The 258,384-nt window shown below is 41.2% G+C and overlaps 1 protein-coding gene and 2 non-coding genes across 12 annotated transcripts; all 3 read left to right on the top strand.

Annotated features, from left to right (window-relative positions):
* The first annotated feature begins 1,273 nt into the window (after window positions 1–1,273).
* Window positions 1,274–1,411, top strand: LOC114813067. Its single transcript, XR_003760679.1, has one exon. It is a non-coding gene; the product is annotated as a small nucleolar RNA SNORA7 (small nucleolar RNA).
* Window positions 1,412–30,112: 28,701 nt separating this feature from the next.
* MBNL3 (muscleblind like splicing regulator 3) lies at window positions 30,113–187,795 on the top strand. Of its 10 annotated transcripts, XR_003760468.2 has the most exons (11): window positions 30,115–30,394; window positions 86,042–86,962; window positions 134,657–134,821; window positions 153,673–153,873; window positions 154,735–154,971; window positions 164,896–165,043; window positions 168,481–168,516; window positions 172,256–172,350; window positions 173,309–173,382; window positions 178,761–178,882; window positions 181,778–187,491. XR_003760468.2 is itself a non-coding variant. In XM_029067323.2 (10 exons), exons 2-9 carry the CDS (start codon window positions 86,789–86,791, stop codon window positions 173,363–173,365), a joined length of 1,113 nt encoding a protein of 370 aa, XP_028923156.1. In that variant the 5' UTR covers window positions 30,113–30,394; window positions 86,042–86,788; the 3' UTR covers window positions 173,366–173,382; window positions 178,764–187,795. The 10 variants fall into 10 exon arrangements, 6 of the variants coding, with proteins under 6 accessions (XP_028923156.1, XP_028923159.1, XP_007664405.1 ...); XM_029067323.2 differs by having other exon boundaries at window positions 30,113–30,394; window positions 178,764–187,795; XM_007666215.4 differs by having other exon boundaries at window positions 178,761–187,795.
* LOC114813065 lies at window positions 73,793–73,930 on the top strand. Its single transcript, XR_003760677.1, has one exon. It is a non-coding gene; the product is annotated as a small nucleolar RNA SNORA7 (small nucleolar RNA).
* Window positions 187,796–258,384: the final 70,589 nt, after the last annotated feature.

Below are 258,384 nucleotides of genomic sequence, written 5' to 3'. Positions count from 1 at the left end.
CAACCCAAAGCCTCTCAGGGGAAATTCTCCATCATGAGTCGGAGAAAAGTCAGACGTGTGCTCTGTAATTTGAGTCCTTCCGATACTGGATGATATTGAAGTTGGTGTAAAAGACAATGTAGGGCAAAGTTAATGATGTCTTAGTAACCTTTTATTGAGATGGTTTGCCTTTGGGATTCTGCTTCTACCTTTACTTTTTGTAAACAAAAGCAATTGTTTTATCTTAAAATGTATTACCTTCCTTGGTCCTGAGGTTATACAGATATCATAGATCATGTGCTTCAGGGATTCAGAAGTTTCACTGGTTTACTTCTTTAACATAATAAGGTCTCTAGATATGTATCGACAGTGTTTTATTTTACACAAGTTAAGTGTACTATATACCTTGGGACATTTAGTTAGTAGTACTCTCCCAAGTGCTTAGTACAGTGTTCTGCACACAGTAAGCACTCAATACCATGGATTGATTGATAGTACTAATAATACAGTGTAAGAGTATGGAAATGCAGGGTGCCGTTCAGCTTAGTATTATGCTCAGCACACAGAAAGTGCTCCCTAATTACCATTGGTTGATTGATAGGTCACTGCATCTTAGAAGGGTTGTGAGAAAGCTGGTAGACGTGCAGGGAAGAGTAACCAAGATGACTAGAGGAGTGGAGAAGTTTCCTTATGAGGCTAGACTGAAAGAGTTAAGATCCTTTAGTCTGGGAAGAGCAGCTAAGGGAGGACATGATTGACGTCTACAAACTCAGAAAGGGTGTGGAAAGGGCAAAGATGGAATTACTGTTTACCAAATTCCTCAACAGCAGAATGAGGGGACACTCACTGAAGCTTGTAATGGCAGTTGCTTCAAAACAAACAAAAGAAAGCCCTTCTTCACACAGTGGGAGGTACACATATGGAATTTATTACCACGGAAAGTTGGGCAGGCAAAAACTATCAGTAGGTACTAAAGGGGTTTGGATACATTTACAGAAAAGTGGTCCATAATGGGTGATTGGAAAGAAAGTTGGGAAAAAAGTTTGTTGGGCATTGTGGCCCTAAAAAATAAAGATCACTGTCAGGGGAGGCAGCATTCATGTGGTGCCTCCAAGCATCCTGTTGTCACTGTGGGAGAGAGAACACTGGGCTGGATACATTACCTAACCTAATAATACCACTGCTTCTGTTTTTATATTTTCTTCCTGATTCAGTCAGTACTCTGCGACTCTTTAGCCCAAGTATGAATTCTTAGAACCTCCTGATCATTAAGCCTTAACGTAGTATATCCTTCCCCCTCACAGGATCACACCTGGTGAGTTTCCAATACCCTACCAGACTCAGCTTTGGGAGGGAGAGTCAAGCAGAGGCATACCCATTCCATTCCTGGCTTGGACAGTGGCTAGCGAGTGGAAGGCAATCTGCTAAAAGTCAAAACTCACCTGTGCAGCAGCATGGGAGAGAGTCGAGAGCGGAGACTCAAGTCTACTGCGCAGAAGAAGGCAATGGCATATTTTTACCAAGAAAACTCAAATGGATACACTACTAGAATGATTGCAGATGGAGGTGGAACCTTCTGGGAGAGATGTGGCCATAAAGTCACTGTGGGTCAGAAATGACTCTCATTCTCCTATCCTAGTGCCGAATAAGATCTAAAACATGGACCTGGGAGTCAGAAGTCCTGGGTTCTAACCCTGGCTCTGCCACTTGCTTGTAGCATGATCTGGGGCAAGTTACTTCTCTGTGTGCATCAGTTCCCTCATCTGTCAAAAGGGGATTCATTACCCACTCTCCCTCCTGCTTCAACTGTGAACTCAGTGAGGGACAGGAACTGTGTCCAAATTGAATGTATTGTGTTTCTCCAAATGCTTAGTACAGTGTGTGATGCAGAGTAAGTGCTCAGCAAATATTATTATTACCATCTGTAGTAATTCTCTCCCCCTTCTCTTCATCTACCGGTTCACATTCCCACCTTTCTTTTGAAGGCATTTCATAGCCCTTGGCAACTGGCAAGGGAGGAATCAAATTTTTCTAAATGTTTTGCAGATCCATTCACAAGTAACAGATTCTTGCATTTATCCTAAAACTCAGTGTCAGCATTGTAGATGCAAAAAATTTTAGAAATACAGATTCTGAAGGAGAATTTCCACAGCCAGCAGGGAGAACATTTTCACAGGTTCAAGCCCGGAGAAATGAAGGGCTTTTTCTTGTCTACCTGATGAATTTCCTGAAAGGCACAGAAAGATTCCAGCACAATTTATTGCCTTGCGGAGCCACCACCTTTTTTAGAAAATGTAATAAAGCATAATTAGCCACTTTTAAAAGTTTTTAATAGACTGCTGCCTACATTCCCATAAATCTCTGTTTCAGATACTGCGAGATGTTTCCTTGCTTTTTAACTGCCCTGGAAGCCATTTAGCAAGAGAGTATTTGTTTCCACTAAATCTCCCTCAAAACCTAATTTCGAAGAAAATACGCATGGGGGGGGCATCCAGGGGACCCTGTTCCCCTGCTGGGGGATAAGTCGAGCTGGGTCTCCCCTTTATGAAACCGACCCCCCCCCCCCGCCCCCGCTTCTTTATCATCTTGAAAAATGTCTGGAGTCAGTGGCTTGGCAGCAGGGGGATTAGTTGTCAAAATAGGGGTTGTAGGGCAGGTGTTGGTTGCCCAGAAACCAATGTTATGAGGCCCTCAGTGCCACTGGCCCACCCACTTGGGCACTTGGTAGGCCTCTCCTTTGGAGTTTACCTTTCCCCTAAAAACCATAAATTTAAATTTAAACAAGTGTTCCAGTGAATTGAGTGCCTCTCAAACAATACTAACAGAAAGACATCTAAGCTGGGACAGTGAAAGCTCAGAGTTAGGACTCATTTTACTTAATATCTTAGTTAATGATCTGAAAGAGAAACAGTCATCCAATTTGCAGCATTTATAAGGCACAGGGTTTTCAGAGATTCAATTAAATAATCCTCACAGCAACCCATGGATTTGGGCGGGTGGCCTTTTCCCTATTTACCAAGGGTAGCAGCCATGGAGTGAGGGAAAGAGTTGGCCCTGAGTCACTACACAAGGCTAAAATTTGAGAATTCTGATTCCTAGCATGGTGTGCTAACTCCTACAGCCCCAAACAGTGGCCCCCAGATGTAATATTAGGCATCCCGGAAAGACATTTAGGCAGATTTTGGAGAACCTGGAAAGGATCCAGAGAACAATAGTGAACGTGACTTAAGTATCAGACAGTAGACCCCCAGGAGAAAACTGGGATCATTAAGATTTGAAAAGAGAAGGCTAAAGGGTGCTTAATAGTTCTCAAGCGAATGAAGGATGGTCACCAGGTGCTCTCCATTCATCTGAAGAATCAACCTGAAGGGAAATAGAATTACATTGAAGAAGGAGGGATTTGGCTAAATAGAAGATAGAACTGCCAGCCCAGCTGGATTGGTAGAAGCTGGGATGGGTTCTAGAAAAAAACCTGTGAATGCTCCTGGGGACCTTTATGCAAACAGCTTATCTGTTTCTCTGTTGGTAATCCTTTCACTGGAAATCCATCTTGAGGCAGGGGGATGGACTAGATGACCCCGGATGTCCTTACACAAGCACACCAAGTTTCAGGGGGGTTTCTACCACCCACTTTTTTATGGGATAGAACCCTTCCCCTGCTCCCCACCCCAAATCTATGCAGATGTAATGATATAAAAACCTTGAATTATTCCTAAAACTTTCACCTCCAAAATAGATTTATAACTATATTCTCTTTCTGCCACAGCTCACTTAAATCAGTTTAATACATTTGGGTTATGATCAATGTTTCTGTTATCATCAGGAGAAGTTGTACACCTTTGGAAAATATCTGGAAGAAATGCCATTTTGAAATATGTCATACTTGACTAGACTGGAAACTTCCAGAAGACAACCCAGGAAGGACTAATTCAGTCTTGTGAGTGGAGGCCACTGCAGTAGCAGTGGGGGGTTGCTGCAATGGAGAAGATTGGGTAGCTTTTCGGTGGGCACTCAATAAATACCATTACTGCTCCATCTCCCTGCTGCTATGCTGCCTCCCTGGCAACTGAGAAACAGTGTTGCCTAGTGGATAGAGCACAGGCCTGGGAGTCAGAAGGACCTGGGTTCTAATCCTGGCTCTGCCAGGTCTCTGCTGTGTGTCGTTGGACAAGTCACTTCACTTCTCTGCATCTCAGTTACCTCATCTGTAAAATGGGGATTAAGACTGTGAGCCCTATGTTGGACATGGATTGTGTCCAACCTGATTATCTTGTATCTACCCCGATGCTCAGATCAATGTCTGGCACATAGTAAGTGCTCAACAAATATCATAAAGAAAGGATTCCCTTCCTCCACCCCAGCCCAAGGCAGGACCCAAGTATGTTCATTCTCCTTAATTTAAACTTGGATTTAAAAATAAATAATACCTGATTCCCTCTAAATTTTAGATTTAAAAATAAATCTGAAAAACTACAAACTGATTATAATTCATCTTTCAGTAACTGAAGAAATGGCACTTAGAATATTGAGTTAATGTTTCTGGGCCTGATGATTCCCAGAAGACATGGAAAAATGACCTGAGAATTACAAAAAGAGCAACAAAATGGTTAACGTAATGGAGAGAGAGAGAGAGAAGATTTAAAAGCAAAATAGTGTGGTTTCTATTCTCTGCTATTACAGTGCTGTGTGATCTTGGGCAAGTCACTTTACCTCTCTGGGCCTCAGTGATCTCATCTGTAAAGTTGGGGAGAAAATAGCAGCTATCTTTAACTCTTAGATTGTAGGTCAGGGACTGGGTTTTATGCAATTATTTTGTTTTTACCCCAACACTTGACACAGTCCTTGGCACATGTTAAGTGCTTAATCAGTCAATCAATGGTTTTTACTGAGCACTTACTGTGTGCAGAGCACTGTACCAAGTGCTTGGTAGAGTACACTACAATGGAGTTTGTAGACACATTCCTGGCCCACAAGAAAAATGGTGTGGCCTCGTAAATAGAACGTGGGCCTCGGAGTTAGAAGACCTGAGTTCTAATCCTGGCTCCATCACATGTCTTCTGGGTGACTTTGGACAAGTCACTTCCCTTCCCTGAGCCTCAGTTGCCTCATCTGTAAAATGGGGATTAAGACTGTATGCCTCATGTGGGACTTGGACTATCCAACCTGATTACCTTGTATCTTCCTCGGTGCTTAGTGCAGTGCCTGGCACAAAGTAAGTACTTAACAAATACCATTAAAAAATGCTGAAATAGAAACAAGCATAAGGAGTTTAAATAAGCCTCAGCCAGTGTGTGAACTGGGAAATCCTGAGGAGTCCCCAGTTTCTTGGAAAGTATAAATTTCAAGGAAGGAAGTAAATGATTTAGTTCCATATGCAAGAATAAGGAGAGATAGGAATGAAAGGATAGTTAAGATTGACTTCTGTCTTCTAATGAAAGCCCAATCTATCCAACAGTAAGATTTACTGCATTATAACATAAATTGGCAGGGAACTGACAATGTCTGAATCAACTGAGATAGTTGAAAGTCGCTTGAAAACTAGGAAGGCAAGAAAACTTGCCTGGAAGAAGATTGCCAGAGTGCTATATTCTTTCCACTTCCACTCTGAGGGATTCTGCAAACCCTCATGCTAATGCAGTTAGCGCACACTCGAAATATACAGATCCCGTCACAGGGACTGGACTCCCTCAGGAGATGGAGCTGACTGATCGTCTGATTGTCTGACTGTGACTGTGAGGACTGGTCTTGGCTGGAGGCCTGGGAAAGAAGTCACAGTGATGCCGTGAGTTACAGATTGAAAGTGTGGAACCAGTCAAAGCAGATGTATTTTCTCGGCAAGCGTAATCAGCCATGATGGTCCCTGCGCTGAGCCTGCAAAATGGAGACTCACAGAAAGTAGCAGCAATTCCACAATGGAGCAGGAGAGATGGATGGCTGGTTTCAGAAGTATAGCTCCTTTTTCTGTTTTCCCCCTTTATCAGAGCTGTAGCAACGAGATGGTTCCCACCTCTCCTAGTCTGAAGCAAATCAATTACCCAGTCATATTTATTGAGCACTTATTGTGTGCAGAGCACTGTATTAAGCACTTGGGAGAGTACAAAATAACAGAGTTGATAGACACAGTCACTATCCAAAAAGAGCTTCAGGTCTAGAACTTACAGTCTAGTCTGATAAACTACTTCCATGCTAGTTCAATCAATAGTTTTTATTGAGCATCTGCTGTGTGAAGAATTTGTAACGTTATCCCTGCCAACAAGGAGTTTACAATCTATGGGAGACAGCCAGTAAGCAAATTATAGATTAAAGAAAATAATGTTTAGGTGGTGCAAGACTGTTGATATGGGTCAGAGGATAGAAGGTAGGAAAATTAGGGATTAATCCAGGAAAGTCTCCTGGAGGAGATGTGATATGAAAAGGGCTTTGAAGATAGAACCGTGATCTGTCAGCTCTGAAGTGAGAGGAAGTTCCAAGCAGGGAAGTAGTGTGATCTAGCGGATAAATCCATCAATCAGTGGTATTTATTGAGTGTTTACTACGCGCAGAGCACTGTACTAAATGCTTGGGAGAGTACAATACAACGGAATTTTAAAAAATGTTCCCTGCCCATAATGAGTTACAGTCTAGAGGGGGAAACAGGCATTAATAGAAATAAATAAATGTATAACGTGTAATTTAAAGATATATACATAATACAGTTAAAGCATGGGCCTGGGAGCCTGAGGACCTGGGTTCTACTTCTGGCTCCATTACTTGCCTGCTGTGTGACCTTGGGCAAGTCACTGAACTTCTCTGTGCCTCAGTTTCCTCATCTGTAAAATGGGTATTCCATACCTGTTCCTCCACCTACTCAGACTGTGAGCCCTATGTGGGACAGGGACTGCATCTGGCATGATTATCTTGCATCTATTTTAGCACTTACAACAGTGCTGGACACACAGTAAATGCTTAAAAAAGATGGGAGAAGGTGTGAGTAAAAGGTTGGTGTGGGGAGAGATGAACAGTTTAGCTTGAGAGGAACAAAGAGAGTGAGCTGGGGTGATGTGGAAGAAGAGAGTGGACAGGAAAGAGGGAGAATGCTGAGTGAGTGCCTTAAAATTGTTGTCTGGAAGTCCTGCTTGATGTGTAGAAAATGGGAAACCATTAGGGGTTTTTAAGGACCCAGAAGAAAGGTACTGTGATACAAGAAGTGGAATGAAGTATGATTGGAGAAGGCGGGGAAAGCCAAAGGCTGGGAAGTCAGTGAGGAAGCTGATGCTAGAGATGGAGAAAGGAAGATAGGAACAAGAGACTTATATTGCTTCTGTTTACACTGGTCAGTGGCATCCAAGTCTGACCAAGAGCTTCAATTCCTAATTGTTAGAGAAAGAATAGACAATTGCCTACCTAATATGCCGAACTCATGTTGAATAAATGTTGTTCAATAAATACCGCTCTACTGACTGCCAGCTAGAGAGAAGGGTTAGAAAAAAATTGCAGTAATGTGCAAGTTGTTATGGTTAACCTCCTATTTCTTTTTTGATCCATACTCTGAGTAGCAGTTCCTGGATTTGGAAAGCTGAGCAAGAGGACAGAGAAAGCAATGGAATTCAGATTAGAACATATGTTTAGTACTAGCATTTATTGACTGCCTACTGTAGTAAGTGCTTAGAAGTGCAGAATAAAGAAGTGACAGCTGTCAACAAGGATCTTACGTAAAGGTATGTAGAATCGTCAAAATAAATGAGTTCATAAATAATGTTGAGGAAGGTATAAATAAATTTATAATAATAATAATAATGGGCATTTGTTAAGAGCTTACTAGTGCTAGAGCTTCCATATTTTTGCCAAGAAAACTCTATGGATACACTACCAGAACAATTGCAGATGGAGGTGGGACGATCTGGGAGAGATGTATCCCCGGAGTTGCTATGAGTGGGAAATAGCTCAACAGCTTAAGACAAGAGCTAATATTAATGTCTGTCTCCCCGTCTAGATTGTAAACTCCTTGGGGGCAGGGAATATGCCTGCCAACTCTGGTTGTGCTGTCCCAAAATCACTTAGTATACTGCTTTGCACACAGCAAGCATTCAATAAATACCATGGAATGATTGATAGATTGATAGATTGATAGATTGATAGATTGGCTTCCCAATCTGACTAGAAGCTCCTTGAGAGCAGGAGTCAGGACTTCTACATCTTCTGAATGCCTCCTGAGTATCTACTGAAATGTTCCACATCCAGTAGGTGCTCAACACATATTAATAATAATGTTGGTATTTGTTAAACGCTTACTATGTGCTAAGCACTGTTTGATGATGACCTAGTATAATCCTTTTGTACCTCTAAGTATTCCTCATCAAGGAATACTGATGGGAGAATAATCTGTAAGATCACATACAGTGACTAAAGAAATGGGAAGAAGAAGCATTTCAAAGACATTTTGACCATCTCAAATTTTAATTTTCTCCCACCAACTAACAAGACTTATGAAGCTTTTCTCCTTCCACCCACCTCCTCAACCTAGGGGCTTCATTATGCCTATGAAAAGCTGCGCCAGCTTCATTAGGGATGCCAGAAAAACACCATGACTTATGCCCTTTGGGAATCCCTGTTCTCATAATCATTGAAACAAGAATATCACCATGGATACATCTCTGCTCCACTGCAGATTAGCAACAGCTGTGGAGCCATGCTTGGAACCTCTCTATCTGTTTAACCTATAAACTGCACTAGGTAAAATCATTGGCACCATATCTCACTCTGTCAAATCATCTTGCAAAGGTTCCCAGGAGCACCTTTCCTGAAGCAAAAAAAGCAGGCAATTCCCAGAATCCCCTATTCCTGTTGGTTTGTTTTTTAACTCCTGGACCTTCATGTGCTTCACTTAATATTAGGTACTAAATCTACAGATTTCTCTGTGAGGGTGCCATAATAGCAAGAAGATTTACAAGTATCATCCTTGCTGGGTTTCTCATGTCTCCAGTGATAGAGCCACTTTTCTCCTTTTGACTTTGGAAATGATTGACTTCTGGAAATTAGTTGAGAATTCATTCTTTTTTTTTTGGTATTTGCTAAGTAAGTGCTTACTATGTGCCAGGCTCTGTTCGAATCTCTGGGGTAAATACAAGAGAGTCCCTGTCCCACATAGGGCTCACAGTCTTAAACCCCATTTTACTAATGAGGTAACCGAGGCACAGAGAAGTTAAGTGAGTTGCCCAAGGTCACACAGCAAAAAAGTGGCAGAGACTAGATTAGAGCCCAGGTCCTGTGATTCCCAGGCCTGTGCTCTATCCACGAGGCCACGCTGCTTCTCATCCCTGTCCTTCGTTGGGACTTATATGACAGGGAGAGGAGAGTAGGTGGGTTTTACAGGATTTGGACTCTAAGGATAATTTGGCATGGACTCAGAAGGCTAAGTGAGAGGGCAGAGAAAGTGGCAGCTATGGGAGAAGGGCTGGATTATAGCAGCCTGGCCCTCTTCCCATATAAATTAAAAACTAGACAGGGGTCAAGGAAACAGAAGTCTATGAGTAAGAGGAAGGAAGAGCTGTTTTAAAAGAGGTCAACATTTAATGTGATACTCTGGGTTTTCAAAAGCTGCCACCGGTCAGAAAGAAAGTGGTCACAAAGTCTTTATTGGCAAATTTTAAAAAGAGCAAGGGGTGCAAGTGGTCGCCTTCACTAAGGCCAGCCACCTGTATGTCACTAATGTGTCACACCAAAACGAGCAATCTAATCAGTGGATCCAGGAAAGCCCTGATAAACCGAAGCAGATTGATTCAGCCCAGTGGAAAGAGCATGGGCCTGGGAGTCAGAGGCCCTGGGTTCTATTCCTGGCTCTGCCACTTACCTACTGTGGGACCTTTAGCAAGTAACTTACCTTCTCTGTACCTCAGTTCCCTCATATGTAAAATGGGGATTCAATACCCATTCTCCCTCCTACTTAGACTGTGAGCTCCACATTGAACCTGATTATCTTGTATCTATCTCAGAACTTAGTATAGTGCTTGGCATATAATAAGAGCTTAACAAATACCATCATTATTATTATTATTTACATTCTGATAATATACCAAAAATGGTATATATAAAAAACTTCTTTCAAGTATCAATAATAGGTGAAAGCATCATTTGCACTAGTTCAACCCACCAGATGCTACGACTAAAGTGAAAAACAACTGCCTTAAAAGACTTTATGGACAAAATTTCAAAATCTAAGCAAATGGTGCCTGCCAAGGAATTATGTGCATGGACTTCGAAGATGATCCCTCCAGGGAAATAGACAGTGATTAAGATGAACTTCCTATGCAAATAATCTTGCCCATAAATTAGGCAAGTGAATATTTGGCCAGACATGGATTAGGTCCAACTTGATTAGCTTATACCTACCCCAGCACTTAGTACAGTGCTTGGAATATAGTAAGCACTTATCAAAGATCATAAAAAAAGAAAAAGGTTCCACTCTCAATCAATCAGTAGCGTTTATTGAGCATGTACTGGATGCAAATTATGTACGGAGCACTCAGGAGAGCACAAAATGGTTAGAAGGTATAATCCTTGCTCTCAAAGAGTTTATAGCCTAATGGGGGAAATAGACACTTAAATTACAGATAGTGGGAATAATAGAATATGTAGGATATGTTAATAAATGCTTCAGGAGTTGTGGTAATTCTAGTGCTTAGATGGTGAGAAAGGGCTGAATAATAATAATAATGTTGGTATTTATTAAGCGCTTACTATGTGCAGAGCACTGTTCTAAGCGCTGGGGTAGACACAGGGGAATCAGGTTGTCCCACGTGGGGCTCACAGTCTTCATCCCCATTTTACAGATGAGGGAACTGAGGAACAGAGAAATGAAGTGACTTGCCCACAGTCACACAGCTGACAAGTGGCACTTGGGCTATAGTTCACTTCTGTTTGGATAATTCAAAAGGCAGGTGGAAAAATGAGGAGAAATATATTCTTCCTGACTTAGTAAACAAGCAGTTTTCACCTGAAGAAAAATGTCCGATACCTGTGGAAAAGGAAATAGTTTCAAAGTTTCAAGTGACAATGAGTAATTCCACTGGAAAAACAAATAGTTTGCTTATAAACATATGTCCACACATAGTGACGGGCTGCTAACACTGTTTTCCACAGTCAGTTTCTCAACCATATCATCTTATGAAATTATTATCCCTGCATTCGAACCCATGACCTCTGACTCCAAAGCCCGTGCTCTTTCCACTGAGCCAAGCTGAAGTGGTAGTTGGGGGCATGTAATTTGAGGAGATTAGAAGATTAGAATTTATTGGGAAAGACCTGTAGTTTCAGAAGGGCTTTGAAGATGGGGAGGGTATGAACAAGAGATCTACAGTGGGAGAGAAGAAAATGAGGCATGATGAGTAGGTCAGCCTACAAAGAATAAAGTGTGTGAATTGGGGTGTAGAGTGGATGAGTAAAAAGGAGAGAACTGATTGTTCTATAGTTAGTGATCAGGAGTTCCTTTTTGAGTGGCAAAAAATGGGTAGCCTTTGGAGGTGTTTTAGGAGGGGAGAGATTAGATATTTTACGAGAAGCAGCGTGGCTCAGTGGAAAGAGCATGGGCTTGGGAGTCAGAGGTCATGGGTTCTAACCCCAGATCTGCAGCTTGTCAGCTGTGTAACTTCGGTGAAGTCACTTAACTTCTCTGTGCCTCAGTTACCTCACCTGTGAAATGGGGATGAAGACTGTGAGCCCCACGTAAGACAACCTAATCACCGTGTATCCTTGTATCCCCTTGTATCCCCACCAGTGCTTAGAACAGTGCTTTGCACATAGTAAGCGCTTAACAAATAGCAATATTATTATTATTATTATAAATGACCTGAGCAGCGAGGCGGAAGTACAGACTGAAAAGAGAAAGGCTGGAGAGGGAGGGAGATCAGCAAGAAAATGGATGCAGTAACCCACCTAGGTTATGATAAATGAGGGACCAGGGTCAGAATGATTGGATGGAGGGGGAAGGAATGGATTTTGGACATGTTGGAGAGGTGGGACTATGGACTGTGTCCAACCTGATTATCTTGTATCTACCTCTGCCCTTAATATAGCACCTGACACATAGTAAGTGCTAAATGAATACCATTTGGAAAAAAAAAGAATTGGTGACAGACTGAATGTGGCAATGAAAGAGAGGGAGGTGTCAAATACCAATGCAAAGTTGTAGGTGGTCTGAACTGTTGTCAAATCTGAAGGGGGGAAGTGAGTTGGAGGAGAGAATTTGGGTTGGGGAACATAAAGGGTTCATTTTAAGCCCTATTGAGTTTGAGATGTCAGCAGGATGTACTCATAGAAATGTTCTGGAGGCAGGAGGAAATGAGAGATTGTAGAGAAGGGGAGGGTTTAGGACTACCTAGATTAACAAATTTCCTCGAACAAAAACAATAAGAGAAGCTGTTCCCATCCTTGACTCAAATTAAGGACTGCAGACCAGGGTAATAACTTAACTACTCTGTGGGATGAGTGGGATGCTCTGTCACAAGCTTAGCCAAGAGGACTTGGCTTTGTTAAATTTGTTGACTCTTGGGTTGAAGTAAACAAGCTCCAACAGGCTGCAGGAGGCACTTTTGTCCAGCAACTGGCTCAGGTTCTGCCCTTTCACTCTGATTAGCTTTTTCATGTGACCAATTGCCCATTCATTGCAATATGTTTATAATTCATAGAACAAAAGCAGAAAGAGTTGTCATCAGCCTCTGGATCCTGAATTGGCTTCCCTCTTTATTTGCAGAAAGATTTTGCTCCTCTGAACGGGCGTCAACTAATGTCTGCAAAGCACTGAAACACACCAAACAACAAAAGCATGAATACTTCACTGAGACATCTTCTCATCTCCCCATGCCAGCTGCTAGTTCCTCCCCAAGCTGAGGCCGCAGAAAAGAAAGATTTCACCAGCATCATGTTGGCCTCAGTATGAAACAAACCATTGTGAATGTGCGTTTGTTTTTTCTTTTCCAGAAGAAATCAGTTCCAAGTTAGACAAGCTTCCAAATGCCTTCCCTAGAATAGACAGAAAACTAGGTAACTCCCCAAGCCCCTGCTTGTTTTAACCGTTTTAAACAATGCACAGGAATCGTGTAGCCCCAAATGAGTACGTTGCAGTCATTCATACCAAAGAAGGAAGATCATAAAGTACAGAAAGGAAGAGTGCTCTATCAGGAGGGCAATAGCCAGGGTGAGTGCAACTTTTCAGTTTCCAGGTGGCGTGTTCAGTGTGGGAGAGAAGTGCTTCTTGTCTGTATGTATGTGGGAATGTGTATCTGGGTGTTGGTGTACATGGATTTTAAATGTATTTTGTAAGGGGCAAGACTGTAACAAGATTTTAATTGCCTCCGAGTTTGACATTTAAGATGAATTTTTCTGGGTTTTGTTTCTCTAAAAGAGAGTTTCAACACTTCTGCAGATAGGGGAGATGAAAATCATCCAACTGTCATCAACAGTTGAGAGCAGCAGTGCAGATATCTTGACTAGAAAAAGTGACTGCAAAAGGTTTTTTAAGAATTCCCCTGTTCCTGTCTGCATTCCCAGGATTTATTTCTGGAACCAAAATTACTGAGAAATCATACAACTCCCCTCCACTACCACCCTCACCCACAGCACTGTCACAACCAAACAAGCACCTAGCAAGTGCTTTTTTTTTTAAAGTAAAAACACTGATTATGAATGTGTTAATGACCATTAAATATAGGTCTACTGTGCAATTAGCTATTATATGAACACCAGAATAACTAGTATTTAACTGTAGGAGAGTAATCATAAGATATTACATATAAATTTAGACCAATGAATTTCCTGAATTGTTTTGGTACGGGAAATGATAATGAAGAAACATCCTCTTATGAAGCAGTCTGGGTTACAACTCAGATGGCTGTTTTGATGGATTCCCTCACTACTTTCCACTGTTTTGATTTCCTACATAAGTCAAAACAAATAGAAGAGATTAAAGTAAAGCCATTTAGGGGCACTCACCTGAGGAGCCCAGAGTTCAGTGAAAGTGTTAGTCTCAAATTTTTTAAGTAGAACAAAACTATCAGACTTCAGCCAAAGACTTTATTACATTGCCAACATCGGAGAAGAATTTCTTCTCAAAGGTCATAGCAATCTTATTCAGCAGTTACCAGATACAATGTGTGCTAGTTTTAAAAGCGTGCTTCAGTCTAATGCTGCATTTCCCAGATGAAAAACCACTGGGGGACAAAATGACTGAGCAACTTATGGCAAGTAAGGTTCTATAAGAATTTTGCTCACCACCCTATCTTGAACTGCAGTTGGGCTATAGTTCACTTCTGTTCGGATAATTCAAAAGGCAGGGATAATAATTTCATAAGATGATATGGTTGAGAAACTGACTGTGGAAAACAGTGTTAGCAGCCCGTCACTATGTGTGGACATATGTTTATAAGCAAACTGTTTTTCCAGTGGAAAAATGAGGAGAAATATATTCTTCCTGACTTAGTAAACAAGCAGTTTTCACCTGAAGAAAAATGTCCGATACCTGTGGAAAAGGAAATAGTTTCAAAGTTTCAAGTGACAATGAGTAATTCCTACTTTGCAGGGTTTTTGTGTTTTTTTTTTAAAAAAAAGCTTTAAAGAAAAAGCAAACCTGAATTTAGTACACTCTCCAAAATATTCCATCAGCACTGGAAGCATCTATTTTGTATAATAATATTGAAAATGCACTTGAAGTTTAAAATTGCTTTTCAGAGCCACATTAAGAAAATTAACATTCAAAGCCCTCTGTTACATGAAAGAAGTAACTAGAACAGAAGTGAAATTATTTCCCTACTAACACCTTATCATTCTCAGAATTCTGTTAACACTTTGCCAAAGAACAGGACTATGCTGTCCTAATCTATTCTTTCCCAAGTCACATCAGTCTTCTAGTGCATCAGCCTGACAAATTGCTCACAAAGCTATAAAAGGTTCATTTGAACAACCATATCAGGACTTATCTATGGAATAACCTTTTCATTCATTCATTTAATAGTATTTACTGAGCACTTACTCTGTGCTGAGCACTGTACTAAGTGCTTGGAATGTACAATTTGGCAACAGATAGAGACAATCCCTGCACAATAACGGGCTCAGAGTCTAAACGGGGGAGACAGCAAAGCAAAATAACAAAACAAAACAAGTAGTTTGGCATAGATATCATCAAGATATATGGAATCATAGATATATACACATCATTAACAAAATAAATAGAGTAATAAATAATATATACATACATGCACAGTGCTTTGGGGAGGGGAAGGGGAAGAGCAGAGGGCGGGAGAAGGGGGAATGGGGAGGGGAAGAGGAGCAGAGGGCAAGGGGGGCTCAGTCTGGGAAGGCCTCCTGGAGGAGGTGAGCTCTCATTAGGGCTTTGAAGAGGGAAAGAGAGTTAGTTTGGCAGATGTGAGGAGGGAGGGCATTCCAGGACAGTGGTAGGTGTGGGCCAGGGGTCAAGGGCAGGACAGGCGAGAACGAGGGACCTTGAGGAGGTGATTGGCAGAGGAACGGACTGTACGGGGTCGGCAGTAGAAAGAAAGAAGGGAGGTGAGGTAGGAGGCGGCAAGGTGATGGAGAGCTTTGAAGCCAAGAGTGAGGAGTTTTTGTTTCATGCAAAGGTTGATAGGCAACCACTGGAGGTTTTTAAGGAGGGGAGTGACATGCCCACAGCGTTTCTGTAGGAAGATGATCTGGACAGCGGAATGAAGAATAGACTGGAGTGGGGAGAGACAGGAAGAAGGGAGATCAGAGAGGAGGCCAACACAATAATCCAGTTGGGATATTATGAGAGCTTGTACCAGATTTTCAATATCATCATGTTTGTGTAACTTTCTCCCCAAGCATTTAGACTTACATAAATTATAAGTAATAATCAACCAGTTTATATAGATTTGTCTTTTCAAATTTGTACGTAGGTTGAGCTATTAACTAGCATGTGATCATGAAATAATAATAATAATAATGATGTTGGTATTTGTTAAGCACTTACTATGTGCTGAGCACTGTTCTAAGCGCTGGGGTAGATACAGAGTAATCAGTTGTCCCATCTGAAGCTCACAGTCTGAATCCACATTTTACAGATGAAGGAACTGAGGCACCGAGAAGTTATGTGACTTGCCCGAAGTCACACAGCAGAGAGGTGGTGGAGTCAGGATTAGAACCCATGACCTCTGACTCCTAAGCCTGGGCTCTTTCCACTGAGCCATGCTGCTTCTCTTCAAAACGAGGGTATTTGTTAAGCACTTACTATGGACAAAGCACTGTTCTAAGCGCCGGGGAGGATACAAGGTGATCAGGTTGTCCCACGTGGGGCTCACAGTCTTAATCCCCATTTTACAGATCAGGTAACTGAGGCCCAGAGAAGTGAAGTGACTTGCCCAAAGTCACCCAGCTGACAAGTGGCAGAGCTGGAATTTGAACCCACGATCTCTAACTCCTCAGCCCGTGCTCTTTCCACTGAGCCACGCTGCTTCTCTAAAGAAAGGCATTTCAAGGCATGTTTTTGTAACATTGAGTGGAAATTAGACTTTATTTCCTTGCACAAGGTCTCCATGGGTCTGGTGATGTAAATTTCCCTGCATATCTAACAAGCTAGCTCTAGTTGGAAGAAACCCAGAGAGTAGAAGGCAGTGTGATGGAGAGATATGAGATTTACTCCCTTGACTGTGTCTGTTAGTTTTCACTCTTTTATGTTCCCAACCTCACAGATTTGTTACATCTTTAAAATGGGTGATCAGGGTGGGAAGGTTAGTTTTTTATTTTCTTTAAGTTTATTTTTAAATACTTAATTTGAGGATGAGCCAACAGTATTTCACTTTGGAATTAATATTAATTAATATTACTGTTGGGAAATTAAAATCTCTAGAAAGCGTGAGGTATTTTAAGAAGACAGTGTTGAACTCTTTAGTCATCCAGATAGTCAAGATTAATAAAAATTTCTCTGCACATTCAGAGAAACAATTTTATGCTCTAAATATTCATTTCAAATATTCAGTGTACCAGTACAATATCCTTTTTAAAGATACTCTTTATGTTAATAATAATAGAAGGAACATGTCTCTGTGTGGCTCTGAATGAAGACACTATGAGCCCAAAAAGCAGCAAGATACTATGTCTTTGCAACTAGTGGTTAAGGGTAAATACTCCTTTATGGCTTTCAAACTAACTTTTCCTGTTTGGCCAAGGAGTGGTAGCTATTCTTGCCTCTAGACTATGTCAACAGTGAACACTGTTTTCTAATTTGTTTTTTATCATATTGGAGAAATCAGATGACCACTGATGCAAGTTAAAAAGAAAAATGCTCAGCTGATTCTGATCAGTATGCTGTCAACTTTTCCAGAGGCCGATTATCCAGCCTGCTATTCCATACAACTAGTTTTTGACCATTTCTTTGCTCATAGCCATCTCCTAAGGAGGCAGGGAAAATGAAACCCCACTTGAGATGAGATTTGTTCATTCTGGCAAAGGTTGGCTGAGAAGAAGTTTTTATACTGTCTCAGAATTTCAATTATCCAACTATTTCTATCTCCCACCACCGCCAATGATAAAATTGACATTATATCCAAAGCTCAACAAATGTACTGCTCTTTCAAGCAAGCAACATTGTCCATGTCCTCTGCCTATGCTTAACTGTTTATTTTTAGTTTCTTTGATGTCCTCTCTGAAAAGCTCCCTGTCTCACAGCTGTTGTAAATTAAAGGGGCAGCCTGCAGTTTAGCCCTGAGGGTACAGAAGTGGATTACCTGTATAAGTCTATAAGCGAGTTGGGTTCAGTGACAGTGCTCCTGAAGGTAATATTTTGCCCATATGGGGACATGATCAAGTGATGATATACATATGTATATATATATGTATATTCAGTAGTATTTACTGAGTGCTAAATGTATGCAGAGCACTTTACTAAGCACTTGAGAGAGTACAATAGGACAGATGTGGTAGACACATTTCGTACCCACCAGAAGCTTACAGTCTAAAGGTGAGGACAGACATTAAAATAAATTTTGTATATGTAGTTAAATGCTGTAGGGTTGAGGGTGGGGTGAATATTAAGTGCTTAAAGGGAACAGATCCAAGTGCATAGGTGACACAGAGGGAGTAACCACAATACACTACATCTAGTGCATGTTTTTTGTGCTGGTGAATTTGCTGTGTCAATCAATTAGTGGTATTTACTGAGCACTTACTGTGTACAATCAACAGAGTGGGTAGATATGTTCCCTGCCCACAAGGAACTTATTGTCCTAAATTTCTTTCTGTCACTATCTTGACCTTCCCAAAGCTTCTGCTCTGAGCAAGTCATCTCTCTCTTTAATTTTACAATGTCATTTTGTCTCGTAACAGTATATAACTATGCCTCATCATTGTATTTTGAAACCACTGTTCTGCACTTCCTGTCTGGTTGTGCATGTGACCTTTCCAGTCACTTTTGAGGCAGACATTAAGTTGCGTAAGTGTCCACTCAACAGAGAGGATGGGAGGAATCATTCCCACCGCTTTTTGAGCTGGATTCCTAGATTTGCTTATCCCAAGTCTCTTAAAGAGCTCAAAGTTTCTGATCAAAGCTTTAAAAAGCCTAAAATTGTAGCTTTTGGGCCTATTGGTTTTGGAAGCCTGTTCCTTCCTAGTCCTCACTGCTTCCCCTCATCACACCCCTCCCCCCTGCCCAGTGCTCAAAATGAAAACTTATTTGAGAAGCAGCATGACCTAGTGGATAGAGCATGGGCCTGTGACTCAGAAGAACCTTCGTTCCAATCCCGGCTCGGCTACTTGTCTGCTGTGTGACCTTGGGCAAGTCACTTCATTTCTCTGTGAAATGGGGATTAAGACTGTGAGCCCCATGTGGAACATGGTCACTATCCAATCTGATTACCTTCTATCTAACCCCAGAGTTTAGTACAGTGCTTGGAGCACAGTAAGTGCTTAACAAATACTATTAAAAAAAGCCTGTGTTCAGTGGTGACACTAGGTTCCTGGCCTCCATGGCACTTTAGTCAGGATAGGGATTCTCTTGGGCTCCATGCTAGCGCACTCCATCAGTCAGTGGTACTTATTGGGTGTTTACTATATGCAGAAACCGTACTAAGCACCTGGGATAGTACAATACAGTAGAGGTGGTAGACATGCTCCTTGCCCTCGAGGAACTTACAAGTTAATGGGGGATACAGACATTACAATTAATTACAGATAGGGGAAGCAACAGAATATAAGGATTTGACTGCCTCATGATGGCCCCATTGGTTTACTAACACCATACTGTGATGCCTGGACTTGGGACTTTTGGAAAGGAAGCATCCAAGATTCAGCTAGCCACTCATGCACCCTAAGAGCTAGTTGATGAGGTTTGGAAGAATGCCAGATACTCACTCCCTTCTGTGGTAGCAGGTCAATGATATCGCAGGTTCCATAGAAACAGATCACTAAGGCACATTCTTATTATAAACACTTAACTGGTATTTACTTTTTTAGAGATTTCAACAGCAATCAAAGCTCTTAGCTGGGTAGCTGAACAATTTGTATCAGCCAACCTCAGGCCCTTTTCCTGGCCATTTATGGTGTTTGGGTCATTTGTGCTCATTAAATGCTTTTCTGTCATCAGGGTTCAGGTCCAATACCTACTCCAACACTTTTAATTTGTCATCTTAGCTTTGGAGCTGCTTAGGTGTCTCCTCTGTTACCATAAAGGATTGTTAGTTTCACATAAACTTTGGCTTTAAATCTATTCATAGTCATAGAGGTCTCCCTAGACTATGGATATGGATTGGAACATTCCTCTAGCACCTATCCTCAACCTTGGTTTACCTTAAATCATGGTTACTTTAGGCTCTGAATTAGATCTCATAGCCACTTCCTGCAACTTTCTTCACCCTGTCTTCCAGGAAACCAATCTAACCTTGTAAATGGGCTCTACAATCAGCAGAATTCTTTACATGTCCCCTTAAGGAGTCCCCATTGCTTTATGTAGAGACTGGAACCCTAAGAGAAAAAGGAACCACTAACAAATACTGGAAGATCACTGAATCTTCTATGAAAAAAGCCCACACAGTCATTTCTCAATTGCTAATATGGAGTCTTCTATTAGGACATTTGCTCCTATACATTTCAAATGTTATTTTTAAAGAACCTCGATTGATTCATTGATTCATTCAGGTCATTTATTGAGTGCTTACTATATCTAAAACATTGTATTAAGCGCTTGGAAGTGTACAGTACAACAGACACATAATATTTAACTCACTACATTAAATGATATATATTCCTGGATACTTTATAACTCCTCTAATCAGAAAAACTTGGTCCCTCTTCTTGCTCAGCCTAATGTGAAAGTATTTAAATGTCTAACTCTTGATTTATCAGAAATTATACTTATCTAGTATTGGTTAACAATGGCATATTGTATCTATAATATAATGTAAACTATCACCCTTCTTCTTGAACCTTGCTCATTATCCTGATGAAGTAGATTGGGAACCATGGGAGAGGAAATTTGGAGAGAAAGATACATTGGATGAATTGCTGAGGTCATTTAAGAACGAGTAGAGCCATGAGTCAGCATCAGTGATACTGACTCTCACTTCTAAAGTTAATCCCCATAATGTCCACCTTTCATTAGAATATTATAAAGTATGTAAATATATAGGTATATAGGCTTATACAAATTAGATAACTTCAGACTAACTGGATTGTTTGTCTTATAATTTTCAATATGAGTTTTGGTAGAATCACCAGGTTTTTTTCAGGCTTCAAATTAGAGAGTCATTTGCAGTGTAATGTTTTTCTCACCAAGACTTCTGCTGGGTTTTTTTATTAGTTCTAGTGATTGTGGAGGTGGAAGATTGATGTCTGTGATAGCAAAGGCTGAGGAGGTGTGGACATGCTGTGTAAGGTTCATACCATACCCTTGCAACACACCTTGTAATCCCTGTTGGACTTTCCATGCACAGATAAAATAATTATAGGTCACAGTTTCCATGTGTAAACAGATGTCCATGGGGGAATTTACTTAAGATCAGCAAAGTCATTTTATTTAGAACCTGATTCAGTTTTGAGTGTAAAACACCAACTGTGAAAAGCTACCACATTTATTTTCCATGTTAGCTAATGTCTCTAAAACCTGAAAGGGGGAAGGGAGTGTATGTGTGTGTGTTAGTTTTAGTAAGATGAAAGTAAAATACTTATGATGCTAAAGGCACTTAAGAAATTCAGAGTGGCTCATTTGCTAATACATCCAGCTGGACCAGACTGTATGTTTTTACCATGCATTTTGGCTAGAACATGACAGCAGAATTAGGGCACATTCTTTAGATAATGCTAGCCTGTTTGGATACAGAATGACAAGCTGTTGGAAGAAACAGTCTTGCCTTTATGTGCCACATCAGACACAGGTAATTATTATGGTACAGGTTTTCCTTAAGATGGAGTTTTGCAAGAATGCAAGTCCAACATTACATGAGAACTGAGTGAACCCAGATTTCTACTTCTATAGAACTACTTTTTCTACTTTAATTTTCTAATTTTATTCAAGCTACATCACTGTGCATTTGGCCACTTTTCAGTATTAGTATTGTCTTGTGACTCCACCATATTCATATACTGCACCACGATATACAATTAAGGAAAAGTTTCAGAAGTATCAAATATACTGTAAATATTCCACCAAATAACAGTTCTAATTATTAGAGATAGAAATTTTCATGTAGGAGTTAACATTTACTGATGGTAGTTTCCTATTCTTCTAATGAGACCTTACAGCCATATAAATTAAAGGTTAACTTTGAAGTGAAACTACTGTAATCACTTTCCTAAAAGTAGCCAACAAAATGAGTTTAAAAAAATTCTAATAAAGGTTTACCAAGTTAATTTTGTTTCAAAATTAGTTCCTTACTGAAGAAGATCTTTGCTTCTTGGTATTTATTTTCTCCAAGCAGAAAGGAACAAGAAGTCCCCTAAATGTCTTCCTTCCTTGGATGATCTCTGCACTGCAGAGTTATTAATAAAAATCCCACGATGTCCTGAGCAAACTGCACCAACAAATCAGTCTGCATCGCAAGATGTAGCATTTTTGGGTTTTTTCCATTTAATAACTCGGTGCTGCAGTGATTGGTTGATAAAGAACCATCCACATACCTAGGCAAGCAATGCTAAAACTGTTGAACTGAGTAACTCAACAGCCAAAAATCTGGGCTCTTCAGTGATTCGTTTCAAATATGTTTGCCGAGTTTCTCCATCTCTGTTGTTCTGTCTGTATCCTTATCCTCATTAATGCGACCAGACATCCCCATTTGGGCAAGGAGCACACAATTTGGGGTGTTACCACCCACCTGCTAGAAAACCTAAAGCAGAACCCACTAGGTCCCACATTCCATGGCGATGGGCGGAAACTTCTTGAGGAAATGGCCAAAGCAGTGGTGGTGGAGAAATGGCAGAATGGAGGAGCCTCTCCTTTCTCCTCTTTGGCTTCCATGTGCCCATCCCAACCATGCTTGTTCTGGCTCATTCCTAAGGCCATAAATGAAGGGATTTTCCAGTTGGGCTGAAACTACATGTTTCTGGTTGCCCTGGAAACTCCTTTTCATGCAATACTTTGGCCAAGCCGGAACAACTGTATCAAGAGTGGGGACACCTGTTTGCTTTGACATTTCTTAAACACTTATCATGTGCCAGGCCCAGGACTAAATGCTGGAAAAAGTACAAGTATATTGATTTAGGCATGATCTTGGTCTACAGAGGGTTAACAATCTAGGGTGCGGCGGAGAGGACAGATACACAGGGAAGGGTATCTGGATAATGTCAATAAAATTTACAGTCAACAAAAGCAATTCAATCAGAGCAATAGTAGAGTAGCAATATATCTGGAAAGGAATTGTCCTCAGTCATGTCATTGTTGTAGGCAGGGCCGTACAAGGTCCACACAATCATAGCCTTCCCAAGTGTTCCAAAAGTGGGGAAATTGGGCTCTCTTTGTTCCCCCGCCCTCCACTTCTGTGAGGGACAGAACCTTGAAGCCACAACATCAGAAGGCAAGATGATGGGGGAAAGAGAGTCTGCAGCCATGGAGTGCACCTACCTGTTGGCCTGGTGGCAGAGGGTGTGGATCATTCTCTCCCACCTGCCCTTCACTACTTCACCCTGCCCTCTCTCTGGCCCCCTTTCCTCTTTTTTTTCCTGGTCTAACCCTCAACTCTCTTAGACCCCACTTTCATCTTACCTAAGGTGACGTTAAAGAACATATGCCTAATTCTTTAGCACATTCATTGGAGGCAGATCTAATATACATGTAATTTGAAATACAATTCCGAGGTTTGATGAGGCTACATTACTTTTCCATGTAAACTGTTTTTAGCCTCCATTAGAAGGAATGCCCACTGTTTTGGCATTTATACTTGTGAATATATGCAAATAAAAGGAGTAAATCACCTTCCCATGCCGGTGAATGCCAGGTATTTAAAACTAGCAACCCATCATGGAAACAAAGTCGATTCAGGATAGTATTGGCTTTAAACCTGTGCTTATCAAGAATGGGTGTCTAGCTCTGTCCACCTGAAACAAATACCAGGAATGAGTGTTCAGTTGAAAGACAGGAGATCAAGAGAGACTGGGATTTATTGAGAGGGAGGTTCTGACAGTAGTTCTTAAGAACCTACACTTAATGCAGTGCATTGCACTCAGTGGACACTCAATTAAATACTGCTACTACCTCAAGAAGTCTCAGTTAAAGATCTGGTAAAATTTAATCGACCCTAATTATCCTGACGTTCCAAAAGTTAAATACTAGAAAACTGGACCATCATTTTCAGAAATACTGCATGAAATGACTCCCTCATGGAATTACAGATGATTTTGATACCCACCTGACTTCCAGAAACCTGGCATGTACTGCCCTTACACCAGAGAGCTTGGGTTTGCTGCTCTACGAGACTGGTTTTGAAGATTTTTTTTTGTTTTTTACAAACTGCTCTTCCCTCTAAGATAAGCAGGTAGCCTTAGAGTAGCCAATGATAAATAGGATAACTTTTTCAAGTAATGTGTATTTATTAAAAACCTAGGATCAGCCAGCTGTAGATGACAGTAATCCTATCCTTACCAAACTACTGCATGATTTTTAGAATTTCTCTCCACACTGGGTGCCATTTGTCTTGAGTTTGCCAGAATTACTCTCTCTTTGAGGTGATCATCCCTGGGAATTAGGAATAGTTTTTGGACATTAAAGTCCCTTATTTTGCTAGATTCCCAAGACAACTTTTGGAGGAAGCAATGACTAGGGAGGGAATGCCCAAACGCTAAGTATACTGTTCTGCATATAGTAAGTGCTCAGTAAATACCTTTGATTGATTGAATGTTGCTTGGGCCCATGATAGTTTGCTGGATCTTTGCTTTATACATCTAGTCATTGAATGAAAAAGATGAGAATCCTTTCAACTTAAATCATGTATTTTGCATTTAGCTGAGGTAAATGAGTTCATTTGTTTCACATAAAAATCAGTGGATGGATTCAAACCCATGAGGATATGCCTTTGCAATAGTCACAGAGGTTTCTTGAGAGACACTAAGGAGGTGCACTGGAATGGGAGCTGGAAATAGATCGGTGACTCCACCCCTTTCCCTTAAGATTCCAGCCTGAAGGAGTTGACAGGAAGAGAATTTTCCAATTTTCATCACATTGTATGAGGATTTTTGTTTGGTTTTTATAATAGAAGGGCTCTTTTTTATGATATTTGTTAAGTGCTTACTATGTGCCAGGCAGTCTAAGTGCTGGGATAGATATATTTATCAGTTGGACACAGTCTCTTTCCACAAGGGGCTAGCAGTTTTAATCCCCATTTTTCAGATGAGGTAACTGAGGCACAGTGAAGTTAAGTGACTTGCCCAAAGTCACACAGTAGACGAGAGGCAGAGCCGGGATTTGAATCCAGGTTCTTCTGATTCCCAGGCCCGTGCTTTATCCCACTAGGCCACTCTGCTTCTCAGTCCTCCTTTATTTCAGAATTGGCAACCCTATTTTCCCATCAAAGTTGCGTGGGCTTATTGGGGGCAGTATTCTACAGAAGCAGCCACCATATTCATCCTCTGGGCATTTCCAGCAGAGAGACAGTGTTCTTTGTCAAAGGTATACAAGTGTAAAACTTTAGGTTAAAAGTTACCATAAATTAAAAACCAGGAAAAATTATATGGAAATTTAGAAGAAACAGCATTTGAACCACCTCAAAAGTTGCAGCGATCCTGAAAGAGACTTTGGTATGTAGTTTTGATTGTTCAGGAAGGCTAAATTTCTTTAAAAAAACCTAGTTAGAATTAGTTTGCTGGATCTTTGCTTTATACATCTAGTCAATGAATGAAAAAGATGAGAACCCTTTCAACTTAAATAATGTATTTTGCATTTAACTGAGGTAAATGAGTTCGTTTGTTTCACATAAAAATCAGTGGATGGATTCAAACCCATGAGGATATGCCATTGCAATAGTCACAAAGGTTTCTTTAGAGAACAGAATATTTATTATACATATTCTCTCATATTTGATGTTTATATCCACAACTCTACTTAATTTGTAATGAAAGAAGGGTTGGACACTGGCAATTATATAATTTTATGCTCTAAATTTGTAATAGCTTTGAATGTGCAACAATATTATTGCCACACATTGTCCTGACAAGTTTATTTGAAAGAGCAGCTTACTAGTATAGTTCCGAATGAGTGTTAGATGTTTATGACATTTATAATTTTATTTTCCTAACTAAATGAGAAACTCAGATGTGTCAGGGCTGTGAACAAATTTCAATGGTGCCAGGGTTAAGTTCTGGCTACAAAGAGCTATATGCTAGTATGGTGAGAGCCTGTAAAACTTGGGTTAGAGCTAAAGGGGTTAATCTTATTTTACTATTAGTGAAGTATGGATGGGTAGCTGGAAGGAAACTGGTTGTTCTTACCTTCAAGATTAATTTTATATAGGCAAAAAATTAACAAACCTATACATCATTCATTCAATTGTATTTATTGAGTGCTTACTGTGTACAAAGCACTGTATTAAGCACTTGGGAGAGTACTATGTATATATATATATGAAACCAGAGACCTGAATTGCCCACTAGTCATCCCCCTGCCTCTATACACCCATATGCTTAGGCCTAACACATAGTTGTACTACTGGGTTCAACTGAAGCCATACCCAGATTATCAGTCAATCACTGGTATTTATTGAGTGCTTAATGTGTGTGCAGAGCACTGTACTAAGTGCTTGATTATGCAGAAAAGCTATCATAGAGCTAAAGGATAGGCCCCTGCGAATTCTGTGTTCTGCTCTATGGGGCTGGTTTTGGAGATAAGAGCACAACAAAAATTCACCAACCCACAACATATTTTACAAACAAGTCTTCCCTCCAAGGCGAACAGCTAGGATAGAGTAATCCCTTTATTATTGACCAATGATAAATAGTTACCACTGTCTTGGCTACATGGGCAAGGGCTATTTCTAAGTCTCTGTTACTCAACCAATAGCAACTTGGTGTAAATAGTCTTATGACCTTGATTCTTTGAGGCAGCAATACTTATTTCATCATATAAGTTCTCGTGGGATGGGGGAAATATGCAAGTCTCCCAAAAGAGATATTTCCTGTAGTGGTGGACAGCAGAGAAGTAAGAAAAACACAGTGTTAGCTAAAGTCACCTTTTACACAAAGACTTCAAGGTTGGCCAGTGAGTTAACAATTTCCCATTTATTAAATTAGTATTTAAAATTATATAAGGTACCTTGCCTATTTCTAGATCATGCTGTGATATAGAACACCTCCCTCTTCCAGCTTGGTTGATTTTATAGTATTGCAAATAGAATAGAATAGAATGTAGTATTCTATATGTCCTAGAAATTTGATGGTAGAATACGTGCCCATAAAGAGATGACAAAATAGGGATGGAAAGCTGATATTTTGGGAAGAGAGACACTATATTCTTCTGTTTTTCCTTTTTTGGCCATTTTTGTAGGGTGACAGATACTAGAGACAGATTCTAGACTGTCACCTTGTCATGGATGGATTCTTTATTCAGGTTGGGCCAACCTCTGGACTCTGAAGCCCACTCCAACAAAACCCAGGAACAGGAGCAAACTATTCCTTTTCAAGTCATTTCTGGTAGGCAGAGCCTTCTACCTCCTGTACTGCTCTATGGCCCCAGCAGAACTTGCCCTTTTGGGACCAGAACTTCAACTAATGAGCCAGAAGAGCCAATTCTTCTAGAGTCAGGGCAGAGGCTCAGTAGTTATTTGGACATGGCTGGAGTGCCTGCTGGAAAACCCCAGGAAAGGCCAGAGGAAAGACCCATCATCTGTGCTGGTGATGGTGTGCCTCCATAAAAGGAAGAGTGTCCACAAGCTTATAATTAGACTAAATGTTTCATACAGTACTGTACTTTAAAACTCTTCTGTGATTTTCCCCAATTATTTAAAACTAGCATAAATACCTGGCTTTGCCTGGGAAAGATCTGCTTTAAGTATACATGAAATATCCCTGGGGAGCAAGTAGCACATTCAGCTAACTTAAGTGGCAGGATTGTGCATCCAAAATTTGGAGTCTGTAAGGTGATTGGGAAGTATGACTTCATTTTGCACCAATGGACTCTCTGAAGTACATAATAGATGCAATAATCTTACTTCACCTGTCTTTGTAATTATCCTGCAACCACTGTATTTTTTTTTGACAAATAGTTATTGGTTCTTGGTTTGAAATTCCCTTTGGGATCTTGTTTTGTAGCAGCAGTCGCACAGTATTTCTGGCCAGAGTACAACTTGATTTTTGGTGTTAGAATTATTTTTGATACTTCTATTCCAAGGGCATTGGGCAATATGCATTGCCGATGCTGCTTTGTATAGCAGATGTTTAGGACCACTCAGGGGAATGGAAACCTGCTGAGCTCCCCCTGATGACAATTTGCCTTCTTCCACCTTCCAGGTGAGTGTGTTGCACTCTTCACTGTCACTGAGCTCATTAGCCCAGCAGGAAGTGTGGTGGATCAGGTCGGGGAAGGAAAGGAGCAGGTATTCCTTTTCCTTTGAGTGCAGTGGGTTTAGTGCAGCTACTACTTTGCTCAAAGAGGTCAGTTTATGAAAATGTGCCATGTAAATAGTAAGGTGGAAGCAAAGTCAGAGGGTTAATGCATGTAACTTTATATGTGATTAGGACTGAAGAGGCTAGGCTTGCATGATTATGAAATTGAAAAGCCAAGAGAAAAATGGCCTTTATTATGATTGTGCTGCTATGTGTTGCTATTATTACAGGGCAATGTGTTCCCATCTTTTATTTTAAACTGAAAAGCTAGAGAAACTGAGCTGCAGAGATGCAAATGATTTTTTTAAGTGAATTTCTGTCTCAGGCTCTTTTAAAAAGGAAAATATCATGGATCTGGTTTCAGAGGTGTTTTGCTAAGAACCTATAAATTAGAGGAAGTGTGTGCAGTACACAATGTATTCTTCTAATTCTTAATGAAGAGTAAATGTTAGGGAACTGTTAGTTAGAGGAGAGGGAAAGCCTGTCAGGGGAATATGTCTGGTTTGAAAAATTTTCTTCTAGGGTGCAGAATGGTTTTTGTAAAAGTTCTGGAGATTTTCTTCATATTTCATAATATCCCTCTGTAATTAGTATTTGCTAGTGTGCAAACTTTTTTTATTTCATTACAGGAGCAATGTGGCCTAGTAGATGGAGCATGGCCTGAGAATCAGAAGGACCTGAGTTTTAATCCCAGCTCTGTATTTTACCTGCTGTGTGACCTTGGGCAAGTTACTTAACTTCTCTGTGCCCCAGCTCCCCCATATGTAAAGCGGCAATTAAAATGATTCCCCTGTGGCACGTGGACTGTGTCCAACCTGATTACCTTGTATCTACTCTAGCACCTAGTACAGTGCCTGGCACAGAAGTGCTTAATAAATTCCATAAAAAGCAATGTGACAGTTGTTGCTATTGCTTACAAACCTTGTTCCTGTGAGGTTAAGCCTTATTGTATGAAATATATATGCATAGCTAAAAAGTATGGTTATAGGAAGAGAACTCCCATTCTGAATGAAATAAATGGTTACTTGAGAAAAAAAAGCTTTACAGGCAGTTTAGACGATGACAAAATGACTTTTTGAAAGCCCCCTTGCTTTCCATTAAAAACAAAATTTATCCTATTGGTTTCAGTGGATCAGACCTGTAAGCTAAAGAAGCTGAGATATTTTGTGAGAAAATCATGCAGTGGGAAAATAAGATGATCCTGTTTAATGTAGAGTTGGCAGAATTGTCCTTTAAGCACTTGTTGACATCTTTAAACAAACACAAGTCCTTCCTTCCTTTTTCCTAAAATAGTGCTTGGCATAATTTAGGATCTCACATGCATGCCTAGTTAAGGCTTTTCAGATATCTTCACCCTCCCCCTTTCTGTCCTTATCAGATTCTTCTTCTATGCCTGAGTTCACAACTACAAAGATCCAAAAGTAGTGTTGACATATTGTGGTATGTGACAATATCCAAGCAAGAGAGGAAGATCTGTGGCCCTAAGCCCTACACTTTGTGTTTTTTGGGTTGGGGGGGGCGGGGAGGAGCTAGGGTAGGTATTCAATGTTAATTTATTTCTTTAATAATTGACTAGAAGTTGCCCTTTAATGTAAAACACACAATAAAGCAGCTCTATCGAACTGCTCCATCATCGCTTTTAAAACAAGCCTTTATTTCCATGATGAGCTGGTGAGACATTCAGCGCTGCTTTGCCAAGCCCCTGTGTCTTGCTGGTGCGCAGTTTTTCCCATGCACTGATGCATTTGTTTGTGTTAATTGGTTTGTTGACTCACCTTAGTGTATTGATAGATGCATTTAGCCATAGACTAGTGAGGTTTTAGCTGGTGTTGCTATGGTAGCAGCCAGACTGAGCTGCAGCATGTACGACATGGATCTTGGAAGCTATTAGGTGTTCTCGGAGTGGACTGAACCATGTGGATTGTGGAGGGGGAGGGATCGTCCGAGAAATCTCTTTAATCTCCGCAACCCACTGTCAGGAAACGAGCTGGCGCGTTCAAATAACATATCCAAAATTGGAAGAGAGGAGAAATATCGTTGGGGAAAACAGGGAAGTGTTGCAAAACAGCGATTGTGGATTTTCAGCTCAGTCCATGAATCACTGTGTGTGTCTCTCTGCTTGACATTTTATACCCCAGAGCTGCATACTTGGAGCTGGGTTGCACGTCCCAGCCATGAAGTTATGTAGGTGGGGCGGGCTTTAATTTGCTTATATCTAATGATTTCAGAAGCCTGGTTTTAAAATGGCGGCATTCATTATACACCCATGGTAAAGCCTCACCCAGCACTTTGTCTAGTTTGCTTAGTGCTGCTTTTGCTTCTGCAGTTAACATATGGCATGTGCTGCTGCAGCAGAGAGCTGGGCCCCTTAGCTGCTGGTTTTTGCTGTCAGCATAAGGTAAGGCTGAATATTACTTTGCATTATAGAGCTGGGTGTGTATTTGTGACCCCCAAAAAGCATGTTATTTTTGTGGAGCAAAATGTCATCCTTGAAGGCATGGAGGGCAAACCTTTCACTCTGGTGGTGTTTTAGGGCTGTAGGGTGTTTTTTTTCCGATAGAAGCCTCGAAAAAGAGTGAGTGAAGGACATTTTATCAGAAAATCATTTCTGTAACTCCTTTCCCCCTTTTTAATGCAATGGTGTAATGCCAAGCAATGCTTCAGCTTCTTCGCGGAGCTCCCTTTCACCGTGCTTGGTATCAACGAACCGTGCGACTTGTTTTTACCATACGATCCAGGAAAGAAAATGATTCTTAACTTCTACGAGGGAATTTAAAAGGTTATTTTTTATTGGGAATTACGGAGCCTTTACATTTAAAAATCGGAAGTAACCGGAGTAGTGAAAGTTTACGTTCGGTTTGTTCATTTGGAATGTTTTATGGTGAATGTGGGTGTTCTTAACAGTATTTGGGTGGACGGTAGCCAGTATTTGCTTTATAAAATACAAATGTATATATGCGATATATATGTAACAGAGTAAGTGGCCAGGTATCTATTCGTTTTTATAATTCTTGTTTAAGGAGATACACTTTGGGGCGATTATTTATCTTGTTTTTGAAATTCTTTAATGGGTGCATATATTTCTTGCATCTACAGTTTGTGTGTGCGTGCAACATAAAGGGCTTTTTTTCAAGTATCTAAAAAAAATTATCCCCAAATTGTACTTTAAAAAAAATATTGCTCATTTTAGTTTTCACTTATGCTTATAGATTCCCGGGTTTAAAGATTTATCTTTAAACAAATGTTGGTATTCCGATTGGAAACACTGTTGATTCACAAATGAATGTCTACCCATCTTTAGCATTTAATTCAGTGAAGCCTCTTTCTTTTGGAATCATTGATTTTCTTAAATCACAAATTGTTTTAGCTTATTCACATTTCTTATATCCCACTTAAGCAAAACAGATCTTTTACTGTTTCCACAGGCCCTTCATTCTAATTTTAAAATATGGGGCATTTGCTGTTTTAGGTTTTATTTTCTAAAAATCCCCAAATAAAACCCAGACACTGTGTCCTTTGTGTCTGAGAACAACCTAGGTACCCTTTTACCCAAATTGTCTAAAGACAGAGGCTTTCAAAATGCAATTTTTGCCCACTGCTAGAGCTTCAGAGCAGTACAAACTACAGTACTATAGTTACCAACAAGAGGGAGAGGGGAGAGAGGGGTTTTTTGCACTTCTATTAAGGCATGCGCAGTTATTCATCCTTGCCACTGCACTGTAGTCTGCCTAGAAACAAAGAGCTGAAACCCAGTTAAGGTGGTATTTACTATGAAGTGGGTCTTTTTTTTTGTCTCTTGTTCTTAGAGTTAATTGAGAGAAACATCTTGAACATTTTATTCATATCTGAAAGAGGAAACCATATTGGTTGAGCACTAGGGATCCGCACTTCAGAAAGGGTGCAGCCATGATGGAAAGCAACTTCTCCTGTTTTTATGTAGCGCCTACCTGTTTGACAGTTCTTTGTCAGTTGTCCCTCCTGTTAGGTGCTTATTGATGAATCATGGAAGAATTGGGGTAGCTGCAACCTATTAAAAGGAAAGGGGATTCAGCGCTAGGTTTAGGACGGAGGACTTTGGCAGAATTAATCTGTCACTAGGGAAGAATAAATGATCCATTAACATTTTGTCATCTTCCTTTATAAAATGTTTTGCAGGGATGGGCTACGATTTTTTATGAAAACACTGGTGTGAAATATTTTGTGGGAAAGCCATTTTGAGGGAGACTGAGAGCTGTGGTTATGTAGTTTGGGAAGTAATTTGAGTACAACGCCTTTAACATCTCCGTAACTGTTTTGCTGCCTTTGCTGCTTGAAGGGGTCATAATGAATCTCACTTTAATATTATATTGAACTCTTTATCTTAAGACTGTCCCTAGATACTTTATAAACTACAGTATATACCCCATCTAAAGTCCCACTAAAGGAAAGAGTATCTGCAAAGTCCATAACTAACTTATGGGCCATCTAAAGAATGGGGTGTGTGACTCAGGAAGAGATCTCGTTAAGATCCATTGGTTTATGCAGAATGGACTTTACTGAGCAGACTTGGCTTTTAAAAAGTATATATTCCAGTTTACTGAACTGTGTTCCCATAGTTTTTGTGCAATTCATCTTTCTGACCAGTAGGCTCATAGGATCCATCTAATATGAAAGTAATCAAAACAATTTGGGAAGGGTACTCTAGTTTCTCGTGGCTGTGCAGTTTTCACATTATGTTGTTGCCATGACTCCTATCTGAAATGGCAGCCCATTCTGATTTTTAATACGATTTGTTAAGTGTACTTTTGTCCAATTTCAAGAACCTATTATCAGTCTCTTCAATGAAATCCTTGTGATTTTAAATGCTAGAATTTTTACCTTTTTCCTTCTTATAGTTAAGTATTTCAAATAGAGAATATTTATAAGATTCAAAATAATATGATAGGATTAGAAACATCAGGATTTGGGGCATATCAAGCAAGAATAAATTACAGTAGATGTTCAACATGTAATTTGATCCTGTAATTAGAATGAAGTAATAGTCTATGCCATGTTAAACTATCAGTGTCAGACAGAGCTTGCAGTCTATATCCACCCTAACTCTGATTATACAGTAGCTGGGATAATGCTGTTAAATTTCCTTAAATCAACTTTTCTTAGGTTGAGCAAATGGATTCTCTCCCTCTCCCCCCCCACCCCCTTAGTATCCAGTGTTGGCATCTGATTATATATGGCTGAAGAAAGCAGGAGAAATGGAAGCTTTATTTCACCAATAATTTTTATTTATATTTTTCCATTCATACAATCCAGTTCTTGACTTATTTAAAAATATAAAGAAATCAATGTCTCTTACAGTGAAATAGCTCTTATTTTCTAAGAAATGTGTCACAAAGGTATGTACTCCTATATGTAGTTGATATTGTGCCCATCCAACGCATTTATGGGGTATATCAGTAATGGGATAAGACTGTTAGTAGCTTCAGCTATTAAGGCACATCCGGCTTACTCTAAATAGCTCAATTTTTCACCTATTACTATATTGTAAATGGTGATGATGAAGTTTGTGCAAGATGATTTATCTTGAAAGGTAGGGTGGACAAACAATACTATAATCTTCTTTCTGATTTATATATTATGCTCTAATCCTGGATGAATGACTGTGTGATGAAATAATTCAGATATGGCCATAATGGAAAATTGTGAATATTTTTCTCATTGTTCATGGTCACATTCCCCCCCCAAGCCCCTGAAAAGTAACAAGGTTTTTTAATCAGCCCTAACTAAACATGGTTTAAGGAATATGAAACTAAAGACAATCCAATTAGTTATATATCAATTTTTAATTAGCATTAGGAGACCACACCAAAAATGTAAGATAATGTGGATATTCTGTGTCCTGTTATTTTAGAGTAGCCCTATTTAAGAGTTCCAAATGTCAGTGAGTAAGTTACTTTGAATTTTAGGAGGTGTATATCTGTTCTAACAGATATGATAACATCAGTTGGACCAAAAGAGAAAAAAAATTAATTTGGATTGCATCTAGTCTATTGGCTATAAGTCAATGTAGGCTACCATCTAGACTGTCTTGATATTGTCAGTTGGTAAAAATGTTTTTTAAAAGTAGAGGAAGACGTAGTGGAGGGAGCAAGAGTTTAATATTATTTGAAAAATGGAAATCTCCCAAAGGATTTAGGGCTCAAAGATTGTTTTTGAGACTTTTAAGCTGCTGAGCATTTATTTCTCCCTGGAAAATTATAGACTAATAGTTTTTACAGTGTCTTTCATATGAGGATCTTAAAATGCTCAACATTCCAGCAGAATATCAAACCAAGTTTCAGAAAGGAAGCCATGATTTCTAGTACCCATACCATTGGATCTGACTGATCCTTTTGAAAGAGAAGATGTATGTGTCAGGTAAGATAGCGTGGCTCAGTGGAAAGAGCACGGGCTTTGGAGTCAGGGCTCATGAGTTCGAATCCCAGCTCTGCCACTTGTCAGCTGTGTGACTGTGGGCAAGTCACTTAACTTCTCTGTGCCTCAGTTCCCTCATCTGTAAAATGGGGATTAAGACTGTGAGCCCCACGTGGGACAACCTGATTTCCCTGTGTCTACCCCAGCGCTTAGAACAGTGCTCTGCACATAGTAAGCGCTTAAATACCAACATTATTAGCAAGGTTTCTTGATTAAAATAATACCTTGTTTTTGCATAGTACCTTCTAAGGAGCTCATAGTGTTTTAAGTGCACTGATTTCAGTCAACGTACAACAACCTAGGAAACTAAGAATTCAAAAAGTGAGTATTTGTAGGAGTCACAGTTGTTCATTTGTGATTCTGGTTCATTCATTCATTCAGTCATATTTATTGAGCGCTTTAAAAAGTTTAGGCCATTCCCAGGAAGTTCTAACACCTGAATGAATGAATCCCATCAGCCCAGACGTCTTGAGACAGTTTCTGAGAGACCTTGAATAAGTGAGCCATCAGGCACTTCTCACATAGTAAGTGCTCAATAAATATGATTGAATGAATGAATGAACATCAAGAGATTGAGCGCTTTGTAAAATTCGGCATCACCTAGTGGATAGACTATGGACTTGGGAGTCAGAGGAACCGGGTTCTGATACTGGATCCGTAACTTGCCTGCTCTGTGACCTTCGTAAGGTCACTAGACTTCGCTGGGCCTCAGTTTCCTTACCTGTAAAAATGAGGATACGATACTTGTTTTCTCTCCCCTTTAGACCTTCAGCTCCATGTGGGACAGGAACTGTATCCAGTCTGCTATAAGAACAGAAATCTCTAGGGCTTAGAAAATATTATTCCCTGTAGACTTTAAGCTCCAAACAGGCAAGGATTGAGTCCAATGAACTCTATTGTAATAAGTGCTCTGCATATACTAAGTACTCAATAGTATTGATTGATTCTTTAGACAAAGCAGCAGAACCTGGCTTGGCCTAGAATATTGTTACAAACTTCTGGCAGGAGGCAGGTTCTGTAAAATTGAAAATTTTCTGATTTTTCCTATTTTGGTGGGATTTGATCTCATTAGCTACATCCTACAGTTCTTCCATCCATTACCTTCAGAATGCTTTATAAATTTACTCTCTGCCTGTATCCTTGTAACATAAGTAAGCTTTCCATTTTGTGGATGGAGAAAGGTTCACCCAAAGGACCAAGTGAACTACCCGTAGCTATAAAACAAGGCAAGGGCACAGCCAGGACTTTCAACTCGGCTCAAAGCCCCCATTGCCTGCCTATCTCACTGTTTAAACCACAAAGACCAGCTGCTTAGTAGGTTTGTCTAGAAGCCAAGTCCCAAACTGAAATTGTGTGGTTACTCTTAGAACAGCAGGTATTTTTCCTGCCTCCTAGGGTAGCACACAATTTACGATGTACATCTCTCACTCTTCAGCATGTAACTTTTTAAGGAATTAAGTTAATTCACCTTTGCTTCATTAAAAATGAAGAAAATTGGAGTACAGTGCTGATGGTTGCATGTCATGTGTGGTTTAGAAAGTGAATAAGCCACATGCAAAAGCCAGAAGGGGTGCTGAGAGTTAACTTGTGTTCAGTGAAACACTGATTACATATTCAGAAGCCAAATTTGCTTAGGTTTTTATTTACCAAGATGCAGGTATGAATAGCTTCTTTTTACTGCCCTCAGGAAGCAAAGTCCAAATAGCAGAAGAGGAATGACAGCCATCTCAGAGACACCATGATTCTCTTTTGTATCAAACTGCAGCTCCTAAGGCAGAGATCTCACCTGCTCTCTTTGCGATTATCAAAAAAAAAAATGCCAGAGGCAAGGCAAGTTGGAAATAGAGAGGGGGAAAATGCTATCAGAAAAACAGATGCATTCTGAGCCAGGGGGATTACATTTAATCTTTGATTTGGTTATCTTCTGCTGCTCTTGAATGGCAAATTTACCAATATCCCCTTTATAGAATGTGAATTTGATGTGGCTTCATATTCCTTTGGCATAACCCAAAAAAGTACCAGATCTTTTTTTTTAATATTTTTTAACACAGTAGGATCCTTTGAAATCCTGTCCATTATATAAGTCCTATGGCATGAATTTTATATATTTAGCCTCTTGACAGACTGAAAAACATAGTCAAATATGCCATGAAGTAGTCTTATCATGCAAGGACAAATATTTACTTTTTAAGAGATAAGCAAATGCTCCATGCAGTTGCACTGAGTTTTGATAGGGTTTCCTGAGTTCTCTAAATTTTTTTTAGGAATTTCTTGCCTTAGTCCTCTAGAGAAGACTTTCTATATTGTCTCTTCTGCATAAATGTCCAGGTGAAGAGTCAACTTATAAAGGAGAGACAGTAAATTGGGGAAGTATAGATATTATTTATCTAGAAAGCATGCCACTATTTCTCATAGTTCTCAGTACCTATTGCTGATGAAAGCGCCAAGTATTTTGAGAGAGAGAGAAGCAGTGCATGTATTTTCAGAAGTGATTTTTCTATATTCAGACTAGTTGGTCAGCATTTTTCTTAGCAGGACAGAGTTAAAGGAAACCTTTTTATTAGTACAAACAGAAATATGAAATGAAAAATAGTAGACTTTGCAGGGCCCCATTTTCCATCCAAGGGCTTCTGAACGCATAAAATCAGGGAGAATGTGTCTGTGTAATCCGATCTGTTCTTGAAAGCCTTGCAGAGAGCTGCATGCCGCAGACATAAGCTGTGTCAATAAGAACTCTATTCACTCTCTGAAAACAGCCTCGTGATCCTGGTTTGATTGGCAGGCTCCCTTAGGGAGGGCCTTTCTTGAGAAAGACCTCCGATTTTGGCGGTACTTCTGACTGCCTGCCTAGTTCTCTAACTACCATTTATTGTTCCTCTCTCGCCCTCTCTCTTGGAGTGCTAAACTTGGTTTCACTGTGGAGTTATTTGGACATAGTGGAAGCTGCGTTCGGCAATAATAAGAGGGCAAAATGGTTTTCCTTTCCGACGGCGAAACACCTCGACAAAAGCTGCTCTTATGAATGAGAAGTTGACAGACTTAGAAGAGTATGAGGTAGGACATGGGAATCGCTCGGCATGAAACACAAAAAGAATGTTCCAGTGTATGCGTGGTGTGTGCTAATGGAAAAATTATATCTTAAAATGTAGTGAGAACTCACACCACATGTAAGTGTTTAAAACTGCACACGCCATTATGCTGCAAATCAAGGTTTGGAGGGATTTTGGCAGCTAGATTTTGGGATAAAGAGTTTAATACCTTATGTTTTGTTGCTTTCATTTGGACTTGGGAAAAGGGTAGTAGTAGGGTGGCTAAGAATAAAATCAAAATGAAACTTTTAGACTTGAGTGTTTAATGAGGCAAGTTTGCTGTTTTGTTTGTGCCTGCAGTGTTCTTTGTATGTTAAAATGAAGTAACTGAGTGGGCAAGTAAACTCCTGTTAAAGGTTATATTTACTCTTCCCAGCCAACACTACCTCCTACCAGAGGTTCCCCGATTCCAAACCCTCCATCTTCCTTTTATTTATTTCAGAAAATAGTGCAAACAGTCAAAGCAATCATGAACTGTGACAAGCAATGACAGGAAATGCTGGTTTTGCTGCTCTCCTTAATAACTTTGTGAAGCCACAGCTGGCTAATTTGCTCTTACTTCCTGTTCCCAGACTATATAGGTAAAAAGTAGCAGTGTTTTTCCATATAAAGATATTTGTCCTTATTCCATAAGGCCACAATAAATCTGTCATTAAGGCAACATATTTGGTATATTGTAAGGACTTTATCATATGGTTTGAGTTCAATATGAATGGGAGCATTTTATTCGTGATTTTCTTGGGACACGTGCTTGCTTTGGAGGTATATTAGCACGCACGAGTATTTTTAAGCACTAGAAAGCTAACGGCTCTGTTTACGCAATGGTGATTTCTGGGGAGGGTATTTCCTGCCAGTTAATGACCAGTTGGAACAGCCGACCAAACCAGGTGGAGGAACATTCATTCAATGCCAGGAAGCGGATGGCCTTGATAGGTTGGTACTTCTCTTGTTAAACTAAGGAAACATAAAAATGTGAATCTACGTTGATTCTCAACTTTGTACAGAACATACAGAGCTTAAAAGAGAACCACACATGGTCGGGGTGTGATGCTTCCTCTTGGAGAACAGGTCTTTTTTTTTTCCTCAGGTCTCTGTACTGTGGTTAGTTACAGTGCTCATGCACACAGTAAGTGCTCAGTAAATACCATTCGTTGATGGAGGTTCATCTGCCATTCCTGACAAGAGACTCCATCTTCTGTGCAGCTCAGTGACATGACAAGCCCAAAAGAGCAGGGCTCCATCCACTATGAGCCACCAAGTTTATGTTTGGTCCGATGATGATTGGAAGAGAGGATGTTTTCTTTAAGGGACCTACTAGAGAAGGACCGAGGGCTCAAGGCAAAACCTAGGGCCTTTAACTCAGCCAAAGATTAACTGCCAGGAAATGCCCAACCTGGAGGTCATTACTGCTACTTTAAAAGCCTTTAAGATCATGTTATTGAGTTTTCTGATTGATAGCTTACTGGTCTTTACTAAAGTGGTAAAGGACCTTGGAATGCAGAGAAATTAAATTTTCAAGGTTAATTTAGCAGGGAGGTGTAGAGATATCAAATAATGTTCCATTTTAGTAGTCGCCAAAGTAAGAGCAACAATATTTGCAGTGTATAAGGTGCTGTGTGTGTGTGTAAGGGCTCCATAGACATGAATTACTTCACACACAACTAGCCTGTGGAGCAGACAGGCAAAACTCACTCTCCCCATTTAACAGAAGAAGAACCTGAAGGGCAGAAAGCTTTAAGTGCCTGATATATAAATGAAAGGACAAGGATAGCAGCATTAGAGATTTGACTTACCTTCTGATGCTCAGACCCTTAATTTCCAACTGCTAAAAATGTATAAGATATCAGCAACCGCTTTTGAGGTCTGTAATGGCCCCATCTACAAATGACCTTTAGCCTACTGAAATTAATTATTTCCCAAAGGATAAGTGTCTGGGTTGACTTACTACTCAGAAGTTATATTTGCCTGTAAAATATCATTTTCTTTCCAGGCTTACTGATACTGTAAAATATGTTTGTGTCTCTAAAGTGAGGTTAAACTAAGGGGACCAGATTTTTGATCACCCAGAGTGAGCAGAGAACAAGACTTCCAGGGAGAAGGGTTGAAAAGATGGGGGTGGGGAGAAGAGAAGAAAGAGAAAGAAGAGGAAAGAGGGAGAGAGGAAGAGGAGAAATGACTTCCAAGGAGAAGGGCTGAAAATATGGGGGTGGGGAGAAGAGAAGAAAGAGAAAGAAAAGGAAAGAGGGAGAGAATAAGAGGAGAAATTGCTGCCACCATTCTCCCTACTGCTTTAGCACACAGACACTAGTAGCCACCCGAGGTGAATAATAATTCTCGAGATCTTCATTATAGTTTCTGACCCAGCTAAAGCACCACTTGGTAATCCAGGTCAGATAGAATTCCTGACCCTCTAAACTGTAAGATCATTGTGGAGGGGGAAGGTGTCTGCTATATTGTATTCTTCCAACTGCTTCGTACAGTGCTCTGCATATAGTAAGGGCTCAATAAATTGAGCAACTGACTGACCCACATAGCGCTTGCAGTCTGAGTAGAGAAGATAACAGATATTTAATCCCCATTTTACAGATGAGGCAAATGAAGCACAGATAAATTAAGTAATTTACCCCAGGTCACACGGTTGGCCAGTGGCAGAGCTGGGATAAAAACCCAGGTCCTCTGACTTTCAAGCCCCTGCTTTCTGCACTAGACCATGCTGCTTCTCAGGGTTTTTGGATGTTCTCTTGCATTCACAACTAACCAAATATATTAGGCCCAGCATCCACCATGAGTACCTTTTTAGTATCAAGTAATCAAGGCTTTGTATGAATTTGTTAAAGTTCAAGGACAGTTGGCAGTAATTGGATGCTGCAGATAATAATAATGGTATTTGTTAAGCGCTTACTATGTGCCAAGCACTGTTCTAACTTGTTTAAAGATTGTTTTATTTTTTCAAAAAGGATTTTGGTAGACTACTATTTTTTTCATTTTTAAAAAATGAGTAAACTTAGACTGAAATCCTAAAATACCATACTTCACCCCATGCATTAGGGCACTAAAGAGGTGGGATTCTTATTCTGGGTCCTTATTCTGACTACCCTACTGGAGATGACTGAAACGACTATTCTGTGTCTTAATTTCCCCTCTCCTTTAAGAGGAAATATTAGTTACCCCACAGGTGTACTATGATTTATAGTATCTTTGGAACTTAAAAGAAAATATTCTGCATAGTTCAGAGTGCATTAAAACCTGATATAACATCATCGTTGCATTCTTGGAAGACAGGTTTTTGAGATCCCGGATTTTTCATATGGAAAAATATTGACATAAGAATAGTGCATACTTGAAATGATTATGCTATTATAAATTTTTGTATATTTTTATGGTATTTGGTATTTCTAAGTGCTGGGGTAGAAACAAGTTAATCAGGTCAGATACAGTCCCTGTCCCACATGGGACTCAGCCTAATAGGGAAGATGGGTGTTTAATCCCCATTTTAAGTTAAGGAAATTGAGGCAAAGATAAGTAACTTGCCCAAGATCTCACAGCAAGCAATTGGCAGAGTTGGGATTAGAACCCAGATCTTGGTCTTCCAGGCCCATGCTCTTTCCGCTAGGCCTCTCTGTTTCTCACTTGGATTTAATACAGTTATATTTTAAACCAAATTTTAAAATATTGTGAAAAAACCCTTTCATTATTTTCCATAATAACTGAATATAAACTTCCTTTAGACTGGGAAAATTCAAGCACGTTTACTCAATTTTAATTCAGTATTTTCCCAAATTGCAATGTGCAAGCCCATCTGCTCCCTACCAGAAGTCTGGTTCCTGCATTGTCAAATCACAGGCAACAATCCAGTTTCCCTGCACCTTCCAATATGCTGCTTTTGGCACAGTACTATCTATCATCAAAGAAAGGTCAGTAAGGATTGCTATAGACCATACCAGTACTTCAGGAAAAAAAATCCAGCATGGATGAAAGGGGACAAACCAGCTTTGCTGAAAACTGCCTCTACTGCTGAGGTTTGGATTCTATTTTTAGACCCTGGAGACTCTGCTAAGTAAGGAAGTCTCTATGCTATTCTAGAAGCAGGCAAATGCCAACCATGATCCACCAAGATTCCTGTCAGACAAAACTCTATCATTCAAGGTTCTGTTATTAACTGTACTAGTAATGCATGAGAACCAGAAAGTGAAACTGTGTAGGAACAGAAGCTAAGCAAGTTTAATGTCATTGTACTGGTGGGGGAAATAAAGTGAAGAAACAAGAAAATGAAAGGAATGCATAAATGAAAGCATTTCATTTTGATTTTTTTTTTAAATTTGAGTTCCAAGAACTAAAGAAATCCTTATTTATAATGCAACCATAAGTATAGGCAGCATAGCCTACTGGAAGGAGCATGGGCCTGGGACTCGGGAGATCTGAGTCCTGGTTCTAGTTCTGTCACTAGCATGCCCTGTGTCCTTGGGCAAGTCATGTAACCTCCCTGGGCCGCAATTTCCTTGTCTGTAAAATGGGGATAAGATAAAATGCACACCCCATGTGAGACAGGAGCTGAAACTGATCTGATAACCGTGTACTTACCCCCGCTTCTGGCACATAACAAATGCCATAATTATTATGTACTGATTGTATATGTGCAAGAAAGAAATATGTACCAAGTTAATTTTCCTTAGTTCTTTTTGTAGTTGCTTTTTTCTAACTCACAAAAGAAAGCCTACAGGTAGTTGAATAGGCATTTTGCAGAAGTGGATAAAAGTAAAACTAAATATTTTGGCAGCGTGCTCAGTACATGTGGATGTAAATTGAGGCAGTTAAATGGGAATGCAGATTCTAATAAGAAAAGTCCAATAATTGTATTTATTGATGGGAGCTTCCAGCAATATGTGTGAACTCAAGGGAATAATACCTGGCCTCAGTTCTGCAAGGATTTGTTGGTTGATAAAGATTTCAGGAATTTTGGTGTGTGTCATGCTCCTCTCCTCTACGAGTTAAGTAACAAAGACAATATTCCCTGAAGGGTTCATTGATCTCTTTGGGGTAACTCCATTGTGGTACTGTAAATGTCCCCTTTACTTTATCTCATTTTTCAATCAGTCAGTAAATCCCCATCTGTTCTGCAGACATCTTTACCACCCTCTTTCCAAGGGACTCAGAGTAAGATTAACTTCCTTACCCTGCAACTCTTGAATACTTCTCCTTACTCAGAGGAGTAATACTATCTGCATTGACCCTTGGGATTCATTGTGTTAACTCTGCAGTATTTTTTTGTACTTTATACCTTGGGAGTAGGAGATGAAGGTGGAAATCAGACCCGGATCTACCTCATGGTCAACAGGTCTTCAGGTTTTGTTTGAAATGTGACTTGTCCAGTTCACAGGCCATTATGATTGCACTGTGCTCATTGAGTGGAGAAGTCAGCTGCAATTGCTGGCTTGCTTTAAAGCCAAGTATTGAATTTCATTTTCGTTTTACTAATTTTTTACAACATTATGGGGAGAAAAAATATCAAAATTGTGTGTAACAGATGCCAAGTGACTAATAGTCTCTAGGGTATCCTTAAAAAATATCTCCAAAGTCCTTGCATTAACTAGAGTTGATTTAAATGGGCCCTGGAGCTGGAATTTTAACTGAAATCACCTTATCTCTACAACTGAACTTTTGGGGTTTTTTTAATGTGAGATTTTACCTGAATGGAGTGGAGTTTGTTACTGCTCTTGAAATAAAGACTCAGTTGAAGTGACTTGGTAATTGAATTTTGTCATGATGCCAATCAGTAGTATTTATTGAGCACTTACAGCATACTGAGCACTGTACTAAGTACCTGTGAGAGTACAATACAACAGAGTTAGTGGACACACAACGAGCTTATGGTCTAGAGAGGCAGACAGATTAATATAAATTACAGATATTTACAAAAGTGCTATGGGCCTGAGGGTGGGGTGAATATCAAATGCTAACAGAGACAAATGCATAGGTGGTACAGAAAGAGGGAGTGGGGGAAAGGCTTAACCAGGAAAGGCCTCTTAGGGGAGATGTGGTTTTAAATAGGCTTTGAATGTGGGGAGAGTGGTGATGTCATATATGGCAAGGGAAGGAGTGCCAGGCCAGAGGAAGGATATGGGCAAGGGGTCGTCAGTCTCTGTAGCTATCTTAGCTTTCAGATGTTTAACTTTCTTGCTAAAACTGAAAAAAAAAATGACCGTAACCATTTCTAACATCAGTGGTGTCAAATACTGTGCAAATTAGCCAACAGTTGTAAAGTGCTCAGTTGCCGATATTTATGGCTCATAGATCCAACTCTTCTGTTCTCCAGAGACAGTAACAGTGTCTCATGCTTAACTTCAGAGTTACAGTGTGATACCTGCCTGGATTTTCAGCTCCAAACAGAGGGTTACCACCCTTGGGAACAGCCTCACTTCCCTAACTCCATATTTTTCTGGCAGATTTGAGAGCAGAGGTAACCCCACATTGATGGCAAAAATGTTGTGGCACTTTGGGAAGTATAGAATAAAGTGAATTGCCCACAGTGAGTGTACACTTTAATGGAGGACACAAACCAAAAAATAATTACAGTATTGAAAAATAAATAGAAGGTACACTTAAATAAGCATACCAGAGTGCTGAGGATGGGAATAAATGAGATTCTAAGTGCTAGAGTTGACTGATGGGTTTATATGGCACAAAGTGCTGGGAGTTTAATTGGGTAAGACTTGGTGAAGACAGTGGGATTTTTAGGAGGGCTTCGAATGTGGAGAGAGTTGTGATCTGTTAGATTGAGGGCACAGCATGAGTGAGGCGATGAGGGTGGGAGAGATGAAAGTGAGGAACAACTAGAAAGGAGGTTGGCTTAGAAGGAGGAGGGAGAGGGAGGGTTAGTTGGGGAATAACTAGTGAAGACAGCATCTAGGTATGGTGGGATGAGTCGGTGGAAACCCTTGAAGCTGATGGTGAGGGGATTTTGATTGATGTGGAGAGACCCAAAGAGCCAGTGGTGAGTTTTGAGGTGGGAAATGGACCTTGTGGTGGTTCAAGATGATGCTTTGTGCAGCAGGGTGTAGTATGTACTGGGAGCAGGAAAGGCTAGAGGCAGAGAAGCCAGTGAGGAGGCTGGTGCAATAGTTTGGCCACAGTATCACCAGCACGTGTAACCGAGTAGTAGTAATTTCGATGGAGAGGAAGGGAAGGACCAGGAAGATGTTGAATAGGAAGACTAGGCAGGATTTGGCAGTAGATTGAATGTAAGAGTTGAAAGATAGCAATGAGTCAAAGATGACATGGATGTTGTCGGGTTCTGAAATGGAAGGATAGTGTGGTTAATGATTGAGGTGGGAATTTAGGAGGAGTGGGTTTAGGCCCCCAAATAGAGTTAGGTCACTTTTGCAGAGAGGCAACATAGTCTCCTTGCCCAGGAGTTGGGTGGGGCTCCTTATACTCTCTCCCTCCCCACCCCCTCACCAGCCTTCCCCACATGCCTTCACGTGTTTAAAATAGCCTGTTCTATCCCTATGCAGAGGGTGGAATCAGGCTCAGTTTATAGTAACATATTAACTTAAACTAGCAACCGAAATTGAAAGTCAAATCTTTTTTTTTTATAATATGAAAAAGGGAAAACAAATTTAGAAGTGTTGGTAGATGAAATTGCATACATTTTCATATCCATGTGCATCAGTACCCAGGCATATAAAAATATTTCTTATCCAATCTGCTGAAAGTATTTGGAAAGCAACGGTCCACAAGAAGGGAGTCAGAGTGCTCCATATGCACTACTTGTTTCCAGTACACTGTAAACAGTTCTTAATACAGTTGATGGAGGGAAATGAATTCTAGTGCTCTGCAAGGTATACTGCAGGAGACTATATTCAAGCTAGCTGAAATGAAGGGTGTGATTTTATGCCTAAACGTTAACTGCTCTGTGGAACTGAATGTGAAAATAGGGAACATTGTGGTCCTATACACCCATAGGCACTTATTTTGGTTTTTTTCTCCTTGACATTAGCTCAGTGCGAGAGAAAGCCAAAAGAACTTTAAATGTGCATTTTAGTCTACTTTTTCTCCCTTCCCCTTTCTGTTTAGTACAGTAGTGGAAAAAGAAGGGAAGGCATCAGAAGAGACTGGTGGTGCTCACCTGACTTTGGAAGGGTTTGCTGCTTCTGCACCCTATAGGCTCAAGTCCAGGGGACCCTTATCTGAGTCTGGTCCATACATGCCTTGAAAATACGATTTTTGCTTTAAAAACAAGAACAGCAGTTCACCAGGGGATTCTGCCTTGCCACTGCTCTATATGTGGATGCAAATATTAGTGCAATATTAGTGTGTTTTTTGAGTGCTTACTTGGTGCGAGTACTGTACTAAGTGCTTGGGAGAGTACAATTCAACAGAGTGGTAGATATGTTCCCTGCCCACAAGGAGCTTATAGTTTACAGCAGGAGGCAGACATTAAAATAAATTACAGATCCATGCCTACATGCCTGCAGGGAGAGGGTGGGGTGAATAGCAAGTGCATAAGGGGCATGGATCTAAGTGTATAGGTAATGCAGAAGGGAGGGGAGTACTGTGAAATGGACAGCTGGTCGCTTGATACTCATTTTACATCTCTAGGCTAACAGAAGCTTTGTGAGGGCACTTTACATGGAATGTTTACATTTGAGTGGGAATATGATTCAGACCAAAAGAGAAAGAAGTTTGATATCAATTAAGAAAAAGTACTTCCCTCAAGTTGGTCTATCCCATGTAGACTGTAAAATCCCATAGTTTCTCCCTTCCTCCCCCCTTCTCCATGTTTTCCCATTTTCTCACTCCGCTCTCCATGATGATGATACTTGTTAAGTGCTTACTATGTGCCAAGCACTGTTTTAAGCACTGCGATAGATACAAGGTAATAAGGTGGTCCTATGTGGGACTCACAGTCTTAATCCCCATTTTACAGATGAGGTAACTGAGGGGCACAGAGAAGTGAAGCGACTTGCCCAAGGTCACACAGCAGACAAGTGGAGCTGGGATTAGAACCCACATCCTTCGACTCCCAAGCCTGTGCTCTTGCCGCTAAACTACACTGCTTCTCCATGCTGTCCATGCTATGGGAGGGTCAGTCACTTGGTACAGATCCTCCAGGGCATTCCTGGTGCCATCTGTAGAAGCGGGTCTCTAAACTAAGCTCATTGTGGGCAGGGAATGTGTCTACCAACTCTGTTTTATTGTACTCTCTCAAACGCTTAGTATAGTGCTCTCCACACAGTAAGCACTCAATAAATACAACTGATTGATTTGTGGTATTTTGCCTCCGGTCCTGTTTGAAAAATTGGGATGGGGCTGCTGATGGTAAACTTGTAACTAAGGTGAATCCTTCTGGCTCATCCTGCCTCAGGTTCAGCAGTGTCTTCCTACTTACGCTGTCCTTCCAGGGGAAATCAGCAGAGAGAGGGGCCCTGTTCAGTTTAAAACAAAAGTGGAACCTGATTCTACCCTGACAAACACCTAGGGCCTCTCGTGAGGATCTCTTTGTCAAGGTGCTGGTTCTGTTAGTAGCTCAGTCTGACCTGGTCGATAAGGGAAATGATTTTGAAATAATGATCTCTTTCATCTCTGTGGATAAAAGCTATTGGTCACAGTCATTACAACCATTAGTACTTTTGAAAGACCCAGTAATGAATGACCACAAAGGAAAGGCAAGGCTAAGCTTCTTAGCTTGAGGATGAGAGAGTTTAACTGAACTGCTAATAGTTCTGGGATGGCCAGACTGCACCCACAGTTACAAAGGACATGGTGACCAAGGACTCAGGCCATTCATGTGAAACTTATACTCTAATGGTAAGGAAAAATAATTTTTATCTTTTTTTGAAATGGCATACTTAGGAAGTTGGCACTGATTAAAGCAAGTTGGTTTTCCCAAGATTTCTAAAGAGTCAATCTCAGGTGAAGCAAATGTGCAGCATATATGGAGGGATGGGGGGTGGTAGTAAACTGCTATTATTTCAATATGTTCAGTGGCTTTTGGCAGTTTTTTCTAAGGAAGGAAAAAACCCACATATGGTCAAATATTGAGCTTTCTGTAATAAACTATTTTATAGGCATTGACCATTCTTATAGAAAAAGAAGTATGTATGTGTGCATTTCAGTTTTTGCATGAAGACTGAATAGTCTTTTCAGAAAAGAGGAAGTAAACTTTCTGATTTATCCTTTTATTCTTTGAAGGGGAAGAAAGGTGGTGGGGGTGTGTGTGTGTGCATGTGTGTGTGTGTGAGTGAAGATTCCCACCATGTGGAAGCCAGGAGGCTTGGGACCAACCTTGAAATTTATTTCTTAAAGTTGGGAGGCAATTTATAGCATTAGTGAGAAAAGGGGATGAGGGCTGTTCAGTGGCAGTGTTTGCCAATCAATCAGTGAATGGCATTTATTGAGCATTTAGTGAGTGCAGAGCACTGTGCTAAGTGCGTAGGAGAGTACAGTAGAGCAGAGTTAGTAGACATGTTCCCTGCCCATAAGGAGCATACAGTCTAGAGGGGAAGTCAAATTAGGTCACAAAATAGGATTATGAATGTAAGTGCTGTGGGGCTGAGGGTGGGGTGCCTGTCAAGTGCCTGAAGGGTACAGATGCACTGTCAATTGCCGGGACTGCTGGGAAATTTGTGTTACAGCATTCAGTCAGGCTGTGTCCCTGAGTGCATGTGCACAAGTAAAATTTACATTTTTTTATCCATTCAGTCACTACTCCAGGTTGTAGGTTTTATAATTAAAAGGTAGTTAGTTTTAAATGTCAGAGGTTCTCCCCCTTTTCTGATCAGTGAGCCACTAGGCACTTAAGGCAGGATTTTTTCCTAAGTCATTTGTAAGTATTTTTGTTGCAGTTTTAGAAATTATATTATTGAAGAGAAATATATTAGAATAACAAACTTCTATTACGTTATTAATTATCCCACAGGTGCTTATTAGAACCAAATTGATGATTATTGTCAAAAATGAGCCCTATATGGAGTTCTTATTGATTGAAATGGACCCTGTTAAGTAAAGGCTAGTGAGCTAGTCTAATAATCAGTGTGACTCACTAAAGACCCTTCCTTTGTAAACCAAATGTTAGTAACAAAATATTAAAATGGAAGTGTGAAATTGGAGTAAACGATATATTTTCCAAACCGTATAGGCCTACTGTATCTTTATTATCAAGAAGTTCCTTGTTCATTTTAGTCTTGTAGCCTAATAATTTACCCTAGAAAGTATATAGAGGGAATGTTACCATTCATGTTGTTTTTGAAACTAAATTTTATCTGTCCATTTAATTGTTTAAAATTAACAATTTTAAACTTTTTTAGGCATTGTAGCACATGAGAAATGTCAATAAGCAGAATGTTATTTGTGCAGTATCATTCTAAGATCATTTTAGAGCTCTGGTGTTAAAAAAGAAAACCAAACAAGCCTGGGCTGGAGTGCTTGTGTGTTCTTTGTGCCCTTAAGGTAAAGGATTAAGGTTGCAGTTAAAGAGCGAGGTCAGGTCTAGACTAAAAAGGAGACTATGGACTCCAGCCAAAAGCCTAAGTGAGATTTTTCTTTAACAGCATCGCAGACTTGGCAGTACTCTTGACTTGAGCTGAAATGAGGCTGACATCTGTAGGTCAGACCTGATTAAAAGGAAAAGAGGGTGGAGAGTAGCTGCAGGAAAATAAAGAGGATTTAAAGATAACTACTGGGGGTGTACAAACAGTCCTTGGCACTTATAATTTGACTTTGGACTGGGAGTCAGTGTCTTCCAGGCCCGAATTTGGAGCCCTTGGAACTCTTTCCACTGCTCTTCAACATTCCTTCCAGAGTTACCAGAGCTACTGTAGACATCGTGGCTTTTGTGCTCCAGACTCCGCTCCAAAATTGCCTCCCCTTTCCTTTCTGTCAAAGTTGTACAGGCTTCTGCGTCCTCTGAAATTTGGAAGTTTTAGGAAGAAGATCTGACTTAAACTTTGGACTTCAATCTCAATAAGGGTGACTTTTGAAACTGGTTTAATGGGCTGCCACTTTGGCTTCATATAAAATTTTCTTCTTACTATTTAGAGGAGGTGTTGCTTGTTTTGATCCCTAGTTAAACTCTGCAAATCTTTGACATTGTTCAAATTAGAGGCCTTGAGTAGCAAAACTAATTCAATTGCATTAACCATAACATATTTTTCATGTTAATTTCAATGCATTTCAAATTGCTGGGCAGACTACTTTTTGGTTAAGCATTTAGGAATAGTTCATCAAATGTGGATCAAAATAAACTAAGCATTTTTTTTGAGGTGCTAGTAACTCAGCTAATTGAATCTCCATGCCAGGAAAGTGTAAAAATATAACATTAACTTGGAATAAGGGAGTATACATGGGTAGTTTTCTAAACCTATTGTGGATCAAAGTAAAAACCTGGACTTTTATTCTTGAGGAGATGGGTCACTGTACATTTACCATTCTGCATTGCTGATCAGATATTTTTGTACCCCAAATGGATTTAATTCTGAGTAGTGGACAGGATTTAGTGCAGGAAAAGTGGTGGAGCCATTTGGTATTAGTGACCATAGTTGTATAAAGTTCAATATTCTTGCTGGGGATTGAAGCCAAAAAAAAAAAAATCAACTCAAGGATGTTGAATTTTTGAAAGAAACTGGAAAAAAAATGCAGATCTTGGTTAGGAAGAAGCTGAAAGGATTTGGAGAATTTCTGGTGGGAGGAGGACATTCAGCCTCTACTTCACATTGATGCCTAGATCAACTTGGCACATATCTCCACTTCTCAGAAGCTTCTATTGCCTCGAGACTATAAGCTCATTGTGGACAGGGAACCGGTGTATTAGCAATGTTATTTTGTACTCTCCCAAGCACTTAGTGTACACTGCTCTGTACACAGTAAGCATTCAATAAATATGATTGATAGATGCCTACTCATGTCCCTTGGCATCAAGCAGAAGCTCCTGACCATAGGTTTCAAGGCTCTCCACCGGCTCTGTCTTTATACCCACTATCCTCAGTTCACACTCTTTGATTCTCCCAAGATAACTTTTTTTGCCGTGCCTTGAATTGTCCACCTATAATCTCTTGCTCATGCCCATTTTCATTCAGTTGTATTTATTGAGTGCTTACTGTGTCCATGCCCATATTGCTTCCTGTAACTTTCTCCCTCTTCAGGTCTGTCAAAACACAGCCCCTTCCACCCTCCAAGTCTTCCTGAAATCACATGTCCCCCAATGAATGATTGCTACCCCACGTTATGTCATCCCAATAGTCATGTTTAACACTCAAGAATGTATCGATGTGAGTATCCTCGGTTCTTCTGCATCTTGTATTTTACTGGGTATTTTGGATAGAATGCCATTACAGAATTAGGAATGTTTTTGTGTGGTGGTGTCTTTTAATGGTACTTGTTAATGCTTAGTATGAGCCAGGCACTATACTAGTTGTGCTGGAGTAGATACAGAGTCATCAGGTTGGACACAGTCCTTGACCCACATGGGGCTCACCGTCCAAATTGGAGGGAATAGGATTTAATCCCAGTTGTTCAGATGAGGTAATTGAAGCACAGAGAAATTAAGCGATTTGCCCAAGGTCACACAGCAGACCAGTATCAGAGTCAGAATGGAAAGCCGTATGGCTTAGTGGAAAAGGCATGGGCGTGGGAAACAGAGGGCCTGGATTCTAACCCCGGCTCTGCCACTTGCCTGCTGTGTGACTTTGGGCAAGTCACTTAACTTCTCTGTGCCTGTTTCTTCAACTGTGAAATGGAGATTCAAAAACCTGTTCTCCTTCTTTCTTAGACTGGTTGCCCCATGTGGGACAGGGACCATTCCTGACCTGATTAACTTGTATGTGCCCCAGCACTTACAACAGTGATTGACATATAGAAAGTGCTTAACAAATACTATAATTAGTTCATTAGAATCCAGGTCCTTTGACTCCCAGGCCTATGCTTTTTGCTTGCCATCATGATGGAACATGCCGCAGTCTCAGATGCATTGGTCAAGACTAGGTTATTTTAATGCGACTTTCTTTTTATCCTGAGGTTTGTTGCAAACATAACCTTCATGTTAACATAACCCTCATGTTTTGGGAGTACTGAATGTACTATATCCGTACTCTTTTTATTATCAGTTGAATCTTTACTTTTCCTCCTGCTCTTACTCTTGAAAATAATTTGTCTCTCCTATTAGCTTATAAAATCTCCCCTAAAACAGAAGCTGTATATTTTATTTCTGTTGTATTTTCCCCAGCACTTAGTTCAGTGCTCTATACCCAGTAGATGCTAATGATTGATTTGGTTCTTTGAAAGTGAGTAATCTAGTTTTACAAATGGCCACAGTAGTGGAGGTGTATCAGTTTGTCAGTGGAACTCCCATCTATAAAATAGATCCCAGAGATGGTCATGGGAATTATTAACTGTGAAGGCTCATGTCTATGCCCCCCAAATTAGTATGATAATTGAGGTTAAGATTGGTGAGCACTTGAAAGACAGCATAGTGTCTGTAAGGGGAAATTATACCTTATTAATCAGTTGACATTCTTTGAAGAGGCCAGCATGTGAATAGAAGAGAAACATTAGATATACTATGCTGTATTTTGATTTTCAAATGGCATTTGACAAGGTCGAACAACCAAAGATTTAATGAAAAACGGTAGTCATGGTAATGGAAAGTTCGATAATGAATTGAAAACAACTTAGAATATAGATCATGGAGTCAGGCTGATCATAGAGTCAAGCTGTCGACTGTGGTTTTTTCAAGTCGTCATAACCACACTGGTACAGGTAGAATATAGCAGCAGCCTAAAAAAGGATTTGACAAATTCATCACTAACTTGTTGGTAATGAATTATCCGAGAGAAAGCAATAGAGATGGTAATGTCTAGAGTGAGGCACAGTTGGGTTAGTTTGAGAGAGATGAAAAGGTGCAGAGTAGCTGTGAACCCAATGCGTGTAGTTTTTGCTTGATTGGAAGAGTCGTAGGAGTGTTTTGAGCAGTAGAGAGATGTGTGCATCATGACACCTTAGGAAGATGATGTATGCAACAGCATGTAGTGTATACCAGAGAGGGGAGAGGCTAGAGGCGGGGAAACCAGTGAGGAGACTGTTTCAGTAGTCTAGCTGTGATATGATTGGGGGTTGTGCCACAGTAGTGGCTGTTTGCATGGAAGATGTTGTGTAGAAAGAACTAGAAGGATTGGGTGTAGATTGAATATGAGAGTTGAAGGAGAATAAGGATGAAGGAGGGGTTATTGACCAAGACGGGAAAACTAGGAGTTTTTAATTTCGGAAAGAGGGTGAGTTGTTTGGCTTCAGACATGTTAGGTTTGAGGTCCTGATGGGACTCCAAGTGGAGATGACCTGGAGGTGAGAGTGCGAATAGCCAAATAGGTGAAAGGTCAGAGCTAGAGAGGTAGATTTCAGAGTTGTCTTTATAGGGATGGTAGCTGAAGTTGTGAAGGTGGGTGGAGAAAGAGAGAGAAGAGTAGGTGACGTAGAACACCTATAGTTAAGGGATAAGATGCAGAAGAGGAGTCAGCAAGCAAAACAGAAAAGGTCAGCGAGGCAGGAAGAGAACCAGTTAGTCCTGGGTCAGCAAACGTTAGACCTCATAATGTTGCAGGAAGGAGGAGGTTATCACAAAATGTCAACAGCCACCGAGAGGTCGAGGAGGATTTGGACAAAATAAATCCCATTGCTCACTGTGGGCCGGGAACGTTTGTGCCATTTCTTTATATTGTACTCTCACAAGTGCTTAATACACTGCTCTGCACACAGTAAGATCTCAATAAATACAGTTGATTAATTGGAAATGACTGCAAGGAGGTCATGGATGTTCTTAAATAGTGCAGTTTCAGGTAGAGTGAGAAGCAGTATGGTCTAGTGGAAAGAGCATGGGCTTGGGAGTTAAGGGATTTGGGTTCTAATCCTAGCTCAATCTCTTCTCTCCTGGGTGACCTTAGATAAATCACTTAATTTCTCTGTGCCTCAGTTTCCTCATGTGTGAAATGGAGATTAACTCCTCCTCCCTCCTACCTAGATTGTGAGCCCCATATATAGGACAGGAACTGTGTCCAACCTGATAACCTTGTAACTACACCTCTGATTGGAACAGTGGTTGGCACATAATAAGCACTTTACAAATACCATAAAAAGGTTAGGATCCAGTGAAAAATATTGAATACTAACAAAATGGCTCCTTATTCAGTGAACTCAAAGTGGAAATGATCCAATAAGAAAGACAAATGGTTGCTCTGATGTTTGTCATGAGTGGAATATTCCAAATATATTGCTGCTTAAAATGATTTTTGGTGAAAATCATTTTCTGGTTGCCTTTACCATGCTGCTAAACATATTGCCATTAAGGAACCAGGTGGCTCATCTCTGAGTTGGCAACCAATCAAACATATTAAGTGCCACTGTATACAGAGCATTGTACTAAGTGCTTGGGATAGTTCAATATAACATAGTTGATAGGCACATTTTCTGCCCAAAGGGTAAATATAGAAGGGGAGACAGGCATTAATATAAGTAAATAAATTATGGATCGATACATAAATGCTGTGGGGCTGAGGTGGGGTGAATAAAGATTGCAAATTCAAACTCGAGGGTGATGCAGAAGGGAGTGGCAGAAGAGGAAATGAGGGTGTAGTTGGGGGCAAGTGATGGCTATTAAAGTTAGGGAAACTTGGGTTTTCAAAAGAAATTCACTGCCTCTAATTTAGTTCTCATTCTCTTTCTCTTCAATTGGATATAGAAATGATTGGAGGGAACTTTCTGAAATGACACAGACTCATGGTAGTCCATCTTACAGTTTGCATTGCATGCATAACATTACATTTTCAGGTTTAAAAACATGAGAACCAGAACACCATCCTGGTTAAAACCTGGAGCTTGGGTTGGCACTAAGCCCAGAGCATTGTATTAGAGCACTCTAGCGATACCTTCACCTAGAGCATGATGTAGTGGAAAGTCAGGGGGTCTGAGGACCTAGATTCTAATCTTGACCCTATCATTTGCCTGTGACTTTGGGCAAGTCAGTTAACTCATTTGGGACAGGGTCTGTTCTGATCCCCAGTGCTTACTACTGTGTTTGGATACCTTGGTAAGTGCTTAACAAATACCACATGCAAATACAGAAATTATTTTCATTACAATTTCTGTCAAACACTCTTATTGAGTGCTTACTGTGTGCAGAGCACTGTACTAAGTGCTTGGGAGAGTACAGTATAACAGAGTTGGTAGACACATTCCCTGCCCACAACGGGCATACAGTCTAAAGGGGGGATAGACATTATAAATAAATAAGCTGATGATATATATGGAAGTCTGGGTGAGTAAAGAGTGCAAATGTTTCTCTTTTGAAATGTAAATGTCTGTGGTGGTGCTTTTTAGTCTTTTTTAATATATTTCCAATTACAGATATCTGGATATTTCAGATTACCACTATTAGTCAGGGCACTTACATTTTTTATTCTATGAATACAATTCCACATTGAAATATTAGATATAAAATATTCTATTGACTGCAAAAAAACCCCACATCTTATTTTTGTAACAAACTCCATTTTTTTCAGATAATTAGGGGTAAAAGTAGTGTTTTACTTAAAAACTATATTTTATTAAACCACAATTTTGGAAGTGCACTAAGTTATTGTGTTTTTAGGGTACAAGGAAGTCCAAGGCTATGGATGAAGGTGATCTGCTCCCAAAGGGCAAGTTACATGAATTCACAGAAGTAACTTTCCAGAAATGTGTGAAAATGTCAAATGTACAAGTTGTAACTTGTGCAGTTGGTCTTCTGTAGCAAACTAATGGAGGTCTTGCTAACCTTGGCAGCACTCCAAGGCTATCTTCCTAGGAAGGCATTGTGCTTACTAAATTGGAGGAATTGTTCAGAAGCACGCCCCATTGGGCATTGTATCTGCTTGTTCTTTTATAAAACAAAGTCTAAATATTTATTATATTATTATACAAGGGCAGTCTACTTAGAAAATAATATGGGGGGAAAAACCAATCCATTTAAGGAAGTCTATTATAGTGTGGGATTTTTTCAGAGTGGCAATGAGTGGTCTTTGTCCAGTAGTACTTTTGCACGTGGTCCCTGCCCTTTGGAAGAAAACTGCAGGTAATCAGACCATCGTATTTTCAGTTCATTTCAGGTCAGTCAACATTAATCAATGGTTTTTGTGTCAAAACTGTAAGCTTGTTATGGAAAAAAAATGTGTGTGCCAGTTCTGTTGTACTCTCCCAAACGCTTGGTACAGGGCTCTGCACATAGCACTCAAATAGGATTGTTTAAATAGGCACATATATACATACTCTGTATACATGTCTAAGGCAAGAGTTGGGAATATAGGCATTTTACAGAAATAAATTTGGTGGGCATAGGAGATGAAATTCAGACTTTCCAGTATATAGAATTGTTTGGGAAAACCAATAGTTTCAAGAACTCCATGTTGTAGCAGTCTGCTTCCTTCAGTTTGTAGCAGCTCTCATCGAGCTTCCCAGAACAAAACAGAGATAACGAGAGCGCCTTCCTGTATTTCATAAACATCTGGAAGGATTAATGCCTTTAGGTACTGAAATTCAATTTAGATGATTGTTTCTGGATGTAGCTGGTAGTTCACCAAATCATAACACAACAAGAATCTGCAACCCATGGTAACCAATCAATATATTTGTGAAAAGGTATGTTTTTAAGTATAAAAAGTAGTGCCTTGGATTTAAAGAGAGTATTCATCCAAGCTGTTGGGAGTACATTACCTATTTCTTGTGAGTAATTGAACTTTGCATCCAACAATGATGTTTCTGATGGTGGACTTTAACCGTATGTATGGGTGCGGCTGAAAAGGCAGATAGATGGAGTTCCAGCCCTTTCACCTACGGCCCGTGGAAAGATTGCTTTTTACTGGGCTGTTTTGTTTGTCTTTTGTACACGCTGGGGCTGTTCTTGCATTCTTCCTCTTCACAACATGATCTTCCGCCTGCTTAAGGAGAGGCAGCCCACCCAATTGCTGCAGGTCAGGCTAGTCTGTCCACCTCAGTCACTCCCGCCATCTTACATCATGTGATCAGTCAAAGGTATTTCAGTGTCTTCTGGGTGCAGAGTATTGAAGTAAGTGCTTGGGAGGGGTTAGTAGAACTAATCAACATGATCCTGGCTCGCAAAGAGCGTACAGTATAGTGAGGGAGGCAGACATTAAAATATAACTAGGGGGGATTGTTAGATTATAAATATATGTCCGTAAATGTTGTGTGGTGTTTTGAGTACTTAAGTGCTCAGTTAGTACTCTAGAGTGTAAGCGTATTTCTAGACTGTAAGATCCTTGTGGGCAGGGATCATGTCTATCAATTCTATTTTATTGTACTCTCCCAAGTGCTTAGTTCAGTGCCCTGCACTCAGTTAATAACATTGATTGGTAGGTAGCTCTGAAATGGCAGTCCAGAGGAATGTCAAAAGTGGTCTCACCTTTTTCTTCTCAGAATATCAAAGGAGGATGGAATAGAAAAACTCTGGAGGTCCAATTTGAAGTTTCCGTGTTCTGGGCTTTATCTGTGGTCAGTAGTAAGCAAGAAGGTGGAGTCAGCAATAGTGCCCCAATTAAGAAACCTGGTTTTTGTGCCCCAGACCCCACCCTCTTTCCATAAACCTTGTTGGAACCACCCTGGGACTGGTTTTGGATCTTGGCAGATTTTCCCAGTTAAAGCATAAAGATTTCAGTTCTAAGCGGGTCAGCTACCTGGGGCCAATGGAGGCAATCATCCCCTCAGCTGTTTGAGCTGGACTCCGGGCCTCACTCACCTCAGGTCTCTGATGGGACCTGAGAGTTGCCAAACAGGGCTGATAAGATCCTATAGTAGTGGCTTTATAGGTTTTCAGCTTGTTGAAGTCTGTCCCCTCTGTCCTTGTCCGCCCCCCCCCCCCAAAAGACACCCTCAAAATGAAAAGTTGGCACAAGGGGTGGGGTGGGGGAGGGTTGCCCCTTTGAATGCGGAATCCTATCTATCCTAGTTCAGAGGTGTGAGGATGTGGATTTTCTACAAGAAAAAACAAATAAACCTATAATGATAAAACAGGTAAAGTCCGCCCTTTATAATTCCAGGATATTCTTGCCTGGTGTTTATTTAATTATCATGTTAATGTTCTTTTCTAAGAACTTCCTGGAAAGGAACTGACTGAAATTTGCGATGATATGTGCATGATCAAATTAAGCTTGGTTTTCAGAATGGGAAATGGTTCCGTGAAAAAGTAGATGTAAATGAACCGTCTAGTTCATCTTCAGACAAAACCACAGGTTAGCAATGAAAACACGGAATGTATTCAGCCATTAGTTCATACGAGGTCTTGGGAAGTGGTGACTTAATTGTGAGTCCAATTTCTGAAAAGTCAAAATCCACAAGAAAAAGTCATTAAATGGTATTTCTGATCAAATTTTAGGCAGTTTGATCTACATTCATGAGGTCTATGGCAGGTGAGTCCCCAGAGGAAAGGGACTGTGTCTAATTCCCAGTGGTATATGTCTTCCCGGTGCTTTGTACAGTACTCTGTGCACAGTAAGTGCTTAATAAATACTATCACTACTGCTAAATGCTTAGACTTTTAGGTTGAACTCTCCTCTCTGTGCAGGCCTGAAGGTTACATTTCCAGCAAACGGTTATGTGATGTGGAGTCAGATAGGAAACTCATCCCCTGAATTTTGAAAAGTAAGAATATTAGAGATGGAGCATAATGAGCAGTGCAGTACTGTGACTCGGCCAGTTAATCAGCAGTTGGCCTTAATTTGTGTGTCATTGCTGGAGGACTATTGGCAAGCCGTTTTAACTTTTATGATCCCCAGTTTCTCATACAAACAGAAGTAAGCATTTTGTATTTTGGTTTTGGTGCTGAATAGTGCGTTAAAATGAATAATGAATATTAAAAGAATGTACAACTATGAAAGGCTCAAACTAAAAATGAGCAGTAACAACCACAAACAAAAACACAGTTTCACCATATGGCAATGAATTTTAAAACATTTTGGAAAAGTAAATGACTTAAAGTGTACCCGTGGATTTTTCAGGCGGGAAAGGTTTACAACATCTCATAAGGATCCATGAAAACCTTATGCGACAGACAGCTCATCCTCACCATAATCAGTAAGTCATATTTATTGAGCACCTACTATATGCAGAAAATCTAGCACAGAGTGCTTGGGAAAGTACAATATAACAGAATTGGTAGACACATTCCCTGTCCACAGTGAGCTAATGAGAAGGAAGCGGTAGGCACAAACTTGTGATTCCAGGATCTGCCTTTGCAAGAAGGTTAAAAAAAAAAAAAAAAGAGATGCAAACTGCTGAGAAGAAAGGCAGGCAAAGCAGGTGACTCCAGGACTAAAGGAAGAAGGCTTTGAGAATGGTAGGGAATCGCATGGGAACCAGTTTTGGCCTAGGGAGGGGACAGTGAATGGGCTCACCATTGCTCCTGCACCTTGTGCAGGGCATTTCAATGCAGGGAAACTTTGTTCTTTCATCATTTGGACAAAGTAATTAAAACTGCCTCATTGGAGTAGCTGGGTTATAATTTGATCTTTGTCATTAAATGTAAACATCATATTAATGACACGCCCTCCATGAAAGCTTCCTCAGGAGCAATGAATAAATGGCTTAGTTAAATATAACTCTTACTTGCAAGGTCATTATTAATTTTTAATCATGGGAGTTTCTCTTAAACAGGAAATTTGCTACTGTTAGTCAGTCATAGGATTTAAAAATTTACCAAACCCTCCTCCCCCAACCTTCTCAAAAGAAAAACACGCTAGGAATGCTGAGAGTGTAACCCCATCACAAACACAGGAAGCAACTCCCCTCCCCTAGCCAGCCTTTATTAAAGAAGTAAATGGGAACGGTTTTAGCTGGTTACTTTATATACACAGCCATTATGCTAATCACATACCTTTTTAACTGTAGTTCAGATTGCAAGAAGACTGTAGTTTACCCTGGAAATTGGTACTATATGTCTCTTTGTTGTCTCTCCAGGAGAATAATGCCCTTCCTGTTCGGCATTGTCCCAAGTCAGGGCCTTGTTTCATCCTTCACAGCCTATGTGTATGTGCTCAGGCATACACACAATCACACGTGTGCACGTGCGCACACACACACACTCATATACTTGGAGTAAAGAACAATTTTGCTTCCTCTCCAGGTGCTTTCAAAATTCTGTGACCTTGTCAATCCTTCCCTGTTACTGCCTTCCTCTCTTAATCCTAAATGTCATCCAGGCTTTACAGAAGGAAGAAATAACATAGGAGGAATGGAGGTTATAGCCCAGCCAAGTCACTTTAACCTCTATTGCTCAACATGTAATTACTTGAACACTACCCTGGATTTATAAAGAGCCTTTTCTTCAAAGAAGAAAGGTCACTTCGTAGCCTCCACTCTGACATCTACTCCTGGCCCACTAGCCTATGGCCCATCCTTCCTAATCCAACTCCAGTTACCCTTTGGACTAGAGCCTGTCAGTACATCTGGGAAGAAATAAACCCTGATTAAGGCCTGTTAGTTTAACAAGCTGATGTTTAAGGCCTACTTGGTTGTAAGACCTACCAAAGGAACCTGCTTTGGAGGTCTGGTCTTGACCATTGTACTGTTCCAAGAATATTTAGGTAGCTTGTGGGTTACAACTGAAGGGGACAGTCATCCAGGGCTCAATATAATCCCTAGGGAGCTTAAGTGGGATCTGGACCAGTAAAATTTATTATTTTTGTTGAAGAACTGGATGAGAAAATTGGGATCATTCTCATCAAATTGGTCAACAGTACCAAATTGGGTGGGTCTGCTAGTACTTTGGAAGACTATAAAAGATTTAGAGTTACCTGGGTCTAACTTGAAAAGTCCCATCAAAGGAGGATAAAATTGAATGGGACAGTGCTAGTGAGTAGAAAGAACACAACTAGGATGGGATTAACCAGTCTCATAGGTTGATAGGATTTCCCTACCTCCCCTCTGGCCCCACTAATGGATATGGGCCTTAAACGACAAAAGGAGGTGCTCTCTCCAGCATAAGTAATGATAATTATTGAGCACTTAGGTGAAACCAGCAGCTCTGCCTTTGGCCCCTTTCTGGAATTAAGGGGCATGGCAGGTGAACTCTAGCTAGCTGCTTTGTTTGCCTACCTCCCAAGCACTTAATGCAGCGGATGCTCAATAAATACTATTTCTCTTCACTAGACATGTCCTGAAGTCAAGGGGAGTTGCAAGGTTGTATAACAGATGAGAGGTCTGATGTTTTACTCTTGAGTTAATGCCAGTGAAGTAAGATCAACTGTGGACATCCTTGCACACTCTGAAATACCCTCTGAAGCACACTGTCCATCTGATTGTTGTAATAATAGTAATTGTGGTATTTATGTGCCTACTATGTGCAAGCATTTTGCTAACCACTGGAACGGGAGGATGGAGGAACTGCTCTGCTGATGACAGCAGATGCTTTTAAAGGAATTGTCACGCCATCCCAATCTCTTCCTCTGTCCCATATAACACCTCTTGTGGGCTTGCTTTGGCCCTTAGGTTTTAAACTCATGCCCCTGACTAATGCAAGGCCATCATCCAACATAAAAATGGAAGCTCTGTTGCTATTTTGCTTGTAATCTAAGCGACATATTTCTCACACTCTGGAAGATGTTTTATATCAGCTTTTAAGGTAGCTGAGCATTGAGAACAGGGATGTATCTTTTGACCTATATATGACATATTCAAATCCTAGCTGTTTTATTTGTTTTAGGACACAACAGAATACCTAGATTGTTCATTTTCTATACCTGCCCAATACTTGTATGTGCTTATATTAAGAAAAGTAGCAACCCGGTCCAGCTATTTTTACTAGAAACTGCAGAGTTCATTTGCCTTACTGAGATCACAGATGAGGAAGGCATTGCACACTGGTAGGTACTGGACTTCTTAGTTGTTGCCCAAATTCACTAGCCTTCAAAAAAAAAATGGTTCCAATAATAGTTTACATCTTAAAGTTTTTACCAAGGTATTGGTTCCCACTTATGAGGCTTGCCTCTTAAGAAAACAGTGCTAACTTAATTTTTAAAAAGGATCACTTATGGAAACAGAAACAGTGGTTGCATCTGATTACATCTATATTTTTACCTCCTGCTCCCCTTGTATATCTACAACTATGTTCCTCCACATTAGTTTTGTAAACTTGGAGACTGTTGAATACAGTATTCTTTGCACTGTAGGCAGTCAGCAAAAATTATAGCATGTTTTAAGTATTTACTGTGTGCTAAATGCTAAATCCCTGTCCCACAAAGGACTCACAGTCTATTCTCATTTTGCAGAAGGGAAACAGAGGCCTCAAGAGCTTAAGTGCCTTGCCAGAGGTCCCACAGCAGGCCAGTGTCAGAGCAGGGACTAAAATGCAGGTCTCTTGACTCCTTCCTGGTCCATTGCTATTCCCACCAGATGATTTAGAGAACTGGACTTGGGGCAAGTACATAGATTTAGTAGACAGGATCTCTTTTCTCAAGGAGCTTACAATATGGCAGGAGAGGTAGCCACCAAAATAAATTACAGATAGGAGCTTAATAAATATGATTGAGTGGGGCTACTCCCAGATTAGGATCCCCTCCCTTCCATCATACCTAGTGTTTTAACCTATGTAGTAGATAGCCACTTCCAATTCTTCGTTATTTTTAAGGTATTTTTTCTATTCATGGTGCTAATTACAGGCTTGGGAGTCTGAGGACCTGGGTTCTAATCCTGACTCCACCACAGACCTGTGTGACCCTGGGCAAGTCATTTAACTTCTTCCATCATGTGCAAAATGGGGAGTCAATACTGGTTCTCCTGCCTAAGACTGTGAGTCCCATGTGAGACCTGATTATCTTATATCTACCCCCGTAGTTAGCTTGGCACATAGTAAGCGCTTAGCAAATACCACAGCCATCATAATTATTATTATTTACAATACTTTGGCCTTGTATTAGTTTATACAGCTGGGTAAAGTCCCCACAGACAGGTCTTTGACAAGGGTTTCAGTGGTTCTGTCTGCCTTCTGCTAGATTTCCTCAGCTTGTCTGTACATCCAAAGGGTTAATGTAGTGATCTGCTTATTGGCACTCAGTAAGTAAATGCTTATGATTGATCTGTTGGTATTTATTCTTGAACAGTAATATGCATGCTTTCCCAGATTCACGAAAATAATTTATTCCTGCATATTCTCAGTTTATTTCCTAACTTCCTCAAAAGCATTTGTTTTTTTTTTTTAATGACTTATCTTGAGATCTTTTCTCCTCATTTCCCTTCCTCTTTTCTTTTGCTTTGTTGCTTCTTTACATTCCATCTTCCTATTCAGGAAGAGCTGTATTCATTTTACTGCATTTATCATGCCTCACTAATCCTTGTAAGGTCATCTTCTTACCTTATTTTTTTATTCCTTCATTGTTCTATCTTTTCATCACTTTAATGTCATTGCTAGAATTTGAATTATTCTTAGCAAAAGTAGCTGAAGTGCTTACATCACCAAAAGCAAAGAACATAATTTCCCTTTAGAAGTGCAATAAAATGCCATTGACAGACTTTTTCAATAGCTCTACTTATTTTTAGAGGCTGCCTGGAACTTGAATGAGCAACCCTTGATTCTAGCAATAAAAAATGCTCAACTTGAGACATTCATCTTTCTTCTGTAGTGTGTATGTATAAATATATATATAGCATAGTGCTTTTTCCCATTAAGACTTCATTAAATTTTCTGGGCCTATTGGCATCAGTGTTCAGTGTTCAAAATGTCATTACTTTATTTGTATTGGATTTATACTTATGTTTTTCCATCCTTTAAAATTAAAGAAAAAAAAACCACGCAGTGTACGTTGTTCACTGTATAGGGATTGAAAGGATAGTGGACAATTTTAAAATCCTCTAATCAGTGTCTGTAGTTCTCATTTTGTAGTAGGGAAAGCAATAAAGTGAATCTTGTACTACAAGCATTTTCACAGTACTAAATTAGTTTTAATAGCAAGAAATGGGTAATCCCAGTCTGTTGCCCCTTGGTAATACTCATTTTTCAGTGTTATCAAAAGTGATTAAATGAATGCTGTTATATATATTGTTCCAAAATATTAAGAAAGGGAAGAATGGTTTTGGATACTCAGTCACAACATAAGCTTAGGGCCCAAATTGAGTAACACCACATTCCCTCTATAAATTCCTTGTTTTCGCATTATATACATTCATTTTCCCTCAGGTATGTGGTTTCAGGGTAGATAACCCAGAACATTCTATTTTAAATCATTATAAAGCACTGGGTTAAGGCCAATGAAACCATGCAAGGTTACATCTTGGTGGAAGGAGCCTAGTTAATAACGTTTTAGAACTGGAAAAAATGAAAAGATTAATCCTTTCTTCTTTTGCTCTTTATGTTGAGTTAGAGTGCAGTTTCTGGAACTTTAATTTCCTTATACTTTTCTTTTAAAGTCTTGTATTGTTTCTTTTTCTCATCAGTCATTTAATATGCTCTGCTGCCTTTGTTTAGTACCTGAACTGTGAAACTTGTTGCAGCTATATTTTAGCCAACAAATTTTTTTCCCATTTAATTAGTTGATGTTGCTAGGAACTGGGTACATTGTAGAACACCCTCTTGGGATACTGTTACATCAGCCATGAGGTTTTTCCCTAGGTACCATTTCTTTGCACTGGACAATTGTTCTCTTTCATTCTGAGCTCATATGTGTTTGTTTTTCTAAAATATAGGGTCGAACCCCAAATTATGGCACATCAGTGTTATTTTTCCCCTTTTCTGCATTTTATTCACATACCACCAAATGCCCCAAATTGTGTTTCCCTCCCCTACTCCTGCACAACACTTATACTGACGCCAGTAATAACTTTGTTTTCATCAGTTATATTTTGCACCTCTGTCGGCAGCTTTTCCAAGCCAGTGCTGCTCAAATTCCACTTCTCATCTGTAGACTCAAATTTGTTCATCATTAGCAGTATTGTTCAAGACAAATTTCCATTTTTTGGAATGGGTGTTTACTATATGTACTGTCTTACTCTCTGGAAGATTATATTAAAATGTATTGTACTCACCTTATTTCAAGCACTTTAAGCGAGCTTTGATTCATTCTCTTTGCTACCTTCTTTATGTCTACTTTAAAAAGGGGAACTGAGAGACTGAGTTGCATAAAGCCAGGGAGGGTATTGCAACAAAAATTTAGTATTTCAACGTGTCTCATATGCTCAGATGTGTGGCACCTTTACCCACAAATTTCCTAAAGTGAGTTTTCTTTGATAACTAAAATACTTATACTGCTAGTTCTCTGGGTTCATCAGAGGACGGAAGTGGAGAAGGAAGTGTAGTAAAGAGTGGGCACAGAGAAGGAAAAAAGCCTGTATCTCAGGTTCCCCACAATTTTTTGTAGGCTTTGGATATTTCAGAATCATCTACTTTTGAAGTTAGGCCACAAATTAATAGGAACGTGGTGCAAGCACATGTTTTTTCAAATGACTGTCTACAGGAATGTTGAAGACTCTACACATGTTATGTGGTAGAAATTATAATTAATAATATGATACAACACAATCTATGACTTTTTCCCCTAACTCATAATTTCCTGAAAATTACCTAATTGGGGTGAAATTTATCAGTTTGGTTTCATCCATGAGAAGAAAAATGATGAAATTGGCAACCATTTTCCAATTAGAAATAAGCAAAGGATTATTTTGGCAATTTAAAGGCTTTTTGGTCAAAATGATCTTCTGAGTGAATATTGTAAGTAGTTTAAGGAAAATGCAGAATTGCCATAAAGCAGGTGTCAGTAGAAATTCTTAGCCACCTATAATTGTCACTGTGACTGATGTGTTTTGTAATCAGGTTTGCTGCTGCTTTAATGAGTAAGGGTATATAATTTCTTGTTTCTCCTTTTGTCTTTTTTCAAAAAAGCACAAAGCCTGAAACTCAATATGTAATTATATTATTAACTATAATAATAATTGTGGTATTTGTTGAACGCTATGTGCCAGGCACTATGAAAACCGATGGGGTGGATACAAGCAAATTGGGTTGGACACAGTCCTTGTCCCGCACGGGGTTTATAGCCTTAATCCCCATTTTACAGATGAGGTACCTGAGGCACAGAGAAGTGAAGTGACTTGCCCAGAGACACACAGCAGACTGGGCATTTATATTTCCAAGTTGTAAAATGCAAAATATAAATTCTGACAGTCCAATGTACCATAGACAAGGAGTATTTTAATTACTGAGTAGAGCTCTAAAGGGATACTGCAAAAGTTTGTGAATGTTAAAAAAAAATTATGGAGGTGAATCTTTATATATTTACTGTTAACATTATGTAAAGAATCTTTAATTTTATTGACATTTGGGGTGTTCCTTTTTATTACAAATTTATTACATGTTGTTCTGCGCCTGCAGGGTAACATGATGGCATCATGCACACCATTTCATGGAAGGACCCAGAGTTTGTTGGAACCTAGAGCATTTCTCTGGGGGACCTTGACCATCCCTGCCTTGCTCCAGAATTATTCTGTTTCCCTCTCAGAGCGTGGGTAACAATGTCTGACCTGTGAAACTTGATTGGCTAAAGGAGCAGAGGGAGGAAATACCGGATACAGAGGCACCTGGTGCTAGAGAAGCAGTGTAGCTCAGTGGAAAAAGCACGGGCTTGGGAGTCAGAGTCCATAGGTTCGAATTCTGGCTCTGCCACTTGTCAGCTGTGTGACTGTGGGCAAGTCACTTAACTTCTCTGTGCCTCAGTTACCTCATCTGTAAAATGGGGATTAAGACTGTGAGCCTCATGTGGGACAACCTGATTACCCTGTATCTACCCCAGCGCTTAGAACAGTGCTCTGCACATAGTAAGTGCTTAACAAATACCAACATTATTATTATTATTAATATCAATAGTGGTATCTAAGTGCTTACTCTGTGTCAGACACTGTACTAAGCGCAGGGGTAGATACTAAGTGAAGTGACTTGCCCAAGATCACACAGCAGGCAAGTGGTGGAACCAGAATTAGAACCCATGACCTTCTGACTCCCAGGCCCAGTGCCCTGTCTGCTGCGCCATGCTGCATCACATCTATGGTGCTGTATTGTTAACAGTCAGAGGACCAACTCACTGAAAATAGGACCATCTGTCAGGCAGTTGTATTTATTGAGCTCTTATTGGGTGCAGAGCACTGAACTAAGCACTTGAGAGAGTACAGTTTAGCAATATAAATAGACATGGAGGCAGAGGCTTATCCCATTGCCAAGTACACATGCACTCTCCACCCATATTAACCTGCTATGGGCAGAACTCTGGTCTCTTCATTTTCAAAGTAGTGCTCTTTCCACCAAAGCAGTCCATCAACAGTCTTTATCGAGCATTTACTCTGCAGAGCACTGTACCAAACCTATGAAAAAATACATTATTTAGCAGGCATGATTCTGACCTCAGAGGGTTTGCAATCTAATGAGGGAGACTAACTAAAATCAATTACAGGTAGGGAGAAGCAGAGGAGTTTAGGGATCAGTATGTAAGAGCTACTGGAAGGGAGATATAAGCACCAAAGTGTGTAGGTGACATAAAAGTGCTGAAGTGGCAGGAGGGGGAGAAATGTGGTGGGGAGTTGAGAGACTCATCAAGGAAGACCTCCTGGAGGATATATGACGAGGGGGAGATTGGGAGAGCAGCGCTGTGTCAGATGTGAAGAACAGTGCTTGGCACATAGTAAGCCCTTAACAAATACTATCATTAATATTATTATTATGTGAAGGAAGGAGTTCCGGGTAGATGAGAGGGAGGTGAGGGAGTCAGAGTGGATTGAGAGGCATGAAGGATGTGAGCTGAATTATAGTGGAAAATGTGAAGTAGTGGGGGATAGAACTGTTTAGGTACCTTAAAGCCAGTGGTGAAGAGTTTCAATTCAGGACTACAAGTAATGGAGAATAGTTCTAGGCACTACAAAAGTAAGCAGTGAAACTAGGATGGCTTCAAGTGATTTGAATGATGGTGAATTGGCTTCAGGTCATTCTAAAAAAATGATGAAGGGTGTCCTTATATCTTTATATCTGTTTCCCCATCTGTAATTTCTTTTAATGCCTATCTCACTCCTTAGACTGTAAACTCCTTATGGGCAGGGATTGGGTCTACCAAGTCTATTGTGTTATACTTTCCCAAGCACTTAATGCATGGCTCTAAATACCATTGATTAATTGATTGATTCTGACCCCCTGCAGCCACTGCTTAACCATCAGGTCCCCAGTGAGAGGGTCTATTTTAGCAGGGGGGTGAGGAATACTCTTTAGAAGCCACTTTCCACTTCTGAACCCAAAGAAGAATAACAAGTTATCTTAGAGCAGCATGGCTTAGTGGAAAGAGCACGGGCTTGGGAGTCAGAGGATGTGGGTTCTAATCCTGGCTCTGACACTTGTCTGTTGTGTGACCTTGAGCAAGCCACTTGACTTCTTGTACCTCTGTTACCTTTTCTGTAAAATGGGGATTAAGTTTATGAACCCCATGTGGGACAATCTGATTACATTGTAGCTATCCAGAGCTTAGAACAGTGCTTGGCACATAGTAAGCATTTAATGAATACCATAATTGTTCTTCTTATTTTTAATGATATTTAGTTCTTACTATGTACCAGGCACTGTACTATATATAGGTGTAGATAGAAGATAATAAAGATTAACATAGTCCATGTCCCATATGAAACTCAGTCTTAATTCCCATTATACAGATGAGGTAAGTGAGGCACAGAGAAGTGCAGCCTAAGTTCACGGCAGACCAGTGGCAGAGCACTTAATACAGTGCTCTGCATACAGCAAGCGCTCAATAAATACGACTGAATGAATCTGGAATTAGAACCCATATCCTCTGACTCCCAGCCCTGTGCCCTTTCCTTTAGGCCACACTACTTCTCTAATTAATTATCAATTAGATCTCTAATAAAGAAACTATATTGTGTTTTCCTAATTTGGAGAGACAAGTGGGTGGGGGTGAGGGAATTTATAAATCTTGGGCCAGAGTTTTACATTTGACTTAAGTAGTTCCTCTAAGAGTTTGCAGTCATTTGGGGACAAATGTGCTTTGCTCCCAAGTAAAGGGGGGATTTTTGTGCTACTTTTCTTGCCAGCTGGGAGCCAGATTTTTAGACCTTTTAGTTTTGCTGAACTGCTTGTTTTAAACCTAACATGTCAAGTATTTTCTGACTTAGTTGCCAGGCGTGCTGCAGATGATATAACTGGAAAATTGGAAATGATGCAGCTCACGATGGCTCCCATGGATAGGAGTTTGTAAGCACTCATAGTACAATATAGGAAGCTGAGAAGAAAATTGAGGATCTAAAGATTTCTAATTGGGGTCCGTGGCTAGATTACTGTTGACTGTTCAAAGGGCTTTAATTCTTCGAAAATTGAATTCAGCTACCTGATAACAGACTCAAAATAATGACTACTAAGCTGGTAAAGATTTGAAAGTATCCACATTTGAGAAGGGCTGAAATATAGTTTCTTTTTCTTTTTTCTTTCAGTTCTAATCTACTGCTGCTTGTATTCCTGAAAACACAATTAAGCCTAGGTTTTTGTTTTTTTTTAAATTTCAGAAATTTTCATTCGGAAATGGATCCTTCCATTGTACTCTGAAACCTGTGTTTAAAGCATTAGCCCCAGCTCTTGCATCAGCTTTAGAATTAGGGCTGCTTCTTTAGTGTTTTAGATAAATGAACTGTGCATAATAGCTTTTTTTTAACTGAAGTTTATAAAATTGGTTATTTCGAGTGCCCCAACTTAATTTTGGAACTTTTTCTCAGGCATAATTCCAGAGACCCAGTGACTTGGGGGAATGGAATGTAGGGAATTTCATAATTAGAAGTAAGCTTGAGTTATTGGTAGGAGAAGCTTGATGAAACAGCACAATGGAAAGATTGGGATCTTTTATTCTCACATTATGACTTCAGATTGCCAAAAATATGATGGCGAAGTTTAGTCATGCTGTTTTAGTATGGAAACGAACAATCCCCAATATTTTTGACAGGCAGATGGATCCTTCTGTACCACAGATCCAGGTCAAAGCAACGAATCAAATTAAACCTCCTACCCTCCCAGACTGCAGCATTTCTGCTGCATATTCTCTTAGTCTTATTTAGATGACTTTGATGTTTTGTGATTGCACTGACAGCCTCTACTAAAAATTGCATTTAAATATCCAAAGTAGGTAGGCATATTGAGGCATTTTCTGTGAATGAAAATGATTTTTTGTGCCCAGGTTGCGGCATATGATTTTAAGATTTTATCATCACTTTCTGTATGTCTTCACTATTTTCACCCCTCTGTGTCACTTGTACACACTGTATTGAGATTTGTAATTCTCCCAACTGTGCCATATTGCTTTCTGCCTTTTCACACTATCTTATGGTATTTGAATAAAGATTTTTGAAGAAAGATTTCAGAAGAGATTTTGATGATTGACCTTAGGAAAGAGAGACCTGATATTTTCTGGGCTGTGCTGTTGGCTCTGAGATAACTGCATTGCATTTGGACAATTCATTTTAATGATAGCAGGCACACTGCCAAGTTAATGATTTTTTTTGTCTCAAACTTAATACAAAGAAGGCTTAAAAGGCAAACAATTTTGATATTTTCTCTGAATTTTTCCTGCAAAAAGGGCTTTACAGTGATTTTCAAACAGCATTTATTAAGGGAAAAGGAGGAGCCTCTTAACATGTACAACTTGAGGAAAGAAGATAGGGTCTTATGTGTCCAAGATGCTTTATTTAGATGGAGTCCTACCTGAAGATAAACTAGGCGACTGTTTTAAGATCACAAGTGGAAAGAGGACGGGCCTGGGAATCAGAGAACTTGGATTCTAATTGCAGCCCTGCCACTTGCCTGCTTTGTGACCTTGAGCAAGTCACTTACCTTCTCTAGGCTTCTCTCATCTGTGAAATAGGGATTTGGTACCTGTTCTCCCTCTCAGTCTGTGATACCCCTACCCCTCCCACCCGATAGGTCAGGGACTGTGTGTGATCTAATTATGTTGTTTCTATCCCCAGAACTTAGTACAGTGCTTGGCATATTGTAAGTGCATAATGAATACCAGAAATTATTATTTATGCCATGAAGCACAAACGCGTAGTGGATAGAGAATGGGCCTGGGAGTCAGAAGACCATGAGTTCTAATTCTGGCTCTGCCACTTGCCTGATGTGTAACCTTGGGCAAGTCACTTTGCTTCTTTGGGCCTCAGTTCTCTCATCTGTAAAATAGGGATTGAGACTGTGAACCCCACGTGGGACAGGGACTGTGTCCAACCCAATTTGCTTTTATCCATCTCAGTGCTTAGGACAGTGCCTGGCACATAGTAAGTGCTTAACAAATGCCATAATAATAATAATTATTCTTCTTAGGGATATGTGTTGTTTAAGAAAGTAAAGATAATAGCCTTAAAGCTGCATTGCTCGTGATGTATCGTTTTTATTTCTGTTCATGACATTTATGAAGGGCCAAAAAGGTTGAATGGCTCTACACTAAGCTCTGGGAAATGGTGTAAGGATATTAATTCAGCCATGTTCCATAGTCCGCATCAGACTTGCAGTAAAATATGTACTGTGGGAGAGGGGAGACAAAGAAGGAATACAAGGCAGTAAATTCATGGGTTATATGGTGCCTGCAGTCACCATATTTTAGGACCCAAAGGATACAAATAAGAGTCAATCATCAATTTTATGTTATCATAATGATAACTGAGGCATTGGTTAAGCGCTTTTGTATTTCTTATTCTTATTCTATTTGTTAAGCACTTACTATGTGCCAGTCACTCTACTAAACGCTGAGGTAGGTACAAGATAATCAGGTTGAACTCAGTCCATGTCCCATGGGGCTCACAGTTTTAATCCCTATTTTACCCATGGGCCTCACATTATTAATTCCCATTTTACAAATGAGGTAACTGAGGCACAGAGAAGTTAAGTGATTTGTCCAAGGTCATACTGCAGGCAGCAGAGCTGGGATTAGAACCCAGGTCCTTTTAACTCCCAGGTCTGTGCTCTATCCACTAGGTCATGCTGCTTGCCAAAACTTTTTTGTGACCCCACCATGATATCAACACGCAACCTTCTGGTATGATTGATTGCTTTGTGTTGATAACACTGTCTTCCCCTTCATTATCATTATTTTATTATTTATGGTATTTATTAAGTGATTGCAACGTTTTGAGCTCTGTTTTTAATGTTGGGGTAGATAAAAGTTAATTAGGCCTGGGGTTATCAAGAGTTTATTAAATGGCTATTTTCCCTGTGTTATCCTTGAGATATTAAACCCTTGGTAGGAAACTTGGTAGAAAACTCTGGCACTCTAAATGTATTATACATCTTAGTCCGTGAACTCTGGGTGTATTAGGTAAATCTCCAAACGTTTTTTGTAATCAAGCATTTTGATGTCTCCTTGCTCTAGTTTTATCAGTACTTGAAATAAGAAACCTAATGTTCTCTGATAAAAATGTACTGAGCCCTTCTGTAATATTAAAAAAATCTGTTTCAATCTACCCATTTGTGAAATAGAAATTCTTACCCAGCTCACATTTTCAAACTAGGTTAATTGGTTTGAATTTGCAAAGTACTCCAAAGACAGATGCTTTAGAAGTAATGTCTTTCAGGGTCACTACAAGATAATTCAGCCAGAACGCCTTCTTTCCTGAGGCCAGTATTTTTTCCTTTCTGGTTTTCCCATGGAGCACCATAAACCTCCTAAAACAGTAGTTTGCTACCATTAAATGTCCATATACTGTAAAACCTCTTCATCTGAAATATTTTCAAATTATGTTGAGTTGGATTCTTTTGTTGTGTTCCAGGGGACCAGCTACACAATCCCTGGAGTGGTACAGATTCATTCAGTCGTACTTATTGAGTGTTTACTGTGGGCAGAGCATTGTATTAAGCACTTGGGAGAGTAGAGTACAACAGTAAACAGACACATTCCTCAGCACTCCCCCATCTTTCTCCTCCTCCTGGTCCCTGTGCCCTGTTGCAGGGAACAAGGAGAAAATGATACTGTATGTTAAGAAAATTTTAAGGCCTCAATAATAATAGGAGAAGCAGCATGGGCCAGGAGTGAGAGGACCTGGGTTTCTGCTGTGTGACCTTTGATAAATCTCTCAACTTCTCTATGCCTCAATTACCTCATCTCTAAAATTGGGATTAAGACTGTGTCCAACCTGGTTAGCTTGTATCTACCCCAGTGGTTAGTACAGTGCCTGGCACACAGTAAGCATTTAACAGATATTAAAAAACCTAACAATTGTGGTATATGTTCAAAGCACTGTTCTAAGCACCAAGGTAAATGCAATATGGCTGACTGGATCCCTGTCCCACGTGAGACTCACAGTCTTAGAGAGAGAACAGGTATTTTAAGAAACTAGCTTGCTCTTCCTGGGATTTGGTACTAAAGACATAACTTCATAAAATGCAGCATTTTCCCAGGATACTACTTCCATACCATGGGGAGTTTTACTTTAATGCAAATGTTCATAAGCTTGTTCAAATTTTGGAATAGGTGGTGCAGGAGAGAACCTAGCATCCCTGGCTGACCTAGTGGAAAGAGCATGGGCCTGGGTGTCACCGAACCTGTGCTCTAATCCTGGCTCTGCCACTTGTCTGCTGTGTGACCTTGGGCAAGTCACTTCACTTCCTCTGTGCTTCAGTTTTCCCATTTTTAAAGTGAGGATTCAGTACCTGAACTACCTCCTACTGAGATTGTAAACCTCGTGTGGGACAGGGACGGTGTCTGACCTGGAATAACATATATCTGCCACATCACTTTAAACAGTGCTTGACACATAGCAAGTGCTTAACAAATATCATTATTATTAATAACAATGTTTTATGGGTAGAGCAAGTAAACACACTACATGTCACCTACTTCCTGCATCCTGCTCATGGCTGTCGAGGTATAGGCTGTGCTCCTGGTGGGTTTGGGGTTGTTTGGCGTTGTTTCAAGGGGAGCTGCCAAGCGCTGATAGCACATCAACAGTCAACATGGCAGTAGCCACTCCTCCATCCTAGAACGGCCTCAGGCCTAGTGGAAAGAGCACGGCCCTGAGAGTCAGAGGATCCGAGTTCTAACTATATCCCCGCCACTTCCTTGCTTCATTACCTTGGGGAAATAATCTAACATTTTTGCCTCTGTTTTCTTATCCCATTCTCCCTCCAACTTAGACTGTGAGCCCCAAGTCGGACAGAAACTCTTCCTCCCTTTATTAACTCATATCTGCCCCAATGTTTTAGTTCTTGGTACATGGTGAACTTCCTCTCAGGATGACACCTGTAGAGCTTCCAGTACTCTACCAGTATCAGCTATGAGAGGGAGAATCAAGCAGTGGCATACCCATTCCATTCCTAGCTTGGGCAGTGTCTAGTGAGTGGAAGGCAATCTGCTACAAGGCAAAACTCACCTCTGCAGGGCAGCAGTGACATGGGAAAGAGTCAAGGGTGGAGAATCAAGTTGATTGCATGGAAGAAGGTATTGTTAAACCACTTCTGGATTTTGACCAAGAAAACTCTACTGATACACTACCAGAACGATTGCAGATGGAGAATGGGGTGTTCTGGGAGAGATGTGTCCATGGAGTCGCTATGGGTCGGAGACGACTTGACAGCATTAGACGAGATATGATGAGCACTGAACATATACCCCAATTATGATTATTCATCATTATTATTACCAGTCGGCTCTAAGAGCTGTGATCGGAGAGAGCCAAGCAGTCTCGGAGTGAGCTTGCCTAAATTGCAAAAGCAGGAAGGGGAAGGAGTGAGCTGGCTCCACAGACTCCAGAAGGTACATTGTTGTGTTCTCTCCACTAGATTGTAAGTGCCTCAAGGGCAGGGATTGTGCCTACTTACTCTGTTATATTTTCCCAATCACTTAGTACAGTGCTCTGCACACAGTAAGCACTCAATAAATAACATTGATTGATTGAGAGCCACAGAACTTTGGGTTGGTCTGAACTTGGGCATCTTAGACATGGGCAGCTTGGTTTCCCATTGTGCTCTTGTAAATGTGACCACATTATATTTTAGACTCCTTAAACACTGCCCGAAAAGTAGCACTCAACTGCTGATGAAAAACAATAGAAGAATATGTAACTTTAAGCTTAAAAAGTCTGGAGATTTCAAAGTTTTAAGTACTCTTAATAATTATGGTGTTTGTTAGGCACTTGCTATGTGCCAGACATCATACTAAGCACGGAGGTAAAAACAAGATAATCAGGTTGGAGGCAGTCCCTATCCCACATGGAGTTCACATTCAAAGAAGTGTGGAGAACAGATATTTCATCCCCAATTTACAATGAAGAAGGTGAGACACAGAGAAAGAAGGTCCTTTGACTCCTTGGCCCATGCTCTTTCCACTAGACCACGCTGCTTCTAATGCTGTGTCTTGTTAGACTTAATAATAATAATGATAATAATAATAATGTTGGTATTTGTTAAGCACTTACTATGTGCAGAGCACTGTTCTAAGCACTGGGGTAGATACAGAGTAAGGTTGTCCCACGTGAGGCTCACAGTCTTAATCCCCATTTTACAGATGAGGTAACTGAGGCACAGAGAAGTTGAGTGACTTGCCCACAGTCACACAGTTGACAAGTGGCAGAGCTGGAATTCGAACCCATGACCTCTGACTCCCAAGCCCGGTCTCTTTCCACTGAGCCACGCTGCTTCGAAGATGATCCTTTTGTTTCTTGGGTCAAAATAATTGACCACAAGAAATTCTATTTAATAATGATTTAATAATAGCTCAGATGTAAAAGTAGCATATTTTCTGGCATAATTTATTTTTGAAAAATACTTTAATTCTATGTTGTGCTTTTACTCTTCCAAAGAGTTGGTTTCCCATCACTTATCTCACAACATCCATATGAGTTAGTAGTGTTTATTGACCGCTTACTGTGTGCAAAGCACTGTACTAAATGCTTGGAAGATGCAGTGTAACAATAAACAGATGTATTCCCTGCCCACAGTGAGCTTAGAGTCTAGAAGGTAGACATTAAATAAATGAGTTATTTTTCCACACTTTCCACATTTTTTCCACATTTTCCACATTCCACATTACAGTGATAGAGACAGAATAATCAGGTTAGATACTGTCCCTGTCATACACAGGGACTGTCCAAGGGATAAAAGAGAGCTAGCCCAGGTTAGTAAGAAAATTTCTGTGGGATGGTAAATTTTATTCATTGACACATACAATACCTTATTTAGAAATTAAGGGTTCTGATTTCTTGTTTTTGGTACTTATGAATGATTGTAAGAAGAAATGAACATAAATTAAGGACAATAGGTGAAATTAAAAAAAAAAATCCCAGGGGAGTTTCTTCCCATGTCTCCTTTCAAAACTCCCTTTGTTTCCCACTTTCATCTGCCCCCCATCTTCCAACCCTACAGCAGCACATTGCAGTTGCTGTTCCTTCAATCACAGGGTAGAATTCACGTTAGAAACTATTCACATTATTTCATAATCAGGATAAGAACTTGTGGTCGAATGATAGGGACTCTCCTCCCTTCCCACGGACTGAATGGGCCAACTGTCGGTTAGATGATCTGGTTACTGTGCAGCTTATATTTCATCTGAAATCCTCTCTAAGAAATGTCAGGGATTTACATGCATAGTTCCCATCAGTTTTTAGAACTTGAAGCACTAATAATAATAATAATAATGATAGTGGTATTTAAGGGCTATGAACCAAGCACCGTATTAAGCATAGGAAGAGGTACAAGATAATTTTGCTACAATCCCTTCCCACATGGGGCTCACAGTCTAACTAGGAGTTATTTTATAGCTGAGGGAACTGAAGCACCAAGAAGTTGTGACTTGCCCAAGATCACACAGCAGGCAAATTACTTCGTCCCCATTGCTTTCAAACATGCTCATGTCTCCCCTATCCTGCAAAAAGCCTCTCCTAACCCCAAGACTCCCTCCGGTTATTGCCCCATCTCCCTCCTACCATTCCTCACCAAATTCTTGAGTGAGTTGCCTCCACTCACTGCCTCCACTTCTCCAATTCTCACCTTGACCCCTTCCAGTCTGGCTTCTGCCCGCTTCAGCCACTGAAACAGCCTTTGCAAAGGTCACCAGTGACCTCCTTCTTGCCAAATCCAGTGGCCTCTACTCCATTCTAATTCTCAACTTCTCAGCCTGCCTTGGACATTACTCAACTTGGCTTCACTTACACTGACGTCTCCTATCTCTTTGGCTGCTCATTCTTCATTTCTTTTGTGTGTTCCTCTTCTGCCTATAACCTCCTAACTGTGGGAGTCCCTCAAGGCTCAGTTCTGAATCTCCTATTTTCCATGTACACCCGTCCCTTGGAAAACTCATTTGCTTCCATGATTTCAACTGCCATCTCTGTGTGGATGATTCCCAAATCTACATCTCCAGCTCTGTTCTTTTTCCTTTTCTTAAGTCTCATATTTCCTCCTGCTTTCAGGACATCTCTAACCCGAACACCTGAAACTTAATATACCTAAATCAGAGCTCCTTATTTTCCATCCAAACCCTGTACTCCCTGTGAGTTTCCCATCTCTGTAGACAGCACCACCATCTTTCCTGCACAAAGCCCATAATCTTGGCATTATCATAGACTCATCTCTCTTCAACCCACATATTCAGTGTCACGAAATTCGCTAAAATCTGCCCTTTCCTCTCCATCCAAACTGCTACTACTTTAATCCAAGCATTTATCCTATCTTGATTACTGCATCAGCTTCCTTGCTGACCTCCCTGCCTCCCGTCTCTCCTCACTTCAGTCCATACTTCATTCTGTTTCCCAGATAATTTTTCTACAAAATGGTTAACTCTATGTTGCTCCACTCTTCAAGAACCTCTTTTGGTTGCCCATCCACCTCCAATCAAATATAAATTCCTTACTGTTGGTCTTAAAGCACTTGTTCATTTTGCCCTCACCTACCCCAGTTCTCTGACTTCCTTTTACCACTACTACTACTAATAACAGTAATTGTGGTATTTTGTTGAGCGCTTACTCTGTGACAGGCACTGTTCTAAGTGTAGAGGTGGATACAAGCAAATTAGGTTGGACACAGTCCCTGTCCCTCATGGGGCTCACAGTCTTAATCCCCATTTTACAACTGAGGTAACTAAAGCCCAGAGAAGTTAAGTGATTTGCCTAAGGTCACACAGCAGACAAGTGACAGAACTGGGAGTAGAATATAGGTCCTTCTGACTCCCAGGCCCGTGCTCAATCCACTAAGCCATTTTGCTTCTTTTGGTTATGCAGCCTTTATTCACCCTTTCCTTAGCTTCACAACACTTATGTACTATTCATAATTTATTTATATAGTCTGTTTCCCCCTCTATACTATAAGCCCATTGTGGGTAGGGAACCTGTCTACAAACTCTGTTATTTTGCACTCTCCCAAGCAATTTACACATTGTTATACCTATAGTAAATGCTGAATAAATACAATTGATTGATTGGTAGTTCAGAACAATACCTCAGATCTGGGCTTCACACAGAATGGTGTATTTTCTTTTCTAAAAAGTCACTGTGGCTTCCTGGAGATGATTTTTTAGAGACATAATTATTTTTGAATCCTCATATTTTCAATGGAAGTGTCCCATGGGAAAGAAAATACAGTCATTCCCAGACAAACCATCAGGAAAAATAGGCAAATGGGTTTTCCCCTACTTTCACCACATATTTCAAATTATTTCACAAACATTTTGTTAGACTCCTAAAGATTTCAGCACAGAGATTTTATAATAAATTTGTCATATCTCTAATACATTTGCATGCTAGCCATCATATATATATCTATATATATCTATATAGATATATCTGTAGTGACTGCTCCAGAAACCAAAAGGTCCTTTAAAACTTTTTATAGAGATGTTTTAAAAAGGGAGAAAGCAATTTTAGAAACAAGACCTTGCATTTTGCAGACATAACAATGTCTAGCAAGAGTATTTCAAGTTTTATTAGACGTTTTCAGCCTATGAATTAGTTCCTTTGATAGCTAAAAATTTTTTTCCACCTCTCCTAAATGGTAATTCAGATGTTTTATAGAATTTTGTCTGGCCTACATAGCATTGTTTCTGTTTAGATATATTAGTAAATTCAGTGAGCTCTCTCAGAAAAAATATTCTTCCTCAGCTCCCTCTCCCTTCCGAGTCACCTCGGCTTGATCCCTTTGCTCTTCCCCCGCCTTCCCACCCCACAGCACTTACATATAAATATATCAGTATTTGTTTATATTGATGCCTGTTTACTTGTTTTGATGTCTGTCCGTCCTGTCCCCCCCCCCGTCCCCCGAAGACTGTAAGCCCGTAGTGGTCAGGGATTGTCTCTCTGTTACTGTATTATATTTTCCAAGTGCTTAGTACAGTGCTCTGCACACAGTAAGTGCTCAGTGAATACGATTGAATGAATGAATTGGGAAAAGCACAGAGCCCTTGTAGAGATGGTCACCCCTCCTTTGTGACTGCAGTAATTATGGTGTAGTTGCCTTCAGTCAATGTTTGCAAATGTAGTTTTTTTTTCTTCCTCTTACAGTAAATATCTCTAATCTCCAGCTGCATAAAGTTATCCTTTGTCTTTGAATATGACCTGCTGATAATGATAGTGTTACCTCTGGGAAGAGGATGGATGAAGAGTCTACTTTTAACCAGTATTATTTTGAGGAGAGGGAAAGAAATGTAGTCTATTCTTTGGTTAGTGGCCATGACCCATGAATTTGGGCAATATCCTCTGATAGAGGTTCATGGCTATGTCCAAAAGCAGCATATTTTATTGTTAATTGCAACTTTCCTTCCTTTGTCTTACGGTGTCACAGCAAAATAAGTAGACACCATTTCCGACAGCTCTTTTGATTTATGACTTTATTGGTAACTGGAAAATGGAAAAATCTGTGCTTTCTCTATGTAACAGTTTGGAAGAGGAGATAATTCCACAGATCCAGGAAAGTTTTACCTTAAATTGAGGAAACTCTCCCCTAAGGGAAAAGTTTCCTGGTACAACATGTGCAAGGAGCAAATATTCCAGAAGACCATCATGCACAGAAATGATTTTTTTGGGTTTATTATTATTATTCAAACGTTTTCCAACAGAGTAATGTCTCCTTCAGTTTTCTAATTTTTAACCTTTCCATTCCTTGTCTTCCCTCGACTTCCCCTGCAGTGGAGTGACCCCCTTTTTGGAGCCTAGGGAATGATGTGCTGGGTTGAATGTCTCTTCAGCTTGCTGAATCTGGAGTCAGTGCTGTAATTTACACTGTGGAAGATGCTGGAATTGAATGTAACTTGTGAATTACAAATTACAAAGAGGCATATGTGGTGAAGCATACAGGAGAGTCAATATCCATTAAGACTGGCCTGTGGTTGCCAGTGGAGGAAGGAATTTGATGAACAAGCCAACTCCCTTTTTACCCTTTGTTTTAAAGATTTAACCCTCACACCTCCTCACCCACCTCCAGAAACTCTGTTATGATTTAATCAATCATATCTTCCTCCTCTCTCGCCCCGCTCCGTCTATTCTTCACTCCGCTGCCCGGCTCATCTTCCTGCAGAAACGATCTGGGCATGTCACTCCCCTTCTTAAACAACTCCAGTGGTTGCCTTTCGACCTCCGCTCCAAACAAAAACTCCTCACTCTAGGCTTCGAGGCTCTCCATCACCTTGCCCCTTCCTACCTCTCCTCCCTTCTCTCTTTCTACCGCCCACCCCGCACGCTCCGCTCCTCTGCCGCCCACCTCCTCACCGTCCCTCGGTCTCGCCTATCCCGCCGTCGACCCCTGGGTCACGTCCTCCCGCGGTCCTGGAACGCCCTCCCTCCTCACCTCCGCCAAACTGATTCTCTTTCCCTCTTCAAAACCCTACTTAAAAATCACCTCCTCCAAGAGGCGTTCCCAGACTGAGCTCCTCTTCCCCCTCTACTCCCTCTGCCATCCCCCCTTTACCTCTCCACAGCTAAAGCCTCATTTTCCCCTTTTCCCTCTGCTCCTCCACCTCTCCCTTCCCATCCCCACAGCACTGTACTCGTCCGCTCAACTGTATATATTTTCGCTACCCTATTTATTTTGTTAATGAATTGTACATCGCCTTGATTCTATTTAGTTGCCATTGTTTTTACGAGATGTTCTTCCCCTTGACGCTGTTTAGTGCCATTGTTCTTGTCTGTCCGTCTCCCCCGATTAGACTGTAAACCCGTCAAACGGCAGGGACTGTCTCTATCTGTTGCCGACTTGTTCATCCCAAGCGCTTAGTACAGTGCTCTGCACATAGTAAGCGCTCAATAAATACTATTGAATGAATGAATGAATGAGTGCTTACTGTGTACAGAGCACTGTACTAAGCTCTTGGGAGAATACAACCCAACAATATAACAGACCTACCCAAAACAAGCTTGGATGCATGCCAGTTTATCCTACAGACAGAGACAGAACTAAAAATACCATTTTCCCCATTTTTTAACCAATCATGCCCTTCTAAGATGGAGAGCCCCTTGTGGGATCAGGACAGTGTCCAACTGATTAATTAGTATCTACCCCAGTGCTTAGAATAGTGCTTAACAAATACCATGATTGGTCACTATTATTATTACTCTAATATAAAGAAGAATAGTAAGTTATTACATATTACCTATTTCTGGGTGTTCAGAAAAGAATGTAAATATAATCCCTTTTACCACCTTGTTTCTTCATGAGGTAGGGGGTGAACAACAGATTAGCAGAAAAGATTTCCAGGGTCAGTAAACTGTGAGTTTATTTGTGAGGCAGATGGAAAGATTTCCGAGTTTTCTGAAGGAAACTTTGAGATAAAAGGTATGACCCTCTGGATGCAATGTACACACCCTGTTAGTCTCTCTAGGTTTACCACATTGGTCATTGAACTATCATGGTATGTAGAGCCATCTCTGGGAGCTCTGAGAAATGGACCCAGTGGATCCAGCAGCCACACCTTTATATAACTGACCCAAAAAATGACTTAACAAAAGGAGTTTTGCCCGCTAAACTACTAAATTCCTCGTCATGACTGTAGCACTTTGGGTTGCGCCATTTTGTGGCTTCCGTGGGAAGTACTTGGGAGAATAAAGTGTCAAACCCAAGAGCAGTTGTTTGGAAAATGAGAAAAAATATCACTGTGTGATTTTTGTTGAATTTCACTTCATGGAAAATATAAATGATAAAAAGCCATGCACACATCCTTTTTTTTCTTTTGAAAAAAATGGGAGACTAAAAGCTGGTGGGGGAATTAAGAAGAAACTCCCAAATGTGGTTCTCTTTATTTTGAAAGTGAGGAATTGTTTTCTTGTTCAAAGTGGGTAAGAGCTTTTAAGTGTGGGGTCCAGTGTTGTAGACGGTGGTGAAAGGATGGAAAGACAGGGAGAGGCAGAGAGAGTGAGGATGATGGAGATTGACAGATGATATTAAACCAGCTGAGACCTGTGCATCATCTGTGGAATTTTTGTATTTCCTTTTAACCCTCCCAGTCTCATCACATGTTTTCTTTTCCTTCCTCAATCTCTTCAAAATCATTCCCCAGGCTTCAACCTCCCCACCCTTGCCTTCTTGTCTCATACTCCTGCTTTCTGCCGTGTCTTCATCTGGTTCTCCTGTTGCCTGAATCTTGTTTTTGTCAGTGATATTTGGGTTGTGTATATTTGACTTTGGTTTCAGAAAGTTTTCTCTGTGTATGCGTGTTTCTTTCTATGTGTGTCTTTTTGTTTTCCTGAATTTTTTGTTTTATGTGCATGTGTCTGTGATGCTTGCTGCCAGTGTCTAGCCCTCCCTCGCTTATGGTAATCTGTGTGGTCAGGGTTGAGGGTTGTACTTCCCCAGACTTGCAGCTAATCTCCCTCCATCACCATCTTCCTGCTTCAGCATTTGCAGTTGCTTTGAAGTCCCCAGGATGCCCTTACTCACTCCTCTCTGTCATTTTGAAGTTCCTGTTTGTTTTTCCTTTTTCCTGTGGTTCACTTCTACCAGTTATTAAATCTGGGCCTTGGGTACCTTTGCTCCTCACCTCTCAACACCCTTCCGCTCTGACTCCTGGCTCCCGGTTCCCTCTCCACAGCATACCCTTCCTAGAATCCTCACTCCCTCTCCTCTGGCAGACATCCAGTCCATTTAGCCTCATGACTTCCTTCAGACCCACCACCGCCCCTCACACCGTGCCTCCAGTTTAGCCCAGGCCGGAAACCATTGCCATCCCATAGCCCAGCCCCCAACCACAGCTAAATGGCTAAATAGAGAGTAGCTGGAGGCTAGATTGGCCTTAGGCGGGGCCAGTGATGGAGTTGGGGCAATGGCAGCTCCTCTCTCCAGACGGTTGCTCATACTGGGAGTAACCCCACTTGGGCAGTGGGAAACTCCAGTGATAGCTGCTCAGTGGGGTGCGGCGAGGCAGGGCTCTGCTGCGTATTGAGGTATGACAGCTGCTTTCTTGCCCAGGGAGAGTGACTTGCCGTGGGTGGTTCCAGGGGAGCAGAGAGGCCAGGCAACACAGGATTGGGAGGGACCACTTTCATCACCTTTTCCCATTGAACTGACCCAGTCCTTGTGGCTTCCCGGATGAACGAGTAGGGCCAGGTGAGGCTGCTCCTGGTGTCTTGGCCATTTACGGCCTTAAGTGAGCATGCTAAGCCTGCATGCCTACCATCCCACTCCTAATAAAGTTAGCATTTCCTGAACTCAGAGATTGGACATGGGATATGAAAGTCAGGGATTCAGAGGTCTATTTCAAAACCTAGGGTCACCTTATGGATTTTCCTAAAAGGGAAGCACTTGATTTCTCTGTCATGTCATTGAGTTCACTGGGTTCTGGTGACGCTCTTCCTCTGTTCCCCCAAGAGAAGCCACCTCCAGATTGGATCTCATAGATTCTTCTGAGTCTCCTGAAGTTAAGGACAATCTGATTCAGTCGGCACTAAGCTGAGACTTTCCAAAGCAAACTCAAGTAACTGTGAGAAGTGGTGTGCCTGACCTAAAAGTGCTTGGTTTGCTATTTCTGAGTTAGTCCCCTAGCATGGCATTAGGGAGTCAGTTTACTTTGGGAGCCAAATTTACCGTGTGTTGACGACAGACATTTTCCCCTTCACTACTAATTCCTTCTTTTGCTTCGTGTCCTTTCCCCTCGTTTTTCCATCTTAAGAGCATGCACTCTGTAATGTCCTCTGGGATGGAAAGCCATAGCACATGTGTAAGGAAAGATCACAATACTGTGTCTTTGTTTTGCCCCAGGCCCCCACAGAACTAAGCCCCTTGATTTTTCAAGAGGGTTTTAATCTTGATCAGCAAAATGGGCAGTAGAAAAGACAAAAAAAAATAGAACCTTTTATTTAAGGTAATGAATATCGTAAAACACTGTTCAAATAGGACGAGCTACATAAAGGCCAAGCAGTGGCGATTTTTCCATATCCTTCATCAAAGGATTTAACTCTCATAAAAGGTCGGAGAGAGCTTGTGTCATTCAGGCTCTCTGCAGTTAGTAACTAAAGCCAATTGGAGTGCTGTTACATAGCAGACAGCTCTGGCTCAGAAGAAAGTTGTTATTCCTTCTAAGACAGGAGAAGTGGAAAAACGCTGTCCATTTTACCAAGTCAGCTTACTGTGGCCTTGGGGAAATTTTCTCGGAGGCATTGCTAAGAAAGTTTCATCCCATCCCCACCCACACTTAACCTGTGTCAGCTCGCTTCAGAAGCTCCACCCAACCCCTTCCAAGTCATCTCTCTAAACAATGCCTGTCTCCATCTGCATGTGCTGGCCATGTTTGGTCAAAGGATTATCTTGTATCTATCCCAGTGCTTGGCACATAGTAAGCACTTAGCTACCATTATCATTAGTATTGTTGTTATTAGAGAGTGCTCAGAGTTTAGGAGGGGGTTTCAGGTCCAAAATTCCCCTCCCCAGGAAATTACGATTCACTTGGAAAAGTACCATCCTTTCCCATCCTAGCATAAATTCAGCATGCTTGTGAGAACCAGAGAGACCTATTCCTGTTCTGTGTGTGCTTCTCCCCATTTGCAGCTGGGGGAAAAAACTTGATCCTCCTGGGATTGTTTTTTCCCAGATCTTCACTTTGTTACTGTAAGACAATGTCGGTTGTTTTGTAATCTCTTTTCAAGTGCGTCTTAATGGGTCATTTTAGTTTTAATATAGCTATACTCGTTGTCACCATTAACCGAACAGATATCCAATGGAAGAAGTCCAGAAATGTGACTATTTTCTTTTATAGCTTTTAAACATTTCCTTTATTTAGTCCATTTTCAGTTCAGCTTAGTACAGGAGAGTAAACTTGAATTAAACCGATAGCATCTTTCATGAATAATTTATATTTACTTTTCTCTTTTATTTCTGTTTGTGACATTTAATCTAAGTCCAGAAATGGACCAAAGAAATCTCGAACAGTCAATCCCCCCAAACTTCACTTTTAAGAAAGAGGAACTCAACTGGAAATTAGTGCAAGAAGAAAGTTAAGACCCTCTTTAAAATTTCTGAAACTCTATTCATGGGTAACATAATGAACACATAAATCAAAATGTTTTAGTATTCCTCAGCCTTTAAAATGCTACTAGTTTGTTTCTTGTGACATTCAGTGTTGCATTTGCTTTTGGATTGATGTCCTAAGATATCCCAATCGAAACCTAATTCCTGTTTCTAAGTTGTGGAAATTACCAGTTAACACTGGGTTAAATAAACTCCCAGATGGATGCCCAATGGTTAATATGTGACCAAACTCTGGGTAAAACTTTTTAGCCCTTCTAGGTATGTGCTGAAACCAATACCCTTCTTTCGAGTCGTCAGAATTTTCCCTTCACAGAAGAAAGAGAAGGAAATGTTTTAAGGCTTTTATGAAAACAGAACAAAAATCATTTTTTCTTTGTCCAAAAGGCATCCTACAGTTCATGTACTCCACTCTTCTCTTGTTCGTACCATATCTGTCTCACTGCCTTCTGATGGTGGCACAGAGCCACCAACAGTTCTGTTTAAAACACACACACACACACACACACACACACACACACCACACCCCCCCCCCCCAACCCGCTGTTTATATGTACACTTTCTTAGCCATTCCTATTTTCTGGGGGTTCAAAAGCTAGTTTATGAGCCCTGAACTGGATCACATTAGCCGCCTGTCCAAAGTGAAGTCAGCTAGCTTCTGAAAATGTGAAACAACACAGAGGTATCATGAATGCACAAGAGGCCGGCGCGTCAGGCTGAGGCATTTTCTGTGCAGTGGGCACAAAAATGAATGTCTGCCAGATTAGATCAGTATGAAACAATCTCTTTTATTGGGCTGCTGCCCAGACTTCTGCTGCAACAGTAAATCTAATTGGTTGCTTCCTCTTACCATGCGCAGCTCCATGTGGGAAATGCCCTTTTCATCTACAATGGCTGACTGCACTGTGCCGCACTGTCAGTATCTAGAGGTTTCCTATTTTAAATGGGTACAGTTGCTTCTCTTAAAGCCCTAAAACTAGAGTTTGAAAAGAGGAAATTGTATTGTTTTAGCTGATTCTATTTTTTTTTTTTTCTGCAGGTTGCTGAAAAGTGCCTTTCCTGAAGCCACCGCTGCTTGGATTTCTCTCTAGGGCTGCCTCTCTTTCCCTCCACCCCCTCTTTTTTTTTTTTTTAAATTTGGCGTTGCTTGCAGTTCATACCCTGACGGCAACTCATCCATCCTTTTTTTTTCTTTTTCACTCAGTTTGCTCAGCCATTTTCCTTCCCCCGAGTATGTAGCAAATACTCTTTTTTTTTTTTTTGACAATTACAACATCTTTGCGCTCGTTGTAATGCTTACGAATCTTACTTTTTAAACGCAAGAAATAAGAAGGAAAAAGTTTTATCCCCAAGGACCGAGACCCTTCCACACACACTGAAGCGCTGCCAGCAGCATATGCTTTCTGCAAGAATAATTGAAACCATTAACTGGAGAGCACAGAATTCTTTTGAAAGTCTGCCAGTTATTTTCAAGTAACTTCGGCAGAGGCACAAAATATAACACTTAATATTTTAACTTCTACAATTGCACTTTTAGGAGCTGGCCTCTAATTTGATTTTGAGTTATTCTGATAAGATTTCTATTTTATGATTGGCTTTATGTTGAATTCTTGTTTGAACAGACACAATTTGACTTAAATGAAAACCTAAGTGCTGATGAATAGAAATTTTACCAAAGCAACAATTCACATTTAACTTGAATTCACTTTTTTACCCTTTTTAAAAATCAGCAGTGATATTGTCCTAAAAGAGGGTGTGATTGCTTGCATTTAATTTTGTTTTTAATATGGCTGTAAACGTTTCCCTGGTTCGTGATACAAAATGGCTGACTTTAGAAGTATGTAGAGAATTTCAGAGAGGTACTTGTTCTCGATCTGATGCAGAGTGCAAGTTTGCCCATCCATCAAGAAGTTGCCATGTGGAAAATGGTCGAGTTATCGCCTGCTTTGATTCTCTAAAGGTGAGGCCCATTTAGACACGCAGAACATTTCATTTCATTTCATTGCCTTGTACTTTCTGAATCATTGAATCTGGAGAAATGAGAGCTATAAACATAGTAATAATGTACGAGTACTTTGTTTTTCCCTTCGGACGGGATGTGATCTGTGTGTGGGGAGTTATTCTGGCTAAAGACTAGGTTGGTGGAACTCCTCCCATTCAAATTTGATTCATTCTTCTTGACTCAGATACTAGAAGAATCACAATGCTCTTGCAACAAATATTAAAAGAACGGTGTAGGAGAAGTATTTGTGTCCTGTATGCAAATCCATTTTGCATCTGGTGCTGGTTTTGGTTAATCACTGAAAAGTGAGGGTCGTTAGGAGAGATTGTCACTGCAGGAGGGATGGGTCAATTTCCTGACTGTAAATAAAATCAGAGAGAAGTCTCATTCTGCATAATTAAATCATTAATTTTAGAATTTCCAAATCATGATTGCGTTACGCCCAGGTCACTGAAATGGGCAGTTAGTACAATCGAATAAAGGAAGAACTTGACATTCTTTTTAACTTGCTTATTTAACAAATGTGCTGGTACCATGTGTTCTCTGCAATGTCTGCTGGCCAGTTTCAGATTTTGGAGCAAAGTTCTGTGTACTGAGTACCGGGCGGCATTTTGCAAAGGCCTGAAGCTCGAATAGTCTGCAAATGGGGGCATGGAGTAAAATTTAGTGCCAAACCTACGTGAATGATTTTAGAGAAGCTTTCAACACTTTGATCTATTTCAATGTGCAGAATAATTCTGAAACTGAGAAGATTCCAGGATCGAGGTTTTTTCTTTTTTTTTTTGTAACGGGAGAAGTGAAGTAGGAAAAAAAGATGAAACAAGTCAGAATAAAATAAGTGATTGGAGCCTATCCAACTTTCTGACATTGTTTTACTCATGCCATTTGCATGTTGACGTTACCTGATGTTTTCTCTTTCAATTTACTAAGGAATAGAGAAATGGTTTCTACATGAATCTTCAGGAAGGTTAATTTTGTTAAATTATTTACTAGCAACTTGTGTGCATTCCTTCATATTTCTGGCTTCATGATAGCAAACCATTTCAATTTCAAAATTTTTTATTTTAATTGAAAACAATTTTGAAATTTTTTGAAAGCTTCCTAGTGTGGAACAGATATTTTGAATTAAATGATTAATGTGTTTTTTTAAATTTACAGCCTGACTACCATAAATAGTTTGTGTGTGTGTTGAGAATATTTTTAGGAGTGTTTAAAGTATTTGGGAGAGGAAATTATCTTCTTAAATTGCCCATATTCAGAGTTGGATATTTTGGGCGGAGATCACGCCTACCATCTCTCCCAAGCGTGTACTCTCTCAAATACTCAATACAGTGCTCTTCATACAGTAAATGCTCACTAAATATGATTGGTTGATTAAAATAAAGTTGTCATTTCATTAGAGATAGTGGAAGTTAATGGCAGTGGCTATGGCATAATTTCGTCGTGCGGCATACAGGGTTGTTTATAGAATGCTATTTAGCTTTTGCCTCATCCAGAGATTTTGGATTGTGGAGTGAGGGGAACATTCAAGGATATGCTGAGTGGTCTCTTGGCAGTATGTCCCACCCTCATTTTCCATTTTATCCAGGAAAGAGAAATCAAGGTCTTTAAAACAGAAAAGAAATATGGAAGATGTTGGCTTATAAAGTGCATATTGAAGCTGTTGGTTTAAGACTTGGTAAATGTTTAACCTGGATAATAAGTAAATCATTAACAAATCATTTGCTTATTTAAATAAACTGGGTATACTCTCTGCATTTAATATTAAAAAGTAATCTTTATGCCCGTTAGTATTGTAAAGAGTTGGAGTTAAAAGGAGAGGAAATTTCTTTCACTTTGACTCTGCTCCTTTTGGCTTTTTTTAATGTTTTTTTTAATGGTATTTGTTAAGCGCTTACAGTGTCCCAGACACTGTACCACGTGTTGGAGAAGATACAAGCTAATGAAGCTGCTACTCATTCCATGTCCCACATGGAGCTCACAGTATTAATCCCCATTCTACAGAAGATGTAACTGTGGCACAGAGAAGATAAGTGACTTACCCAAGGTGTCACAGGAGGCAAATAACAGAACTGGGAGTAGACCCCCGGTCCTTCTGATTCCCAGGCCTGTGCTCTATCCACAAGGCCATGCTGCTTCTCATCTTATTTGATCATAAAATGAGTTATTGATCATTAATTATTTCTAAAATCATAGTATAATAATATTATTGGTATAACTCAATGCTTAAAGAATTCCCAAGAACTCTTTCACTTGTTATTGTGATCACATAATCTGAGTTTGGTTCAAGTTTGGTTCAGGTATACCAGGTAATTTGGCTACCAAAATGTTTATCCTTCCCCAGTGTCTATCCAACATGCAAAGGAAAGTGTTCAGGAGGGAATTAGAGGTAAGGCAAAGTGTTAAAGAGACTATAGCTAGGGCCAGATATGAGATTAATACCCTGTTTTATGTTTATTCACTAGCTCCTTTGGTGGAGGTCTTTTATCTTCACTCTGTCATGTTGTACATCCTTTGTATATGGGTCACTGAAAGTTTGTCTGCAGAGGCACACAGAAAGGGGTATTATGATTAATAGCTAATTAATTGTGGCTGGAAAACCCCCTTCGATAAGGCTAAATATCTTGGCTTGGAACCAAAGGTGGAAGTAAGACCCAACCATCCAGAATGAAAAGCAGCGTGGCCTAGGGGAAAGATTGCTGGCCTAGGAATCAGGGAACCTGAATTCTAATCCCACCTCTTCCACTTGTCTGCTGTGTGACCTTGTCCAAGTCCCTTAACTTCTCTGTGCCTCAGTTTCCTCATCTGCCAAGTAGGGATTCAGTGCCATTTCTCTCTCAGACTGTGAGTTCCATGTGGAACAGGGATTGTGTCTGACCTATCTTGTATCTCCCCCAGCACTTAGTACAGTTCTGGGCACATAGTAAGGACTCATCATATACCACCACAATTATTACTATTGAATGGGACACCAGTGAAACAGTAAGTGCTGATGCCCAGGCCGGGGGCCAGTGAGGTTTCCTTTGTCCTCCTCAGGCTGCTGGGTGATTGGCACTTCCCTGCCAAGATTTTACCTGACTTGCATGCACCCCTCTCCCCGCAACCCCCCCACCCCCCCAGCCCTCACCATCTGATAAGGCTTGTTCTTAACAGGCCAAGCGGGAAAAGATGCCATCTCAGCTATTTTTAAAGGTCTTGGCCCTCTCTCCCACCCCCTATTTTTGGTATGAGTTTACTTTTACTTTCATTGCAATTTGGAATAAATCTCTGGAAGAAATGGTACTGGAGAGTGAATCCTTTTGTTTTGCTAGAAATGAATTCACTCATCTCACCACACAGGTTTATTCTTCCCTACAGCATTGATTTGCAGTGATATTAATGTAGGCCGTGTCTGTTGGGTGAAACCAGAAGTTTCAGTGGTTTGGGTCTGAAGAGAGTGTCTTGTAAGTTATACCCTAAATGGGATCCTTTTTGTTCCAACGTAACTCCTCCCTAATGCTTTAATTTACCCCCAGGGAGTGACTTGAAACATGTCTTCACAGGGTCAGTAAAATGGACGATCAGAGTAGGTTGTACCAGAATTTTCAGCTGGAATGGTTGACAGTGGACGAGCCCATTGGTGGGAGCAGTCATGAGGCCTAATTGGAACTGGACCAGGGACTCAATCTGCCCTCTGCTCCAGTTGTAAATTATGACCCAGAAAAGCATCAAAGTCTGTTTCGGAGCACTTGTGAAGATGTGGCCTGTCTCAGTGGAAAGAAGCCTAGCTATTTGTGTTTGTGTGACACACACACACCCCCAGTCCTCTGCTGTTTGCCCTATGCCACCTGGCACCCTCAGATACCAACTATTCCTCAATGTTGACCTCTTAGGCCTCTTAGACAGTGCTCTATATTTATGCAAGCCCAACTTGGTGTTATGGGAATCCATTTTAAATTGTGACCAAAAACACCAGTGGCCTTTCTCCTTTTGTTACAGAAGGAATTAGGCTGAGATTTCAATGTCTGTAGACTGTGTGCACTAAATTATTCCCTTTTTTCTAAATGGTCACTTGTCTGCCTGTTGTAAATCTAGTGACTCCAGTTCTCCCAGGACCTAAGAAACACAGTCACCTCAGTCAGGATGGAGTTGGGGAGGAAAGAGGGTGCAGTTGGAAAGATTGCAATGTTGGAGACAGGAGGAAAAGGAAGAGTGAAATAGGGAGTAGGAAGAAAAATGGAGAGAGACCTGAGATAAGATGGGAAGAGTGGATAGAATGGGTGAGGGACAGTGGAGTAAGAGGAAATACCCTTTGTTTCAACCACCACTGTCTCGACACTCATTTCTTTGTGGCTACCCTGATAGAAGCATAATAATAACGATGACAATAATTGCAGTATTCATTAGGTATATCCTATGCATCAAGCACTGAATTGAGCACTGGGGTAGATACAAGATAATCAAGTTGGACATAATCCCTGTCCCACACGGGACTGACTAAGGGAAAGAGAGAACAATATTGAATCCCCATTTTGCAGATGAAGAAAGTGAGGCGGAGAGAAATTAAGCCACTTGTCCATGGTCACACTCTAGGCAAGTTGTGGGGCGGGATTAGAACCCAGGACTTGAGACTTTTAAAAAAATGGCATTTATTATCCTCTTACTATGTGCCAAGCACTGTACGAAACACTGAGGTAGATGCAAGATAATCAGATTGGGCATAGTCCCTGTCCCTCATTGGGTACACAGTCTAAAAGTAGGAGGAAAAACAAGAATGTAAACTCCCCTTTTGCATATGAGGAAACTGAGACCCAGAGAAGTTAATTGATTTGTCCAAGGTGGCACAGCCAGCAAATAGCAGAGCTGGAATTAGAACCCCAACTCTTTGACTCCTAGGTCGTGGTTTTGCATTAGGCCTGGTCACCCACAGCCACTGTTGCCAGGTTGGGAAAGGCAGTGCTGTCTTGGGTCGTGTCACATTGGGCCTACGGCTGGCACCAATGCCTTGGGCCATCCTGCCAATATGGGAACACATTTCCCTCCCCATGAGGTCCCTCCCCACAGCTCAGATGCAAGCAAATCAATTTCTTTAAATTCCTTTGGGACTCAAATGTAGGGTGTCAATCCCTGAAATTTTGGGATTATCATGCCTGTAACTGGTTGACTGGTCACAGTAATGTAAAGTTATTCATTCTCCGAAAGTAAGGCTTTTTTGGAAGGCGATATCTCTTCCAAAGCAGTAGGGACCTGTTTATTTACTGCCGTGTAGGCCCAGTGACTTTTGTTAGCAAAGTATGAAAAGGTCCTGCAAAATGCCAATTGGTAAAAATTTGATTTTTATACCACCAGACCATTCCTAGATTGTCTAATTTTGATCTAGTTTTACAAATCCCGGTTTCTCCATTTCTTCCCTGAAGAAATTGTACCTTTTTGAAGGATGTGGGGTGAAAAGTATGTGCATTTGTCATATGTCTAAGCAGTAGCAGTTAAATATTTCAGCAGGAAATAAACTAGTATTTAGGGATATGAATATTAGTGTTTTTAATGTCCAGATTAGTTCCATCTTTCTTTCCCTTTGTCTCCAAACCATTGTTTCTGGTTTATTGAGAGGCTTTTAGCATGAATAAGTCATCTTATAGGCTGTCAGTCGCCATGTCTTTCCCCTGCTAAAATACACAGACTGTGCTGCTATTCCAAGCCTGAATTTACTACCATAACAGTGAGAAGCAGCATGGCCTAGTGGATGGATTACAGACCTGGGAGTCAGGAAGACCTGGGTTCTATTTCTGGCTCCACCTCTTGTCTGTTGGGTGACCTTGGGCAAGTCACTTAATTTCTCTGTGCCTGTTACCTCATCTGGAAAATGGAGATTAAGGCTGTGAGCCCCATTTGAAACAGGGACTGTGTCCCACCTGATTAGCTTGTATCTACCCCAGGAGTGCTTGACTCACAGTAAGCGATTGACAAATACTACTATTATAATTGTTAACAGTGAGATCTGGAGATATTCATCATTGGGTTTAGTTGTATGATCATACAGAGCAGAGAATCATATTGTAACTCACTATTTTGATTGTAAATCCTGGTCCAGGGTATCAGCATAGTTCATTTTTTTCCCCAGGGAGAACTTGGAGAGAGAGTTACTTCCAATCAGCCTTCTGATTGACTGTCTGTGACGGTATTCCTGGGTGCTCAGTGCATTCTAATGGGGTTTATGGTTTTAACAATCGCCTGACCCCCAGGGGTGTTTTTTGCAATTGAGCCCTGTCACCTTGATGCTGCCCTTTTGGACCTGTGGAGCAAAGGCAGTTTGCCTGTGGTGTGGCACCTTTGTGGCTGCTCCTGGGAATTGATCCTTAGCATTTCTGATGGAAAGCCGATGCCCTGGCACTGCTGGCACCACTCACTGCTTCCTGCTTGGGGCACTGCTCTTGGGAGCAGGATGAAAGGAACGGAAACAGGCTGGGGCAAATCCAGAGCAGTGTGGGCTAGTTGGATAAAGCAAGGATCCGGGAGCCAAAGGACTTGGGTTCTAATCCTGACTCCACCACTTCCTGTTATGTCGCCTTGGGTAGAGCACTTAAATTCCCTGGGCCTCAGTTTCCTCAACTGTAAAGTTGATTCAATACTTGTTCTCTCTCCTACTTAGACTGTGAGCCTAATGTGGGACAGGGACTGTATCTAGCATGATTGAGTTCTATCTACCCCAGTGCTTAGAATAGTGTTTGATACCTAGGAAGTGCTTAAATATCATTTTTTAAAAATTTGAAATGGCTCACCATCACTAAGGTTGACATGTTGATCAGTCAATCAGTGGTATTTATTGAGATAAATACCATGTGTAAAGCCCTGAGCTAAACGCTCAGGATAGTATAATATAATGGAGTTGGTAGACACATTCCCTTCCCACAATGAACAGTCCATAGAGGAAGTCTAGAGTTGCTCATTCATTCAGTTGTATTTATTGAACACTTACTGTGTGCCGAGCACTGTGCTAAGTGCTTCAAAAGTACAGTTCAGCAACAGAGACAATCCCTGCCCACAGTCGGCTCATGGTCTAGAAGGGGGGAGGCAGACATCAAAACAAGTAAACAGGCAAGTGATTAGGGCTCCGGGGGAGGGCTTGGAGACAAGATACGAGGAGGCTGCCATGATGGCCAGTTTTTGATTCTACGTGATGCAGCTCTTGGTTACTAAGCACCAATGGGCAGCTTGTTCTGTGAGGAATTATAGCAAATCTACTGATGAATGTTACAAAGAAAAGACTGCTCTTCAGGTGAAAACATGCATTTCAGTAGCTGCTGTGGTAGAGTTGAAAGCCCTCTCCTTGGGAAGTCATGACTTCAGACAAGGAGAAGCTCTGATCTTAGTTTATGGAAGGGAAGTTAAGGCCTGGTTGTTGGCAGCCAGAAGGCTGCTATATGTAATCAACATTTGTACATTAAACAGCTGAAATTGGGGCAAAATGGATAGGTTGTTTTTTATGAAAAAGAGCTCAGAGGAAATGGAACTTTGAAGTCAGCCGTACCCTAGTCACTAAGAGCATGAGTGTGTACTCTACCTATGACTTGGCAGTGGCTATAGTAGGTATTTTATAATGGCCATGCCCCAGGGAAGCACAGCGGATGCCTTGGAGATCAATAAAGCCTCTGTGTCAAGTACAGCTTCAGATACTTTCATGAAATGATCTTTGGCAAGCAGAGTAGTGACTGAATTCTGGAATATATGTTTGAATGAGTATTTGACTGTGATTTAGCAAAAAGGATGGGGGGGAAATAATGTTGAGCATTACGGTAAGGGTACTTGCTGGAGAAAAGAAGAGCTGTAGGTCATTTACTGGCAGGGAAAGGCTCGACCGTTTCTGTTATATGCTCCCAAGCTCATAGTACAGTGCTGGGCATACAGTAAGCACTCAATAAATATGATTGATTGATTGACTTGATTAAGGTGTCCAAAATGGTGAATTTTGGTAGGGCAAACGTGGCTATGGAGTCTGAGGCAGACATGATTAAACCACAGGAAAGGTGCTCATGGTGCTGAAAATGCATGTTCACTTAGTGGTGTTTTTCTTCTTGAAATGGGAAAGAGAAACACTCATTCAATAAATTAGTCAGTCACCAAATGTATTGGGCAGCCACAGGGTATACAGTTTTTATTAATAATGGCTCAGCTAAAGTGAATCTTGGAGAGATCTAACCTTTCTGATCCTTGACTTGTCATCCATTCCCATCTCAGGCGTATTTTTCTTTCCCAAGTTTCAGAGATGCCCAAAATCAAATAACAGTATCATTCCATTAAAAATCGATTAGTACAAATGATTTAAATGAAATGTATATACTCTAGTATATGTTTAATAGTGGTATGCACAAATTTGTACTGGTTCCCACTTGAAAAATAGCTGTTCCTTCTGGTCACATCTTTGTCAGGATCTATTATCACCAGCCTGAGCCTAGTGAGTGAAATATAAGAGAATAATCTTGGATTCCTTGTGCTGTCTGTTGGCATAGCCCCTGTTTCTGTGAGCTTCAGTCTCTTTTCCCTCTGGCCCTGCTGCTATGGGTAGCTGGGTTCTGCTTCTGCTGGATGACTCCCTTCTTAATGTTTAATCAGGGCTTATTGGGAAGGTTAGCCATAGCAATGAGAGCTGCATTTTCTGCTTTTATGGATTAATTCTTAGATTTTCCCTTTTGGATTCCAGTCTTTAAGTAAATCTCGCTTCAAGTAAATATTTTCTGAGTAAATTATTATTGCTTGATCATATTCTGTCAGTGGATTCCATCTCAGGGTTAGTCACTGGCTGCTTTGTAACTTTCCAAAGGGCCTATGCAGGGTTCAAGTTGGAATCCAGGCAAAATTTTTTAGCATCTCTGTTCCCTCCGAATAGTCTGATGGGAGGAGGTCTGTATCTTCGGATTCCCGAGTGTTTTAGCAAGATGGCTCGAATCTCAATTTTGCAAATTGGCACCAGAGTCCTCAGGTTGGTTCTAAATATCATTTCAGATATTTGTGGAAATGAATGGGCCAGCCAGAGTTGAAGATGATCTTTTTGTTCAAAACAAACCTAAAAGAATGCCTAGGGAGTAAATAGAGAATTGAACTGGGGGTTGCTTTGAGAAGAGGAGAGGGTCTGGGCAGCTGTGCTCCTTTCCATTCACGTGGGGGCACAAGTGGCCCAAAGCCCAGAGCAGTTGCCTCACTTGCTTGGTCTCCACCCTACTACAGGAATAGGAACTGTACATGGAAGTGACAGATCGAACCTGCAATCTTTATGGGATTAATCATCGGATGGTATTTGAGAGGTTTGTGTGTGGTACTAAGCCCTTTGGAGAATACAGTAGAGTTAGTATACGTGACCTTTGCACACAAATATCCTATAATCTAGTGGGAGACCAAATGGAAATGACTAGAACTCCCTGGGTCAGTTTTTGACACCACAAACTATGTACATTGCTCAAAGGAAACTGGCAACTTCATGCAGAGTGATGATTATACTGCTTTTCCGGGTGTCCAGAAAAAGGACTGGTTAAAAACAGAACACCCAAAACTGTTGTCATCTTCAGTAGTACTGGAACAGGAGGTGGCTCAGAGGGTTGAGCAGTAAATATCTCTCCTCCCCTCTTTTCTCAATGCATTCCCCTTCCCCTGAACCTCCGGCAGAAAAGGAAAACCCTTCATGAGGATCTGGGTGCAGGCAGGCATATCCATGGCTACAGTGTGGCAGACTGAGGATAATCCAACAGGTTTAACAAATACAGAATTTTCCCATGGAAAGTTTTTGCCTTTCAGTCAAGGATGGCCTTGACCAGAACAATAAGGAGACTGAGGAATGTTTATTTGCCAGAGTTTTGAACTGCTGCTTATCTTGTTGGTGTCACACTGTGGTGCTTTTCTTTGTTGAATTAATAATAATAATGACATAGGTTAAGCGCTTACGATGTGCCAGGCACTGTACTAAGCGCTGGTGTGGATACAAGCAAATGGGGCTGGACACAGCCCCTGTCCCACATGGGACTCACAGTCTCAATTCCCATTTTACAGATAAGGTAACTGAGGCCCAGAGAAATGAAGTGACTTGCCCAAGGTCACACAGCAGACAAGTGACAGAGCTGGGATTAGAACACTTGACCTTCTGACTACCAGGCCTGTGCTCTCTTCATTATGCCATGCTGCTTCTCTAATTACCTTGGTTATTTCTTGTCCAGGTGCATGTCTTCTTTTTCCTCTCTCCCCCTTTTAGATTATGAGCCCCCTGTGAGCCAGGGATCATGTCTGATTTGGAGTCCTTATACATTTCCCCTGGGCTTTTAGTACAGTGCTTTGCACCAAGCACTTAAATGTTCAAAATAATGGCAACAATAGTATAGCTACATTGGTGCCCTCCAGGAGGCCCTGTCCAGTCCAACCCCAGCTCTTTTCTCTGGCAATCTTCAGCCCTTGCCTGTGGGAGGGCAGAGTACCTCCAATCGGGGCCTGCAGCTCACTAGAATGATTCTCTTATTAAGCTCTTTAAATGAACCCCAGCTAAGAGCAGACTCCCTCTTAAAGGGCCAACATGGCTTTTTCCCAAGCAAGGCTTTCAAAATATGAGTATTCATTCAGTTGTATTTATTGAGTGCTTACTGTGTGCAGAGCACTGTACTAAGTTCTTAGGAGAGTACAATATAATCATAAATAGACATATTCCTTGCCTACGGTGAGTTTACAGTCTAAAGTGTCTGCATTAGTACTATTTGATGCTGTAATCCTAGTTCTGCATCCTATAAATGATTAGGTAAACTTGGCATAAAGAAAAACTCCCTTCCACAGGAGTATTAATAAAAATATATTTTAAATTTTGTATCAGGCTCTGCTGTTGTAAGAAAAGGTAAGACTAAAGGCCGTTGCCTGGGAGGTTTTGACTACCCTTTGAAATCTTTAGGGTTATCTTCCAAAACTCAGTTCAGCAACTACTATACAATTCTAGTATATGATGCTGGACATGAAAAATTTCATTATCTTTCCAGCATTCCTACATAAAGATATTGATCAGAATATGAACCGGAGAACAGTAAGCTTCTCTCAGCAATTCTTTGAGAAGCATTTACAGGTTAATTACATGCCTGAATCCTGTAGGACTTTCCCATTTATAAGATAAAGAAACCCTAGTTAAGAACTAGAAAAAAAACCTCTAGACCAAAGAAAATTAGGCCTTTTTAGTCAAGTAAAAGATGACTGCCTCCATAACACTACTAACAGTGTGTATTTAGGGACAGATGAAAACAATTTGGAATGTTTAAAATCACAGAGAAAAAAAATCCTTGCTACATTTTTGAACTTTAAAGTCAAACAGTTTCTCCTGTTGCAACATTTCTGCCCCTTGAAAGTTAACTTAGCATTTTCGGTCCAAAGTAAACAAGAATCAGAGTCCCTTGCTTTGTAGCCTGGTAGCAAAGCAAGATTTTGTTCAGTTTAATCCTGAGTCACAGCTCACCTTTTATCAGTGGGATTGTGGTTGACATCCTGCTCTGAATTTGGACCAGGTCTTAATTGTGTACAAAGTGAGGACTCCACAGTTTCAAACTCATTGGCTAGGACTAAAAGATGTAGGCTGAAGAGCAGCACGTGGAAAACCAACAGTAAGAAGCTGCCTTCGTTGCACACACCACCTTAAAATAGTGGCTTTGGGAACACGGCCAGCTCATGGCTTCTCTCCCCATTTCCAGGGTGTGTAAACAGTACGACACACACTGTTTCCAGACCATTCTCAGCAGCCTAAAAAAGCACACGCCCATGCCTATGACTAAAAAGGAAGATTCTAGTCAAGGATATAAACCCAAAGTTCAAACTGCTATGTGGTTCCACCGCTCCTCACAGGGGAACAATTTCTCTAGGAACAGGACCAGACAAGGTACTGAAGTGTCTCACAACACATTCCAAGCAGGAGATGTAAGTTCTTGGTACTACTCCCACAGATGCCACTGCAGGCCAAACGGACGGGAAGCAAAACAAGACATCTTTTTCAGTTTGTCACTTCTCTCGTCGTTTAAAAGATAGTCACATTATTCAAGTCTAACTGGAAGAGTACTGTATATGAAAGCATAAATTCTGCATTCCTATACAAAAGGATTTAGCTAGAATCCAAAATTCAGAGAGTAAATATTCTTTTTCCCCCAACAATTGCCGAGGGAGAAAGGGAGTCACTATATGTATCTTCATAATTCCCCCAAGATGTGCCACACTGGCAAGAGATTGTTTTTTTCTCTCAAAGACCTTGTGAAATGTTTTATTAATATAAATGATATTAATATATTAATGTCACTAGCCGGGATTGTTTGGATTTCTGTCTTTGTGAAAAATGGTGAAAATTTTATTGTCGGTAATTGCCAGAGATGACCACAAAAGTATTCACATAGATGGAAAGTATTATTTGAGTATGGGTACACATAGAAATTGGTGGACGCCACCAGAGAGCCTTCCTTGTATCTCAGCTTTTCCTCTTTGCCAAGAGCTGTATATTCATTTTTTTGGTTGGTCTTCCCAAATTCACATACAAATGAGTTTGCTATGGTTCTTCCCATTTTATAGATGAAGAACTTGGCTCGAGCTAAAGACGTGTTTCAAGGCGTGAAGCAGCCTGGCGGCAGAGAGAGGATTAAACCCACGCCTCTAATGTGCCACACCTCTGCTCAACTCACTGGGCCATTCTGCCTTATAATCTTGCTGAACATTAACTTCTTATGGGCAACTTCTGTTGAAAGGCTTGGAATGCACCTCTAAGGCTTTAAAGGGAGGAGGGCAACATGAACCTTAAACTCTCCCCTGGCTAAACAGAGATGCTTGTGGACTAGTTATGAAAAGGACATTGAGGGGGTTTAGACCTCCCTTGGGATTTCTGGCTGAATGACTACTTTCCTTTCTTTTTTATTAAAAAAAAAAATCATTCGAAAAAGACAGTTTGTAAACCTTGGACACGGCATTTCACCTGGCTCAAAATTAACTTGTACTTGAAACATGAATTTCAGTCCCAGGTCCATGTTTCTGAAAGATCACTAACAAGTGAACAGAAGTAGATTTGATTCTGAAGAGCAGCCAACACTCCTGCCCTCAATGAAGTAGGCTGGTCCTCCCAGCCCTGGGCCAAAGAAGTGTGCCAATGGGCTACCCTGCAGGATGGCCCCCACGGGAAGCTGTGTGGCCTAGTGGAAAGATGATGGGCCTGGGACTCAGAGGACTGACAGGGATCAGTTAGTACTACAAATTTTGTGAGGCATTGAGGACTGTTACTCTCTTGGTCTTTTTCCTCTAGAAATTGAAATATTCAAACTCAAGCCATTCACAGAATTTAAAGAGTATGGCGTTTGACTGTTTCACTCAGTATCTAAGCCTGCCTGGGAAATTGGATTTTTTGTGAGGATTTTCCCAGGGGAAATATCCATTTATGTTCTAGAATGTGCACAGGGCAAATTTAACCCTTAAAACCAAACCAGTGTTAGCCAAGTGAGCATTGTGCTGGCAGCAGGAACATCTGTGATATATGAGGCACAGAGAAGTGAAGTGACATGCCCAAGGTCACCCAGCAGACAAATGGCAGATCCAGGATTAGAACCCAGGTCCTTCTGACTTCTAGGCTCATGCTCTATCTAATTGGTTACACTGCTTCTTGCAGCTTCTTTTGGATTGATGCTCTACCGTATTCATTTAAAGAAAAAAAATTCGTTGTTAGTATTTTGTTTTTAAAAACTAATTTTACTGTTACATTTGAATTATATTTAATTTTAATATTTGAGAATAAATTTTCAGCAGATGGTCTGCTTGCAAGTTAAGGTATTATTAGAAGCATGATTAATGCTAATAAGGTCATCCTGAGTGAAGCGGAAGATCATAGTCTGCAGAAAAGGACCTTGTTTCAAAGGTGACTTGGTGTGCTGTATGTGAAAAGCAGGTATACCTCTACTAAAAATAAATTAGGCCTCAAACGCAGAGGTTTTAACTAGAGAAAAATAACAACTCAGTGCACTGCCCCAATTATATTTAGCCCTTTCCTCTGAAATACTTTTCAGATATGAACATTGAGGTCCCTATTTAGCAGGTGGAAAATACTTAATTATGGCTTGCCTAGGTTTGCAAGCAACTCAGTAGCAATTCCAACTATGGATCCAGGTTTGCTGTCTCCGGCTTTGTGCCCTAACTATTGTGTTTCATGACATTTCTTATCATAATTGAAGCCCTGGTGATTTAGTATTTGTTATGCCTCTTGTTTATCATAACTTTTTAAATGGAGAGCTGAGTTGTAAAATTCAGTTGTATCTTTTGAAAAAATTAACTTTAACAGTTTTTAGAATTTTCTCATTACTTTATAAATCTAAATTTCAAATCATCTGACTACTTCCTTTTCCCAGTTCTCCTTCCCTACTCATTTTTTGCTAAAGTACTTTAGAACCAAACCCTACTTCAGAGTGAGAGAAACGGAGAGAGAGACAGCATACTCACATGAGCATAGCTGAGCACATCATCTGTGTTCTGGGAAAAGGATCCCAGGAGCCTGCTTTATCAACACTGCTGTCCAGGTATACTATCTTCCCTCTTTAGAAAAAGAAGTGATGCAAACTTAAAAACGTGCTTGTTTTGGTCTTTGCACTGAGTATGTGCAAAGATTAACCCTTAAAACCAAACCAGTGTTAGTCAAGGGAGTACTGTGCCGGCAGCAGGAACATCTGTGATATCCGAGGCACAGAGAAGTGAAGTGACATACCCAAGGTCACCCAGCAGACAAATGGCAGATCCAGCCTTAGAACCCAGGATTCTTTTGGATTGATGCTTTTCCTTATTCATTTAAAGAAAAAAAAATTCACCAGTTGAAACTGGGGAATAAATTTCAAGTTAAGTCCCTTGGGACATTTGGCAGGGTTCTTTATCATTAGAGAAGTGGACTCAGAATTTGCAACACTGATGACTTCCATGGGCGTTTTCATTGTTTTCTTCCCTTGGGACAATTTCCCTATAAATTCTTAGTGTTTTCCCGACCCTGCAGGTTTATCCATTTCTTCCAGCTTCTTTCCCAATCCCCAAATTGTAACCCTGCCTTCCAAAGCTTTGGTCAGCTGTGGTTCTGTGGAAACAAAAGAACAGAAGGAGAAAGAGAAAGGAAAAGATGTAGGGAAAATGAAAACTGCCCAAACAGATCAAGACGGCACTGCAGAAAATTAAAAGGAGGACAAGGAAACCATTGCCCCATACTGCCACACATCAGTGAAGGTTTATTCATCAGGGAGGTGGGCAGACAGGGGCAGGTCCTGAAGTGGAACCAGTGATATGAGGCTCCAAAAATATTTGTTTTTCCAGGATGTCTTTTACAGCCATTTGGTTGACTCTGGAGATGTGCTATTCCCCTTGTAGATTCTTATCAAAACCTGAAATTTCCACTGCAGTATGTATCTTAAAAGACTTTATGCAAACTAGTGGGGGGAGGAAGGGGACAGAAGAGGGGGGTGTATGTGTGACAGAGGCAGAAAATAAAAATTAGGAGTTCCATGCCAATAAAAGGCTTGCATTCCAAAGTGCTGATTCAACACAGTGAAAATGAGGTGCCAGCAGTAGCACATTTTTGAAAAATTCAAACCACGGAATGGGGATGGAAGGAGAAGGAATAGGATGGTTTGAAATGTTAGAAAGTTTCAAAAAGTATCCCATTAAAGGGAAAAGCATGTTTAGAGGAAGGAGAAAGCAAGACTGAGACGTTTTTCAAGTAATATAACTTTTCTGTCAGATTTTTCAGCTTTTCAGATGACAGTGAGGGAAGCTCTGATATAGATTGTAAACTCCTTGAGGGCAGGGATCCAGTCTACTATATTGTACGGTCCAAGTGCTTAATACAGTGTTCTGCCTATGGTAAGTGCTCATTAAATGCCACTGATTGAGAACTTCTGGGACATTCCAAGAGACTGTCATTGAATTTCTTGTTTGTGACTGTGTAGTAATCCTTTCTGTCCACATTAAGGCCTACTAAGGTGTAACAGCATTCCAGGGGTTAGAAACTGGGGACTTAGCTTTAATATATACAACATATAGACTTTAAAAGCCACTCACAAGTAAACAGGGTATACCTGCTTCATGTCTCTGAAGAGCAAAGAAAAAATAAATATCTAAAATCTCTTAGGTAGGTATTTGCTGTTCTGCGAAGAAAAGAAAGTGTGGGGTGCATTATAGTTTTCTTTTGTTATTGTGGATATCATATTCTCATGCTGAGCCACATCATGGTTCACCTCCTGAGGTTTGCTTATCCTGTGCTCTGTGCCTCAGGCTAGATGAGGAAAATGAAGCAATGAGTAGTAATAATAATAATAATAATAATGTTGGTATTTGTTAAGCGCTTACTATGTGCCGAGCACTGTTCTAAGCGCTGGGGTAGACATTGGGGAATCAGGTTGTCCCACGTGGGGCTCACAGTCTTAATCCCCATTTTACAGATGAGGGAACTGAGGCACAGAGAAGTTAAGTGACTTGCCCACAGTCACACAGCCGACAAGTGGCAGAGCTGGGATTCGAACTCATGAGCCCTGACTCCAAAGCCCGTGCTCTTTCCACTGAGCCACGCTGCTAGGACACAAACAGCATGGCCTAGTGGATAGACCATGGGCCTGAGAGTCAGAAGGATACAAGGTTTTAATCCCGGATCCACCATTTACCTGCTGTGTGACCCTGGACAAGTCACTTCATTTCTCTGTGCCTAAGTTCCCTCATCTGTAAAATGGGATGGAGACTGTGAGCCCCACTTGGAAGAAAGGCCGTGTCCAACCCAATTTGCCTGTTATCAATCCCAGAACGTAGTACAGTGCCTGGCACTCAGTAAGCACTTAAGTCTCATAATTATTATTATTGCTATGACCAGAGGCAGGAGGAGAGGCAGAGCTTCCCAGTCATTCCTCCCGACCTCCCCAGGTTTAGCAGATCCGTGGCTCTCCTCTAGGGGATTGGGAGTCAGGAAACTTGGGTTCTAATCTCTACTCTTCCTCTTAGCTGCTGTGGGCGGCATCTGTGCCTCAGTTTTCTCATCTGTAGATTGGGGATTCAATGCCTGTTCTCCTCCCCCCCCCGGAACCCAGACTGTGAACCAGGGTGAGATGGGGACTGTGTCCAATCTGGTTGTCTTCCGTCCTTTCCGGTGCATAGCAGAATGCTTGGCATACAGTAAATGCTTTCCAAATATCACAGTTGTTAATTATTAGTATTATCCATACTGTACTGTAGGGATTACTTACTTGCAAATCCTGAATTAAGGAACAACCTCTAGTACTCACCCATGGTACATGGACACAATCTTTCTTTCTAACATCCCACTGCATTGCACCCAGACTCATTTTGTCATAAGAACATTCCTTAATTCTCTAGTGGTACTTAAGCAAAAACACGTAGTGAAAACATGCCTTCTGACTGAATTGAGTATAATAATAATACTGATGGTATTTGTTAAGCACTTACTTTGTACCAGGCACTGTACTAAGCGCTGGGTGGATACAATCAAATCAAGTTAGACATAGTCCCTGTCCCATGTGGGGCATTTTCCAGATGAGGTAACTGAGGCATGGAGAGATTAAGTGACTTGCCCAAGGTCACACAGGAGACAGATGGCGGAGCCGGGATTAGATCCCATGACCTGACTCCCAGGCCTGTGCTCTGTGCACTACGCCATGCTGCTTCTCAGGTATTAGCAGGAATATTTTAAGTAGGCAGGGAGTACCATTGGGGGGGACCTTTTTTTTAAAAAAAAAAATTTGCTCAGCACCTTGTACATGACCAGAACTATTCTAAGCCCTGGAGTAGATACAGGTTAACCTGTCCCATGTGGAATTCATAGTCAAAATAAGGGGGAGAACAGGTGTTGGATCCCTGTTTTACAGATGAAGAAACCAAGGCACAGAGAACTGACGTGACTTGCCCAAGGTCACATAGGCAAGGGGCAGAGCAAGAATTAGAACCTAGTGCTTTTTCCACTGGGTCATGTTCAAAAGGAGGCTGACAGATAGATATACACTAACATGGCAGTTCAATAGGACATCAGTAGCAAATTTTTCCCAAGATTAAAGTTGTTTGGAGTTAGTTCTCATTGCTGCAAATAATGTGTGTGCCCCATCCCTTACCCCTCTTTTCCAAACAAGCCCTTTCTTTGGCTATTGTTCCCTTGTTTATTTCAGGAGCAGTCCTTCAGCTCTGGTGAGAGAAGAAATGTTTACTTTCACAGCAGAAGAATTTTATACAAAAGCAGAGACTGTCTCACAGCCTGTTGTAGCTCTTGCCCTTTACAAAGAGTAGTAAAGTCACCAGTTAATAAGCTGGTTAAGCAGAAAGGCATGGGCCCCGTTTCTACATTCTTCTGCTAAGGGTGTTGAAATATTTAAAATGAATGTTGGAAAAATAGACTTATTTTTAAGAACAATTTCTAAGTTAGAAATGTGTGGTACAAGGAAATTCGTTTTTTCCCATTTCAGTAGTTGAGATCAGTAATAGTCAGTAGTACTCTGTCAGTAAATTTGGGTTTTCATGGTTTTTTTTAACCATTGTACTCTTCTCTAAAGAGGCTTATTTTTACATTGAACCCCATTCCCCACCCTGAGTAGTGGGGTGGGAGAAGAGAGAGGAAGAGGCTGTCAAACGTCTGCCATTAGATGCTTTTGAAAGTTCGGGTTGGTTTATGAGGGAGGAAGGGAGATGCTAAGTGCTCCTCCTACAAAACTCTCTGCAGGATGTATAGGCATTACAGTAGGGTGAATTCTGACATTACAGCAGAGCAGCCAGGCACCTGGGCAATTTGGTTTCCAAAACAGCTGCTGCTCCTCTTCCCTTCCGAAGACACTAACTTATCTGATGGAAGAGGGAGGAGGAGGAGCTTGTGGAGGAATAGGAACTTGGTGATGTTCTGCTTGAAGCAGCGCTAAGCCAACTTTCAGTGGAGAATAGGGAGGACTTGCCTTCATTAACCTATCGGAGCTCAGGCAGGAGAAGGGGACATACTGTGTTTTGAGTTCATAGAATTGGCTTTTGTTATTTCTTCAAGTAGTTTGTAATTTGTGCTAAATAAAATGCAAAATACAAATACAATCTGGAGGAAATGACAGATCACCATTTTAGAATTAGATAATAGCTTATATTTAGTTATATTTTTGTATCTGCAGTATAGTATTTTCCCTGTACATTTTCATATATTACTTGTCTTCTTGAGGTCTTTCTACCATTAAAGTAAAAAAAAAATTAAAAACCTCAATTTTTAGGTGTAATTCTGAAAGATAAGTTTCTGAAAGAAAGAATTTCTCTACAAGATAAATCAGACTCATAAAAAGCCACATGTCTACACCCCATTGTGATTCCAAGTGCTTAGTACAGTGCTCTGTACACTGTAATCACTCAATAAATGCAACTGAATGAATGAATTAGAAAACAAGGCTGATTTTATTAATTTTCCTTGAGAGGTAATGGACAAGTAAACTTGATGGCCTAGATGGGCTAGTATATCTTTGAAAATATATTCACAAATCTGAGGTAGAGAACTTTTTAGCCCCCTTCTACATCCCTGCAGCAGTTACACTAATTATAGATTTTGCCTGGCATAGACTTGGCCTGAATGATGATGATGGTGAAGATGATGGTGATAATAATAATTGTATTTATTAAGCACTTAGCTACATGCCAAAGCTCTAGGCTAAGTGCCCACACAGGGCTCACAACCCAAAAGGTAAGGACAAGCAAGTCTCATCCGCATTTTAAAGATGAGGAATCTGAAGGCCAAGTTATGTGACTTGTCCAAGCTCTCACAGCAAGACGTTGGCAGAGCTGGAACTAGAACCAATATCTCCCGATTGTCAATCCTGTGTACTTTCCACAAGGCCATTCTGTTTCCTTGATTATGCCAAGGACCTATAAAATGTATAATTAAGTCTGATTTGAAAGAAGAATCCTTAGGATTTAATATTGCCTTTTTGTCGCTTCCTTGGGGTGTGGTGACTTAATTTTTTTATTATTATTCTCTAAAAATGTCTAGGATGCAGAGTAGGTCTATCAATCATTTGTACTTACTGAGTGCAAAGCACTGTACTGAGTACTTGGGAAAGTATAATACAACAGAATTAGCAGTCACTTTCCCTGCCTGTAACGAGTTTATAGTCTAGAAGGTCACAGTGATCTATACTTTATTTTATCCTCTGATAAAACATTTTATGTTATATCCTTAAACAATCTATGATCCGATTCACAGGTTATTTACATTCACAAATTATATATCAATACTATTATTAGGAATACAGTGACATGACTGTTTAATCCTGTCCAGCTACCTGTATGGTAATCCAGTATTTTTTGAAGTCTCTGATTAGAAACTATATTTACCTCATGTCCCGTAGAGATAAAATATAGGAAATGTCATCTCACGTGATTGTGCAAACAAACCATGCAGGTGCAAGTTTAGGGGCCAAATTGAAACACTTTTCAGTGTGTCACATTTTTCTCCTGGTGGTGGTATATTTCCTACAGATATTCGGGGCAAGTTTTATAGAATGTTCTTCAACTTCTTCTTCACCCTTCAACTATAGCACGCTTGCTGTCTGAATGCTTTGGCTTGTCTCCTGTGCTTTAGAACTGAAATCGTTCAAATATTTACACTGCCTGAACCTTTCATTTTTTCACTAAAATAATTTTGCAGTGATCTAATCTGCTCAGTTTGAACAATTCCAGAATGAAAACGTTTCACAGACTATAAAGACAAACATGCCTTGAAAGTAAGCTGTTGGAGAGTCCGTCTTTTGTGGGCTGCTGTGTTGTTGTTTTTTCACTTGACCCGCTCTCTAATGAGTGAAATAATCTGAAGGAGTTTTCAATCCTGTTTTGTCAATGGAGGTTTTTTTTTTTGGTTGTTCGTTGTTTCTTTTAAACTTCACAGAGGCTCTGCCCTAACAAAGTGGAACCTAGAGCCTGCAGTGGCCTGATTAAGCCAGCCTGTCCCCCTTTTCTCCCCCCTTCATGAATGGGGCTACTGTATTAAAAAAAGATTCTCTTTTGTGTTTTGTTAATAGGAATGCACTAAATGGCTTCTGATAGCTACAAAATGCACAAGGCCAGCCCTTTCTCTGAGTTTCTCTCCCTTCTCATTCTTTGCCTCCAGGGCTCAGCCTGCCAGCTTTCAGCAGGTCAAGGCCTTTTGTACTTGTTCTCCCCTGTGGCCCTCAACCACCAGGTAATTGGAACCTGCTCCCCTCAAACCAAGTGGCAAAACTCATGGAGATACATTTACTGAGAGACTGGGGCCAAGAGGAAATATTTAGACTCCTAGTTATGCTTCAACAATGATTGAGCAGTATTGTGGAACTTTCTGTTCCCCTATTTTATATCTGACCCATCTTTGGATGGGGAGAGGATTTCTGAGGCAATTCTCTGGACTTCTGGTGGGAAAGGACCTTTTAAAAGCAGGCACAGGAGTTAATTTACTTGCCAGTATGACTTTCTCTGGGGGACAATTTCCCACAACAGCATTTAATTAAACCTTTAGAGAAGAAAGAGGCAAATAGTGTTGCAATGTGGGTTATTTTTAAAGTTTGGGGGAGTTACCCCCAGATGTCTTTTCTGAAATGTGAACATTCATTTAAAGAGAATTTTTACCTTTTCCATGTAGTGTCCAAATTCTCTCAAAGTGCGCTTTCATGAATCACAGCCACATCCTTTAGGAGAATTTCAGAGCCTACTTTAAGATTGGACTCTGACCCTGAGCGGGCCTCTTCAGCAAACACTGTGGCCCTGTGCAATGGACTTATACCAAGAAGATATCTATTTTCCCCAGTCTACTCTAGTTTTTAAATGCCAAAAATAAATAAAAGAAGCTCATCTCTACCTCGCCTTCTGTAAAACAATCCTACCATTGGAGCTGCTATTTTGTAGCTGTAAGGGGCAGGGGCAGGAATTTGAGGAAGTGTAAATTTCTCTGTGGTTGAGAGGTGGTCTATTGACCGGAACATGACCGGGAATTTGAAAAATGTTGCTCATTGTGCTGAAAGAGGAACAAAAGTAGGTTCATTTGGTTTTGTTTCCTCTCCCCAGCATGAATATGTTAGAAATATATAAATACGTGCTCTCCCTTCTATTTAGACAGTGAACCCGATGTGGACCAGGGCTTATAGGCCTAGCCTGATTAACTTGCGTCTACCCCAGGTCTTAAAACAGTAGTAAACACATAGTAAGTGCTTAGCAAATATAATAATAATAATAATAATATAAATCTCACTTGATCTTTATGCTGCTAGAAACTGTTTCCATTCTAACATCAAGAAATATAAATTGTCAAATAATCCCAAATTAGACCTAAAACCACCTGCCTTTCAATTTAAACTAATTTTAGGCCTTCTCTATTTAGAGTTACAGTAATAGTTTTGTTCCAGTAGGGTTTTCTTTGGGATTTGGTTTTTGTTTTTGACCTGGGACATTTTTTATGTTATTTTACTTCAACTAATGTCCATTTCAAAACACCATTTTTCTTTTGGACAGGAAGTTCTTCTAGCATATGTGGAAGAGTGAGATGCAGTAAATATGCTTCCACCAAATAAAAGATCCTCTTCCTGGCCCCTTACCTCAAGCACTAATATAACCCTAGCACCAAATGCACTTTGGCAGAGTCTGAGCTGTGCAAACTAAACCAAAGTTGAGAGGCTTATCCCACTTCCAGGCTCACCTCAGGAACTCTGTCACCTCCCATCCATCAGATTGGCAGAGGGGTATTTGCCATTTATTGAGAAACAGTAATGATTGGTCACACATGCATAGCCTCTGGCCACTCAGCTGGTTATCTTGCCCATCCAGACCCACCCTAATGTTTTATGGCTCTATCCATGCTATATTGCATAAAAAAGCAGCAAGGTACCAAATCCTCCTTTATTAGATTTTTTTAAATGGTATTTGGTAAGCGCTTATTATGTGTCAGGTACTATACTAAGCCCTGGGGTAGATTCAAGCTAATCAGGTTGGACACTGTTGAAAAAAGGGTCAGGGATTTTAGTACCCTGAAGAATCTGGTGCGATTTTGTGAACTTTCTTTATCTTTATACTGTATTTGTCTCTAATGATTACTAATTTTTGACAGATAGATCTCATTGTTATCAAATCTTATAACAGATTTCAAGTCTGATCATAGTGGTGATGCAAGGATTAATTAGTTCTTTAATCCAGATAACATGAAGAGTGCCATACTAGATCAGACCAATAGTCCATTGAGCCCTATATCCTTTTTCTGACTTACACAAATGGATGCTTGGAAGTACATTGTGACTATTTGTCTTCCTGACCTCTACCCCACTGACTAGGGGTGAGCCATTCAACAGCTCTACTCTTCCTTCTAAGAACATAACTTTATAAAATCACACCTACAGTCACCCAAACAAGAGGTATTAAAACCATCCACAGGTGGTGTTTTTAAGTGCTTACTCTTTGCCAAGCAGTGTACTAAGCACTGGGGTAGAGAAAAAATAATCAGATCAGTCACAGTTCCTGTCCCATGTGGGGCTCACAGTCTAAAGCACAGTTCAAGTGCAATAATAATAATGTTATTTATTAATAATAATGGTATTTAAGTGCTTAAGATGTGCCAAGCACTTTTCTAAGTGCTGGGGTAGATATAATAATAATAATAATGTTGGTATTTGTTAAATGCTTACTATGTGCAGAGCACTGTTCTAAGTGCTGGGGTAGATACAGGGTAATCAGGTTGTCCCATGGGAGGCTCACAGTTAATCCCCATTTTACAGATGAGGTAATTTAGGCACAGAGAAGTTGTGACTTGCCCACAGTCACACAGCTGACAAGTGGCAGAACCAGGATTCGAACCCATGTTCTCTGACTACCAAGCCTGGGCTCTTTCCACTAAGCCACGCAGGCAATCAGGTTTTATTACGAAGGGTTCAAAGTCTTAATTCCCACTTTAGAGATGAGGAAACTGAGGCACGGAGAAGTTGAGTGACTTGCCTAGGGTCACACAGCAGGCAAGTGGCAGAGCTGGGATTAGAATCCAGGTCCTCTGATTTCCAGACCCATGCTCTTCCACTAGGCCATGCTGCTTATCTGTGTTAAAACATATGGGTAATTGGGAACTTTAAGAAGTCTATTCAAACTAGGGAGCTTTTCCTGCCATAACATATGCACATATGTGTATGTATCTTAATTCATTCGATCATATTTATTGAGCACTTACTGTGTGCAGAGCTCTGTACTAAGCTCTGGGAGAGAACAGTGCAACAAAGAAAAGGCACATTCCTGGCCCACAATGAGCTTACAGTCTAGAGGGGGAGACAGATATTAATATGAATAAATAAATTACAGCTGTGTACATAAGTGCTGTGGAGCTGGGAGGGGGGAAGAACAAAGAGAGCAAGTCAATGTGACCCAGAAGGGAAAGGGAAAGGAGGAAAACGGGACTTGGGGAAGGTCTCTTGGAGAGAGATGCCTTCATTAAGATTTTGAAAGAGGGGAGAGTAATTCTGTCAAATATTCATTCATTCAATCATATTTATTGAACACTTACTGTGTGCAGAGCACTGTATTAAGTGCTTGGAAAGTACAAAAGTACAATTTGGAAACAGAGACAATCCCTACCCAACATCGGGCTCACAGTCTAGAATATGTGTGTGTGTGAGGCAGGGGGCAGGGGGATGTATATTTTGACCCCTGAAAGTTGAGTTTAGTCACAAACTCCGAACTCACAGGAGTGTGATTTTGTCTAAGGGCTTCTCCTTTCCCATGTTTTATTATTTGCTGTATTAGGAAGGAAGCAAATGAAGATGTTTCCAAGTACAGTCACATGAAAGCAACAGAGAAGTGATTTGGGGGAATCTTTTTTGGTTAACAAAAACCTTATCTGATTCCAAGCCTAGCGGTAAGATGGGGGATAGTGGAAATGTGTGTGTGGAGGGGAGGGATTGGAGAGGAAAAAGGGAGCAAGGGAGAAAGAGGGCCAAGATTCCTTGGTGCCGTCAGTCCCATATGCTAGAGCTGAAGGCAGGACTTGTAGGGGGAAGAGAGAGGGAACCGGAAGAGGGTCACTGAGCAGCTCTATGGTGATGACAAGGGATTGGATATTTGCTCTCCTTCACCTCTTCCTGAGTTGCTGTTTTTTATCAGACTCCACATGCTTGCTCGTCACTGGACTCAGGAGCATTATTCTACATTTCTACAGAGAAAAGCACTGCCTTTTGTCAAGAAATCTTCTACAGTATTAACAGGATATGGAGGACTGAGTTGTTCTAATGAACTCTGGTTGGAGAGTTTATACTCTCTGGGTGGAGTTCAGACCTGATTTTTATTTCTGGACTTGCAGAAGTTGTGGTGGGAAAAACATCTTAAGTATGTAGAATGAATTACCATCTTTTACAGATACGCCTGGGGAGGTGGGATGCACCAAAGAGTGATGTTGTTATTAGTCATCCACTGCCTTGGAAGAAATACAGATATCTCCAAAATGTCTTACTCTCAGGTTACCTTACTGAACTATCAAGCAGTCCATCATTTGTATATATTGAGTGCTTACTGTGTGCAGATCACTATCTTCATTAAACCTACTTGTTGTGGGCATTTTGCTAAGGCATGAATTTACACATTACCAGTCAACCTCAGTATTCCTCTAAAACTTATTCAGCAAGCTCCCTGACTAAATGGAAATCTGTCTCTGTTGTCTGTACAGTTCCTCTTGAAGACTGTAATTCCCGTGTATGCAGGGATTATATCATCCAACTCTGTTCAACCGTTTTTTTTTTTTCCCTAGAGCTTAGTACAGTGCTTTGCTCACACTATAAGTGTTTAGTAAATACTACTGTTTGAATGATTGTATGTTGGATGTCAGGGATGCATACAAAGAGTCAGTTATTAATTGTTAATTTATAATTAAAAGGTGACATTCTGCCCAGTGGGAGCCTGGGAGTCAGAAGGACCTGGGTTCTAATCCCAGCTCTGCCACTTGTCTGATGTGTGAATTTGGGCAAGTCACTTGACTTCTCTGGGTCTCAATTACCTCATTTGTAAAATGGAGATTAAGGCTGTGAGCCCCTTTTAGGACGGACTATGTACAACCCAGTTATGTTGCATCTACCCCAGTGCTTAGTGCAGGGCCTGGCACATAGCATTTAACAAATAGCACAATCATTATTATTTTTGTTATATATCCAAGGTTTAGTTGTATATTTGGAAAGCTACCATTTTTTGGTTTATTATGAAACAAATAAAAATTATGGTTTTTCATTGTGTTTGTTACGGGTTTATTATGTGTCAGACACTGTTCTAAGTGCTGTGGTAGGCACAAGTTAATTAGGTCAGATTTGGTCCCTAGGCCTCATGGGGTTCACAGTCTAAGTAGGAAGGAGAACTGGCATTTAATCCCCCAGGTCTTCTGACTCACATGCTCATGTTTAGTTAAGCACAGACTTTGTGCTAAGCAGTGGGATAAGTATGAGGTAATCAGGTCAGACACAGTCTCTATCTTATGTGAGACTCATAGTCTATGGGGGAGGGAGAACAAGTACTGAATTCCCATTTTACAAATGAGGGAACAGAGGCACATTAGTAAAGTAACTTTCCCAAGTTCACACAGTAGACAAGTGGCAGAGCCTGGATTAGAATTCAGGTCCTCTGGCTCCTAGGCCCACGTTCTTTCCATTAGACGATGCTGTTTTTAGTGCTAACAAAGTCAACTGTAATAACAAATAACTATGACTATTCTTCAAGGTACTTTGTGACTGTAAGTAACATGTAACAAGTAACAGTAGCTAATGGGGAAGCAGAGTAGCCTAGTGGATAAAGCATGGTTTGGGGAGCCAGAGGACCTGGGTTATAATCCTGGCTCTACCACCCACCTGCTGTGTGACTTTGGGCAAATCACTTACATTCTCTGTGCCAGTTTATTCAATTTCAAAATGGAGATTCAATAATTGCTGTCCCTCCTACTTGATTTAGCCCCGGGTGGGACAGAGACTGTATCTGGCCTAAGTTGTGTCTACTCCAATGTTTAGAATGGTGCTTGGCCCATAGTAAGCATATACCAGATACCACAAAAAAAAGTTCAGTGCCTCTGGATCTAAACCTGCCTCAGATTTGCCAATTAATATGATGATGATTCTTTCTTGAATAAGTTATTATTGACCCAAAGTTCAGTTAATATTTTCCTAAAGAATGATTACCAGGATTTGTCCAAGCATGAAAGGGCTTGGTTTCAGGGTTATTATCCACTTGGTTTAGTATTATAGTCTTTGGGAGGTGGAAATAAGAAAATACAAGTTTTTCTGGTTTTTATAAGGGAAAGCAAAGAAAAATTTTCATCTCTTAAATACATACAATTTTTTTACCATGAATGATTTTAACATGTTGCTTAATAAATTGGCCCTTTGAGCATGTGCTTTATTTTTATTTTAAGATTGGATACACAAAACTGAGATCCACAGTAAGGCCCAGGCATCCAGGATTCAGTGGTTGCATTGCCAACCGACCCTCTCTTTATTATATCTACTTTCTTATCTCCCACCCATTTACCTCACTGGTCAAGGCTGTTGGATCAGAGATTCAAGGAGGGTGGTTGGTATTTGGTCTTTGGCAAAGGCCATTTTCCACAGTTTGTTGAGGCTGACATGTTTGTTCTAACACTTATCAGTAACTAATCAACATTGCCAGACTTAGCTTGATTAGTTGGGTGACTGCATTACCAACATCAACATCTGTCCTGAAGTGGGAGGGGCTCTTGTACATTTCCCCCAGGTCTGTGACCTAAAAAAAGGGGCAAGCCCCCCCCCCCCCCAAGAAAAAAAACAACAAAACTAAATTCTGCTTTGGGCTGTAGTAGTTTTGGATATGGGGAGGGAGCCCACTGTGGAGTGGAACAGTGAAGCAGCAGTAGGAGAAGGTAAGGCACCGCAGTGCTAATCATTCTTGGCTGCCCAGACTTTCAGCAACTCCAAAAATGGTTGCCTGCATTTCACAGTAAACTACCATGATACAAACTTCAGGAAGCCAGCAACAGCTGCTTTCAGAAGTGGGATCTCTTACCTCCTGCTGCTGCTCCACTCCATGTCCAATATATCTGAGTGTCAATGTGGGTTTCTGTGTGTGTGAGAGTGTACTCAAGTAGGTATGAGTATGCCTGGCTTTCACCCTTTCTCAAGGCATACATGTGTGCTCTCTCTCCCCTGGCCCTCTCTCTCCCCCCCTCCCTCCCCTCCCTACCTCTCTTCCTTGTAAGCTATATCTCAGGCTCTATCTCCCTGTTTTTCTGTCTTCATTTCCTGCCTTTTTATCCTTCTTCCTCCCGACGTATGTGGGCCATTAGCTCCTCCCCCTGCCCCATTTAGAATTTTAGAAAACATGGTCCCTCTACATTGCTTCACCAGTTAAAAGTTTCCTAGGCTTGTATGTGTCCATTCCATGTGCCAAAACGGCACCTAGAAAACATCTTAAGGTGTTTCGGTCTCATTATGTCATGGAATTTTACTTACTGCCTATTCTGAGAGAAAGCTAGAGGGAATGTAGTATATAAAATGACTGCTGAATTAGGCTTGTTGAAGACAATAAATCAGGCCGGTTATATGCCGATAGGGATGAAAAGTTCATAGTTCAAGAGTTATTTGAAGTCCAGTTGACACAAGTTATTTTCTAGAACTGACTATGGTGGCAGCTGATTTTGAATAGACAGATGTAAACTTCCTAGATCATAAACAGAGATTAGTGAGGTGGATTATTGTTATTGCATTCCTAGGTCAGAAAAAGCTTGTGAATACAATTGCCATGGGAAGAGAGTAGAAGTACAGGCACAGTGTTTTTTGCCAAAAATGGTTCTTATCAATTTTGAAAATATTTGCATGGAAACTAGCCATCATTTTAGTAGGAGCATTAAAAGTAAGTATTGCCTCCTTTCATAATCTCTTAATTTCTGTTTGAAAGAGGCTGAGAAGTTTCTAAGGAGATTTTTTCAATTCCCTGTTTGCATCCCAAATTAATGTAAAATCAGCAGAATTTTAGGGAAGCCTTCTTTAATAATGTTGGTATTTGTTAAGCGCTTACTGTGTGCAGTGGACTGTTCTAAGCGCTGAGGGAGATACAGGGTCATCAGGTTGTCCCATGTGAGGCTCACAGTCTTCATCCCCATTTGACAGATGAGGTCACTGAGGCACAGAGAAGTTAACTGACTTGCCCATAGTCACACAGCTGACAAGTGGCAGAGCCGGGATTCCAACCCATGACCTCTGGCTCCCAAGCCCAGGCTCTTTCCACTGAGCCACACTTCTTTGTTCTGTGTACCAGCTTTCAGAAATCACTGAAAGAAAACATTATAGAGTAAAACATTATACATTGTCTTTGATTATTCATATATTTTTATTACCCTATTTATTTTAATGAGATGTGCATCCCCTTGATTCTATTTATTGCTATTGTTTTTGTCTGTCTGTCTCCCCTGATTAGACTGTAAGCCCATCAGTGGGCAGGGATTGTCTCTATCTGTTGCCAAATTGTTCATTCCAAGCACTTAGTACAGTGCTCTGCACATAGTAAGCGCTCAATAAATACTATTGAATGAATGAATATATAAATGGAGACTATATAATATATGAACATAATATGCAACTATATAGGTATACTTGTATAATATATAAAATCACTTTTTGAGGAAGAGTAAGGGGAACTAAATTAGCACCTACCATTGAATATACTTATACCTAATGAATTGGCTCATGTTCAGCAGCAAACATTGGACACCAACAGATGAAAATGTATACTACAAGCCATGTGTCCAACGTTTCTTAAGATGAATTGAAAAGGTGTGCATCCTTAAAATCACTGTTTCAATTTGGGGTCACCTTGGAAATGTAGAAGTAGTTAAAATAATTTCATTGCCATTCAGCACATGCCATTTAATTTTAGAAATCAATTATTTATTTATTTATTGAGTGCTTACTGTGTGCTGAGCACTGTACTAAGTGCTCAGGAGAGTAAAATACAACAGAGTTGGTAGACACCCGTTTCCTGCCCTCAATGAGTTTATGGTTTAAAGGGAGGAGTCAGATGTTAATATACATAAATAAATTATGGATACGGATGCAAGTGGTGTGGGACTGAGGGTGGGGTGAATATCAAAGGCTCAAAGGGTACAGATTCAAGTGCATGGGGTAAAGAAAAGGGAGAAGGAGTCAGGAAAAAAAGGACTTAATTGAGGGAGGCTTTTTGGAGGAGATGAGACCAAAGTAAAGGCTTTGAAGTGGGGAGAGTGATGGTCTGGCGTATATGGAAGTGGGGGTGGTGGAGAAAGCAAGTTTTTTGAGTTGGACCCAAGGCTGAATATTATTTGAAAAATTGATCTGTAAGCTTGAATATATCAAAACAGTGTCTCTTTATACCAAAAAGGAAATTGTTTGAAAAATCACATTATATTTGGCAATACCATTAGAAAAGAACTTTGAGAAGCAATTTTTTCACCATAGAATAAAATGTTTGTTGGCTTTGTGTTATTTTCTTAGAATAAGTGGCAACTGTTGAGTAATTTCAGCTTAGCGGAGCAATGGTGTCGTCATTAAAAATGTCCAGTATTTGGCAAGAGAATATTTTTCTCTTTTTTAAATTTTTTTTCTTTATAGGTTTATTTCCTTGATTCTGGTTCTGAAGGATGGCAGGAGTTTCTCTCATGGGTGATAAAAATGAATTTAATAAGGCTCATTAGTCTGTGAAAAGTTTCCCTGGATAACTGTGTCATAAATTCTCTCCCTTATGCTCTTATATCCCCGTAACGCCTATGGACTTCAATGGAATTCACATGCACTATCATGTCCAGTAGTATTATTTTGTCTTTCAAGGGCTAGGCATCAATTGCTTTGCACTTGCCCATCTCAGGAAAACCAAACGATTGGAAAGAGAAAATTGGGCAGGTTTGTGGGTGTGTTGTTTTAGTGTACGGCAACTTTTTTTCCCTTTGACAGTCATCAGGTTTCTCCAAATGCAGCCTTTCATTTGCTGTTTCGAAGTACAAAGATGCGAGTTTTGAAGTATTGTGCTGAGAACATGGATCAAGAGAAATCCTATGGGTGGTAGCATAAAGAATTCCCTCTTTACATCCCTTTCTTAATTTCTGACTCAGATACTATAATAAAAAACACCATCAGATGTGTAGATTTTCCCCTTCCCAAATTCCTGAACCTAAATAACCTAACCTGAATAACCTAAAGTTATTGCAGAACAGGAAAAGAGGGAAATTAGAGAATCTGTAGTAAATAAAATATATTTTCCAATTTTAAAATATATCTTCACTGGTTAGCCAGCCTTGACCAAAAGCAATTCAGGAGTCAGACACTCTACACAATGCTTTTCCCTTAACTTCAATTAGGTAATGGAGGTTAGGAATCAGAAGACATGTTTATATCTCTTTAGTCGCTTGTTTATCTCAATACGAAGTAATGGCTAACCACTTCAGAATCTAACCTCTGTTACAAATTAGAGATCCTATTCTGAGGGATTTTTATTCCTTGAAAAATTAGATTCAAGCAACCAGCATGGATCTGTTTTTCCTTTGAAAATTAAAAAAACGGAAAGTTCAGTGTGTATTTCTTTCTCTCTTTCCCTCTCTCCTCTTGCAATGAAAGAGGTTATTGAGCCTTTTTATTTTCAAAAACATTTCTACTTGTACTATACCTAGGGCTATTCCAATTCTGTATGGCACAGGAGAAAAAAATTCCTTTTTACCCAGTGCTAAACCGGGAGCACTTCTGCTCTCATTTTACTCCACCCAATTGTGCCCCCAGAAGCTTCTCCACTTGCCACTAAAGCCAGTGTCCCCATCCCCCCCAAATCCCAAAAGCCTACTTGCCAATGGGGCGCAAAGCAATGGGGACAGTAGTGGTGGGTGAGGAAGAGGACAGAGAAACCCCACTGATTTTCCAGTTAAAAATTTGTGTTTACATTCAGCACTGCTTTTACATCCTGCCTTCTCACCACTGTAAAGTTCATGAATAAACCGTAGTATGTCCCTCTTAATGAGGGCCGTCGGCCTTTCCCACACACATTTGGGATTATCTTGGTTTTGCGACACAATCCCAGCCATTCTGAAATAGCCAAGTGCAGCGGAAGGCAGGGTGTAGCCTGTATTCTTCCCAATGAAATCTGGCAACCCTACACTTAACCTCTTGGTTGGAGTTGAAAAGATTTCTAAAGAAAACTTCAAACAAAGTTTTTGGCTGGGATTAAAATACCCAAGCTGATATTTTGTTCTGTGCCTTTGCAGTGCACATGCTCACACCACATATGCTAAACAAGGTACGTTTTCATAGGATTTTATGCAGTGCATGTAAAAATTGCCTGTGAAATATTTTATTCCACAGAGAATGTAGAAATTGAATAAGGTTTTCCATCCTTGTTGTGAGCCTGTGATAGATTATATAGGAAGTATTGTGTGTTTTTTAGTTTTGAAGCACTCTGTCATGCATCATTGCAGGGAAAAGAATAATTCTTTAGTATCTGTGTTAGATTACAATAGAGAAGTGTAGTTTTATAGTACAAAATTATATGCCTAATGAATCTAATGTATAATCCTATAACTAAGATGAATAATTCTCTTTGAGTATCATGCTGGTTCATAGTTTTATAGCATTACATGATGTGCAGTTTACAAAGTGCAAATCAGACTTTTTATTTTATTTTCAGGTAGTAAAACTATGTATTAATTTCTCAATAAAAACTTAGGAAGTGAAAAGCTGCTCTTGGCAGATGAAAATAACGCATGATCAAAGAGGCAGTCAGATCATTCTTGCAGAGCGGATAACTTTTCTCATGCACTTAGTTCTCCTATAACTTGGGCTTATGTTTCTGATGTCACTCCCCTGTCTTCTCCCCCAGCACACACACACACACACATTGTGCTAAGGGAAGTCAGAGTTGTAGTATGCATGCTTTGATGTCACAACTACCAGGTCATCACATCATGTTCTATCCAGACTGAGCCACATTGTTGGAAAAATATTTCTTATTTTCTTGAAAAATGGTCTATATAAAATGTTAGTGTTTTTAAAAGGTAACAGAGTATAAGTACACGTAGTAATAAATAATAATGTTGGTATTTGTTAAGCGCTTACTATGTACAGAGCACTGTTCTAAGTGCTGGGGTATATACAGGGTAATCAGGTTGTCCCACGTGAGGTTCACAGTCTTAATCCCCATTTTACAAATGAGATAACTGCTGCACAGAGAAGTTAAGTGACTTGCCCACAGTCACACAGCTGACAAGTGGCAGAGTCAGGATTCGAACCCATGACCTCTGACTCCCAAGCCTGGGCTTTTTCCACTGAGCCATGCTGCTTCCCCTAAAAAGATTTGCCATCAATTGACCTTATTTTAACTAGTGCTTTAGCTAGTACTTTCATGTACATGAAATGATTTTGAAATGTTTTCGTTTGCAGCCAGTGTTGAAGTCCATGAAGCCCTATTTTAATCTGCTAATAAAGAATGAATAGTAATTGCATGACCCTTTTCATTAGTTTAAAATTAAGGATATGTCCTCAACCATATTAATCTTTAAAGGAAACATTGCATTCATTCTCTAAGTATTCTTGTAAAATGATCCGATATTCGGAGCACAGAATAGACAGAAGGCAGGACGAAGGATCTAAACCTGTGGGTGGGGAGTGGAAAGATGGGAAAACAGAGGAGCCAGTCAGTAAACAGTCCTTCTCCGGGATCAGTGAAGGCAGGAAATACCAGGAACTCTGGAAAACTGTCAGCTTCTGTCCTGTGGTTTCCGTGTTCACCTCCTGCTATAATTTACTTTCTTCAGTCATTTCTGCTTGGGCCCCACGTTTCAGTGCCTCCCTCGCTGACCATGCCATGTCCAGTAGCAGGACATTTGCCTACCCAGCCAGCCTTCTGTCAATAATAATAGTAATGTTGGTATTTAAATGCTTACTATGTGCAGAGCACTGTTCTAAGCGCTGGGGTAGATACAGGGTAGTTAGGTTGTCCCATGTGAGGCTCACAGTTAATCCCAGACTGAGCTCCCTTCTCCCTCTACTCCCTCTACCACCCCCCCTTCACCTCTCCGCAGCTAAACCCTCTTTTCCCCCTTTCCCTCTGCTCCTCCACCTCTCCCTTCCCCTCCCCACAGCACTGTACTCGTCCGCTCAACTGTATATATTTCCATTACCCTATTGATTTTGTTAATGAATTGTACATCGCCTTGATTCTATTTAGTCGCCATCGGTTTTTACGAGATGTTCTTCCCCTCGACTCTATTTATTGCCGTTGTTCTCGTCTGTCCATCTCCCCCGATTAGACTGTAAGCCCGTCAAACGTCAGGGACTGTCTCTATCTGTTGCCGACTTGTTTATCCCAAGCGCTTAGTACAGTGCTCTGCACATAGTAAGCGCTTAATAAATACTATTGAATGAATGAATCCCAATTTTACAGATGAGGTACTGAGGCCCAGAGAAACGAAGTGACTTGCCAGTAGTCACATAGCTGACAAGTGGCAGAGCCGGGATTCGAACCCATGACCTCTGACTCCCAAGCCCCGGCTCTTGCCACTGAGTCAATCCATCAACCAGCCAATCAATGGTATTTATTCATTTTTTTTACAGGTATTTGTTAAGCACTAACTCTGTGCCAGGCCCTGTTCTGAACGCTGGGATAGATACATACTAATAGGTTGGACACAGAACATGTCCCACGTGGGGCTCACAGTCTTAATCCCCATTTTACAGATGAGGTAACTGGGGCACAGAGAAGTGAAGTCACTTGCCCAAAGTCACACAGCTGACAAGTAGCGCAGCCGGGATTAGAACCCATGACCTCTGACTCTGTTGTACTGTACTCTCTCATGCGCTTAGTACAGTACTCTGCACACACTAAGCTCTCAATAAATGAGAAGCAGCATGGCCAAGTGGAAAAAGCATGGGCCTGGAAGTCAGAGGACCTAGGTTCTAATTCCAGTTCCACCACATGTCTTCTGTGTGACACTGGGCAAGTCACTTCACTTCTCTGCACCTAAATTACGTCATCTGTAAAATGGGGATTAAGACTGTGGTGGAACCGGAATTAGAACCTAGGTCCTCCAGGCCCATGCTTTTTCCACTTGGCCATGCTGCTTCTCATTTATTGAGAGCTTAGTGTGTGCAGAGTACTGTACTAAGCACATGGGAGAGTACAGTACAACAGAGTCAGAGGTCCTGGGTTCTAATCCCTGCTGCGCTACTTGTCAGCTGTGTGACTTTGGGCAAGTCACTTCACTTCTCTGTGCCTCAGTTACCTCATCTGTAAAATGGGGATTAAGACTGTGAGCCCTATGTGGGACAACCTGATCACCTTGTATTACCCGCCCCGGCTGTGCTTATAACAGTGCTTTGCACATAGTAAGAGCTTAACATGCCATTATTATTATTATTATTATTAACAATAATAACCAAATGCAGCATTAATATTTATATTCTCAGATATGTATATAAGTGAAGTGGAGATGAGGATGGGGTGAATACCAAGTGCCCAAAGGGAACAGATCCAAAAGCATAGATGACACTGAAGGGAAAGTGGCCTAGTGTATAGAGAATGGGCCTGGGAGTCAGAAGGACCTAGTTTCTAATCCCTGCTCCGCCACGTGTCTGTTCTGTGACCTTGAGCAAGTCACTTAACTTCCAATTCTCGGGTATCTCGTTTGTAAAATGGGGATTAGGACTGTGAGCCCCATGTGGAACATGGTCTGCATCCATCCTTATTAGTTTGTATCTATGCCAGCATTACTACTGTGCCTGTCAAAGAGTAAGCCCTTAATAATAATAATTGTGGTATTTGTTAAGCGCTTACTGTGTGCCAAGCACTGTTCTAAGCGCTGGGGTGGATACAGGGTAGTCAGGTTGTCCCACATGGGGCTCACACTTTTAATTCCCATTTTAGAGATGAGGTAACTGAGGCACAGAGAAGTTAAGTGACTTGCCTGAGGTCACACAGCAGACGACTGGCAGAGCCGCGATTAGAACCCACGTCACCTGACTCCCAAGACTTTCCACTAAGCCATGCTGCTTCTCTGCCATAAAAAAGAAAGAGAGGGAGTCAGGGAAAGAGGGAGTTGGGACCAAGGGGGGGGAACCTGAAGAGGTCCCATCAAAAACAAGCCCTCTAATCATGTTACTTATTTACACCTCCCCCGCAAAAAATCACCTAACATCTAGCAAGATAATACTGCCAGGTGAACTTTGGATGAATGCAGCTATTCTGGGTTCTTTGTATTTTGAAGAATTGAGTTTTTCATCAAAATCGGGTAATAAATTCACCAGTGAGAAACCACAGTCCACGAAATGCTAGCACAGTGATAATTAAAACTGGGAAGGAGATATCAGTAGTTCGTTGTATTGTTCTCTCCCAAGCCCTTAGTACAGTTACTCAATAAATGCCACTTATTGATTGAGCATTCAGAATGTATTGAAACTGTAAATATTATGAGTAATAAAAGTAAAGGAAAAATGAAATCTATGCAAAAACCACAAATTCCACTAAAATTTTTGTATATTGTTTACCTGAGTTTGATTTCATTAGGCAAATACTTTGAGAAAACAGACAGTTTCAAGTCAGCCTTTCACCACACCATATTTTTCAATAAAAACTAAATTGCTAAGGTCTTCATTGTGACTCCTGGCATAAGATGTGATCATTAATGTAACAGCAAGAATCTAAGGTCTTATGTTTTTAACCTCTCTTCTGTCAAGAGAGTTGGAGGAAAAAATAAGATTGATTTCCTTTATTTTTTAATATTTTTATTTTTCATAATCCACAAGAATTTAACATTTTGAACTGGATGAAAAATTTTCAACACAAACTATGCCAGACCCAGCATTGATGCATGAAATGGCACTGAATAACAGGCCCAGGAGAGGCAACATGGCCTAGTGGATAGATCCCAAGCCTTGGAATCAGAAGGACCTGGGTCCGAATTCCAGTTCTGCCACTTGTCTGCTTTGAGACCTTGGACAAGTCATTTAACTTCTCTTTGCCTCAATTCCCTCATCATAAAATGGGGATTAAGACTGTGAGCTTCATGTGGGACAGGGACTCTGTCCAACCTGATTAACTTATATCTACCCCAGCACTTAGAACAGTGCGTGGCACATAAGTGCTTAACAAATACCATAAAAAAAGCAAGTGCAATGCCAATTTAGTGGGTATATCATTCTTAGTTCTGGTTTTTGCAAAGGTTTTTACTTGTCCTCAGTTTAATTTTCTCTTTGCCTGACTGACTGTCAGCCTGGGGCCCAAGGTTTACTCTCTGCTATATAGATTACCTCATCTGTCATCCTGCAGAAAATTTTGTCTTTTAAATAGTGATTCTGACCATTGAGGAGTATGCCTAGTGTAATAGCAATATTAATAATTATTATGGTATTGTTAAGTGCTTACTATGTGCCAGGCACTCTTCTAAATCCTGGGGCTTAGAACTAAACTAAATCTAGTTGGACATAATCCCCGTCCCACGTGGGGCTCACAGTCTTAATCCCCATTTTACAGATGATGGAACTGAGGCCAAGAGAAGGGAAGTGACTTGCCCAAGGTCACACATCAGATAAGTGGCAGACCTGAGATTAGAACCCATTACCTTCCGACTCCCAGGACCCTGCTCTATCCACAGTACCATGGGGATTATTAGGTGATTCTGGGTCCAGTCAAGAATTGCCTTCCTTCAAGCAGTATAAGAAAGGGTCAGTGTTCATACTGTATTGTAAAAGACAGAAAACAAATTATCTGAATCAATTTGGGTTAATGTGCCAGATATTTAGGCTTCAGTACGGTCCACTGATGGCCTCGATGTGGTTCCGTCAGTTCAAAACCAGCTGATTTCCCAAGGTGCCCCAGGAGGCATGCCATGTAAACTAGAGCAGAGCTAGCCTTATACACACTCTTTAATTTGCTCTGCAAAGAGAAGCATTTATGTAAATGTCCTTTATTGCCGTATTGTTATTGCTTTCCCCTCTTGGGATCCTCTTCCTTTCTAGTTATGGCAACAGTGGGCCCCTCTTTTAGCCTTTCTTCAGTAAAACTAATCAACTGAGTAGTGAGGACTGGCTCTCCTCTTCTTATCCCTTGAGAAAATACAGTCACACCATAAAATCATCTCCATCCATTTCCCAGGTTACACTCAGCCTGCTAAATAGCTCAAAAGCAAAATAATGTGATCCGCTGCTCGGAATTGATGTCATTAGAATGTCTCCCGGTGCTGGATGCATCCTTTTCAAATTGTGGTGTGAATTCTAATGGAATTTCAAAGCACACAATCGTATTCCAGCCCCTTGGTGAAGATGCCGCTACAAAAAGTGCCAATTTTTTTCTTCCACAGCACTCAGTAGCCAAAATTTGGAGTTTGCACCAAAGGAACTTCCAGAACCCTCTGAGTTCGGCAGAATTATAGGGAAGGGCCTTCAGCTATGTGCTTTGTGATCTATTTTCCAATCTAAGAGATGAAAATAAAGCTTCAGATTCATCCCAGAGCTTGATGGGGAGAGCATTCTCTAAACCATTTTTCTAAAATTGCTTTCATGTATATTTTAATTGTGATTTAGAAGTTTTTACACTTTTTTTTGCACAGTCAATTCAAAATGAAGGGAAAATTATTATGAAAATGTAAGAATTAAGGCTATTCTGAAAACTATGTGCGTGATTCCCTTCTTTGTGAATCTTGTGCAGCTATGCTAAGCAGTGATATAATAGTAATAATCATACTGATGGTATTTGTTAAGCACTTACTATGTGCCAGGCACTAAACTGAGTGCTGGGGTGGGTGCAAGCAAATTGAGTTGGACACAGTCCTGTCCCATGTGGGGATTACAGTCCCAAACCCATTTTACAGATGAGGAAACTGAGACACAGTGATTTGCCCAAGGTCACACAGCAGACAAGTGGCAGAGCCAGGATTAGAACCTCCGATCTTCTGATTGACAGGCTTTCCCCTCTTGAGATCCCATTCCTTTGTAGTTGAGGCAACTGTGGGCCCCTCTTTTAGCCTTTCTTCAGTAAAACCAATCAGCTGAGTAGTTTATTGAGGGGAAATCCCAGTGGATTCCTATCCACTTCACCATGCTGATTTCACAGTTGATAACCTTATATCTACTCCAGCACTTAGTACATAGTGATTGCTTAACAAATGCTGGTATTATCATTATTAGATTTGATTTAAAAAGCTTCTTTGATTATCTCTGTTAACTTCCTGCATAATGTATGAGACAGTTATAGCAAGTCTTGATTGCTGGATGCTCGCTCATGCTTCTCACATCTTTCTTTAACACCTGAACAAAAATTGAGCCCTAAACAGCATTAAATACGTAGGAAGTTTTAAGAAAGTGAATATATCCAATGACCTGTGGTCACATTAGGAGCCAATAACTTACACATTTTCATTTAAGATAATTGTCTAACTCCATTTAAAGAAGAGAGGGGAATTATTTCAAGAAAACATCAGTGTTGAGACTTAATAGAAATTGTTGTTTCCAGGTTTAAGTTTATGGTATTAAGTTTTAAAGAAAATGTACTTTTCAGGCCAGATTCTTAAGTCCTTGAAATGACTGGATCAAAGTGGATTGGCAGCTGGCAGTTGTAACTGTTTTAATTGTATAGCGGATGTTCAGGAGCCCAAAACATATTCTTTCGGTATGTTAGCTGCTCTGAAGGAGCCCTTTGATGTCCAAAATTGCTCCTCTCATAATCTCTGTGAATGTGGAGAGGTAATCAACACTAATAATTGTAGTATTTGTTAGCACTTACTGTCTGCCAAGCACTGTACTAAATATCGTAGATTTCGGGTTATATAAATGTTAATGATACTCTAATTTTCTGGTCCTTTGCAGTTTTTCAGTTTACATTTCTTGAGAATCGGGAAGACAATCTGACGATCTCTGTTATCCCAAAGTACGTATAGTAGACAAAATAGATATTGGGAGTTAAGAGCTCTCAATTTTTCTGCCTGATAAGAATTGCTGGGGAACCTCTAAAAAGTCCTTTAACTTTGATTTTCCTATTTCTTAGATGAAAATAATAATACTCAGCCTGGTTGGGAGTAAATTTTGTGTATTAGTATAAGGTAGAAGTGTTACTGATAAATACAAGTTAGAAGCACAGGTTTCACCGTTTGCTGATTGTGGCCTGGTAGAGCACTGAACTGGGAGTCAGAAGGATCTGGGTTCTAGTCCCAGCTCTGCCACAAGTCTGCTGTGTGACCTTGGACAAGTCACTTAACTCCCCCATGCCTTAGTAATCTTATCTGTAAAATGGGGATTAAGATTGTGAGCCCCATGTGGGGCAGGGTCTGTGTCCAACCCGATTTGTTTGTATACAGCCCAGTGCTTAGAAGAATGCCTGGCACATAATAAGTGCTTAACAAATGCAATTATTATTATTATTACCTCAAAATACATATGTTCTGCCCCAATATTGATCTAAATAACCCATCACTCTCTCTGCCAAGCTGCCACAGCAGCCACTGCCCCTCCACCTTCCTACCAAACTGCTTCCCTTCCTCTGGTTAGCCACTTGGCTCCCCCCCCTAGTCAACAGACTCAGAGATGGAAACTGTGATGGGTTAGAGTGGCTGGGAATAGAAGACCACTGTCCCCACTGTCCAGCCCCTGGGCCTCTGTCTCTGGATCGGAGCGAAGAGGTAGGGCTGTGGGCTGGTGGGTAGGAAGTGGAGGGGCAAGCAAGTTGCGGTTGTCATGGTGGCCATTAAGGATAGAATTAAAGGTTTTAAAAAAAATAAACCAAAAACACTTCCCCCTACCACAAATTCAATTCAGAAAGGGGCACGGGGAGGAGAGGGGCAGAAAAACCACCGGGAATAGAAGAGTAAGGAGAGGACAGTGGGTGGAACTATTCACCTAATTTACAGCCGGTACAGCTTGCCCCTTCAATTAGAGCTGGTCCATTCTGTTTCTGTACCGTTGGAGGGATGGGAATTTCACAGAGAGAGGCCAGGAACTTGATGAAGAAAAAGAGAAGGGTGCTGTTCAACCTAAGTTGGCCAAATTCTTCACCTAATTTTAAAAAACAGTACATACCATAGTTGTCAGATCAAGTATCTATCGTGGCAGCCTTCTTCAAAGACTCATCGTATATCGTGCCTCATTTATTGTCATCTATGATGTTTATGCTTTGAATTGTTTTAACATAGATTTGACAATAGCTTAGTAATCTTTAGCATTACAATATAGAGCACAGAAAGGAGTTTTATGTATTTCCAGAGATCCTGGGGTGGAGCCCACTTTATATAAGTGTGTATCTGTGGGAGACTGTACCCCACTTTCTATTCTCTATGTATTAGTCTCTGCTGCTATTACTTGGGAAAACGTCAACTTGGCAAGAATCCTTGGGAAAATATAAGTCTCGTGTCACATTCTCTTAATGACTTGGTGAGTCATTTCAGTTTCATCGAAAGGTTGGATGTGAATTACCCAAAAACCACCGAAGAAACCTTTGTCAGAAAATCCTGACTCTTCAGTCCCACACAATTTAAAAATTCCTCTTGGCTTCTCAGCTTCTTGATATCTGAAACATTCAGCTTTATCCATATCAATCAATCGTTTTTATTGAGCACTTCTGTGTAGAGCACTGTACTAAGTGCTTGGGAGAATACAATATAAAATAATTGGTAGACATGTTTTCTGCTTACAAGGAGCTTACAGTCTAAGGGGGTGGTGGGTGGATTGGGTATGCAGAATAACAGTAGAGAGACAGCTGGTTTTGGATTGTATGTTGAACTATGAGAAGCAGTGAAGGAGGTGTTTTGATATTTAGTGACATTTTGTCATAGTTTTCACCAAAACTTAATAACAAGTTGCAGTGAAGGATTACTTTGAAAGCTACCTGGACAGCTGCTATGGGAAGACTCTTCAGTTGGCATTTGAGTGTTTCAGGCTGTCAGTTCTGATCATGACCAGTTTTTAGGGGCAGTGGAGTTGGGAGGTACAGAGAGAGGGAAGCTTCTCAGGTTGCTTCCCCAAGTACAAATCCACACAGTTAGCACCAAGACATACAAGGACCCCTAGTAAATATAATTGGACAATGAAGAGTTTGTTTTATTTCTGAATATATTTAGAACTTGAGAAACCTGCCTTGCAGAAAGACCTCCAGCAATAAGGGTTTTTTTCCCCTCTCCCTTTGGAGGAGCCCAGAGGGACCCTGCTATTTCCTAATGACCCAGAAGACTCTGAAACACCTGACTTTCCACTCTTGTCTCAGGGAAACTGGCTCTCCAGCTAGACATTGGAATTAATCACCTGTCAACTTCCCCAATTACTGATTTTGTGGTAGTGGTTGTCTGGTTGCAAGCAGGCTATGGCAGGATCTTCTGTCTCATGGAAATTGCCATTCATAGCATCTAGCATTTCCTCATTCCTTCTCTGGAGCGCTTTACTGTTGGAGCTCCCCACAAGGATTCATTCAACTTAAGAACCTTTCTAGGCCTAGGCCTAGAACCTTCCTAGAACCTCCTCAACCCCCAGCAGGAACTAATGCCTAGAGAAAAAGGGAAAAGCAGTTTCCTAGTGCTTGGAATAGAGGGAAAAGCAGTCTCCTAGTGCTCTGTCCTTCTGGATTCTCTCCTCCAGCTAAATTTTAGCCTGGCTAAAGTGGTGTCTCATTTCATGTTCATTCATTCATTCATTTAATCAATAGTATTTATTGTGCACTTACTGTGTGCAGAACACTATACTAAGAGCTTGGGAGAGTGCAGTGTAACAATAAGTAGACACATTGCCTGTCCACGATGAGTTTACAGTGGAGGATTCACATGCAACATCCTCAACATCCAGAGAAGCAGTGTGGTACAGTGGAAAGAGCACAGGCCTGGAAGTCAGAAGGACCTGGCTTCTAATCTCAGCTCCACCACCTGTCTGCTGTGTGACCTGGGGCAAGTCACTTAACTTCTCTATGCCTCAGTTCCCTCATCTGTAAAATGAGAATTAAGATTGTGAGCCCTGTGTGGGACAGGAACTGTGTCCAACCTGATTAGCTTGCATCTACTACAATGTGTACTATAGTGCCTGGCACATAGCGCTTAACAAATTCCATTTAAAAAAAATCAAATATGTTGGTGTGCACTCCTGTGGAGGCACTCAGAAGAGGCAGCAGCCAGACCAGAATCTCAAGGCGCGATGGAAAAGCTGTGGACCTGAAAGCCGGAGGTCTGGGGTTTGAGTCCCAGGTCTGAAGCCCATTCCCTGTGTGGCTTTGGGTAAGCCACTAACTTCCCCATGCCTCAGTTTCCTCAGATGTAAATTGGGGATAATAATACCTGAATCCTACCTCACATGGGTGTTGGGAGAAGTAAATAACTAGTGAATATAAGTTGCTTTGGTAATGAAAGTACCACATAGAAACATGAGAAGCAACATGGCATCGTGGATAGAGTGCAGGCCTGGGATTCAAAAGGTTATGGTTTCTAATCCCGGTTCCACTACTTGTTTGATGTGTGACCTTGGGCAAGTCACTTCACTTCTCTGGGGCTCAGTTACCTCATCTGTAAAATGAGAATTGAGACTGTGAGCCCCACGTGGGTCAGGGACTGTGCCCAACCCAACCTGCTTGTGTCTACCGCAGCATTTAGTGCAGTGCCTGGCACATAGTAAGTGTTTAACAAATACAATAATAATAATAATCTGCTGTCTTCTCTACCTAACCTACCTCATAGAAGCAGTGAGGCTTAGTGGAAAAAGCATGGGCTTGGGAGTCAGAGGTCGTGGGTTCTAATCCTGGCTCTGCCACTTATCAGCTGTGTAACTTTGGGCAAGTCATGTAACTTCTCTGTGCCTCAGTTACCTCATCTGGTAAATGGGGATTAAGACTGTGAGCCCCACGTGGAACAATCTGATTACCTTGCATCTACCCCAGGGTTTAGAACAGTACTTGGAATAGAGTAAGCACTTAACAGATACCATCATCATTATTCTTATTAACCTCAGCCTGGACATCTTAGTGAGATAATGTGGACCGAGAACAGTCCCAACTCCCTGGGGGTCTTCTGCACTCTGCATGACTTAAATTCAAGATGGACCTATTAAGGGTCATGGGGGACCATGATTGTCTATTGCCATACTTCCTTGTCTGAGCTGGATGGGACCGGCTTCTGAGGTGTACATAAGGAGAGCCACCCTGATTCATTCAGTCAGCTGTGTGACAGACTTACAAATGTGACATTTGGGTAAAGCCTCTTTAGAATCAAAACTAATGGTCCTCCTTAGTTGTATCAGGGATAATGAAACTAAGAACATAAGAAATGCCATTACTGGGTCACATTGGCAGCCAGTCTGTCCAGGGTTTTTTCTCCGACTGTGCCATCAGAATTCTTGAAAGAACAGTGCAATAGTTTATCCCCGTTGGCATGTATCCTAAGAGGGTTGTTCCAGCTAATATCCGTAACCTCTACATCCTTAACTTTCCTTCTGCTATCCCAACAGATTGTAATAGCTAGAATCTTTCATGTCTTTAGAAACCTTTTATGGTCCTCTTGTTCGTAAATATATCCAGACCTCTATTGTACTAACTGAAATCTTCAGCCAGCATATCTTCCTATAGTAACAAATTCCGTATTTTCACTACCTGTTGTATGAAGAAATACTTCCTTCTGTTTGTTTTGAGACAGCCTTCTTCAAGGTGTTCTGGCCTGGTGTTGTGGGATTTCGTAAGCAATTCTGTGGTCACCCTGTCACATTTTTCAAGAAGTAAACCTCAGTCATGCTTCCAGACTGAAAATTCCTAATCCTTTAGTGTCTCCTCAGAAGGAAGCTATTTCAACTCCTAACTTTCTCGGGCTCCTTTATGTCCTTCCTGAAGTGCAGCAACCAGAATTACATAGTATTTCATGGTCTTACCTGATTGCAAAGCTAAATCTTTTGTTTCAGGTGCCTTTTCTGGTGATGCTGTTTCATTATTATTGAATGTCTTTTTGACATGAGAAAATAAGCATTCTCTGGGGTACTTCAGTAACTTCCAATTATAAGGTGTAAAGAGAAAATAATAGAAATAAGGTTCAGTCAATTAATGGTATTTATTGAGTACTTACTGTTTGCAGAGCACTGTAATAAGCACTTGGGAGAATACAATGTAACAAAGTTGGTAGACTTGTTTTCTGCCCACGAGGAGCTTACAATTTAGAGGGAGAGACAGACATTAAAATAATTTATGGATGTGAACATAAGTGCTGTGGGATTAAGGATGGGGTGAATATCAAGTGTTTAAAGGGCAATGCGGAAGGGAGGGAGAGTAGGGAAACGAGTTTAGTTGGGGAAGGCCTTTTGAAGGAGATATAATTTTAATAAGGCTCTGAATGTGAGGAAGGTGGTGGTATCTCGTTAATTTGTGGGGGGGGGGGGGCGCGTGTGGCAGAGTTCCAAGTCAGAAGAAGAGCATGGGCAAGGGGTCGGTGGTGAGACATATGAGATCGAGGTACAGTACAGTAGGTTGGCATTAGAAGAGCGAAGTGAGTGGGCTGGGTTGTAGGAAGTCAATGAGGTAAAATAGGAGGGCAAGCTTACTGAGTTCTTTAAAGCCAATGATAAGGAGTTTCCGATGGATGCAGAGGTGGATGGGCAACCAGTAGAGGTTCTTGAGGAGAGACATAGACTGAAATTTTTTTAGAAAAATGATCTGGCAACAGAGTGAAGTATGGAGTGAGGAGAGATAGGAGGCTAATAGTCTAGGCGGGATATGATAAGTGCTTGGATCAGCACAGTAGCAGTTTGGATGGAGTGTAAAGGGTGGATTTTAGGAGTGTTGTAAAGGTAGAACTGACAGTATTTGGTAACAGATTTATGAGTTGAGAATAATGCCAAGACTTATGAGATAGGGAAGTTTGTGGTGCTGTATGCAGTGATGGGAAAGTCAGGGGGACAGTAGCGTTTGGGTGGGAAAATTGGTTTTGTTTAGGATATGTTAAGTTTGAGGTGCTCATGGAACATCCAAGTAGATATATCCTGAAGCCAGGAGGAAATGCAAGACTGCAGAGAAGGAGAGAGATCAGAGATGAAGAGATAGATATGGTAATCATCTGAGACAGATGGTAGTTGAAGCAATGGGAGTGAATGAGTTTCCAAGGAAGTAGGTGTAGATGGAGAATAGAAGGGAACCCAGAACTGAGTCTTGAGGGACTTACACAATTAAAAACTGGGGCGGCAGAGGAAGAGTTTGTGAAAAACACTGAGAATGAGCAGCCAGAGTGGTAGGAGGGGAACCTAGAGAGGACAATGTCAGTGAAGGCAAATTTGGGTAATGTTTCCAGGAGAAAGGGATGGTCCACAGTTTCAGAGGTAGTTGAGAGATCAAGGAGGATGAGGATGGAGTAGAGCTCGTTGTTGACCTTAGGGTAGTTTCTATGGAGTGACGGGGACGGAAGGCATATCAGAGTGGGTCAGAGAGAGAACTAGAGGAGAGGGAGATGGAGACAGTGGGTGTAGACAGTTCACTAAAGGAGTTTGGAAAGGAATGGTAGGCGTGAGTTGGGATGATAACGAGGGATCTGTGAGATCAAGGGAGGGTTTTTTTTTAGGATAAGGGATCCATGACCATGTTAAAAGCAGTGAGGAAGAAGCTTTTGCAAGGTTAATGGCTGAAGATGGTGGTCAGGGAGGGAAAAAAGAAGATGGGGCAAGTGTTTTAATAAAGTGCAAAGGGACGGGGATGGAGAAGCAGATGTGGGGGTAGCTTTTGAGAGGAGATGGGAGATTTCCACTTGATATGTGGGAGAGTTAAAGAGGGGTAGGAGGAGGAAGGGCCTGGAGAGGAGCAGGGAAAATTTCAGGGGGATCACACTTGATGGTTTCATTTTAATCAGTAAAGTATGGTGAGGTCACTGGGGCAAGAGGTGGGGAGAGGGAGTTTGTGGAAGGAATTAAACATCTGAAACAGCTGGTGCAGGCAGTGGACATGGGAGTAAATAAGAATGGAGAAATAATGTTGCTGGGCAGAGAGTGCAGAGTTAAAGCAGGTTAGAATTAATTTGAGATGGATGAAATTAGCCTGATATCTGGATTTCCACCAGGAGTGTTCCACAGCTTAAGCACAGAAGTGAAGGAAGCCTGTTGTGGAGTTGATCCAAGGCTGTGGGTTAGTGGTATGAGACTGATGGAGGAACACAGGGGTGAGTGTTGAGTTCAGTGGAGAGAGCAGTATCGTGGGCTTCAATTCATGGGCATTCATGTATTAATTGTGTCAGTCCGTAAAAACATTTACTGGTGATAGGTTGTTATGGCTTATTTCAAAATTATTTCATATAATTAATTTAGATTGGAAGTAGTCCTAGACTCTTTGATAATTTCTGTTTCCTCCCCTTCGGCTCCATCGAGTCTTAGGGCCTTGAACTCACACATCCCTCTTATATTGTTCTTTGCTTTCCCAAGGGCTTACTTAGTTCACTATTCTGCCCACAGTAAGCACTCAATAAATACGATTGAATGAATGAATGAATGAATTATGGGTGAATCAAAGCTGATACTGAATCAAAATAAAATTTTCTATTATGTCCTTTCAGAAACTTTGAACTTATTCACACTGTGACTACCTTTTTTTGTTTACGTTTTAATATATGGATATGAAATATCTTAATGTATATTAATAAGATAATGTAAATTGAATATTTGTATTGACTTTCTGGTGTATTTGATGGCAAATAACTAAAGTAGTATGTGCTTTTATTTTTAGGGCCGTTGCACTAGAGAGAACTGCAAATACCTTCACCCTCCTCCACACTTAAAAACACAACTCGAAATAAATGGACGCAACAACCTGATCCAGCAAAAGACAGCAGCTGCCATGTTTGCACAGCAAATGCAGTTCATGCTACCTGGCGCTCAGCTACAGCCAATTGTAAGTTACTCATCATCTTAATTTACCCCTAGGAGGAATGTCATTGGTGTCTTTTCATAGAGATGCAACTCAATTGTAAATTCATATGTAATGGCCTGTAAGACTTGATGCTTCTGATTTTCATTATTCCAGAAAACATGGAAAACTTCTGATGCTTTTCTTTGAAGGAGAAAATTGTACTTTGGCCTTGTGAGAGACCACAAGCCAGAATAATTAGCAGCATCCCTGCCACTCAGCCTGCTGCTGCCCTTGCTCCCTTCCATATTTCCCCATTCCCTACTGCTTTCCATGAAACATCACAGCAAAGGAAATGAACTTGAGGAGCAAAGTGGGGGAGGGAGAGCTGTTGACTCCCCTAATGGTTGGGGCCCAGAGGGCTTGTGAGTATTCAAGATAGAGCTTGGTAAGGAGTAGGCCACTCAGAAAATATCTGACCCATCATGGACTTTTCAAAAGGACCCTTTACAAAAAGTAACTTTAGGCTCAATTCCCTTTCCATCATCCAGTGCCAATTTTCCCAACCTCATCAAATATCCTTTACTAACATGCCTCTGTGGCAGACTTACTGTTCTCAGAGTGGAGTATTATCCTTGTGTATGTTAAGATGTTCATGTGCTTAAAGTGCTTGGAAAACACTTGCCCTGCTTTTGTAAACTATCCCAATTCACAGGTGAACTTTGTTAGCTGAAAATCAAAGACTCTTGAGGCCTACTGGAAAGAGCATGTGCCTTGTAGTCAGAGGAATTGGTTCTAATCCTGCTTTGCCACTTGTCTGCTGTGTGTCTTTGAGCAAGTTACTTAACTTCTTTGTGCCTTAGTTTCCTCATCTGTAAAATGGGAATTTAAACTGTGGACACTAGGTCCAACCTGATTAGCTTGTATCTAATCCAGGACTTAGAACAGTGCTTTACCCATAGTAAGTGCGTAACAAATACCATAAAAAGAGGCCGTTGTGTTCTGATTGCCATTTACCTTGCCCCATACTAAGGTGGAAGATCCCTACCCCTGAAATTCTACTTGGGTAAATGTGAATGCCTGCTGAGTGCCACAAACTGTACTGTTTGGAAAAATGTAGCAGACACCCATTAGACTTTAAGCTCCTCGAGGGTAGGGATTGTGCCTAGCAACCCTGTTGTACTCTTCCAAGCATTTAGTACAGTGCTCTGAATGCAGTAAGTGCTCAATAAATGTCACTGATTGATGATTGATTGATTGAGGAGATATATTCTCTACTTTGTAGTGGAGGAGACAAACATACAAAATTAATACTGTTGTATCATTCCATATATGTGTGAGGAAGGTAGTTCACCCACTCTCCATGGATGTGCTGTTTCCAAAGTTAACTTAAGAGGACTTCAGAGAGCTATTTTGCCACATCTTTATGCCTCTGTTTTGTTCTCTCCTAGGGAGAAATTAGAACTGACCCCTTTTTGCCACAGTTCTTCCATGTCTCAAATTTAGCTATGTGGTGTCTCATTCTAATCCCAGCTGCCCTACTTCTTTTACACTGATGGCAAGATAAATTTGAAAAAGGTTGTGTAATCTGTCTTTGGTATCCATTTCATTAGTCTACATAACAAACTAAATGAATGCCGGAAGACTTAGTATGGTGAGAATTGGAGGCGGTTTACTCCCAGTAAGCCCTGTCTTAGGGAAAAGTAGATCATTTGGATGCAGGCTATTCTTCATTTATATGAATCCCTATTAATCCTATTTAATTAATGCTTAAAGAGAAACTTAGAAAAACTTCTGGCCCACTGAAACTTTTAACTGAAACCCTCTCCCCCAAAACTCACAGCCTGCATGAAACTGTCAGTAAATTTGGTATTCTTTACTACTGGTTCATCAGAAATATTACCCCCATGTGAAGCAGCAGGGCCTAGTGGATAGAGCATGGGCCTGGGAATCAGAAGTACCTGGGTTCTAATCCCAGCTCTGTCACTTGTCTGCTGGATGACCTTGGGCAAGTCACTTAACTTCTCTGTGCCTCGGTTATATTAGTCTGTAAAATGGAAATTAAGACTGTGGAGCCCCATGTGGGACATGGACTGTGTCCAACCTGATTAACTTCTATCTTCCCCAGCACTTCATACAGTGCCTGGCATACTATAAGCATTCAACAAATAGCACTCCCCCACCCAGGAAAAAAAGTTGTTCTAGCCAATTGGTCTCAGGAAAGCTTAATCTGTACCTAAGTGCCCCGACATACACACAGTCACCTCGTGCGTTTAGCACATACCCAGGGCATGAAGGAAATAAGGCTAGGGACCAAAACTAAATTTAATAAACTCTTCCCTTTTCTAGGGCAGCTGGTGCCTTTGGCTGGTTGGGAGTGGGGGCTGGTGTTCCAAGAAAAGGCTGTGTCAAGCAAATGTACATACAAGAGAACCGAGTTTTACTGAGTGAAAAAGGCATTAGTTTCTAGAATCCTTTGAGGATTCAGTGATACCCCATTATCGATGGACTGCTGCCCCCAGAGTATTGGGGAAGGGCCCCATCTTCTTGGGGTTAGCCTGGTGAGGGTAATTAGTTAATTAGGCACTCACTTCAAACAGGTAACAGAAATTTCACCCAGAGCAAAGGAAGCAAATTCCTGTTCTTAGATCAAGTGCTTTATGGTTTAGCATTTGATCCACAGCACTTATGTATTGATTCATAATTTATTTGATTACAATAATAATAATAAAGATGGTATTTGTTAAGCACTTACTATGTGCCCAGGCACTGTTCTAAGCGCTGGGGTAGTTACAAGATAATTGGATTGAACACAGTCCCTGTTCCACATGGGGCTCACTGTCTTAGTCCCCATTTTACAGATGAGGGAACTGAGGCACAGAGAAGTGAAGTGACATGCCCAAGGTCACGCAGCAGAGAAGTGGCAGAGCCGGGATTAGAACCCATGACCGTCTGACTCCCAGGCCCATGCTCTATCCACTAGGCTATGCTGCTTCTATAGTAATGCTTGTCTCCCCCTCTGGACTGTAAACTTAATAATAATAATAATAATGTTGGTATTTGTTAAGCGCTTACTATGTGCCGAGCACTGTTCTAAGCGCTGGGGTAGACACAGGGGAATCAGGTTGTCCCACGTGGGGCTCACAGTCTTAATCCCCATTTTACAGATGAGGGAACTGAGGCACAGAGAAGTTAAGTGACTTGCCCACAGTCACACAGCCGACAAGTGGCAGAGCTGGGATTCGAACTCATGAGCCCTGACTCCAAAGCCCGTGCTCTTTCCACTGAGCCACGCTGCTTCTCTAACTTCTCTAAACTTGTGGGCAGGGACTGTGTCTTTCAAGTCTGCTATATTGTAGTCTCCCAAGCACTTAGTACAGTGCTCTGCATGCAGTAAGCTCTCTAAAAATACAATTGATTAATTGATAGAATGTATGTGGACCCAGATTTCTTGTTTTAATTCCTGTTGGAGCAACAATGTATGTTTGGGAGCTGGTGACAGGGAGAGAAGCTTTCTCTATTTCCCTCATGTATTTGTTTTCTCAAAATAGATCTGTGTCTGGGTAGACTCGAGAATCACTGACAGCTTCCTTGGCCACCCCCAGTGTAGTGCATTACATATCTCGAGGAAATAATCACGGGGACCATCAGAGAAGCACATAGCATCTGCCACTGTATCCGAGAACTGTCCTGATCCTGAGCTCACCTCCAGTTGGTGCTTTGTCAGGACCTGTGCATATTGGGGGCATAGGGATATGTGTTATAGCCCCCCCATCTTCAAGTAACGGGAAGACATTCTTTCACTCCACATGGCATAGTGGATAGAGCATGGGCCTAGAATTCAGAAGGTCATGGGTTCTAATCCCAGCTCTGCCACTTGTCTGCTGTGTGATACTGGACAATTCACTTTACTGTGAATTTACTGTAATTTACTGAGGTAACTGTGCCTCAGTTACCTCATCTGTAAAATGGGGATTGAGACTGTGAACCCCATGTGGGACAGGGACTGTGTCCAGTCCAATTTGCTTGAATCTACCTCAGCGTTTAGTACAGTACGTGGCACATATTAAGCGCTTAAGTACCACAGTTATTATTATCTATTATTAAGTAGTGAAGCTGGGCTTAGAATCCAGGTCCTCTGATGCCCAGGCCTGTGCTTTCCACAAGGCCACGCTGCTGATCAAGAATGTGTTTCCTGGAGTTGACTAATTTGGATCTACTGGATCACATGCTGGTCCAAACACTTGTCATATCCCGGCAACTATTCCATCAACCTTCTCACAGACCTCCCTGCCTCTTCCTTCTCCAGTTTCTACTTCACTTTTTTTTATGGTTAAGCACTTACTATGTATCAAGTACTGTCGTAAGTGTTGGGGTAGATACAAGTTAATCAGGTCCGAAACAGTCCGTGTTCCACATGAGGCTCACACTGGTAGGAGAAGTGAATCGACTTGCCCAAAGTCTCAGAGCAAACATGTGGTAGAGCTGGGATTAAGAACTCAGGTCCTAATGATTCTTAGGCCAGTGCCATATCCACTTAGCTCTGTGTGATCTTGGGAAAGTCACTTAATTCCTCTATGCTTCAATTACCTCATCTGTAAAATGGGGATTAAGACTGTGAGTCCTATGTGGGGCAGGGACTGTCTCTGACACAGTTATCTTGTATCTATACCAGCGCTTAGTACAGTGCCTGGCACACAGTACCACTATTATTATTAATATTATTATTATTATCATTGTTATCCCTTATTGTGCCCATTTGTAAAACCGATGGACAGGACATTATGTATGACCAATAAGCAGAGCCCATTTTGCAGTTTATTCCAGCCCATCTCTTACATGGGTTAGCATCACTGATTCTCATTTACAGATGTTGAGAGTCATTGAAAAAAGTCCAAGCAGAGGATTAGGGTTACAACCTGCAGCCCATTGCTATTGCCCCTCATCCACAGAATCTTTTTGTCGGATTCTCTCTGCCCTCTGGGACACCATACAATTCATTTCTTCCTTCTGTTGGAATAATTTCAGTTGTTCTAGCAAAATGGTCTCAGGAAAGAGTAATCTATGCTTAATCTGAAGGTATGAGACCATAGTAAATGCAGTAACTGCGCCTTAGTTAACTCATCTGTAAAATGGGAATTAAGACTGTGAGCCTTAAGTGGGACAGGCACTGTGTCCAACCCAGTTAGCTTGCATCGACCCCAGTGCTTAATATAGTGCTTTGCACATAGTAAGTGCTTAACAAATACCATTTAAAAAAAATTGAAAACTAACTTATCTACCCCATTATATTCATTCATTCGGTCTTATTTATTGAGGGCTTACTGAGTGCAGAGCATTGTACTAAGCACTTGGAAAGTACAATTCAGCAACAAATAGAGACAGTCCCTACCCAACAATGGGCTCACAGTGTAGAAGGGAGGAGACAGACGTCAAAAGAAGTTAACAGGCATCAATAGCAGCAGCAACATGTAAATTGAACAAGGTAGGCAAAAAATATTACCAACTTCACTTAATCATATTTATTGAGCGCTTACTTGTGCAAAGCACTGCACTAAGCACTTGGAGAGTACAGTATAACAATAAATAGACACATTCCCTGACCTTGTTGTTAGCTTTCACTGTGGAGGTCAAAGGAAGACTGGAACCTTTGGCTCTTTAGAGGCAAAATTGCAGCCTGACCTAGTTTTAATAATGCAGTTGGATTTTGGAAGTGCTTATTGAATGATCTGGGCCAGTTGTGAAGTGTTGGTTTTTAAATTGAGGTCTGCTCCTGGAGCAGCTAATACTCTTACATTTCCTACTGCAATTCAGGGAGAAGAAGTTATCATTCAGTGTATAAAAGACAAAATACAGTTCACTTGGTCCAGTTATGGCGTAGCTTCAGCCCTAATCGCAGGGAATGGTGTCTGTTGTGGTGCTATCAAGCGATCCATCATTGGTAGCATTTGGATTGGACTTTAAAGCTCCATCCTGCTGCAAAACATGAACCAAAGCAATTTAGTTTGCTCATGAATCACGAGACTAGTACATTCGTTTTGCAAAGTTAAATAGAATTCACTTCTAATGAGACCCCTGATAAAGGGCCTGTCAGCCTAATTGGGACGGTGGCTAGAGAATAAATTCAATGCAATCCAGTATCTGAACAATGGATAAATGCCACACCCACACGATTTGAATGGAATGCTTTGGGCAGCCAGCAAGTCTATTCAGGATAGTTAACAGGTGTGAATTGACATTTACTAATATCAAATTCCCACTCTGAAGCCTTTTGTTAACTTTGCTTGCTGCTTAGATGCTTAGCAAGTGAGACAGAGGGTGTGTCTACCTGGGATTTTGCAGGGCCATTTTTTAGAAGAAAAAGTGTTTGCTATGTCAGTACTCCAAGATGGCCCTCAGATTTTGAGCTTCCTGGAACATTCATTTATCCAGGTGTATTTTTGAGTGCTTTACCATGTGCAGAGCACTGTACTGAGAGCTTGGGAGAGTAAAATACAACAATAAGCGATACATTCCCTACCCGCAAGGAGCTTTTAGTGTGTGTTTTGGGCAGGGGAGGAGACGAACATTAATATAAATAAATGACAGATATGTACATAAGAGATGTGGGGCTGGGAAGTGGGGAGAACAAAGGTAGCAAGTCGGTTATGCAAAAGGAAGTGGGAGAAGAGGAAAGGAGGGCTTAGAACATCTCCTAAATGCATCACTTTGGGAGGGTGTCAGATGGGAAAGTGATGTCATGAGGGAGGAGATTTCAAACTCTCCTAAAGCATGCCTCAGGAATGAGTTTGGTTCCATATCTTTGAGTTTAGAAAGAGAGGAACCAATCAGTTAATCAGTCATGTTTTGAGTGCCTACCCTGTACACTCAAACTCCATATGAGCACTGTACTAGGTGCTTGGGAGAGTACAATATAATAAAATTGGTAACATGTACCCTACACACACTGAGCTTACAGTCTAGAGAGGAGAAGCAGTGTGGCTCAGTGGAAAGAGCACGAGCTTGGGAAGTCAGAGGACGTGGGTTCCAATCCTGGCTCTGCCACTTGTCAGCTGTATGACCTAGGGCAAGCCACTTAAATTCTCTGTGTCTCAGTTACCTCATCTGTAAAATGGGGATTAAAACTGTGAGTCTCATGTGGGTCAACCTCATTACCTTATATCTACCCCAGCACTTAGAACAGTTCTCGGCACATAGTAAGCACTTAACAAATACCATAATTATTAATTATTTTTACTATTAGAAGAGGACACAGACATAGCTATATATCAATAAATTAAGGATGTATACATAATTACTGTGGGCTGAGGGAGGGGTGAATAAAGGGTGTAAATCCAAGGGCAGGGATGCCAGTCCAAGAGCAAGGAACCTCTTGCAGGGTGTCAAAATCTGCGTGTTGTGATAATGTTCTAAAAATAAAACTTGCCTCGGAAGTCTTGCCGTGCAGTAGCCTCCCCACAAGGGATTTTTTTGTGTGTCTTTCTATAAAGGTGCGTTGGGATTTTTAGCCCAGCTTCTACACAACAGCAGGCCCGCCCAAGCAAATGGCGTATTATTCCGAGGCTTTGATCATGGAGACAGTTGCTGACTTGGCACAATTTGGTTTCCAACCGAGAAGAGCCAGTTCACAGGGTTCGGCTTTGTGCTTTGTGTGTAGGCAAGTTGTGGAATCCCAACTAAGTAAGCTATAATTGTTGGCTCCACTTGCATCTCTTCCTTCATCTTCGACTGAATCATCAAGAGGCTGTCTGGGGCCTTTTTTAACATCTTCCCCCTCGCCCCCCCAGTCTCCTAAATGTATTTCTTGTAAATTGGGCTATAAGTTTATAAGAGACTCTTTCTGCGTGAGTAATGACAGCAACCCCATACTTCAGAACAGGAATAATTAAACAGGAAACTCAATGTGTGTGTTTGGTTGGGGGGAGATACAATAGTAAATGAACAATACAATTATTTTTAGACCTCAAGATTGTTCAAATTTATTGTTCCCCTTTAAATGAAAGCTTTGAAGTAGTGCAGCAACACTACGGAACACTGGAATTGAATAATTGAAATTGATCAGAGAAAAGCGACCTCAAAGTACATAAGAAAGCAGGTTTAAAATTGTCCAAATTAATTGTGAATTTTAAGAAGTTAAATGATTTTATATCTGAACAGTAAAGTTGTAATTACCCTACCTTCCTACTATAACATGTTCATGGGTTGTTCTCCCTGTTGTTTCTTGTGACCTCACATTCACAGGTGTAGAAAGTACACCTGCTTCCTAGTCTGATGTCCCTTTATTTAATCATTTGATGTTAATTACAAGAAAACTGACTCCAGTATAAATCCAGATAAACAGAATGAAAGACTACAAAGAATTCAGTATCCAACAGGGGTGGTGGGGTGGGGAGATGCTGCCTAATTCATTTAAATGCCTTGTGCCTCAGTTTACCTATTTGTGGAATGTTTCAAGACAGTATTTACGTGAGCATTGGGTCACTTTGTTTTTAAACTATTTTGAAAAATTTTGAAACCAATGAATAAATGGTTCTATATAGGTCTAATGTTATTGTGTTTCCTACTATCACTCTTATTAGAAACTCCATATTACCTGGATTGTTAAAAAAAACACAACAAAACCCAACAGCAATCTATGATATACCATCTCTCTACTCAATAAAAAAAGAAGCCAAAAAATAAGAATCCTCATTTTCTAGGCAAATTAGTTAATTTTTGTAAGGATATGTTTTGTTGTTTGGATATTAATTCTAACTGCAATATCTGTAGGGTGTTTTGTTTTTCATTTTTAGTTTGTTAACTTTTTGTGGAATTTATTTTGATTTATTACTAAAGTAAAAATGGGTGGGAATCAATGGCAAAAATGGGTAATATTTCTGGGTAAAAATCAGAATTTTGTTGTATTCAAGGATTGTAAGGGATTAGGTGTTTTTTAAAAAATAAAAAACCTTCACCTTCTCTTCATCCTCCCTTTCCCGATTCTCAAGCCTGCAGTTGCCCAGGCATGACCGTCTTTCCTCACCCCTGCGTTCCTTATCCTAGGTCATTAACTGGAGGCAGACATTGCCTTCCCTACTTTGTTATATGAACTATTTGGACTGCTAAAATAGTCATATTTATTGAACGTTTACTGCATATGCAGAGCACTGTACTAAACACTTGGGAGAGAACAGTATAAAGAGTTGATAGGCACAATCCCTGCACACAAGGTTTTTACAGTCTAGAGGAGGAGCTTACAGGTTTGGTTGTGTTATCAGAGAGTTTAATATAATAAATTCCATTTTATTACATTTTTATCAATAAAATTTGGAGAAAATTGGGAAAAGTTAATTTATAAAAATCCTGCTCTTCACAGAATAGGCTCTCAAAGGTTTTGATGATTCATTTTCAGTAAAAATCAGTTTAAACTGAAAATGAAGAGCTTTAATAGGGTTTATTGAGCACCTACTATGAGCAGACGACTATACTAAACTCTTGGGAGAGTGTGAAAGGATTAGTAGACATGATCCCTACCCACAAGGATTTTACAGTCTAGCAGGGGAGACAAACACTAAAATATATTACAGATGAGTGGAAGTAATGGAATATGTGTCCCATATATAAATATTATGGAGGGTTGTGTGTACTTAAGTGCTTAGGTGGTTCAGAAGACATGCCATGGCATTTAGGGGGTATAAATGGAAAGATTATAAATTAAACAGGGAAAACCTCCTGGAGGAGATATGATTTCAGAAGGGCTTTGAAGATGGGGAGACCAGTAATCTGTCAAATCTGTAGGGAGAAGGTGTGAGTGAGAAGTCGGTAGCAGAAGAAATGAAAACAAGGTACAGTGAAAAGGTTGGCTTTGAGAGGATTGAAGAGTGTAGCATGGTTTGGTGGCTAGAACAAGGGTCTGGGAGTCAGAAAGACCTGGACTCTAAGACAAGTGGTGAAACACCCAACTTCTCCTTCTTCCTTGCTACCTCTTCTATAAAATGGGGATTCATACTGTGAGCCCCATGTGAAAACTGGATTTTGTCCAACCTGATTAGCCTGTACCCATCTAGGACTTGGCACAGTGCCTGGCACATAATAAGCACTTAAAAAAAAAAGTGTGAGCTGGGCATAGTGGGAAAAGAGAGTGAATAAGTAGGAGGGAAAGAACTGATAGTGTCTTATTGCCAATTGTCAGTTATTGGTAATTGCCAATGTATTTGTAAATAAGAGAGGCTATTGGGGCTGAACATATTGAGTATACTACCCAATTAAAAAATAAATGAAGGAACAAGGATGCAGATTTGCCTGTGCATATTACACCAGCTTCTAGGTCCCTTTTCACTTTTTCAGACATGACTGGGAGGAATGGGTTTAAATATGATTGAACCTGATTACCCACCACTGTTTTAACCAGTCACTGATTTGAAAATGTTCAGACCAGGCCCTGTCAACTTCAACACAATCAGTTATGCCATCAAAGAACGATCTTTGGACTTTGCAGCCCTTCTTGAAAGAACCAAACTTTCTTACTAACTGCCAGGTCCCAAATCTTCTGGTAGGATCAGCTGCTTTGTAAGGTCTGTGAATGCAAGATACAAGTTGTGTTTTTTTCCTGCCCTTCTGTTGGATGTATTGTGTACCAAAGATTACGTTTGCTCTGTGCTTTGCAAAGTAACCCACATTGCAAACCTCAGAATTCCAGTTCTATATTTTTCAGTAGTGGTTTAGAAAGACTGGAATCCTACCAACTATGATGATGAATAAAATGTCCCAGAAGTTCCCAGTTGTCTTTCTCACCCATCTTCTTGAAGATGGTATTTATGGTAGATACTGGATATTTGTCACCCAGTTCCTGCAGAAGTAAGCTGTATGTTTGGGCAGTCCTCTTCTCCACCAAGGGGAAGACACTAGAAATTGCCTGCCTCCCCTAAGCTAGGTTCACGAGTTCACAACCACGGGCCATATCCGTAAGGGAATAAAACTATCAGGAAAATAGCAGAGAAAATAGCCATTGCCTGATAGAACATCAAGACACTGGGAGACAAAGGAATAGTTGTCCTTAAAGAAGAACAGAATTTCTTGCACATGAGTTGGCCAGATATGGTTAAGGGGACTAGGGAGGGGTGGGATTGGAATGAGTGGAGGAAACAGAGAAGTTGGGAGAGGGAAAAATAATAAAAATGATCATAATGATAATGACATTTATTAAGTGCTTAGTATGTGCCAAGCACTGCAGTAAGTGCTGGAATAATAATAATAATTATGGTATTTGTAAGCGCTTACGGTACTAAGCGCTGGGGTGGATACAAGCAGATCAGGTTGGACTCAGTCCCTGTCCCATGTGGGGCTCACAGTCTCAATCCCCATTTTACAGATGAGGTCACTGAGGCACAGAGAAGTGAAGTGACTTACCCAAGGTCACACATCATACAGGATAAACATGTCAGAGAGACTGTGAACAACATTGGATCAGAGCCTGTACCCGGGAAAGAGAAGAGGTATTGAATCTCCATTTTACAGATGAGGATACTTAGGCACAGAGAAGTTAAGTGACTTGCCCAAGATGCCCATCTGCTCTAGAGGATGATGGCCATCAAATAATAATAACAGTAATAATATATGTTAAGCGCTTACTATGGGCCAAGCACTGAACTAAGTGCTGGGGTAGAAACAAGATAGTTAGGTCCGAAGCAAAGAGAACCTGCCACCAATGTGAAGATGGGCCTTTTGTGCCAGTTTTTGGACCAGTGACCACTGAAGTCAGAGCTGTGAAGATAGAGCCCTCCCTGAGGTCTCCAATCAGTTAATCAGTCCATAGTATTTACTGAGCACTTACTGTGTGCAGAGCGCTGTACTAAGCACTTGGGAAAGTATAATACAACAAAATTGGTAAACGCAGTCCCTACCCACAAGGAGCTTACAGTCTACAATCTCCAAGTAGGGAGGTAAGAAGGCTCTGACATTTGCCTAGGACTTTTCCTCAACATCTGGAACACAGGAGAAATGCAGCTGAGTATCAAAGACTGAATAAACAATGTGAAATAGTGTCCAAAAGCTAAGTGAAAATGGCTGCACTTTTGAAGTCGGCATGAGGGCATATGTTCACATATCTTTGAAAGCGGGCTCCTCTCATAGGGACCTTAGCACGCCTCCATCTCAGCAATCTCACTTTAATTCTCCTCCACTCCCCAACTATTTCCTTGGTACAAGTCAATCTAAATCTCTTCCTAGCCCCCATCTTTCCCTTTCTTAGCCCCGTCTCTCCCTCCTCTCCATCTTCTACCAAACCAACATTTATATCTGAAATATGTACCACCATCTACCAAATTATCTTCACTCATTGCACTCTCTGCCCCAGTGGGAACAGGATTAGCTCGTTGTGAGCAGGAAACATATCTACCAATTCTATTGTATTGTACTCTCTCAAGCACTTAGTACCGGGCTCTGTATTTAGTAAACCCTCAATAACTATGATAAATTGGTTGATTGGCAGGATCCAGAGACTGCAAATGTCAATGAACAGTCTTCTAGAACTACTAGTCAATTCCTCCTTGCAAATTCTTGGGCCTAAAGCCTCATGAACTAAGGCTGACCCATTATTCTCAGTTTGTATCCCCATTATCATCATTGTTACCATCATCATTCTCCTTAAATAACTTCTCTTCCAGAAAGACTTCCTTGATTTCATAGTTCAAGAAGATTCATTCATCCAGTCATATTCAGTGTTAACTGTGTGCAGAGCACTGTATTAAGTGCTTGGGAAAGTGCAATACAACAATAAACAGTGACATTTCCTGCCCACAGTGAGTTTACAGGCTAAGGGGGTAGAGAGATGTCAATACAAAAAAATAAAATTACAGGTATTTACATAAGTGCTGTGGGGCTGGTGGGGATAGGGGGAAGAGCAAAGGGAGCAAGTCAAGGTGACACAGAAGGGAGTGAGAGATGAGGAAAAGTGGGGCTTAGTTTGGGAAGGCCTCTTGGAGTAGATGTACCTTCAATAAGGCATTGAAGGGAGCGAGAGTAATTGTCAGTTTAGAGGAGTTAGGACATTCCAAGCCAGAGGCAGGATGTGGGCTAGGGGCCGGTGGCAAGACAGGTGAGATCAAGGCATAATGAGAAAGTTAGCACTAGAGGAGCAACATGTGTGGGAAGGAGAGAAGCAAGGTGAGGTGGCAGGGGGCAAGGTGATGGAGTCCTTTAAAACCAATGGTGAGAAGTGGTTTTTTTTGATGAGGTGGATGGGCAAGTTTTTGAAAGTTTTTGAGGAGGGGTGTGACATATCCTGAACATTTTTGTAGAAAAATGATCCGGACAACAGAGTGAAGTATGGTGTGGGAAGAGGAGGCTGGGAGGTAGGTAAGGAGGCTGATGCAGTAATCCAGGTGGGATAGAATGAGTGCTTGTATTAAAGTGGTAGCAGTTTGGATGGAAAGGAAAGAATGGATTTTAGCAATGTTGTGAAGGTGGAACAGAGAGGATTTGGTAACAGATTGAATATGTGTGTTGAATGAGAGAGAGGGGTCAAAAATAGGCACATAGTAAGCGCTTAACAAATACCAACATCACTATTATTATTATTAACACCAAGGTTATGGGTTTGTGAGACAGGAAGGATGGTGGTGCCATCTACAGTGATGGGAAGGTTAGGTTTTGGATGGGAAGATAAGGAGCTCTGTTGTGGACATGTTAAGTTTAAGGTGACGGGAGGACATCCGAGTAGAGATGTCTTGAAGGCAGAAGGAGATGTGAGACTTGGAAGGAGGGAAGGAAATAAGTGTTGGAGATGTAGATTTGGAGATAATCTGTATAGAGGTGGTAGTTGAAGCCTTGGGAGTAAATGGGTTCTCCAAGGGAATGGGTGCAGATGAAGAATAGAAAGTGACCCGGGACTGAACCTTGAGGGACCCCCACAAGAAGATTTCTTTTATGCTAGTACAATCATTCCCTTCTGAGTTCTAGAAGTGAATTTATTGACCTCGCTGACTGTTTATTAATAAGGGTGAACGGCCCTTGAATGACCCTACTGGTTTGGGGCTTCTTAAACATGAGCTCTTGATTATTCAGGAGCTGCTTATCCAGTTTGTGGATTAGCTAGGCCAATGCTTTTCCCCCCTTTTTTCCCCGTGTGTACTGTTCACATCCCTATTAAGTATCAAGGGGGGAAAGACTGTGAGAGTGCAGGAGTTGGGTTCTCCATGATATCTACTACACTAAACTTGTTTGTGACTCTCCTCTGAATCTCTTCTCCCTCCCCCACCCTTGTCTTAGCTTATTTTTTCCTTTTTCCATATTTGTTCCCATGCCCCTTCTCTCCCTTTGGGGAAGTCTTTAGAGGGGAAATATTTGCGAATAGATTCTGGCATTACTGCTTCCTAGCACCCCTTTCCTTCACCCCATATTCTCCTTCCTGGCCTATGGGCCCTATGTAGGAGATGTGTCTGATGATCATTTATTAGTACCAGTCCACTTCATTGCTCCCATTTCTGATTGTCATTGTCCATTAAATGTCATTCCGCATAATTTGGATTAGCTCTCAAGTTCTTTCTCTAGTTATAAAATCAAGGAAATTGTCAGCTTCTCCCCACCTCCATAAACACACACATACAAGGGTCAGTTTAAGATTCTGATGTTTTCTGGACAGTGTATGAACTGGTGCACCCTTTCCCAAGCATTCCTTGGGACTGGTGACTGATTCATGAAATGGGTGTTTACTAATTCTAGTCGAATAAAAATCTTCAATCATGGTCTCCTTGATATAGTCATCCTTCAGTTTGATGCCAAATATTTGCCAGCCACAAAAACGTTTAGCAACTTACTCATACCCCATGGGGTTTAGGAAGTGAATCAGATGAAATTGGCATTTTATATTGCACAAATCATTACTCACACAGGATCAGTATCTATTTGAAGATTTGGTTATAATGCTGAACCCTCACTTATTCATGGCACAGAATTATAAATCCACTATTAGAATGCATCTTGCCAGCAATCCCAATTGGTAGAGACAGTTGAAATTAAGGCTAATCTTTCTCCTTGATTTGACCTTGAAATATGTGGCAGCTCCCAAAATATAGAGCAAGAAAAAAAGACCGCCTTTTGTCTTATAACAGTTCCGGAAAAGATCCGGGCATTTTTCAAGGAACCAGACAAGTTCAGAGTTCAAGTACAACACTGATTCAAGTATTGTGGTCTTTCTCCTTTAGAGCAAAATTACTCCCCAGCCCATGTTGGCTCTAAGATGCCTGAAGTTGGCATTATTAATCTAAAACAGAATTAAAGTTGATTGGTAGAGCTGGATGTGCAAGATTGCAAAGAGCCTGGCTTAACCTATACTTTTTAGCCAATGCTATCAGCCTTTCACTGCCAGGATGTTCAAATTCACTGAAACACAGCAGTGCCCTGGAGCAGGGGTGGTGGTGGGAACACTGAAATGTCCACTTGAAAATGAATGAGGAGCTCATGAGTTTCTGCCTGTGCCTCAGGGCAGGGAAGGGAAAAACATGCTTCTCCTTAATAAACAGTGCTGCAGCCAGGGATTTATGCCAGCAGAAGAAATGGTTATGAAACCCAGGATACCAATTTCAGAACCCGTATTTACTGGATGAAATCTCTGCAAATGTTTTATGATGAAGTTTTATCAGAGTTGAGTTCTTTGAGGAAAAAAAATCATTTAAATGCTAGGCAATTCTTAAAATATTCAGCTGTGTAGTCTAGAATTGAGTTTATTTCATCTGCACCCCATTCCTAAATCTTGACAAACCTCGGTAGCATAAGACAGCTACTCCATATTGATTAAATGGCATATCAAAACATCTTGAAAAACCAGGGGTGTATTAGAATTTGTCTTTGAAACCTGAAAATAATTAAGGAGTCAAATGTTACAAGTGAGAATGTCACAAATGGGTTGTATTTGGCATGATTGCTTAAATGATGGTCATTATGGGCAAGGAATGTATCAGTTTATTGTTGTATCACACTCTCCCAAGTGTTTAGTACAGTGCTATGCATCCAGTAGGTGCTCAATAAATATGATTGAATGAATTAATTAATGTATATTAATGTATATTGCTTCTCAGGACCATAGTGTCGAGTGGAAAGAGTACGGGCTTGGGAGTAAGAGGACATGGTTTCTAATCCCGGCTCCGCCACTTGCCTGCTGTGTGACCTTGGGCAAGTCACTTAATTTCTCTGCGCCTCAATTACCTCATCTCTAAAATGGGGATTAAAAGTGTGAGCCCCACCTAGGACAACCTGATTACCCTGTATCTACTCCAGCGCTTAGAACAGTGCTTGGCACATAGTAAGCACTTAACAAATACCATTATTATTATTATTAGGATGCAGAATACTGACTATATTCCCCACTGATTCAATAAACTAAACAAACCTCATGGTCACCATAGTTGACTCACCCAGTTCCCAGCGGCGGTACAGTCACTTGTGCAGACACACCTAGTCTTTAAAAACAGACCTGAGCCTCTCCCTCCCAGATGATTTAAAAAAAAAAAAAAGAAACAAAAAAAAACCTCAAGTAAGTATGCCTAATGTAGAGGAGTGACTGACAACTTGGGTAACTGAGAGACATGTTACTTTACTGATGGAATTACTAGTATGATGAATAGGGCTTTTCATGTTTAGCCATTCAGTAAAATGACCTTTCTGTCCCATAGTCTGAGGAAACAATAAATATCCCTCCAGCAAACTTTGAATCCTTGTTCTAACATTTTGTTGTTGCTACCTAGTCACCTCCCATATGCTCTGTTTTCTGGCCTCCTTTTCTCTTACTGGCTGGCAAACATAATTTCTAAGAACCAGGGAGACATCTTTCATTCAGAAAGTCCATTCCATTTGTAACCTCATGCAACACAATGCCTAAGAACATTAAAATTATTCATTTCCAGGTCTGCAAAAAGCCCTTCCCCACTCACCTAGAAAATTGTCCGGGAACTGCTATCACTTATCGGAGAAAGCAGTGGTTTATTACATTGTCAATTAGTCATTGTCGTATTTTTGAAGCTTATTGTGTGCAGAACACTGTACTAAGCGCTTGGGAGGGTACAATATAACATTCCCTGTCCATAGTGAGTTTGCAGTCTAGAGGGAAGACAGGCATTAATATAAATTACATTTAGAAAGCAACCATGGACGAATAGGAAATATTTACTTTTGTGTGACTCTGAGATGAAATATGAATTGTCTCAGATTCTAAAGCATTGTTGGAAAGGAGATACCCATTAAGAATTAAAGGAAAATGTCTACTGCTTCAGCCTGCCATTACAGTTATTTACGTCACATCTCATTTCTTGATATGCATGTTGCATTTACCCCTTGGGGTGATGATATTAATAATAATAATAATGTTGGTATTTGTTAAGCGCTTACTATGTGCCAAGGACTGTTCTAAGCGCTGGGCTAGATACAGGGTAATCAGGTTGTCCCACGTGAGGCTCACAGTCTTAATCCCCATTTTACAGATGAGGGAACTGAGGCATGGAGAAGTAAAGTGATTTGCCCACAGTCACACAGCTGACAAGTGGCAGAGCCAGGATTTGAACCCATGACCTCTGACTCCCAAGCACGTGCCCTATCCACTGAGCCACGCTGGTAATTGATATGATGCACAGTGTTCTCAATGTAGTTAGAATTTATCATGAATTCCACAAGCAATTCAGCTGCAGGTTTTTATGCCTGTGTAACAAAATACCAACTCCTTGTACCTCAAATGATTTGCTTTATTATCCATGGCAAGTCATATTGTTTTGTTCATCTCATCCCAATAATGTCATTTCCAAAGGAGCTTGAAGCAGTGTGGCCTAGTGGCCTCCTCCACTTGCCTGCTGTGTGACCTTGGGCAAGTCACTTAACTTCTCTGTGCCTCAGTTCCCTCATCTGCAAAATAGGGATTCAATACCTGTTCTCCCTTCTATTTAGACTGTGAGCCTCATGTGAAACCTGATAATCTTTTATCTACCCCAATGCTAGGTACAGTTCTTGGCATACAGTGAGCACTTAACAAATACCACAATTATTATTATTATTATTGAAATTGCAATATTAATTTGTACTGATGAAGGAACTCATGGTTGGAGCTCAAAATATTCTTGAATAAAAACGTCCTTCACACCCCTCTGGAGTGGCTAAGCATTACTGTCCTAGTTTCACAGTCATCGAAACTGAAGGTTAAATGATGTATCCAACCCTGCAGTGAGTCAGACTAGATTTGGATCCCAGACTTCCAAGGGTTAGACTCCTAGGAGCCAGGATTAGACTTCCAAGCCTCTGGTCCGACCCTGCAGTTCGGCTGCCAGAATGACTTTGAGTCAGTTAGTGTTGCTTAAACACTGTTGTCCATCCACACAGAGTGCTCATGTTGACTTTTCTGGGTAGCTCATTCTAAATCACAAATACCATCTCCTCTCCGAGATAGGGATGATTTCAAATAACTGTCAATGCGGCCAACTCTGCAGAGGCCATTAGAGCTCTTTTCTCAAAGGAGAAATGGAGTTATACAAGTCCATTGTGGAGCCTGTTCCTCATTCGGGTATGCAAGCCATTGCTGTGTGAAAGCTCTGCCTTTAATAGCTGTGGTGTAAATGTACCAATAATGTTGGTGTTCATCTAGAGAGGAGAAATTCATCAGCGGATTAAGTTAAGAATTTGCAATTGCCTCTCTCGGTTTTTTAATTTGGTCATTCGGTTCTAAGGATCATCTATGTCCGTGTACCTGTTACTGACAATCAAGGAACTTTGCATTAAGAAAACATCGCATGCCTAGGGATCAATGTGAGAAAGACACAAGACAGTAAATTAGGATGCGTTTAACCCTGCTATGAAACATGGCTTGTGGAGGAGGTCATTAAGAATTAGGGTATGTCAATCAAGATGCTAGTGTTATTTTTCATTTCCTTTTCATATAGACTACGTTTCCTGTGACACCATCACTTGCAACCAGCCCCACCATGGCTTTCAGTCCCTACCTAAGTCACGTTTCTCCTGGAATGGGCTTGGTTCCTGCAGAGCTTTTACCAAATACACCTGTCCTGGTTTCTGGAAATCCTACTGTTACAGTACCGGGAGGCTCTGCGGGTCAGAAACTGATGCGTACGGATAAACTGGAGGTATTTGGACAAAAAAACATACTATTAAAGGAAAATCACTTTAATGTAAAACTTTGTATTCTGAGACTTGGGCATACTATTTTTAGAAAAGTTTTTAATTTTATGCTACTATCTGAATATTGTACTGTTGAAGATCTCTTTAAAATGTGTCGTATGGAATAGCTTTGTGAATAGATTAAGTCAACCACTGGTTGTTGGTTTTTTGGGGTTTTTTTGGTATAAGAATCTGTTCCTGGATAATTTTTCAGAAAAGAAAATCCAAATGGAAATCTAGACCACTTTGCTTTATTGAAGCCTCGCTCCCACACACCACATGCACATACCCCACTTAAATAACACTAATAACTTAAATCACTAGCTGGTTCTTCTCAATTTTGGCACTATTGGCAGCCTCTTAAGTACACATTATTGGATCATAATGGAACCTAATCATACATATTGTTGTGTAAATCCGTCATGGTTTCCAGGTCTATTGTGAAAAACTGTCAGTGCATTAATGTGAGATAAAGACTCATCCATCATGTCCTTGAAAAATAGCTACCCATGCAGACAATACTGATTTACTAATCAGTTTGTGCAATAAATCCAGCATTCCAAATAATTCTTTTTCAGCAAATATTTTTGAGGCATGTGATCTATGTGATTAAAAGCCAGCATTTTAAAATAGATGAGAATGTTGTGTTTTGTATTTTATTCTATGTGTAGCTCATTCTTTAGATTGTATACCAAATTCTTTATTCTAAACTTAGTTTTACCATTTTTTTTTGCTTAGGTATTTTGGTCCAATTATATTTAGATTTCTTGACAAAAATAATTCAAGATGATTGTATATCACTGTAAATAATGTGATTTTTCTTTAAGGTTTGCAGAGAATTTCAGCGTGGAAATTGCACACGTGGTGAGAACGATTGCCGTTATGCTCACCCTATAGATATTGCAATGATAGACACAAATGAAAACACTGTTACAGTTTGCATGGATTACATCAAAGGTCGATGCTCTAGGGAGAAATGCAAGTACTTTCATCCCCCTGCACACCTGCAAGCCAAAATCAAGGCAGCTCAACACCAGGTGAACCAGACAGCTGCGGCTGCAATGGTAAGTAAGAGCAATATGTCCTTTTATTTTGAAGAGATCACATTTTACTTTATTTCTTTTTGAACCAGTAATACACACGTTGTTAAACAGATTCATTTTACTGTGTGTAGAATTGGTTTGAAAAGACTAGTAATGAATAAAGAACTGGTGCCCTCTTAAGGTCCATCCCTTGTCTTTTTTTTCGACCCTAGGCTTGGTGAGTTTTCTAATCTGTAATAGCCCAGCACTGAGGAAATTGATTGTGCAGTGTATTGTTTTCCTGCTCTGATGTTAAATGTGAAATGCCTCACCCAGTGAAGCAAGAACAGGAGCCATAAAAGCAATGCTTGTGCCATAAATTCAAATTTAACTGAGAGTTAGGCCTTGCTAAATATTCTTCTCACCCAAGTCTACAAGTAAATTCTTTCTTATGAGTGGAAAACCCCTAAAATAAGCAGTGGTAGCATACCTTCTGACTAAGCACCTTTGAAATTAATAAGAAAGGTTCCCTCCTCTGAAGAATTGACTTCCTATACTCAGCTCTGTACGAGGGCTAAATGAATGTTCCAGGAGTCGAGTGTGACAGTAATTTTCAAGGGAGAAGAGGCCAAACTCTCTCTGAGGATGGGTTCTCTGTATCCCTGAGTCGCAAGTACGAAGTGACTATTACCAGGTACGTGGCCTCTGCTGATGAAATGGAAATTCTCCCTTTTTCACAGTTTCTCTGTAGAGTACTTGAGAGGCACTTACCTGGTCTTAACAATAATAATAATAATAATAATAATAAATACTAGTATTTGTTAAGCGCTTACTCTGTGCCAAGCACTGTACTAAGCCATGGGGTAGATATGAAATAATCAGGTCAGAAACAGTCTCTGCCCTATATGGGGCTCATGGTTCTGGCATATTGCCAGAATCCTAAGGCTGTTACCTTTCAGGTGCTACAGGGGTGTACTTCTTTCATGTAGTGACCCTGCTGCTTCAGCTTGGAAAGATTTTCAAAAGGAAATCGCTGAAGTAGTGTAGCAACATTTTGAGTTTGCTGTTAGAGGGGCTGAAGTGCTCTGTAGATTTTTTGGGCAATACACCGACCCAACCATATGAGCTCTCAGTTCTTCAGTTTGAAATATCATTTCAAGAAGAAATTCTAGGGAGTAAAACTCACATTTCATATTGTGCATTTGCTGTTGTTATAAACTACTAAACCCTTACCTATTTGCTATGGGATACTTAAATAAAACTAATAAATGTTTTATTCATGGTTCTGGGTTCCGTTACAACTAATCAACCCTATTTATATTTCTATCGGCTAGTAGTTCTAAAACATTTATGGATTACATGTCACAGCATCCTGGCTTTTAAAAACGGTCTGAATTATTCATTAACTTTTTGAGGTCTGATGCATTCGCTTTTACCCATTGAGGAAGTATCGGAGAAAAAGGAAGCACTCCATCCTGCGGGAATCCCATCAGGGATGTCATTTTGTTTCTCTTCTTAATTGACTTTCTAATTCAGGGAGACTTCTGATTCTCAGGAAGCCATGTCTCAAATTCATTATTACTGTCTTTACCATACTCCAAAATGGCAGTTTGAATCTACTATAAAAAGGAAATTCTTAAGCAAGTAATTCTGTAATAGGACTTTTTCATTGTATGAGTTCTATTAATGCAGTCAGTATTTTTAAATGTTAAAGCTGATTGAGGTGTTTTAGATGACTAAAATTCGTTAGTGGACGAATTAACTGTAGCAAACACCCCATGTTGTGCATGCTTAGTCTTTTTTTAATATATTGTATAATGCATTCATTTTTTTTTCTCTTCACCTACCCACAATGTTGCTCTCCTTTTGACGCACCTTTGCTTGCTGTTTTTCGTTATTGTGCTTGAACCCTCCCCTTGGCCCATTGCCATCATGTGCTCGCTGCCTGCTAATTAAGACTCAGCCAGCTGTCAGATCACTGAAGCGACCCCTCGAGGCAACCTTTGACCTGGTACTTGGACCTTTCACCTTCTTGCTTTGCATGTAACCATCTTAGACTGCATGAATACCTTTCCATTTGTATTTTGTGTTACCCATAAGGAGACTGCCCATGCCAATCTGAAATGTTATGGCCTTCAGAAAATGTCTTGACCCGGGAAGAGTTTGCATTTTGCCAAAGGGTTAATATTGACTTCACAGCAAGGAGCTGCCCTAACGCTGGTTTTTGAGCAGTTTAATTAGTCCAAGAATTTGGGGGAAGAGGTGGTCTTAGGTGATTTTCCTTTTATAGACCATTCTTTTCAAACCACAGCTGTGGTATTTGTAAACTGTGATGTGAATCATCCATCCAGCACATGTTTGGTAGCTTGAGAGAATTTTGAAATGCCCCATAACCTAAGGGAGGCAGGTGGGTCTGGAGAAAATAACCTGGAGCAGTCAATGAGAGACCTCATTCTTGGTTCTGCTACTGGACCGCTGTGGAGCCTAGGCAAGTCAGTTAACCTTTCTGTACTTCAGTTTCCCCATCTGACAGGTGGAAGAGAAAGTACTTTTCCTCATCCCCAGCCTCCATCTTTCCTTCCTCTCAGCCATTTAAATCAGAATGACTGTTTGGTGTTGATCAGGTCTTAGATAATTTTGGTGTAGTAATCCTTTCCACCTGAAGCTGAGAGTCCATCAACATTTTTGTTATAGACCCTCAGTTATTAGGGAAGTCTTAGATTTTTCCAAATAAATATGAAATGTGCCAATTGCTAAAATTTTAAATCATTTTGAGGATTAATCCTTTTGATTATTATCAATTTGAAGTTTAAAACTGGCCTAATGGGGAGGTCACAGGAGCTGTTGAGTTGAACTTTTTAAAAACATGAAAAGTTGGGGCCCAGTGATGCTCAGGCAGCCATGTAAATTTTCATTTTAAAGGAAGAGGGAAGTATTCATTCCCATTCAGTGGTCCTGAAGTTAGAAAAGGCTTGGGGAGAAAAAAGGAAATGGAGTCGTGTCAGTGGTCAGTTCTGGAAAACTGGCATGGGAATGCTGTTTCCAATTCTGCAGTGTCATGAGGCAACCTTGTCAGTTCTCCAGCCTAAGCAGAGTTTTAGTGAGTCAGTACCTAGGTGAGACTCTACAAAGAGCAGCTAAGGCAGCACCAACTGCAGGAAACTGTCTGGTGATTCATTGGATTTGGTGCTGATTCTCTCTGAATCAAGCATGAACGGGCTACTGGAGATTCTGTCCTTTTGAGGATCCTTAAGAAAGGCATCATGTTTGCCTTTTGGTTGCCCACATATGGACTTATCCAAACTTCAGAGCCCTTTGTCCAACCAAACAGACCAAAGGCATCCTCAGCTATGTATAGATTTAAAGAAATATGCTTATTTGTATTCAGTTTGAAAACCTGTAATTTTCACAGGGGGAGATGTTGAATTAACCCAACCATAATTTTTGTTCCTCTCAATGTTTCAAAAGCACATTTCTTGTTCTAACTGCGTGGCTCAGGTTTTATTTGGATATAGTATGGAGAAATCCCATTTTATGTTCCACTGTTCTTCCTCAAAGGAGAAAATGGCCTTTTGCCACCTGGGAGAGTCTATCAGTGTCACCCCGTTGAGGGTAATCAGTGGCATAACGAGGCAGGGGGAGCAAAGTGGGTTTTAGTCATGGTACTAGGACCTAGTACGGCCAGTGGGTTTTTTTGTTGTTGTTTGTTTCTGGGGGGTTTTAATGCTATTTGTTAAGCGCTTAACAAATGTGCCAGGTGTTAGGCAGTGGGGTAGATACAAGCTAGCCAGGTTGGAACAGGCCTCTGTTTCCAAAACCTGCTCCCACCCACACAAGGCAGAGCCTCCTAGGGCAGTGACCCAAGGGGGACTCTTCCCCCACCCCTTCAGGGTAAGTAGCCATATCAGGGCTCCAGGCTGGAGGGCAGATAATTTAAAGAGTAGAACTACCTGCTGCTCCAGTATCTCCTGTCCTTAAACATCCCCTCCCACGACTGAGCCCAGGGCAGTGTTGAGTGCCAGATCCTTTGCCTTCTGGGCTCAGACCCTGGAAGGGAAAAGGGGTGGTTTAAGGAACAGAACTACTGGAGCAGCAGGCAATTCTACTCTTTAAACCCTCCCATCAAGCCTGGGGCTGCAAAATTATGACTTGCTGAAGGCCACCAAACCTTCTTCAACAACCTGGGGCTAGTGGAGCAGCTCTCACAGGTGCAACCCAGATCCAGGTCCATAGTCCTGTGCCCCTGACGGCTTTTTTCTGTAGCACTCATGGGCTTCCAGAGGGGTATTTTAGAGCATGCTGCAACCTAGCTGGAGGAAGGGAGAGAAAATGGTTGCCCTCCCAAGCTCAAAAACTAAGCGCTGGAGACCAGGAAGGGGGTGCCTGGTGCTTTATTTTCCCCTCGCACATAAAGATTCTAGATTCCGAAGGTGAGGGCTTCAAAGTCAGTTATCTTACCTCAGGCATAAAAATGGATAGCTACACCCTTGATTGGAATAGCGGGCATAGAATGCTTTGTCGGTATAATAATAATGGTGGTATTTATTAAGCACTTACTATGTGCCAAGCACTGTTCTAAGTGCTAGGGTAGATACAAGGTAATCAGGTTGTCCTAAATGGGGCTCACAGTCTTAAACCCCCTTTTACAGATGAGGGAACCGAGGCACAGAGAAGTTAAGTGACTTGCCCAAAGTAACACAGCTGACAAGTGGCGGGGTTGGGATTAGAATCCACAACCTCTGACTCCCAAGACCGTGCTCTTTCCACTAAGCCATGCTGCTAGTCCTGGCCTGGTGGCCCAGTTACCCAGTTGTCGCCACAGGAAAGCACAAAGTATTAGTAAACCCAAAGTCACATACTACCATGAAACAACTAGTCTTGCTTAGTCTTAGTAGTGAACAGCCTGCTGTGTGTGTGTAGATGCTAACTTTTAATTTGGAGCTCAGGACTAAAAAAGGGACAAGAATTTTGGGCAGGGGGATGAGACTGGAATGGACACAGGATTCAGAGAAAGAATAGGCTAGAAAGCCTGATTGTAATCCCTCATGTTTTATAATAATAATAATAATAAAGATGGTGTTTGTTAAGCACTTTTTGTGTGCCAAGCACTTTTCTAAGCACTGGATCAGAGAACTGAGATGTGCAAGTCTGGGATTCCAGTCCAAAAAGCTGTGGGACAGGCCTGGGGATGGGGGGCATTACCCCCATTGAGGGGATACCTGTGTACACATAAATCCCACCAAAGACCAATTTCTAATCCTGCAAAAGAAACCTTGCCCAGTTGATGGAGGGCAGGTAATGCCTTGAAGCACTGAAGTAACTTCATTGTTTTGGAGCCTTTTATATCTTACCATTGTTTAGTGAGGAGACTACATCAGGCTAAATATGATCCCTTGCTCCTCTGTGACTCAATCAATCAATCAATGGTATTTATTTGGTACTCACTGTGTGCAGAGCACTGAACTAGGTGCTTGGGCAAATACAATACAATAAAGGTGGTAGTCATGATAAGCAAAAATTAAAGCTGTAGTCCAGGCTGAATTGGTTTATAATAAAAGTCCTGAATGCATCAAATAGTTGCTAAAACAGACTGTTTCAGCATATTTTCCAGCAGAAAGACCTCTCCAAAATTTCCAGTTAATTCCTGATTGAAATGTCCCAACATGCCTTTTCCTAATAAACTTAACTTTGTTTCATCAGCAAGCACTTAATCATGACATTTGGCCAAAGAAGAGAGGGTAAATTTTTCTTTCTCCATCTTCAGCTGTTCTGTATGGACCATATTCAGGATTTCTTCTCTTATGGTAGAATGTCCTTCACAAATGTTAGATAATAGTAAATAAAATGGGTAATATGGATAACTTCTCTACATGTAAAACCATGTTAAGTAGTAAGAGCTGTATTATTTCACCCTAATATATGAGTAAGAGGATTTGCTGTAGTTGGTGGGAATGATAGGGTAACTTAACATTATCAATAATTTTCTTAAGTACTCTTCTACAAAGCCCTTAAAAGCGTTTTGAAAAATAAATAAACCTTTTTAAAATTACTGTCTCTTCTTTAGTCACAGTTTTGGGTCCAGAATGGCCAGAATAGTTCAGGTAAATGAAATCTACTGTTGGTCCAAAAACCTGTGTGATTCAATCTCATCCCCCAACATCTGCCCACAATTAAAAATATCTATCAGATTTGAGTTTCATTTCCTTTTCCTTCCTGTGGCTGGAAGTGCTAGGAACAGTGACAGCTCCAAAGGGCAGAAGGTGGGCGGTGGGGATAAAAGTGGAGAGTGAAGAAGTGCTTGAATCATCTACAGACTGTATAAAGAAGAGTTAGTTATTCATCAGCAAAGGTCTTAGAGACCTTTGAAAACCTGGAGTCGAACTCACCCCAGCCTGTCTGGGTCTGTGCCTGGCCTGGTTACCAGCACCGACCTGGCTACTATGGCATCATTCAATTCCAGTGATTGCTGCAGTGTGTACAGTGTTGCCCTGTGGAGTTGAACATTCCACTGAGCTCCTTGGAAGTGAGGTTCTAGCCATTCCAGTTTGGCAGTGCTATGGACTCCACTCCGCACTAGAAACAGGGGATCCACAGTAGACCAAGAAGTATTGTTCTAGCACAGCCTAAGGTGGACTGGATTCAGTTTTGAGTTGACCCAATCTAGCGCAGAGGGCCTCTGTCCCAGGAAACCTGTGGGCAGAGACCTAGAGTCCAGGGACTTTACAGTCATTATGGCAAGTTGAAAAATTTATTTTCACATATAAGGAAGATAAATATCTGTAGATTTTCTGTCTTTTTCCCATTCTCTAATTTTTTTTTTGGTTTGTTTTCCTTTGAAACATCCTCCCACTCCGGACCTCCTTTGGGATTTTAGGTTTTATAAAGATTTGAGTCCTTTCCTTTTGCTCTCTGGGTGGTGTGCTGCTTCACTGGAGAGACAACTAGCTTCAGCAAAGGGTTCACTCGTGCCTCACTATAGAAAGGAAATGAAACCTGTGGGATCTGAGAAAATCTAGAGGATTCCATCTGTAATCAGGCGAGGATAGCTGCCTCCTCTTGTGCTCTCTCATTCTACCTTTTGAGCAACCCGGGGAATTAATCGAAGGCTTCTCCTTGAAAACTTCCTTGGGTGATCCTTGTCACCTTTGTAAGGGGAGATGCTGTCCTCTAGGAAGAAGCTGGGTTTCAAACAGTATGGTTTGTTACAAGTGTTTGAATTAAAGTTCTTGTCTTTAATTGGTTCCCTGAATTCATTGACCTGCAGCTCAAAGGCATTGTGATCCCAGAGCAGATTTGGCCCATGCCCCGAAAATGGAACCTTCCTTGAGCTTGGGCTGTTGCAGCCTGGCTTTCCTAAGTACTTGAGCACTCAGGTGCACACACTTGAGACATGTGTCCACAAGTCTGCATGTCAGTTTCTGACAAGCTGAATGTATTTGGTAAAATTGGATTTTGCAGCTCAACAGCCACCTGCTGATTAAGCCTCCAAGTTTGGCATCTACCTTAAGTCATCAAAAAGCAGCATTGGTCAGGCCTTTGTAAAGTGAATTTTGGGGGGCATGGTCTGCGTTCTGAGTTGACCAAAATGAAATAGGAATAGATGGGATTTGTAGCGGTCTAGAGAAAAAGGTGGCTTTTTATTTGAGAGGACCCTCTCGTGGGGAAGGAGCCAGGGACTCCTTTTTAGCTCATTATGGTCAGGGAACGGGTCTGCTAATTCTGTTATATTTTCATCTACCGAGTGCATAGTACAGTGCTCTGCACATAGTAAACACTCAATAAATACCATTGATTGATTGAGGTGCCACTCTTTGGGGCAATAGGATGGCGTCTCAGGCTGTGAGGACACTTTTCCTTCCTCTTTCTCCAAGAACCTGAGAAAAGCCAAATTCTTCCCAAATGTGTAAAATGCATATCTCCTACTGACTTAAGTAGGTGCTTTGGGATCTAATTTAAATATATGTGATTTCCATTGTTAGTACACACAATTTTGCTGATGATAATAATAACTAAGTGCTTATTCTGTGCCAAATACTGTACTAAATCCTGGGGTAGATACCAAATAATCAGTTTAAACACAGACAGGGACTCACATGGGGCTCACATTCTAAGTAGGAGGGAGAACAGGAACTGAACCCCTCATTTTACAGATGAGGAAACTGAGATGCAGAGAAGTAAAATGACCTCAAGGTCACGCAGCAGGCAGGTGATGCAGCCATAATTAGAACTCAGGTCCTCTAGATTCTAGGCTCGTCGTGGGCAGGCAACCTGTCTACCAACTCTGTTGTACTCTTCCAAGTGCTTAGTACAGTGCTCTGCACACAGTAACCACTCATTGATAATGATGGTGATAAAGGTCCTCTGACTCCCAAGCCTATGCTCTTTCCACCTAGCTGTACTTCTGCCAATGAAGAAGTCCAAATTCCCACTTTAAATTTCCTGGATAAAGAAGAACTAAGCTTTGTGAGATCCCAGTATTTGACTTGGACCACTAGTACAGGGTCCTGATCAATTATGGAAAGACAGGGATGGGGAAAGGGATTTATAATGAAGCTACCAAAATCCAAGGAGAAATCGGCCTAACATTTCTCAGATGAGCAGTCTCCTATCACAGTTTAAACCCAATATAAAGCATGTTTCTAAACAGTGAAAAACTGTTGGAAATTTTAAGTCATATTCTATAATGTATGGTTTTGTTTATGACACTGTCAGCTGTTTTCCTTGTATAGATTCTCAAAATTGTGTCTAGCCTTTTCTTAACCTTTCATTAGTTAAAGCTGTTTTGTTTTACCTTACTCCGTGTCTCGAGTGCTCTTTTCCTAATTTAGGAATGTTCCAAATGACAAAGGTTTTCAGCCTCTGATGTGCCATGTTTCTTGCAACATAGGTTGTTCCAAGAGAAACTAAACAGAAACTTTGTCTGCCCAATACCCTAGTGTTTAGGGAGGACTATGGGAAATGGAATTACCTTCTTGCACACAGTGAGGGCCTGTCACTCATCAGAAGTGTTCCTGCCTCCTCAAGAATGTGACACATAGGTAGTTGTTGGTGCCGGGACTGTGTTTAAACAGTGACTTATTTGCTGAGAAAAAAAGTGCAAGTTGTATCTTTATCAAATCTGAACTGAGGCAAATTTGATTGAGCATAATAAGTAATGTAGTATGTTTTCACAGCAATAGAAACCAAAGAAAACACATCTTACGTGGTAATATTCAGTATGTAAACATCAAAATGTGCAGAACCTGATCATATCAAATTGTACATATCAAACTGCACAGCAGGCATTTAAACACAAAAAGAATTGCCTATTTGTGGCTTAGAATGGATGGCACCTGCCAGATAGAAAAACTAAGGGTCTGAACTGACAGTCCTTTGTGAAAACCAAACAACCTCTTTGTATGCTACCAGTAGAAATGGTCCTTTATTTTACAGGAACAGTGACACCAAGTTCACATTTGGCTTTTAGGCACAACCGATAAACTGATTTTTTTAACTAAGCCTCTTAAGCAAAGACAAGCTTCTGTCATTTCTCTGTTGTATCTGTTGCTAATCTTCTCATTTTAATAGTCACCTATTCAGTTTTTCTTAGCCGTTATTATAAAATGCTTGTTGCCTGCAACTGCTTTTTTGTCGTGGCCTACCCAAAAAGAGCCCTCTCTTTTCTCTGTGCATAAAACAATAACATTGAAAAGCTCCCTTTCTTCTTTCCAACATTTTATTTTGTTTTTAAAGTGTGTTTCTCTCCTTATTTTCTTTTTTCTCTGTCTTTTACTAACTGCTTCTCTAGAAAACTTAGTACTTCATAAATTTACTTTGTTGTGATTAGCTGCTCTGTTATTGTCTTGCAAATTGGACACAGTTGCAGGTGATTCTCAGGCCCGACTTCATATTTTTGGTGCATGCTTTTTGCTCTCTCTAGTCTTGGACTTGGTATAACAACTCTTTAATGTGATCCTTAATCCACAGGCCCTGCCCCCTGGTGCACTTCAACCTTTACCAAAGAGGCCAGCACTTGAAAAGAACAATGGTGCCACCACAGTCTTTAGTCCAGTTTTCCACTACCAACAAGCTATAGCTAATATGCAGTTGCAACAGCCTGCATTTATCCCTACAGGTAAGGAAATGGTCACCTTTCATGATGATCTCTGAGCAAATGTCGAGTATAGAAATACAGGATGTCTGTTTAAATTGGAATACACCTAAGAATGCCTGGGAATATTTCTGTAGAAAACAAAGGCAGTTTGATATTCAAGTATTTTCCTTGATGGCCTATATTAGAATAAAGAGATGTGTTTTTATAGTATTTCTGAAAAATAATAGCATTAATTAAACTAGGAAAAGTTTCAACACTTTTCTCTAATTCGTGCTTCTTGTTTCTCTCCTCTTATGGTTCAAATTGAGAAATTCTAAACTAATTCCTGGACTCTTGGGTAGTATGTTTATATGCCCTTTCTACCCTCTAAACGTGACTTCCCAGTTTTCAAACCATGGATCAATTCAAGCTTTAAGAGAGTCTTGACAAAAAGACTTGCCCTACTCCTTGAGTCCCCAAGAATCCTTTAATTCTTTGCAAAACAGAGGGAGCAGGTTCTACCCTGTGACATTTAAACTACAGGCTCCTTAACTTAGAAACAGGGTAGTTTAATGCCCTCCCAGCCATTCCGTCACTTTCTTTTCTGGAACCTTGGAATAGATGTGCTTCTCCTCATATGAATCCATGCTTAATATCCCCACATTTTTGTAGTTGGAAATGAAAAATGCAAAATCAGTCTATCAGTGGCATTTATTGACTGCTTACTGTGTGCAGAGCACTGTACCTATTAAGTGCAAAACTGAACTTTGTAGAAAAAGGCATCATCTATGAGGGAAATCAACTTTCTTTTGGGGTTTGGGTGAACCCCAAAATTTATGTAAGTCCTCATTAACAAACCTAATACAAGCCTTCTTATTTTCAAGCTGTTTTAAATGGAATCCCCATTTTTTGGAATGGAAAAAATCATTCAGTTTTCATTCATTTTTGTATTCATTTCTAAAGTTTTGTCCACTTGAATAAATATACAGTGCAGAAGAGAAGCTGTTATGCATCTTGAATGGAAATTGATACTTAATCTGAGAGCAACATTAACAGGACCAGAACCTCTTTTTTTTTTTTCCGAAGAACCATATAGCTGAAAGAAGGTTTTCTAGCGAGGAGGCCTATCCAGCAGGAGAATGCCTAAATGTTTCAAAACAGATGATTGCCCATCCTATGCATAATTTTAAAAATCCCCTTTTTCAGCCACACTCAAACCCATAGGTAAACTTCACCATCCATCAGTAAATAGCTCATCTTTAAATGCAAGTAATAACTGTGTCTTCAAGTTGAGAATGTTTTACCCTCCCATGGTAACCTCTTCAGTGTTCAGACATTCTTACCATCAAGAAGTTTTCCCTGACCCCTAATTGAACAGTGTACAAGTTTTGGTCATTTCCTTTTTTTTAGGCCTCCGTGGAGATGGAGAGCTAGTGCTGAGGCATTAGTGTCCAGAATATGAGACTCACATAATACTAGAGAAGCAGCGTGACTCACTGGAAAGAGCACGGGCTTGGAAGTCAGAGGTCGTGGGTTCTAATCCCAGCTCTGACACTTGTCAGCTGTGTGACTTTGGTCAAATCACTTAACTTCTCTGTGCCTCAGTTACCTCATCTGTAAAATGGGGATTAAGAATATGAGCCCCCTGTGGGACAATCCGATTACCTTGTATCTCCCCCGGCTCTTAGATCAGTGCAGGGCACATAGTAAGCACTTAACAAATGCCATCATTATTAATACTAATGAATGTATTTGTTAAGCACTTATTATATGCCAAGCATTGTACTAAGTGTTGAGGTCGATTCAAGATAGTCGTGGGATACAGTCCCTATCCCACATTGGGCTCACAGTCTGAGTTGAAGGGAGAACAGGCATTGAATCCCCATTTTGCAGATGAAGAAACCTAGGCTCAGAGAAGTTGAGAGACTTGCCCAAGGTTACAGCAGGCAGGTAGCAAAGAAGAAATTAGAACCTGGCACAAGCTGTTTGCACTAGACCACATGCTGCTTCTCCCAAGCAGAACATAGTTTCTGTACAGATTCCAGAGATTTATTCATATGGCTTATAAAATCTCTAAGAAGGGGGGGAAAAATTCAAATCCTCTAATACAAAGCATACTCCCCCCAAAAAACCCATAAAGAGTATTCCTGCTCTCAGCAATTGATAAAATAGCTTGTTCTTCCAGTTAAGAATGACTTTTCTCAGAAACAGCAAACTCATCCCGCATTTTGATATATACAATTTAAAATGTCAGACTGAACTCCTAGTGGTTTAGTACACATCAAAAGTTGTATGTTTTGCTGAGGTTTAGGTTGCGGTTTCTGAACAATGATTGACTTGTTTGTCATAAAATACTGGTAATTTGGTTCACACACCAAGCCTCTAATTTCCAACTATGCAGTCACCAGAATCCAAACAAGAATACTAGGCATCTTTAAATGAAATCATTCCATCTTTATATTTATTGAACAATCAGAACTTTGTTTCAGGAGAAGGAATTGTTTTAAATCTCCTTGGGTTTTAGGAGAGTTGCAGGTAAGGGGAAAGATGTTAAAAGGAAGAGGTTGATAACAGATAGCAAATGTTTCATCTCTGAGCTGCTAAAAAGAATGCATTAAAAAGCATGCCAGCATCTGAAAGGAAAAATGTAGGAAAATATATTTAATGAAATTTTTCTATCAGAATTTGCATGAATCTTATGGACTGATAAATGTGGTAGAGGGTGCCTACTTTATACAGAGCACTCTCTGCAGGAGTTAATTATAAAACAAGAAGAAGAGATAGTCACTGCCTATTGCTAGGAATGTGCAGTCTGGGTGCTAGTATTACTTGGTTGAATAAGTTCATTACTGCCTTTCAAATATATTAAAATTATCAGCCAAGGCTCTAGTTGTTTGAAATCTATTTTTGCCCAATTATAGTGTCACCTTTAAAAGAACAGGAAAAAAAAGATGTAGGGTAATTCTACCACAGTGAATTCTGCCATTCAAATATGTTAGAGTCACCAGCTAAGACTGTAATTAATTTTGGAATCTATTTTTACCCTTTCCAGATTACCACTTTTTAGAGAAAAGAGAAAAAAGATAGGTAAATTTTATCTCTGTGAATTCTAAAAAAGTAGGTAAAGTCTACTGCCACTTTAAATGATCCAATTGAATAGGTGTTGTACTAAAATACATCTTCCCTTCTTCCTATGGAAGATAAGTGCACTTAGAATTCAATTTCCCCAAATACATTGTTTCAACTGATAAGTTTTTGGGAAAGAAGGAGAAACTTTCTGCCAAGGAGTCCAAGAATTATTCTGGCCAACTATGTATTTAAAGCAAAATTTAAATGATATGTCAGTATTGCATGTGCTCAATAATGAATGCTGCCAAGAAAATGCCTGCTTTTTAGTTAAAGTTATTTCTAACACTAAAGCTTCACTAATGAAATATCCCTTTTGTTCATCTTTCCACGCTTCCCTGCATGGTGTACAGGGTCAGTACTGTGCATGACACCCACTGCGAGTGTTGGTAGGTTTTTCTACACAAACTTCTAACTTTCCTAAACTGCAAGAAATAGAATACCTGGGAGAGCAGGGTGGCTGAGCCGTGTGGCCGGGCCTGGGTATCTTCTGTCTTCTTTCAGACAAAAATGGTCTCAAGCCTTTCATTTTTGTTCATGATAGTAGAATAAAGATAGTGTCCATCTTGTTTTAATTGATTTTTTAAGAGGGACTTTTGACAATATGTTGGCCACCCAAAAATAGCAAGGAGAACATTTAAATGAGTGTCATATTATGTCATATTACATAGCTAACCAGGTTTCTCTGCAGGTCTCAGCTACATAAAGAAGGACTTTGCATCTTTAAACAGAATATTTAAATAGTTGAGCCATAAAAGAATGAACTGGAACGGGTTTGCTCAGTCCCCAAAATAATATCCAAGTTACCTTGAGAATGGTAGTAGAACCCCCCTCCAAAAGTCAAAAGAAATTTGAATGTGAGTCTGGCAAAGCAACCCAGTTCATTGCTCAGCTCTTAATATTTTCACTGACCCATTGCCCCACATCAGTCCCTTTCCGGCTGCAGTAGCTGGTCCCAGAGGAAGAATTGAGAGTGGCTCCTGGTCCAGCACCCTTAGCAGTTGGGATTTTTTTGGTTCAGTCCAGATTTGTTACCTTAATGAGACACTGTGAAACTTGCCTACATGACAGCAAACTAGCATGGTGGCAGAGGAAAACCAGTGGGCAGCCGTGTTGTAGCGTCTAAATTGGATCCAACCTTCAGAACATCTCTTTGATTCTGTTTCTTTTGAGTTCATACATTCTAATGTACTGAGAGAATGTTTCTGGCCAAAATGTTTGTTTACTGACATGTAGCCAGCCAGCGAGGTAAGCTGATACACAATCCCTCTTACACAGTCTCTGTACTTTTTGGGGGCAGGGAGAAGGAGAGGGTGGGGGGATATGTTTCTTAAATTAGTCTGCAGTATTTGCCCAAAATGTCTCTCCCCCTTTTTGGGTTTATTTCAGGCAGATGAGTTTTCTGGGGCATGAACAAAAAAGTTTGAGGTCAAGTAGTACAGTGTGTCCAGGAAATGCACTCCTTTAGGCATACTCCGGAGAGCAAAACCCAAAGTCCATCTTGTAAATTTCAAAAGTGTTGACAATTCTATCCATTGAGTCGTAATAGGTGTGACCAAGCATACGTAGGAAAGACCTACTCTTCCAGTAGCAGTTATGTTTTTAAAGATACTAGATTGTGAAATTGGATCATTTCTGCCAACTTGCTGTACTCTTCCAAGCGCTTAGTATAGTGCTTTGCACACAGTCAGTGATCAATAAACACCACTGATGGATTGATTTGAAATTTTGCCATCTCAGTTCATGGATCCTTTTCAAATCCTGTTCAGGGCTGTGTGTCAGACCTGAATCTTTACCCTGATTTTTGACTCCCTCTTCTAGCCAGGCATTGCCTGGCCACAGTTTCTATTTCTGTGAAATGGGAATAATAGTCCTTTATATGAATGTTTTATGGAATGATTGAGAAGTAAATGCAGAACATTTTGAAGATGAAGATCTCTATTTAAAGACTGCTCCTAGTTTAAAAGACCTATCTCCTCTCTCCTGTGACTGCAGTCTGCCGAATCAGATATTCCTCTACTCCCTCACTCCCCAGTCTTACTCTACCTAATTCAGAGACCGGACAGTTTAATTGGTCCTGGGAGAATTGACGATGGGAAATCAGACTGAGCGTGCTCAGGGAGCCCGCTAGTATCGTGATGCTCTGGGAAGGTTCGTCCCACTTAGCCATTATCTCTACGTACCAGTTTGTCTTCTACTCCGGGATAGAAAAGAGGCACAATCTCATGTCAGGCCTTGCCATCCAACCAATCTATGACCTAGTTAGCTGGTTTCCCATGTACCTGTTTCCATAGTTTCCCTTCCTTTCAAGCTTTCACATTCTCAGTGCCACCCAGCAACGGGCAGAAGGATCTTCCTTCCCCCTGCACTCATTTTTCTGGGGGGAGAAGGCATCGATTCTGCACCCCAGTGAATACTAGATCAGTGATCCTAAAGGTCCTCTGGGAATTAGGCTCCTAAAGGTTGCTCATGAATAACAGGGCTTTCCTCTTCTGATGAAGGGAGAGGGCGGGGAAGGTGTCTTTCACTCTGTGGCTTAAATGGCCATTTCCCCATCTGATCTTGGGGAGAGCATCAAGCTCAATGATATTCAGCCTAAACCAGACAGAATTCCAGGGTTAGGCCAGAGCCACCAGAGCCAGGTCAATTTTTTTTCTTTAAGAAAGGATAAAAGGAAAATGGTGGAGGCAGTGCCCACTAGAACCCTGGGGTCAGTGTTTGCCTGATTCTATGTCAGGCAGGAGCCATCTGTTTAAAGGGTCTGCTGTCCTCTCTAGACTCTCCTCCTTCAGTACCACTGCAGGAGATTTATTTGCAAATGAATGGAAGACCGACCCCTCCCTTCCCACCCCCCAGTAATTTAAAGAAGTGCCTTCATACTTTGATATTGTCCTTGTTGGTCCAACCGGGAAGCTACCTGATCCTTCTGCCTTAAGTGCTCCTCATTGGAATGCAATTTGCATGTTTCAATTCTGCTTCCTTTCTAATGCTGCATCTAAAGAGCCAAAAGAGCAAAAAAAAAATACCTTAACTGTCCGCCAAAAGAAAGATTGCAAGCGAGGGCTCCAAATGGATAGCTCTAGATTTTTCTGTTCATTTCGGTAGCAGCACGGTTTCTGCCTTTGCGCCATTGACTCTCTTGGTTTCTCCCCAATCCAATCTCCTGATGTTAAGTAGCTAGAGGAGATTGCGAATTACTAATGCACACACATGCCATTACGTATATGTTCCCAGTTTCAACTAGACACCAGAAGAGAGGATGTCCCTACAGTAGAGAAGAGAGGAAACCATAATAATAGAGAAGAGAGAATGTAGACAGAAAGAGATGTTGCAGCTGCTAGCCATATTATCAGTGGTATCGTAGCTGTAACGTGTGCCATGAGGACAATATGTTTTGTCAGATATTTGCTATGAAGTGCACCATGTACTTGAATCATAATTGGGCCAAATTTTCTAAGGAGTTTGCAGCAGGTACACCCGTAAAAACTCATGCACAGCTCACTCTGTCCTGCTTTTCTGCTCACCAGCTGTGTCACCACTGACTTAACTCCCCTTTTGGGCAATACAAGCCAGGTAAGTACACACCTACCTGTCCTTTCGCCCATCGCAAGCTAGGTGACTGTACATAGCACTGCTACTGGCATACACAATCTGGGTACCTGGGCACCCACCTATCTATTTGCAAGGCGTCTGCCAACCTAATGTCCTATTTGAGTGTGCAGCCTGGTTTAACTACCTGCCTAACTCCGTGTTTGTGTGTGCAGTTTGCCCTTGCCAAGGCAGGTTTTTGCGTGTGCACCCACCGCACCCTCTTTTGAAAATTTGGCCCTTCAAGTCTAATACATCATTGTTCTGCTTATAAATGTACTAAGTGTTGAGAATGTTTTAGTTTTCCTTAATGATAATTGTAATTGGCTTTTCCCCTTTTCTCTTTTTTAATTTTTTTTTTTCCCTCAATGCTGTCTTGCTTTGCACTGTGATTGCATGTCGCGCCCTGGTGTATCCTTCATGATGATGTCACATGGCTTGTTGCTGTGATACCTGCCACGCCCCAATCACCACATGTTGCCATGGTTACATAAATGCTCCACCCTCCCGTATGTCGCTTCCATGGTTCCCTACTGAAAGTGCCCATGATGCACGGTGCTACGCCCACCACTGTGTCTGCAGCAACAACACCTGCCACCAGCGTCCCCTTCGCTGCAACAGCTACAGCCAATCAGGTTTGGCCCTTTAAATAGCTTTATTTGACATGTTCAGATCTAGATGACTACCGTATGCTAGTCAGGCATCCTATCTACTTTATGGATTTTTGAGGGGCACCGAGTTGAACTCCTGAGTGGGCTTCTCGAGTAGTCCTTGCATTAGAAGTTGTAGTAAGCAAAAACCCAGAGTATCGTATGTGCTTTGCTGCTGAAGCTGAGATTAATCTTCAGGATTTTATGCATGTCTTCAGGTTGTGATTCTGTTTCAGATTCTACTCATGACATTTTACACAGTGGCTGCGGCCACATCAGCCCTGAAGTGTGTAAACTCTATCTTTCCTTAAGATGCTTCCTTTCATTACCACAACTGCAACTTCTCCTTATTACACCAGGGTAGATTTTTGAGCATTTTTCAGTTCCGGTATTTTAAGCTAAACCAAGGGCAGCATCACTTATTCACTTCAGACCCAATGGAAGGAAAGCTAGATACCATTTTAAAAGGCGTGAACAGTCATAAAGTTACTCAGTAATTGCAACATAAGTGTATTTCTGGTATTGAAACTAGCTCTCCCTCTGTGGTCTTTCTTTTGTATTTGTCGATCACTATATGCAGATCACCAGCCTTTAATAACCATAAGGAGACAAACACAGCAATCACTTGATAGTTATTAGTCAATCTCGTGGCTATCTGAGCCCTGCTAGAGGGGCAACTGAGCCTACAAACCACAAATTCTAAGGCACTGCTGTGGGAATTGCATTCATGGATAATCCCCAAGGAATCCTCAGCATTATTGTGCTGTCAGCCTACGTTCTAATCTCAGCTGTGTCAAATACACTGGTCCTCAGTGTGGTTCACATGGTTTAAAGGATGGCTGTAAAATTGATTGTGATCACTGATTGCCGTGCTTGAGCAGTGAAGCCAATGACTAGTTTGGGGCAGATAACTCTTTTAATCTGAAATCTTTTTTTACTGTAGATATCCCAATTATCAGTAGATGAACTGAGTAGCAGCATGTTTGTTTCACAGATGTAGACCTTACCAGTAGAACCGTAAGTTCCTTTACAACTAATTCAAATAACAGTATTTGCACTGGATTTATTGTCTTTGGATAATTATATTCTCTACAGTTATTTTCTATTGTTTAGATAATTGCATTCTCTAACATGCTCAATTTATTAATGAATAGATACTGTGTGTTCTGTACAACTTGTTTTGACAAATCTCACAGTTCCAAATTGAAATGTGGAAAACAAAGGCAATTATATAATTATTTTATTTTACAAATGATAGCGAGTACTACGTTTCCAAATGGGTTGCAAATCCTCAGACCACAACTCCCCCCACAAAAAATCAGTTTTGTCTAATTAAAGTCAATAATGTTTTTGAACTTTTAAGATGTATTTGTGACTTGGACATATGTTCTGGAGGAACAAAATATTGTTTTCTTGTCATGATTTAGGTCATTGAGAGAATTGATTTAAATCAGGAAGGTTCAATAAGCGATTTCCCAGGGCTAAGTTTTACCCATCAGACAACCCATATCAGAGTCTGCCATTTCTGCTTTAGTGGTCCCATCCGGCTCCAAGCCAGCCATGGGCACGGGTAACAATCTCCCCCCCAAGAGTAGTTATGGATGTAAATGACACACTTTCCACTCTTTCTCGCTGGTTAAGTTGTTAAACATATAGTCTTAGGTTACTTGTAATATTCAAAATAGGTTCGGTCTACCTAAACAAGGGATTCCCAATTGTAAATTTTGTTTTGGTCCAAAAGCCTCTTCCTTCCCTTTTTGCCCGATGCCCACAAAATGCTTTAAGCATAAAGTACTTGCTTGACCAAGTATGGCGATGACTCCTCCATCTTAAACCAAGCTGTTGACTGTAAGCTCCTTGTGGGCAGGGATCGTGTCAACCAAGCGTATCGCATTGTAGCGTACAAAGTTCTTAGTACAGTGCTCTACATATTGACTGAAATACCACTGACTGATTGATGATTAAGGGGGAGGGGCCTAGTTCTAGCTGTTTTTTCCCATCCTTTATTTACAATCCATAGGCCCTTTTGTAGCCACTGGCTAAGCTGGGAGACTAGAGGTCTTCCTTTAATAACTCACAAATTTGAAACAGTATTTTAAAGAATATTTTGCAGGATGATCTAGTTACTCTGGGAAGGAGTGGATCAGTGCATTCAGGCCCGGGTGTTAGTTTCTGAAATGTTCATCAGTGGTATTTATGGGTGCTTTCTGAGTGTGAAACACTGGGCTAAGTCCTACACTAAACAGAAGTAAGAGATGCATTCCTGCCCTCTGGCATTTCACTATCCAAAGGGGGAGACCAGACAAAAATTAATTACAGATAAGGGGCCCGTGAAGATATAACAGAAAGTCCTCCAATTCTTATCAAGGTATAATAGGTGAATGAGGAATTTAATACACAAATGAAAATCCAAATGAAAATATGCCTGCATACATAAGTGCAAAAGATAGGAATACAATTCCTTAGTGCTAAGGGTAACTGTTGAGTTGGCACAACCACCGTGCTGCGAATGTTTGCTATAATATAAACACAAGTTAATCTGGTGTCAGCACTCTATTAGGTAGTTTGTTGCTGGTGGCAGCAGTGTGGCCTAGTGGAAAGAGCACAGTCCTGGGAGTCAGAGGAAGTGGGTTCTAAAACCCTCTCTACCACATGTCTGCTGTGTGACCTTGGACAAGTCACTTCACTTTTCTGGGCCTCAGTTATCACATCTGTAAAATGGGAATTAAGACCATGAGCCCCATATGGGACAGGGACTGTGTCCAACCTGACTACTTTGTATCTACCCCAGTGCTTTTTTAAATTTTTTTTTAATGGTATATGGTAAGTGCTTATTATGTGCCAAGCACTGTTCTAAGCACTGGGGGGATACAAGGTAATCAGGTTGTCCTATGTGGGGCTTACAGTCTTAATCCCCATTTTACAAATGAGGTAACTGAGGTGCAGATGAGGTAACTGAGGTACAGAGAAGTTAAGTGACTTGCCCGAAGTTATACTGCTGACAGGTGGCGGAACCGGGATTAGAACCCATGACTTCTGACTCCGAAGCCCGTGCTCTTTCCATTGAGCCATGCTGCTGCAGTGCTTGGCACATAGTAAGCACTTAACAAATACCCCCAAAATTATTAGGTTGTCATCTTTGGAGGCATAAATTGGACTCAGTACACATCGCCTTCAGTAATAGCATTGAGCACATTACTTTATATAGAGCACTGTACTAAGGATTTGGGAGAGTACAGTAGTCTCAAAAGACACAATCTCTGTCACTCAGTGGTCTTTATTGAGCACTTACTGTGTGCGCAGAGCATCACACTAAGTGATTGGGAGAGTATAATGCAGCAGAGTTGGCAGACACATTTCTTGCCCTTCCAGGAGCATATAGCCTAGGGGAGAAGAGAGATATTTAAATAAATTATGGATATATATCTAAGTGCTGTGGGGTTGAGGGTGGGATGAATATCAAGTGCTTAAAGGGTACAGGTCCAAGGGCATAAGAGATGTACAAGAGGGATGATTAGAGGAAATGAGGGCTTATTCGAGGAAGGCCTTTTGAAGGAAATGTGATTTTAATAAGGCTTGAAGGTGGAGAGAGTGGTGGTCTTTTGTATAAGAAGGGGGATGGAGTTCCAGACAAGCAGGAGGACGTGGGAAGGGATCAGCAGAGAGGTAGATGAGACTGAGGTATAGTGAGTAAGTTGGCATTAGAGGAGCGAAGTGTGTGGGCTGGGTTGTGGTAGGTAATCAGTGAGGTGCAAGATAGGAGGCAATGAGTTGATTGAGTGCTTTAAAGCCAATGATAGGGAATTCCTGTTTGATGTGGAGTTGGATGGGCAGCCATGGGAGGCTTTTGAGGAGTGGGGAGAATAAAGTGAACATTTTTTCAGAAAAATGATCCGGACAGAAGAGTGAAATAGGGGGAGAAAGGAGGTAGGAAGGTCAACAAGGAGGCATGTGGAATAGTGAAGGCAGACTAAGATGAGTGCTTGGATCAACACTATAGCAGTTTGGATGGAGAGGAAAGGATAGATTTTAGTAATGTAAAGGTACAACCAATAAGATTTGGTGACAGGTTGAATGAGAGTGAGATATGAGTCAAAGATAATGCCAAGGTTATATGAGACAGGGAGGGGTTAGTAATGTTCTCTATAAGGAGGGGAAAGACTATGCAGAGGACAGAGTTTGGGTAGGTAGATGAGGAGTTCTGTTTTGGACATGTTAAGTTTGAGATGTTAGTGGGATATCCAAGTAGAGATGTCCTGAAGGCAGGAGGAAATACAAGACTGCAGAGGAGACGAGTCAGGACTGAAGATGGAGATTTGGGACTCATCCATGGAGAGTTGGTAGTTGAAGCTTGGGAATGAATGAGTTCTCTTAGGGAGTGGGCAGTCTCATCCTAGAATGAGAATCCTTTCGCAGAATATTTAGATGAGATGGTTTCCTCATGGCAAAGCAGTGTGATCTAGCATAGAACTGGGAGTCAGGCAGCCTGGGGTCTAATCTCTTCCACTTGCCTACGGTGTGACTTGGGGCAAGACACTTAATTTCTCTGTGCCGCGGTTTTTTCATCCGTACAGTAGCGTTTAAATACCTAGTCTCTCTCCACATTAGACTTTGAGCCCAGTGCGAGACAGGTACTGTGTTGGATCTGATTATAATTGCACATAGCAGGTGTTTAACATACCAATTTTAAAGATTATTATTATTCTTATTTTCCTCATCATCCTCATCACAGGGGCCTCCTCACTAGTCATATTGTCAACTGCTACTGCCCCACCCACATCATGCTTCCTGGTAATAGAGAAATGGCTCGGTTTGACTTGTCTCCTCTGAATAAAGAACCCGACTAGACAGGAGTTCCAGTCAATTGGGGTTCATCCCCTAATCCATTTGGCCTTTCCGTACCCACACGTCTGTGCTCCGTAATCAGTTAAATCTTACCCTGGAGAGGTCCTGGTGACTTCCAGTGAGTATAATCTGGAAAAGTTTTCAGTTGTGGTATTTTTAGAGCTGTACAACCTTGAAAATTTAGCTATTAAGCAGGAGTCAAGCCCAATTTGAACACCAAAGAACTCCCCTGCTGTCACAGGCCATTTGTCCTCCAAATAAACCGATTCAGCCCCACTTGTTTAGCATTGCTTAATTTGACCACACCACAAAACAGCCTTGCATTTGGTTCTTTCTGCACATCTCAAGATATTTTGTCAATGTACCCAAGGGAAGTCTTGAGCATGTCACAGGTATTAGGAATTTGCCCCCACGGCCAAAAAAACATTAGCACCCTGTGTGAAGATTTCCTACTTGTCGCCAGTGTGGGGTGCCAAGTCTTTTAAGGCAGTGGTATTAAACTTATTAGGTCTGGGTACTATTTTGAGAGGCCTAAAGACCCTGCGGACCTTCCACCCCACCAGCTCACCTACAGCCCCTGTCAGTAATAGTAATGATAATAGTGGCATTTGTTAAACACTTACTGTATGCCTAGAACTTTGCTAACCACTGAATTAGGTATAGTATATGGAGATCAGACACAGACCATTAGTCCCTCTTGGGACAGGGACTAAGTAGGAGGGAGAACAGTATTGAGTCCCCATTTTACAGAGGAGAAAACTGAGGCACAGAGAAGTTAAGACTTTTGCCCAAGATCACATAGCAGATAAATGGCAGACCTGGGGTTATAACCCAAGTTTTCTGACTCCGAGCCTTATTCTCTTTCCACTAGGCTGCTTCTCTCACTGCTCCCTGTCACCCATCTCCCTCATGCCCTGTCCTTCAATTTCACTTCACTCTCCTTCCCCCATCACCTTACCCTTCCTCCCACCCCCACTTTGACCTAAATTTCATGTTCCTCTGTTCCCCATCCACATATCTACTTTTCCTCCCACCCCTAAATGAATTGATTCTTATCTCCCCCTCTGGCAATAGCCACAGTGCTGCCCACACCAGTTGAAGTGAGGAGCTAGGTTTATGGTATGGCTAATGATTGTGGTAGCACTTGGAAAATCTTGTTGTGGCCACCAAACCAACCCCTCACTTGGAAACAGTGGCTGCATTTTGGATCTGTCTGCAGGAGGAATCCTTTCAGACTACATTTTGAGAATCACTGCATTAAGAATCCAACTTGGAGAACCCAGTTTCTTCAGCCTGTATGTTTGGGTGAAATTACATCAGTCATTTCATTCAATTATTGGAATTATTGGTGAATGAACTTACAGTGCACCATTAGATCCATTAGGTTGTAAGATCCTTAAAGGCAAGGATCATGCCTGCCAACTTGATTGTGTTGTGGTCTCCCAAAAAGTTAGTGCAGTGCCCTGCATACAGTAAGCACTATATAAATACAATTGATTGACGGTTGTGAAAGAAATGGTCACTTACTTGATCCTTTTCTTTCTTTCTAGTAGACCACGTTGAAATTCCGAACAGCAAAATTGTGGAGTACCTGAACCTCTCTCTCCGTGAGAAGCTGCACATGGCCTTCCTGTACATATACTCCCTTCTTTCCTCTTCACCTACCTTTACAGTAAGCCTGTTGCAGCCTACACGTTAACCAAAAACACAGATCAATGGGAATGTCAAAAAAAAAAAGCACTATAGAAACCATTAACAAGCAGCGCTCTGTTATATGAGATATACAAGTAGAAAATTATAATAGACTTTTGTAATACATTACTTTAACACACTTAATCATTTTCTGACTACCATCACGAGAGTGCATCTGCACAGTGGACTGTTGGTTTACTGTATATTATCGATGGATAAATGTTTGTCTGTTTTTAAAGTGTTATCTTACTGTTTTGTTTACATCATAGTCTATTGATTTGTTTTAAAATGTACATCATTATCAAGTATACTCAATACCATTTTTTTCATTATTGTTGTCTTAAGTTTTCATATATGGTAGTTTTTTGGTGTGTTTTTTTTTTACTAAAAATGTTATAGTGGGAAACAGGAATGATGTGCTTGAAAAACATGACATGAGAATGTTGTTATAATTTTTATGGGATATTTCTGTAGGTTTTTTGGAGGCAACCATTTAAAAGGCCTCTATTTGGAGTGTGCACAAATTTATTTTCACACACCTGCTTGCCTGTGCATTTGCCAGCAATTTGCACGTTCAAGTGGGTCACCGTAGCATGTGTGCAAGTACCATAATTGCCTGTGCACAAAAAGGGAACTTTTAAAAGCTTCACCCTCGAAATTTTAATCTGTGCTTTTTATAGTTTATTGAAATGGATTTCTCAGCATTATGAAAAATAATCACACCAAGGGAGTACTTCTTGGTCAATCCAGAATATTAATCCCACATCTGAATTTCTCAATCTGAGCCATTTTGACATTCTTAGCTGAGAAACTGGTATTTAAAGGCTTACAGATACATCAGCTAAACATTAAAAATCAAATCTGATTTATTTTGGTAAAGATAGTCAGATTTTTTTTTGAAAGAACCAATCATGTAAAACTCCTGGCCTTTTGCCATTTATAAAAGTGCCATTTCCCAACTGCAAGTGGCTCATATTCTATTCTCCTAGTAAGGTGCAAACCAGAAAAGCCAGCAGAGAATGAAAGAGAATGGTTCAGAATGAGGCTTCCCCTCCTGATAGAAACACGTCTCCCTAACTGCTACCCTCTGCTAGAGGGAACATATTTTTAAAGTGGAAAATGCAGAATGCTTTATTGAGAAGTCTTGACCCGACAACCCTCCTTACCCTCCACTCTCGTGACCTTCTTTTTGGTAAGACATGCAAATGGAAAAAACGATTATTCCAGTTTTGATGTGTTTCACCAACAGTGATGCTGAAGTGGCTTCCCGGCACATTTCTTAAACCAGGAAAATTTTTCACATTAGCATCCCTACTATTCTTACCTAAGCCACCCACTTGGTGAATTTTAGAAACAAGCAGTTTTCAGAGGCTTCTGTCTAGCCCAGAATGAATTCACTCCAAAATGTAGCCATCCTAATAGGATAAATTTGCAGTCAAATAAAATCCCCCTCATAGTGCAGTAAACCAGCTGTCAGGCCACTCACTTGCTGAAATGGTCATTAATAGCCAGTGGAAGCATCTGATGCTTTAAGGAATATTCTGGGGAATTAATGTTTTCCACCAAATATCTTTCTTCCTCTTAAGAAGGGTAAAAAAGGCTCCCGTTTGGGGGTCATTTTTTTCCTTCCTCCAAATGATCAGGCTGAAAAAAAAAGTCATGTTTGTTGACTCAGGGTGGGAGGGCCAAACAGAGGTACAGCTGGTGAGGATCTTGTCCTGCGTTCTTCTTTGTTAGTGCTGCAGAGGGCCTTCAAGCTTTGGGAATTTGAGACTTTGTCTCAGACATGCCAATCCTTTTGCAGCTGGTCAAAATCCTGCCCACACAAAGGTTCAGAATTAGGCCTTCTTGATAAGAACCCATGTGGATCCTGGTAACTGGAACAAGAAGTGACCAAAACAGCATTTTCAGTTACTTACCCTAACATTGTCTCTTTCGTGTACATCGACGTGCTGCCATCCTAGCACAACGTGGCCTGGAAAGAGTGACATGGCAGGCATACTGGCTGTGTAACCTGTTGACTCTTTTAACCACTGAGTTTCTGTTTCCCAGAGTTTTAACATTATTAGTGGAAAAAGTGGATTTGAGTACTTCCTGTTTGAGATGATTTGTGTATCAAAATGGGTTTTGCACAACCTGTGCCTGTGCCTCAACAAAAGAGCAGACCTGATTATGTCAGAAAAGGATGCATTCAAGCTAGTATGGCTTTAAAAGTTAAAGGAGGTTGGAACTTTTTCAGTGCTAAGTGGGTTTTTGTATCTCTTGACACTTTGCCCGTAACCTCTGATTTTCTTTAACTTCTTGAACAGCTGGCAGAGATGTGCATAGAATGTAAACCTAGCATACAGCTGTTTTTGTGTCACATTGAAGCACTGAAAAAGTATTTAAGGATGATTTTTTAGCAAAGAGGTTCAATGAGGGATGTTCAGGGTAGTTTTATTAGGCGCCACAACAGTTTTTATATTGCTGGCAAATTTAGAGTTAATTTGTAAATGAATTTAAGGAACGAAAGCTTGAAGCACTAAAGTCTTCACCAAATTCAAAACAATCTCGGCAAAAATGCCGTTTTGAGGTAGCACTATTTAAACTAGTTGTGCAATGACTTACTCGAATTTTCTTTGTTCAAGAAAGAAAAACAAGTCGTCAGACTATAAATTTCCTAAATAAATGCAAAGTCTATTACAAAGTCACCAAGCTAGTTAGTGACTCTAAACAAATGTCATAAAACTTAGATTTCATCCTTTATTTGACAAGCGTTGTATGTAAAATTTAAATCATTTTGATTTTAGTCACATTTTATAAGCTTCCTTCCCACTTTTCATGAACCTTTATTTTTATTTATCCAAAGTTATTTCTTTTTGTCCATTTATCTCAGCCTTATGCAAACAATATGCAAGAATGCTGAAACTTGGATAAAACGGGTCATGCAGAGGGAAAATGAAAGCTGAGACTGATCATTTTAAAGGTTGTTAATAGTTTCAGTTAAAGTACCGCTCCATAACTGTAATGTAAGCAGACCTTAAAAGAGGGATTAAAATAAAAATGGATTCATAAAATTATTAAAATTATTTTTTTAAACAGCATTTCTTTAGTAATTGAAGCATGACTTCACTATCGGCCATGTCCATTTAATTTCACATCCAGATTAGATTCTCAACTCTGTCATTCATCATTAGGTGACCAATCATCTCCTGCCCTGCCCTTCTCCCCCCACCCCACTTTAGTCAGCTTCATCCATTGCCGAACACACTGAAGCACTTTGATCTCGCCATAAGTGTCATCTCATGCTCTTCTCAGCTGTGTTCACAAATGGGCAGCATTGGCTCACCAGCCCGGCACTCTGGGAAGGAAAAGAAGCCAATCATAGAATATAACACCCCGACCCTACAGAAGTGTCCTCTCTCCCCCACCCTCAACAGAAACAGATCTGAATCTGCTCTTAACTGCACAAAAGACCAATGAGATGATCTTTGGCATTTTATCAGTTAGGATATGAGCCCCACGTGCATTTGGGAGGGCTGCCAGACACTGCTTTATTGGTGATCTGTTACCTGGACCAGTCATGGCAGGCCACCTTTCTGATAAAATGCACTCACAACTTTTCCTACTAATTTTAGACGGTAGCGTAGACTTTAATGCATATTAATACACACAAAATGATCGAGAAACTGGAGCCCTCATTTTTTTTATCCCTTGTACATTTCACATACCTGAAAAGAGAAAAAGGTGAAATTTATGAGGAAAATCTGATTTCCCATTCCTGTTGAATGGATTTAAAATGATATTGACCTGATTTTACCATGTGCCTGTTGAAGGCCTTAGAATATACTCTATGTTGAAGACTGTAATAACTTTGAAAATTTAGTTGATAGCCTAATACAAATGTAAATATAGCTACATCACCTTTCTAGGCATCAGCATGGTAATTCATGTCACTTGTTTTCATTTTCTTACTGTTAGTTTTTAAGGTTTTCATTATATTGCTTTTTGATATCTTTAGTAACTAATGAGTTTAATTTTGAAGGAGAGTTAGAGAAAGTTTAAGATTTTAATACATGTATTCAACCCATTTAGTTACGTTCTAAACCGACACTGAAGCATGATAAGGTATAGATTACAGTCCATAACTAGTTTGTATAGTTTACAGTTTAAGAACAAAATTAACTTTGTATGTAATTCCTACAATGATAGATTCATTGTTAACTAATTATATTAAGTTGTTGTTGCTATGGCAACAAAACTACAACATGGCTACCTTTGTATACATTATTTGTGAAATTTTCACATGTAAATTAAAAGTGATGTGGAACAGTATGAGCTTGTTAAAGGTACAGTTCGATACTGTCAGATAATGATTGAATATTTTTAAAATCCCAAAGTCCCATGTGAAAGCTGAATTTGTGTCCATATGTCACTTTTTCAGTCAAGAAGTTTACAACACATGGATTTAGAGTCAGGTTTTATAGCTTGTAGAAATTGTTGTGTGGATAAGGGTTATTCCACAGTATTTTAGATTTTTGAAACACAACCCATTGCATTTACAATACATTAACTGGTCTTTGTTTCATTTCATGTTTATTCGCATTGTGTGAATTCAAACTTATCCAGTTTAAGTACTGTAGCTCTGCCTGCAAATTTTCTGTTTTCTGGGATTAAATACTTACATGCGTATATTAAAAATCAGGGCTAAATAATTAAACATATGAATATTTTAATATTAATTTATATTTACAAAACTGTACATAAAAAATATTGTGGAATGACCCCTTAACAGTGTTGAAGATACAAATATGCTGCAGTTAAACTGATTCAGTTAGTGTGCGAATGTGTGAGACACACCTTTTTTGCACTTATGTACATAGTCCATGAAAGAAATCCTTGGAACTTATTTTGAATATAAAAAGTCTGTAATAATACAGGAAAAGTTTGTAAAAGAGATAGGTATTACTAAGGCTTTGAAAAAGGAGGAGTTTTTTGCTATAAAACTTATCTGAAAGCATGATGTTGCTTTGCTGTTGTAAAAGCTTTGTAGTTGCCATAGCTTACTATACAGCAGATTGATAACAGGTCGACTTCAACCTGCAGCACCGAAAATGGGGAACAGTACTTAATTAGTGAGATCACTAGCAAAGATTTTAATTGCTTTTGTAGAACAACCTACATTTTGATTTATGCACACACACACATTCAGGTTTCTGGATCACATTTTTTTTTTCTTTTCCTCACAACATGGAGATCTTCCCGTTAGGAGCTGATTATGTTTCTAACTAATGCAGAGTTTATCCAGATGGAGGTCCAACTAATATACGGAGAGTTAATAGATAGCTAAGAAGTGGAAGCATATGAAACCGAATTTGGAAATGTTTTGAATAAGCGAGGCTCATTTGAACGGAAAAACATTACAGAGCATGCCATTTTGAGAAACAGCATAAATCATTTTCTCCAGTGGCTTTTCTACTACTATAGCTGATCTTCAGTGGAGAAAGGCGCTGCTCCTGTGACACCTTTATATCTGGATTTATCATAGCATTTCAGCTTAAAGGAGGCTTTTCTCCTGACTCTGTTTTAGAAACTCTGGCCCCAAAAAGGCTTCAGTTTACCATGCCTGCCATGCTGCATTTTGACTCGGCTTGAAGAAGAGGGAGAATGAAATTTTGGCAAGGCCCAGGAGCCTGAAAGGAAAGGATGTCAGGGTATCTATGTCCTACCTGTGGCTCCCAAACAGCCAACAGAGAGGGTACTTGTACATCTCTCAGACAATGCCATGTGGCACCGGTTGCAGTTCGTTATTGTTGTCGCCCCCACCCGAGTTTGCTCAGGACTCGAGCATAGTTGCTTCTGCTCCTGTGTGAGTTCATCTGTCCTGTGGTGGGGGAGGCCCCCTTGAAAGGACTAGAGTTGACCAGAGTCATAGTGCCCATTATTTTTGTTGTCACAGCATCCACATGCCCCAATTTGGAGAGCAGGTAGCTATGGAACTAGATGTGCCTCAGATGGAAAGCTACCCAACCCCTTAAAGTTCAGATTTCCCCCTGTGCTCTCATCAGTGTATTAGTTGCCACTGGACTGTCTCCACAGGATCATTCAGAGTTCTGACTCTTTTTGATGTAAGCTACAGCCGCTCATACAGGCTTTCACAGTTAGGAACCCCCCTTTCAGCCGTATTCTCTCTGTATCCCTAAAATTGGACTATCCTACTTTGGTAAATCATCTCCTGGAATATCCTCTCAAAATACAAAGGAAAAGTATTCATTTTCAAACGACTAAACAAAGAAGAATGACTTAGGAAAAACGGCATCAACCCAAAAATAGAGAAAATATCAACAACAACTGTTGTAGTACAGAATATTTCGGCTGTTAGTGCTTAGTGGCCTTGTCTAAACACAGCCAAGGCAATTATCTAGATAATTAAGAGGTATTATGACCCAGGCAATTAAGTGAAAAGCAGACTTTTAGCCTGAATTTTCCCTATCTTAGTCCCAATATATGCTTTTTGCCTTGACTGTGAAGATAAAGCCAATGAGTGATATTTCGAAGGGGTTGTTTACACATAAAACATTCCTGTGGAATTTTCAGGCACTAAGGAGAGCCCAATTTCCATTTCTTTTCTGGCTCCTTTCAGAAATAGGTGTGGGTTTTTTCTCCCTGTACAAGTTGTCCCTTACATAGTGCAGAAGATAACCATTTTCACCATTAGACCTGTTGACATTTAGAACCTGGCTCCACTTACAATACTGTCTTTTCCCCAGTGCAGTTTTTCCTCATGCAAGCCCAACCCTAAATTTTCAGAATTCCCAATGAGTGGCCTTCTGTCTTGTTTCTGTGGGCCAGATTCTGTGGCACTCTGTAAACTGAGGAAATCGTCTGCAGTGAAAACTGTCATGGTATAAAATGAGATGAAAAGCAGATGCTCTCTAACTAAATTAGTTTCTGTATTTGAGAATTGCAGTTTATTTGGCCTGCTTCTTATTGGTTGCTCTGCCTTTTATTTTATGTTTATTGATGGATGGCAAAGTATTTGGCATGGGAAAATAAGAAAATGCATATATAAAATAAATGGAGGCCCAGTGAAGTACCCCCAAATCTGAACAAATCCTTTGCTCATTTGAAAATAACCCAAAGATTGAGTAAACTTTCATAAGTATCACAACTTGAAAGATTTTTTTCTCCAATTACACAACAGTTATCTGATGCTGAATACAAGGTTCTAGTTTTTTATAACTGTACAGAGATGCTATGGATAAACCAGAGGTTATTTGCAAAGTTAACATTGAACTCCTTAGTCCAGTCCAAGCTACTTGAAGTCAAATTGTAGAAAATTGGCTTATTTTTGAATTCATGTAAGAGGCTGAAGCCTGTAATGTAGTCATGGCTTTACAAGATTTTTTTTTAAGGAATTTTAAAATGCAGAATCCAGGTGAAATATTTTTCCTCCTTTCTCATTCAGGGAATAATGCAAGTGAGGGGAATCTAATTACCAAGTTCTTCCCGATGAGTTAGTGTTTAATAGTGTATGCAGAGCAGTAAGTCATTTCTCTCCCATAATCTCAAATCATTTTACAGTTTAGATAATCTTCATTCATATGATTTTTAAAGAAAAATATTTTGCACTAGGAAATGAATCTCCACCCTTAAAAACATTTTTCATGAAAGTAAATACTGCTAAAATCTTTGTTAGTGATCTTCAGTGTCATATTCTCTTTAATCAAAAAATGTATATGCTTCTGTAACAAGATATTTAAACATTCAAAAGTATCACAACTTAAAGAAAGCTGTTTTTTTCCTCTCCAAACACACAACAGAAAGAATTACCTGACACAGAATACAAGGTTCCAGTTCTTTATTACTGTACACAGATGCTATTTGATAGTGTTGGAAGCCAAATGATTTTGTTGCCATGGCTCTTGTATCCTAGCAGATGAGGGGATGATATGACCATCATTCGATTGGATTCTAGGAATTTTCTTTGCAAATTAGGTTCTTTCTCTCTCTCTCTCTCTCTCTCTCTCTCTAATCATGAAACATGGCCACCCATTGTGTCACCTGACAACAGATTTCCACTTTGTTCTTTTATAAATAACAGAATTATGTTTTAAGCAATCATTCAAATCAAGGAGAAAGCGTGTGCTCCTAAATTTACTGTTTTTCAGTGCAAACTTTAAAGAGAGCATTCATATAACGATACTGTGTAAAGTAGAGAATTGAAGCACATGCTTCTTTTTATAGGCACTTCTGGATCAACATATGGTAATGGAAACATTAGGCAGAGAACATTTTGATTTCAAGAAATAGTTTTAGATAACAAATATTGTTAGCCCTGTGGAACTGTAATAAATTAAAATAATGGTCAGCCGATTATTACAGATTTAGACTGTTCCAATAATATATCAGCTCCAAAATGTAATAGCTCATTCCCTCAACTGCTATCAACAGGGTGGATGCTTTGAATTTATTTTTCTTTTTGCCAGATTATATTGCTGTAGTGCTTGTATGTGCTTTAGAAGTGTGCATAATGCTACTCATTTTAGTATGTTACTTCTATATTGTTATTGTTTATTTTTTGATCTTTTAATAAAGTGTATAAAATTCCTGGTTATGTTTTTTATGAACCCATATCTACACATTAATAGGCTCTTTTAAAACTTTCAAAGTTCCAATTTATTAATCCTAATCTTTAAGAGTTCTGATGTACAATGATCTTGAATGAGATTTAATTCAATGTTATCTGATGCATAGAAGGGCAGGAGACATTTCTTTCCAAATATACCTGCAGTATTTTTAATTCTGTAGATGATGCATCCTTTTTATTGGATGCCTTCAATCTATCACATTGAAGGTACTAACACAAGAAAGAAATTTGTATTTTAGAAAAATAAAATGAAAAATTTCCAGATTCTGCCTACTGGTTTCTATTGTGCTGCCAACATTTTGAGGCACCATTCTAAGATGCGATCTTTCCCATTCATTGTTTCCAAGTCATTTTTCCTGCATAACAGAAGAGGTCAGTGATATACTTTGAATTCACCTGAAGAAACCTGGAACTCTGGTAGTTTAGTAAGTTCAATGCCATAGCATGGATTTCTTCCCTTAAAATGTTTGCTTTCCCTTAAAGCTGTGTTCTTTTGGAGAATAGGAACCACTTACAGCAATCCCTTGCTCTGACTCTTTTCATTTAGGCCATTTTTAGACTGTGCTTTGGAATTTTAATGCATTTTAATTACTTGCTTTCAACATAAAGTTTTCCTCAGTTTAAGCACTTCCCTTTCCTTTGAAGGATTTTAACTTTAGTAGAGTGATTATACCCCCTTCAATTTAGCAGAGAGAGTGGATGGCAGATCTATTTAGCAGAGCTAATACCATCTCTAGTCTAGAAATATAAATTACTTTTTAGAGGGTTATTTTTCATACGCTAGTCAGTAAAAAGGTAAGTCCTGTATTTTCCTATGGACACAAAAAATTAAATTCAAAATCATTATTGTTATTTATATTGCTTTTTGACCATGTACCTATACTTACCTTTTTATTACTGCTTTGTAATAACCATTGTTTTGGCCTATTGTATATCCTATGGAAAACTATTGTGCTTTAAGTTCTCTTGCTTAACACTCTGTTTCCATGGGCTCAACTGAGAGTGCTAACCAGGGTATAGCAGTAGCTACTTTAAGGCATTTTAGAATCAGAGAAGAGAGGCATTAAATGTATGAACGTGTTTAATTAATCTTTACTCCCTCTTGGGGAGGCATCATCAGTTCTTTCTGTTAGAGAGAAGGGGAGAAATTTATCCAAGGTCATAGAGCATTTCAAACACCCATGTTCATAGTCTTGTAAAGAAGGCAAATTATTTAAATGTGTACTGTGTTTGGGGATCTGAACTGCCAGGAAAATGGGAAAGACTTTAGCTATTGGATAAAATGGGGCATTCTTCTTTGGGTTGATTCTGTAAGAAAAATTCATGAGACTCTGCATCTCATCTCATTCACAAGTTCCCAACCTGGCCTGTCCAAGTCTATAGAGCCCAGGCCAGGAGGCAACTTCATTGCTCAATCGTTATTTTATTGAGATCTGAGCACTGTAATCTCATCTTGAGCACTGTAATCCCCTCTCAGGGTCACACCTGGAGAGTTTCCAGTACTCTACCAGTCTCGGCTATGGGAGGGAGAGTCAAGCAGAGGCATGCCCATTTCTATCTTGGGCAGTGGCTAGTGAGTGGAATGCAGTCTGCTACAAGTCAAATTCACCTGTGCTGGGCAGCAGCAGCACAGGAGAGATTCGAGGGTGGAGACTTAAGTTTACTGCGTGGAAGGAGGCAATGGTAAACCATTTCCATATTTTTACAAAGAAAACTCTATGGAAAATGATTGCAGATGAAGGTTGGGGCGTTCTGGGAGAGATGTGTACATGGTGTCGCTATGGGTCGGAAATGACTAGACGGGATAAAACAAGAGCACTGTACTAAATATTTGGGAGAGAACAATGGGTGGTAAACACCTGCTCGCGGTAAACACCTGCTCCCTCTCCTGAAGGAGTTGAGATTTGAATGGAGTGACAGACAAAAATAATCTACTGATAGTCAAGGTAATAATCCAGTAAAAAGTCCTGGCTGTCATCATGCCCCTGAAGCTTTATAGCTTCTGTTAGAATTGCTGCATCCTGATCGTCCTCTCCCTACCTCAACTTGGAAAGAATTTCAAAAGAGATTCAGGAGCCCATGGGGACACTTCAGAGTTTCCTGAGCATATCAAGAATGAGGCAACTCTCTTCTCTTCATCATAGGTTAAACCTGCCATAGAGAGGTGCTGGTTGGACTCTTTATTTCCTATTTGAACCAACAGTGTAGTGAGGTCAGTCATTAGTGGATGTTGTTTGAGCACTTAATGTGTGCACCCCAAAGAAGCAGAAGCAGCATGGCTCAGTGGAAAAAGCATGGGCTTTGGAGGCAGAGGTCATGAGTTCGAATTCCAGCTCTGCCACCTGTCAGCTGTGTGAGCATGGGCAACAGTTACCTCATCTGTAAAATGGGGATTAAGACTGTGAGCCCCACGTGGGACATCCTGATTCCCCTGTGTCTACCCCAGCGCTTAGAACAGTGCTCGGCACATAGTAAGTGCTTAACAAATACCAACATTATTATTATTATTATTATTACCCCAAAGTACTGAGTGCTTGGGAGAGTGCAGTAGAGTTAGAAGAGGAGCTAAGTCACTCCCAGCTGCTTCTTATCAACCCTCTTTTTTCTCTCCATTAAAAGAATAATAATAATAATTTGGTATGTTAAGCACTTACTCTATGCCGAGCACAAGGTAATCAGGTTGTCCCATGAAGGGCTCACATCTTAATCGTATTTTACAGATGAGTTAACTGAGGCACAGAGAAGTTAAATGGCTTCCCCAAGGTCACACAGCAGACAGGTGGCGGTGACAAGATTAGAACCCACATCAAAAGAAGATCTAAGCTCACCCTTCCCTGGTGTTGGATAAATCAAAAGGAGTTAGTTATCTCATTTGACGGAGCTTTTCATTAAGAATATCAGAGTACTTAATTGCCTGCTACTAACCATCCAAAGCATTTCTTGAGCATGACACACACACAAAAAAGGAAATACCAAGCCCCTAGAACTTAGCTGCTTTACTACTAACAGAAGTTGGATACTATAGGAGTATTTCCTAATCATGCTCAATTCCTTCTGTGGTTTCTGTATTTCTATGATTCCCCAAGTCCTGGTCCTTAATGCATTCTAGAGATGTTTTCAGAGGAAGGAAACCTGTGAACATTGAAGAAGCACAATGCTTTCCTTTCTCACTGAAGTTCCTTAATGATTTAATTTTTCCAAGAGTTTGAAATTCAAAACAGTTACTACAGATATTTTCTGTCCACTGAGTGACATCCTTAGAGCTTCTCTCCCATTATGCTAATAATTGCCCCTATCACCCTTAAAAAAAATCTGGATTTCAGGATCAACCTAGAGAGATATTCAAAATCTCAAAGAAGTCCCTTTTTGGTCCATAACATTTCAAGGAGTCCAGGTTTTATTGTCATGAAGGATCTGGAAAAAGAGAGGGAATATAAGCACTAAGGACAATTGCAGCATCCAAGAAATAGAGAAATGTAGAGGAGGAGCTGGTCACAGCCCCAGGAACGTTTCCTCGCCCTGACACTGTCTGAACCACCCAACACTGAAGCAGGTTGGAAAAAGCCAATCAGAAGATTCTTTTCACTTAAACAACTCACTGTGTGTAGTAGGTGTGGTGTACTTGAGAAGCAGCATGACTCAGTGGAAAGAGCCTGGTCTTGGGAGTCAGATGTCATGGATTCAAATCCCAGATCAGCTACTTGTCAGCTGTGTGACTTTGGGCAAGTCACCTCACTTCTCTGGGCCTCAGTTCCCTCATCTGTAAAATGGGGATGAAGACTGTGAGCCCCACGTGGGACAACCTGATTACCTCATATCCTCTCCAGCGCTTAGAACAGTGCTTTGCACATAGTAAGCACTTAACAAATGCCATCATCATTATTATTATTATTACTTGGGATCACTGCATTGACCGGTATCCAGTCTGAGGCTTATTTGCTATGTAAATGAGCAAGTGCCTCAGTTTCTTCTTCTTTATAGTGGGGATCAAATCCTGTTCTCTCAAACCTTAGACTGTGATCCCTGTGTGGGACAGAGACTATGTCCAATCTAATAATAATAATAATGTTGGTATTTGTTAGGCGCTTATGTGCAGAGCACTGTTCTAAGCGCTGGGGTAGACACGGGAATCAGGTTGTCCCACGTGGGGCTCACAGTCTTAATCCCCATTTTACAGATGAGGTAACTGATTATGTTCTATCTACCTCAGCACTTACAACAGTGCTTGGCCCCTAGTAAGCGCTTCATAAGCAGCATTATTATTGAAGAGGTCCAGTGACCTGGCTACTGAGGAATGTCATGTTTAACCTCGTTGCCTGTACAAGCTGAGGAGATAGAGATTTCACTGGTGATTACTGCAATCTGACAGTCCCTGACTGGGGAGATTTCTGTATTACATTCCAAGTGAATTGAACTATTGGGAGGACCTTCGACCTTCTCTAAAGAAATCCCCACCCTTCCCATATGCTAAGTAGGATGGCTTGCCTATTTTCAAATTCTTAGCACTTCCTAGTTTAAATCTCCGTTACTGACTTCCTTTATAGCTCCGGGTAGGTCATGGAGGCAATTTGCCTCAATTTCCCAAGGGGGGAAAATTACAGTCATTTTGAGATTGAATGATTATCTGGAAAGCATTCAATAGCATATGATTATTATTTTTCGGAGGAACTTATAACCTCTAGCCTAAAGCAAAGGCAGGTAGGCTGGTTCCTGCTAGGTTTTTGTGTGGTTGCTCTTTAGTCGAGCATGGTCTCAGCAGCAGCTATTGCCTCTTTTTCCTTCCTGACTGCTGGGAATAACGAGCTTGGAAACCTCTCGCCTGAGTAGCAGTGCTGTTTGTACTGTCTGAAGTTCTTCAAATGAGGGAATTACAAGATTTTACAGAACCCAAAACATTTGGGGATAACAGTAGGGCTTAGTGGAAAGAGAATGGGCCTGAGAGTCAGAGGACCTGGGTTCGAATCCCAGCTCAGGCACTTGTCTGCTCCTTGATCTTGGGCAAGTCACTTAACTTCTCAGTGCATCAGTTACCTCAGTGGTAGAATGGGGCTTAAAACTGTGACCCCCATATAGGATATGGATTGTATCCAACCTGATCATCTGGTGTCTACCCCAGTGTTTAGTAGAGTGCCTGATATATAATAAATATTTAACAAACACCATTAAAAAAAATTGGAGTTGTAAATGTAAGTGATCTGCAGGCTACAGTTGTGGGACTGGAGCCAGGGAATATGGTAAATTAGCTTTCTTAATACTCAAACAACCAATCAGTAGTATTTGTTGAGCACCTGCTGGCCACAGAGCATTGTTAGAATGAAGCCAAAGCCCCTTATCAAATCACCAAACATTCAATAATGATGCTCTCAAATATTAACCTTTCCCAATTTTTTCTGAGCAGTGTAATTGATGTTGGTGAAATGGCTAACAGTTTTTACTGTGTAATTGTCATTTACTCTGGCAAGTTTTTTTGTTTCATTTAGAACGTACCAAACAACTTCAATTAAAATAGAAGAGAATTTGAAAACTATCAATTGAGGACCTCAAAATAAGAAAATAGTAGGTGGTTTTACAGACCAAAACAATAGAGGAACCCAGGAAGGCGCCAACTGGAATGGCATACTGGTAAAGAAGGACCAGATTTACATATGCTTTAAGTAGGTTTTCCTGAACTCAGCCTGAACGCCACTGAAGTTAAAGGAATTCAAGGTGAGAACCCTATAAATGCAACTCAGCTCCATCTTGCTGTTCTGACAATTCAAATCCAACTACTTTCCATGCATTGAGATCCTTTTGATTTGATTTTTGCATTTATTCTTGTCCTTGTCTTTTATGGTGTTTTCATCTTTACTTACATGTCTGTTGCCAGACCCCTTTTCCCCTTTATGCTTAGATTTGTGAACTCCTTGAGGGTCAGAAATATCTAATTCCCACTCATGTATTCTTATCCAGGACTTAGTACAGTGCTTTGTACACAGCAAGTACTTAATATTATTACTGCTGCTGCTAATATCTGGAAGTTAAGGTATCTGCATCCATTTTTTTAATGGCACCTGTTAAGCACTTATTAGGTGCTAGACACTGTAGCAATAATAATAATAATAACAATAATGTTGGTATTTAAGCACTTACCATGTGCAGAGCACTGGTCTAAGTGCTGGGGTAGATACAGGGTAATCAGGTTGTCCCACGTGAGGCTCACAGTTTTAATCCCCATTTTACAGTTGAGGTAACTGAGGCACAGAGAAGTTGTGACTTGCCCACAGTCACACAGCTGACAAGTGGCAGAGCCGGGATACATACTGAGCACTGGGATAATACAAGATAACGAGGTTCGACACAGTCCTTGTCCCATGTGAGACTTGCACCCTAACTTGCAGGGAGGAGGATTTAATCCCCATTTTACAGATGAGGTAACTGCGGCACAGAAAAGTTAAGTGACTTGCCAAGGTCATGCAGCAAAGATGTGATGGAGTCTGGATTAGAACCCGGGTCGTCTGACTCCCAGGCCGTGCTTTATCCGCTAGTCCATGCTGCTTCTCTAGTTCTTAATTCTAATTCATTCTTAATGATATTTTTAGTTTCCAGTTATCATGAAGTTAGGGTTTTAAGTTTTGTTTTTCAGATAAATGAAAGATTAACTGCATTTATTGCATATCTACTGTGTGCAGAGCATTATACTAAGTACTTTAAGAGCTCATAAGTCACTAAACAATTTAGGAGAATCAGATAAGTGATTTGTAATGGTCTTTGAATGGGAATACTTATACCCTCAGAAAGCCATAAATAAGTTTGACGTCTGGATTGCAGTCTTTTAAAAAATTTTGACCTTTCTCTTCATTCAGAGATTAGTTGAAAATAACTTGGCTTTGGCAAAATGCTGCACCCTGCCAGGTTGAGATCTAAATACAAAGAAAAGGTGCTTTGTCATCTAGATGACAATATGATAAATAATTGTGACAGCAAAACAGCTTGCATTCAGCAATGTAACTAAAGAGCTCCAAGCAGGATTCCCGTACACTTCGTGATCTCAAGCCTACTGGGAGAAAATTAAAAAGATTCCAGGCCAAAAGATACTGCATAGAGAGGACATTTGTTAGCGAAGCTGGTAGGAATTGACTTTTCCTTGAGGCCTCAAAGCAGGTTAATTGGATGATTTCATGTCAAGTCACTGAAGAATCTTTCTATAAATGGCAAGTTCTTATCTAATTATGTAAAAAAAAACTTACTTGATTTTTTTCACCTCCTACAAAAGAGAGACCCATGGATTGGTTTCCTAACTGGTAGATGTTACGTAATTCAGAAGTGCTGTGGAGAACTGGGGGGATTTTTATCCTACATCCCTTTTTTTCCATATTTGATATTTTTAGTTTCCATCTGTCAGGTATCCTTGTTACTAAGGTCAGTGCATGAAAAATTGAATTTTTCTTTAGCCATCCACCAATACATCTCCTCTCACCTGAAAATGGGAATAAATTTGGTAATTTACCCTTCCTTGCAAGAACTTGCATAGCTGGCCATAAATGACAACTGTGGTGGCTAGGGTTGTCACCGACAGCTCTTGCAAATAGCAGACGTGACGTGCAGTTTTGTAGTTTATCACCATAACATGATGTCATCCAAAACCTGCTGAAGTCCACAGAACCTAAAAAGTTTTGCCTGGGGGTCCCCTGATCCCCCTCCCTTCAAACCCACCCCCCAAAACACACACATACTTTGCACCAGAGCCATTATGTACCTTCCATGTCTCTGTTGACATGGTGTCACTCCCAAACTGGGGACTCTGAAGAAGGAGACAAGGTGGAAGGAGTTTTTAAATATGTCAGGTGGTGTATCAGTAGTGGACCGAACAGCTCAAAACCACACTGTCCAGTACGAAGCTGGCTTAATGGCAACCCTAAGTGTGTAAGGCTTTGCACTCGCACTCGGGAGGTTCACCAAAGATTCCTGCATTAAGACCTGGAGAAGTAGATTCTAAAGCCTGGCAAAAGAGACTTTGATGAAGGAGTTGAAAGGGAAATAGTACTGGGGCCTGTTTCCCATGAAGCTCCCAAACTCTATTTAAACTGAAAATTGGAAAATCAAGGCTCAGGAGTCCTTTAGGAAGAAAATGAGGTGGCTAAACTGTAGGGGGCAGCGAAAGAAGCCCTCTAGGAGGTCCAAAATGAAGGATGAAGAGGTGGATACCTGTCAGTCAACAAGTATTCATTGTGAGCCCCCAGGGCGCCCTATACCTATACCAAGTGCCTGAGGCACATGTCAAAAAACAGAGTCCCTGCCCTCATGAAGCTTACAAATTAATCAGAAACAAGAGGGATGAACACACAGGGCATGTAAAAATATCCAAATGCATGCTCCATATTTTCAAGAATGGGTTAAAAAGCAGGTAATGGCTGGGGTTGAAAGATTTCATGGAATTAGGGAAAGTTTTCTGGAGGAGATGAACCATGAGCTGTGATTTGGAGGAGGTGAGACCACAGGAACTTCCATGCTCCCCTTCTCGTTGTTCTAGGATCTGCCCTTGCTCTGACACCCTACCCAATCCCAGAACTCAGAGGAGGAGAGAACCCGGTAAGTTAAGTTTTTGAAATTCATTTGCACATCTGACCTTTGGCCTGAATATACAATACCTGGAGAAGTCCTTTACAGAGTAAGCCGAAGTAGTAAAACTGACAAGTAGAGGGGTTGCAGCAGCTAAATACATTAAATTGGGCCTCTGTGTTTCAAAAGATATGTGTGTATTTTATATTCATAGAAATACAGAGATACTTTGTGCACACATGATTCTATATATATGAATTTTTAGGCACATAATATTTAAAGTTTTGAATTGCTCAAATCCATTTTCCCCCAAGGGTAATTGTATATGAGAGTTAGGTTTAATGAAAACTTTATCTAGATTCAGTGTGGGCCCTGAAGCAAGTCTGGAAAAATGCATTATTCAGGGGCCTCCACGGTGTAGACTGTAGACAGAGTTTTCATTCATTCTGGCCTCATGGCTACTAGTCCTCTTAGATCCCATTTTATTCTGAGAAAAAGACATAGAGAAAAATATTTTTATAACCCCAGAAGAGTTTGGTATTTATTAAGGCATCTCAGAATAAAAAGCCTTTCCACAAAAACTTACTGTTTTACGACACTGAAGCAGAAAAGAGACACTTCAGAAATCATGGTCATTTTTTATAGTTGGAGGAAAGTAATGAAAGCATTTCCATTCAAACTCTTTTTTCCTTCTCTCCCATGGGAATCCCGCATGAAGCACTGAGGTGGATTTGGGGTGGAACTTAGTGTGCTGTCTGGATTCAGAGCCCAGGGTGCCATGAGCCGCAGTAGCACTAGCCTGGAAAGCCTAAGGACTGAAAGGGCTAGGAACCAGGGTGCTTATAAACTGGAATACAAATTTGCCCAAACTTTTTGAGGACTTCCAAGAGGACATTTCCTCTAATAACAGAAACTAAATTATATTTTTCCCCACCAGAAATATGCAACAGTTTAACAAAGAGACGATCTGCTGGTAATATGATTATCCGGTTGAAACATAAAATAATGCTTCACTCCTAAATTGGATGAATAGGGTTACTTTTCATATTAATAATGCTAAACATCCTCAAAGTGCTTTAAACCTGTCATCCCCATCATCCTCTTGATGTCTTTGAGAAGCAGGTATTGCTATAACCCTGTTGTGGTAGACACTTCTAGGACAATGGCTTATCTCTGGCCTCTCCAAAAATATAACTTCAGAATTCCTGGACAGGACAGGCTTTTAGGGATGGACTCAAAGATAAGCCAAATAACTTGATACTAGGTATGTTATCTGTCTTGTGTCATCATGATAGATACCTCCCAAAACTATAACAAGACACATGAAAGCAAGAACATGTCAATGCACAATCTTAATGGTTTTATCTGAAATAGAGTTTTCTTTCTTCCTCCAGATCCTCGATTCATAGCAACTAAGCAGGTTGGGGATATTTTTTTTTCCTCCCTGCTCAGTTCCCTCCTAGCTACTGAGGCTCCATAGTTGATTTACCAAACCACAATGTACTAGTCCCAGCTTCAGTTGTAAAATAGGGATGATATACCTGTTCTTCCTCCATCTTAGACAGTGAGCCCGATGTGGGACAGGGGCTGTGTCCCCTCTGGTTATCTTGTATCTACCCCAGTACATGGCACCCACTAAGCACGTAACACTATTATTATTATTATTGGTTAGGTGAATGATCTTTTGAGAGACAGCTGAGAAGGGTTAGAAAGTTGCTGAATTGCCCTAATACCAATAACTTTCATCTGTAACTTTCTAAACATTAGTCTATTAAATCACTGTTGGTCCAGAATTTTTCTATTTGGCATCCACCCTCTGAAATCTGGCATTGATTCCCACTTGGATTTGGCCCTTCCCCTGACTTTGGTGCCTCAGGGAATCTGTGGCAACAGTGTCCTCATACTGCAGAATTGCAGCCCGCAAAAAATAATCCTTTGGTCCAACTTTCAAGTACATGATAACCTTAGAATGGATCATTTCTTCCAGGCTGAAAATCAGTGACCTGTGCAAGAAATAATATCCTCAATAAGTGGTGAGGTTGTCTACTGGTGCTTACATGGGGGCATATCACCTGATAGAGTAATGCTGACACAATGGAAAGAAGAGTACTTGCTTACTTAACCCGCAGCTGGGAAGCAGATAAAGGTGGTTCTACAAAAGCAGATCAGTCACCTCCCTGATTCACAACTGCAGTGTCAGTAGCGCCACCATATACAGCTGCACACCTCAGCCAGGGGATAAGGAATAGCAAACAAAAGAGGCCAAGAGCTGTGCAGATGGTGACTGAGGACACGGATTTTGAGGTTGGAGGTGATGACAGGGTTTTCGTTTGCTTTTGGCGTCCTTTTGGTTTTATCAATCCCTTTACCCCCAGCTGCCACCCAAATCAAATGGTATCCTTCCACTAAATACCTCAGTGCTGTAGAGTACTGCCTGGAGCCACTATCTCATGCCCCTATAGTATAGTGAAATGGTGGAGGAATCAGATGAATGTGTGTATAATGTATATATGTATGTGTGTGTGCGTGAATATATATATGTATATATAATCATGGTATTTGTTAAGCACTTACTCTGTGCCAGGCACTATACTAAGCGCTGGGATGAATACAAGGAAATTGGGTTGGAGACAGTACCTGTCCCACAGAAAGCTAATAGTCCTAATCCCCATTTAACAGATGAGGTAACTGAGGCACAGAGAAGTGAAGTGACTTGCCCAAGGCCATACAGCAGATTAGTGGCAGAGCCGGGATTAGAACCCATGACCTGACTCCCAGGCCCGTGCTCTATCCACTGCACCATATATATACAACCCTCTGCAGGTAGAGAAAATGTTGGGAAATCAGGAGGCAAGATGAAAGTTATATTCTTTTACTCTCGGATACACTACCAGAATGATTGCAGATGGCGAGCATGGTGTTCTGGGAGAGATGTGTCCGTGGAGTCGCTAAGGGTCGGAAACAGCTCGATGGCATAAGACAAGACTTTGTGTAGCATCTACGTGATCGATTGTTCCCCTAATGTTTCCATGCTTTTTTTTAAGGTATTTGTTAAGTGCTTACTATGCGCCAGACGCTGTAGTAAGCACTGGGGTAGATGCAAGCTAATCAGGTTGGACACTGTCCATGTCCCATGGGGAGGCTCACACCATTAATCCCCACCTTACAGATGAGGTAACTGAGGCACAGAGAAGTTAAGTGACTTGCACAATGTCACAAAGCAGACAAGTGATGGAGCTGCAGTTTGAACCCATGTCCTTCTGACTCCCAGGCCTGTGTTCTAACCATTAGGCCACGGATTCCCTATTTCTAGTGGTTTTACACCCAGCAAAAATATTTTTTCACAATGAAGTGCTTAAATCTGCATTAAATTTAACAGATTTTTGATACATATGACCTATCCCCCAAATCCAAAGTCATTTCACAAGTTTCTTTCAAGTCCCCAAGGAAATAATGAAAAGCAAAAATAAAAAGAAGAAATCCCCTATCTCCCTATCTAAAAGTCAGTTTTCCAAAATACCTGAGTCTATTCCAACAACACTCACCATCTTAACTGCAGGCACCGATCAGTAGGGGATATTTGAGACGCTCGAAGCAGAGAGTAACAAGAGTTAACGTACTCCAGTGCTTTGCTGAAAGTCATGTGATTTGGAACTTTCCCCATTCAAATATAAAGGAGCCCATTGAGCTACTCTCCAGTAGCTACTGTCCAGTAATAATTTGGAAACTTATAGATGCCATATTAAACCTTTCAATTTGCTGAAATATCATCATTTACTGAATTGAAAACACAATTCATTAAATAGCAACCTGGTATCCCAGAAGTCCTTAGAACCAATTGCACAACCAGATGCATAGAGAGGATGTGGATATCGTTATAATTACTACTAATAATAATGGTACTTGCTAAGCACTTACCATGTGCCAAACACCAAATTAAGCACAGAGTAGTTACATGATAATCAGGTTGGATACCATCCCTATCCCATATATTGGGCTCACAGTCTAAGTAGGAGGGAGAACATGCATTGAATCCCCATTATATAGATGAGGGACCTGAGGCACTGAGAAGTTAAGTGGCAGAGCCAGGATTAGAACCCAGGTCCTCTGACTACCAGCCCCTTGTTGCTTCCACTGGGACCTGTTGCTTCAATGAAACTCAATGAAATGATTAATGAAACTCATTGCTTCTGGAAGAGGATGCAGCTTCTTTTTTCGATGATCTGCTGCAGTTACTTTAACTGGTCAATTGATTTAATTTGGCCTATGGGGCCAGACCTGGACCATCAATCGATTAGTAGATGTGGCTGCACTTCTGCCTACGGCAGCTCTTACTGGGTTCTGAGCTTTTTATGGCTGCATGCCTCCTTCCCCCGCCTCAAGGTGGTGGCCCTAGCAGCACTGGCTTGTGGGAGAAGATGCCTGAAACAGTGGGAAGCACAGAGGCAGGAAGGAGCTGCCACAGGCAGAAGTTCAGTCACTTCTGCCTTTCAAGTCTCCCTTTCTCCTCTTTCCCTCATCTCCCTTCCTCAGTGTCCATCAGTCAATCAACAATATTAAGTTCCTCATGTGTGCAAAATACTGTACTGTTTGGGAGAGAACAATAGAGGAGGAAGATGATGGCATTTGTTAAGTGCTTACTGCGTGCAAAGCACAGTTCTAAGCGCTGGAAAGGATACAAGGTGATCAGGTTGTCCCACGTGGGGCTTACAGAAATCCCCATTTTACAGATGAGGTAACTGAGTCACAGAGAAGTGACTTGCCCAAAGTCACAGAGCTGACAAGTGGTGGAGCTGGGATTTGAACCCATGATCTCTGACTCCCAAACCCGTCCACACTGAAGAGGTAACCCATACCCACAGGGAGTTAAACTGTTTAACAAGGAGGCAGATACAAATTAATTTGCAAATAGTTCTCATCCTCCTAGACCTCTCAGCTGTCTTTGATACTGTAGACCAACCCCTTCTCTAAGAAATGTTATCCAACCTTGGATTCACTGACACTGTCCTCTCTTGGTTCTCTTACCTCTCTGACGATTCCTTCTCAGTCTTTTTTGATGGCTCCTCCTCTGCCTCCCACCCTCTGACAACAGGGGTCCCTCAAGGCTCAGTTCTAGCTTCCCTGGTATTCTCCCTTTACACCCACTCCCTTGGAAAACTCATTTGCTCCCATGGCTTCAATTACTACCTCTATGCAGATATGACTCCCAAATCCACTTCTCCAGCTCTGGTCTTTCTCCTTCCCTGCCATCTCACATTTCCTCCTGTCTTCAAGACATATCTACTTGGATGTTCCACTGACACCTCACATGAAACACATCCAAAACTGAACTCCTTATCTTCCCTGCCCTTCCCCTGTCTTTCACTGTAGACAACACCACTATCTTCCTTCTATCAAAAGCCTGTATCCTCAGCATTGTCCTTGACTCGTCTCTCTCTTATTCCACCCACATATTTAAATCTCCAAATCGTGTCGGTTCTACCTCACAACACTGCTAAAATCTATCCTTTCTTCTTCATCCAAACTGCTACCATGCTGATCCAAGCACTTATCCTATCCCATCTTGATTACTGCATCTGCCTCCTAGCTGACCTCCTGGCCTCCTGTCTCTCCCCACTCCAATCCATACTTCTCTCTGCTGTAGGAATCATTTACCAACAAAAATGTTCAGTTCATCTCTCCCCACTCATCAAAAACCTCCAGTGGCTGCCTATCCACCTCTGCATCAAATAGAAACTCCTTATCCTTGACTTTAAAGCACTCAATCAACTCACCTCATCGTACCTCACACCTCACTGATCTCCTACTACAGCCTATCCACACATTCCATTCCTTTAGTGCTAATTTACTCACTATACGCTGATCTCATTTATCTTGTTGCCGACCCCTTCTCCATGTCATCTCCCTAGTCTGGAACTCGCTCCCCCTCCAAATACAGCAAACCACCACTCTCTTCCCCTGCAAAGCATTACTAAGGTTACATCTCCTCCAAGAGGCCTTCCCTGATTAAGCCCTCTTTTCCCCGGCTTAGTACAGAGCTCTGCACATAGTAAGCACCCAATAAATATGATTGATTGAAGAAGTGTTTCAAGAGAGTATGTAAATCAGTACCTACAAAAGGTCTGTGGGAGGTTGTGCTTACATAAATGCTGTAATGATTACTGGAGGGATGCTCCTGGGGAGAAGGTCTCTAAAAGTCCTCTAAACCATAACCTCATTGTGGGCAGGGAACATGTCTGCTAACTCTGTTGCATTGTAGTCTCCCAAGTGTTTAGTACAATGCTCTGCACACAGTAAGTGCTCAATAAATACCATTAATGATAAGAAAAATTAATTGGCCAAAACCTTCTGGAGAAGGTGAGATTTCAGAAGGACTTTGAAGGTAGATGGAGTCAAAGTCTGGCTGATTCATAGCAGGTGGCCTTGGCAGGGGAAAGAGCATGAGTCAGGGCTCTAAGGCAGAAGAATGAAGAATGAAGCAGAGTGAGAAAGGGAACTCAGGAGGTAAAGGAGAGTTTGACCTGGACTGGAGTCTGATCAGAAAATGAATAGGTAAGGGGGAGGAATGGTAAACTCCTGTGGGATTGGAACATGTCTGCCAATCCTGTTGTACTCTCTCAAGCAATTAGCACAGTGTTCTGCACACAGCAAGGAAGTAGCAAGGCCTAATAGAAAGAGCACAGGCCTGGGAGTCAGAGGATCTGGGTTTTAATCCCAGCTCTGTCAGGTGTCTGCCCTGTGATCCTGGGCAAGTCACTTAACTTCTCTGAGCCTCAATTCCCTAATTTGTAAAATGGGGATTAAAACTGTGAACTCTATGTGGGACAGGGACTGTGACCAACCTGACTGCCTTATATCTAGCCCAGGGCTTAGTACAATGTCTGGCACATATTAAGTATTTTAACAAATACCATTTTTTAAAAAGTGCTCAATAAATATGGCTGATTGATAGACTGCATGAAGTAATATGGTATTTATTCTTACTATCTGCCAAACACTGTACTAAGCACTGGGGAAGATACCAGGTAACCAAGTCAGACACAGTCTCTGACCCACTTGGGGCACAATCTAAGGCAGAGAGAAAACAGGTATTTAATTTTCATTTCACTGAGGAGGAAACGGAGAAGTCAAATGTCTTACCCAAGATCACACAGCAGGCAAGTAGTAGATCCAGGATTAGAACCCCTGTCCTCCGACCCCTAGACCCAGGCTCTTTCCACTAGGCCACAGAATGATGAGGAATTACTGTTCCAAGCACTTAGTACAATAAGGCACACAGTGTGCAAAGGCACACCGTAAATGCTCAATAAACACAATTGAATGAATGAGTGTGCATCATGGAAGGTTTTGGAGGAATAGAATGACATTTTAGAAAGATAATCCAGGTAGCCGAGTGGAATGTGGATTGGAGAGGGGAGAAACAGGGAGATGCATGTGGAGACCGATGTATTAATTTACTTGGGACCCCTGACTTGCTTTGTCAGGGTGTGTGTGTGAGGCCCCCTTGGCATGCTCTCAAGTCTGAAAAGTGGCCCTGAAAATTCCTAATGAAGATTTTTCTCATGGAAAAAAAAAGCCAGAAACAGCTCTTAGCCTTACATTTCTGATTTGATTTTATTCTCTCCTGTTGTTTTAGTTTTGGAAGTAATGAGGTTATGGAAAGGCAGAATAAAACCTAATATTCTTTCAAACTGGCCCCAGATGGAGGGGAGGAAGAGAGAGTCTTTTAAATCCTTCTTCTTTTTATTTATCTTTCCCCAACCTAGGCATTTGCTCTTCTGCAGCCTCCCTTTGTTTTTGATTGTTGTCATTTATTGACATTTTTTATTGACCATAGCTGTCACAGTTCCATTCTGGTTACAGGAGAAAAAACGTCTTTTACCTCCAGCACACAAGGCAGGAAGAGGAATTTTGTGGGGTCCAGGTAGGTTGAAGTATCAGTATAGTAGTTTATATAGACATGGTCTAATGTTGGATTTTATGCTTGTTTTGTTGCTTCCCCACAAAAAGAGGCTTTTGTTTTGAACAGAAACACCCAGCTTTGTAGTCCATATGCTCCTACCCAGAAGGAAAATTAACATCTTTCTTTTCAAAGTTCTTCTGAGGATCTTCCCTATGGATGAGGAACCAGAAACTTATTTATCTTACATTTTGAATTTAATTTTTATTCTCTGCTGCTGTATTAGTGGTAATGAGGATATGGGAAAGCAGGCACTAAATCAAATGATGATGTTTGAAAGAGTTCCCAAGGGTGTATCACAAACTCTGAGCACCAACATCCTTTGTACTGCATTAGTCATGATGGCCAGATGCCAAGAAAGGAATTCCTTATCTTTCAAACCATAAAAAAAAAAATTCTGATTTGCCAGTTTGCCATCCCTTTCCAATTGCTACAGCTTCTACTGCCTTTTTACAGTTTCACGCCTTGACTAGAGGCTGTCCTTCATCCTTCACCAGTGATAGTTTGTCCTGATGAAGTAATGCATCCAACTCCTCTTTCTTTGGATGAGTTTCGATCACATGGTAGAGAGAATGGACTGGAGGTTTCTTTGGAATGGTGGAGTTTTTCATAGTCATGTAATCATGTACTGGGTTTAATCTGGGCTTGTTTTTCCACTTGCCTTCAAACTCCAGATTGTTACTGTACTTAATTCAGGCATTGGCAGAGGGGTAGCATTGGTAGTTCAGAAAAAGACAAGGAGGGAGAGAGAGAGAGAGAAATATCCTGTAGTCTCTCCTAGAAATTGGGAGGGTGTGCATTTGGATTCAAGCACATCCTTTTGAGAAGGGTTCAACTCATAGCTTCCTTTAGCTGCCTCTTCCACAGGACAGGACACTGTTTTTCTCCATCTCCCAAAGCAGCTTGTCCCATTTTTAACCCTTTCATGAATGCCCCAACCACTCTCCTCTTTCACAAACAAGGATTGTTCTGTACCCTGTCACATCAATGTCTCTCTTCAGCATGCCAAATAAAATTCCTAAGATTCCTTGAAAGAGCAGAGCCCATCATACTCTGATAGAATTTAGCCACCCTCTTATGAGCCGTATATTTCAGAGCAAAGCTAAAGTCGCATTCTCTCCTCTTTTTGTAATTCTAACATCAGTCATTTTCATTCCATTTTCATGGACACTCTGGTGCAAACTCACTGGAGCCTGAAGATCACTTTTCTGTATTAGCTGTATTAGTCCTAACAGTAAGACTTCTTAAAGGTTACTGAATAAGACCGTTCTTCTAAAAGGACCTCTAGAATTAGATCCTTAATTCTTTCCAGTGCCTCACAGACAATAAATCAATGTCTCCTTTAATGAAAAAAAAACCCCAACAAAAGCAGAGACAGTGCCTTCTTGATAAGAAGTTCTGTAATCAAAACAGGCTCCTAACTGTCGAACCAAGGCCTGCCAAAAATCCTCGGTCTCGGTGACAGCTGCAAAGCCTTCGAAGTCGAAATGTGTAAATGTGTCCAGAAAAGCCTTGCAGTGCATGGCTGGATGGAAGGGAGTAAGGTTTCAGTGGGAAGAAGAGAAGGAGGTTTCAATGCTGATTCTCACCAGCTATGAAAAATGATGACGGATGCTCATCAAATCTATCCAAAGCTAATGATAATATTCCTTGGCCCTCTGAGGTAAATGGCAGCTAATAAAATTGTCAACATCCCTCCCTTCCAATTAATGATGAGGTTTAGACTTCCCTTTTGGTGACCCTAATTTGGTCACAGTGAACATTTATTACTGTTGGAGGTCTGTGAGATTCTGAAATCACCTTTCTGTTCATGTCAGTTTGATTGCTCTTTTGAAGAACTGTATTTTTCTTAATCCTTTAGCTCAGGGGTATCAAGTTTAAGTTTTCTGGCTGGCCATAGGTCTTCATATGAGAAAATGGGGGACTGACCAACTTGTGCTTAGAGGAGGTGTGAGGAGATAATGCTGGCATGTCAGAACTAAGGGCTTACATTCCTTGTTTTGGTCTCATTAACATGCATACAACTCTTATACCAGACCTCCCACTGCTGTTTATAGAATAAGGAAGAAGAACAGCAGGTGAAGGGAAGGAGGGAAGCAAGGGAGTCCAGGGTGAGCATGTTGAGGAAACCAAACCAAAGAGGGAAGTGTCTGTCTACAGCAAAGCAGCAGCCACATGGCATAGTGGATAGAACATGGGGCTGGGAGTCAGAGATTCATAGATTCTAATCCCAGTTCCACCACTTGTCTGCTGTGTAACCTTGGGCAAATCACTTCCCTGGGCCTCAGTTACCTCATCCTTAAAATGGAGATTTGAGACTGTGAGCCCCATATGGGACAGGGACTGTGTCCAACCCAACTTGCTTGTATCCCCCCCAGTGCTTTACACAGAACCTGGAACATAATATTCACTTAATAAATACCAACATTACCTCCATCCTGCCCCCCTAAGCACAAGCCAGCCATCATTTTCATAAGTGCCATTTTCTTCACTTCTTCCTCCTCTCATGTTTGCCACTTCCACCATTCTTGCCAGTCACAGCCTCCCTAGTTCAAGCAATATTTACTGAATGTTTACACAGACAATTCATCTTGCCCACCTCATATTCATTCATTCATTCTCCTCTCCTTTTCAAATCTCTTTCCTATCATGATAATTTGGTGGTACTACAAAGGCAGAGACTACTTAATCTCCTCTACTTTTCCTCTGCCTTCTCCTTGGTAGCCATTGTAGTTATCACTGATCCCACTTTCATCACCACCGCAATCGTTCTGACCTAGTTGAGGCTGTGGATGAAGGAGGTTTCTGGCAAAACTCAAACCAAGTCTGCTTCCTCCCCCATATCCCTCCCCTTCCATATAACTTCCTCTCCTTTAGGCCTTTTCCCTAGCCTTCATAAGGGGACCAAAAATTTGGTCGGGTTACACTCACCTCACCCTCTGGTCCTTCTTTTTTTGGGTGCCATTAGTTGGGTGTGACAACCAGTTATTCATGTTGCTTCTGGGACATAGGACCCACCTACCCAGCAGGAGACTTTACTTGATCTTTCCCAGCTGTCTTACTCTGCTTCTAGCAACTGCATTGTTTCAGAGCAAAATGACTGCCAGGTGTGCAGGTGGTTGTTTGAATTGCACCCTGGAGCTAGAGGGAGGGAGTGGGGAGAGGAAGGAAAAGTGAAGGGAAGAAGTTAGCTGATACCTTCTGACTGAAGGGCCAGGTGGAAGCCCTCGGTGGGTTATTTCTACCTGGTGGACTAGCTGGTAGCTGGCAGCTCTATTTTAACTGTGTTTTCTGACTTCAAGATATTTTGCTAGCTATTTACCTTCCTTGGTTATGTCATTTAAGGTAAGTTTTACTTCATTCTTTTACCTACTCCACCCTCTGGACAATGGCTTAGTAGATTTTGAAACATGTAGGGCAAGTTCCCTTTTTGACCTTTCTTTCCTTTTGAAACTTCCCACTCTGTGCTGAATTTGCACCAAAATAGCCTCCTAAAAGACATTCTTCACAGACAGTGGGGCTTGGAGGCAGGAACAACTTCTACAGAGACTCAGTAGAGCTGCATATCTCTAGCCCCATGCCCAGCAATGGACTTTTCCTTCTTATCTTTGAGTGAGCAACTGCCACCCATACCACCATTCCAACCTAGCAAGGGAAGGTGGGAGTGTCTCAGAAATGTTCTGGGAGAGAAGATTACTACTGGTGTTGGTTGGGAGGTGGTAACTCTGAGTGGCCTGGCAGGATTGGTAGTCGGAGGAGTTGTATGGAGAAGTGGCCAAAACATCTGTACCCCTAAACCCAGGCTTGGTTTGTTTAATGGTAAACCTTTGGTTCCTTGTGTTAGGGAGCTTAGTACACTGTAGCTGAGCGCTCAATAAATACCAGTCTTCTTGGTTCCCCAGGTGTCAGAGTATCTGCTGATCTAACAGGCTACATTTACTATACCTGGGCTCAGTTTCATTTCCCTTTGTGCCTAACCTTGCTGTTACTATGATCTGGAGGTTTTGTTCCTTCTAAAACCCTCTTCTTAGGAAAGAGAAGAAGCAGAGGGAGAAATAGGAGAATGAAAACATAGGTCACATCAGCAGAAGGTCACCATAAAGGGAGGGAAAGGTAAGAAGTCCAAGGAAGTTATTTGTATCAATCATTTCTTAGCCCACCTTCCTAGATGCACTTGGTACTGAATAGCCAATCAATTGGTATTATGTATTGGTCACTTCCATGTGCAGCCCCACTGCACTTATGAACATATCCTTATACTCTGCTATTTCACCTAATTTATTTCAGTGTCTCTTTTCCTCCTCTAGACTGTCAGATCCTGATGGGTAGGACATGTGTTTTCCTACTCTTTTATCATCACCCAAGGGCTTAGTATGATTCTCTGTACACATAAGCACACAAAAGCCATTAGCTGCAGAGTGCTTTACTAAGCACTTGGGAGTGTACAGTTCAATAGAGTTGCTAGATATGATCTCTGCCTATGAGAAGCTAATAGTCTACAGAGGGAGACAGATGTTGAATTACAGAGAGGGGAAATGGGAAGAGTACCAGAATATGTATGTAAGTGCTGTGGGAGTGGAGTGTGACTGTCAAATGCTGAAAAGCACAGTGGCTTAATTATTATTATTATTGTTAAATCATATTTATTGAGCGATTACTGTGTGCAGAGCACTGTACAAAGCGCTTGGAAATTACAATTCAGTAATAGAGACAATCCCTGCCCACACTGGGCTTACACCCTAGAAGGGGGGAGACAGACATCCAAATAAGTAAACAGACATCATCAAAGTGCTTTAAAGCTGATGATAAGGTGTTTCTATTTGATGTGGAGGTGGATGAGCAACTGCTGGAGGTTCTTGAGGAGTGGAGAAATGTGGACTGAACATTTTTGTAGAAAAATGATCCAAGCAGCCAAGTGAAGTATGGACTAGAGTGGGGAGAGACAGAAGGCAGGGAGGTCCACAAGGAGGCTGATCCAGTAATCAAGATGGGAGAGTATAAGTGCTTGGATTAACATGGGATCAGTTTGAATACGTGGTGTGGCTTAGTGGAAAGAACCCAGGCTTGGGAGTCAGAGGTCATGGGTTCAAATCCTGACTCTACCACTTGTCAGCTGTGACTTTGCGCAAGTCATTTAACTTTTCTGTGACTCAGTTACCTCCTCTGTAAAACGGGGACTAAAACTGTGAGCCCCACCTGGGACAACCTGATAACCTGGTATCTACCCCAGTGTTTAGAACAGTGCTTGGCACATAGTACACACTTAACAAATACCATCATTATTATTATTGTGTATATATGTACAAATTCTATTTTATTAATCACGTATATATATCTATAATTTCATTTATTTATATTGATGCCTATCTACTTGTTTTGTTGTCTGTCTCCCCCCTTCTAGAATGTGAGCCCATTGTTGGGTAGGGAGTGTCTCTATTTGTTGCCAAATTGTATGTTCCAAGCACTTAGTACAGTGCACTCCACGCAGTAAACACTCAAATATGATTGCATGAATGAAAGGGTGAATTTTAGTGATGTTACAAAGGTTAAAGTGTCATGATTTAGTGTTAGGTCGAATGTGTGGGTTGAATGAAAGAGGTAAGTCAAGGATAATGCCATGGTTGCAGGCTTGCAAGACATTGCTATCTACAATGATGGGAGGACAGGGTTTGGGTGGGAAGATAAGGAATTCTGTTTTGGACATGTTAAGTTTGAGGTGTTGGTCTGACAACCAAGTAGAGATGTCTTGAAGGCAGGAGGAAATGCAAGACTGCAGAAAAGGAGAGATATCAGAGCTGGAAATAGAGATTTTTGGAATCATCTGGATAAAGGTGGTAGTTGACATCATGGGAGAGAGCAAATAAGTTCTCCAAGGGAGTGGATATAGATGGAGAATAGAATTTGTTCATTAATCTAATCATATTTATAGAGTACTTTGTACAGAGCACCATACTAAGTGCTTGGGAAAGTACAATATAATACTATACGGACACTAGAATACAACCAACTGAACAAATCTATCTTAAGTTGCTTTCAATGTATTTACATGCTTTTTCTGCAGAGGAAAAGGGGCTGAAAACAATAGTTGAGGCGTGTCAATCGGTGTTGTGGGGTGGGGGGACAATCTGAAAGACAAGGCAATCAGTTCTGAAACAGCCTTATCTAGCCCTAAAAGACAGGGCTTTAAGCCAAATTACAAAACTGCTAGAAAAATCTCCTGTAAAATTTACTCTCTTGGTTACATTGAGAATTAAACAGAAACAGTTCCCTCATAAGACACCTGGAGTTTTGGATTTTTTTTTCAAATAAGCATTTTTTTTGCATAGTCAGAACCAGGTTTTAATCACTTTTTTTTCTTGGTTTCGACTCAGAACCCTTGAACTGTGTATTTCCCTCATGGTGTTCAGCCTGACACAGACCACTTTTGGTGATAGGTGCACATGGAGGCAGATGGATGTGCCAGGCAGCTCTAACAGATAGATTCCTTTAGAACAGTCTGTAGCGTCTGTGTCTCGCCCATTTTAGCACAAAAATAAAAATGGAAACAATGAACTGGACACAAGTGCTAAAACACCAGTTTATTTTTATCCTAGAACATTTTTTAAAGGACAGACACTCCTTTATTACTCCCAGTGTTCGATCTTGGGCATTTTAACAGTCCAAATGGTAATATAGATTTCTAGAACTTGCAATAAACCTACAGCACCCCAAAAAGAAAAGATTTAAAAGTGAGTCTCTTTTTGGGTTGATCCATAGCTGAAAACATTCAGAACTTGCATCTGTAAGTTATTTTAATGTCTGTCTCCCTTGTAGACTGTAAGTGTATTGTGGGCAGGGATTGCACCTACCACATCTGTCTTGTATTTTTTCCAAGCGCTTAGTACAGTCCTCTGCACACAAGCGCTCAATAAATACCATTGATTGAATTATCTTAATGGGAGTGCCCAAATATCTTTCTTCTAAAATTCTTTCACACCATAGACTATTCATTGCCATTCTGCTCAAAGCACGATAAAAGTAGACCTGCATAAAATATAGCCACCAGCAGGGTAGAGGGGTGCAAAATGTCTGTGACTTAAGAGAAGGAGAGGCTACTTTTTGGAAATTTCCAGTGCCACCAATGGGTTGCAAGTGTTCTATGAGTCTGTGAGTTGTTGTTTAGTCTTTAATGTTTACGAAAGTGGTTGAGGTAATAGTAACAAATGTTAAGTACCTAACGATGCCAGGAAAACCAAGTAGTTGCAATACATTTTGTGAGTGGACCCACCTTTAGGAACTCTCTGTTCTCTTGGAAAGCACAATCTCCCTTCTTCAGAAGGGATTCATGACAGAACTGCATCTTTCTAATCTATAACTCCCTCAGCTTCTGAAAGGCTCTAGGAAATCTTTGTTTGGATTTGTCCAATTAAAACTGTACAAGCCAACTTTCCCGAGTCCCCACTGGGTTGATTCTCCCAGGCAAGATTTGATTATTGGTCAAAACTGCCAGTTAAGCTTGAGCTACCCACCCTTCCTCTATGGAGTTTAACCCACTATTGAAATAGTGCAAAGACAGTTTCCCATCCCAATGCTTGTTTTTTTCTGATTAGTTTGGTTGAGATCACAATTTAATCTTGTTTATGCCAATCTTTTAAGATCATGTCTCCACTAGCAAAGTAAAATAGAAAACTGAGACAACTATCAGGATAACCCAGTCAAGGTGCATTTGTTTTTGGATTGTCACACCATTTACTTTGCTGCTGGGACCCTGGCCTAAGGGTGTCAGGGTTTTTTTGTTTTGTTTTAATAGTAAACACTTAACAAATACTATGTGCCAAGCACTGCACTAAGCTCTGGGGTAGATACAAGCTATTCAGGTTGGACACAATCCATGTCCCACCCGGGGCTCACAGTCTTAATCCCCATTTTACTGAAGAGAAAATTTAGGCACAGTTAAGTGACTTGCCCAAGGTCATAAGGAGGACATGTGGCCAGTGGAAATACAATCTCGTAAGGAGTGCTAATCGCTTTCTGAGCCAGCCCTCAGTTGGCTAATTCTGTTTAGGGATGCCTTCTTGATTGGCATTTTTTAGCTCTTAGAACTTAGCAATTGTAACTTTAACCATTTCTCTCCACAGCCTCATGATAGGACAACCACAGTTTAGCTTGCTCTGCCTTTTTTAGGGATGGGAAAATTAGGGCAGCAGATTCTATATTGGGTCTCCATATTCCAGAGTTAGTCCAGAGCATATTCAGTAGACTCTGGGTTCTAGTCCAGTGTTGTTGCTGGACCTCCTGAGTCAGCTACCTCATCTATAAAATGAGGATTGAATCCTCCTCCCTCCAATTTAGACTATGAGCCCCATGTGGGGCAGAGACCGTGTTCAACCTGATAAACTTGTATCTACCCCAGCACTTAAAACAATACTTGATACATGATAAACACTTAACAAATATATATATTTTTTTAAAGCCACTCTGCTCATGCTGCCTTCACATGCAAAGTTTGTTACTGGTGTCCTGTTTGTCTCTAGGTTTAGAACTTCTATTACTGTACAGATCACTTGGGAAGTATCCACAAAGATGATGACTTGTTCCAGAACTTAGTTGGAGGTTTCATTTTTTTTAAAGGCAGATTTATAAATGGCTAGTCATCAGTAGTATTTATTGAGCACAGAATACTGTTTGAAGTGCTTGGAAAAGAAGGTGAAGGGCACATTTTCTGCCCTCAGGGGATTTATTTTCAAATGGAGGAGATAAACACAAGCTAATTTACTGTTGGGAATAAAGAAAGAATGGAAAGATGGAAAAGCTGATAAATAAGTGCTTAAATAGTAGAATGTCAAGAGATACAGAAGGGCAACAGAGGACTGTAACTGCAAATATGTTGAAGTAGTTGAAAGGTAGTAATTGGAAGCAGTTGAGACCTGGAGAAAGAAAATTAATCCTGGAAGAGATCCTGGAAGGGTTCCTGGAAGGGGTGGGATTTCAGGAGGGCTTTAAAGCTTAGGAAAACTGGGGACTGGCTGGGAGGAGGATTGTCAGTAACAACCATGCAGATGTTGAAATCCCTGATGATTGGTACAGGAGAAGAGAGAAAGGCATCAAAATTGCTTTTGATTTCAAATATCTTGCAGCTGATGTCTTACATATCCTTCTTCTGGCCTGTAACACCCTCCCCTTCCATATCCCACAGAACACCACTCTCCCCACTTTCAAAGCCTTATTAAAATCACATCTTCCATAAGAGGTCTTTCCCAAGTAAACCTTCATTTTCCCCATTCCCTCTTCCTTCTGTATTCCCCATGCTCTTGGATCTGCATCCTGTAAGTACTTGATATTCACCCCGCCCTCAGTCCCATAGCACATATGTACATTCGCACAACTTAATGTCAACCTCCCCCTCTAGACTGTAAGTGCCTTGTGGGCAGAAAACTTGTCTACCAACTATATATTGTACTCCCTCAAGCACTTAGTACAGTGCCCCAAACATAGTAAGCACTCAATAAATACCACTAATTGAGGAAAGTGGAGGAGAGAATAATTTATCCAGTTGACTAAATTTTTCAAGCGTTCAGCTGCCTTCAACTTCCAGGTACTCTTTTATGTGAATATAATTTCCATGTAGTTTATTATCCCTGCCTCCGACTTCCCTGATCTGCTTTATTGATTGCCAACCTTTGTAACTCACTTGTAAGTCTGCGACCCCAATACATTTTCCAGTTCTTTAGACATCGTATTTTTTTTTCCCAGAGGTCAGAGTAATCTGGTTATTTAATTTCTCCAAAGCGTAATCTCTGATTCAGTCCCTTGGAGCAAGATCATGGGAAATTTACAAGCATTTTGCCTTGTTATCAGCATAGCTCCTAGGGCAGAACAAAGGGAAGATCAACTGGTGCAAAATTTATGGGCAAAGATGTCTGTCAGTCAATCATTTATTAAGTACTTATTGCATGCAGAATACTAAGTGCTTGGGAGAGTATAATACAACAGTGAACAGACACATTCCCTGCCCAAAAGGAGCTTACAGTCTAGTGTGGGGAGACAGACAGTAATATAAATAAGTAATAGATATGTACTGAAGTGCTGTGGGACTGGGAGGGGAGATGAATAAAGGGAGCAAGTCAGGGTGACACAAGGGAGTGGGAGAAGAGGAAAGGAGGGCTTAGTTAGGGAAGGCCTCTTGGAGGAGATGTGCCTTCAATAAGGTTTTGAAAGGGGGAAGAGTCATTGTCAGATATGAGGAGGGAGATTGTTTCAGGCCAGAGGCAGGATGTGGGCAAGTGGCCAGCAGCGTGATAGACAAGATTGAGGTGTAGTGAAGTGAAGCATTACAGGAGTGAAGTGTGCAGGCTGGATTGTAGTAGGAGAGTAGTGAGGTGAGATAGGAGTGGGCAAGGTGACTGAGTGCTTTAAAGCCAATTGTGAGGAGTTTTTAGTTTGATGCAGAGGTGGATGGGCAACCACTGGAGTTTCTTGGGGAGTGGGAAAGCATGCCCTGAACGTTTTTGTAGAAAAATTATCTGGGCAGCAGAGTGAAATATGGACTGGAGTGGAAAGAGGCAGGGAGGTCAGGAAGGAGATTGATACAGTAATCAAGGCAGGGTAAAATAAGTGATTGGATGGAGAGGAAAGGGTGGATTTGTTGAGAAGGAAGCACAGGTATTTTAACTTGCCAGGCTCAGAATCTTGAAATATGCAGAGCTTTGAGAACTCACTTTTGCCACCTCTTGCTTTCAAAAATGCTTTGGGACTTCAATTGTACTCTGTCTCCTGAGAGACAGCCTCCTGCTAACAGCCAGAAGATCCATTCTCTTGGCTGGAGCTTTGACTGTCTGATCATTTCCCATGTTCCGTTGCTACCTCCCAAAATGACTCCCAGTCTCAAGAAGCAGTGAGACTGAACAGTGAGCCTCAGACCTGAGGTCAACCCTTTAAGGGGCCTTTGTGTAGGAGCCTCTTTCCCAGTTGGTGCTAACCCATCAAACCTCATGTGGTTCTTAAATGTGTGAAGAACCTGCAATCTTTTCCTAAAAGGCTTTCTTAAGTAACGGCTATTATGAAGTATGTTTACTTCTACTCTTGGAGAGTCCAAGAATGCTCAGGTTAGTATTTGAAAAACACAGGAGTGGCTTGGTGCACTTAACCTCAAATCTGAAACCTGTCAAGTTTCCTGGGCTCCAAATCCCCACATTTATGACCTTTCCTCACCCCTGACCCCTCTCTATTTTGATTAGCAGGATATTGTGCAAGACTACTCAGATTGCTGAAAAGAGAGAGGGGCAGTTTCTTCCTGCTGCAAGTGGAGAAATAAGGGTTTTTAAACCTTAGCTCCTGATTCAGTCCCTCCCTTCAGTGACTACTGCAATCCCCACCAACTATTCTAAACCTTAAACCACCCCCAACCCAAAGCCCTCAGTGCCCCTCACTACCTCCCTCCCACCTTAACCCCAGTGACCTTGCCAACAACTTTGCTGATAAAATAGAAAGCATTAGGCATGAACTTTCCCAAAGTGTCTCCCTCACCTCCTCCTAATCTGCTCGCCTTGCCTCCTCTTTTCTTTTCCAGCTGTTTTTCAAGAGGTGGTCTCCCACCTGATTTCTAAATCTAGCCCCTATATCTGTGCCTCTGACCCCATGCCCTCTCACCTCTTAATAACACTTTATCCCACTCTCCTTCTTTCCTTTACCACAATATCTAACTTCTCACTCTAAGGGAGCGGTTTCTCCTCAGTCTTCCAGTATGCTCAAGTCTCTCCCCTAGAATGTTAGCTCACTGTGGGGAGGGAATGTGTCTGTTTAGTGTTGTGTTTTACTCTCCCGAGTGCTTAGTAGAGTGTTCTGCACACAGTAAGCACTCAATAAATATGATCGACTCACTGACTCCCATATATTGAAAATGCTTAATCTGTATCCCACAGTCCCCTCCAGATACCACCCAGCATGGCTCAGTGGAAAGAGCCCGGGCTTGGGAGTCAGAGGTCATGGGTTTGAATTCCGGTTCTGCCACTTGTCAGCTGTGTGACTGTGGGCAAGTTACTTAACTTCTCTGTGCCTCAGTTACCTCATCTGTCAAATGGGGATTAAGACTGTGAGCCTCACATGGGACAACCTGATTACCCTGTTTCTACCCCAGCACTTAGAACAGTGCTCTGCACATAGTAAGCGCTTAACAAATACCAACATTATCATTATTATTATTATACCACCCCATATCCTTACTCCCTTTCCCGACTAAATTCCCTGAACTGGATGAAGACAACCTCTACCTACAATTCCTCTCTACCAGATTTTCTTTTGATTCACAGCAGTCTAGATTCACCCCTTCACTCTACTGAGGCAGACCTCTCCAAGGTCCCCAGTGATCTCTGCATAGCTGGAGAGCACAATAGACTCTAGCCAAACCTTCTTTGACCCCTCTTCCACCTTTGACACTAGGGACCATTGCCTCCTTGAAATATTTTCAGTCCTTGATTTCATTAAGATGGTTTTCACCTCCTACTTCACTGACTGCTCCTTTTTGGACACATTCCTTGTCCAAAATAGGGATGGTGACCCAACCCCAAACAGTGAATTGGGGAGTTTGCAAGACTCTTTTCTGGGTTCACTATTATTCTCCACTCACCTGGTTTCAGCTACCATCTCTGTAGTCCAAACCTCCCACCCAATATACAATCCTCTCTTTTTTCTTGCCTCTGGGACATTTCCATTTGAATGTTCATGCCAGCAGCTCAAAGTCAGTATGCCTAAAACTTAGCTTCTCCTCTTTCCTTTTCCTAACTTTCCCATCACAATTGACATGCCACAATTCTCTCTGCCCCCATAGCTCATAAACTTGGTGTTGTCTTTGACTCCTTTCTTTCAGCTCTCATATTCAATCAACTTCTAAATACTGTGAGTTCTTTTCCCCCCAACATTTTCCAGATCTGCCCCATCCTCTCCAACTAAAACCTTACCACCTTGGTCCTTATTACCCTAGACCAAGCTCTTCTATCACAGTTAAATTACTGTGATGATAGTACTGTGATGAACTACTTCAGGAACAGCCTCTGCCCTGAGACTTAGGGATGACAAATCTATTCGGAGGAACCAATTAGAGTTCCCGTGGCTTGCACATCCGTTCCCTTCCAGTCACGTTCCTGCTTGGCCATGAAGTTCAGCAAGTGAAAGGTATATGCAGCCTTTGCCCATATTACTCAGTTCCAGGCAAACTAGAGCACAGATCTCTTGATTCTCAGAAAAGTGATCTTTCCACTGGACCAACAGCAGGACTCCTAAACTACAAAAGCAGTTCCTCTGTAATCTCTCTGCCTCCAGTCTCTCCCCAACACTTCAGTATATAATTCTGGTTCTGCTGCCCAGACCATCTTCATGGCATCCTTTCCTTGTACCCCCAACCCACACCCATAAAGAAACTTCAACTGAAGTTAAAACCTTTTATTGTGAAATGAGGTGAGCTTGTGTGTTCCAACCAAGCTCATCTTCTCACCATGCTTTACCCAGAACTCCGCCTCCTCTTCTTTTTTTTTTTTAAATCTACAGACAAACCAGGCACCAGAGATGAACCCTGCATCCGGAGGCAGTGTGAGCCAAGAGTAACTTTTTTTAAATGTTATTTAAGTGCTTACTATGTACCAGGCACGATACTAAGTGCTGGGGTAGATAAAGGATAATCAGGTCGGTTGGATACAGTTTCTGTCACACATAGGGCTCACAGTCTTAATCCCCAATTTACAGATAAGGTAACTGAGGTTCAGAGAAATGAAGTGACTTGCACAAGGTCACATGGATACAGTTTCTGTCACACATAGGGCTCACAGTCTTAATCCCCAATTTACAGATAAGGCAACTGAGGTTCAGAGAAATGAAGTGACTTGCACAAGGTCACACAGCAGACAAGTGACTGAGCCAGGATTAGAACCCAGGTCCTCTGACTCCCAGGCCCATACTCTTTTTCACTAGACCAAACCACTTCCCTCTTCAGCATACAATCCCTGGTTTATGCTCTTCCTGCTGCCTAGAAACTCTCTCCACCTTCAAATCCTCTAGACCACAGTTCTTCTCAACATTAAAACCCTTCTGAAATCCCACCTCTCTCAGGAGCTTTTCCCAATTAATCTTTCTTTTCCCCATCCTCTCAAAAATGATGGTGGCACTTCTGCCCCACCTCTGAATTTAGATATTCAGGGAGCAACAGATTAGGAGATAGAAGGACTGAGCTCTTGTTCCAGCACCACTACTTGCTTGCTGTGTGACCTTGAGCAGGTCATTTAACTTCTCGCGGCTCAGTCTTCTCATCTGTAAAATGTTTACCTGTTCTCTTTGCCACTTAGGCTGTGAACCCCATATAGGATGGAGTCTGTCCCCAATCTGATTGTATTGTATCCACCTCAGTGTGTGGCTCATAGTAACCACTTAATTGCCATTATGATAGCTATTTTCATTGTTATTATTTCATATATAACAATTTGCATACTACACAACTTAAGCACTTTTTCCTATCTGTAAATTGTTTTGTGTGTTCTACCTCTTTAGATTATAGGCTTCTTGAGGGACGGATTATGTTTATCTCTTCTGGTACTACCTCAGTGCTCTGCACAGTAAGTGTTCAGTAAATACTTATTGGTTGAGGTGAACCTGGTCCTAGGATTTGCTGACTGTGAGTATAAAAATGGAGGTGTCTCAGCATAGGGAACTGAGAAGCTCCTTCGTAAGGAAAATTGTCAGTTTGCCATCACCACCTCTTTCCTTTTGAAGGAACTGGGCAAGCCAGTATATGACTCATCACTCGTGTTGTCTATTAATCATGAATGAATCGGCAAAATCACATTACTATAAACCCAGCTAACCACTCCTAGAAACATCTGGTTCAGAAGGAGAATTATGTGTATGACTAAAGATGGAAATATTTTGAGTTAATCCCAGTTTTATTGCCTATGGCATAATCCGTCAATGGTACTCATTGAGCACTTACTGTTTGCAGAGCACTGTACTAAGTGCTTGGGAGAGTATAATATTACAAAGTTGATAAAAACATTTCCTGCCCAAAAGGAGCTTACAGACAGAGGGGTAGGCAGAAATTAATATAAATACACTGCAAATGTGTACAAAAGTGTTGAGGGGCTGAGGATGGGGTGATTATCGTGTTTAAAGGGCACAGATCCCAGTGCACAGGTGAAACAAAAGAGGGGGGGAAAAGGGCTTAGTTGGGGAGGCCCTCATGGAGGAGATGTGATTTTTTAATAATGCTTTAAAGGAGGGGAGAGTGGCAGTCTCTCATATATGGAGGGGGAGGGAGTTCCAGGCCGGAGGGAGGATGTGGGCAGCGGGTCGGCAGAGACAGAAAAGATGGAGGTATATTATGTAAGTTGACTTTATAAGTACAAAACATATAGATTTGGTTGTAGTAGGAAAATCAGTGAGGTAAAATAGGAGGGGGAAAGATGATTGCTTTTAAGCCGATGATAAGGAGTGTGATGCAGAGGTGGATGGGCAACCACTGGAGGTTCTTGAGGAGAGAAGAGATGTGGACTGAAGGTTTTTGAGAAAAATGATCTGAGCAGCAGAGAAGTGTAGATTGGAATGGGGAAGTTCAGGAAACGGAGAAAAGTGAGGAGGCTGATGCAGTAGCCAAGGCTGGAAGTGCTAAATGCTGGGATCAGCGTGGTAGCAGTTTGGATGGAGAGTAAAGGGTGGATTTTACTGATGTTGACAGGATTTGGTGACTATACTTTTTCATCCAATCAAAAAGCTAAATAATTTATATTGGTTTTCTATTTAGCCTTTTTGAGTCATTGGGAAAATGGGAATCTGTTCCTAAAATTATAAACCATCATCCCTGAGTCCTTTCCTTGTTTCACTGTTTCTCTGTGGATTTCTCTCATATAATGCACTGTGGTAAATTAGAAATTCTTCAATCATACACATTAGGGCTGAATTAAGAACTCTGCTGTAATATAATTCAGCGTTGAGTGGAGACATTCTTCAATTCATAAAATGACTGCAAAGAACTGTCACGTTAAATCTAGAGTCCTTAAACTGTGCCTTTGGGAGTGAGAAGCATGCTTTAGATAGGTTCAGCCACTTTCTATAGGGAGCTCTACATAGGTCTCAATGGGGAGAGTAATGACATTAGCCAAGCGGATGAAACCTTCATCAACTTGGATTGGCCAATATTTGAAGACTTCCCTCCTCTCCTAGAGATTCTACCTTAAAGAGACTGTCAGCCTCTCCTGGGCCAGAATGGTGGAAAATGTTAGTTAAAAAAGATTATTTTTGCTCACTAAGATTTTTAATCATTAACCTTTTCCCAACCCCTGCTGGGCAGCTCATCATTCTCTCTCCTCTGCCCTTTTGTTAACCAAAGAAACTAAACAATGAGGAATTTGTTCTGAGAGGATATGAGAATTTCTCTTTTATCTTCATCCTGTCTGTACTGAACTTCCAAATATTCCCACTGTTTGGTGAAATCCTGTCAACTGCAAATCCATTTTGTCAGGGAAGAAGAGACCCCTCTCTCTAGAAATAGACTTGTTAACATTGTGGCCTGGCCCCAAAATGTTGTGAACGGGTCCTGAGGGATTCAAGTCACTAAGAAAATATTTTCAATGGAGCAGACACTGTACACTTCTGCATTTAATCATAGCCACACCCAGCCTGGTGAGGGAGGGTCTCAGACAATCTGCAGTGCATTTGGCCCAGGGGAAGAATCATGGAACTGAACCCTCTCCCCTTAAGTCGCTGCATTGACCATGTTCAGATGAGTTCAGTTTCCTGGCATCCAGTCTAACTCTGGATTGGGACCAGACACAATTAACAAGAGAAGCCCCATTGCCAATGGGGCCTTTGTTTCAAAGGAACCAACACTGTGTTATGAATCAGAAACAGGAAGATGAAGAATGGGACACTCATTCAAGCCATCATTCTCACTCGCCATTAGAATGAAGGATTTTTTCTATCGTGAAATGTCACTGGCCATGAGCATAAAAAATAAGAAAACCCAATTAAAGGGTGGGGGTTAGGATGCCAAGGTTTGTTTCACTGCAGTATCTTAGCTGATGGCTCAGATGGATGAGCTCCAGCTGAGCAGTCAGACCACCTCTTTTGGTCAAGTGTAGACATCTTTGGGTCTTTCAGAAAGCTCCAGTAAATCCAGTAAAATGGCTCTTGAGTTTTCTCCTGGATCTGCAACCCAAAAGGATTGGGGTTTGAAGGTATTCTATTCCAATATGCTACAGTGTCTGGTAAAAAAATCGGTCTACCAAACTTTGTAGTTTGTGTTTTCTCTCAAATAACCTCTGTCCTACACCTCCTGCCAACCCATGGTAATGCTTCTCCATTGAAAGATGAACTCCGAAGGCAAATTTTAATGCTTTTCAACATGAGGCAAATTCCTCATCAAGCAGTATGTCATTGGTCACTTGAGTCTCCTTGCTGCTCCTTACCATGAGTTCAAACCTTTAAGAGGTTTAGGCTTTAAAAAAGTATAACCTTTGCAGTTTGAATACACGGATATTCAGAAAAGTCAAGTATCAAATTGAAGGACTTGAAGTGCCACTGGTTTAGTTATAAATTGTCTATTTTTGACATCTCTAGTCATTATTCAGTCATGGAAAAGCCATGGTTTTGGTTACCCACAATCCACTCATAGTTGACAAAATATATAAATTGAGCATTGATGGCACTTATTCAAGTTTCCACTGAAGTTATTAAGATGCCTACATTGGTAAATGATAAAAATCAACATTTGTATATATTGGATCAAAGACACAGAAGGAGCTGCAGCAAAAGATAGTCAATCGATCGTATTATTTAATAATAATAATGGTATTTGTTAAGCACTCACTATGTGCCAGGCACTGTTCTAAATGCTAGGGTAGATAGAAGCAAATCAGGTTGGACACAGTCCCTGTCCCTCGTGGGGCTCACAGTTTTGATCCCCATTTTACAGTGTGGTAACTGATGCTGATGATGATGGTATTTGCACAGAGAAGTAAAAGTGGTTTGCCCAAGGTCACACAGCAGCAGATAAGTGGTGGAGCCAGGATTAGAACCTATGACCTTCTGACTCCTAGGCTTGTGCTCTATCCACTAGGCCAATTATTAAGTGCCTACTCTATGCAGAGCATTGTACTAAGTGCTTGGGGAGAGCACAATATTACAGAGTTAGTAGACATGTCCCCTGTCCATAATGAGCTTACAGTATAGAGGGGGAGACAGACATTAATATAAATAATGGATATGAACATAAGCGTATTAAAACTGAGGGAGGAGTGAATAAAGGATGCATGTGCAAAGGCGATGCAGAAGGGAGTGGGAAAAGAGGAAAATGAAGACTCTGTTAGGGAAGGCCTTTGGAAAAGACATGCTTTGAAGATATGGAGAGTGGTCAACTGAAAAGGGGAGAAGTTCCAGGCCAGAATCAGGATATGGCCAAGGGTTGGCAAAATAGATGAGATTGGGGTACAGTGAGTAGGTTGGCATTAAAGGAGCGAAGTGTGCAGGCTAGATTGTAGTAGGAAATCAGAGAGGTAAGATAGGCAGGGGACAAGGTGACTGCTTTAAAGCTGATGGTAAGGAGTTTCTGTTTGATGCAGAGGTGAATGGGCAACCACCGGATGTTCTTGAGGAGTGGCAAAACATGGACTGAATGGTTTTGTAGAAAAATGATCTGGACATCAGAGTGAAGTATGGACTGGAGTAGGGAGAGTCAAGAGACCAGAGTATTCCAAAAGTTCAGGAAGCGATGTGCCTGATAAGTGACTAAAATCAAAGCTAAGGGCGATGGTTTAGCTTTATCTCTTCTCCTGTTCTCTGCCTGCACAAGGAGAGGAAATTCTGCAGGGAAGAAACCAAGCACCTGCCTCAGTTTTTGATCTGAAATCCTCATGTGTAACAGTTCAGAGAATAATGCAGATTTCACGATTACGACCTAATCATACTAGTGATTGTTCATGAGTGCTCAGATGCAAATAGAAATTTATCTTTAAAAACAGTAAGAATTGGGGGGCAGGGGGGAGGGGTGATTAGTATGATTCCTTAGAAATTCCTGAAGAAAGCAAGTGAGCAGTGGCTGAGCCGTTTCTAGGTATAAAGGCATCTGGGCCTGGCCCCACTAGCTCACCTCCATCTCTCTTCGCCCTCAACCCCCAGCTGAGCAATAGCATGTTCTCCTGCAGGGGAAAGAGGGCACATGGACCCTTCATGTCCCTCATTTTGGGAATATCCCCACCCTTCCTGTCAGGGAGGTTAAAGGCTATAGGATCCCTGGATTTTCTCTGCCTTTGGAACCCCCAGGTCAAAGTTGCCCTCCCATTCTTTCTGGAGCACTCTCATAACTAACCCCCTTGCTTTGTCTCTCTTTCTGTCTCTTTCCCAGAGAATGGAGGGGCTGTTTTGGCACAGCAGTGGCTTTGGCAGAGGTACAATTTAGGTGATGAGGTGCTGTTGGGTTGTATGGGAACCTACCCCATGGTAAAGGACCCAAGATAGCTGTTCTTTTCCATGTGGATTAATTTGTCTCAGCACCCCTCCATCTTCCACGTATACCTCCCAAACTGAGCCCAGTCCAGACATGGGAGCGTGGGGAGCGCATCATCTTGAGTTGGTCAATTGCCATACTTCCCCTGCCCTGGGCTGACTGGGTAAAGCAGAACATGGATACTCAGAAAAAGGAGTGGTAACAGTGTTGTACCTTGACCCATTTCAAGGTTTGCTTTTGGAAGAAAATCAAGACAATAGGCAGATGACAGATTTTTGCACTTAGGTTGCTTATTCTGGGTGTTTACCTGTCTTCAGATGTTCATTAGTGGCTCCCACCAAAATGAAATCAAAAATATTTTTTTTGGCTGCAGCTCTGATTTGAAGTTCAAGTTCAAATTCTCTTAGGTTTCACCCTGTTTCCATCCTTTGACACTCCACGTACCCCATCCCCTCTAAGAAATCTTTGGAGATTTACTTCAACTCTCAATAAGGCCACCCACGTATAGTAGGAGATACTACTTAGTCCACATCTGTCATTCATTATCAACCTCTTCTAAATACATAGTAACAGTGGTTCAGCATCCATTTTGTCCAATCAAGGCAAGCTTTCAAGGCCCCGGGAAATATTTAAAGGCACGCAAGCACATTATGCCTACACATGATGATGATGGTATTTAAGTGCTTACTATGTGCCAGGCACTGTACTAAGAGCTGGGGTAGATACAAGCAAATCAAGTCAGACACAGTCTCTGTTCCATGTTGGGCTCACAATCTCAATCCCCATTTTACAGATGAAGTAACTGAGGCACAGAGAAGAAAGGTGACTTTCCCAAGGTCACACAGCAGACAAGTGGTAGAACTGGGATTAGGTAACATGACCTTCTGACCCCCAGGGCCATACTTTTTCCACTAGGCCTTGCTGCTTCTGATGGTATAGTGACCTGGGCATTAGTGGCCTTTTTTTAATCCAGTGAGCAAGAAGTTGGTAATTGATGACAACTAGCCTACTTTAGCCTTGACATATTTGGGCTAATTATACTTGGGCAATCAGTCTATACGGCTGCTTTCTCACACATGCTTCCTGGTTGACCCAGGAGTGATGATGATGATGGTATTTGTTAAGCGCTTACTATGTGCAAACCACTGTTCTAAGTGCTGGGGGGAATACAAGGTGATCAGATTGTCCCATATGGGGCTCACAGTCTTAATCCCCATTTTACAGATGAGGGAAGTGAGGCACAGGGAAGAGAAGTGACTTGCCCAAAGTCACCCAGCTGACAAGTGGCAGAGCTGGGATTAGAGGCCATGACCTCTGACTCCCAAGCCCGCACTCTTTCCTCTGAGCCACACTGCTTCTCCAAAATGTCAACGAAGAGGGTGGAATTCGAACCCTCATGTGCAGAGCACAATTGATTAGCAGTCCATTGCCTTAACACCTCGGTGTGCACTATTGGTGGCTGGTAGTTGGAATACTGGCACCCTATCTTATCCCGCTCGCCCCATCCTCATCCTACCTTGTCTCTGGGAAGTGAACTGACCTCATCCAGGTTGGCAGTGGGATTGGGGGTTGAGAAAAAGGATGGCAACAAAGCCTAGGGTGATCCCTATCAAACAGACTGACATGGTTCCACCCAAGAGTCCCTGAGTTGGGCTTGAATGCTGCTTGTGGTGCAGGCTGCTGAGGACAGTCATGGCATCTGGATAGCCTGATCCGTGAGCAGTGGTAAGGTCTGACTGAATGGCTTGCCCAGTCCAGGTGTGGTCATAGCCCCAGTGGGTCATCCCTACTGCATCACCTTCAAAAAAGCACACTGTCCTGGGGTAGATGAGAATTCATGTCCCATCGGGCAGTTCAGGAGATATGATCCCTTGGAGACCCATGCACTCACAGCAGCAAAGTATGGCAGCTGAATCAGAGCAGGGACTGCCCTGTATGTTCCATTCTCCATCACCAATGAAGTAAAGCAGGGAGGCATCATGGACCTGGTTCTGTTCCATTTATTCTACCCAGTTGCACTCTATGTTGAGTGCAACAAGATATTTTAATGTAAGTGTTAGAATCCACTTCTATTCCTCTGGGGAACTTTTCCAATTCAAAGACTTTAAGCATCTTCCAGAGTCCTTAGAGACTGTCCAAAAGTGGTATGTAGTGACTGTCCCAAAGGCTCACACCCAGGATGACATGACAATTACTGTAAATTGCTTTTCCAGTTCAGGTGGGCAGAACAGGCTGGCAATAAGTCTCAAGACAGCTTCCCTCAGGGAAGCCAATGCACAACCAAAAAAAAAAAAACCTACATTAGCCACCAAATTCAGGAAGGCAATACAGGGCAGCCAAAAGGAGAGGCTGAGAGATGGTGCTCTGCTTCCACTAACCCAAGCATCAGGATGTAGTTCTTCCACTAACCCAGGCATCAGGATGTAGTTCCTCAGCCCTGTCCATCATCCCAGAAATCAAGAAGATTGCAAAAATGCCTGGGCAGAGACTCCCTGCTCACACCCAGACCTGACTAGACAAATTCCATCTGTTTCCCCATTTTTGCCAGGGAGGAGAGTGTTCTGCAGCTGCTCTTGGCTTTGTTCATCCACTGTAGCCTCTTCAGGTCACTCTGCTGAAAAGAAAATTCTTACTTTAATGCATCTTCATGAGGAAAAACAAAGAAATGCTTGGGGGTGATGTGAGTGTGTGTGTTGGTGGGGTAGTACCTCCTAATCCCTTTTTTTTATACTGCTTTAGCAGTAATAAAGAGGGGAACCCATAAACATCACTCCTAAACGTGGAGGATGTGAGAAAGGGGAAGGGGGAAAGAGCAAGTAGAGAATTGTCTCCCTTAAGTGAGTTTCATACCAAAACCAACATGTCCTCCAAAATCCTGGAAGCAAGCCCCATTTTCTCACCCTGGGCTAGAGCCAGGAGCAACCCCCCACATTCCCTAGACCTTGTCTGGGCTCTGAAATGGAATCCAGGGGTCTATCCAGCCCCCCAGAAGACTCATTCTTGGAACTGGATGGAACTGCAAAGTGGGAAGGGGAATCCTGGCTCTTGTTTTTGGACCATGGAGGTGGGTCCAGACTCCTGCCTGGGGTTAGAAATGGGATCCAGGAGCCCTTTCTGCCCTCAATTCTCCTATTTCTCAGCTAATGCCCCAAACCTACATTATAATAATTATTAGTAGTAATGATAAGAATTATTACAGTATTAAGGGCTTACTATGTTCCAAGCACTGTACTAAGGTGAAATAGATTCAAGATAATGATGGTATTTGTTAAGCATTTACTATGGGCTAAGAACTGGGATAGGTACAAGGTAAGCTGTCCCATGTGGGGCTCACAGACTTAATCCCCATTTTACAGATGAGGTAACTGAGGCAAAGAGAAGTTATGTGACTTGTCCAAGGTCATACAGCAGACAAGTGGCAGAGTCAGGATTAGAACTCATGTCCTGACTCCCAAGCCCATGCTCTTTCCACTGAGATGCACTGCTTTTCTAATATCAAGATAATCGGTTTAGACACCATTCTTAACCCACATGAGGCTCACAGTCTAAGTAGGTGGGAAAACATTTATTGAAACAGAAACCCAAAGAAGTTAAGTGACTGGCCCAAGGTCACACAACAGGCAAGTGGGGAAACTGGGATTAAAACCCAGGTCCTCTGACTCCTAGTTCTTTCCACTAGGTCAATATCTACAGTTGCTAATGTATTCCTTTACCAAATAAAAGAAGTTGAGATCTGCCCAAAGTACTCCAAATAAACCATTTCCAGTCTTTGGGCTTATTTATAAGTATGTGGGTGCTTTTATGTAGATTCACACCTTTAAGCAATTCACAGTTTCTAATACCAACTGGCATTATTGGATGGGTGTTTACTCATATGTGTACTGTGGGGATAAAAACCATTTACTATTATTTTTAAATCATTTACTTTCTGATGGAATGGGGAGGTTTCCAAACTTTTCCTCTGTGCTGGCCTCTTTCTCCCACCCCCACACCTATATTTTCATTCTCCTACACAGAAAAAAGAGTGGAAACACCCCTACTGCCCAGCTAAAATGTGGGAGTGTTCACCCGTCCAGAACTGGCTTGACAGATATGCTGACTGGCCCAGGTGTTATTTGCTTCAAGCAAAACAATCTTGAAACTTCAAACCTAAAAGGAGAGGCCCTGGGGAGGCATTAGCAGCAGGTGACACCATGAATTCTGCATCAGCTGTTTTCATGAAGGTGCCTTTCATGCATGCTCTGATAATGATCATCTTCAGATTAGTTTACAATTAAATCACCATCACCTGAGCCTCTGGTTTGTGCTGCCTCTGAGGAAGGTTCCAACTGCACAGATGCCTCCACTCCCAATCCAGTGCGGCAAAGGCATTCTTCCTGGGGAAGATGCTCCATCATTTGTCTTGTGGAGTAACTGCATGGTGCCTATAGCTAATGGGTAACATATATTTTGTAATGGAGAGAGCCCTTTTCTTTCCTCTGAAACAAATAGCCACACAGGTTAGGCATACTCTAGGTTTGAGCAATACAGATTTTGGCAAGAGCATCAAAGTGGAGTAGGGCACAGAAAGAACAGGCAACCAGGTTTTCAGGACAAATTGGAATGTTTCAGCTAGCAGGAAGCATATTTAAAGATGAAACATGGATGTAAAATCAATAGCCACTGATAGAAGTGAAAAAAGATGGAAAAGGTACTGTTGTTTGCTGGCAAAATGGAAGCAGCTGATGCTAGAAGAGAGAAAGAGGTTTGACTAAATCCTATTTTTATTTGACTTAAAAATTTATTTCAGTAAAATGTAAACTAGTGATTCTACAAAAACACATCATAAAACTAGAAACCCTTGTAAATGACATATATGAAACCACTCAATAATTACTAGAGGGAGAGGAGACATTTATGGGGGACCCACAAATGGTATTAATGTGTAGATTTTAAAAGTCAATAATAAATGAATTGCATTTCCCTACAGTTTCTAGGGAAGTAGCATGGCCTAGTAGAAAGAGCATGAAACTGGGATTCAAGAAACCCAGGTTCTAGTTCTGGTTCTGCTACTTGTCTGCTGTGTGGCCTTATTGTGATTGTGCATCAGACTTGGTTTATTCAGTAAAGGGTTTGATAATTGACTAAACAATAATAATAATTGTGATATTAAGTGCTTACTATGTGCTAGGCATTGTACTAAGTGCTGGAGTGGATACAAGCTAATTGGGTTGGACACAGTCCCTGTCCAATGTGGGGCTCATAGTCTCAATCCCTTTTTACAGATGAGGTAACTAAGGCACAGATAATTGGAGTGACTTACCCAGGGCCACACAGCAGACAGGTGGTAGAGCTGACATTAGAACCCATGACCTTCTGACTCCCAGAACCATGCTGTATCCAACATGCCATGCTAGCTATGTAACTCGAGCAGTCAGTAGTACTTTTTGAGTGTGTAGTTGGAAAGGTTCAGCAGACACTCCTATCCTCAAGGCAGGAGTGAAGCAGTGTTGCCTAGTGGAAAGAGCATGGGCCTGGGATTCAGAGCACCTTGGTTCTAATCCCAGCTCTGCCACTTTTTTTGTTTTTTGTGGGGGTTTTTGTGCAAATGCTTTTAATGGTATTTGTTAAACACTTACTGTGTGTCAGCCACTAAACTAAATACTAGAGTAGATTAAAGGTTGGACACAGTCCGTGCCCCACATGGCGTTCACAGTTTTAATCCCCATTTTACAGATGAGGTAACTGAGGCACAGCAAAGTAAAGTAACTTGCCCAAATTCACATAGATAAGTGGTGGAGTTAGGATTGGAACCCAGGTCATGTGACTTCCAGGATTGTGTTCTTTCCACTAGACCATGCTGCTTCAATTTAGGCAAGTCACTTAACTTCTCTATGCTTCAGTTCCCTTATCTGCAAAATTGGGGATTAATATATGTTCTCCCTTGACTTACACCCTCATTTGGGAACTGATTATCTCGTATAGCCTGCGTTTAGAACAGTCCTTGGCACATAGTGTCTATAAAATATTATTATTATTATTATTATTAAGTTTATAATTTAGCAGGATGGGGATGACCATAAGTGATTCGTTCTGATACTAGATTTTAAAAATAGGTCTTGAGTTACTTATAAAACTCCCAGTAAATTTTTGCGAGTATCTGGTTTTAGAGCTCAAAATGTCTGCCTTTGCTTTCAGTGCAAAATGCTCTAAAATGGTAATGAAAATTAGCTGTGTCTGTAGTTATGTTTCTAGGCACTACAGATAGTACAACCTAGTTGGGAAAGGTACTTTCTTAGGTGTCAGGAGAAAGTACCTTTCTCCTGCCCCACACTCAGAAATGTACCCTAGAACAAGGCTGGTGTCCAGTAGCCTTGTGGGAAGAGGGGCTCAGGAAAGCTTTAATTTATTCAGTTATATTTATTGAGCACTTACTGTGTGAAGAGCACTGTACTAAGAGCTTGGGAGAGTATAATAGACACATTCTCTGCCCAGAGCAAGTTTATAGTCTAGAGGGGGATACAGACAATATAAATAAATTACTGATATTTATGTAAGTGCAGTGGGGCTGGGATGAGGGAAGTACAAAGGTAGCAAGTCAGGGTGACACAGAAGGGAATTGGAGAAGAGGAAAGGGGGCTTAGGGAAGGCCTTTTGGAGAATATATGCCTTCAATAACGCTTTGAAGAGTGGGGAGAGTAATTGTCTGTAAGATTTGAGGAGGGAGGGCATTCCAGACCAGAGGCAGGAGGTGAGCTAGTGGTTGGTGGTGAGATAGATGAGGTTGAAACACAGTGAGAAAGTTAACATTAAAGGGGTGAAGTGTGTGGGCTAGGTTGTAGTAAGAGAGTAGCTAGGTGAGGTAGGAGGGGGCAAGGTGTTTGAGTGCTTTGAAGCCAATGGTGAGGAATGTTTTTGTTTGATGTAGAGGTTGATGGGCAACCACTGAAGTTGTTGCCTGGAGGATGGCTGGGATGACATCTGGGATTACCGTTTCGACAAGTGGGAGTCTCAGTACCCTGAGTGGTGTTCAGAAACCAGAATGAGATCAGTGAAGGTCCTTGGGTTTCTTGACAGAAAGATTTTGCAGCAATGATATTGTAAATGCTCTTTTCCTCAATGAAAACCTTTTCAAGGTTAAGTGTTCTATAATCCATGCTACTTACAGACAAAAACAAAATAGCCCCTCCCCTAAAAGTAGAATCACCAGAAATCCTGCTAGGATTTTGCTAGGAACTAAGCAAAAGTAAGCCCAGTGAAATGATAAGCTTCATAAAAGTGAAGGTACCAGCAGCAGTTGAATCAAGTGATGACCTCCATCCATTTCCCATAACCACTTACTGGTAAAAATATGAACTTCAATTTTAAGTTGTGAGTTTAAACTACTTTATTACTACATCCAATTAGAATGCACTAATTGGTTAGCTACCTTGGTATTCCCAGAGTACTCTTCCTAAAATAACTCTGGGGCAGGTTCATATCTACTAATCTATTTAACCTTTTCCATTCCCTCTCTTCCTCACACCCAAACACACCTTCGTTGAATCTGATTGTGTTTGTAGGTTTCTTGTCGCAAGGATTTTGGAGTTTGGCTGATGGCCAGCTTGCCAGGTGTTTGGTTTCAGGTAATCAGGGGAGCTGGCAGAGTGGATTTAGTGCTCTAGTCTGCTGCCTTGCCAGGAAAGTTGATAAAATAGCTCTTAATGAGATTGCTGTGTTCTCACTGCGCGGATAGTTTTGTTAGCTGTTGAAGTGCAATCTGTGAAACCCCCCGGCTCTCTGGACATTACTCACATTTCTGCCAATATGCTTATCTGGAAAATCTTTTTCCCTGGCTTCGGATTTGGGTGAGGGAAGGAGTTCCATTATTTGACTCCAAAGAGAACTTCAGAATGTTCTCACTGTTTAGCTTTTGAATGGAAACTTCACTAGCAACATAAAAAAAACCACCCACGAGAATGACCAAAAGGTGAATATGTTTGTGCCACATTTCCCAATGTAGAACTACTCAATCAATCAATGGTATTTACTGAGCTCTTTCTATGTGCAGAACACTGTATCCAGTGCTTAGAACAGTGCTTGGCACATAGTAAGTGCTTATCAAATACCATCATTATTATTATTATGTGCTTGGAAGAGTGCACTACAACAGAATGTCTCAATGTACCTGTCTGGGAGGGAAATGATATGAGAAATGCAAAAAATGTTAGATTATGGATGAAGGTACAGTGGTAAATTCAATTTCCTGAATAGTCTCAGGTGTTCTATGATATTTCTCGGATCCTAACCTTATTACTAAGCAGATGAAACTTCTTTGGTCTTTATTCCTGACTCCAGCTCTACACACATCCACTCCTGAGATCTTCTAGAAAGCTGCTTTTCTTGATCATGCCCCCTCTAGCACATTATTATTATTGCACATGGTCTATTACCTTCTTGTTCAACTTTGAATCTTAATTTTATTACTTCTTGAGCATTTTGACCTGCAAATTGAGGAGTTCCTGCACCACAGAGTTCAGGGACACCAATCCTAGTGCATCCCCTGTTGGTATTCCCTCCATGCCTTCATTTCCTCCCTCTCCCATAATCCTAGCTCCTTCCTCCTCTAGACCTTGAGCAGGTTGGGGACAGGAAATGTGTCTATCCACTTTGTATTGTATTCTCCCAAGGATTTAGTATAATGCTCTGCCACAGTGCTTATTAAATACCATTGTTTGATTCATTCATTTCACTGTACTTCCAAATCTTAGCTTGGAAGACTCCAAAATGAGCAAAAGGCCTTATTTTCCAGTATTGCAGGTATAGAAAGTAGGAATGCACTATATCAACTTCAATCTTCTCTCTCTCCAACTTCTGAATCTCATTCAAAATCACTCACCTCCCACCAAAATCCCCTTTGGCCACTTCACTGTCAACTGGGCTTTCTCACCCATTCTCTTCTCTGTGTGTTCCCCAGCCCTCTCCAACCAGTTTCTCCAGTAGTAGTCTTCTCCAGAGCAACTACCATCCAGATTGCTACTGAAATCTCAGATATTTTTCATCTTCCTGCCTTTGTTCAGTGGCTATTTCAAACCTTGCCTGCATTTGTTCCTTTACTTTCTTTCCTGGTCTGCTATTAAGTTATTACTTAACTCTCAAAATCAATCAGTCAATCGTGTTTGTGCTTACTGTGTGCAGAGCACTGTACTAAGCTCTTGGGAGAGTACAATATAACAAACACATTCCCTGCCCACATTGAATTTACAATCTAAAGGGAGAGATGGATATTAATATAAATAAATTATACATATGTACATAGAGAAACAGCTTGACCTAGTGGAATGATAATGATGGCATTTGTTAAGCACTTACTATGTGCCAGGCACTGGGGGACATACAAGGTAATCAAGTTGTCCCATGTGGGACTCTCAGTCTTAATCCCCATTTTACAGGTGAGGTAACTGAGGCACAGAGAAGAAAGGTGACTTGCCCAAAGTCACACAGATGACAAGTGGTGGATCCGGGATTAGAACCCTTGACCTCTTTCCAGTGGGCCAAGCATGGGCCTGAGAATCAGAGGACTTGGGTTCTAATCCTGACTCTGCTACGTGTTTGCTGTGTGACCTCAGGCAAGTCCCTTCACTTCTCTGTGCCTGATACCTCATCTGTAAATTGGGAATTAAGACTGTGAGCCCCACGTGGGACAGTGACTGTGTCTGACCTGAGTACCTTGTATCTACCCTAGTGCTTAGAACAGTGCTTGTCACATAGTAAGCACTAAACAAATACCACAATTATTATTATAAAGTGCTTTGAGGTTGGGTGGGGACAGTGAATAAAGGGTCAGGGTGAAGTCAGGGTGATGTAGGAAAGGAGCACTTAATCAGGGAAGACCTCTTGGAGAAGATGTACCTTCAATAAGGTTTTGAAGGGGAGCGAGTAATTGTCTGTAATTTGAAGAGGGAGGGCATTCCAGGCCAGAGGTGGGACAAGGGCAAGTGGTCAGTGGTGAGATAGATGAGATATAGGTACGTTAAATAGGTTAGCATTAGAGGAGCAAAGTGTGCCGGCTGGGTTGAGGTAGGAGTGTAGTGAGGTGAGGTGATTGAGTGCTTTAAAGCCGATGGTAAGAAATTTTTGTTTGATGTGGAGGTGGATGGGCAACCACTGGAGGTTCCTGAGAAGTGGGGAAACATGGACTGAATGTTTTTGTAGAAAAATGATCCAGGCAGCAGAGATCTAAGACAATTATCCACATAATAATAATGGGATTTGTTAAGCACTTACCAAATGCTGGGCACTATACTAAGTGCTGGAAAGAAGTTAAGCGCTTACTATGTGCCAGGCACTGTACTAAGCGCTGGGGTGGATACAGGCAAATTGGGTTGGACACACAGTCCCTTGTCCCACATGGGACTCACAGTCTCAATCCCCATTTCACAGATGAGGTAACTCAGGCCTAGAGAAGTTAAGTGACTTGCCTAAGGTCACACAGCAGACAAGTGGCAGAGCCGAGATTAGAACCCATGACCTTCTGATGACCATGCTCTATCCACTACACCATGCTGCTTCTCACTGAGGCCTCTGCCACTGTAACATCTCTGGAGCCTGGGAGCGGAAATTTGGTAGGCAATGGAAAAAGGAGTTGGAAAGGTGGGGGTGGAGGGGATGACAGATGGGAATTTCAGCAGAGGAGGTGACAAAAAATGCTGGCAAAAGATTTGCTGCTGCCTGCACACTCTGGTTATTTTGGGATGCTGCAAAATAAAGGTGTGTTTCGTAAGAGCTTAGTATACTGCTGTTACGACAGTTTGTTGCTGTTAAATGCCCGCAGTGAGTTAGGCATTATTTGAAATGTAGAAAAGAAATCGACCTCATCCCAGGATATTCATTCCAGGAAGTATAATAATTTCCAGGAAGGAAATAATATCTTCAGATGATTATTTTTCTCTGGAAATATCCATTTTGAGATTTGACTCTGTTCAGGGCAAATCCAACACCAATGACAAACTACTGTTTTGGGCAGGGGGCACCATGTAGCTATGGTGACATCTGTTGGGAGACAGATCACTTGTCCCACTCTGGTGTCCCCTCCAAGAATGGTGGTGACTGTACGGAAATCTGACAGAGCAAGGGAGCTTCAGAGGATTCTTTCATTCAATTGTATTTACTGCGCACTTACTGTATGCAGAGCACTGTACTAAGCGCTTGGAAAGTACAACTCAGCAATAGAGACAGTCCCTGCCCACAATGTGCTTACAGTCTAGAATTCATGCTCTCCAGCTTCTAGTCATTCATTCATTCCACTGTATTTATTGAGCGCTTACAGTGTGCAGAGCATTGTATTAAGTGCTTGGAAAGTTCCATTCAATAAAGAGAGACAATCCCTGCCCACACTGGGCTAGACCCATTGGGCAGCTCAGGAATGCTGCTGCTGCTGCCCTGAGGGGCCTCGGGAAGTATCTGAATTTAGGCAGGTTAGCAACCCCAGCATCCCTCAGCTGCCCATTGGGTGGTCCTAGCCCAATCAGGAGGTGCTCTTGAGAAGGCAATCACAGGGCCATAAATCCCTGTCAAAATAACATCGAGAAAACTAGCTGCAAATCCCCATTTTATTTCAACTGAATGTTGATCTGAGAACATCTGAGCTGTTAAGAATTATGCAGATTTGGATTTTTTTTCAAAAGAACATTGGCTTTGCAAACACAGCCCCCGAGATGAGTGTTTTTTGCTCTCTGAACAATTATTTTTTAGTAGCTAGAACAGCCATCTGGACTGCAGCTTTGACCCCTTGCAGCTAAACAATACTTTTAACGGGACTGTGAAAACTCTATCTTCAGCATCAGAAAAAATTCGTATTTTTCCATCAGTATGAATGTACCCCTCCTTCCTCCATTCTCACCCCTAGATCTGGGTTTTGTAGCATGGCCAAAAGACCTTTTGATTTATTGCCGATGTGTTTTTCCAACATGACTTCCTTACGCAGTCTTCACGAGGTGAGGATGGGAGGTGCAAACTAGACTTTTTGTGTCCCTGCCAAAAATTTCCCCTTGACATTCTGCAAGTAAAACATATGATTTACTGGAAAATTCCTTTCAAACAAAAGTGTGGTAGGTTCACTCAGCTCAAAAATATACATTTCACTGGGTTCTGATTTGTGAGCACTGTTCTGAGCCCAAATCATTTTTCAGTCTTGAATAGGAGAACATTATTTCCCGGGGAGTTAATAAATTCAAAGTATCCAAATCATAATAATCGGCTTTATTTTCCTCAGAAGAAATACTTTGATAATGGGAAAGTTATCTGCAGGGAAACAGTGAATTTGGGGAATAAAGTTTTTTCTAGTGTAAATTTTTAATCAGGACCTGCGTGGGTCAAATCCCCTGCCAAGAACCAAGCCAGTGATTACGGGTAGAGCCTTGGGCAATGATGCTGCTGGCCCAGAGCTCCAATCCACTAATCTGGCCGCAACTCCGGGCCTCTTGATGTCAGCACTCCTGACTGAGCGAAACCAAGCAGGTTGGGCCCAGACATTCTCTCAGCCCCTCCCTCGCCCTGTCCACCAACCCAAGATGCCCAACGGCCCTAAATGAACACCAAGCCAACAGGACACATGAAAATGGGACAGTGGGGACTTAGGAACGTCACTTCTCTTTCCCTCAGTCTAAGCTCTTTATGGACAAGGGATGTCTGCTAATTCTATTGCATTATACTCTCTTAAGCACTTAGTACAGTGCACCGCACATAGTAAGCACACAATATATGCCACCGATTGATTTCCTCATTGGTAAAATAAGGATTCAATAACTGATTATCAGACCTGATTATCTGTATACCCCAGCACTTAGCACAGTAGTTGGCCCATAGTAGGCATTTAACTACTAACACATTGTTACCAGATTCTATTACCTCTGTGAAAGCATGTTTCGTGCTGGATGCCTTGTGCATCTCCTAGGGAGAGGTATAACGATATATATTAATCGTGGCATTTTTGAAGTGTTTACACTCTGCTAAGAGCTGAGGTAGATTCAAGATTATGGGATCGGACAGAGTCCCTATCCCACTCGAGGCTCAAAATCCATCTTGTCCCCATTGTTCAGATGAGGAAACTGAGGCCCCCAGAGGTGGAGTGATTTGCCCAGGGTGTAAGGGAGTATGCGGAACTTACCTCAGTCCACTTTCCTGCCAGGAGAATGGAATGCATGGACAGTGTAAGAGGTGGGGACAGATTTAAGAGGACAGAATTAGGATCCAGGTTGACTCCTGCTCTATCCTCTAGGTCAATTATCAATCAATGGTATTTATGTAGCACTTACTATGTGCAGAGCATTGTATTAAGCATTTGGAAGAGTACAATACATCAGAAATAGCAGACACTTTCCCTGCCCATAACGAGCCTTAGAGTCATGCTGCCCTCTTCCTTCTTTGCTTCAGTGAACAATGCTTTCAGAAGTGAATTGATGTTGTTACAGACACATCCATTTCCGAGAGAATCTAAATTAAATTTCTTTCCTGTTAGATATAAGTCTGAGGAAGGCTCTTGCTCTATTAAGGAGCCTCAATAATGTTCCTCATGTCAAAGGGATAGCAAACTGCTCAGGGACTTTCCTACTAAGGAGGGAAGCAGTAGTGTGAAGTCCAAGAAGGGCAGTAGACACTGACAGAGAGATTATCTCCAGTAGAAGAGGGAGATCTATTTCCAAAGCTTAGCAGCTGCAGAAGCTTATTTCTGTTGGGTTGTTTCTAAAGGGCTGACAGACCCATTACCTAAAGACACCAGGCTATTTGGCCTTGTAAATAATGTTAAATGTACAACTGTGGAGAGTGTGAGAAGTAAAAGTTAAATCTGGAGACATCTGAGGCTTTGTTGACAAATATTCCAAAATATGTTGTTAACATTTGGAAAGTGAACAATTGGAGACTCTGAAAAGCTGTGACACCAACTGGATAAGCTAGGAACACCAGGTTTTTTTAAGGATCAGTACAATTTTAGCCAGAGAAGACTTGTATATAGATTGACTTCAGTGGTCTTGGATGATTATGCAAAAAAAGTTATATACCACTGTGAATCCAACTCTTGTCATTCTACAACCTTTCTTCTAGGAAATTCTCATTAGCAATACTAGAAATTAAACTTTTTGAAAGATGCAGTTGCCTTCTACCCTATTTCTGTGCATTTGGAATTTGCTGTTTAACTATGGGGAAAGAAGAGAAGCAATCTGTTGGCAGTCACACAGCAGGAAACAAACAACTTGGACAGGGTAGGTTCCTCTCATGAGCTCTAGTTTACTGTCTTCTGGTGAAAACTGGCTTTGTGTGGACATATAACTTAAAACCTCTGGTATTTTTAAAACTAAATAACTGTAGGAAAGCAAAGAGAACAGAGCAAATCCCAGTTGCCCTTGGGCAAAAACACTTTCTTCTTTCATTTTACCCAACCTGGGGGCTTGTCTTCCGTGCTTGAAATGTTCAAATCCCAGTGGAAAAGTCTTTCACAAAGCGTAGTGTGTACAACTATGGCTATGTTTATTTTCTATGACAAATAAATAAAATAAATTCTTACCTTACTGTCCAGTCAGTGACTAGTGGTGATTGTTATTAATGGATTATGATGGTGAATGCCTATTTCCTGTTGTGTGGCTTGATCATCACCTAGGGAGAGGCATAAAGGGTGTGTGTGTGTGTGTGTGTGTGTGTGTTTGTATACATACATATAAACATATAGAATTTATAATATACCTATATATATTCATTCAATCATTTAATAATAATAATAATAATGTTGGTATTTGTTAAGCACTTACTATGTGCAGAGCACTGTTCTAAGCACTGGGGTAGGTACAAGGTAATCAGGTTGTCCCACGTGAGGCTCACAATTAATCCCCGTTTTACAGATGAGGTAACTGAAGCACAGAGAAGTTAAGTGACTTGCCCACAGTCACACAGCTGACAAGTGGCAGAGCCGGGATTCAAGAGCTTGCCATGTACAAAGCACTGTACTAAGTGCTTGGGAGAGTACAATACAGCAACAGACACATTCCCTGCCCAGAGCAAGCTCACTGCCTAGAAGGGGAGACAGACATATGTATATATATGTAATTTATATTTATGTGCTTTGAGGATGGGAGGGAGGTTGAATGAAGGGAGCAAGTCAGGGAGATGCAGATGGAAGTGGGAGAAGATGAGGGAGCTTGGTCAGGGAAGGCTGCTTGGAGGAGCTGTGCCTTCAATAAGGCTTTGAAGTAGGGGAGCGCAATTATCCATCTGATAATAGTGTTGGTATTTGTTAAGTGCTTACTATGTGCAGAGCACTGTTCTAAGTGCTGGGGCAGATACAGGGTAATCAGGTTGTCCCGCGTGAGGCTCACAGTTAATCCCCATTTGACAGATGAGGTAACTGAGGCACCGAGAAGTGAAGTGACTTGCCCACAGTCACACAGCTGACAAGTGGCAGAGCCAGGATTTGAACTCATGACCTCTGACTCCGAAGCCCGGGCTCTTTCCATTGAGCCATGCTGCTTCTCTGATATAATAATAATAATGTTGGTATTTGTTAAGCGCTTACTATGTGCCGAGCACTGTTCTAAGCGCTGGGGTAGACATAGGGGAATCAGGTTGTCCCACGTGGGGCTCACAGTCTTAATCCCCATTTTACAGATGAGGGAACTGAGGCACGGAGAAGTTAAGTGACTTGCCCACAGTCACACAGCCGACAAGTGGCAGAGCTGGGATTCGAACTCATGAGCCCTGACTCCAAAGCCCGTGCTCTTTCCACTGAGCCACGCTGCTTCTCCTAATTGAGGTAGGATGTGGACAAGAGGTCAGTGATTGGATAGATGAGATCGAGGTACAGTGAGAAGATTAGCATTAGAGGAACAAAGTGTCCAGGGTACGTTGTAAGAGAGTAGCGAGGTGAAGTGGGAGGTGGCAAGGTGATTGAGTGTTTTAAAGCCAATGGTGAGGAGTTTTTGTTTGGGGAGGTGGATGGGCACCCACTGGGAGTTTCTTGCTGAGTGGGGAAACATGGTCTGAAAATTTCTGAAAGAAAATAATCCGGGCAGCAGAGTGAAGTATGGACTGGAGTGGGGAGAGACAGGAGGCAGGAGATCAGCAAGGGGGCTAATATTATAATCAAGGTGGAATAGGATAAGTGCTTGCATTAATGTGGTAGCAGTTTGGAGAGGAAGGAGTGGATTTTAGTGGATTTTAGCATTGTTGTGAAGGATGTTGTGAAGGTAGAACTGACAGGATTTAGTGATTGCTTGAATGTGTGGGTTGAATGAGAGAGGAGTCAAGGAAAATGCCAAGGTTAGGAGCTTGTGAGACAGGAAGGATGCTGGTGCTGTCAACAGTGATGGGAAAATGAAGGGGGGACAAGGTATTAAGTTTGAGGTGACAGGAGAACATCCAACTAGAGATGTCTTGAAGGCAGGAGGAAATGTGAGACTGCAGAGAGGGAGAGAGATTAGGGCTGGAGATGTAGATTTGCGTGTCATCAGCATAGAGGTGGTAATTGAAGTTGTATATTGTGTAGTATTAAGAATCATGATGATAACAATGTCCCTTTCTCAGATATACTTTGCTATAACTTTGATCATTTCTTAGAGTCTATAAGGATCTCCACCAGGACCACAATGGCAGAGGAACATGATTAGATTTGTTGTCTGGAGCCCTACAGACTTAGGGCATAAGCCCCAAGGCAAAGATCAAGAACATGTTGTTATCTCCCTTCCAGGGTCTAGTGTCCCAGAGGGTGACAAGTGAATGCTGTCTGTAAGAGTCACCCCCATCTTTTCCCCTGCTTCTCTTTATAGCCTATTAAAATTTTCAGGGCATATGTGGTAATAATAATAATAATTGTGGTGTGTGTTAGAAGCCTACTATGTGCCAAGCATTTGCTTGGTGGATACAAGCAAATCAGGTTGGACACAGTCCCTGTCCCAAATGGGCTCACAGTCTCAATCCCCATTATACAGATGACGTAACTGAGGCACAGAGAAGTGAAGTGACTTGCCCACTGTCACACAGCAGACAAGTGGCAGAGCCAGAATTAGAACCCATGACTTTCCGACTCCCAGACCCGTGCTCTATCCACTACACCATGAAGCCTGGCTAGGTGCCCAGGTACTGATGATGGGGAGTGAAGGAACTCAGTGCAATCCCAGGCTCAAGTTTCTACCAGCAGTATTGAAAGCTACTGTGATTTCAATCAATCAATGGTATTTATTGAGTGCTTACTGTGAGCTGAACACTGTACTAAGTGCTTGGGAGAGTACAGAACAACAGATTTTGGAACACATGAGAGAAGGTAGACATCAGAGAAGCAGCATGGTGTAGTGAATAAAGCTTGGGCCTGGGATTCAGGTCATGGGTTCTAATCCCGGCTCTGCCACTCGTCTGTGTGCCCTTGGGTAAGTCATGTCACTTCTCGGGCCCTCAGTTACTTCATCTGTAAAATGGGGATCGAGATTGTGAGCCTCACATGGGACTGAGATGGTGTCCAACCTGATTTGCTTGTACCCACCTCAACACTCAGTACAGTGCCTGGCACATAGTAAGTGCTTAACACATACCACAGTTGTTATTACATGACTCATGCCCTCAAAAAGCTTTAGGTCTAATGGGAGCTTTCAGTCTGGTAGAATTTACAGGGGAACTCTACAAAAGAATATGAGTGGGTAGCATGAGGTTCTGGGATAGCCGGACAATGAGTATTGGCCAAGTGCTGTAATACTGTGACTAAATCTAAGATGAATTTTGTCTGCCTGTCTAGCTGAAATGGGCAGTGAAGCTAGATTGGCTTCTCCTACACTATTTGGCACCAGAGCTTTAATGGGACTTTATTCCCAATATTTAAAACTCAGTAAATGATGTGATTTCTTCCTTCTAACCATGAGTCTTACCAGTTCACCAGAAAATAGCTGGCTCCCTCAACAGAGTGAAGAGTTCAATTGCTTTACATTTGGTTCTGATAGTGTCAATAGGCATTTGATTCACAGGACAATCTGTATTGTTTTAAATGGTTTTGCAACATAATGGACAGAATTAGAGGAAATGAATTAGCACCTAGATTTTCAACATTTCTGCAAGATGTTTTTCCAAAAAGCATTTGTTTTTTCATATCTATTAATTGAACAAACTTTCTCACTTCCTTTATTGAAGTTGGAGGAAAGTTTTGGTATCTGTGATTGAAGTTGTTCACCATGGCCCAGTGCTCAGCCCAGCTCTTCTGGAAAATTCCACAGGCCATCTAATGTCCTTAAGCTAGTTTGTTTCCTTTAAAGTTTGGCTGACCTTTCTGAGTTTGGAACTTCCTTTTCCAAACTGACATTTCAAGGTCGTTTTTGAACTGTAAGGTCTCAACCTCAGCTGTTGATCACAGGAATGAGAGGGATTGTAGTTTGAACTTTCTTCTTGATCTATACTCAAGCCTTGGTTTGTCCCTGCTGAATCTTAAACCTTCAGGCTCAAATAGAATTTGGTTGGGCCATTTTTACTCTTAGCCATGCAAAGACAGACATTTCCCACCTCCCAAATCATAATCATATTTGTTTGGATCAATAATAACCATGGAAAAAGCTGTAGTTTTACTTCCCATCCATATGGACCAATAAGTAAATATTGTTAAATTGTCAGAGGCACTAAAAATATGAAAACTGGGTTCCACATTTGTGATCTAAATTATGGGTATGTTGTAATTCTGTTGGGCTGAAGTGAAACCAGATGATGGACCACCAAATTGCAAATGAACTGTGCTGGTGGCATAACTTTCTAATTCCCAACAAGATTTCAGAATTTTAGCTGAATAAAAATTGATAAGACTTTTGAGTGACAAAATCAAACAATTGTATTGATTGAGCATTTACTGTGCACAGAGCACTGTACTAAGCCCTTGGGAGAGTACAATATAACAGAGTTGGTGGACACATTCCTTGCCCACAAAGTGCTTACAGTCTAGCAAACAGAGTTGTTGGACTGCAAATATGGACCCTATTGGTTCTACAGCATCACAGAGCTCTGACAGCCAATTCCTGCAAAGGGGGCATATTCTGAATTCTATCTCCCCAGCGGCATCAAAAGGAGGAGAGCGCTGGGGCTTCTTGTGCTTTGTTTCTAGATTTAAGGTTAATGTTTCTAAATTAGGTGAATGCTCTGGGTCTGTTGGGTGGAGAAGAACCAATCTGAGGAAAATTATCAAGAAGAAATTGGGCCAAACTGGAAAACAGAGAAGTCTAGAAGCTTCGAAACAAGCCATGGGAAACCGTACCTCACCATCTGTCACCTCCAGCCCCCCTTGGGAATAATCGGACACACACAGTATAGTATGGCCACAAGCCTGTTATTTGCAAGAAATAAGTTCTTATTGTAACTCAACTAATGTAATAATAATTGTGGTATTTGCTAAAGGCTTAATGCGTGGCAAACACTGAACCAACCTCTGGAGTAAATACAAAGTAATCAAGTCAAAGTCCCTGTTCTCTCCTGGGTCTCAAAATCAAAGTAGGAGGGAAAATGAGTATTTAATCCCCATTTTGCAGATAAGGGAATTGAGGCATGGGGAAGTTACATGACTTTTCCAAGTTCACACAGGAGTCAAGAGGTGGAGCTGGAATTAAAAACCAGGTCCTCTGACTCCCAAGCTAGGCTGCTTCCCAATTATTACAAATATTGCTATCTATCTGGGCAGGGCTGTAAAATGTGAATCTTACAGTAGGTTAAAAACACGAGAAGAATCAGTTCCTGCTTTTTCTTAATGGCACTTTACTGTCTACTTTACAAAAATAATAATAATAATGGTACTTGTTAAGTGCTTATTATATGCCAAGCTCTGTTCTAAGCACTGGGGTAGATATAAAGTTGGATACAGGTTCTGCCCCACATGGGGCTTACACTCTTAGTCCCCATTTTACAGATGAGGTAACTGGGGCCCAGAGAAGTTAAATGACTTATCTAAGGTTCCACAGCAGACTTGTGGTGGAGGCAGGATTAGAACCCAAGTCCTTCTGACTACCAGGCCTGTGTTCTATCCACTAAGCCACATTGCTCCTCAGAGGGGTAACTTGGAGGTAATTTAGTGTCAGTGGTAAATATGAAATATGTTTAAATATTTATTTTTGCAATGGAGTTATAATTGAAAACATTTTATTAAACTAAGGGGCAGCAGTAATCACCATGCCTATGGGTAGCAAAATGATTAATGTGCCCTGCTTGGTAACTAATATTTTGTATGGAAATTCAGCAGGGCAAGACACACCAGTGTGAGTTTGAGGAAACAAAACAGTAACACAAATTACTTTTTTGGGAGGCCTGGGGTTCTGCACACTGACCACAGCCGGCTGTCTTTCTTGGCATCATCTTGTTGCCAGCCTTCTCAGGCTCTGGAGGAGATAGGGCCAACTGTGGCCCACGGGCTTGGTCTGGCCTAGCCCTGAGGCTGGAGTTTCCACCTGCAGAGGCTTCTGCCTCTCTCAGATCCAACCATGGATACAATTAGTAATTCCCCAGCTTCCGTGACTCCGAGAACAGCTGGCTGGGAGCCAGGAAAGGAGCTGCTGCTGGAGGAAGTGGTTGCACTTCCCTGCTTCAAAGTCCTCCCCCGCTTTTTAACGTTTGACCTGCAGATCTTGAAAAACTCAGTAAGGGACCAACAGACCCAAATAATTTCCCACCCCTGTTGTTGTGTGGTAGACCCCTACAGGTCAGTAGGGAGTCATCGGGGCCTAGTAAAGTCTTCTTAAAATCTCATGTCCTCCAAGAGATCTTCCCCAACTAAGCCTTCATTTCCCCTACTCCCTCTCCCTTCTGCATCACCCTCATATTTGGATTTGTACCCTTTATTCACCCCACTCTCAGCTCCTTAGCACTTCTGTAATTTGTCTTAATGTCTGTCTCCCACTCTGGATTTTGAACTCCTGGAGGGCAGGAAATGTGTCTTCCAACTCTGTTATATTGTACTCTCCCAGTGCCTAGTACAGTGCTCTCCACACAGTACGTGCTCAATAAATAAGACTGATGCAAAGCTTGAAGGGGGAGCTGTGGTCAGGTGGATTTGAGAGGTAGGAAGTTTGGGGCAGGGGAAATTCTGTGAGCAAGGAATTAGAAATGGGAGTGTTGAAAGGCACAGTAAGAAGTGAGTTTGGGAGGACCATAGACTATGAGCTGGGGAATAGCGAATGAAGGAAGTAGATAATGTAAGAAGGAAAAATCTATGGAAAAACCCTTACCCACATCCTGCCTCTAGCCTGGAACTTCCTTCCCCTTTGTATCTGACAAATGATCACTCTCTCTAGCTTCAAAGCCTTATTAAAATCACATCTCCTCCAAGAGTCCTTCCCTGGCAAAGCCCTCATTTCCTCTTCGCCCACTCCCTTCTGTGTCACTCTTGAACTTGGATTTTCACCTTTATTCACCCCACCCTCAGACCCAGAGCAGTTATGTATATATCTATAATTTATATAAATGTCTCTCTCCCTCTAGATTGCAAGGTTGTTGCCAGCAGGGAACCAGTCTACCAACTTTGTTGTACTGTACTCTCCCAAGAGCTTAGTAAAGTACTCTGCATGCAGTAAATGCTCAGTAAATACCATTGATTGATTGACTGCTTGAAAAGCCCTGAAGTTAGTCTGAAGTTTCTGTTCAATGCAGAGAGAAATGGAGGAGCATTGGAGTATTACGGTGCCTGATGATACTTGAGAAAAGTGATTCAGGCAACAGAATGTAGAGGAGACTAAAGAGAGGATATATGTTGAAGGAATTATTTTTTTAAAGTGAACTCGGCTAGTGCATCCAGTGTGTTTGGCACATGATTAGTACCAATCAATATTTATTGAGCACTTATTGCATGCAGAATACTGCTTAATACAAGTACTAAGCACTTGGGAGAGTAGAGTATAATAGAGGTGGTAGACACGATCTCTGCCCACAAGGAGCTTAGTGCCTAGTGGAGGAAACTGACAATAAAATAAATTTTGGTTATGATTTTAAATGCTGTGGAGTTGAGAGTGCGGTGAATATTAAATACTTAAAGGGTACAGATCCAAGTGCTTAGGCAATGCAGAATAGAGAGGGCTTAATTGAGGAAGGCCTCTTTGGAGGAGAGATTATTTTAATAAGGCTTTGAAAGTGGGGAGAATGGTGGTCTGTCATATATAGATGGGGAGGGAGTTCCATGTCCAGGAGTTTCTATTTGATGCCGAGGTGAATGGGCAACCATTGGAGGCTTTGGATGAGTAAGCAGACATGAACTGAATGGGTTTTTTAAGAAAAATTATCTGGGCAGGAGATCAAGTCCTTGGAAAGTACAATACAGTACTAAAGAGAGACAATCCCTGCCTACAATGGGCTTACGGTCTGGGAGGGATGGGGGGAAGACAGACATCAAAACAAGTAAACAGGCATCAATATAAATAAGTAGAATTATATACATAAGTGTTGTGGGGCGGGGAGAGGGGAGGAGCAAAGGGAGAGAGTCGTGGTGACAGGGAAGGGAGGGAGAGCTGAGGAAAAGGGGACTTAGTTTGGGAAGCCCTCTTGGAGGAGGTGTGCCTTTAGTATGGCCTTGAAGGGAGGAAGAATGATTGTTGGGCGGATTTGAGGAGGGAGGGTGTTCCAAGCCAGAGGTGGGAGGTGGGCCAAAGGTCTGTGGCAAGACAGGCGAGAAGCGAGACAGGATTGACAGGCGAGATCGAGGCACAGTGAGAACATTGGCACCAGAGGAGTAGAGTGTGAGGGCTGGGATGTAGTAGGAGAGAAGGGAGTTAGGAGGTAGGACGGGGCAAGGTGACGGAGAGCTTTAAAGTGAGGAGTTTTTATTTGATAGGGAGGTTGTTAGGCAATCACTGGAGATTTTTGAGGAGGGGGGTGACATGCCCTGAACTTTTTTGTAGAAAGATAATCCGGGCAGCAGAGTTAAGTATGGATTGAAGTGGGGAGAGGAAGGAGGTTGGGATATCAGACAGGAGACTGATGTAGTAATCCACTTGGGATAGAATGAGTGATTGTACTAAAGTGGAAGCGGTTTGGATGGAGAGGAAAGGGTGGATCTTAGCGATCTTGGCATTACCATAGTAGAAGTTTGAATGGAGAGGGAATGGTAGATTTTAGTGATGCCTTGAAGGTAGAACCAACAGGAGTTGGTGACAGATTGAATATGTGTGTTGAATGAGAGAGATGAGTCGGATAATGTCAAGGTTACAGACTTGTGAGACAGGAAGGATGGTGGTGTCTGTACCATGACATTATGAATGGTCTTCAGTCAATAGACTACTATTTAGAGACCTGAAACAAGAATTAACTTAAATGATGCCACAGTGGCCAGAAAGCATAAACACACTTGTCAGAGTGCCTAAGAGTATCAAATAATAATTTACAATGTAGTATAATGAAAATGGGCTGTCTCTATGCAAATGCACAGTAGGTAAGAGGGGAAAACAGATTTTGAAACTGTAGCTATGTTAGCTGTTACCATAGCACTGATCATCATCTATTTAAATAATTTTTTTCTCAAGTCATAATCTTCCCATTTCATATATGATAATGGTTTAGTTTGCCTTTTTGCATGAATAGTTCACAAATGAATTACCTAATGAAACTTTCAGAAGATACTGCATTATGTAATTGCCTTAAAGTGTCCAACAGTTAACCAGTAAGCTCATGTATTTCTGTATAGAATGGAAATGGAGTTAGATGACTTTAGAAGCTCAGAAATTCTTTGAAGTTGATGCCACTTCAACTACAAACAGCCACAAATTTGACTGTCAGTCCAATTGTCTCTGCAATATGCTCTGACATGCTCTATTTATGCTATTGTTCTACAACATTCCACCCCCTTAGTAAGAGACTCCATGAATTTATATTTCCCCTGAGAAATATTGTTAACCCCAAATATTTCAGAAAGCTTAAGGCCCATTGAAACCTCTCAGAAAATGGGGGAAATATCTCCCTTATTCCAGACAAGGAGATGAACATTACCCACACACATTACACTTTCATTCATTTATTCCATCGTATTTATTGAGTGCTTACTGTAAGAAGAGCACTGTACTAAGTGCTTGGGAGAGTACAATGCAACAATCAACAGACCCATTCCCTCTCCACAACAAGCTTACAGCCTAGAGACAAGTTTACAGTTTAGATGATGTTACATGATGACAGCCCAAGTTCAATTTTGCAAGGAGTATGCAGATTTCACAGTCTTAGAACACATCTTTGGAGGACTCTTCACCAGTCCACTTTGTTCAGAACCTTGGTGTCCCCCTCACAGTTCAGTGTGAGCTCTGGAGAAGTATCTGAGGTATGAAATACAGGCAACAGAAGCTACGGCAGGGAAAGGCTCAGGGTTGAAATTCAGTCTGCGGCTATAAAACCATCAGGTACCATATCAGAAATGGCAGGGGATAGGGCAGCTAAAAACCAGACTGCCTGGAATAAAAACTCTCTATACACCATGTGAGCTTGGAGGACGGAATAATAATAATAACTGTGGTGTGTGTTAAATGCTAACTATGTGCTAAACACTGTATTAAGTGTTGGGGTAGATTCAAGATAATCAGATCAGGCACAGTTCCCTGACCCACATGGGACTCTCAATCTAAGAGGGAGAGGGGACAGGTATAGAATCCCCATTTTACAGTTGAGGAAACTAAGGCAACGAGAAGTTAAGTGACTTGCCCAAAGCCACACAGAGGGCAAGTGGCCGAACGGGAATTAGAATCCAGGCCTTCTGACTTCCAGGTTCCTGCTGTTTCTACTAGGCCACGCTGCTAGCTGGAGAGTTGTGCCTGGGACAGACTGGCTTCCCTGAAAACCACCAAGCAAACTTAAGCCAGACTCAAACATAGTCATTGCTCCCTCTGACCCGCTTCTTGGCAGATCCTGGCAAAGGGCCCATGTCACATCAGTCAGTCAGTCAGTGGTATTTATTGACCGCTTGCTGTATGCAGAACACTGTACTAAACACTTGGGAGAATACAGTATAACAGAGGTAGACATGTTCCCTGCCCACAAAGAGCTTATGGTTTTGAGGTTGGAGACAAGCATTAAAGTGAATTATGGATATGCATAAAAGTACTGTGGGGTTGAGGGTGGGGTGAATAAAGTCTGGGAAGGCAGTGCTACCAGGCCTACACAGCTCTCCCTCCTGCCTGGCTGCTCTGGGGCTACAAGCATCAGCCTTCGACCTGAAGGGGAGGAGTGCCAAGAAGTAGCAGGTGGCCTAGTGAGAAGAGTCTAGGCCTGGGAGTCAGAGGACCTAGGTTCAAATCCAGGCTCCGCCACTTATCTGCTGTGTGACCTGGGGCAAGTAACTTCCCTTCTCTGTGCCTCTCACCTGTAAAATGAGGATTAAGACTGTGAGCCCTAGAATTCCCCCTACCCCAGCATTTCCTTTACTGCACAGCTGAAAGAACTGAGACAGAGAGAAGTTATTTACCAAGGTCACACAAGAGACAAATGGCGGAGCCAGGATTAGAACCCATGGCCTTCTGACTCCGAGGCCCAAGCTCCATCCACTAGGCCACGGGCCATTTAGTGCTCAATGTTCCTCCCTGGTTCTGCCAGCTGGATGGGTCCAGACAAGGGGCCCAGACTGGGACTGAGTTGTTAAACTGTGGTCATGCAGGCTCCAAGGGACTGAACCCTAAAGTTTTCTTTCAGGTACCGGATCCATCCAGGAAAACTCAGCTCATGCCTAAACCTGATTGGTAACTATTCTGAAGGTCGAGAAAGTTCAGCCCTACAAAATTGCATGAACATAGGTGAGGTATACTTACGTAAGTCATCATTATACCCTATCTTAAATTACTAATGCCATATTCCAATAACAATGATAGCAGAATTTATTAAGCCCTAAAGGGTGCTTAATATTGTACTAAGCATGGGAGTAGATACAGGATAATCTAATAAAACATAATCCTTATCCCACATTGGGCTTCCAATTTTAAAGACAATTAAATCACGTGTCATATCCCTATTTTACAGAGGAGGACACAGGCTCAGAGAATTTGAATGACTTACCCAGGGTCATAAAGTAAGCCAGGAGCAGGGTCAGGACTAGAACTCAGGTCACCAGGTTATATTTATGAAGCGGGAAAGGAATGCCAGATTAGGAAAGGTCAGAACCTAGAAATGCTGAAAGCCAAGGGAGAAAACTTTTTCACTGAGTCATGTGAACCCCTGGATAGGAAGAGTAGAAGGGAGGGGAAGATTACTGTAATTAATTAAGAGCCTGGGGTATGCAGCACTTGGAAGAGTGGAATAGAAGTGAGAGATGCAGCCTCTAAATGCCCTTCTACTTTTCTCTTCCTTCTCCTCCTCCTTTTTATCTCTTGCTCCTCTTATTGCTAGACTTAATTCTTACATGACCCAGTGTAATAGCCCCTCCCTTGTTTTGGGGGTGAAAGAGTTACTAATTATTTTAATAAACATGGTGGTTAAAAAAACACTGAAGTAACTTAGCTGATGTTAAGCTAAACTTCATGTTCACTCCATTACTATCCAGGAGCAGTGATTGTACTATTCAGAAGTTAAACCACATGATGCAACAAGTATAGCTTCTTTTATCATTTCCTCTGTTCCCCAGGGTGAGGCAGCTAGCTGCCTCAGTGCTCACTGCCAAGAGGGTGTGGGGAGTCAGAAATGGGAGAGTACCCAGCCTTCCACCGCCCATGCATGTGGAAGGAGAATGTGATTGCTCTGAAGGTCCCTTTCCCACCCACCCTGAGAAAATCACTTTAGGCCAGGGAGGATTCGAGGGGACTTCTAGTTGACATCATTATGTTCTGTATGTTACGTGCCCGGTGTATTGCTTAGAGCATCACATGTGCTTGGGGCAGCCACTCCAAGGAAGGAGAGCGATTTTCTTCTCACATTTGAGAGGCCAAATATCAGAGATCAGCGCAGTATAGTACTAGTCCAGTGCTTAGTACAGTGTTTGACACTTAGTAAGTGATTTAAAAATATCATAATTATTATTAAATCTGCCCATCCTTCCTTCCAGCAGATGGTACTCATAGCTGGAGACCGCCCTGGAGTCAGGACTAAAGGAGCTGTGAACAAGGTGGTTGAGCAAGGGGGCTAAGTGCTCCCATCATGAGGCCAAGCAGCCTTCATTTTTCTTCCTGAATTTGAACTCGGAGCAATCACAAATCCTGTCATATTTTCGGTAGGCAGTGAAGGGCGCTAGTTTGTGAGGACCAGAATGTGGAGCTGGGCTTAAAGGAGAGGCAGAGATAGCAGACTCTCCACAGGCTATATGTCTCAGGTGGAGGCTTTTTAAATGAAAGTAGGGAGAGAGAGGATGGAATGTAATGAGGAGGACTAAGACAAGGAAAAAGGAAACCTGACCTGAACGGGCTCAGGAGCATGGAGGCTCACCTCTGAGAAAAATGTAAGAGCCCTTTGAGCTTGTATGACACTGCAAAGCATGTTTAAACTTAGGCCGAAATGTCAGATTGAAGGAAAGCGATCTGGGGTTGCCCAAAAAGGAAGCATTTAGTATTTCATTTTCTACTTCCGATATTCATAAAATAGAGCATTTTTACAAATTTTGAAATGCTAATTTATCAATTATATTTTATCTACTGAAAGGTAATTAGTTCAAGAAGTTTCTGCAAGCATATTTTAGTGTGTGAAATTGTTTTTTAATAGAAAAGAAAATTGAAGTGGTATAAAATTTTCAGGGAACTCCATAAAGCGAAGAGGAAAACAGGCATTTTTTGTTTCTGCTAAGCATTTTTCTTGGTGTTCTTAGATGATAAGCAGTAACAAATAGTGCCAACTGTATTCCAGACCATTTGAGTTTTGTGAATGTTTTGGTCCTTTGCTGACATCTAGTGTCTCTTCCATTTTTAACAGCTCATGTGAATCAGGAAGTGAAAAAAAATTAAATTTTCAGACATAGGATGACTGAATTTTTTTTTTTTTAATGGCATTTGTTAAGCACTTACTATGTACCAAACAGTGTTCTAAGCGCTGGGGAAGGTATACGTTAATCAGAACAGGTACAATCTCTGTCCCCCATGCGGTTCACAGTCTAAGTAGGAAGGAGAACACGTATTGAATCATCATTTTACTGTTGAGAAAACTGAGACATGGAGACGTTAAGTGGCTTGCCCAAGGTCACACAGCAAGGAATTGGCAAAGCCGATATTGTCAATATTTATTGAGCACTTACTGTGTGCAGAGCCTGTACTAAGCCCTTGGAAGAGTACAACAGAATAATAATAATGATGGTCTTTGTTAAGCACTTACTATGTGCCCGGCACTGTTCTAAACACTGGGGTAAATATAAGATAATCAGGTTGGACACAGTCCCTGTCCAACATAGCGCTCACAGTCTTATCCCCCATTTTACAGATGAGGGAACTGAAGCACAGAGAAGTTGTGACTTGCTCAAGGTCACACAGCAGACAAGTGGTAAAGCCAGGATTAAAACCATGACTTTCTGACTCCCAGACCCATGCTCTATCGAATGGGCCATGCTGCTTCAGCAGATACATTCTCTGCCCACAACAACCGTACAGTCTAGAGGGGGAGACATATTAATATGAATAAATAATTTATAATATATAATTTAAAGATGGGTACATAAATGCTTCGGGGTGGGGCGAACATCAGATTTCCAAAGGTGTCAGATCCAACTACATAGATTACAGAAAGGAGAGCGAGCGGGGAAAAGAGGGCTTAATCAGGGAAGGCCTCTTGGAAGAGATATGACCTTTAATAATGCTTTGAAGGTGGAGAGAGTGGTGATGTGGGTTTTATGGAAAAGGAGGGAGTTCCAGACTAGAGGGAGGATGTGGGAAACGGATCAACAGTGAGATAGACGAGATCAGGCACAGTGAGTAAGCTGGTGCTGGAGGAGTGGACTGTGTGGGCTGGGCTGTAGTAGATCAGTGAGGTGAGGTAGGTTGGGGTGAGCTGAGTGAGTGCTTTAAAGCCGATGCTAAGGAGTTTCTGTTTGGTGCAGAGGTGGATGGGCAGCCATTGGAGGTTCTTGTGGAGTAGGGAGATATGGACTGAACGTTTTTGTTGAAAAATGATCTGTGCAGCAGAGTGAAATATGGACTGGAGTGGGGAGAGACGGGAGGCCAGGGAGGAAGCAGATGCAGTAGTCAAGGTGGGATAAGTGGTAAGATCAGCATGGTAGCAGTTTGGATGGAAAGAAAAGGGAGGACTTTAGCAATGTTGTGAAAGTAGAACTGACAGGATTTGGTGACACTGAATATTTGGGTGGAATGAGAGATGAGTAGAGGACAATGTCAAGTTTATGGTCTTGTGAGATAGGGAAGACAGGGTGTTGTCTACAGTGATGGAAAAGATAGGGGCAGCCAGGGTTTGGGTGGGAAGATAAGGAGTTCAGTTTGGGGCAAGTTTAATTTGAGGTGTCAGTAGGACATCCAGGTAGATATATCCTGAAGGCAAAAGGAATACAAGATCCCAGGGAAGGAGAGAGGTGAGGGCTGGAGACGTAGATTTGGGAATCATCTTCACAATGATGGTGATTGGAGGAAATGAGTTCTCCAAGAGAGTGGGTGTACATGGAGAATAGAAGGGTACCTAACACTAAACTTTGAGGAACTCCCACTGTCAGAGGGTGAGAGGCAGAGGAGGATCTAGCAAAAGAGACTGAGAAGGAGCAGTTGTGGGGGGGAGTGGGGAGAATCAAGAGAGGACAGTGTCAGTGAACCCGAGCTTGGATAAAATTTCAAGGAGAAGGTGATGGTATACAGTGCTGAAGGCAGCTGAGACATCTAGGAGTATTAGGATAGAGTAGGGGCCATCAGATTTGCTGAGAAGAAGGTCATCGGTTACCTTAAAGTGCTGTTTGTTTGGAATGAAGGAAGGGGGCAAGAGCCAGATCAGAGGGGATCTAGGAGAGAACTGGAGGAGGGGAAATGGTGACAGCAGACGTAAACAACTGTCTTAAGAAGTTTGGAAAGCAATGTTAGGAGTGGGGTGAGGCTATAACTAGAGGGAGCTGTTTAGAACCCAGGTCCTCTGACTCCCAGGCCTGGGCTCTTTCCACTAATCCACACTGCTTCACCGATAGTGAAGAATCTTTCCTATCTCAAAATAAATGTCATGAAAGTCAAATATTATTCCAAGTCATAGCCATTTTTGAAGCCTGTTCTCATTCTGTATAATTTCATAGGATATTCTGGGAAGTCTGTGCAATCCCATGGTTATAAGTAATAACCATGAAATAATATTTCTATTATTTACAGTATGTTTGAATTATGGGACTATTTCTTTTAAAGAAAGATACAAACTGAGGGCACGATATTAGTTTTTGGTCATTGACTCTCTGATTAAAATATAGCAAATAAAAGGCACATGTAACACCCTGAGTTTATATGTGTTCCTATAGGGACCGCATTTAAATATTCCATTCTGCAAAGTATTTCCACAGGCTTTATCACTTTAGAAGGTAGCACTTTAGAAGGTAGCCTTAATTTGATCGTTGCTTTTCATATTCAGTCTCTTTATTAAGTCTTAGGCCCTGTTTCCTCCAGTTTCACCTCTTTTTCTAAAGGAGAACTGGCAAGTAGAATTCACATTCTTTGGCTTTTTTATGTTTAAAGTGATTGTGCACTACATTATTTGCTAACTCAGCAGTATGAGGTTAGGGAGAGAAATTCTAGGCAAATATAAGAGAATGCTTTAGCTCTGCAGGCTGTCCCTACAAGTCCAACTAATGAAGCATATGACAAATCTTGTATAATTACCTAGGGGTTTTTTGTTCTTTTTTAAAAAGGTACCACAATTAGAGCTGCTTGAAAAGTCGTGTTCAGACTTGATTATTTCTAATTCACTGTTTGATAGCTCACTAGGCAATTCAGATTAGAGCAGCTCTCTAGTTCTCTACCTAACTCCTTTTACCCTAGTATTTTTTTTATCCTTTTGTATATAGAGAAGCAGCATGGCTCAGTGGAAAGAGCCTGGACTTGGGAGTCAGCGGTCATGGGTTTGAATCCTGGCTCTGCCACTTGTCAGCTGTGTTACTGTGGGCAAGTCACTAAACTTCTCTGTGCCTCGTTACCTCATCTGTATAAAATGGGGATTAAAAATGTAAGCCCACGTGGGACAACCTGATTACCCTGTATCTACCCAGCACTTAGAACAGTGCTTGCACATAGTAAGCGCTTAACAATACCAATATTTTATTATTATTATGGCACCAGCAACATAATTACAAGGGTAAAATAATGAATGAGGAAAAGTTGATATGGATTTTGGATGTTTGAAACAAGTATTTATGCAATGAAGCTCTATAAAATATGACATTTGGTCTTCACTAGTTATATTTCTTATTTAGTGACTAGGAATGGCATTCAGCATTCTGCATACTGTAAGTGCTCAGTAAATATGATTGCATTTGCTTTTTAAGTTAATCAATTACTAAATCTTTGACCATGGTGTCTTATGATAACATGTTGCAGGGAGGCCCCCGGGCCCCCTTTTGTGTGGAGGCGGACCTGGAGTCGAGAATCTAGGTTTCTAAGCTCACCTATGCCACTTGTCTGCTGTGTGACCTTGAGCAAGTCACTTAATTGTTCTGTGCCTCAGTTACCTCATCTGTAAAATGGGGATTAATACTGTGAGCCCCATGTAGGACATGGACCGTGTCCAACTTAATTACAATAATAATAATGATGCTGCTCGCCAGCTGTATGACTTGGGTAAGTCACTTAACTTCTCTGTGCCTCAGTTCCCTCATCTGTAAAATGGGGATTAAACTGTGAGCCCATGTGGGACAACCTGATCACCTTGTATCCCCCCCAGCACTTAGACAGTGCTTTGCACAAAGTAAGTGCTTAACAAATAGCATTGTTATTATTATTATTTAAGTGCTTACTATGTGCCAGGCACTGGAGTAGATAAAAGGTAATCAGGTTGTTTATGTGGGGCTCAAAGTCTTAATCCCCTTTTTACAGATGAGGTAACTGAGTAACAGAGAAGTTAATTGACTTGCCCAAAGTCACACAGCTAAGTGGCAAAGCTGGGATTAAAACCTACAACCTTTGACTCCCAAGCCCATGCTCTTTCCACTAAGCCACGCTGATTATCCTGCATCTACCCCAGTGCTCATGTGTGGCACATAGTAGGTGCTGAACAAAAACAAAAGAAAAAAACTTTCCAAAATTGAACACCTTATTTTCCCTTCCAAACTATTCCTCCCCAGCAACTTTTCCATCACTGTTGACAATACCACCATCCTTCCTCTCACAAGCTTGCCACTTTGACTTTATCCTTGACTCATCTCTCTCCTTCAACCTGCATATTCAGTAGGTCACTAAATATTGTCAGTAAAATCTTCATATCATCTCCAGGCTCTCCCCCTTCCTCTCAATCCAAACTGCCACCACGTTGGACCAAGTACTTCTCACATCCCACCTCTAGTACTGCATCAGCTTCCTCAATGACCTCCCTCCAGCCTCTCAACTCCAAACTTGATTCTGCTGGCTATATCTAAAATACCTTTCTATGCTTGTTTCTCCACTCCTCATAAACCTCCAATGTTTGCCCATCCATCTTCATATCAAGCAGAAACTCCTATTGGCATTAAGGCACTTAAATCAGTTCTCTTCCCACTACCTATTACTGTTCCTCTCCCACAACCAAGCCCACACATTTTGCTCCACTAATTCCAACCTACTCATGGTGCCTTGCTGTCATCTCTCTCATCACCAACCCGTTGCTTATATCCTCCCTCCTGCTTGGAATTCCCTCCCACTTCAAATCCGGCAGACTACTACTCTCTCCATCTTCAAAGCCCAGCTGAAATGACGTCTCTTACAGGAAGCCTTCTCCAATTAATTTCTCTCCTCCCACCCCATCCTATTTCCCCTGACTATTGCATCACCTATTCACTCGAGTCTTTACTCCCTAAGTACTTAGGTACTCTCCTCATCCCTTTCCCACTCCTCACCCCCAGCATTTCTGTGCAAATCTTTATACTCATTTGCTTCCCATACTGGTATTTTATTTTAATGTCTATTCCGCCGCCCTGTGCTAGATTATAAAATCCTTGACTCTACCAAACTCTTAGTACAGTGCTCTGCTGAGAGTAAATACCCCCAAAATACCATTGATGGATTGACTGAGTCCACCTTAAAATTTGTCACAGCACAGCTCTCCCTGAGCTCTTCCCATCATCAAAGGCCTCCTAAAAATAATCATAATAGTGAACCTATATGTCAAACACTGTTCTAAGCACTGGGGAAGATACAAAATAATCAGGTCAGACACAGTCCCTGTTCCACTCAGGGCTCACAGGTAGAAAGGAGAAAAGTTATGGAATCCCCATTTTACAGGTGAGGTAACTGAGGTCCAGAGAAGTTGTGACTTGCTTCAAGGTCACACAGCAGATATGTGTAGAGTCAGGATTAGAACCTAAAATTCCTCCTTCTGCAAAAGGCCTTCCCTGTTGAATTTTTCTTCTCCACAGTTCATGCTCTTGTAAACTCCACTTCAGCACAGCCAGTGGCTGTACTTTTGTACCTGTCCATTCATATGCTATTTAAGTACTTCCATTCTCTTTTTCCTCTTATTTGTAAATTATTTGGGGTCATCTCCCCTGTGAGATTGGAAGTACCTGAGGGCAGGGATCATGTTTTCTATCTCTACTGTTCTCTTCCAAGTATTTAGACCAGGGTCTACCCTTGGCAACTGACTGACTTTGGCACGGCATCGGCACTTTGCTGCAGCACTTTGGTCAGAAATGGTTTTTGTGTGAATAATTCTTGCTTGCACTTTGCAATGTGCTGCACTCTTGCCTCTACTCGCTAGTTGCAAGCACCGCTCCAGTGAACTTGAGACTGGCAGAGATGAGATGTGAGTGGCCACTGTATAAACCACCAGCATTACAAGCTAATAAGGTCGGACACAGTCCGTATCCCAGATGGGGTTCATAGTCTAGGAGGGAGAATAGGTATTGAATCCCCATGTTGCAGAGGAAGGAAGTGAGGCATAGAGAAGTGAAGTGACTTGCCCTAGGACATGCAGCAGACAAATGGCAGAGCATATTTAGAACCCAGGACCTCTTACTCCCAGGCCCATGTTCTTGCCACTAGTCCACGCTGCTTCCGTGCAGTGTTTTGGATGTCTTCATGACCGGACTCTAGCTCATCCACCGCTCACGCCCAAAGTCATCCTCCTCATACATACTTTTACCTTGGAGATTGGAAACCGGGTCGAATATACATCGGGTTGGGGGAAGGGGTAACTGACATACGTGAGCAGGAGTGTTAAAATTTGAATTTACTTTCCGAGTTGTTCTAATAACATATCCTGTAAAGTATCAAGATTTATCAGAGGGGTGGGGAGAGACTGAATTTCATAAAATGTATCGAGCAATTTGAGACGCAGCATGGCATAGTGGATAGAGCATGGGCCTGGGAGTCAGAAGGTCATGGGTTCTGATCCTTGCTCCACCACGCATCTGCTGTGTGACCTTGGACAAGTCACTTCACTTCTCTGTGCCTCAGTTTTACCTCATCTGTAAAAAAAAAAAAAAAAAGGGCAGGGGGGCGATAAGAGTGAGTCCAAAGTGGAACAGGGACTGTGTCCAACCCGATTAACTTGTTTCTACCCCAGTGCTCAGAACAGTACTTTGGCATAGAGTAAGTGCTTATCATTAAGCTCTTGTCATTATTAATTGAGAACAAATAGCACAGGAGGACAGATCTTGTCATTTTTTAATTTTCTGGTGACTTTTATGTGGGTGATTAAAGTGAGATGGGGGGTCAGATTTCTTAATCAGAGAAGCAGCGTGGCTCAGTGGAAAGAGCCTAGGCTTGGGACTCAGAGGTCGTGGGTTCTAATCCGCCGCTTGCCAGCTGTGTGACTGTGGGCAAGTCACTTCACTTCTCTGTGCCTCAGTTACCTCATCTGTAAAATGGGGATTAAATGTGAGCCTCACGTGGGACAACCTGATTA

This window comes from Ornithorhynchus anatinus, chromosome 6 (assembly GCF_004115215.2).
Source record: "Ornithorhynchus anatinus isolate Pmale09 chromosome 6, mOrnAna1.pri.v4, whole genome shotgun sequence".
In the NCBI taxonomy this organism is placed as follows: Eukaryota; Metazoa; Chordata; class Mammalia; order Monotremata; family Ornithorhynchidae; genus Ornithorhynchus; species Ornithorhynchus anatinus.
The sequence above is the reverse complement of the archived record's forward strand: the minus strand, read 5'-3'. Positions and strand labels throughout refer to the sequence as shown.

Bases quoted from the DNA above. Each gene is read 5' to 3' on its own strand.
- MBNL3 (XM_029067323.2), top strand. From the start codon at position 86,789: ATGGCTGTAAACGTTTCCCTGGTTCGTGATACAAAATGGCTGACTTTA. The intron at 153,874-154,734 runs GTATTTGGACAA...TTTTTCTTTAAG, and splicing joins TGCGTACGGATAAACTGGAG to GTTTGCAGAGAATTTCAGCG. The intron at 165,044-168,480 runs GTAAGGAAATGG...CATGGTGTACAG, and splicing joins GCCTGCATTTATCCCTACAG to GGTCAGTACTGTGCATGACA.